The sequence below is a fragment of the Neomonachus schauinslandi genome, chromosome 1 (assembly GCF_002201575.2).
Source record: "Neomonachus schauinslandi chromosome 1, ASM220157v2, whole genome shotgun sequence".
Lineage (NCBI taxonomy): Eukaryota > Metazoa > Chordata > Mammalia > Carnivora > Phocidae > Neomonachus > Neomonachus schauinslandi.
Window position 1 is genome coordinate 79,419,216 of NC_058403.1, and position 250,289 is coordinate 79,669,504.

The 250,289-nt window shown below is 42.5% G+C and overlaps 5 protein-coding genes and 1 pseudogene across 13 annotated transcripts in view; 3 read left to right on the forward strand and 3 right to left on the reverse strand.

Annotated features, from left to right (window-relative positions):
• Positions 1–48,783, forward strand: part of IGF2BP2 (insulin like growth factor 2 mRNA binding protein 2) — a 157,311-nt gene extending 108,528 nt beyond the window's left edge. Inside the window, exons 3-16 of one of the 5 annotated variants that reach the window (XM_021692335.1) lie at positions 5,881–5,929; positions 7,017–7,068; positions 10,483–10,546; positions 12,764–13,036; positions 15,386–15,520; positions 23,926–24,048; positions 24,386–24,521; positions 26,931–27,059; positions 38,089–38,157; positions 39,053–39,169; positions 42,492–42,566; positions 44,142–44,273; positions 46,010–46,123; positions 47,459–48,783. In XM_021692335.1, coding sequence (XP_021548010.1) covers positions 5,881–5,929; positions 7,017–7,068; positions 10,483–10,546; positions 12,764–13,036; positions 15,386–15,520; positions 23,926–24,048; positions 24,386–24,521; positions 26,931–27,059; positions 38,089–38,157; positions 39,053–39,169; positions 42,492–42,566; positions 44,142–44,273; positions 46,010–46,123; positions 47,459–47,551 — 1,561 coding nt within the window. In that variant the 3' untranslated portion in view covers positions 47,552–48,783. Of the gene's footprint in view, positions 1–5,880; positions 5,930–7,016; positions 7,069–10,464; positions 10,547–12,763; positions 13,037–15,385; positions 15,521–23,925; positions 24,049–24,385; positions 24,522–26,930; positions 27,060–38,088; positions 38,158–39,052; positions 39,170–42,491; positions 42,567–44,141; positions 44,274–46,009; positions 46,124–47,458 lie in introns of all 5 variants that reach the window. The other 4 variants (XM_021692336.2, XM_021692337.2, XM_021692338.2 and 1 more) reach the window with 4 other exon arrangements.
• A 12,108-nt stretch (positions 48,784–60,891) lies between these two features.
• SENP2 (SUMO specific peptidase 2) lies at positions 60,892–94,381 on the reverse strand. Of its 2 annotated transcripts, XM_021692735.1 has the most exons (17): positions 94,091–94,381; positions 91,393–91,448; positions 86,804–86,937; positions 86,311–86,377; positions 84,397–84,487; positions 80,317–80,485; positions 78,485–78,588; positions 77,073–77,167; positions 76,381–76,432; positions 75,496–75,562; positions 73,730–73,906; positions 72,408–72,539; positions 70,537–70,740; positions 69,832–69,911; positions 66,490–66,574; positions 63,757–63,852; positions 60,892–62,209 (listed from the first exon to the last, which is right to left on the reverse strand). In XM_021692735.1, the coding sequence occupies exons 1-17, from the start codon at positions 94,189–94,191 to the stop codon at positions 62,147–62,149; spliced, it is 1,773 nt and encodes a 590-aa protein (XP_021548410.1). In that variant the 5' UTR covers positions 94,192–94,381; the 3' UTR covers positions 60,892–62,146. The 2 variants fall into 2 exon arrangements, with proteins under 2 accessions (XP_021548410.1, XP_021548409.1); XM_021692734.1 differs by lacking the exon at positions 60,892–62,209 and having other exon boundaries at positions 63,325–63,852.
• Positions 94,382–95,687: 1,306 nt separating this feature from the next.
• Positions 95,688–97,005, reverse strand: LOC110582572 (annotated as a pseudogene).
• A 7,873-nt stretch (positions 97,006–104,878) lies between these two features.
• Positions 104,879–152,171, forward strand: LIPH (lipase H). Its single transcript, XM_021692448.1, has 10 exons — positions 104,879–105,021; positions 124,163–124,530; positions 125,796–125,904; positions 131,106–131,207; positions 132,820–132,909; positions 136,556–136,723; positions 138,039–138,134; positions 140,041–140,152; positions 149,768–149,941; positions 151,340–152,171. Exons 1-10 carry the CDS (start codon positions 104,973–104,975, stop codon positions 151,425–151,427), a joined length of 1,356 nt encoding a protein of 451 aa, XP_021548123.1. The 5' UTR covers positions 104,879–104,972; the 3' UTR covers positions 151,428–152,171.
• Positions 152,172–159,719: 7,548 nt separating this feature from the next.
• TMEM41A (transmembrane protein 41A) lies at positions 159,720–173,721 on the forward strand. 4 transcript variants are annotated; one of them, XM_044920009.1, is made up of 6 exons: positions 159,720–159,906; positions 161,489–161,642; positions 163,821–163,982; positions 164,941–165,079; positions 171,997–172,109; positions 173,573–173,721. In XM_044920009.1, the coding sequence occupies exons 1-5, from the start codon at positions 159,788–159,790 to the stop codon at positions 172,107–172,109; spliced, it is 687 nt and encodes a 228-aa protein (XP_044775944.1). In that variant the 5' UTR covers positions 159,720–159,787; the 3' UTR covers positions 173,573–173,721. The 4 variants fall into 4 exon arrangements, with proteins under 4 accessions (XP_044775944.1, XP_044775943.1, XP_021548022.1 ...); XM_044920008.1 differs by lacking the exon at positions 173,573–173,721 and having other exon boundaries at positions 171,997–172,242; XM_021692347.1 differs by lacking the exons at positions 171,997–172,109; positions 173,573–173,721 and adding an exon at positions 166,662–168,498.
• A 105-nt stretch (positions 173,722–173,826) lies between these two features.
• On the reverse strand, positions 173,827–213,507 carry MAP3K13 (mitogen-activated protein kinase kinase kinase 13). Its single transcript, XM_021692346.2, is given in 14 exon segments — positions 173,827–174,637; positions 175,447–175,744; positions 178,194–178,264; positions 181,926–181,973; positions 181,975–182,713; positions 187,324–187,461; positions 188,161–188,277; positions 189,048–189,157; positions 194,727–194,835; positions 195,274–195,432; positions 197,374–197,532; positions 201,293–201,484; positions 206,031–206,214; positions 213,033–213,507. Coding segments are annotated over 14 exon segments (2,901 nt in total). The 3' UTR covers positions 173,827–174,535.
• Between the last annotated feature and the right edge of the window lie 36,782 nt (positions 213,508–250,289).

The following is a 250,289-nucleotide window of genomic DNA, read 5'->3' on the forward strand; positions in this document are numbered from 1 at the left end:
CCCCCCCCCCCCCCCGCTAAATACAGGTAAAATAGTTCTTCAGAATCACAGAAATTCCATGACAATTAAATATGATTGTATTTCCCCAAATGGTTGGCCACTTATTCTAAGCTACAAATTCTACCATACAAAGTAATTTCTGCCAGGTAATTGAAATTCCTAACAATGGACATCTCGTTTATCTGAAATTTACTCAAGTTGGAACTTTCTATTTCTTCTGGGCATCTACAGTACAAAGATAATAACATTCATAAAAAGTATTCTGAGGCACTTAGATGTTGAAAAACTCCATATACTGTCAATTAAGTCCATTAGAATTAGATGAACTGGGGTTAAATATATTTGTTTTGTAGTTCTTTAAGATTTGATAGTCTAGACATGTATGCTACAATCACCAATTAACCAGAGTATAGAATCAAAATAGCCAAGTTCCCCCAGCCCATTCCCAAGATGGCTGTAGGGCTATATTACCCCTTTCCTGGTAGCATGGAGACTGAGCTTCTTTCCTTTTCTCACCCAGAATGCTTACCTTCCTTGAATTTTGAGAGTGGGTAATTCTAAATTCCTAAATCCTGAAGCCACTCGGAAAGAGCCTGTGTATCTCCATTAAAGGGCACTCCCTGCTTGACTGTGGGTCTTACTCTGCTTTGGATTAAAATGAAAAAGAAAAAGATCAAAACCCTGCTCCTGACTGCCCTATTTATTCTTGTCCCTTTATCCCCCATGGTTGTTGGATCTCTTTATTCTCTTTAAATCTAGAGCAATTCTGCAGTTTTTAGATTTTTAAATGACATTGACATTTTGAAGAGTCCAGACTAGTTGTCTTGTAGAAAATTTTACATTGTTTCTTTGCATTGCTCTTTTCTCCTATAGTTTTTTTTCCCCCCCTGTGGTGAAATGTATGTAACAAGATTTGCCGTTTTAGCCATTTTTAAGTGTATCGTTCAGCTGCAGTAAGTCCACTGGCCATGTTATACCACCATCACCACTATCTGTTTTCGGAACTTTTTCATCATCCCAAACAGAAACTCTGTACCAATAAACATAACTCCGCATTCCCCCTTCCCCCAACCCGCTGATCTAGATCTAATTAACTTGACTAGTATAAGTCTGAGTGGATTCTCTTAAGTTTGGGGATATATTGAAAACATTCCTTCATGTGAAAAAAGTTATAAGAAAATAAATATAAGACCCTAACAGATTAACTTTAGTATAGGTACTTCCCAAGTGAGCACACTAACAGATTAACTTTAATAAGCAGTACAGAGGGGCACCTGGGTGGCTCAGTCGGTTAAGCCTTCAGCTCAGGTCACGAATTCAGGGTCCTGGGATCGAGCCCCATGTAGGACTTCCTGCTCAGAGAGGAGTCTGCTTCTCCCTCTCCCTCGGCTTGTGCTCTCTCTCTCTCTCAAGTAAATAAATAAAATCTTTTAAAATAAAAATAAAAATCAATGCAGAGCATAAAATTTTGATACATGCTGCAGCATGGATGAACCTTGAAAACATTATGTGAACTATAATAAGCCGAACACAAAAAGACGAATATTGTATAATTCCACTTACGGAGGTATCTGTATTAGGCAAATTCTTTACTCTTGTTTTTAAGGTAGATTGATGAAGGCATTGAAGGCATGCATATAAACTGCAGGTGTAACCAATTGCTTTTGATGAAGGGATAAGTGCACAAAGTTTGGGCAGTTTGGTGTGGCAAGATGGAGAGGTGGGGAGGGAGGCATTAACAGGGTCGTGAAAGGGAATTTGGATGCGGTGACAGGAGTCTAAACAGGCAGGAGTAACCAGTCATACTTGTGTTTTAGAAAGTCACTGGCAGCCAGGGAGGGATAGATGGGAGAGGAGAGAGTACCTTCAGAAAACGGGCCAACTCGGAGACTGCTGTAATGCTTCTGGGCAGTGAGGATGAGAAATGTCATTACATAGATTTAGAGAAGCTTGACTTCTTTTTTAAAATAAAGGAACTGTGAAATTATTCCTTTTTTTAAGGAACAAAAAATTATTTTCTTAAAGCCAGTCACTTTCCTGGGGCACCTGGGTAGCTCATTTGGTTGAGCGTCTGCCTTCGGCTCAGGTCATGGTCTCAGGGTCCTGGGATCAAGCCCGGCATCAGGCTCCCTGCTCAGTGGGGAGTCTGCTTCTCCCTCTACCCCCCCCCCCCCCTCATGCTCTCTCTCGCTATCTCTCTCTCTCTCAAATAAATAAATAAAAATATTAAAAACAAAAAACAGCAGTCACTTTCCTAAGTTACTATGTATGTTTGGCTTTTTAAAGCAGGGCACACTTTTATGGATTTCAGAGAGAAAAAGATTTGCATTTGTTGGTTGAAACTGAGCCAAACACTGTGTTTCCTTTCTAAAGGAAAGAGGGAAAAGAACTCTTCCCTCTTCTCTTGACTAACTGGCAAAGGAGAAATAAACAGTTGGCCTTCCTGGGTGGGGTCAGGGGGATCCACATCACAGGCAGGCTACAGCCAGCAAGAGGAGTGCTTTTCCCAGCCCCTGGGGTGCTGTGTTCTCCTTTTAGACTAGGCACTGGGCTCTGTGCTGGACAGGAGACTAGTAAACCGCAGACTGTCCTTGAGGAAATTACCATTAGCAGAGGGTTGGTGGGGGGACACGACAGCCCCAGCAGAGAAATAATTATAGCAGAGTGAGCTGTTACAAAACCTGCAGAGTGCAGAGGAGACAGTTCTGCCTGGAGATGCCCCGGAAGCCTCTGCACGTGTGAGCGGGGTTTGAAGGGCATGTGGAAATCCCTCACAGGGGAGAGGGAGACGGGCATCCCAGGACCCCGACAAGGAGGCATAGCATCCAGATGGTGCTGTGCAAGTTAGCAGAACTCACAGGTCCTGATCATTCCTGATCCTGAAAGATAATCGCTCAGGATAATCTTCCCAGTGACCCAAGGATCAGTTTAATTGGTTCTCCTGTAGTGCTCTCCAGTTCCTTTTTTAGTTCTCAGCTCTTTTTCTTCCTTTCCATACTGATCTAAGATTAGAGATGCCACACGCTAGCTTTTTAGAGATTATTTCTCCTAGAATCCTGCTTAATGAACATTCCAGTTACTGAACTGATTGCTCGATGTGCATTCTTTACATGAGATATTACAGGGAAACATTGTTTTAGGCCCATTTAGTTAGGATTTGGGGTAATCTGGACTGGGCAGAGTGTCATGACTTACATGTTAGGAACAGAGTTGGCTAAACAAATTGATATTCTGTTAAATAAGATTTCAAGAATGCCTAACCTAATTATGGAAGAAGTAAGGTGTTTTTTGTTCTTTTTTTTTTTATTTAGTAGTTTCTAGCGTACTTTTCAAAAAGAAATCTGTGTATTCATTAAAGCTGCCTTAGTAGGAGTTTTAATTGTTCATTTTTTAAAGTAAGATGTGAATACATTCCCAATTTTTAAAAAAAAGTAAATGACAGAAGTAGCTAAAATAAAAAGTGTATGTCCCCTTTCACCAACTACTTGTAGCTACCTTTTTTAATGCATTTACAAACATACACATTTAATAACATGTAGTCTGTTTGGGGCACTTAAAAAACTGGATCAGCCTAATCTATAATTAGCTCTCTTCTTATAACAGCATGCCTTAGAGAGTTCCCTATGACCATGCCCATGTGTTTACTTCATTTTTTTTTAAAAGTAATCGCCATACCCAATGTGGGGTTCGAACTCTCAACCCCGAGATCAAGAGTTGGATGCTCTACTGACTGAGCCAGCCAGACATCCCTACTTCATTCTTTTTAACAGTTTTATAATGTTCCATCTTGTGACTATCCTATGATTTATTTATTCATTGCCCTGTTGGTGGATACTTAGATTGTTTGCAGTCTTTGTCATAACAAACAATGCTATAATAGCTGTCTTTTTTCAAATCTTTGTGTTCATGCATGAGTTTCTTCCAACAAGACTTATACCAGTAAATTCTTGGTTAGCATTCAGAATCGATGTTTATATCTGGAGATAACAAAAATATTTTTCTTTAGAAATATTCAATTTCTTGCAAATTCTGATGCCTTTACTATAGTTAGGCTAGTGACATCTTCTGTGGAGCATTCCATGTAGCCACTACGTGGGATGGTGTCAGCAGTTTTATTATGAACTATTGCCAAAGGCAGTGTCAGAAAAGAGGCTTCCTAGCATAGAGGTAGAAATCAGTTCTTGGTTCTTTTTCCTCCTTCCTATCCTAATACAAGATTAGAGGTTCTATAGATGGGTTTGTATTGACATTTAAGCAGCCCTATGGTAAAGCATGAATGCATTCTCATTTTTAAAAAATAAGACAGAAGTACCGTGTAGGATCTAGAACATAGGGATGGCCCCCCTTGTATTTAAAAGCAATCTGAGAAAACTGGAGCTCCTGATTTACTTCATTGTTTGTTTCCATGTTTCCTTTCTCTTTTCCTCTCTGTATGAATTGTAACATTGTTTTCTGGGGCTATTGCCCAGATTAAAGCCATGCAAAAACATGTGGCTCTCTGTTGCCACTATTTGGTACCTCCTACACCAAAAGGAAAGAAAAAGTAATGGTGAGTACTTTGGCCATCACATCCCTTCGCTTGCAACCCCCCCCCCAAATGGATATTTGGGAAATTGAATGTCAACTCTGTCCATTAAAATGACCTCTCTAATATTTAAATGTTGATTTGTATTTTCTTTCCAGGATCTAACATGTTCTTAAAAGGTAGAAAAATTCTTATCCTCCTATTTCTATTCTTTTTTTCTATCTAATTTTAATGTTTACATAAAAACAAGAAACAATCTAAATCACTTAAAGTTATGAGACCAGCAGGATGTCCCAGAAAAACAGAAAAATCCTCTGACTAGAAAGGCAGGAAAAGTCCCAAAAGTCCATCAACTGGGGATGGGTTAAATGCACTTTGGTACATCCAGGTAGGATAAAATAGAATGAGGATGCTCTCTGCCAACATGGGAAGATCTCCAGGATGTTACTGTTAAGGTGAAAAAAACAACATGGAGAGAGCTTGTAGAATATGCAAGTATTTCTGTAAGAGAAAATGAAAAATAAGAATTTATATTTGTATTTGCTATTATTTGCATAAAGAAACTGAAGGATAAGTAAAAGTATTTATTTCCGGGGCACCCTGGGTGGCTCAGTAGTTAAGCGTCTGCCTTCGGCTCAGGTCATGATCTCGGGGTCCTGGGATTGAGCCCTGCATCGGGCTCCCTCTCCCACTCCCCCTGCTTGTGTTCCCTCTCTCGCTGTGTCTCTCTCTGTCAAATAAATAAATAAAATCTTTAAAAAAAAAAAGTATTTCTGGTGAGGGAACGGGGTGCATGGGAGTAACTTTCCATAGTCTACCTTTTTATAGTGTTCTAATTTTTAAATTGTTACTGTATTGCTTATTTAAAGATAAAAGTAATTTTTGAAAGGAAATTTTGCATTATTAGGTACGGGATGAGCTAAATCTGATCTTGTTGAAGCCCACTCTATATGTGACTTCACCTGTCATGTTTGAGCCTAGGTACCTTTTGGGGTAGGGTCAGTTACAGGACCACATACATGTTTTGGGAAGGAAGGTAATAAATTCTGTTAATTAGAATATATACGGCAATTTCAGTTCTAACTACTTTGGCAAGAAATTGAAAAGGCACATCTGCATTTAAACTGTTTCTTTAGTGTATTCAGACTTGTTGGGTTTATTCTTCACTTTTTCCCCCCAAGTAATTGAAAACCTTAAAACATGATGCTCATGAGTCACAGCTGGAATCTCTTGCTAATGCCTCCGTAAGCACAGTGAGAAAGTGAATTCAAACTCTGGTCTTAAGCCTGTTTTTGTTATTTGCTGATGTCTGTGTCCTAGAGAGAGTGTTACAGTCTGAGCTTTCATTTTTACAGGAGCAGAAAAATTCAGATCCGAAACATCCCTCCTCACCTGCAGTGGGAGGTAAGCTAGTCTCACCTGCGTGTTTAGAGTCTATCCTCACCTTACTTTTTAATAGGCCAGCAAAACCGCTCCCTGTTAGTTCCCTGAAGAAGTAGAGGTCCTCAAGGCCTGTCCCACAAGGCCCCTGGGTCCCCTCTCTTCCTCTTTCAGTACCCTAATGTATGTGATCTGTCATAACTTTAGGGTTGTGTTTGTCCCTTTTGTGGTGCAAGATGTGTGCTCTGAGCCCTCCTGCTCTGTCTTCTCAAGCACCAGGCACCAACAAACTGTGAAACAAAATGTATACCTGGCTGGTGATTTTTATCTCGTAATTTTGTGAATGATTTTGACCTTTCCAAATTATGATTTTGGAAAAAATAAAATCAGTGGAAACCCAATAAAAATAGAAGGTTGTTAGTTTGAGTAGGTTTTTTATTTTGAATTAGTTTTGCTAGTGGCTAAGATACAGTTTCAGAATTGTAAAACTTCTTATAAAATAGCAACCTTAAAATTTAAGAAGATAAAATTTGAGGAGCGGCCTTATTGCATTATTTAAAAACAAACTGCCCCAATATTTATTTCCAACTCAAAATCAAAACAGCCTTAAAGGAAACAGAATGTTTTGTCTAATATTTTTATTACTTAAAAAAAAAAACAACCTTTATTATGAAACATTTCAAATATATATATCCCATTGCTTTGTAAAATTAGGAGATTCCCTAGAGAAAAACAGAAGGAAGAATGGTTAAAACTTCCAAGAAGGACAAGTGAGCCTTGTATTTTATTCTGCTTTTCATTTCAAAACCAGTATATTCCAACCATCATCATGAATGTGATTGTTAACAGTTACTAAGACTGAAATTCTGCTGTGTCACCTCAGTGAACAGATTACTTAAGAGCCAATAAGCAAATGCAAGTACCATATATTTATTCAGTTCTGTTTTGTTGGAAGACCTGAAGTATCAATTTAGTGAGATTATTCCCGTAACTGTCCTTGTTTTGTTTTAGTTCATTTGCTGGAAAATATCACTATACTTTTTGTGTGTGTGTGTGGTGAGTATGATCTTGTCTTCCCATTCTGACATTGAAGGTTTTTTTTTTTTTCCAGGTGCTGGATGGACTTTTGGCTCAGTATGGGACAGTGGAGAATGTAGAACAAGGTAATAAGTGAGGAAATTAGCCTAATGAATTTTGATAGGGATTATTATCTGTTATTTCTTATAGGCTGGGTCAGCTCCAAAGAGAAAGAGTAAGTTCAAATTCCTTTGGAACAAGCTTCCTCTGTGCATGAGAGATATTCAGATCTTTTTATCCATATCTATATAATTTATTTTTTCAAGGAATAGGATTTTCAGGTTGGTTTTTTATACTCTGTTAATGTGCTGAAGCACTAGGCAAACACTGTCAGGCTGGGGTAAGCTTAATTCACTTGGAAGTAATTTAATTTACGCTCTTACAGTTTGCCTCTTCCTGGCTAAGAACAACAGATCCCTAATGTCTTAGACTGAGTGTTTCTCAAGGAGTAGAATCCCCCACAGTGCTTATGAAAATGCAGATTCCTGGGGCTCACCATAGACCTACAAAGTAAGACTCTTAGGGGTAGGAGTTCATGAATCTATATTTTAAACAAGCACCCCCAAGTGATTTTTGTGTGTACTCAAGTTTGAGAGCCACAGGCTTAGGAACAGTGTTGGAAATCCACAGAAAATATATACTCTTCTTCTTGCCATTCTCATCTCATCTAAAACATGAAATGCTATGATTTTAAAAAGAAAAAAAGGTACCTTTTTAAAGAAGCTGATATTTTACGTAGCTCTTTTGAGAGTCCCAGAAAAGTAGATTCCAGGCTCCTGATGTGACAGGCTGTAACATGCAATAAAGATTATTTTTCTGGGGCACCTGAGTGGCTCAGTCGTTAAGCGTTTGCCTTCGGCTCAGGCGCATCAGGCTCCCTGCTCAGCAGGAAGCCTGCTTCTCCCTCTCCACTCCCCCTGCTTGTGTTCCTGCTCTTGCTATCTCTCTCTGTCAAATAAATAATAAATAAAATCTTAAAAAAAAAAAAAAAAGATTATTTTTCCTTTGGCCTAAAAAACAGAATGTGAATTTGGTTATTTACGGACTGTGGGACCTTGAAAAAGTCACTTACCCTCCCTGACTCAGTTTCCACCTGTATAAAATGGGGAGAATAATTTCTACCCCTTCCATATCACTGAATAGTTGTGGCACCCAAAGAGAACCTGTATAAATATTTGTAGGTGATGGAGTCCTATATGATCTCAAGGGATTGTTAAGGTTCACTTGGAAATCATCACAGAGAACCCATTTTCTTATATGCAATCTGTTCTATCTGCCAGTATAATAATCATTTTAAAGTAGTAATTATTCAGACGTTCTCCACTCCATGAATATTAAAAATATTATTATTCAATTTCATGCTGCTGACTGCCCATGCCCAAAGGTGAAGGGAAAGAGCTCAGAAAGAAGACATGATTTACAAGGATTCTATTTCTCAGTTCTTGTTATTTCCCTCAACATGGAAAAGAAGACATTCTAATAAGGATTGGATATATTAGGCAAGATGGCCTCACAGACATGAACCTGTAAAAGTTACTAGCCAAGACCATGTTATAAATTCAGGACAATGCCATGCAAAGAAGAATTATTCCAGGTCCTTGGGGCAGTTTACAGCTCCTAGCGCACGTGTGCCCTGGAGACCACCCAGTTTCCAGCTGCCTCACAACTACAGGATAGAAGTGTTGGGCTTTTGTTTTGTTTTGTTTCATAGGTGATTCCTGATTCAGCAGGAAAACATTTTCAGTAGAGTTTTAAGAAACTTTTTAGAGCTTTTATGTCCAGCGAAATAAATTATTTGAATGGAGCTCAGTTCTTTCCAGAATCACAGAACTGTCTGATTTCCTGACGACAAGTGTCTTTGAATAACAGAGAATATGACTAAGAAGTGAGAACAAAATCTGGGAATCTGAGAATCCTAGTGGATAGATTTATTCAGGAGGTTCAAACCCAGCCCTTTCTCCCTTTCTGGGAGTCAACAGCCTCATCTGGAACACTAGAAAGCAGCAAATAGGAACTCTCTGTACATTCTGTGTGTCAGCACTGAGAGGATGGTTATGGGCTGCTCATCCCCTGTTTTGCACTGTGAGGACTTCTCTGGGTAAGTGTGAATTAGAGGCAGCAAGAACACTCCCAGGCAGAGCTGGGCTGGGCTCTGCATTTATGACATGTAAATCTCAGTAGCAGCTCCTTCCTGAAGACTATGCATCCCTTCCTTGTGAAGGCTGCAGCTACCTTGAAGTTACTGGATAAACAATATCTTTAAATGTGGTCTTTAACCTCTTTGAGAGTCTTAGGAAATTATAAACCAGAGAAATTCTTATAGCCACACCTTTGAATCTTTGGTGGGGGTGGAGGTGGGGTGTGAGTTTATAAAATTCCAGAAGCCCTAACATGGATCCAGGATTAGGAATTCCTACACTACAGGGTTTTATTATTCCTTTGGAAAGCAGCTTTATCACGGTTTTCTTAAATTATCATTAACTTCCTGTTGTTAGTCTCTCAGTAGCTTAAATGTTTAAAGGGAGGATCTGATTTAGTCATGGCTACTAGTTTGGGGAAAACCAGGATTTGGGGGTTAAGTTTACTGGCTTGAATTGGGAAAGTTTTATCTTGCCTTCTGAATTTATTTTTAACTTCTGACTTTAGAAGAAGAGGCAAGCAATTAGGAACCAAGATAAGCCAGCTCACAAGAGTTTGGTATTAGCCACTCTTAGAGTTTGTGTTCTTTCCTTCAGCCAAGTGAGTTATAATTGTCAGTTTTCTTTATTTATTATATACAGTTACTTGATTTAACTCACACAGTCATGGAGCTCAGTCAAAGGGAAACAAAAATATGATTAATTCAACTTTAGGAATTAATGAAGAATTAAAATACTTTCTTATTATTTTATACATATATCCAGTTATTTAAAAATAAATGCAGACATAACACTTAAAAGTCATAGCTTGCTGGTAGTACAGTAAATTGATATAAACTTCTAGGAAAGTAATCTGAAAATATGCATTAAGCATTATGTTCTGTTACCCAGTTATTTTTCTTTGATTTTAGCCTAAAAAAATAATTCAGAAGAGAACACAAATCAGATGGTGTTTGCAGTAAAGGTAATTTTTAGCAATACTACTTAGAATAGTAGATACTGAGAATAACCCATATGTCAGCAATTGAGGAATGGTTAGGCAAAAATCATGGCACATTTACTTACTAAATTTTATGTAGACAGTAGAAATGAAAAATACAAATATGTGCATAGACATATGACATGCAATAGTATTTATAAGTGAAACTATAGCTTTGAGTTGTATATACAGTTGATTACAAATGTGCATATACAGTCAATTACTATTTACTATGAATGCACACGAATAAAGATAGAGATTCGGGTAACTGTGGAGTTAGGGTGATGAGTTTTTTGTGCATTCTTCCCTAAAATCTGTTTACATTGAGCCAGAAGGTGACAGCTTTTTTTTCTATGACAGTATAGTTTTTGCTTCTTTCCTAGTCAACACAGACACAGAAACTGCCGTTGTCAACGTCACATATACAACAAGAGAAGAAGCAAAAATGTAAGTGGATTTGGGCTTCTTGGGAGGGTTGTCTTTAAATTCCCAAAAGATGCATATGTCTGACATAGCAGAAGAACCCTAGGGCATCTGTGCTCCCTTTGACAAGTCAGTGGAGCTCCAGGGCATTTATACCGGGATGTTGGTTGGTTGGTTGTACGGAGACTTTATCTTGAAAAATGTTGAACCTTGGCATCAAAACTGAGGTGGGTGCGGTGTCTTGACATGGTCAGGAATAGAGGCATCAGCTCTGTGATACTGTGTTCCCCAGACTCTGCTTTGCCAACCACTGGGAGCTGCCTTTACCTGGAGCTTCCTCCATGCACCATGAGGAAGAAGCACAAACCTGTTTCTGTGCACACTTGGTGAAGAGATAATGAAACATCCATTTTTCCTCTGTGTAATATTAAAAAGGGGATCTATCTCAATGACAGCAACAGCAGGGAGAATTGTCTGGGAGTGGTTAGTCAAAGATCACCTGGTTTGGGCTTCTCTTTCCTAACCTCCATGCACTTCCTAGTCCCCATTCATGAGTACATTGCTTCAATGATGGTTAATTTTGAGGTTGGCGATTAATGGACATGGTATTGAGTTTTTAACAACAGAACAAAACAAAACCAAGTTCCTTTTTGTAGAAGGTCCTTAAAGTGAAATGCCTGTCAAGTCACTTTAACTCGAATTATGGTCAAACACGGTCATGGATGTGGCATAACCTTGGTTATACATCCCAGAATAATAAGTTTTATTTATTTTTCAAGGTTTTAACACACATGAAGACATATTTAACCCATCCTCATACAACTAGTCTTAAAGTTAATTTTGCATTGAAAAAGGCAATAGATCATTTGCTATGGACTTTAGCCACACATATATAAGCAGGATATATACCAGCAGCTCACCATTGTAGCTTGTGTCCAGCTGCCACTTAGCTAGGACCTCCATACACGAGATGACTTTGTTGCTTTTATTGAATTCAGAGGTACTGCTTTGTAATAAATTCACAAACCCTAAACATTAACCTAGTAGAATAAGGTTATTGTTTTCACTTGCTACAAAAAACTTGTGAAAAAATTGTTCCGCTTCTTGTATAGTTTTAAAAATGCAATAGTGGGATATTGTGTATTCCATATCAAAATTAATAAATAATTTAAAATAATTTTGTTTTTGAGGATTCAAGGAAAAAAAGGCTCTCTTAGTTGCTATGGGATAGTAAGTGTTGAGACCTTTCCGGAAGCACACTGGGTGGTATTTAATACTTAGATTTCTGCATATACTCTCTGACCCAGCAATTCCATTAGGAATTTGTCCTGTGTGCAGTTGGAGTTGCAAAAATGTCCATGGCAACACTGTACATAATAATAAAAGATTGGATCTATATAGATAGATAGGTAGATGTATCTAACAATAGGGAATGAGTTGCAAAAACTATGATAAATCAATAGAATGTTAAACAGCCAGTAAAAACTAAATTGCAGGACATTTAATGACTTGGAAAACCTTTAGAGTATTAACTCTTTTTTAGAGATTAAAAAATAGGGGCGCCTGGGTGGCTCAGTCAGTTAAGCGGCTGCCTTCAGCTCAGGTCATGATCTCAGGGTCCTGGGATCGAGTCCCGCATCAGGCTTCCTGCTAAGCAGGGAGCCTGCTTCTCCCCCTGCCTGTGCTCTCCCTCTCTCTATCTCTGTCAAATAAAATTGACAATTTTTAATAATAAAGATTAGAATATTTTTTTAAAATATTTTTAAAAATAAAGATTAGAAAGTAGTATATATACTATTAATCCATGTTTATAAATGATAATAATAGTTAAGAAAAGAAAGACACAGGATGGACTAGGATTTATTTTTCTCATCTGTGCATATCTATTTCTGAATTTTCAATAATAAATATGTATTATGATCAAAATGAGAAAAAAATGACTCCTAATGTTATACCAACATTTATAAAGAGTTTCTGATGAGAGGGATACAGGCTTGGGTGGTGAAAAAAGGCAGAATGCGTAGTTGTATATCCAGTCTGACCAGGCCTGTACATTGTTATTATTTGTTTAATTGTTAAGCATAAGCTCTGAGGGAACAGAGCTGGCATCTGCCTTGCTCGTCGCTGTATCCTCGGGGAGGATTAACTAGTAAACCAGACTGAATGAACCTGTCCGCTGGCCTGGGGGTTCCCTTTGACATCACTCTCTGACAAAGCTCACCTGCTCCTGCTGCATTTCAGAGCCATCGAGAAGCTAAGCGGGCATCAGTTTGAGAACTACTCCTTCAAGATTTCCTACATCCCGGATGAAGAGGTGAGCTCCCCTTCGCCCCCTCAGCGAGCGCAGCGTGGGGACCACTCTTCCCGGGAGCAAGGCCACGCCCCTGGGGGCTCTTCTCAGGCCAGACAGATTGATTTCCCGCTGCGGATCCTGGTCCCCACCCAGTTTGTTGGTGCCATCATCGGAAAGGAGGGCTTGACCATAAAGAACATCACTAAGCAGACCCAGTCCCGGTACGTGCCTCCGGGGCTTCCTTTGCTTCGTTCTGACAGGCCCCCTGAGTGCTGGTGGGGCCCAGTCATCCTCAGGTGGCTATTGCTTGCATCAGCATTGGGGGGGGGGGGGGGGGCTGTGCTGTATGGGATGGTGGCTTCTTAAAACAAAACTACTAACAAACTAACAAAGCTGGGGACTTTAATGTGCTTTCATGCCAATAGCCTAAAGGTCATATCCTGAACTACTAAAGGTTCAGAAAGAAGGCACTGATGACTTCACAGCAGAGACTAGTCCTCGTAAGTTTATTGATGCTTGTGAATACATCAGTTTCTAAAACAGCATAGGTATGGGGCTGAGTTTTGTGGGATCCCAGAAACCGCTTATCTTAGTTCTTACCTCCTGTCTTGAGTTGGAGCCCTGAGTGGTAGTCATTCTTTGAGATCACTTAGGTGGTCTTGTAAATAGCTATGTAAAAGAAGTGAGTGGGTCTGCCAGATTAAGCAAGAAATGAAGTACGTTAGCCTTATGTTTAGTCTGTCTAAGGAGACTGAAGCAGGAGTTGGAGTTGAGGAGGTAGTAGGAGTTGTCGTGGATAAAATGACCTGTGGGATTGTTGATTTTTGAATGTTCTTAAGAACACAGCATGATGTAATAAAGAAAGCACAGGACGCAGAGACCCATGTTCAAGATTTACCATTTAAGGGCGCCTGGGTGGCTCAGTTGGTTAAGCGGCTGCCTTCGGCTCAGGTCATGATCCTGGAGTCCCGGGATCGAGTCCCGCATCGGGCTCCCTGCTCAGCGGGGAGTCTGCTTCTCCCTCTCCCGCTCCCCCCTCTTGTGCTCTTTCTCTCTCACTCTCTCTCTCAAAAAAATAAATAAAATCTTTAAAAAAAAAAAAAAGATTTACCATTTAATAGCTCTATGATCATAGGAAAAAAAGTTGACTTCTCTGAGCATCAACTCCTTGTTCTGTAAACCAGGATTATTGTTAGATTTAGGACAGCCAGGCAGATTGAAAGAAATAATTGCTATGAAAGCGCTTAAATTGCAGAACAAGTTGCTGACAAACAGGAGTTATTTACATGCCTAGTGCATTTTTATCACGTCATCCATTGAGTGTCTTATAACCTGAAAGAGAAAACACCATTTTCTTCAAAGTGTCGGAGTTACTGCCAAAGAATGGGCACTTATATGTATGAGTCCCAGAGTTCATTGTCATAGCAGTGAAATGATGACCCAGTAGAGAGGAGAAGTACTGTCTGCTGTTCCATTTATTTTAAAATCAGCCCTTTTCTCCCCTCCAAGTTTGCTTCACTGCAAAAGTGATTTTTAGTTATATGTCTTCTTGTTCCAAAAATTTCTTAAAGTGGCTTTAAAAATGCAACAAGTTTAAATAGAAGTGAAGTTCAGTTCTCAAAAATATGTGCCCATTTTTTAAAAAGAGACCAAAGACTTGGATCTGGCCTTTCTAACAGCCAGAGTAAAAAGGGATACAATCAATTATGTAATTTTCAAAGATAACAAAAACCAGTAGGGCCACAACTACCCTAAAAAGTCTGATAAAGTCATCAAGCTTTTGAGCCATTACTTTTAAGAGCCTGGAAGGAGGCAGGCTGCCAGTGGCAAGGAAACCAAAAACTTAGAGAGACAGAGAGAGGGCATGCCTCTGTTTTTAATCCACACTCAAATACATAAAGCTTGCTTGAATTTGGTGTTTGGATTTGGATTAACATATGGCTTTTAAAAGCTACAATCAGTTCAGGGACTGGCACCATGCCAGTGTGCAGTGTTACCCCCACTCACTTGACCCTTTGCTTCTGTGATCGTTTGAAAGACTACACAAAATACTTCACTTACCAAACTGGCTTCATTACCAAGTTGGCTTGGTGCCTTTGTCCCACAGCACTCCTGCAAGAAATATTCCCTTCTAGGGGCTCCTGGGTGGCTCAGTCGTTAAGCGTCTGCCTTTGGCTCAGGTCATGATCCCAGGGTCCTGGGATCCCAGAGTCCTGGGATCGAGCCCCGCATCGGGCTTCTTGCTCCACAGGAAGGCTGCTTCTCCCTCTTCCACTCCCCCTGCTTGTGTTCCTGCTCTCGCTGTCTCTCTGTCAAATAAATAAATAAAATCTTTAAAGAAAAAAAAATAGAAATATTCCCTTCTAAACGGAACTGCAAAGAATCCAAGTTTGGCACAAGACGTCCTGCCCTGCTTGCCGCCTTCTTGAAGAATGGCATTGGTTGCACACGTGCTAATGACACTTCGTTGTCTGTGTCCCTGCTGTACGTTGGCCCGTGAGATGCTTTCTCGGGACTAGGATCCTGTCCCAGATGACGTTGTGTTATGGCTCCTGATTCTTTCCCTACAGGGTAGACATCCATAGAAAAGAGAACTCTGGGGCTGCAGAGAAGCCCGTCACCATCCATGCCACCCCAGAAGGGACCTCTGAAGCATGCCGCATGATTCTTGAAATCATGCAGAAAGAAGCTGATGAGACCAAACTGTAAGTTTGCATACAATGCCCAGATCACTTAACAGAGAAGAAGAGTAAGTTCTCATTCACTTCACACAAGAAATTTTTTAAAACCTGTAATTCTGTTACTCAGTAAAGGGAGCAGGGGACAAGAGTATTTTTTAAGAAATTTGTTCCCAAGGAGAATATAGTAAGAAATAGATCTTTTGTTTTAATATGGCTGTTTCTCCACTTAGATGTTTCTTTTGGTGATCTGAATGTTTCCATCACTCATTACTAATAATTACTGGTAGAAACACAGATATATGCTTCTAATGCCATGCAGTGATGGGGGTATTGTGTATCTGCCTATTCAGTATGACGGCCATTGGCGACATGCTGCTACTGAGTGCTTGAGAGGTGGCCAGTGCAACAGAGGAGCTAAATTATTTTATTTTAATTCATTCAAACTTAAATAGTCACATTTATGGCTAATGGCTATCATACCAGACAGTGCAGGTGTGTTTGGAATGTATATTGTCATCGAAACCATCATTTACTGTTCTGGAAAAGCTTTTTACTACCATGTTGCATTCTTAAATTTTCCTTAAGTAGTAGAAACTGGTATCCAAGTAGCTACTTTACTCTTTCCTTTTTTACAAAATACTTCTTGGGATTCCTGAGTGTTGTACCAGTTCGAATGGCAGGTACAGTTCTTACTAAACCCATTGACTTTGTATTATAAATGAATTAACAGTAATGGAATAGATAATGAAGAAGTTCCGTCAGTTTGGCAAAAAATCCACTTATGGGTAGTGGCAGCAGTTTTATAGAGGAGCAGTGAGGGATAAATCAAATATAAAATTAACTTAACCAAATAATGTCAAATAAGAGTATGAAGATGAGAAGATGAAAAGAAAAATAAAAAATCAAACCAAGAAGATGAAAGTAGTCCTTAAAAGCAAAACATTGCAAATCTATTCTCAGATTTCATAAGGGACTCTAACTTATGAATTTATTACTTATGAATTATTTACTCTGTTTGAGGCCTTTGAAACACCCCAAATGCCATGGCTTCATTTGAATAAGCCCCTCCTTCATCCAAGTTATTGAGAACTTTATAAATAACACCCTTCCTGGTCCTTCAACCTCAGGACAAGCAGCTTCAAATATTCTAAATAATCAAAAAGACTGATGTATAAATTAAATTTTTGAGTTTTCATGTAGAGCCAACATAGTGTTTGAATATCTTTGAAATCAATTTTTTTGAGTGCCACACCACAGCTAAGCACTGTGCTGGGAAATGAGTCTACAGCCATAAACAGGACCCAGTTCCTGCTTTTATGGAGCTTATGATCCAGTGGGAGAGACATTCGCTAAACAAATACACCAGTAGGTCATTAAGCACAGCCATGAGACATGTGAGAGTCAAAAATAACTGCATGTAAGTGGAGGGCCCTCATCAATGTTTTAGGAGAACGGGAAGAGATTTGGGGGGTTCAAAGAAGACCTCCCTGGGTAAGTGACATTTAAGCTGAGTCCTGAGGGGTATGAGCAAGAGGTAGAGGATGTAGAAGAGGGATCCTAAATTTTCTTTTTATTCATTTATCATTTATTGAGCACCTACTCTGTGCCAGGCATTGTTCTATGTGCCAGTAAACAAAGCCAACAAAAACCCCGCCCTCTGAAAGTTCCATTCTGGTGGAGTTGCTTTGAATACTGGTGTATAGTAGCAATGCAATTGGTCCTAACTACCAGAAAACATAACAAGTGGCTTAAACAATAAGAAACTATTATTCTGTCATGTAGCGAGAAGTCTGAGGTGGACGACTCAAGGTCAGTTGAATCACAGACTCAGAGACTCACAATCTTTCTTTCTGCTCTGTCTTCCTCAGGATGTCTGATACTCCCCTGGTGATGACAGGATGGTTGTAGTGATTTCAGACCTTGTGTCCCCACAGAAAAATATTCAAAAGTTGAAAGAGAGGGCATCCTTGCTCCTTCTTTTTTGAACATTTTTTTCTGGTAAAAAACACATAACAAAATTTATCATCTTAACCATTTTTTATTGAGATATAATTGACATAATACTATATTTGTTTCAGGTATACAACATAATTATTGGCTATTTGTATATATTGTGAAATGATCACCAGAATAAGTCTAGTTAACATCGGTCGCCATACACAGTTACAGTTTTTTTCTTGTGACAAGAACTTTTAAGATTTGCTCTCTTAGGAACTTTCATATATTCAGTATAGTATTATCAGATATAGTCACTGTGCTGTACATTGTATCTCATGACTTAATTTATTTTATATGGAAGTTTGTAACTTTCGACTCCCTTCACCCATTTTGCCCATACCTCACCGCCCCCCCCACCCCTGCCTCTGGCAACCACTAATCTTGTCTCTGTATCTATGACCTTGTTTTGTTTTAGATTCCACATGTAAATGAGATTATGCAGTACTTGTCTTTCTCTGGTTTATTTCACTTAACCATTTTTAAGTGTACAGTTCAGTAATGTTTATATATATTCACATTATTGTGAAACAGATCTCCAGAACTTTTCATCTTGCAAAACTGAAACTCTGTACCCATTGAACAACTCCCCTTTTCCCTCTCCCTCTAGCCTTTGGTAACTACCATTTTACTTTCTGTTCCTATGAATTTGACTGCTTTAGAGACTGCTTATAAGTGGAATCATGCAGTATTTTGTGTTTTTGTGACTGGCTTATTTCACTTAGCATAATGTCTTCAAGATTCATCCAAGTTGTAGCATGTAGTAAGACTTCCTTTTTAAAGCTGAATAATATTCCTTTGTATGCATATATCTCATTTTGTTTATTCATCCATTGATAGGCATTTGGGTTTCTTTCACCTTCTAGCCAGAATAGTGCGGTTATGAACATGGGTGTGCAAATAGCTCTTCAAGATCCTGCTTTCAGTTCTTTTGGATATATACCCAGAAGTGACATTGCTGGATCATATGATATTTCTATTTTCAATTTTTTGAAGAACCTCCATACTGTTTTCCATAGCAATGACATCATTTTACAATATCACCAACAGTGCACAAGGGATCCACTTTCTCCATGTCCTCACCAGTCCTTGTTATTTTCTGTTATTTGGATAGTAGCCAAACTAATGGGTTTGAGGTAATATTTTGTGTTCACAGTATCTCATAGTGGTTTTCATTTGCATTTCTCTGATGATTGGTGATATTGAGCATCTTTTCATATGCTTATTGGCCATCTGTATATCATCTTTCGAGAATGTCTATTCAAGTCTTGCCCATTTTTAAAATGGGTTATCTGATTTTTTTTGTTGTTGAGTTGTAGGAGTTCTTTATATATTGTGGATATTAATCCCTTATCAGATACTTGATTTGCAGATATTTACTTCTTTTCCCTACGTTGCCTTTCCACTCTGTTGACCTTGTCCTTTGGTCCACAAAAGCTTTTAAATTTGATGTTAAATTTGTCTGTTTTGGTGTCTGTTTTGGTATCTATTTTAGTGTTGTTTGGAACTTGTCTATTTGGTGTTTGTTGCCTTTGCTTTGGTGTCTCATTGCTAAATCTAATGCCGTGAAGTTTTCCCTGTTTTCTTCTAGGAATATTATAGTTTTTAAGTTTTACATTTAGGTCTTTATTCCATTTTGAGTAAATTTTTGTATGGGACTAAGATAAGGGTCTAGCTTCATTCTTTTGCATATGGATATCCGGTTTTCCCAGCACCATTTGTTGAAGATGTTGTTCCTCATTGTGTTATCTTGGCACCCTTGTCAAAGATAATTTGATCATATATGCAAGGGTTTATGTCTGGGCTCTCTGTTCTGGACCATTGGTTTATTTGTCTGTCTTGATACCACTACCATAGTGTCTTTTTTTTTTTTTAAGATTTTATGTATTTACTTGAGAGAGAGTGACAGAGATAGTGAGAACATGAGCTGGGAGGAGAGGGAGAAGCAGGCTCCCTGCTGAGCAGGGAGCACAACATGGGACTTGACCCCAGGATCATGACCTGAGCTGAAGGCAGAAGCCCAACCAACTGAGCCATCCAAGCACCCTGCCATTACCATAGTGTCTTAATTACTGTAGCCTTGTAACATGTTTTGAAATCAGGAAGTGTGAGTTCTCTAGCTTTGTTCTTCTTTTCAAAATTGTTTTGACTGTTCAGGGTCCCTTGAGATGCCAAATGAATTATTTCTGCAAAAAAATGCCATTGGGATTTTGATAGGGATTGCATTGAATCTGTAGATCACTTTGGGTAGTATGGACATCTAAACAATATTAAGTCTTCCAATTCATGAACATGGGTTGTCTTTCCATTTATATTTGTCTTTAATTTCTTTCACCGCTCATATAGCTTTCAGCATATAAGTCTTTTATCTCCTTGGTTAGGTTTATTCCTAAGTGTTTTATTCTTTAGGATACTATTGCAAAATGAAACTTCTCTTAATTTTCTTTTCAGGTTGTTCATTATTAGTATATAGAAACACAATTGATTTTTGTCTGTTGATTTTATATCCTGCAACTTTGCTGAATGAGTTTATTCTAACAGCTTTTTTGTGGAATCTTTAGAGTTTTCTTCATATAAGATCATGTTATCTGCAAACAGATGATAATTTACTTCCTTCCTTTTCAATTTTGATTCCTTTTATTTTTCTTACCTAATTGCTCTAGCTAGCACTGCTAATACTAAATTGAATAGAAGTGGTGAAAGTGGGTATCGTTCTCTTGTTCCTGATCTTAGAGGAAAATTTGTCTTTCACCATTGAATATGATGTTCACTGTGTGCTTTTTACAAATGGCCTTTATTTTGTTAAGATAGTTTCCTTCTATTCCTAAATTGTTGAGTGTTTTTATCATGAAAGGGTGTTAAATTTTTGTCAAATGCTTTTTCTGCATTAATTGAGATAATCATGTGGTTTTTCACCTACAGGTATTGACCTATATTAATGTATATTACATTGATTTTTTTTTTTATTTTGAACCACCCTTACATTGCAGATGTACATCCTACTTGGTCATAATGTATCATCCTTTTATTTTTTTTATTTTTATTTTTATTTTTTTTAAAGATTTTATTTATTTATTTGAGACAGAGAGAATGAGAGACAGAGAGCATGAGAGGGAGGAGGGTCAGAGGGAGAAGCAGACTCCCCGCCGAGCAGGGAGCCCGATGTGGGACTCGATCCAGGGACTCCAGGATCATGACCTGAGCCGAAGGCAGTCGCTTAACCAACTGAGCCACCCAGGCGCCCCATGTATCATCCTTTTAATGTACAATGCTTTTGAATTCATTTTTCTTGTAGTTTGTTGAGGACTTTTATATCAATATTTATCAGGGATATTGGTCTGTAGTTTTCTTTTCTCAAAGTGTCTTTGTCTAGCTTTGGTATTAGAGTAAAGCTGGCCTCATAGAATGAGCTTGGAAGTGTTCCCTCTTCTTCAATTTTTGGAAGAGTTAGAGAGGGATTGGTGTTAATTCTTCTTTAAATGTTTGGTAGAAAAAATAATGTTTGGTAGAATTCTCCAGGGAAGCCATCTGGTCCTGGGCTTTTCTTTGTTGGGAGGTTTTTAATTACTGATTCAGTCTCCTTACTCATTATTTTCTGTTCAGATTTTCTATTCAAAGTTTAGTCTTAGTAGGTTGTGTGTTTCTGGGAATTTACCTATTTCTTCTAGGTTATCTCTTTGTTGATGTACAACTGTTCATAGTATTCCCTTGTAATCATTTTTATTTCTATGACATCAGTTGCAATGTCCCCTCTTTCATTTCTGATTTTAGATATTTGAGTGCTCTTTCTTTTCTTAGTTAATCTAGATAATGTTTATGAATTTTGTTGATCTTTTCAAAAACCAATTCTTGGTTTTTTCTTTTGTTTTTGTGTTATCTCTTTTGCTTATCTTTGCTCTAATCTTTATCATTTCTTTCCTTATACTAGCTTTGGGTTTAGTTTATTCTTTTGCTAATTCCTTGACGTTTAAATTTGTCGATTTGAGATCTTTTTTTTTTTTCTTTTAATCCATTCAGCCAATCCATGTCTTTTAGATTGGGAAGTTTAATTCTTTTACATTTAAAGTAATTACTAATAGGAAGGACTTACTCTTGCCATTTTGTTGTTTTTTGCATTTCTTGTAGCTTTATTGTCCCTCCTTGTCTGTCTTACTGCATTCTTTTGTGTGTTTTTTTACTTTGTTCTTTGCCTTTTGGGTTTTTTTAGTGATATGCTTTGCGTCCCTTCTCATTTCCTTTTCTGTATATTCTATAGATATTTTCTTTGTGGTTACCATTGCAATTTTATAAAACATCTTAAAGTTATAGCATTCTATTTTAAACTGATAGCAACTTAAGTTCAATCATATTCAAAAACTTTGCTCTTTTACAACTCTACCCCCCACTTTGTTACTGATGTTACAAATTGCTGTTTATATATTTTATACCCATTAACAGATTTATCTTTTTAAAAATATTTTTGTCATTTAAATTCTGTGCATCAAAATTAATATAGTACAGGTTATTATATTTGTGTATTTACTTTTACTAGAGAACCTTATATTCATATGGCTTTGTGTTGCTGCTCACTGTCCTTTCATTTCCATTAAAGGACTCCTTTTAGCATTTCTTGTAGAGCAAGTATAATGATAAGGAACTCCCTTAGCTTTTGTTTATCTAGGAAAGTCTTAATTTCTCCTTCATTTTCACAGGAAAGTTTTGCTGGATACAATATTCTTGGCTGATGTGTTTTTCTTTCAGCATTTTGGACATATCATCCCACTTCCTTTAGGCCTGCAAAGTTTCTGCTCAGAAATCTTGTGGAAACTCCCTTGTATTGAATAATCACTTTTCTCTTGCTGCTTTCAAGATTCTTTCTTTGTCTTTGATTTTGGAAAATTGGCTTATAATGTGTCTCAGTGTGGTTCTCTCTGGTTTTGTCCCAGTTGGAGTTCTTTGAGCTTCTTGAATCTACATGTCCATTTCTTTCCTGAGATTTGGAAAGTTTTCTGCTATTATTTCTTCAAATGAGCTCTCTGCCCTCTCTCTTTCTTCCTTCTGGGATTCACCTATTAGTCCATTTGATCTTGGCCCCTAAGTTCCTTAGCCTTTCTTTGTGCTCTCTGGGGACCTTTTTTCATTCTTTTTTTTCTTTCTTCTACTTTGACTTGATGATTTCAAATGACCAGTCTTCAGGTTTGCTCATTCTTTCTTCTGCCTGTCAAGTCTGATGTTGAACCTCTTTAATGATTTTTTTTGGGGGGGGGGGTTCGGTTATTATATTTTTTAGTTCCATTATTTGTTCTTTATAGTTTCTCTCTTTGTTGATATTTCCATTTTGTTCATGCATAGTTTTCCTGTTGTTTAGTTGTCTGTGTTCTCTTTTAGTTCATTGAGTGTCTTCATGACAATTATTGTAAATTCTTCGTCAGCTCATAGAGCTGCATTTCTTTAGGGTTGGTTTCTGGAGTTATATTTTTATCCTTTGATTAGACTGTATTTCCCTGTTTCTTTGTATGTCTTTTAATGTTTTGGTGGGATTGGGGCATTTGAAAAAACAACCATCTCTTAGTCTCTGTGTACTGGCTTCAATGAGGGGAAGACCTTCCTTTACTTATCAGCGCTACTGGAGGTGTTAGGGCCTCTCAAGCCTTTTCTGATCTCTTTCTCCCCCTGCCTTCTGACTGTAGAGCTGCAGCTCTAGCATACTGCTCACCTCTTTTTTCAGCGGCTTTCAAAACTCTGGCACCAGTCTCCTCAATGCTCCAAGTGAGGCAAGACCGAAACCAGTCCTTGGGTGGCTCCCAGATAGGCCAGGATGTCAGGTGTATGGTCCAGTCTTTTGTTTGCATCCCATGGGAGGATCCCTGGTGTGGGAGATTTCCTCCCATTTGTTCCTCGCTATGCAGCATAAGGGAAGGAGCATGTGTAGCCACACTGAACACTGCAAATTTTTCCACCCCTTTTACTGGAGTCTTTTCTTGGCTTTACAATGGCCAGGGTGCTATGGCTTCTCAGCTGAGCTCTGGACTTCACACAGAGGCATTCCAGTCTCTCTATTGCTGTTAACTTGGTGTCTCTGTGGGGTTAGGAGGGCCTGTAGCATCCTAGTCTGCCATATGGCTGATATTCTCTCTTGTCTTTTTTAAGAACAAGAAAAACCTTCCTAAAGTCATGCAACAGACTTCTCCTCATACCTCATTGGCCAGATTCGCCTCATGGACCCACTTCCAGTCCATCTTAACAAGGGAATATAATTACCGTGGCTTGGCTTATGTTAATCAGAATTCGTGCACTGGGGTTGGTGAGGGAACCAGCCTCACCTAAAGCCCATCACTACTTGGTACCTGAACAAAATGACTTCTGTTTGTAAAGGGAAGAAAGTGGTTTAATAGCTCTTAGAAGGCAAGCAGTGTGTCCACCTTAAGTGTTAAATTGTTGTTTGTCTCTTTTAGAGCTGAAGAGATTCCTCTGAAAATCTTGGCCCACAATGGCTTAGTTGGAAGACTGATTGGAAAAGAAGGCAGAAATTTGAAGAAAATTGAACATGAGACGGGGACCAAGATAACAATCTCATCGTAAGCCACCCATTCCGTTTAATTGTGCCCAAAATGGAGAACTTGAGCATTTTGATATGCCCAACTCCTTCATCTGCCTTTCCTTAAAATAGGAGTATAATCATAAGTGATGTAATTCTCTCCAACACCATCAAAACAGATGCATAAATAGTTACCAGTCAGATATTTTCTACTATGGATATGAGCTAAGTCACCTCTAAGATTTGAGATAAGATGGCAAGTATTTGATACCACAGTGTGAGGTGAGGGAATCCTCCACCAAGACTTGTTTCTGATCCTTCTGGGATTTTATTTTTCCTTTTGAAAAAGGAAATCTCTCTTTTTTCCCGGTGGCCAGCTTGCAGGACTTGAGCATATACAACCCTGAAAGAACCATCACTGTGAAGGGCACAGTCGAGGCCTGTGCCAATGCAGAGGTAGAGATTATGAAGAAGCTCCGTGAGGCCTTTGAAAATGATATGCTGGCTGTTAATGTAAGTGCCGAATGCTTTCTTCTCTACTGGTTTTCACATGTGTTTTCAGGCAGGACACAAGCCTCTCTAAGAATAGTTGTCATTCAGCTAGTGAGGAAGTGCCTTAGAATAGATATGCAGAATTATTACTGCCTTCTTGGGGCAAGAGCATTGAAACAAGCAGGAAACCAACTCCTCGTGGATTGTGATAAATGCGCTGGACAAAATGGTGTGAAACTATTAAAATCATAACTTTGAAGATTTTAAAATGAAGAATTGCTTATGATATAATGTTAATTAAGACAAGAGCACATAGAAGTGTATTTAACTCAGGTTACGGTTATGTAAAATAATATGGAGCAAAATGACTGGAAGGCTGCATACAAAAATAAAAACAGCTGGTACACTAGGAAAGTGGGATTTTTTTTCTACTTTACAGACTTTCTATATTGTCCTGTTACTTTTTAAATGTAAAAATACATCCTTTAAAATTAAACTCTGCTTTTCATCCCTTGCTTACTGATCTGCATGTCTGGATCACCCAATAAATGTTGTCCAGCACCTTGGCTCTCACTGATGCTTCGAGCAGATGTCCGGGTTTGGGCATGTCCTTTCTGTTATTGCTAACTAATTCTCACTTTATAATGGGGAGACACCAGTCTGACATTCAGAAATCTTAAAAATAATTGTCTATCAACAAACCCCAAGCTCCACTCAGAGGAGTACTTTTTTTCATTTTTTTATTACAATGATTTTCTAACATAAACAAAAGAGGAAGTGATACTACAATAAGTCCTCATATGCCTATAATCTGACTGAATGGTTATCAGCTCATGGCCTGTTTTGTTTCATCTGGACTTTTGTCTGCTTTCCCACACTCCTTGAACTTTGAAGCAAATCCCAGACTTGGTAATATTTCACAGAGGAGTAAATGTTGACAAAGAGCTCTGTAGGCTAAACCCAGTGCTGTCAGTGTAGCTCTTTCTAAGGACCCTCCTCCCCAGGTCAGAACACTATCCCCACCTTGCCCCATCCCCACCCCGTACCCCATAGCAGCCCACATCACGTGATAACTATGGAACATGATGAGGACAAGATTGCATTGTCACCTCCCTGTTTGTGTGTATTTGTGGAAATATTCTCAGATGATCTCATTTTCTTCTTTTGGGCTCTTGACGTCATACAATAAACATCTCTTCTGTGAATACCCAGAAAAGTTACAGAAGGGTCTGGGTGTTCCAGAGTACCTCAACTTAAGCATACCACTTAGACTCATCCATGTCTGCACCGAAGTCATGTGTTGATAGGTGAATAACAAAATTACTGTATCTTAGGTATCAGATGAGGTCAAGGTTAAAGATCCCAGCTCTCCTATTCCAAACATCCTAAGAGGAGGCAAGATAATGGGTGGCCTTAGTCACAGATAAGAAAACAGAAAATGTTAGAGAGCTGCTTAGTGTTCAGGAAGACAAAGGTAGGAGCAGGGAGGACACAGCGCAGGTGACAACATCCCTCTGCCTCTGAAGGGCTGGGCAGTTCAAACTCACCACAGCCTAGGTGAGCATCCCCATGTATAAATGGGAAATTAGCAAGCAGGTGAGAAGATCACAACACTGGCAACCAAATGGTGAAAAATTCAAAGTTGTGAACCATCCTGAACCTGAAGAATGGAGTTTACATGTGTGGTATCCCAGTGAAAGGTCTGATCTTTCTCTGGATAGAGTTGGAAAAACCTATTAACCCAGTATGTTTTAAACATACTCATTCCACAAGTATTTATTGAGTACTTACTATGTACCAGGCACTGAGCACACAACACTGAGTAATACAGTCTCCGTCCACAAGGAAATTATGGTCTAAAAGGGAAGAGGCAACTAATCAGGCGATGCAAATACTCTGTGATGATACTTGAAATAATATTTGAAGGAAACACAGGAATGTTGGTGGGGACGCATAGAAAGGGCACTGGTGCAGAGACCTTCAGGGTGAGAGAAGGTTTCCTGGCTGAGGGGACATCTAAGTTCAGGTGAAATCCACATGAAGAGCAGGACTTAGCCAGGTGAGGAGGAAGAGAAGCACATTCCTTACATGATGGATAATGTGTGCAGGAGCCCAGCAGTGAGAGAGGAGCAGGATGGGCTGGGTGGGGATGAGGGGTGAGCGGAAGAGAGGGTGTGGTGGCCTGGGTCCCCCAAAGGAGCCTGGTTGGCTGTGTTATGATCTGTAGACACTCTCGGAGAAGCTTTGAAGGAGTGCCACGGTCAGCTTGAGGTTTGGAGAGCCCACCCCAGCAGCAGGGTGGTCCATGAGGCCAGGGCAGTGCTGATTAGGAGGCACTGGTGCTAACCAGCCAAGAGATGGAGGTTGACCCAGGCAAGCTGGGCCTCTCTGGTCTCCTCCCCTCATCTTTTTCTCCATTTCTGTTCCCAGCAACAAGCCAATCTGATCCCGGGGTTGAACCTCAGCGCACTTGGCATCTTTTCAACAGGACTGTCCGTGCTGCCTCCACCAGCAGGGCCCCGAGGAGCTCCCCCCGCTCCCCCTTACCACCCTTTCGCTGTAAGTAGCTCAGCATCCAGAGGTTTGCTCATGCTCTGGGCACCCCCAGGCAGCAGCATTACTCTGCTATGTTGAATCACAGCTAAAGCTTTAATTTGGAGGCCATAATCATAAATGATTGTAGGATAAATCCAACATTTCTTAGGACTTCTTCCTAATGGACAGATAAATATTATTAAACCATCCTCTAAATATATGCTCTTGAACATAGTATATATCAAATCTAGGAAAGAAACTGCAGTGGTAGCAAATTCACTAACTAGAAGCCTCTTTATTATAAAACAGGATTTGTTAGCTCAAATAAGAATCTTCATGAGTATTGTTCATTTATTAATAGGGTACCTGGATAACTCGAATATATATATTTCTTACCTGTTTCTACAACTCAAATGCATCATTTTATTAATAGGCAGTTTTTAAAAGAAAATAATACACAGTGTTTGTTTCTAAACACTTAGCACAATGCCTGGCATTTAGTAGGTTCTCAATAAGTATTTATTGTTTGGGTCATCATTAATAAAAAGGGAAATGTGAATGTTATGAGTTTTCTAATTGTTGCTTCCATTTACAAGCATTATAGATCAATACATTGTCAAATTTGGGTTCAGGATACTTGACAGCTTATTTTTTTTCACTCCTCATTCTTTTCTATACATATTGCTTATCGTTTAAGCAAACTTTCTTTCCTCCGATGTTTATACTTTTTAATGGGAAGAGTTAGGTTGATGAACACTGCGTTAGCTAACCCTCCTGTCTTCTGAGAGGTGGTCTCTGGTGTAAGCATTGCAATGTGAGAACTCCTAGTAGCTCTTTGAGTTATCTGTAGAGAGACAGGGTGAAGCCACTGTGTTCTTCTGCCAGCAATTTATAGACATGAACTGGCACCCACGTTTTTGGTCACAAGAATATACACATTCTGCAGTCTTGTTTATATACAGATCTTCTGAGTCATTTCTAAATCTTCATACCATTTCTTTGGAGGTATATCCATTTTCTCTTAAACTAAAGGATAGGGCCCAATATTAGACCATGCGTGTGGGGGTGGGGGCCAGGTTAGAGGGAGCTAGGCTGTGACAGGAGGGACTGTGGCAGCTATCACAGTCATGTGGCTACTCCAAGGAGCTAGAACAACCCTGAGAGGTGTACATCCCCATGTCTTTGCTGTGAGATTTGAGAATGACCAAGGTTGGTCCATTCAGTGATGTTGAGACACATCTCATTTCTTAGGAGAAAGTCTGTATCTACTGCCTACAGAAGATAACCTCGGAGGGGCGCCTGGGTGGCTCAGTCAGTTAAGTGTCTGCCTTCGGCTCGGGTCATGATCCCGGGGTCCTGGGATCGAGTCCCCGCATCAGGCTCCCCGCTCGGCGGGAAGCCTGCTTCTCCCTCTGCCCCTCCCCCGAACACGTGTTCTCTCTCACTCACTCTGCTCTCTCTCTCTCTCTCTCTCTCAAATAAATAAATAAATAATCTTAAAAAAAAAAAGAAGAAGAAGATAACCTCAGAACTGAAGTTGAGATAAATATAAATGCTCAGGGGAGAAGTATGATAGAACAGGCCACTTCTAATATCAGTAATCTGAGATCATGGGGTCAGCAAACCCCTATTTTGAGATTTAGCTCAGGGGCCAGACTCACCTACCACTTACTTTTGTAAATAAAATTTTATTGGGGGTGCCTGGATGGCTCACTTAGTTAAGCATCCAACTCTTGGTTTTGGCTCAGGTCATGATCGCAGGGTCATGAGATCAAGTCCTGTGTTGGGCTCCTCGCTCAGCAGGGAGTCTGCTTGAAGATTCTCTCCCTCTGTCCCTCCCCCTGCTCACAAACTCACTCTCTCTATCTCTATAAAAAATAAATGAATAAATCTTTTTTTTTAAGATTTTATTTATTTCAGAGAGAGAGTGCACACAAGCAGTGGGGAGCGGCAGAGGGAGAGGGAGAAGCAGGCTCCCTGCTGAGCAGAGAGCCCGACGCGGAGCTCGATCCCTGGATCCCGGGATCATGACCTGAGCCAAAGGCAGACGCTTAACAGCTGAGCCACCAGGTGTCCCTCAATAAATCTTTTTTAAAAAATTTATTGGGGGCGCCTGGGTGGCTCAGATGGGCCTGCATCGGGCTCCCTGTTCAGCAGAGAGCCTGCTTCTCCCTCTGCCTCTCTCTCTCTCTCTGTCTCTCATGAATAAATAAATAAAATCTTCAAATAAAAAAAAAAATTTATTGGAACACAGCCATGACCTTTGGTTATATATTGTCTGTTTGCTTTTTTGCTGTGATGGCAGAGTCAAATAGGTGCAATAGGAACCCTGTGACCTGCAAAGTCTAAAATAAGTATTTGGCCCCTTACAGAAACAGTTCACAGACCCCTGTACTGCAACAAGGAGAGAGGCTATTGTGTGATAGCAGAATATTTTCTAAACTTGAAAATAAGTTTTGCCAGTTGGAAAGCTTCCTTTCATCTGAGATTTTTACTACAATGGGAAGATAACCATTTTAGTAAAATACATAGTTCCTGTTCTTCATCAAATAGATTTTACTTTTTTTTTTTTTAAGATTTTTAAAGTGTATTTATTTGACAGAGAGATAGCACAAGCAGGGGGAGTGCAGGCAGAGGGAGAAGCAGGCTCCCCAATGAGCAAGGAGCCCAACATGGGACTCGATCCCAGGACCCTGGGATCATGACCTGAGCCAAACGCAGACGCCACCCAGGCATCCCAGATTTTACTTTCTTTATAAAGCTAAAAGCCATGTATTTCTGATCTTGATCCCATAGATCAAGATTAGGTTCTAATCCAGAGCACGTAGTTGCCCCAACTGTCTGCGACAATATGGCTCTCCTGTGAAAGTGCAGGCCGGGGCATGAAGGTGGCCATCACTACCTACCTGCACAGGACCTAGGACAGGCCCCCAAAGCCACTCTTGCAGAGTCTGAGAAGGACAGGGTAGGGTGGGAGTGGTGGGCATGCTTTAAATACTTATATTGTTCTCCTGTCACGTAGGCTTTCAGATTTCCTGGAACCTCTAGGGTATTTCTTTGCTTTTATGTATCACAGAACTAGTACTTTCGCTCTTGGCATCCAAAGGTCAGGAAGTCTCTGTACCTCCTCGTAGCTGGCTTACATGTGCCAAGATTGGTCTCTGACCTCTGAAATTTTGGAAGCATATGTGTATGTTTGGAAACTTTTTTATTATTTTCTGGTTAATAAAAGTAATATGTGCATAGTATTTAAGAAGCAAATAATACAGAAATATAGAAAGTGCAAGTTTTTCTCAATATAGAAATAACCAGTGTTTGCATGTATATGGGTGTGTGTATATATAATTTATATATATATATGTTACATATATTTAATATATATGTATTCAAATTTTTCACTCTACTGTGAAAATCCTTGTATATACATCTTGGCTCTTTTATCCAGTTATTTCTTCAGAATAAATTCCTTGAAATGGAATTTCTGAGCCTAAGAATGTATAAATTTTATACATAATATATAATTATAAAATATATAAATGTTGATACCTAACATATAAATTTTGATACATGGAGGATATACTACTTTTCCTTCCCACCAGTGTATTTTTAACCTTGGGCAGGTGACTTAACCTCTTTGCATCACGATGTCGCTGGTCTATAAGATGGGGGTAGTAATCGGGCACCTGGGTGGCTCAGTTGGTTGAGCGACTGCCTTAGGCTCGGGTCATGATCCTGGAGTCCCGGGATCGAGTCCCACATCGGGCTCCCTGCTCAGCAGGGAGTCTGCTTCTCCCCCTGACCCTTCCCCCCTCTCATGCTCTATCTCATTCTCTCTCTCAAATAAATAAATAAAATCTTTAAAAAAAAAAAAAAGATGGGGGTAGTAATCATATACATATCATGGGGTTGTTGTAAGGGTTATTAAATAAGTTAAAACCTGCACATAATAATTTCTATGCAAACATAGCTGCTGTTGTCATCACTTTTACTTTCCATCTTTTTGTTAATGATTTGTAACAGCTGATTACATATTAAGGCTATTATCTATTCGTCATGTTGTCCATATTTTCTACCAGCTTGTCATTTCTCTTTGCCTTATTCATGGTGTCTTGTGCCATAATAATTTAAAATAGATACTTTGAACAAATTGTTGTATGAAGTAAAATGTAAACATTTCCCTTGGCCTGCCTTATCTTACCCAAAGTTTACCCAACAACCATTCCCCATAAGCATAGCACCTTTATGTTTACACTTTTTAGAAATGTTTTCTCAGCATATATACAATCTTTCAAAACTATATATGTAATCATGTCATACAGAATTACAAGGTTTTTGGTTTTGGGTTTTTTTGTTTGTTATGGGCATTTTTTCATAGCTAGACCTAATTCTCTTTAATGGCCACGTAGTATTCCATTGTATGAATTTACTATAATTTTTCTAACCAGCACACTATTTTTAGACATTTGTATTGTTTCCACATTTTCTATACTACACATAGTGTCAAAATGAATATTCTTCATAAGTCTTTGCACAAATGTGTGAGTATATCTGAAAGTAAATTCTCTAAGACTAGACTTATTATATCAAAGGGTATATGCAATTTAAATTCTCACAGATATCCCTTCACCAGAATTCATGTAGAAATTTTAAGAAGTAAGGTAGTTAAATCAGTGATGTTTGTATGGATTCTGTCCTTTGATGTCACGCTAAAGAAAAAATCTCCCATCCAGGACTGTAAAAATATTCTCCCATGTTTTCTTATTGGTTTTTGAGGATTGTTATTTGTATTTGTATCTGTAATCCACAGGGAATTTATCTTGATTTATACTTTGACAAAAGGATCTAACTTTCTTTTCTTTCCAAATGGATAGGCCACATTTCCCAAAATCATTTTTTGAGTGATGTACAATTTTATCACTCAGTTTGAAATTCTAGCATTGTCATACACTAAATTCCCACTTAGTCGTCTTCCTGACTCTGTTCCATTCATCTCTTTGTCTACACTAATTACTGTAGTTTTATACTCTCTTTAACAGCATGATTATTTTTTTCTCAAAGGATGAATTGGAAAGATGACCAACTTTTAATATGCTTGGGAAAATTTAACAATATATAGAAGTTTTCTATTCTTGAAGATTTGATAAGTTTTCTATTTCTTGTGTTTTCTATTTCTTGAAGCTATCCGTAAAACATCTGGGCCTACCACCTTTTGTTTGTTTCACTTGTAAACTCTTCAGTTTCTTGTAAGTTTTTTACTTAGTTGTGTTGATTTTTATTTTCCTGTAAAAGTATTTATCTAATTTTCATATGTGTTGGCATAACTTGTACAGAGCAGACTATTGGCCTTTTAAATCCCTGAACTTGTGTATTACTCTCTTGTAATTCCTAGCATCGTATATTTGTGTTTTCTCTTTTTTTCTTTTCTTTTTTAAGTTTTGTTTTGGTTTTGTTTTTGTTTTTAAGTAAACACTACCCCCAACATGGGGCTTGAACTCAGGACCTCAAGATCCAGAGTCTCATGTTCTACGGACTGAGCCAGCCAGGGGCCCCTCTTTGTTTGCTTAATCAAATTTGCTAGGGCTTTGTCTATTTTAAACTTCTAAGTAGTTAATGGTTTCTTTTTTGTTATCTTGCAATTGTTTCCTGTACTTTGTACTCAGACAGTGTTATCGGAACATTTCTGATTTTTGTGGCCTTACTCACGCATAATCAGTTTTTGAATTCATGGGCGTTTGGAAAGATGTGCCTTTTTTTGATGGGCTCAGAGTTGTGTTTATAGCTATAAAAGCAAGCTTCTCATTGGCGGCTCATATCCTCTATATAATTATTTTTATCTGTATGATTTATTACATGATGGGAGAAGTTTGCTCTTCGCCCACTGTGATTATGGTTTTGTCAAATTCTTTATTGTAACCAAGTTTGTTTAGTGTGTTTTGGTCAGCTCACTCTAGAAAGTATCTGGAATTTTATTCCAAATTATTAAGCTTTCTTTCTTAATGAATACGCAGTCTCATAATCTATAGTTTAGAATTAACTAAACTGTAACTGGTTACTTTGCTCACTGCAGATGGTTTCTTGTTCTCCACATGCTCTCATTTTTTGAGTTATTTGGGGCTTTTTTGTTAGTCTGTCAGGAATACTTGCTTCAACAATCTTTTTCAGGAATAGTACACAAGTAGTATAACTTCTAAACCTTTCTAGATCTGAAAATGCCTTTCTTTTCCCCTCACACATGAATGAAAGTTCAACTGGCTGTCTAGAGATTCTAGAGTCCTAGTGCTTTTAGAACTCTGAAAACAATACTTTCAGTATTTTGTTTTTCAGGTACATGTGCTAACCAGCCTGATTCTCCTTATTTTGTAGATACTTTTTTCCTCCTTCTGTCTACAAGTTATTTGCCTTTTTTAGTATTTTTGCCTTCCCCCTCGGAATTCAGAAATCTGAATCTCAGCCCTTTGATCTCAAGTTTCAGATTTTTCTTTGGTTCAGGAAAATCTTTTGCTTCTGTACTTAATGTTCGTTTTACTTCTCTTCCCTCCACTTCATTTTCTCCTTCTGGAACTCCCACTTTATGGATCATACATCTCTATTCTCATGTCTGGTTCCTTCTTTTTGTTTTGCATGGGTTAATCTTCCAATGCCCTGATGGGCTTTGCAGGCGTGTCTTTTCTGCTGTTATATACAGCCTCTGTTGAATGTTTCCAAGATCAATCTAGGTCTCTCCTTGTTTTTTTCTCATAGCAATTACTTACATGTGAATGAACTGTCATCTTGAATCTAATTAAGAAATCAAATCAAAGGGCGCCTGGGTGGCTCAGTCGGTTAAGCATCTGCCATCAGCTCAGGTCATGGTCCTGGGGGTCTTGGGATTGAGTCCCCCATTGGGCTCCCTGCTCAGCGGGGAGCCTGCTTCTCCCTCTTCCACTTCCCCTGCTTGTGCTTTTGCGATGTGTGCGCTCTTTCTCTCTGTCAAATAAATAAGTAAAATCTTAAAAAAGAAAAAAAAATCAGGGGCGCCTGGGTGGCTCAGTCGGTAAGCGTCTGCCTTTGGCTCAGGTCATGATCCCAGGGTCCTGGGATGGAGCCCTGCATGGGGCTCCCTGCTCAGCGGGAAGCCTGCTTCTCCCTCTCACACTCCCCCTGCTTGTGTTCCCTCTCTTGCTGTGTCCCTCTCTGTCAAATAAATAAAATCTTAAAAAAAAAAATCAAACTTTTTTTAAAAAGCTCTTCCTCTTTCCTGAATTAATTCACTGGGGTCATTTGTTTGCCTTGCTCAGCTTTGCTCCCCTCTGTCATGTTGTTAATTCTCTATATATGTCTAATGAATTTTAATTGTCTATTCATATATTTAAATAAACTCAACAGAAGGCATATTAGAATCTTTAGGGGAGTTTTTCCATAACATGTGCCATGGGCCCCACTGGAACCTATGAATTCGCAATGTTCTAGGTGGGGGCAGCATTGGGCATAGTGGTTGAGACCTTGGGCTGCAGAGTCAGACACAGATCTGTGCTCAGATCTTGGCTCTGCCTCTTACTAGCTTAACGGTTTCTAGTTTTCATCAGTTCCTGAGGTTGTCCCATGAGAACACAGAGGTGGATAAGCAGCCATTATGGGGAAGCCCTTTGACAAGCTGGGGTAGAGTGGTGAACCTTCTGAATCTTGGAGAGCTCTGCCCAAGTCCACTCCCTCCTCCCAGGCCCATGGCCCCATCCCTGGTTCCTAGGAGAGCATCCACTGTCTTTGCAATGTGGCATCAGTCTGTCTTCACACTAAAGCTGTTTCAGTATTTTTGAACATAATCTGTATGCCTGCCCCCTGCCCTGTCCACTACCCATTTCCTACCCTCACTCTTCCTACCCCCTGATTTCTTCAGGCTTCAGTGTATTACTTAAATCTGGCATCATGATGATGGTCATACACAGCAGCTTGGAACGAAGGACACTGCAGTTCTTCCTGGAAAAGCCAGTCCAACTATAATTCCCTTTTTAATTTTTACAAATGCATTTGATATATACTCCTCTACTCTACTCACACCCCAGAACAGTTAAGCAGAGAGGAAAAGCAGATACCAGTTTCCCTCAAACTGAGAATGTAACATGAACCAGTGGGTAATAATGACCACACACCCCCTTGCTGCCACTGTTGGCAGGGGGTGGGGGCCACCTTTACTAGGACATCCTTCACCCCCTCCCAAGTGTCATGATGCCTCTCAGATACTCAAAAATAAAGTCGCTTCTCCTTTGTAAAATAACAGAATTCTCAAACTGGCACAGTGAGGCCAACTTCTAAGTTGGGGGTGGGGTTCCATATTAGCCTCCACACTCCCTGGGCCCTTGGTTTATCAGATGGCTACAACCTGCTTTCCCGGTAAAGAGAACATGTATTCAAGTCATCAGCGGGTAATTTCTCTGATCATTGTGACAAAGTCTGTTTTGAAAGCCTTCTTCCATTTGAGACTTAGACTCCATTTAAGCTTGGGAGGATGGGAAATAGAGTGTGTGCTCTAAGCCGTACATTTCATTATAAACAGTGCTCACTTAACACTCCTCATTCAATCCATACAGTAGCCAACGATAGATTCTTCATTCCTGTGACCTCCCTGAATGCCACATAACATCCTTCGGGGGCATCCATTGTACTTAGGGTCTAATCCACATCAGAACCAAGGCGTGCAAGACCTCCCCATTGTTTGCAGCTGTACTCTCTTACTTGCTTTCACCGTACTGGTCTCTTTTCTGTTTTTCAAAAGGCCAACCTTTTCTAGCTCAACACCTCTAAGAGCCTTGCTTAGAATGTTCCCTCCCCAGTGCCTTGCCTAGGGTGCTGTGCTCTCCATGGGTCCCAGCTCAGAGATCACCTCCTGCAGGGGTCTTCCTGGACCCTCCCAAGGTTGCCCTCCCACCCATCATCTCCACTGCTTCCCTTCCGCACATTGTCCTGTTCGCTTCTTTCACAACACTTGTCTGCGTCCCCGGTAGACAGTCCCGTCGTGGCAGCGACCCTTCTGTCTTAACAGCTGTGTCCCCAGCACCTAGAGCGGTGCTTCATAGGTGGTCAGGTGGTCAGGTGCTCAGATATCTTTTTCATGAGTGAATGAACGGTCAAAGGAACCCTTGCAACAATATTAGAAGATCTAATTTCTAGAAGATCTAGGTGATATTATTTTAGTCCATTTGTGGATGAGGCTCAGAGTGGTTGAATAAATTATTCCAACTTGTATAGAGCTGGTGATTCAGACTCCAGTCTTGTGACTATTCTGACTCCAAAAACCAACTTGTGTGCACAAAGCCAGCACCTCCACTAGAAATGAGCTCCTGGCTGCCAAGTTTAGGGTTCTTTCCCCACAACAGTTTCCCCCCTGTAGTAACTCATGAATAAAAGGAGAGTGGGGAATTCGTCCTTTTTACCCTTTTACAGCTAATTCTCTCTCCTAACCCGAGTGGTAGATCTACATTTGATACAGTGTTTATGTTGGGAGTATTTGAACCCAGATTGGAGCCACACTGTGCCTGGTCTACTCTTGGTCTCATGTGAATTTGGGGAAGAAAAGGCAAATAACAATTCAAAAGAATCATGGCTGCTCTGAGGCCTCCTACAAGAGGAAGGGGAAGAATCCTTTCCCCAAGGCAGAGCTTTGAGCAGAAAGCCACAGGAATTCTCCCCTCATCCTCCATGGCTCAGGACAGGGACCTGCGCAAAGGGTCTGGAGCGGACTGCTCTTCAAGGAAGAAGCAGGCCCTAGAAAGACTTCTTCACCCCGCTTCCTGTCAGATGTGGAGTGCCAGGAGAATCTGGTCCCGTAGCACCCTCTTGTGGCTGTGAGGTGTCACTGCAGCCCCTTTCCAAGGCGTGAGAGCTAGGGTTTGCTCTCACTACAGCAGGGGTTCCCTTCCGTAAGCAGAGCTCTGTGGACAGCTAGGGCACCCCTGGGGGAAGCTCCCCCGTGTCCCCACCTCCTCTCCCCTCCCCGAGGCCAGAAGTCCACTCTCCAGGCTCAGAAAGGGGGACTGTTTCATTTTGTCCCTAGTGAGTCGTAAGGCGAAGTTGTGATTTGGAGCTCAGAGTGCAGCAGGAGATCTGGGAGACAGAGAACACCATGAGATTTGTTCCGGGGCCCTCAGATGAAAGCGAGGCCCCGGACTCGAAGTCTCATCCGTGTCTGACCAGTGTCGGAAACCTAGGAGGTCATCCTGCAGGGTGGGCCCTCAGGCGTTGGCTTCATGGTAACCTCCCTTCCTGTAACAGGCATGCCTGCGTTTATGTGACTTTATGTGAGGCGCCAGTAACCGGACCATGCTGATTCTGTATCCTGCCCATATGAATATATGCAATCAGAACTCTTCCTGTCTCACGGCTCGTAAGAGTCTGTGAATAAAGGATCTAGCACAGTGCCTAGTACACAGTAGGTAGTTAGTAAGAAGCAGCTACTTTTCTAAATGTTATTTTCCTAATAGCTCTGTTGTTTTCTGTCCACATTTACCTTCCTGTTCCCCCCCCCTTACCCCCACACTCAACGCACATTCACGCTGTTTATTCACTCATTTTCTTTCCCTCCTCTCCCAGCCTCTTTCTCAATTCCTCCATTCTCAATCTCGTCATTCCTTCCGAAATTCTCTGAGGGAGCTCATGGACCCAGTTTCCCGGGAGCACATTTGCTGGTCATGCATAACTCCAGATAATGTCCTGCAGTCTCTGTACCTTGTAGTCCCCAATCCATGGCTTCCCAGAAAGTAGCAGCCACGGGGCCTGCCTGTCTGAGGGAGGGCAGGTTAAAGGAGTGTGCGTGCGCCCTCACTCCCACAGCGGCAAGTTCCTAGGGGCCTAATGCTTGGTGCAGCTGAGCCCTGATAAGCTCAGCCCGGCATTCAGTGCTCCAGTGGGAAGAGCGCAGCAGAGATCTGAGCCGCCAAGGGACAGGTGCAGACATGACAGTGGGGCCAGGTAACGGTGCAAGGAGCCTGTGCCGTGTGTGGGAATCTCGCCTCCCTGAGTGTGGGGCGTGTTCCTGTGGGCACCCACTGACTGACCGACTGTTTCTTTCATGCTGCAGACCCACTCCGGATACTTCTCCAGCTTGTACCCCCCTCACCAGTTCGGCCCGTTCCCGCATCACCACTCCGTAAGTGTCCCCTCAGGTCAGCGCCATCTGCCACCCGTCCTCCTGTGACAGGCACCACAGAGTCTTTGGCGGACTGACCCGCGAATGTTCCCAGTGTGAGTGCTGGGTCCCGTGCTTCCCCGTCAGCCTAGGAGTGACGCATCACGGGGCATGAGCACACCAAACTACCCCAGCATCCAGGCTCCCTAAAGGTCCTTCACAGTGCTGGTGCTGTCCTGTTCAGCAGCCCTGCTGAGGCTCACAAATCCATAGGTGGCAGGAGACTGGCACATGTGAATGATCAGGAGGTCAGATCAGGAGGCCGTGTTGAGCTAAAGAACTGTTTCCAAAGGTCTGTGAACAAGGGCTTAACAAAGGGGGTCATGTCGTTCACGAGGACCCCTGGTGGCCTGGCCCATGTCTCTCTGGGCTGTCACCAGGTGGCCTGGTCAGGGCAGGTTTCCTTGTCATCTTCTTTTGAACACGATGTCACTGATGAAAATACTGTCTGTGGCTCCCGGGTGCTGAGCGGCTTCCCATTCCTCCTAACAAAGGGCCTCAGGCCCCATCCTCAGGCCAGCTATATTTAATAACGGTCTTGATTTCTTGGATAAAGACACAGGAGCAGTACACATCACATTTGTATGTGACAAAAAACCTGTGAACAGACAGCTTTCTGTATCCAGCCGACTCCGAGCTGCTCAAGAGGACTTTCCATTTTGATTATCCTTCAGGTGCACTGTGTTCAGGTTCATCCCTCAGGCTTCACACCTACAGAGCCCTAGACCACAGGAGAATCCCATGTGCCATTTTGGCCTTCACAGCACATGGCTTGTGGTAGATGCTCCGTAGCTGCTGAGTGCCTACAGGAGCCACCACAGTGGGAATGACGTCTTGTCTTGTGTTGCCCTTCCAGTATCCAGAGCAGGAGATTGTGAATCTCTTCATCCCAACCCAGGCTGTAGGTGCCATCATCGGGAAGAAGGGGGCACACATCAAACAGCTGGCCAGATTCGCTGGGGCCTCCATCAAGGTAAAGCTGCTCTCCGACGGCCGCCCTCTTCCATCACCAGCCCCCCACCCCGTGTCCCCTGTTGCTTCTGCTGCTCCTGGCCAACGTCGATGCCAGGGACAGGGGCCCACAGGGTCTGGCAGATTTGCCTCCAGGATTAATCCCATCGGCTCTCCTCTTTACCTCTCCCATTACTTTCTTGTTAAACTGATAATTGAATTAGAAAAACTATTAGCAACACCTAAGCCAACCTGGTCCTCTTTGGGCTAACACAGCCCTCTTGTCAAGAACATAAAGCAAAGACAGGCTGAGGGCTTTCCTGAGCCCGGGGGGCGGACACCAGCAGAGCGTCATTTACACTTGGCCCTTATCAGAGCTTTGACGCTTTAATTAGTCTGTGCTGCACAGACCCTTGACCCTCAAGGAAAGTTTGCAGGAAACACTCTTTGGAAGGTGCTAATGCTGTAGATAACGGGAGCTGGGGGACACAGCCCGATAGGCAGCCCTGGGACCCAACGCAGCGGCTCAGGCAGGAAGGCCCTTGGATTTCTGGGAAGGGTCACGAGAGCCGGCCTGGCGGGGGCAGTGCCGTGCCCACATCCTGCCCCCTCGAGCGCCCTGTGAAGAAGCGTCCCAGGGGCTGAAAGGGAAGGACTCTTCAACCCTGGTCCTGCTCCAAGCCCAGCTATCGGCTCTGACTCACAGGCAGAATGCTGAGCACGTCCCAAGCCTCATGAAACACTTTCGAAAACAGAGTTCCCGTTGTTACGTAAAGTAATTTGCTACCATGGGACAACTCGGAATTCCGAACGAGAAGTCTCATGACTTGGAGAGAAAGAATGCTTGCACTTTCTCCTCAAGAAGAACTGGAATGTCTCCCACAGCAAGTGTGCTGGAGAAAAGGCAAAAACAAAATGCTCGGAGTAAAGGACTGCAGTGAGACCGCCGACGAGTTTGATGTAGGTAAAGCACTTCCCGTCTGGTACCTGCAAAGCGCGGAGACCGGGTGCGAGCCCTGAGGTGCGGGTGGCCCGCAGCGCAGCACCCGGGGGGGGCAGGCGTGTTGCCGTGGCGGGACCCCAGCCCACGGACGGATGGCCATGGCGGGACAGGCCATGGTCGTCCTTGATGCTGCACCAGCAACGTGCTTCTCCTTCCCCGGCCCCTGCCTCTCTCCACAGTAGCGAAGGAGAGAAAACCAGGGAGGCCGAGTCTTTGTGGGAGAAATTTCCTACTTTTAAAAGTTAGGGTTTTTTGTTAGTTTCAACAGGACTCCGAACGCATTTTCTCTAAAGCAAAACGGGTAGTCTCCCTCTCAAGAACCCTCCGTTCCTACATTGCCAGTCTTCGGGGGCCACAGCTGGAGGCACGCTGGGTGCTGCCAGGGCGGGGAGAGAGCGGTACACTACTGTGTGGGAGCTGAGTGCTGGCAAGGGGGGTGGGCAGAGGTGAGGCCGGGGACGTGCACCCTGAGATGCTTGGGAGCTGGGCTTCCGCCACTCGCCTGCCCTACAGAGCGTCTGGGCAACCGGCTGCAGAATGCACACACAACTCCTGAGCCTTGCTTCAGGCCCTGCTCACCCTGGCATCTCACCTCTGGGTCCCCTTTACTTCAGTCATAAGACGGGTCCTCCTTCCTGGTGCTGTCATGGCAGTTTGCCGGTGGAGAGTCATTCCAGAACGGCAGGAGCTCACTAGTAGCTCTGAGACTTCGGGTCTGGGCGGCAGCATCAGACAGTGGAGAGATGGGCCGTTTGCTTTGCAACGTGAGCCAGGCAGCCGGGAGTCGCTGGGAGGCAGACAGTGGCGGCGGAGCGGATTTGGTCAGCGCCAAGCGTGAATTGGCCTCGCAGCCCTCCCCGATCTGGGCGGGTGAGAGCCAGGACCCGCAGGGCCATGCTCCAGTCTCTCTCGTTCACTCTGCGAGATAAGGACTGGGCTTAACACCAGCTGTGGATGGAGAAGTAGAGGCAGGTGTTCCCGCCAATGGTCCCGAGGGCCAGTGTTTGGGGGGCCTGCCGGCAGGCCCCAGCCCCCAGGGACACATGATCGGGCTTCTCGGCAGAGGCTGCTGCCCTGCACAGGTGGAGGCCGACAGGCTGTGAAGTCCTCCCGAGGAGCTCAGGCCTTGGAGACCTGTACCTCACGTCCGTCCTCATGCCACAGAGGGTCAGAGCCCGAGCCCTCACCGAAGATGCTCTGATCCCAGGGCAGGCGCAGGTCAGAGCACACCTTGGCCACACCAGAGCACGATAGAGCTGCGGCAGCCACACAGCAGCCGGAGGCTCACGGATGCAGCCTGGCCTCGGCCACGGACGGAGGCGGAGGTGGAGGTGGGGGGCTTCCTGGGGAGCCCATGTCTGAGACACAGCAGCTAGTGGTGAATGACATCCACTGTGAACATCTCCTTCTCCAGGCTCAGTCTCGGACAGGACCTCTCCTGAACCCTGGCTTTTTTTTTTGGCTTTAGGAACACTGTGACCCTGTAAATGAGGTTTCTTTTTTTGACTTTGCTCTCTTCGTAAGCTTAAAACTGAGTCTGCGGCCCATCTGAGGCAGGTGTATAGGACCTTATGAGATGCATTTGTGTACTGACCTCACACCCAGCTCATTTCTCAATGTCTGGTGTACTTTTCACTCATATAACTTTAACTTTAGTTTTGCTACACTGTATTTCTTTTCAAAGCTACCTTAATGGTTTTTGGAATAAGGCAAGCTATGCAGAGAAGAACTTGTAATGGGGATCTAACAAAAAGTGCTTGCCTGGTCCGTCATTTGAGTCGTGTTACAAGAGAACTCAGACTCACAAATGGTGAGAGCAAAAGGCGGAATTGAGCTTGCCAGGGTTCACCTCCCAATTTCACAGATGAGGAAAGAGAGTCTGGGGAGGGGAGGGATTTGCAGAACAGACACTGGGACCAGGGTGTCCTCACCCCTGCTCTGGAGCTGTCACACTCAGTTCCCGAGCCATGGATGAACTGGTCTGAGCCCCCGCCCACTCTAGCTCAACTGTCACCTGTAGCTGACTACCTCTGAGCTGAGCGTTAGAACTGGGGCAGCTCTCCTGCAAGCTGGCTCCACAGCAGCGCCTCTGTGAACTAGCTCTTCCTTCCCTCTGGGGCCCGGGTGAGGTGGCGGAGCCCACACCTCCCTCTTCCTCCTAGAACTCGACTCCCTTGGCTCTGTAAAGGAGGCTCGGTGCTCGGTAGCCAGAGTGGAAGCATCAGGTGCAAAGGCAGAAGCCCTATAATCCCTTGCTAATGTGTGTGCGCCACACACCCAGACAAGGGAGGGGCCTGGGGAGCACGGCCCAGCAGCAGCATTTTCCTCTTGTCAACTGCAGATTGCCCCGGCGGAAGGCCCAGACGTCAGCGAAAGAATGGTCATCATCACCGGCCCACCTGAAGCCCAGTTCAAGGTCAGTGCCAAGGGTCACCTCAGCCCTGCAGTAGCTGAGGGCCCTAAGCAGGCAGCAGCCACTTCAGAGGCATGTTCAAGACTCTCCTTGGGAGGCCCGGCCTCCACTGCCCTTCTTGCAGCTGCTTACTCGTCTCAGACTTACCCTGTCTTGCCTACCTCTGGGCTGTTCCCTCTGCTTGGAGCCCTCCTTCCTTTCTCTTTTATGGAAAAGTAGATAGTCTGTGGGTACCCAGTTCAAATGGCACCCCCTCTGGGCTATCTCTGACCCCTGAGCCGTGGCTTTGAGGACAGGTGTCTCAGACTCGTTGAGTCACACTCTTCCGGCTCTGGGGGCATAACCGTGGGGTGTAAGGGCACGTAGCAGGAGTTTGGTGAGGTGCATTTTGTCTTTGCCCTTTTTTCTCCCCTAGGAAAATTATAAATTGAGTTTTCTGAAAGTCAGAAGCATATTTCTTTTTTTTTTTTTAAAGATTTTATTTATTCACTTGAGAGAGAGAATGAGATAGAGAGAGCATGAGAGGGGGGAGGGTCAGAGGGAGAAGCAGGCTCCCCGCTGAGCAGGGAGCCCGATGCAGGACTCGATCCCAGGACTCCAGGATCATGACCTGAGCCGAAGGCAGTGGCTTAACCAACTGAGCCACCCAGGCGCCCCCAGAAGCATATTTCTAAAAGTATAGTCCTCATCATTAAAAATATTTAAGATCTGAGAAGAAACATTAACACGTGGAAATATTTAAGAACAGTAACCCTTCGACTCATGAGTGGATAAACAAAACATGGTATATCCACTCCGTAGGACGTTAGCCATAAAAAGCAAAATTCTGATGCATGCTGTGGTGTGGATGAACCTAGAAAACACTGCATGAAGTGAAAGAAGACAGAAACAGAAGGCCACGTGTTACATGAGTCCCTTTATCTGAAATGTCCGGAAAAGGCAAATCCATAGAGACAGGAGGATGGCGGCTGCCGGGGGGCCAGGAGCAATTGGGGCTGCCCGCTAGTGTGGGGTTTTTCTTTGGGGGACTGGGGGGGAAGTGTCCTGGGAAGTGGGGGTGGTTGCCTAACATTGTGAATACACCAAAAACTCCTGGAGTGTACACTTTAAAATGATGAATTTTAGGTTATATAAGTCTATCTCAATTTTTAAAGCCTTTAAAAAAACCAACCAACCAACCATAACCTCCCAGCTGCGCTGGCTCTGGAGTTAAGACATCAGCAAGCAGCCCCGTCACCACCTACCTCGCCTCCAGCCTTCAGTGACCTGAGGTCTAAACTTACTGTGGGGGGAGGAAGTGAAGAATGCCCAGCACCAGTTCATTCAGCCCGTTCGTGGGGGCTAGGGCGATGAAGATCAGACCCCGTCGCCACCAGCCCCGAGCCCACACCCCCCACACCAAGAGCTTCGTAGCGGCGGCCGGCGCAGTGCCCCGCCAGGTCTCTGGAGGAGGGCAGCAGGCCCCGGGGAACTGGGGGCTGGGGGTGCCCCGGGCCTGGGCTGGCCAGTTCTGGCAGCAGCACCGTGGAGTGGGCCGCCTGGCAGCCGAGAGTCACCCGTCACGCCTTGCTCTCTCAGGCCCAGGGGCGGATCTTTGGGAAACTGAAAGAAGAAAACTTCTTTAACCCCAAAGAAGAGGTGAAGCTGGAAGCCCACATCAGAGTGCCCTCTTCTACGGCTGGCCGGGTGATTGGCAAGGGCGGCAAAACCGTGAGTGCGCCCCGAGCTGGCTTCATCTCCTGGCTGACTCCCTGTGCCGGCCTCCCCTGATTTCCCTCAGACCTCTGTTGGCTCTTCAAGGACATCACTCAGAGGCTGAGGGCCCCCAGTCCAGGGTGCTGAGCCAGGCCACCAAAAACACCAGGGTTCTGCACCCGGAAATCCGGCATCTCAGCTACATGCTGGAAAATGAAGACCCCGACTCCCTATAGACCGGGAGGCTGCCTCCTGCCCCCCGCAAGCCCACACATAGCAGCAGGAAAATCCTAGGGAACAGAATCCCGTCCCGAGGATCCCCACTTGGCCGACTGTCCATCTTCTCTAAAGTCCCGCTCACAGGCAGGCAGGGGCCATCCTACACTCGCCTCTGACTTTTCAAACTCTCCCTCCTGCAGATTCTGTCTCCTGGCTATTTCCCAAACCTGCCCATCTGTTACGGGGGAGCTAGTTTAGCCATCGGGTGGTAGGTGAGAAGGAAATACTTAAAAAAAAATAATAATCAAGGTCTTCAACCTGAAGGGGGCAGCAACACAAAGGAATTTGAAAAGTGCCAGAGAATTAACTGTGAAGCTTGTGGGAATGAGCAGATAGTCCGTCAGACGCAGGTGTGTTCTAGAACATGACTTCCCCCCGTGGCGGGGATATGACCCCTGAAAAGTTCCAGTAGTGCCTGTGAACACTAGCAGACTGGCCGTGTTGGGGGCTCTCTGGAGTCGTGTGTGTGTGTGTGTGTGTGCGTGCGCGCGCGCGCGCGCGTGTGCACGTACCTGTTTTCTTTACACAGAAACTCTTACTAAGCACTCAAAGCCAAGTTCTGCATATAGTGAGTCACCTTCAAACAAAAGAATAAAGTCAATGGCTTGCAGATTATTCTCCATATCCAGGAACGTGATCAGCACCCGAGGGCACACACACACCGGCTCTAGACAAGCCAAAAGGCGGTAGGCAGGAGCGCTAATGGCCCACGGGGGAGTCTCATCCTGAGCCCTTGGATCCCCTGTTTGGTCATTTGGGAACCAGTCACTGAATTCTGTGCACCACCACCCACCCCCCCACCCCGAGCTGTCAGCTGTCCGCTGAGCACTTGGCGCTCCCACCCGTGTGTTTATTAGCACCCCGGAGGCCAGGGCCTGGGCTGAGCCCCTGCGTAGTGTAGGCTTGTTGAGGCTGGGGAGAGTAGGAAGTGGGCCGCAGGTGAGGGGGGAGCAGCACTGGCTGGAGGCTTCCCAGAGGGGGGCTGGTATGGAACTGGAACGGCAGGGAGAAAAGGTAATGATCCGAAGGTAGAAGGAGGGGAAGGAGGACTTGGAGGCAGGGATGAACATGAAGAGCGGGGCCCAGAGCAATGCCTGATTAGGAAGGAAAGTTTGCTTTGGTGAGTCTGAGAGACTGAGAGGTGGTGTTGGCTCACGGCTGGCACCCAGGAGGGATCTGCCTTCCTGAATGACGAGAGAGCATGGGTCACTGCGAGCATGGGCAGGAACCGCATTGAAGGGAATTCCAGAGTAAGAATTCAGCCCCAGAAGGAGCTCCAGGGAGTTGGGGACTGGACCCTCCTTGAGCCACCCAGTGAGTCTCCAGGGCTCAAACATGGCCCCGTGCGACCAGAGGCTGGGAAGCCCCCGGACGCGTCCTAGGCTAAAGGAAAGAAGAAGAGCCTCCAGCCACCTTGCCCTCCAGCACTCCCCTCTCCCACTTCCTCCTGAACCCACTTTCTCCCTGCCCAGGTGAATGAACTGCAGAACTTAACCAGTGCAGAAGTCATCGTGCCTCGTGACCAAACACCAGATGAAAATGAGGAAGTGATCGTCAGAATTATCGGGCATTTCTTTGCTAGCCAGGTATCTGTGCTGTGAGGGTCTGGTCTCTCTGGCCAGCCAGTTTTCACTTCTCTAAGCTACTGGTGGCCTGTCCGGTGGCCATGGGCCCTACACACGCCCCACCCCCGAACCCCCACACACAGATGGAACCTCCCCCTGGCTCTTCAGGGACTGCCTGCAGGGCAGGGGAAATTGCTCCACACCATCTCCTCACAGCTCTCCCCAGGTGTGCTAGAGGAGCTCAAGGAAGAACCTAGCACTTTGAAGTCAAGCCAAGCACATCTCCAGCCCCCTGCAATGCTAGAGCATAAGGTCCCCCCTTTCTTTGCCACCTACGCACGCCTCGGTCACAGCCTTTCCCTGCTGGGAACCACATACCAGGCAAGGACCCACCCTCGGGGTCCCCCCGGTCAGGCTCTGAGAATCTCACTGTGAAGGGCTGAACCTGCTCATTGCGGGAGAAACTGCTCATTGCAGGAGACCTCCGTTTCTCTGCCGTCCTTCTCACCTCACCATGACTTCCCCCGTCAGGGCCCAGGACCTCCTATCTTTAATTCGGAAGGACCAGTGACTCCGCATCATGCGGCCTGATTCTTTTCGATGCTCTTCGTGTGTTGGGTTTGGGGATAGAGCAGTCCCGGTCCTTGCCCCAAACCAGGAGGGCCGGCTAAGCGTACAGGGAAGCTTTGTCTGAGCGGTCGGCCTGCTCTGCCGGAGCGGTGCCTCTGCCCCTCCCTGCAGGCAGAGCTCCTGCGTTCCAGCTCTGCCAGTGCCCTGCCTGCCTACAGGGGTGCAGTCCCTGCCAGCTGTACTGGAGCACCAGTGAGCGGGGGGCGGGCTTGGGCTCACATGTGTTCTCTAGTCGTACAGGGTAGAGGGTCTGGGCCAGTCCCTCACTTCCTCCCCATCGCATTTCCTGTTCGTCTTTCCTGGCATCGCACTCATGTTCTTCCCGGGGGCTCCAGAAAGGCGGGTGGGGCAGCCCTGAAAGCCACAGTGTGTGTAATGGGAGGGGGAGTGCTGTCTGACCTCCACGAGGCCCCCTCGGCACTGGTTCCCTGCCTCTGCTTCCTGGCCTCTCTTAACAAGTACCTGGAAGCTTCTGGGGTCCCACCTCCTTATCCTGCTGCACCCAGCGGCCTTAGGGAAGGGCTGGGGGAACCCTGAACTTTAGGCAGGAAAGTACACCCCCCCCCGCCCCCAGCCCCCAGAGTGAGGGCCTCAGCAGGTAGATGACACTTTTCTGAGCATCCCACTTCCTTTCCCCAAGTCCCAGCCCCAGCCTCCCACCCCCACTGCTTGTCCTCAGAACCGGGTTCCTTTTTCTCCCCTGTCCCCTCCTCTCCCTTGCTGCAGACTGCACAGCGCAAGATCAGGGAAATTGTACAACAGGTGAAGCAGCAGGAGCAGAAATACCCTCAGGGAGTCGCCTCACAGCGCGGCAAGTGAGGCTCCCACAGGCACCAGCAAAACAACGGATGAATGTAGCCCTTCCAACACCTGACAGAATGAGACCAAACACAGCCAGCCAGCTCGGGAGCAAACCAAAGACCATCCTGAGGAATGAGAAGTCTGCGGAGGCGCCGGGGACTCTGCAGAGGCCCTGAGAATCCCAGGGGCCAGGAGGGAGGGGGGGAGGAGGTCAGCCCGGGGGCCCTGCCCGGCCTCCTGCCTCCCCCAGGGCCTCTGCAGGCTTCCCAGCCATCCACTGCACCATCCACTCGGATCTCTCCTTAACTCCCACCACGCTATCCCTTTTAGTTGAACTAACATAGGTGAACATGTTCAAAGCAAAGCAAAATTCACACCCATTTCTTTTTGTGGAAATTGTCTCTGTACATGTGTGTACATATTAGAAGGGAAAAGATGTTTAAGATATGTGGCCTGTGGGTTACACAGGGTGCCTGCAGCGTTAATATATTTTAGAAATAATATATCAAATAACTCAACTAACTCCAAGTTTTAATCAATTATTAATTTTTTTTTTCTTTTTAAAGAGAAAGCAGGCTTTTCTAGACTTTAAAGAATAAAGTCGTTCTTTGGGAGGTCTAATGGTTTAGTAAAGGAGCTTCGAGACCACCCACACAAAATTCACCCGAGGGAAATCTCGAAAGGACACTCACAGCAGTTCTGGATCACCTGTGTATGTCAACAGAAGGGATACCGTCTCTCTGAAGAGGAAACTCTGTCTCTCTTCATCCCTGTCTAGCTCACACACCCATTTCTCTTTGCTTCACAGGTTTTAAACTGGTTTTTTGCATACTGCTATATAATTCTCTGTCTCTCTCTGTTTATCTCTCCCCTACCTTCTCTCCCTCCCCTCCTTCTCCATCCCCATTCTTTTTAATTCCCTCATCCCTCTGTCTCAATTCCCAGTATCTACGCACCCCCCAGGCAAAGCAGTGCTCTGAGTATCACATCACACAAAAGGAACAAAAGCGAAACACACAAACCAGCCTCAACTTACACTTGGTTACTCAAAAGAACAAGAGTCAATGGTACTTGTCCTAGCATTTTGGAAGAAGAAAACAGGAACCCATCAAACCAACCAACCAAACAAAGAAAAATTCCACAAAGAAAGAATGTATTTTGTCTTTTTACATTTTGGTGTATAAGCCATCCATATTCAGCGAAATGATTTCTTTCTTTTAAAAAAAAAAAAATGTGGAGGAAAATAGCAATTTACACGAGGTCGTTGGCCCAGGGCGTTAAATTTACAGATTTTTTTAAACGAGAAAAACACACAAAAAAAGCTACCTCAGGTGTTTTTTACCTCAGCACCTTGCTCTTGTGTTTCCCTTAGAGATTTTGTAAAACTGATAGTTGGAGCATTTTTTTATTTTTTTAATAAAAATGAGTTGGAAAAAAATATCAACTGCCAGCCTGGAGAAGGTGACAGTCCAAGTGTGCAACAGCTGTTCTGAATTGTCTTCCGCTAGCCAAGAACCTGTATGGCCTTCTTTTGGACAAACCTTGAAAATGTTTATTTAAAAAAAAAAAAAAGATGACAAAGAAAAACAGAGAGAGAAAATATTGGAGATGTCCTGAATTTCAATAGGGTACGCGCCATTAGGGCTTTTTGCGCTAAAGGATGAACATGTACTGGTTTATGTGAACAAGCCATTTACCACCAGACTGCAATGCCAGTTTCCTCTACTGCAAACAGTGTTCTGTGACAAAAACAAAAACAAACAAAAAAAAATGAAATATATCCAGCTAACAAGATCCTGGTGTCTTGGTCTCTTATTTTACTAAGCATCGCCCATCCCAAAGTGTCAAGAGAGTTCCAGCTCTGGGGGACTGAGGGAAAATGGGCAGCATAGAGTTAGGCCTGGGCAGCCGCCCTGAGGAGGCAAGGCTTCTGCAGGCGGCTTTCTGGGAGAAGCTAAGCTAGGCCAAGGGTGCTCCAAGTGTGGTCCCCACCAGGCAGCACCTGTATCACCTGGGAACGTGTTGGAAATGCAGATTCTTGGGGCCCACCTTGAATCAGAAACCCTGAGGGGCCCCACAGTCGGCTTCGGCAAGCCCTCTGGGTGATTCTGAGTGTGGCGGAGTTTGACAGCCATGGAACTGAAGGGATGGACTGCCTGCACGTCAAGGTAGGTAAGACTAGCCCCTCTCCTTAGGGAACCGTAAGCCTGGCCAGGAAGGAGTTGATTTTTATGTGGGGGACTGGGAGAGGATAATACGCCTGACAGTTCCAGGGAAGAGGTGCTCATCCCTCCCCAGAAGCCCCATTGTAAGTGTTCCAGGAGGTCCGAGAAGGGCAGGGTCAGCCTTGGACAGGAGGCCGGGGCGGGCGGGGGCGGGGTGTTGAACTTGACCCTCCTGCAGGTGTGTGCTAAAGGTCAGACCGGAATGGGTCTGTTCTGTGTAGGCTAGAGACAGATGCTCCAAGTCCAAGCAATCTTAGGAATAGAGAGGGGATACTGGACTGCCAGTGGTGGCCAGTCAGGCTGTGGGGGGTGACCGTTCATAGCACAGCAAGGACAGATGGAGGGGAACTGATGGGGTTGCAGAGTAGCCACATTCCCCTAACAAACTCTGAGGGCTCCTCGATCAATTAAAATTTGTTCCTCACCCATGTCCCATCCCCATTCGTGATTTTCTCCGAAGTCCAACTTCTGAGATGCTCTTTGTACTTTAAAGTCTGCGTGTAGATGCGAGCTGTTCCTTTCCCTGCTGCGGTTGGCAGGACTCCGGGCAGGGACAGACTCCCCGCTCCTGTGGCCGTTACAAGTCCTGGGACCTCTGGCTCTGCCCTCCCTCCTCTTCCCTTTAGGCCTCAAACCCGCTGCCCTCTCAGGGAGAAGCAAACCCCAGGCTGACCATCCGAAAGAAACCGCAGGGTTCCCGGCAGCCACGCTTATTTCTGAAAGCTGTGCCCCGGGCTGAGGTGTCCCTGTCAGGTGGACAGAAACAGCACACCTTTAAAGGCGGGGCTTTAAATGTAGGCCCGAGGGCTTGCGAACGGGTCTGTCAGGACAAGAGCGATCACCTCACCGTGAGAGCGAGAAGACACAGGACCCTCCAAAAATGCGCTCTTAGCTCTGCTGCTCCCGTTTCATTCCTTGGCCTTCGTTCCTGCTGGCAGAATCTGAGGTTTCATTCCAGGTCCTAAACTGCCCATTTCCAAAGTCATTGTCTCCGAACATGTGAGAGCAAGGGAAGGACGTGCTAAGATGATGCCGGGCCTGCCCTGGTACGGAGCACCCAGAAGTTGTCGTAGGGTTGCAGAAATGAAGGGGAGGCCACAGACAGGAGAGGCAGAAGACAGGAAGGAGACAGCTGGCTGGTTCCTAAGCAAGGATGTTCTCCCCACAGCCCACTTTCTGCGAACCCAGATGCTGGACGAAATCCTGCCCCGCCTTACTGTCAACCAGAACAGCTTCACATGCATGCGCTGGACTCGAAGTGCTCGCCGCATCTGCGTGAGCTCACACTACTCCAACTTTGTATCCATTTCTCCTATGAATCCCCGACTTCCTGTCTTGAGAGGACATCCTGACATCCCAGAAAATCCTAATTACAGGATTTTATGCAAAATAAAGGACAGTTGTTAAATGGGGGCTTAGGTCAACAACAACAAAGCTTTTGTTCATGAGCCTGCACTCATAAAGCCCCTCCCTGTTCCTTTGGACAGAGCCCCTTGAAAACCCGTGACCCTATGATAGTGCTTTTGAAGACAGTGACCTCTCCCTAGACTTGGTGAGTAGCCCCAAACATTTCTGCCCTCTCACTAGGTTTCTAGATGCTACTGTCCCATCCAACATGGAGCTCTAGAAAAGGATGACAGGTTGATTGCAAATTAGCAAAGAGGGTTCCAGCATAGAGGGAGAACTTGAAAACATGAAAAAAAGGGGAACCAAAAAAAGTTGGGTGGAGAGAGTCAACAAGGAATCGAAGGGATTAGCCCAGGCCAGAAAGAAGGTGATCTTGACAGGGCAAGGGGTGAGGGGAGGGAGGAAACACCGATTACTAAAGGAGTGGCTGGGCACCCATTAGGATGTGAACGGCTAGCGAGCAGACAGGAGTGGGGTGAGGACGTGAAGAGTATGAAAAGCATTTGGCCTTGTCTTATTCCTACGTCCCTGGGGAAGGATGCGGGCAACAGAGGCGGCCCGGCTAACGATTACGAAGGAAGCCCACCCTGTGTAATTTAGAGACTAGCCTAAATTGTACATGCATCCAGACCTCTTAGAGCCTACTGGGGGTTTCTTTGGCCTGCTACCACAGATGTCTAATAACACTGCTAGCAAATTCCCTTGGTGTTTACAGTAAATTATTGCTGCTGCCTTTTATTTATTTCCTCTCTACGTTCCCCTTAAGGTGCCGATAAATTGAAATTTAAGACTTCCCCCATATGCATCACCCCAGGGCAGGCCTGAAGGCAGGGACTAGGACTCTGGTACCATATACTGGGGTCTCACTTCCTCATCAGGAACATAAGAGAAAGCCCAGGCCCAGAAATGTTCTCCCTGATCATCTGTACTCGAGCAGTATAACCTTGGAGACCAGTCTCTTAGAGACCTGTCTCCTTATCTGTAAAATAAAGGTTTAATTACAACAAAGTCCCTCCAAGTCAAAAACGGCTTCTCCTTAGCAGCCTTCAGTGTTCCTTCTTATGGTTTCTCATTAAATATCAAAAAGATGAAAACCTAAGAGCATCAAAAATAGACAAAACAACTAAGCACCCAAAAAGCAAGGGAAACTGACAATAAGCGATACCGAACTGGAATGGGAAAACATCAATGCCTGGCAAAGAACCACTTTTTTGAAAGAAAGAAACATGCATACTTGCCATCTCCGGGATTGCCCACCACTTGGCCCCTTCCCACTGGATGGAATGCTGGTGTGGAGGGGAGAGCAGTGATGGAGCTGCAACGGCCATCTTAAAAAGCAACATGGAAGCCAAGTGTTAAGGAAAGCTCCTGACACTGTGGAGGACAGGGCAACATCAGACTGCTCAGGCTCAAACTGGTACCTGAGAGAGAAAACTACCTTTGTAAAGAAACTTATTTTATGCCCTTTGGTATGGCAACAAACCAGTATCTTAATGCAACCAAAAATAGAGATTCAGACCTAGATAGATTCTGTCATATTTTTTTGGATAGAACTAAAGTTCTAATAGCATACGGACCAAAACAGAATAACAAGCAAAAAAAATCAAGCTAGTTTCAGATATCTCTGCTCCACTACGGAGTGCCAGAAGGCATTTTAAGAAGAAAAAGGGCCATGACTTGAGAATTTCAATACCCAGTCCAGTTTATCTTTCAGGTGTGAAAACTTCAGGAAGATTCTATTTGCAGGGATTCAGATAAGAGAATTCCTATGTCTTTGAAAATAAGTATGTGAAAATGTTTCCAACTAAAAACTAAAGCCAAATAAAACTCATGTTTAAAAAAGACAAAGCACTGAAACCAATTAAACTAGAAATGTTTAAATTGTTCTAAATCTGTAACTAAATTTAAAACTGAATTTAAATATCAAGATTACCCTTGAAGAGGAAGCAAAACATGGTAATGATAAAAATCCCAAAACACATGTTAACAAAGACCAAAAATGTGTGAAATGTATATGGGAAAAGGAGGGGGGGACCACAAGTGTCATAATTGGGACAAAATTGATCACTGTGCCAGAGTGCTAGCTGAAAAACAAAAATCCACGGTCTCCTCTTCCCAGGCCCCCAACCCCACTGTGTGCTGGTCTCCCTTCCCTTGCAGAACCATGTGGACACGTGACTGAGCATGAGCTCGGGGCCACTCCTACCCAGGCCCATTGAAAACTGCCTATGCTACCTCCCCCAAGGACTCTGTGCTGGCCAGACCTTAAGGATTGCAATGAGGGGGTTGACACCCTCTTCTGTAAACAGACAGTAAATATTTTAGGCTTTGCAGGTAAGACTGTGAGCTGACACAATGATGCTACCTCCGAGGAGGGAAATTTGGCAAATTACATATGCTACATATTTGACCCAGCAATTCCATTTCTAGGAATCTACGCCAAAGATATGTTAGCAAAAACGAAGTGACATGCAAAAGGCACATGCATTGAAGCATTATTTGTAACAGAAGATTGACAGCCTAAACATCCATCGTGAGGGGACTGGTAATGAAGCACAGCACCTGAAACAGTGGATTATTATAAGGCTATAAAAAGAACTGAAGGGGGCGCCTGGGTGGCTCAGTTGGTTAAGCGACTGCCTTCGGCTCAGGTCACGATCCCAGGCCTAAACCTGGGTGCCCTAAACTGAGTCTTTTAAACAATGAGGCACAACTGTTAACATGGTATCTTTACTAATGTAAAAAAGGAAAGAAATATGAATACTTATATATCTAGCTATATTTTCAAAAAAGGGAAGATTAAAAGCTAATAAAGAATTGAAATTTAAGACTTCAGGGAAAGAACAGGGTGAGGCAAGGAAACCGAATGTATCTTGTTGCATCGTTTTGCTCTTGGACTAATGTTTATGTTTTACATAATTAAAAAACAAAGCAGGGGCACCTGGGTGGCTCAGTTGGTTAAGCGTCTGCCTTCACCTCAGGTCACGATCCCAGGATGGGATCGAGCCCCCGCATAGGGCTCCCTGCTCAGCGGGAAGCCTGCTTCTCCCTCTCCCTCTGCCTGCCGTGCACTCTCTCTCAAAAATAAATAAAATCTTTAAAAGATAAAAAACAAAGCAAAAAGCAAATCCCCAAACACCAAGAACAAATGAATCCAACTGTGTATTGAGTTGATGGCATAATTACTCGGAAAAAAAATTAAATGATTTTAAGAGAGTATTTTCACTGTGAATCTCCAGTGGGATATGGTCTAAAAATAAAAAGAATTGCAAAGAAATCTTAAACTGTATTCAGTAACCTTGTTAGTTGTTATGCTGGTATTGATATTTTGGAATTATTATAAGTATACTGTGGGGTAAAACTAATTATGTTGATGTTAGCAACCAAGGTTTTCAAGATTACAATATAAAATCAAAATCCTTAGACTAGGGGCGCCTGGGTGGCTCAGTCATTAAGCGTCTGCCTTCGGCTCAGGTCATGATCCCAGGGTGCTGGGATCGAGCCCCACATCGGGCTCCCTGCTCCTCGGGGAGCCTGCTTCTCCCTCTGCCTCTGCCGTTCCCCCTACTTGTGCTTGCTCTTTGTCAAATAAATAAAATCTAAGAAAGGAAGGAAGGAAGGAAAGGAAGAAAGAAAATCCTTAGACTTACATTGGAATTGGAAATCAGTAGAACATTTTTTCCCTTTGAAGAAAAAGTATTTTCTAGTCTGTCTATTGTAAAGGCCTAGAAGCACCACTAACCCAGTGGTAATCAGCATTAACAGTGCCCACATTCTGGTCTCTACAATTTCTCACTAAAAGAAATCCTTCAATAAATGGCCAGTTTCAGGTCTGGAGCAGGAGATGTGTAAGATGAGCCTTTATCATACCTGTTAAGCAAGAAAGCTATCACAGACTTGTGGGATTCTGTCAAAAGAACACTGAGGCCAAAAATAGGTCAATTTGAACATCAAACAGATTATTAATGAGTCAAAACATCATATATTCTTTCCTGTATGAAGTGCATTTCACGGTAACCAAATATTGTTTCTTTTATAGAAGAATTCAAGAATTCAGTGAACACAGAAGCAATGACAGAATTAGAAAAGCACCATTTTGTACCTCTTAATGAAATAATCAAATTTACAACCAAGAAGATGGACAGGAAGCTTTACAGCCTGAACCACTGATCACTCTTAGCGCCACTAAGTAGGACAACCAGATGCAATACAATAGGGACACCAATGAAGTGTCCTTACCTACTTCAACCTGAATCCAGTCCAGCCGCTAGATTAAACTTAACCGGTTTATATGAAATACAAGGGCTGGCGGAAATAGTTAAGCCCTAGCAAGGAGCTATAAGCCAAATCTGGAATGTGGGACATTCCACAGGAAAATGCAGTTTCTCTAATAAATAATAGTATAAGGAGGGAGACTGCTGTTGCGTACGAGTCTCCAGAGCTCTGTAATCATCAAAGGCAATGCACGTGTCAAATAAGATTTCGGATTTGGAACCTGTATTAGACTTCAGAGACCACTGTACCTACCTAGCACAAACTCGATAGATTAAAACAGATATGTATTCTCACAGCTCTAGAGCCAGAAGTCCAAAAGCCAGGTGTCAGCAGGGCCTTGTTCCCCGGAGGCTCTTCCAGCTTTTGTGGCTCCAGGCTTCCATGGCTTGTGGTAGCTGTCACCTCAGACTCTGTTTCCATAGTCTTACCTCCTCTTTTTTGTTTTGTTTTTTGTTGTTTTGTTTTGTTTTAAAGCAGGGGGAGTGGGAGAGGGAGAAGCAGGCCTCCTGCTGAGCAGGGAGCCCAATGCGGGGCTCGATCCCAGGACCCCGGGACCATGACCTGAGCTGAAGGCAAGATGCTTAATGACTCAGCCACCCGGGCACCCCCAAAAACGAGTTTATAAAGTAGCCCATCCAGACCACCATTATTAACACTTGGTATCTTTTTCCAGACTTTGTTTTAGAGATGTATAAACAGATTTTTTTTTTTCACACAAAAATGAGTATAAAATATAAACACTGCCTAGGCCCATTTTTAACACCTCCTCCTCTTATCTCAAAACTCAGTCTCTCTTATAAGGCCTGTGATTGCATTTGAGCGCACCCAGATAATCCAAGATAAATTCCTTTTCTCAAGTTAATTGAGACTTGATTTTAAGAGAATTGAGAATTCAACTGAGAATTGATTTTAAGTTAATCTTTTGTCACAGAAGGTAATATTCACAGGTTCCAAGGATTAGGATGTGGACCTATCATTTTGGGGGCCACCATTCATTCAGCCCACTATATATCCTGATTAGAAGAATAAAACATTCGTTAAATGACCAGGAAAATTTTAATATGAACTGAATATTAGATGATATTAGCAATCCTTATTCTGTTAGAGGTGAAAATGATAGAGGGTTTTTTTAAGTATATTAGGGAGACATTCTTAAATATTTAGGTAGAATGACGTGAAGGTTTTGCTTTAAAATACTCCAGACTCTCCCCTCCCCTATGAAAAAGTGCATCCAGATTAGCCACATTATAGTAACTCCTGAAAGAGGGTGATGACTGTGTAGGTCTTAGGATTCTCATAACAAGTTTTTTGTAAAGTAGTTGAAAAAAAGATAAAATTGTCCACTAAAATGAGACAGTAAATGTCTCAGAATGATCTTATCCAGAACACCAACAAAAATATTTTAAAACTTATATCAGTGGAGGGACGCCTGGGTGGCTCAGTCAGTTAAGCGTCTGTCTTCAGCTCAGGTCATGATCTCAGGGTCCTGGGATGGAGCCCCAAGTTGGGCTCCCTGCTTGGCGGGGAAGTCTGCTTCTACCTCTCCTCCTGCCTGCCCCTCCCCGTGCTTGTGCTCTTGTGTGCTCTTCCTCTCTCTCTCAAAAAAAAAAAAATCAGTGGAGGGTTATCTGGGTGGCTGAGTCAGTTAAGCGTGTGCCTTCAGCTCAGGTCATGATCCTGGAGTCCTGGGGTCGAGCCCTGCGTCGGGCTCCCTGCTCCGTGGGCAGAGTCTGCTCCCCCCCTCCCTCTGCCCCTCCCCCCACTCGTGGTATCTGTCTCTTGCGAGAGCTCTCTCGCTCAAATAAATAAGATCTTTAAAAAAAAAAAAAAAAAAAACTTAGGGACAACTGAGTGGCTTAGTTGATTAAGCGTCTGCCTTCGGCTCAGGTCATGATCCCAGAGTCCTGGGATCGAGCCCCGCATCGGGCTCCCCGCTCAGCGGGAAGCCTGCTTCTCCCTCCGCCTCTGCCGCCCCCGCTGCTTGTGTGCTGCTCGCTATTTCGCGCTCTGACAAATAAAATCTTTAAGAAATAGAAATTAAAAATTAAAAAAATACTTAAATCAATGGAGTTACAGATCATTATCCTGTGCCAGAAGAAATAAGTCAAAAGACCAATAGGTGATTTTTTTCCCCTAATTTGTTTTTAATATACCTAACTTAGTTATAACTCAGAAATTTTAAATGAGAATTTCTCCTAAGAGAATGACCCAAACATGGTACAAGATGGTATGTGCAACAATACTTAATATAATTATGTTACAGCCATATTCTAGAACACTATGCAACAACTACATGATGTCAATATTTATTGACACGAAGGTATGTTTGAGATAAAGGGAATTATATAGCCATATATATAGTATGATTCCATATTTGTTAGTAACAAAAAACATATGCATGTGTGAATGTGTTCAATTCACACACTTACTTATACATATAAGAAGGGGCATATATACCAAAGGCCAGGATATATACCAAAATGTTAATGTTCAGCTACTGACTCTGAATGGTGAGTTTGCAGAATTCTCATTCTTTACCATTTATCAGCATTTCACTTTTCTACTATGAACACCTATTACAGATACAATTAAAAACAAGCATGACTACAGACTGGATGATCACCATATGCCCTTCAGGAGCCAGTATGTGTGCCAGGGGCGGGTGGGGGCAGGGCTTCTCCACTGTATATTTGAAGTACATTCTTCTAAGAACTTGATGTTACTTCTGGCACTTTCCAAAGTGTGTTCCATAGAACAGTTCTACAGGTGACACGCACAGAAAGGTTCCATGTCCAAGTTTTCAGAAACATGAGGTTCAGACATTAATCTGTTCTAATGTTTGCTGTGCGTCCCAGGAGGAAAAGCCACGGAACCCACACATTCCCAGGACCATTCTTTCACATCCTAGATAGAAATAACAGGACCTGTACTTAACATATTTTAGAAATGCCAACACACAAACCTGAAAAACAAGGACTATTTACATATTTCCATTCAGGGTCTGAAAGCTTCTGGCCCATTTTCCTAGAATGATTCATCTCAAAATAGTCCCACATGTATCATGTTTTTGTGGTCTCCAGCTTTACAGTTTTAAATATAATTTGCATTCCTGCTGTCAGGTGATTTGGAGCCGAGCTTTTTAAACTGGATTTCTGTCCATTAGTGGGTTGAGAAACCAGCTTGGTGGTCATAACCTACATTTTTATTTAAAAAACGGAAATAAAACTATCAGAGTTTAGCAAGGGTAAGTAGTGTTTTTATAGAACTTTTGTGTCTACATAAAATCACATAATATATATACATGTATGTGCTGGTCACAATAAAAAATACAAAAAAATTTGCAATAAAAAAATCTGAGGGGCACCGGGGTGGCTCAGATGGTTAAGCGTCTGCCTTCGGCTCAGGTCATGATCCCAGGGTCCTGGAATCGAGCCCCACATCGGGTTCCTGGCTCAGCGGGGAGCCTGCTTCTCCCTCTCCCTCTGCCTCTCTCCCTGCTCATGCTCTCTCTCTCTGCGTGTCTCAAATGAATAAATAAAATCTAAAAAAAAAAAAACCTTGAAAGACATGAATTTATTGGTAAATAAGATGAAATCAACACCTACTGATTTCATAAAATCAATACTTATCTATTGATAAATAAAATCAACACCTGTTTCAATACACCCCAACTCCTCCTTGTATAGATTAAGTAAATTAAAAGAAAAAAGTGATCAGGGGCGCCTGGCTGGCTCAGTCAGTTGAACATCTGCCTTCGGCTCGGGCCATGATCCCAGGGTCCTGGGATTGAGCACCACATCAGGCTCCTTGCTCAGTGGGGAGTCTGCTTCTCCCTCTGCTTCTCCCCCTGCTTGTGCTCGCTCCCTCTGTCAAATAAATAAATAAAATCTTAAAAAAAAAGTTATCAAAGCAATACAGCCAGCTAGATCTCTAACTTAAAACAGTACCAAAAGTTTGCTTGAATATTGGGTGCTTAGAGTTTTTCCTCAAAGAAACTAGAGATCAGGTTCCCAATTAGTTCACAAAACCCAATTTAAACTATGTAGCTTCACTATAGTAATAAGGTTACTACAGACTTAAATTTCTCTAGCTTGTTGACTTATCTGTATCTGAGGTTCAGTAGATCTCCAAGGACACATTCTCCCACACCCACACCTTGGCCCCAGCACCAAGCAACTCCTTATAGTGCAAACAGCCACCATTCAACCTGGCATTCCTCAAGTTGTGCTTAGGATTTCAGAGGAATAGTTCAGAAGTTCTAATAGTCTTTGGCAACTGAGGTAGAATCTGGGGTTCTCCAGAACATCTTCCAAATGCCCCAGGTCTGTGTCCCTCCCACCACATCCCAGCTCTGGTATAAGGTCAAACATGAGAAAGACACGTGCTTACCAACAGTTTTTGTGTATTTTTTTTTTTCATCTTTATCAATGTTTAGGACAGAGTGCCTACTAAAAAAGAACAAGGGTCCCCTCTACCTTTTTTCCTCAGATCCCCAAACTCCTGCAATTTAAAAATATGTATCTATCACTGGCTTTAATGTTGGTAATTGGCTACTGGTAAGATCAGCTGTTGATTTTATCACCTCACTGCTTTTCTCATAAGCTGTTTAGAAATAAAAATTCTATTAGTGACAAGTTTCTCTGCACCAAGAGAGACACGTCAGTGGCCTAGAGAAGCACGGCTTGTGGTACTCCTATTAAATTCAGGAACTCGGGGTAAACTAGAAGGCCATTCTCTAGCTTAACTCTCTGCTCTCGTCGATTTCGTTATGTCCTGGGAGACTGTTAAGGGCTGTCCTGAAGAGTACACAGTAGTGGGCAGCTCAGCGACCGCTGCTCGAAGAAGCCCCTCAGCTCCTTGTGTCACACAAACGACTGAAACCCCGTTGTCCCTCCCCGGGGACATTTGTGGAATACAAACCGCCATTCCTCACCGGATTTACCCCCCATGGAACAAATCTTAAGGTACTAAATTCTCAGCTGAAACCTCCAAGAGCCAAGTGGAACCCAGGTTTTTAGTATAATGCTGAGCCGGTAAATCTCCGGCTTTTTGGCTGTACCAGCTGCTTGATCCCAGCACTCACTGACACAGCGCCGGTAGCCTCCAGAAGAGGCTGTATGCGGCCTAAGCTTGAGGGAGACTCTGCACAAGCAGCTCACCCTTCTACTCCTCATCCAGCACACGTCCTCTGGTGTGCCTATCAAGTAGGCACCACAATTTCTGCCGGGCCCCAGATGCCGTATACGGAGACTCTGACACGTCCCAGGGAAACTGGCTACAATACCATGCGTCTGTGACCGGCGGCCACGCCCTCCAGAGGGCGGACACGCTGGTTCATGGCGAACACAGGCCCGATTTTTCTGGTTTTACCCCCTTGCTTTTGTGCGCCAGGACAAGTGGGGGGGGGGTTAGGTGGGGAAAGGGTTAGGAGTCATTTCAGCACATACTTTTCAGGTTCCGCCAGACAGCCTTTATTACACCGGGAAAGCAACACTAGGCACTAGATCTTGCAAAATATGCTCTGACCAACTCTATAAACTCTCTGAAATTAAAAATGCGTAACCACTGGAAAGTTTTTAATGAACAAAAAAGGTAAATACAAACTTTCATATGCAAAATAGATCATTGTACAACTGGCAGCCTCAGAGCCAAGTACTAAATTTTCTTCCAAATTTCAGTGGGGATGGAATGGGGGGGGGGACGTAAATCCTAACGAGTACAAAACTTAATTTCGGTTTTATATATAGAAAAAAACAACGTTTGAGGAAAAATAGCTCTGACACTGAATAGTATCTTTTGACATCAACAGCCCGGGCCAGCCCTTACAATTTTGAGGTTTATACTCACCCAGTATGGGATGAAAATGAAGATTTAGGGCTTACAGTTACTTCAAATCCCGTCTCAAGAGTAGCCAAGTCACCTCATTTCCAGAAGGAGCGGTCTCTTTAGGACGCCCGCGGCGCTCTCGTGAAGGCGCCTAGCGAACACGCCCCGCTCTGCCGCGCCCCGTGCGCCCCATGCCGGCGCTGCAGCGCCAGGCTGGCCTGGAAGGCACCGGAGCCCTCCCCCGCGGCGCCTCCCGCGGCGCCTCCCCCGGCGCCTCCCCCGGTTCCAACGCAGCATCTGCAGCTGAGTTGGCCCTTTCTGCTCCAGCCCTGGGGCAGTCGGTTAACCCTTCCTTCCCGCCCCCCGCACTGACTGCCCTCTGGATCTTCAGCTGGGAGTGGAGCTTGGGTAACATTCCCTTCACAAATAAATAGTTCAAACAGGTAATTCAGAGTTAACTGTAAGAGCAGCGGCAGACGGCCACTGCCCGTTATGCTTGCAAATGAGTGAGCGAAATGAACACACGGGAACACACACACAGAAGACACATCGTAGAATAAATCCTGCATTTCCCACATTCATAGGGAAAATAAGATCTTTAAAAAAAAAGAGTTATTAATGAGCGTTTGTTCTCGTGTGGGTCGAACAGTCCAGGCTCTGAGCAGGCACAGGCTTACACAGGGGGTTGCAGGCAGAACGTCCACACACCACGTCAGGACCAGGGTGCAGGCGAGGCCGGCGCGCACGTCCTACAGCTCAGGACCTGTGAGCCAACAGAGGTGATGCAGGGACTTCTGAACCCACGACGCATGAGGTATATGGAAACAGCCGTCCTCCGTGACAGAACCACCAGCAGCTCGATGGACTGGGCGGGGCACTCTCACAGCAGCTGCTGATGAAGGATTTCCCACACCATCTTCTTCCGGAAGAGAGGCATCTGGTGCTGCAGTCCACAAACAACACATCATATGCCACACAGTAACCCTCGGGGCGCAATCGTGTAATAAACCATGTCCTTTACAGAAGCCTTGACTCTTTTATGTCATGGTTCAGACTTACAAAGCCCTATATAGATAAGGGGGTTATAATGTTCTTATTATAATGTCTGTATCAGAAGCAGTTTTACACGTTAAGGAAAATCAAAGCGGGTTGCAGAATTATACAATAGAATCGCACAACTACGTCATAGCACAAAGACGTGAACCAAAATGGAAACCCCAAGTGGTAGCATAATATGAAACTTTTCTACTTACATATACTTACAGAACATTCTAAAATGAACATATTTTGCTTTTTCGAGAAAAACATGAACTCTATTTAAATAAAGGAAAAAACATTCAAAAATCTCTCCCTGTTTTACCAAACGTTATACATTGTCAATTCTGTTCAAATGGCAACTTCTGCCCTTCAAATCTCACCTCAGTAGGTTCGGACAGCAAATAACTCCTTGTTACTTAGAAGCATCAAAGAAGGAAATGGCTTGGCTCAATATATTATTCTGCTTTATGATAATCACTACATGGGCCAATTTTCAAAGCAGCAACACACAAGACAAATCCAAAATTACCTGTAACTCAACTAGTCCTCTTTTTGATGAAATCAGAAGTTCACACCCTTGAGGTACTCCTGGTATCTCATTATAAGATGGATATACCACTTTACTATAAACTAGTGATTTCCTACCTGGAGGGGCCTAAAAAGTCTTAATACATGGATGTGTAAGTTATTTTAAATAGTTCAAAACATATAGTAAAAAAAAAAAAATCACACATTTATTCTTAGTAAAACTACTAAAACTAACCAATAAAAAGTGCCTTTATTTTAGACTAGAATTGTATTAATTCAGCATGGGAGCCCTAGTTACTTCATATTGCTCACCAGCTTGGAATAGGGTTATCAGTCCTATTCAGTAAGTAGTTTGGTAGACAACATCTACCCAAATGAGGTCTGCTGAAGAAAAATATATTTTAAAGGGGGTTGTCCTGACTCAGTTATAAAAAGGTTGAGAATCCACTATTACAAACATAAACTCTCAAGAGTTCCCAATATACTCGAATTCCCACTCAAATACAGAGCCCCGGAGAACCTCAAGTAACCAGCACAGAAGGGGAAGGCAGTATTTGTAGTTCTAGCTCAGACCCGCAGCTTACCTTCTCACAAGGCCTGATTTCCCCGGGCTGTCACACACACTCTTACTTGCCTCCTCCTTTGGCCAAAAATATCAGTAATACTCAGGAGCTAGTGAACACTGGAGTTCGGAGATATGCAAACTGCCTCACTGGTCACCAAAGAGGAGGAGAAACCTAAGAGCAGATGCAGTGCCAAACCCCGATCCCAGCAGGAGCGGGGCCACGGCCGAGGGTGACAACAGCAAGAGCGGCGGCACAGGGGCCATTCTTCAGACCTTACTGTGCACCAGGCACGGGGAACCCGCTCGGAGTTCATCTTCTTCGATAACAAGTAAGTGGGTGAGGAGGGGGCTCCACTCACCTGAGTAAATGTGATAGGTTTGTCCCTAGAGATATAATCTGCATATTTACAAGTAAACATTCCACAATCACTCCCATTCAACTGTTGAGGAATCTCCTAAAATTTTTTTTAAAAAAGGGGGGGGAGAAAGGGATAAAATGTCATCAAATACAAACTCCTTTGACTTCTTATAAATATTACAGTGGATAAACAATATTATAAAGGTACTACACAAACACAGTCTTTATGTGGCATAAGAACTCCCACCATGACTGGAGTTCGTGACCCGCACAGAAAATATTTTTCAGAAAGGAAAGGAAAAGCAAAGCAACAATTCCATCTCTTGGCTCTCATACTAAGAAACCAAACTGAAAGTTTATTACTAGGAACAGGAATTCTAGTCAGAATGGTTTCAGAAGCACTTTATACATTTTGAAAAGGGCTAAATATGGCTCAATCAAAACAACTAACCTATTTCAATACTGCAGGGTTTAACTTCTCTAGACAGGAAAAGAAGACCACAACTTTCGACTCCCACAGCTACAAGCAGGGAAAAGAAAAAAATGCCTCTTGACAGGCTTTCATCAGGATCTTGCTTTGATGGCTCAATTCTGTCCTGAGGCAAAAGCAGAGCTTACTGCAAGTGGTACTAAAGGCCCCAAAACCAATCCACGTGAGCTAAATTGACACACTCCCCAGGCCTCTGCTGCCCTAACCTTGGCCAGCCCCATACACATTTTGGCTGTCAGCTCTAAGGAGCACAAGATAGTAAGAATAAAAGAGAGTCTGAATCCCCTGCTGGAAAACATTCCAGATGACCAAAGCTCAATTTTTATTCCAAGAAATACAGATGATTATTGTAAAAAAAGAAAAGATTGTCTGAACATGCACAACACCCACACATATGGTAGGTAGCTCACACTTTTCTCCTGAGCACAGCATCTCTCACAGAATGGAGAGAACTATAGACTCCAACATACAATTTGTTTTCTTTATTACGTTCCCCATACCAGAACATGGTACTCATCCTAACAGACTCCTTATATCTATGCTTTCCTCAAATTTCAAAGCTTAACCTTCTAATTATTCAACTTAGAAAGGAAAATCCTTTGAGTAAAGATAGGGGAGCCATTATACACAGGTGAGGGCTAAAGCTGAATTTATGCAGCTTACTTTAAAAAGAAGCCATTAGGGCTCAAAAATGTATGCATTGTCAAACCCTGAATGAGATTCAAATCTGGCAAGTATAATACAAAGCATATTCACAAAGAGCATACTTGACTCTTGAGGACCTGTGGCATGGGACCTTTAAGACCTAAATAAACAAAATTCCCAGTAAGTAATAAGAACTTTAAACTTTCATCAGCACCAACCAAGAAAAATAGCTGACTTGAGTTTATTAGCTTTTTTTGAGAGACATGCTAGCATATGGTTAATATTTACAATTTGTTTTTTAAAGATTTTATTTATTTATTGGAAAGAGAGAGCGCGAGCACTCACAAACAGGGGAAGTGGCAGAGCGAGGGGGAGAAGCAGGCTCCCCGCTGAGCGTGGACCCCCCAACGCGGGGCTTGATCCCAGGAACCCTGGTATCATGACCCAAGCCAAAGGCAGATACTTAACCGACTGAACCACCCAGGCGCCCCACAATTTATTTTTTTTTTAAGATTTATTTATTTATTTGCAAGAGAGAGAGTGGGTGCACAGGAGGAGGGGCAGAAAGAGAGGGAGAGAGAATCTTCAAGCAGACTCCCTGCTGACTGTGGAGCCCGACGCGGGATCGATCTCACAACCCTGAGATCATGTCCTGAGCTGAAATCAGGAGTCGGATGCTTAAAAGAATCCAGAAAGAAAGGACAAATTGGTCTGCAAAGGAACGGTAACTATGTATCAGATGTCTCGGTAGCAACAAGGAAACCAGAACACAGTGGACTTATCTTCAGAGTTCTAAGTGAACAAACATTGACAACCTAGAACTGTGCACCTAGAAAAACATCTTTCCTGTATGAAGGTGAAGCAGACACATTTTCAGATTTTCACAAACTAAGAACATTTACTACCAGACGTTGACTAGAAGAATTTTTAAATGATATGTTTCCAAAAAATGATCTCCCAAGAAAAGTCTGAGATGCAAGAATGAATGCAGAGCCAATAAACTGATAAAGATGTAGGTAAATGTAAACAACCATTGTTTATATAAAGTGATAATGATGTGTGATTCATAGGCCTTTCCAAAAGACAATCTAAAATAGTGGACAGCAACAGCATGTTAAATTGGCAGGAAGCAGGTGAGTTGTGTAGCATGGGAATGGGACTGGAGGGAAGGGTTCCCAAGGGGCATAAAGAAGCTCTTGGGGTGATCGGCATCTTCATTATTTTGAGTGTGATGATGGTTTCACATGTATATATCTATGTGAAGACTTATCCAATTGTACACTTTAACTGTGCATTTTTCTTCTGTCAACTACACCTCAATAAAGATCTTTTAAAAAAAAAGAGTCAGATGCTTAACCAACTGATCTACCCAGCTGCCCCAACATTTAGATTTAACCAAGAAATAAAGGCCAAAAAGCAGACATCTTGGTTAAACGAATTTCTAAAGATTTAGAAGCAGATAATTCTTAAGATGTATACTTCAGGAGAACGCATGCCTAAGGGTATGAATGAGTGAGGGGAGAGAAGAAGCAGGGTCTACATAATATGCCACAATCAGTAAAGGTAACAGCACTTCAAATGCAGATGATCGTCACTTACATGTGGCTTCATGCTGTAGTGGGTCCACTCTAAAAGATTCAGATCAATATTTCTTTTGGTCTTACTTTCATCCTGTAAATACTGACTAAAAAAACAACAAAGGAATATATTGATGAATCCCTGTGGAGACTTACCATTATGATTACAAAGGACATTACAAAGGATGTTTAATAGACAGGCTATTCTCAAATCCATCTTCACTAGAGCTTTTTTTAAAAATGTGATTGCTTTTAGTTTTTAAATTTCATTTTTTTCCTGCTTACAAAAACTGGACATGCCTTAGAAAATTAAAACCTGTAAAATATAAAATGCAAAAGACCCCATAATAGCCACTCCAGCAGTAATTACTATTAATAGTTTGCTGTGTATTCTTCTAGTTCTCCACTACTCACACACAATTTAAAAACATACACTTTATTTTAATTTTATTTTTTTTTAAGATTTTATTTATTTATTTGAGAGAGAGAGAGAATGAGAGAGAGCACATGAGAGGGGGGAGGGTCAGAGGGAGAAGCAGACTCCCTGCTCAGCGGGAAGCCTGCTTCTCCCTCTCCCACTCCCCCTGCTTGTGTTCCCTCTCTCGCTGTGTCTCTGTCAAATAAATAAATAAAATCTTTAAAAAAAAGATTTGTCTCTAAATAAATAAATAAATAAATAAATAAAATAAAATAAAAAGTACTTCATTTTACAACTTGCTTTTTCTCACTTAAAAATAGATATAAAATGTGGGGTGATGGGTGAAACAGGTAAAGGGGATTAAGAGCACACTTACCGTGATGCACACTGATTAATATACAATGTTCTATAATGGTTGAATCACTATGGTTCTACAATGGTTGACTACATTGTACACCTGAAACTAATATAGCACTGTATGTTAACTATACTGGAAATTGAAAAAGTACCTAAACTTGTGGTGAGCATGGCATAACTAAAGAATTGTCAAAGTACTAAATTATACTCCGGAAACTAATGTAACATTGTGTCAACTATACTTCAATTAAAAATTAGAATAGATATAAAACAAGACAACTGGCCTAGACCCCCCCGCAAAAAAAAGCCTTTGCCATGACAAATGAAAAAAGGAAGACTAATCTAAATTAGACTAAAGAGACATGAAATCCACCTGTGAACTCTAACCGGCTTCCTGGATTAGGGGAAAAAAACTATAAAACATACCTGAGGAAATCAGAACATGAGCCAAAAATTACATGTGACTAATTGCTAGTTTTCCTTTTTTAAAATTAATTAATCAATTAATTTGAGAGAGACAGGGAGAGGGAGAGAGAGAATCTCAAGCAGACTCCCCACTAAGCGCAGAGCCCGGCACGGCTAAGCACTAAATCCCACAACCCTGAGATCATGACCTGAGCCAAAACCAAGAGTCAGACGTTCAACTGACTGAGCCACCCAGGTGCCCCTGATGGCTCATTTTCTTCAGTGTGATAATGACATTGTGATTATGTAAGGGAACTTCCTTGTTCCTAAGAGATACATACTTAAGTATTAAGAGTGATTTAAGTTTATCCAGATCTTCCAAGGGTTATCAAATTTAAGCCAGGCATCTCCATTCTCATCCCAACCTTCATATAAAGGCAACCAGCATCAGTGGTGCCGGGGCATGCACTCTCAGTGGGAGCCATCTCACCCCCGCCCTCTGGGGGAGGGGAGGGGGTGGAAATTGGTTCTTGGAAGGCAAGAATCTTAGATATTTCAAAGGTTTGTAGCCCTCTAAACCCAACAAACAAAAAGTTTTATTCCTTAGCACAATTCTCTCGTCGTGGAGAAATTAAATTTTTCTCGGAGGTAATAATGCAAAAAACATGTCAAGAAAAGCTGAACTGGGAACATCAGGAAAGGGAGTGGGCCTCAGATCCCCACAGGAGGGAGAGGGAGAAAGAGCAAAGAGTGAGGTGTGACAGGAGTATGATTTTTTTTTTTGTATCCTGTTATAATCAGGACACAAAACTTTGCTGTATGATTTCAGCGAGAACATTTCTATCTATGTGATAATATGTATGTGTCTGCGCACATGTATGTATGTGGGCATGTTTTATATACATCTGAAACAGAAAACACTAGAAGGAAATAACTGTTTTATAAACAATTCGGTGTATCTTATGATTTTTCAAACTTTCTTCTCTAAACTTTCTATTCAGATAAATAGTAAATAAAAAGGATCTTTTACATCAAAACAATATTGAAAAAGAGAGAATTGAACTAATTGTTAATAACAAATTTTGTCATTCATTTAAGAGGTTCCTTACTAAAGTATCCTTATAAACTTATTCAAGTATCCTTACTAAAATTAAAAACGAGAACCCCCATTTGCTTCCAGTGAGCAGAAGGGGTTCAAAACAGACTGCTCTTACTGAACTGCTTCCTCACTATGAAATTCATGTCACCGCTTTACACAGCTTACTAAGTGGCTATGCTTTAAAGGCAGGTTTCTAGCAATTACTATTTGAAATGGTTGCCTACAAACCATACGCTTTAACTTAAAAGTTACCTCTTGGTTCTGAAATGAACCCAACTATGATGGAAAGCAGAGACATGAGTGGGTTTAAGAATTCGAGGAATAAGGGGTGCCTGGGTGGCTCAGTCGGTTAAGCGTCTGCCTTCGGCTCAGGTCATGATCCCAGGGTCCTGGGATCGAGCCCCACATCGGGCTCCCTGCTCGGCGGGGGAGCCTGCTTCTCCTTCTCCCTCTGCCTGCCGTTCCGCCTGCTTGTGCTATCTCTCGGTCAAATAAATAAAATTAAAAAAAAAAAAAAAAGAATTCGAGGAATAAGACCCTAGTTAAGAGTTCCTCAGAACATTCAGAATAATGTATCAATCCTAAAGAAACCTAACTCAGGGGCGCCTGGGGGGCTCAGTCGGTTAAGCGTCTGCCTTTGGCTCAGGTCATGATCCCAAGGTCCTGGGATCAAGCCCCACATCGGGCTCCCTGCTCGGCGGGAAGCCTGCTTCTCTCTCTCCCACTCCCCATCCTTGTGTTCCCTCTCTCGCTGTCTCTCTGTCAAATAAATAAATAAAATCTTAAAAAAAAAAAAAAAGAAACAATTCAAATCACAGGATTCTAATAAGACATATTTTATATTACAGTGCATGACAAACTTGTTTCCACTGATGCTACTAAATAAGAGTTCTCAGTTAAGATCAGATATTAGGGGGTTTTTTTGATAAGAAGATGAATTCAAGTCAATTCCTGAACAACTGGGAGAATAGCCTTCACTAAACATTAAACTACCATCCACCAGAGCCTCCCTGGATTAAATACAAGATAGATCAGCTAACAAAGGCATAATGACACAACATTAAAGTTTTTCAGCCTTTACTTACAGGAGAATCTCACAGATCCTGTGGCCCTTTTGTCCCATAGAATCCAGATATTTAAGACACCTTTTTCTTAGGTCTATCACCTACAATGGAAAAATACAATATCCAGAAACATCTTAACCACAATAGAATTTTATTTCTAAAAGGAAAAGCATCTTTTAAAAAGTTAATACAAGTACCAACATAAATGGATTTCTAAGACACATTTTTTATAAATTATCACAGATGATATGAGCTTCATTTCTATAAAAGTATATACCGCTAGTCCCAGAGAAAACCTAGAGACTTACTCACCAAAACATTAGTGGTCCTCTCAAAGTGATGAGATTTTTTGTTCTTGTTTTTTTTCTTTATACCTTTACTTTTCTATAATAAATCTGTACCATCTTGTAAACAAAACTAAAGAAATCAGATAAAGAACTCATATGTGTACTAAAACTCTTTCCTGTCTTCCTGTATGCCATCTAGCTGTGTGTGTGTGTGTGTGTAATTTAATCTTTTGGGGTTTTTTCTATTTTTTTTTTAATTTAAATTCAATTAATTGCCATCTAGCTTTCTAAGTTGTTCAACTCAAGAACCAAGAAGAGACTCTACAGAGTATGCCTTTATATGTACTACTGGATTTTTAACTGGGCAGAAAAGGGTAGCCTTCATTAGTCAAGAAAACAGCCATTATACAGACTCCAACAATTAACCCTCTCAACTCACCACCAGGCTCCAATGTACCTTCCGATGAATAGGCACCAGAATAAGTTCCTGTTCAAAGAGATTGACCCCTTTGGTCCATCTTTTCACTGCTTGGTAACCACCAGACTTTAATTTGGGATAGAAAAAAGTACTGAATGCGTGAAGTGCTGGATACCCTTGTTTTTTGTTTCTTTCCACCAGAAGATTCATGTAAAAATTAATGACCTGTAATACCAAGGGAGTAAACGTCAGAACGTGGCAAGTACATTACCAAAACTAAATTTCTACCTAAGTTAGGATGAATTAGAAGGTAAGAAGCTCCAGGAAAGGAATGTACTAGAGATGGGGATGAAAGGATTGTTTACAGCATAATAAGGAAAATAAAAGATAATGAGTGCAAAATGGGAGGAATTAAGGAGTGAAATTGTACTTTTGAAGTATGTGAGTAAAAGAGCCAAGGAACTTAAGGAGAAAGTCTGCAATAATGAAAAGGTGTATGCAACTACATCACATGAAAAAAATATGCAGAAATATTAACTAGAATTGAATTTTACTATTCATAAATTTTACTATATATAAAAAAATATTAACTGGAAAAAAATATACCCAAACATTAATATTTTGTTTATTTTTGAGTGGTGGCACTTCTGAATGATATTTTTATTTTACTTTTCCTGTACTTTCCAAATTTTCTATAATAAATATATAGCATTTATAATGTAAAACAAAAATACTAGTTTTATAAGAATGTGTTTCTATGTCATTAGTCTGGGGGGGGATGGGAAGGAAGGCAAAGGGGGAAAATGCAGGGAATTTGGGGAGTTAGGGAAAGGACCAGCTAGAACATGTACAAGAACTAAGAGCTAGTTTTAGCTAAATATGTAAGGATACAAGATGACAATTCGGCAAATTTTTACAGTTATCACTCAAATAAAGAAAAAGACACATTTTATATACACATGTGTGTATAATGATCAATCTATCCCTTTATTACTGAAAAAATAAAATGGCTCTTATAAGAATTCCTCTAAAATAAGTATCGCTTGCTGCTTCCTTCTATTCATCAGCTACACCCAAGGTTTATAAAAATGTCACTGAGGGGTGCCTGAGGGGCTCAGTCAGTTGGGCGTCTGCCTTCGGCTCAGGTCGTGATCCCAGGGTTCTGGGATTGAGCCCTGTGTCAGGCTCCTTGCTTGGCGGGGAGCCTGCTTCTCCCTCTCCCTCTGCCTGCCACTCCTCCTGCTTGTGCTCTCAGTCAAATAAATAAATAAAATCTTTAAAAAAAATAAATAAATAAAAATGTCACTGAAGAGGTGCCTGGCTGGCTGAGTCAGTAGAGCATGCGACTCTTGATCTCAGGGTCGTGAGTTCAAACCCCACGTTGGGCACAGAACTTACTTAAAAACAAATAAATTTGTAAAAAAAAAAAAAAAGTCACTGAAGACTACTAGTAAATGAAGTGGTGGATGAAACAAAGCACCGATGCAGAAGAGGGAAACATGGCTAATTAAAGGCAGCAAAGAATCAGAATTGACCACTGTTTTAAGTTTTGAGATGTTTCTGTTTTGTTTTTTTTTAAGATTTTATTTATTTGACAGAGAGAGATAGCGAGAGAGGGAACACAAGCAGGGGGAGTGGGAGAGGGAGAAGCAGGCTCCCCACTGAGCAGGGAGCCCGATGCGGGGCTCGATCCCAGGACCCCGGGAACATGACCTGAGCCGAAGGCAGACACTTAACGACTGAGCCACCCAGGCGCCCCATGAGATGTTTCTGTTTTAAATGAAACCAAAAGCTGCTTTCCCAACCCCTAATAATTAGGTAGAAATCACTTTGGTTATAGATGGTAAATGGTTAAGCATAATAACAGAACAGGGGAAAAAAGAACAACTTACTTCATCATTGAGCCAGTGGTAGTTCTTCAAGGTCTGGATATCACCTCGAGTGATTCGCAACTTGAAAGCGCTACTTAGGACCTCATCCTGTGGGCCATGACCTAGGGCATTACTGATTTCCCTTTCCATGTCCTGAATTAGAAAGTCCAGAGGATGTATTTTAAATAGAACCACAATCAGATTTCAAGAGTCTGAGGCTAAAACAAGCTTTTCATCTCTATAATACAAAGCAGTTTTACTAATGGTTATGAAAATGTTAGTTCAATTACCAGCTTCTGGAAACAATAATCTGGTAATAGTATTTCCATTTAAAGTATAGTTTCAATTATCCCACTACCATTTATTGAGCACTCTGAGCCAAACATGGTACCAGATCCTTGCTAGCAGTGAACCCAGGGGTGTCTAACTTCCCAGCCTTTGCTCCTTTCACAGTACTCTTAAAGTATTTTCACACTTTCCTTATTTACCTACTAAACTTTTATTTAAAATCATCAAAGTAATAGAATTAGGCGCCCTAAGAGATGTTACTATACAGTTTGAACATGAAGGGAATAAGCAAACAGGGAGAAACTGTAAAACACGGCAGTGGTCTACCAAATGAGTCCTCACTGAACAGATGGCTTCGTTATTCTGAAGAATTATGCAGACAAATGTGTATTTAAGCTACTGAGATGAATCTATACACCCAAAAGAAATTAGTTTCATTCAAATATTTTAAATCCGGCTTTCTCCACTGCATACAATTGTGCCGTTTTATGGATCTCTCCATTTGTGTGACCAATATATAATAAGTGCTCAACAGGTTCTCACTGCATAGGACTGACTACCACCTACTAAAACAACACTGGAAAAGGAGCCAAGATACAGGCTCACCTTTAAAATGAGAATTTTTAACTACCTTCATTTCCTTGGTTTTTCAAATAAGTTTTTACTATTTTCAAATGTAATAATCAATAAAAGGGACATTTTAGTAAATAATAATCACTTTTTAAAAATGCAATGAGCTCATTCCTAATGCCAAACCCATACTATGTAACCCAAAATATCTGAAGAAAAATCTGCAAAGAGCCCATTACATTCCAAGATATGTGACAAATATGTCTACTCACATTTGCTGAACATTAATCTGATCCCTTAGGCCACCTTCACAGATCACTAATGATCAATGTAGCCAGTGACTGGACATCCCTTGGACCTGATTTCTCTCATACACTCATCCCTAGCCTGGAGAAACTCCTCAAAATAAAACATGTGTTCAAGTCTTGATAACTGAAGTTATTTAAAAACATGCCTCTTATTCTGATCAACACAAGAAATAATACCTCTGTAAGTTCAAGAAGATCATCCATCCTTTTATCCCTCTCTTTGCCTGAGCAATGTTTTTCTTTTGTCTCAAGTATTGACATTTTCCTCCTGAGTAAGCCATTGCTCCCACTGCCCAGGCGGAGTCGGGCTGACACCTCTTCGGATAGGTCAGGTTCCAGCTGGTGTCCCCTCCTCTGATCAAAAAAGTTTCTGTATTCTATTGACATGTTTGATATTTACACATATAAACATATATAACACATGAAACAAACAGTGCCATTATCCTGAGAGAATAGGCAAATCTCCCAAGTAAGTGAAGGAGATTTTGTCTGCCTGTCCCTGCAAGAGGAACAAAAAAATGCTCAAGACCTAAGGCTCACAGGGCGCCTCAATTACAAACCATGAAAGAGAACACTCACCACTTTCCCTGTAGGCAGCAAGAAAAGTATTTTTCAGTTCTCTTAGGCCAATGAAAAATAAGATGGCTACAAGACATGTTGGAGTGCTTAAAAAAAGCAAAACCTATGACCCATAATCCCATCACTCATCACTCAGAATAAAGTATTACTATCCTTATAATAAGTAAACTTGCTCCATTTCATTTTTTTAAAGGAATTATTTACTACAGAAAAATGTACAAACATTTACATATCACTTGATTTTTGTAAAATTAACACCTATGTAAGCACCATTAGGGTCAGCAAATAGAACTCCGCCAGCATTCCAAAAACTCTTGACAATATCCTTCCTTATTGTGACCTACATAACCTTTAATAGTGAATTTAAGGCATCTAGTAGGCCAACTATGAAAATGAAGAAACTGAGTTAGAAAGAGAGCTTTCGATGAGAACCACACTAGTCTCAACGTGCTGAGCCAGTACTCTTCACTCTAACTCACTGCCAGGGATCCCTGTCCCAGGAAACCAGCAGCTGCTGGCCCCTCCCCACGGCCCCAGACAGCATAGCCTTCAGGTTGGCACAGGTTCCAAATATGCTCCCTCTCTGTCCTCTCTCAGGCATAGCTCCCCCGCCTTTTTCAGCCGGTGTTCCACAGGCGATAAACAATAACTCAATACAGAAGGTTTCGCTCCAAATGACTGGGAACAGGGATGTTCGGAGACCTACACTCTTCCTTACAAAGAGGTTTAATGGGAGAAGAAAAACTTGATCGAGCTGATACTTCACATAAAGCAGCGCCCTAAACTTTGGTATTTCTATGTATCTAAAATGTGAAATAATCTAAAACATCAAGTTTGCCTTTAATTTAGAAATGTATTTCTTTTGGATACAGAGTGTTTAGCAAAACACTCTGCTGCTATTATTTAAAATGTTGGTATTGCTATGGAGATCACCAGAACACTTTGCATTCCAGTACACCGAAAAATGTAAAATCCAATTAAGCATAAGATTGGTAGTATTTTCAAATAAATCTGAGATCCTGACTCTAAAAAGAAGGTCCTGAACATATCTTTCCTAGAGACCGTACAGTTTTTTAAGATTCTCCAAAAGAAGCCAGGCACTACAGATATAGGGCTGGGACGGAGGCAAGTTGGTCTCTCTTACAAAAAAGGTAGCTACCATACAGAGGTGAACATCTGGGAATTCAGAAGGAAGCCAAAAGTTGTGTATCTTCAATGCCTGCTGCTTTTTTCAAAGAAAACAATGAAATTAGAAATCAAAGTAATATTTTTCATCTTTCTTACTTTTCATGAGCACCAAAATTTTAACACAGGTCAGGTGAAAGAGTAAAACAACATAAAATTTAACTAGGGTTTCCACTTACACCTTCATTTTCAAGTCTGATTCCAACTGTCCTCTCTGTATCAGAAATTTTCCCCTTTGAACAACACCTGAGGAAAAATATTGGGAGAGTATAGACTGGATAATTTTAACTTGTACATGTGAGACGAGTTTTAGAAATAAGACTTAATAATTTGTCAACAAAAACCAACTTGAGTTTATATACTCCTCTAAACCAAGGGTCAGCAAAGTTTTTCTGAAAAAGGATCAGATAGTAAATATTTTGAGCTTTGCAAGTCTTACAGGTTTTGGTTTTTGTTGTTTTTGTTTTTTGTTTTTAAGTAACCTCTATGTCTAACATGGGGCTCAAACTCATGACTCTGAGGAACCCAAGATCAAGAGTCACATGCTCTATAGACTGAGTCAGCCAGGTTCCCCAAGTCTTATAGTTTTTGTCACATCTTCTCAACTTCCATCATAGCTTAAAAACAGCCAGACAGGATGTAAATGTATTAGCATGAATGTGTTCCAATAAAACTTTACTTAAAAAGAACAGGCAGGTGGACCAGATTTGGACAATGGGCCAGAGCTTACCCCAAACTCTGCTATAAAGGAACTATCATCCAAAATCCTAAAGGCACAAAGAACTGCCTTCACTGAAAGGTGCTAATTCCTAAAGATGCCCACCACAACCACACACCTATCTAAGTGGCACCTGCATCTCCGAACCCCTAATGCCCAGGAGAGAAGGGCACCCTCCGAGCTAGGGTGGGCATCCGACACAACAGCCACCCATGTACCCATATATGCTGACCAGCTACCAGAGCTGGGGAGAGTTCACAATTCCTTAGACATAGTTATTCATCAATATAACTTATAAAGAAAATAATATATCAAAAGAAAACTTAGAATGAACTGAACCATGTACCTCTTCTCACTTCTCACTGAGCATAAAGGTCCTCTTGTTTCAACAACTCTGTCTGTGAAGATGATAAAGAAAAGATTGAATGTTTCCTTTATTAATCAATCATCTAGCTAGAATTTCAACTTACACAGTTTCCAAAGTATCAACACATTCACTTATCATTTAATGCCATTTAGTGAACAGCTAGTGGAGAAATATAAAGAAATTAATAAAATAAATATTAAGAAACTAATTTTAGGCTCACAAAATATTTGCTACGTAGAAGCTAGGAATAATAATCAAGAGGTATCTTTTGAATCTACTTCATCTTGAAATAGCCTTTTAACTAAACTACTTGTACTGGATAAGCCCAAGTCAAAGCCCTGGGGTCTGACAATGTTTTAAACTTTGGTATACCATCTTTCACTAGGATGTCATTTCTCAATTTTTTTTTTTAAAGATTTTATTTATTTATTTGAGAGAGAGAGAATGAGAGAGAGAGAACACATGAGAGGGGATAGGGTCAGAGGACGAAGCAGACTCCCTGCCAAGCAGGGAGCCCGATGCGGGACTCGATCCCGGGACTCCAGGATCATGACCTGAGCCGAAGGCAGTCGCTCAACCAACTGAGCCACCCAGGCGCCCTCATTTCTCAATTTTATGTGCACATGAACTAAGGTCAATATACGGAGATAGGGCTAAATCTGGGAACTCACATTGTTTTGGAACAAACTGAGTTGTTTTGACTCCGTGACTTTGCTCTTCGCCCCAGCCTTTGGTCTTTAATGTGTCCATCTGACTTCTTTGAGAGCTTAGGAACACAAAAAGTGAAGGTCAGATACAAAAGGAAAGTCTACCATAAATATTCACTATTTCCATCTGACAAGCTTCTCAAAACAGGGGTTACTGATTACCCTGTAACATGAAATTATGAGAGAATGCAACACAGCACCATCTGGGACTGGGATACAAGGAGTATAATCCTGATGCTAGTATTTCAGCCAAGTTACCTAACCTCCAGTTTCAATGTTGGTAAAATTGGATGTTCTCAATCCCCAGCACCACCTCAACCAAAAAAGCTCAGTGTGACAAAACTCAAGTTATGAGATGAAAAATTTTAAATGACATAATGAAATGGATCCTAAAACAATACAATAAAAGCAGGAATGTAAACAGCAAAATAGTTTGAGGATTTCCCTGACACGACAAGAGCGAAGTTTGAAGCATACTGCTGCTTCCAACAGTGGCTAGTCAAAACAGAGAAAATATTAACATTCTGCCTGAGTAAACGCAGAGAAAGAAAATTTTTTAAAAAGCTCACAACAAAAGTTAAAATTCCTAGACAACTAATCTTCTGCTATCTGTACATTCAGCAAGCTAGAAAGCCTTGTGACTTTTGCACCTTCAACTTGCCGTTACATAATTTCCAGGACTCCCCCCACCCCTGCTGTGTACTCTCACACCACTTGTTAGAATTATCCTGCGTGCCTCAACCCTGTACTCATATAGTTTTGTCCCTTTTTTTTACAGGTGAATATAAGGTGAATATCAGCTCCTTCTGCCACCGTCATCTACTTGCCCAAAGCATTAGAGTATTTAACAAGAAGTCTTATAAGGAAAACTTTCTATAACCTGGGGTGACTTTAATCTTGTCTCTAAAATGGAGGACTTCCAATCATACACAAATGCATTCACTGACATGCCACAGGGACTGTGTGTGTATCAGAGAGAGAGGCTAGGGAGGGAGGAAGGGAGAACCGGGCAGGAAAGGAAGAGGGGGGAAGAGACAGAAAAAGACAAGAGACTGAGGGAAATGGGTGTGCTGGAAAGGTTGAAAAAACTCTCTACTCCCTAAGAACCTGATTTCAACCTGTAATTCTACTTTTCTATATCAGAGTTTCGAGAGTTCATGTGAACAAAAGATTCTAAAGCTAAACGAAAAATCTATTTTGTAAAACCACCGTGGCTCCATATATCTCATTACTAGATACAACATGCAGGCAAATTATAAGGATAGTTCTCTCAACGCAAACCTCTTTTTTCAACAAAGCCTTTCTCGCCAATCTCCTCTCCAAAATTAAGTAAAAAGATGTGTGGCAAAGCATTGATTTTGTTAGCTCAGTTTTACCTGTGATAAGTTGGAGTTACAGGAGGAACAGAGTTTCCATGACCACTTTCTTTAAGTCGCTCCAATAACCTTCGGTATTTCTCTCTTTCCTCTTTTTGAACACCCTAAATAAAAGAAAGGATGTCACTTAAGTGTTAACATGTTAAAGCTATCATTAAATCATAAACGGAGACTAAGAGGTCAAATGCAGCCCACAGACGTGTTTTATTTGCCAACACTTTTAAAATTTCTTTGAATTACCAACTTTATAAATTTGAAAAGAAAAATCTAAAAATCTGACCTCTTTCAAAAAACTGAACCAATGATCTGGAGCTGTGTAGGGCTATTCTCCTTAGATGGGCCACTCATTCCAGCCTGCTCCACTCATTTACATTACCTGCTAGACTCTGATGGCATCTGGGTTTTTGACAGCAGTTTTTGTCAACCACAAAAAACTCAACAGAAATAATCCACCTGCATATTCAGAACATTCAGTTTCCAAAATGGATCTGGTCACATCAAAATCACCAATGACTTCTGCGGCCAGATCCAGCAGACACTTTCTCAGCCTTTACGTTACCTGACCTCTCTCTCCAACACCTCACCCTGCTGACCTCCCTTTGCCTTCTAGACAATACACTCCTGATTTCTTCTTATCTTCTCAGTCTCCACTGCCAATTATTTCTTCTGCCTGCCCTCAAATGCCGATGGTCTGCCCATTATCTCTTTTCTCACACTACATTCTCTCCCTGAGTACTCTCTCCAACTCCCTTGATTTATCAAACACCAATATATAGAAGATTCAGAAATGTGTCTCTAACCCTGCCTTCTTCTCATAACTCTCATCACCTATATCCAAGAGTCTACGGGACAGGTCTTCTTGCGTGTTTCACAGGCACTTTAAACAATGTCCAAAACTGAAGTCATCATCTTCCCCCTAAACACATAGGGTATCTTGGTCAGTGACACGTATTTATCCAAGACTGAAATCTGAGACTCAGGCTCTTCTAACTTATATTACCCTTAACCAATGAATACGTATTTGCTAATATTACCTTCTACTATTTTAGAATATATCCTGTGTATATAAATATTTTTGCTCAGTCCCATCTCTGATTTCTCATTTAAGAGGTACTGAAGCCTACTTCAGTCCGTTCCTCTCTCTGCTTGCCTCTGTTGATTACAAGCTCCTAGGGGACAGGGCCTCATTTTATTCAATTTTTGAATTGCTGACAACTAGCATAGCACCTGAACCTCAAACAGATGATTCTTTGACTAACAAAACTAAATGGCTCAGAAAACCATCTAGCAAATTGCAATAGGAGATGGTCCTGGGAAATGTCAAGTACAGGAATAATTCTAAATTCTCCTGGAATAAGCAAAGATCTCAAGAGGGAAGTAAAAAGAAGACTACTGATGAAGACATCATGCTAAGTGCCCTGACAAAGGAAAAAGAGGACACGTTCACTGTTTACTTCTCTTACGTAGTCACAATTATGCCTTATAAAAGAAACAAGTTAGTAGAAGAATTCAAACACCCAAAAGGAATAGAATCTCCTCTCTTCCTAGCATGATTCCTTTTTCTGCCCTATAGTGGAAAAAAAAATCTGAAAATTGACTAAATTATGTATGTATACAATATCTCCAGAAGGGTACGTTCAAGTATCAGTGGTTACTTGCTAACCATCAGACAGGGTCGTGGGGTCAGGTACTGGAAGGGAGACTTGGAAATTTACAGTCATGGTACACCTTTCCACCCCTTTTGAATTCTGTACTCCAGTACACATATTATTTATTCCCCTAAAAATTCATAAACTATTTTTTAAAAGTGATCAGAGGCTAAAAGGGCTTACCTCCTCCACGGTACAGTGGGGACGCCTCAGACCCTTGCCACCCTCTTCAGAAATCATCTCTGTTACAACCTGTTCCTGAGGCTTCCAGGTTAAGGAACTCTCTGAAGGGCCTTTGCTATGACGACGGCCACCTGGTCTTCTGTTATACCCCTCTGAGTTCAAAGTAAAACTGAGAGATAGAAAAAAAGAAAAGAAAAAGTTACCACCAAACTCCTTAAATTGCTAGAATTTAAGCTCCCAGACCATCCTGAGATGAAGCTGTCTGTCCTAGGTTAAGCCTGCTCTTGTCAAATCAGACAACTACCATTCACGAAAGTTATTATCCATCTCTAGAGCAGAGGGCATTCCACTATGGAATGTCTATTTGCGGTCACCAGAACTGCCACACGAAAGCCTCTGCCTTCTTCCTCGTGCCCAACTGTCCAACCACAACTCTGGATTTAGCCCTCCTGTGACACATACCCTCCTCTGGTACTACACTTTTCCTTTAGTCACCTGGCACCACTGGAATTAATTATTGGTGTCATTATTTATTTAATGTCTACATCTCACACTAAACTTTAAATTCCATGAAAACAGAGATTACATCCTTTCACTATTGTATCCTAGTACAGGATCTACACCAAAAGGTACTCAGTAAATATCTACTGAACGTTAAATTAATAAATGCTAAAGAAATGGAAGCCATGAAGCCCCCACCTAGTCCTTGGTTGTGGTGACAGAGCCTGCCTCTCCTGCAGTTACCAACAATGTGTCAAACTGGTATCCTACCCCTCTTGATGTGATGTTTTAAAAAAGATAAACCACTGATGTAGTATTTTTACAAAAAAAAAACAAACAAACAAAACAAACCTGCATAATCTTGAACAAGTAATGAGTAAACATCAGACAAAATTAGGGAACATTCTACAAAAGAAATGCCTTCTACTCTTTAAAAAATATCCATGCCAGGGCGCCTGGGTGGCTCAGTTGGTTAAGCGACTGCCTTCGGCTCAGGTCATAATCCTGGAGTCCCGGGATCGAGTCCCGCATCGGGCTCCCTGCTCAGCGGGGAGTCTGCTTCTCCTTCTGACCCTCCCCCCTCTCATGCTCTCTCTCTATCTCATTCTCTCTCTCAAATAAATAAATAAAATCTTTTAAAAATAAATAAATAAATAAAAAATATCCATGCCATCAAAGACAAAGAAAGGCTAAGGAATTGTTCCAGATTAAAGGAGATCAAAAAGACATGAAAATTAAATGTAACACATGATCCTGCACTGAATCCTGGACCAGAAAAAATCATCTCTATAATGGAAAAATTTAAATGAGATTACATAATAGTATTGTATTGATGTTAAATTTTCTGATTTTGTTTATCTGTGATTATATAAGTGAAAGTCCTCACTCTTAAAAAATAAACATACTCATGCACTTATGATTAAAGGGGCATGAGTCTAAGACTTACTCTCAAATGCTTCAGAAAAAAATAGGTATATATGACAGAGCGTGATGAAGCAAATGTGGCAAAATGGTTACAACTGGTGAATCTGGGTCAAGTGTACTCATCTGCAGAGTTTTAAAATACATGAAGACAAATACTAACATAATTAGATGGAGAAGTAGACAAATCCTTAATTATGGGAGAAAACATCAACACTCCTCATTTATCAATCAGCAAAAAAATAGAAAATCAGTAAGACCTGTAAAACATTATCAGCCAACTTGACCTGTGTGACAATTATAGAACATTCCACCTAACAATAGTAGAATACATATTCTTTTCAAGTGCACATTGAACATCACCCACACAGACCATATTCTAGGACATAAAACAGATGTTAACACATTTTAAAGAACTGAAATTATGCTACAGTATATTCTCTGACTGTGATGGAATTAAACGAGAAATAAAAAAATGATACTTGTTCATACTTTCTCTCTTAGCCCTACAATCAGCTATTTATCCAACTCCAAAGGGGCTGCTTTTCTGTTAATGTCTCATTCTTAAACAGAAACGGGGAGCCAAAGATTGCCAGATATCTGAACAAAGACTCTAATATGAAAAGATAATCTGCATCCCCATGTTCACCTAAGCATTATTTACAACAGCCAAGACATGCAAGCAAGCTAAGTGTCCATCAATGGATGAGTGATAGAGAAAATATACACTGAAATGTTATTCAACCATAAAAAAGAAGGAAATCTTGCCATTTGGAACAACACAGATGGACTCTGAGGGTATGATGTTAAGTGAAATTAGTCAGTCAGAGAAAGACAAATATGATTCATTTACATGTGGAATCTTTAAAAAGCAAACAAACCTAAACTCATAGGTACAAACCTCCAGTTATCAAATAAGTAGGTCATGGGATGTAATGCACAGCATGGTAACTACAGTTAATATCATGTTGTATATTTGAAAGTTACTAAGAGAGTAGATCTTAATAGTTCTCATCACAAGAAAAAAATTTGTAACTCTGTATGGTGATGGACATTAAACTTATTATAGTGATCATTTCAATAATATATACAAATATCAAATCATTATGTTGTAGACCTGAAATTAATGTTATAGCTCAATTAAAAAAAAAAAAAAGACTCTAATATGAAAGAAAAGACCAAAATAAACCAAAGTGGGGAAAGGAGTTCAGAGGAAACAAAGCAGGGAGAAGAAGAAATTTTAAAATAATTACCAGCTTTAGAGAAATAAGAAAAGGTAGTGCATACGTCTTTGCCTCTTTTTTTTTTAAGTAATCTCTGTGACCAACAGGGGGCTCAAACCCACAACCCTGAGATCAAGAGTCGCATGCTCCACCAACTGAGCCAGCCAGGCAGCCCCTTTTTTTGCCTCTTTTAATAAGAATAAGATTCTTAGAGCAATAAAAAACCATAGGAGGAGGGAGTGGCAGGACTCTTCCTACTTGAAAACTATGACATCAAAAAAAAAAAAAAAAATCAGCAAAAGATTTCGTTTTTAGGGGAAAGGAGAACAACAAAAGAGAATATATACAAAAATTAGATCAATCAGATCAATATAGAGAAAAATTAGAAAAATATCCAAGAAATAGAAATTCTAGAATGTGAGAACACAGAAAGAAGAAGAAAATTACTACTAAAAGAAGAACATTTCACAAAACTGATGTGTGTTCAGTATATGAAAATTCATCATGGTTTCTGCATTTTCCATATGCATATTATACTTCAAAAATAAAGTTTAGGGAAAAAATAAACTTTAGGGAAGGTGGGTAGGGGGATGGGTAAAATAGGTGATGGTGATTAAAGAGTACACTTATCATGATGAGCACTCAGTAATGTGTAGAATTGTTGAATCACTAGATTATACACCTGAAACTAATATAATACTGTATGTTAACTGTACTGGAATTAACATAAAAAAATTTAAAAATGAGGGCGCGTGGGTGGCTCAGTCGTTAAGCGTCTGCCTTCGGCTCAGGTCATGATCCCAGGGTCCTGGGATCGAGTCCCACATCGGGCTCCCTGCTCGGCAGGAAGCCTGCTTCTCCCTCTCCCACTCCCCCTGCTTGTGTTCCTGCTCTCGCTGTCTCTCTGTCAAATAAATAAATAAAATCTTTAAAAAAAAAAAAAAATTAAAAAATGAAGTTTAGGGGCACTTGAGTGGCTCAGTCGGTTAAGTGTCCAACTCACGGTTTCGGCTCCAGCTGTAATCTCAGGGTCATGGGACTGAGCCCTGTGTGGGGCTCCATGCTCGCCATGGAGTTGCTGGAGATACTCTCCCTCGCCCTCCCCTTCTGCCCCTCCCCACTGCTTGTGCTTGCTCTCTCTCTCTCTCAAATAAATAAATAAAATCCTTTAAAAAAAATTAAGTTTAGAAGTGAGCAACAAATCCTTTTTAAAAGGTTTTCAAAATCAGATGCTATAAGCATAAGCTATAGTACAGAGAAAGTAACACATACCTGAGTTCAAATCTCTCAATAGCTGTATAACATCTGGCAAGTTACTAACCTCAGAGTACTTACTTAACAAGCTTACATAATAGAACAAAAGTGGGAATGCTAGCAAGAGTGAACACCTAAGTGCTAAGCTTCCATTTACAAAAAGGCAGAATTTAACACTTACCCAAAGGAAGGCAGGACTCTGCGGGGCTGATCTCGGGTTACTGTCACTCTGATCTTTGGATAGTCACTTATTCCATTAGGAGATTTATTACCTATTTTAAAAAATGCATTTGTAATTGTAAAAAAAAAACAGAAAAACCCCCAAACCTGTGAACAGTCTGCATTAGAAAATCTGTGAACAGTCTACGCTGTAGAACTAAATATCTTATTCTTTCAAATGCTATTACTATACAGAGATCCAGAACAAACTGTAAAAGCTGAAGAAAAAGCAATAGTGCTTAATTTGTCTTTGATCTCAGAGAGACAATAAAAGTTCACAGGTAAGCTTTTCTAGTTCCACTTGCTGGAACCATCAAGAAGCATGAAGAACTCAATGATACAAACTCCATGTAATCTAATCCAATTGAGTTGTTCGAATCATTTCTTTTTCCCAAGAAAACAGAAGGTTTTTTAAAATGAAAACCTACTATATGTTACTATTTCACTGGAAGCTTCCAACACTTATGAGATGGTTACTATACTTCGAAAAAGGGTAACCAAACTTTCATCAGCCACATTTACTGCTGAAGCTACAGCACAACTGTGGAGCCCCTGAAGACTCCAAAATGTAAAGAGATCTAAAACTGAAAGTTTTTTCACAAGTCTGTAGCAGCAAAACTTAAACTGACCTGAATTCCTTTGTTTGCAAAACCTGATTTGAACCAATGTTCAATTCTAATGGGATTTTTAAAACAATATTCAAAAAAGACAATATATCTAAGATATGAAAAATTCTAAATTCCCCAGCACATCTTCAAGGGTTTCAGATAAGAGACTGTAGACTCCTTTATACAAGAAACCTGCCCCAGGAATACCTGTGCTTCTCTGACAAGGCTACACAAACACACAGAAATATAGTGCTGATACCTCAGGCACAAGACAGTACCATCCCTTCCATGTGTCCATTTTAATGATAAATAGTTTTTAACATTTACATATTCAAACAGTATGAATAGATTATAAAATCTAATTTGTACTAACTTTTAAAATGAAATGAAAGACTCCAAAAAAATATCATCTTTGTTCCAGGTCCTCTGGAATTAGATTCCCAGACTCAGGGGTATGCATTTACTCCCCTTTGCTCTTCTCTGCCACCGGAGAGACTTTACTTAAAAAGCTTGAGAAGGAAACTTACTACTGTAAGGTAGTATCATTTCCTTATCACTTTATCATTTATCATTTCCTTAGTTTCATTTATTTCCTTAGTTTCTTTTATCATTTCCTTAGTTTCTTCCACTTTTGACTTCAGAACCCACAATTTTTCTAAAAGCTTTTATCCCTTTCTTTCAAACTTTATAGGCCTGTGTGACAGATATCACAGTCATTTTCAGGAGTCTGGATTCTTCCTAGTTTTCCCCATGACAGACTTTTATACAGTTATGTACAATAATTACAATTCAATTTTGGGCTCCAAGAACGACATGGAGGTTCCTAATGCATAAAACTATGAGAACTGGAAACCTAAAGTTGCTCCCCAATCAGATGATGTCCCTTAAAGACAGGGTTTTATTATTTTATTATTTGTTTTGTATTTTGTTATGAAAGGTTTTATTTATTATTTTGTCCTTTTGTTATCCTTGATAACACATGCCTGACACAGAGTAAGCTCTCAGGAAATGTTATTTGTTTTCTTAATGAATGAACTCTGAACTAAGTCACATTAAGGACACTGATAATACAAACAGAAAACACAAAAAATAAATTCAATGACAATTCTAAAAGAAAACTACTTAATAATTTTTAGAAGGTAGAGAGAATATGTCTGTGTTCTCATCCCAACCCAACTCAGTATTTGTTTTCCTTTCATATTCTCAAAACTCAGAAAAAAGAGGCCAAAAGAGGTACAGGAAAGCAGAAAGACTTTTGACCACCTCACCCAGTTTCAGCATGTTGTTCCAGGATCCAGAACCTGTCAGTTCACAAGATGAAGAGTTCGAAAATACCTTAAAATCAAATAGAATCACCTCTGTAGTATCTCAATTTTAGAATTTAAATAAGTTTTTAATATAAAAAAATCACTCTATTGGTGATTATTTCACTAGCTCACAGAAGAGACATCATCAGTAAGACCAAAAGTTTAACTGGTGAAGATTCACAAAATTATATATAAAATAACTATTTCAGGTTCTTTACATATACTTAAACAAGAAAAGCAGATGCACTAGTAATTGGACTCTTTATAAATATTTTTTTAATGTGTAATTTCTTAATCTTTAACTTCTTGGCCTTTATATCAAGGCTAATAAAGACATCAACATTTCTGGAAAGAAGTCATTCCACTCAATTCCTAAAAAGAATATTTCTAAAATTTAACTTTAATGAATAAGTACAAAGATCAGTAGCCCCAATGGAACCCTATCCCCACTGACCTCTCCTGAAGGGGCCACATTCCGTGTTCCATTACAAGCAGAAGTTACCATGGGTTTTGTGGTCAGCTGGAATGGGAATCCAAATAAGCTGGCAGCATTGTAGAGACTGGTTTTGACTTGGTGAATGAAATAATCTAGACAATATAATATAGATTACATATACATATAAGTAGAGAATAATAAACTTCTAGCAAAAAAATAAGATTATATTTTAGAAAAGGCCTCTCTCAATCTCTATTAGAAGTCCTATTTTCAATCACTGAGATAAGTAGGTATCCATAAAAGTAACTTTCCTCCTATCTGAATAACTAGAATTCCAGTATTGTGATTCTGGGTTTTGGGGTTGTTTTGTTTTGTTTTAGGTAGGCTCCATGCCCAACGTGGGGCTTGAACTTACAACCCTGAGATCAAGAGTCACATGCAGGACACCTGGGTGGCTCAGTCAGTTAAGCGTCCAACTCCTGACTTCAGCTCAGGTCATAATCTCATGGTTGTGAGATCAAGCCCCACATTGAGCTCCATGCTGGTTGTGGAGCCTGCTTAAGATTCTCTCTCTCCCTCTGCCCCTCTCACCCCGCCCCCTCATGCACACTTTCTCTCTCTCTCTCAAAAAAAAGAAAAAAAGAAAGAAAAAGAGTCACATGCTCTACCAACAAAGCTAGCCAGGCGCTCCTGTTTTTGTTTGTTTGGTTGGATGGTTGGTATTTTTAAGTAAGCTCTAGGCCCAGTGTGGGGTGTGAAGTCAGGACCCCAAGTTCAAGAGTCGCATGCCCCACCAGGCACCCTGTGATTTTTGTTTTTTAACAAGGTTATCTCTTCTGGGATGCTACAAAAACATGAAATCATCACTTCAGCAAATCACATACTGATTCATAAATAAATGCCCTGAAATGACAACTTTTAAGCAATGAGTTCTTCAGAATATATAAAATAAATAAACCAGAGAGATAGGGGCATAACTTAACCTGCAGCACGTAGACACTAAGTATGGCAGAATCTTACAGGAAGCACTATAATTTACTCACCGGTTTGTCCTTACTTCCTGGGCAGGTAACAATATGCTCCTAAATAACTATTTACTAAGTGCCTATTATACACTGGCTACTCAAGGGTAGAATTAGCAAAGCATAAAACATGCAGCTCTTATACATCTATGATGAAATAAGGCTATCCCTCTACTGAGATGTGTTAGATCTGATGCACCCCTCCCTGCCACCAAAAAATAAAGATTACAAAATAAGTAAGTAAATAAATAAGAGGGAGGGGTAGATTTCAGTGCTTGCCACACTTCCTCCTTTTATGACAGTACTCCTTTCTCATTTCCTACACTACTGACTGGTTCTCTACAATTTCCTTTCTATTTCCCAATTAAGGGTATTTTAAAGCACTAGTTTGAGAGAAAGAGACCATCATTTTACTCACATTGTGCTTTAGAGAAAAAAAAGCCTGAAATTGAAATGGTGGCTTCAAAACAACAAGCACTCCAGAACATATAAGATATAAAACAGAAATAGAAAAATAGGGGAATAACTTAAACAGGGAGGATGTGATAGCTAAGTAAAGCAGAATGCAATTTGAAGTAATTTGTATCTAGAGAATAGGTAAAAGTATCAAAGTTTGCAAATTACTTGTTTCTCATTTTAAGACTTAGAGAATTCCTGGTTATCCCTCTAGTAATGTTGGGGGATATCACTTATATTCTGCTGTACTTTCTTAAGTGGAAGAATATAAGCTTTAGAGATTGGTGCTTAATCCAGAGCCTGTAATCCAGACCCCAGGGGGCACAGGGTATTCCTAATAACTAACAGAGTTAAATAGTGGATGCTAAAAAGTATTGGAATACTTATTTTCCTACAGATTTGTAAAAATCTGAGTATTCCTCGAGATTATGCCAAAAAGATCTCAATAACTCAAAAAAGAAGGAGGAGGAAGAAGAAGAGGAGGGGCTAAGGGGGAGTCGGGGGGGCCTGTTTCATCTGTAAAATGGGGAAAAGACCACCTTACTTTCCTCACAATAGACTAAGTTAGATCTCTTAAAATTCCTTTCATCTCTAAGATCATGTGTCTGTGATTCTAAGGTCTTCTTTTTCCTTTTACCCTTTTTTTTTTTTCCTCTCAAAAGCAAACAAGAGAGTCGTATTGTCCAACATAGTTGCCGGTGGCCACATGTAGTCACCTAAGTTTATATTTAATTAAAATTAAATTCAGGTCCTCAGTCACACTGACCCCATTTCAAGTGCTCAATAGGCATCATCACGGAGAGGCCTATCGGATGCATTCCTGTAGACCTTTACAAACTCTGCCAATAAGTATTACACCTGCTACCTGCTGCTTCCCCCTTGGCTTAGGTTCCTTTCTATAGTAGCCATTCAGAAAATTATAATACGTATTTCATGGAAATCATGGAGGGAGGGGTCTTTAACATGGAAGAAAGTCCATGAAATAGATGTTTACCATAATTATTTCAGGAAACTTCTGTAATACCACCCTCAAAGTTCTTTTTGGTTTTTTGTTCTGACTGAAGGATAGTTGACACACAATGCTACATGAGTTTCAGATGTACCACTGTCAAAGGTCTTTAGCGCACTGTTATTTATTTACATTTTTGTTTAAAATTGATTCATATTTTTTGCTAAATAAATGTATTTGAAAGGTAACTTTGGGGCACCTGGGTGATTCAGTTGGTTAAGCGACTGCCTTCGGCTCAGGTCATGATCCTGGAGTCCCGGGATCGAGTCTCGCATCGGGCTCCCTGCTCGGCGGGGAGTCTGCTTCTCCCTCTGACCCTCCCCCCTCTCATGTGCTCTCTCTCTCTCACTCTCTCAAATAAATGAATAAATAAAATCTTTAAGAAAAAAGAAAGGTAACTTTATATCACTACTATAAATGTAAAGAAACATTATTTGCCTTATAAAGAAATGAAATGTAACAATGTAAGTTCTAGCTGGGCCTGTTAAAAGAAGGGAGAGGGCGCCTGGGTGGCTCAGTTGGTTAAGCGACTGCTTTCGGCTCAGGTCATGATCCTGGAGTCCCTGGATCGAGTCCTGCATCGGGCTCCCTGCTCGGCAGGGAGCCTGCTTCTCCCTCTGACCCTCCCCCCTCTCATGTGCTCTCTGTCTCTCTCATTCTCTCTGTCTCAAATAAATAAATAAAATCTTTAAAAAAAAAAAAAAAGAAGGGAGAGTCGGGGCGCCTGGGTGACTCAGTCGGTTAAGCGTCTGCCTTCAGCTCAGGGCATGATCCCAGCATACTGGGATCGAGCCCCACATCGGGCTCCGTGCTCAGCAGGGAGCCTGCTTCTCCCTCTCCCTCTGCCTGCCTATTTGCCTATTTGTGATCTCTCTCTCTCTGTCAAATAAATAAATAAAATCTTAAAAAAAAAAAAGCGGAGTCACATGTAGTAGATAAGTATTAAAAACATACTAGCATTAAATCAAGATTTTCTGCTTGAAATAATCAGAAAATTAAAAACAAATGAAAAGGATATAACTTTTTTCTACATAATTCACATACTACTTAATGCTATGAAATGTTGTATCCCCTAAAATCATTTCCTGAACTGATATCTATCCTGTGCTTTGGGAAATACTGTCCTAATGAATTTAGTATAAATCTGGCATTCAAAGTCCTCTTAATGTGATACACCTCTCCCTAGCCAACTTTTCCCCTGAGTTCTATTCAGTTTCCTGAATTGCACAACTCTCCCATAACTGTTCCCTCTGCCTAGAATGCTTTCCCTTCCTATTGCTCTGTTGATATCCCACCCATCCTTTAAGATCCATCTCACATACTCACTCTTTCATCAAATATTTACTGAGACTTTTAATCAGCTGAAAATTGGACAGTATTTTGTAACTATCTTTCTTATTTCATTTATCACATCCCTACCGACATTAGTAATTATTTATATGCTTGTCTTATACCCTCAATGATACAATCATATATCTACACAATTAAGGTCCCTAAAAACAGAGACCCTGTCTTACTCATTTTTTCTTGTTCCTTTAGAACCTAACACATTGCTTAGCAGTAAGACATGCTCAATAAGTACTCATCGAATTTAAATGAAATCTTAACAGGCATGTCTACTCTTAACTACCACATCTGGAGGTAGATCGAAATGCACATTCATTTTTGAGACAAAGGAAATACTATTATAGCACTCCACTGTGCCTTTTTCCTTTAATCTAGTTTTGTTCTCTTCTATCAAGCTATGTCGAGCCCTCTGGATACAGAAAAATAAACAATTTGGGGCAACACATTAGATTCATTCACTCAGCTATGTGAACTAGATGACTTAGTTTGAAGTAGTTTTTTACAATGTTTTCTCCTCAAAAATAAAAAACACCTTTTCTTTATAGAAGATTGAAAATTTTAAAATACATATTCAACATACAGCCTTATTTATCTGGAAAGATAGTCAAGTCCCGGTTAAAGGTGGTTACCTCAGAAAAGATAACTGAGTAGAAAAGGGACAGGAAAGAGACTTACTTTTCACTGCACATACTTTTTACCTTTTGAATTTTGTTCCATACATATACTTTTCCTATTTAAAAAAATGTAATTTAAAAAATTATCATATTCAATACCTAATCTTGGTCTTTTAGCTGGGATTTCATCAGCGTCCACTGTAGAAAACAAAGTGCTAAAAAAAGAAAGAGAGAGAGAAAAAAATATATATATATATATATTTACATATACACACATCCATTTCTGTAAGTAAACCTACTATGCATACAACACACCCTCTTCATCCACTTTGTCAAAAAAATGAGATTCAACTGATGCTTGCAAAGAAAACACTCCTCTATAGTAGGCCTTTACCATTTGAGGTCTTAACACTATTGCTTAAACTATTTCAAAGGGACTCAAAACTCCCTATCAAATGATAATCTGTACTCTGGCTAAAGTACAAACTTGAAACTGGCCAGAAATTACTTGGCTAGTAAATGAACATAAGTAAGAGCCTAGGACTAGTATTTCCTTTTTCTCTCCAGAAATGATTTTATTATTTTTATTATTTTTTTTAAGATTTTATTTATTTGACAGAGAGAGAGAGACAGCTAGAGAGGGAACACAAGCAGGGGGAGTGGGAGAGGGAGAAGCAGGCTTCCCGCTGAGCCAGGAGCCTGATGCAGGATTCGATCCCAGGACCCTGGGATCATGACCTGAGCCAAAGGCAGATGCTTAACGACTGAGCCACCCAGGCACCCCTCTCCAGAAATGATTTTAAAACAAATAATTTCATTTTGAAAGATGACATCTCCCCCGCCCCTGCAAGGAAAGCCATCTACTTCACTAGAAGTAGACAATATAAGAAGCCTTAAAATATAATTCTTAGCCAGAAAAGTTGTTCTATTTAACTGCACTTCTATCATGGAAACTAAATTACAGTGGTAATAAAAAACTGGGGAATTTGGGAAAGTTTTTGGACCTATACCTCAAGAATGTTAAAGGCTTGGGCGCCTGGGTGGCTCAGTTGGATGAGCAACTGCCTTCGGCCCAGGTCATGATCCTGGAGTCCCAGGATCGAGTCCCGCATCGGGCTCCCTGCTCAGCGGGGAGTCTGCTTCTCCCTCTGACCCTCCTCCCTCTCATGCTCTCTGTCTCTCATTCTCTCTCTCTCAAATAAAAAAAAAAAATCTTTAAAAAAAGAATGTTAGGGCGCCTGGGTGGCTCAGTCAGTTAAGCGACTGCCTTCGGCTCAGGTCATGATCCTGGAGTCCCAGGATCGAGTCCCGCATCGGGCTCCCTGCTCGGCGGGGAGCCTGCTTCTCCCTCTCCCACTCCCCGTTTGTGTTCCCTCTCTCGCTGTGTCTTTCTCTGTCAAATAAATAAATAAATAAATAAATCTTTAAAAAAAAAAAAAAAAGAATGTTAAAGGCTTATGATATACTATTAGTCATCTTTTTAATGATAATTATGATTGATCAGTTTTACCAAAAATAATGAACAGAATAAATCCCAGGAGAATACCATTCAGTTCATAACTTTAAAGTCCCAGTAAGATCTCCTGGCTTCATTTTGACTGAAAAATGGCTTACATTGTGAAGAACTGGTTTAGATTAAGGATATGTGGTGAAGAACAGGGTTTTCATCTCCAAATCATTGTTCCATCTATTTGAAAGCAGGGATTCACAGCGAAAAGAAAGGATGGAGAGGGGGAATTAACATTCTCTCCTTCAATAAATATGCACCAAGTGTCTATCATGCACCAGCCTCGGCACAAGGCCCTTGGGGTAGAATAAACAAATACTATCCTTATATATATTAAGCATCATTTTAGGCACTTTACAACATGTTCTCAAATGATCCTCACATCAACTTCACAAAAAGGTAGAAAAGAATAGGTTGAAACCTTGGGCTCTCTAGAACACATGATGGAATTTAGCCAACAGCCAACATCATCAATGGCCTGCATTCTCAGACTCATGTATTAAATCATCTTGTTCTCTCAAGCTCCCAAGAAACCACTCTTCAACAATCTTGAGGCTTAATTTTAAAAAAAATGAAATTAACACTTGATCACTAAAAGTTGATGATGGGGTATATAGAATTGGTACGGTATTTTATTCTCTAGATTAATTCTCAAGCAAGGTGGTATGAAATGAGACAAACCAACTTTCAGGTTTCCCAAAATTTTACCTGAATTTTAGAGTACAAACTAGTGATCTTTTTAAAGGAATCAAACACCTAATTTTTCCCCCTCATACGCTAACTCTAAAGCACAGTACCACCCCCCCCCTCCCCCGCAAAACACACACACACACAGTTTGACAGCTGTTTCAGAACAAAACAGCTGCTGTTTCTTGGTGCTAAGAGAACAATTCTTGCAGTCAAAACGGCTTTGGGCAAGCTATGAATCTCACTTCCCTTAGCTGCACTTACTGCCTACAGATGACACTTGGGAGTGTGCTTCGTTAACAGTGAACCACAACACAGACAGTATTCCTTCAATTTTTAGTTTTCAACCTAAGAGTAGCAAGATACGATACAGCCCCATCTGACAGCAACCAGCTTGGGCTCTGACAAGAACATGAAAGATCCTAACCATCGCGGGCCACTCCAAAGACAACTAGCTCGTTCCATCATCAGGAGCGCATCCGCACAGCGTGGAAGGAGCGATTACGTCACCAGGACACCCGCGACTCGCACCTCCACCGCCTTGGCCCGGCCAGCTGTTTCGGCCGAGCAGGGCCTGCCTGGCTGGATCAGCGCTCTCCCCGCCGAGCCCCGGGTAGGGGAGGAGGTACAGCCAGGCTGGCGCTCGGCCCCCTCTCCTCTCACCTGTTCGAGCGCCGCCTCTTCAGGAGGGCCCGGGTAGGGGGCACCGGCCGGTCACAGAAACGGAAAATGGTGCCGAGAATCCTAACCAGCCATTTGTACATACCAGGCCCAAGCAGCAGCGGCGGCCGACACACCCCGAGACGCAAACCCCAGAGCTGTCGCCGCCGCTGCCGCCTTCGCCGCCTCGGCCACCACCGCCAAGGCTCAGTCGCCGACTTGTGACGCTATCGGAGGGCCCACAGATAAAACGTCCTGAGGGTTATAGGAGGCCCCCCCGCCCAACCGCACCACCACTCCTGACGTCACCTCCTCCCGCCCGACCGGAAAGCATCTTCGTCCTCAATCTGCGCACGCGCAGCTTCGCCCCCACCTTCTCCTCCCGAACCTAGCAACCGGAATGAGTACGGGACGGTTCCAGTCCAATCGCTGACGAGATCGGAAGGGATGTGGGCGGGGTTTTCCCTGCGGCGGAGCCAGTCGCGAGACGGCCCGCGGGACAAGGCCCTCAGGCCACACGTGAGGCTTCTCCACCCCGGAGGGAGGGAGCGCTCCGGAGGCCTGAAATACAGTAGTTGGTCAGTAAATGTTTGTTGAGGGCACAAAATAAAGGTAGTTCACATCAGTTAACAAATGTTTACCCTACTAACTGCCCTTTAGTTTGCATATACCTTCTGTCCAGTACTTTACACACATTGTCACCTGCATTTCTCCCAGCACCCCCAGGCGATGGGGAGGAGTCTTGTGCCCATTTTTAATAAATAAGGAAATCAAACATAGAGCGATTAAGTAATTTGCCTAGAGTCACAAAGCTAACTAGTGGTGTAGCTGGATTGGAACCAGGATCTGAGAACCAGCGCCAGTCCCTGGCCCTTGATGTGAGTCTACTGGGAGAGACATGATTACAAATTACAAGATAATTATGTGCAAAATGCAGTAGGAGCCAGAGAAAGGAAAACCACCCCTTGGGGAGGGATAGAGAAGGGCAGAACTCAAAGAGGGCTTTCCTTAAGGGAGAGTGGTACCTGAGTCCTACTAGTACCTACTGGTCTTCCCCCCCACCTCCCCCGGCTGGCAAGGAGTGCTGATTAACTCTCCCTCTGTTATCTAGACGTCACACTTCTGGTTAATTATCAGTAAGAGGAAAAAGTCCCACCCTCTTTAGTGACAGAATATCCAGGCCCCTCTTCCAAACAGTCCTAGAATCCTTCCTTTCATGCCCCACAAATCCATCCCTGACTGCCACTTGACCCTTTTTATAATTCAGTTAATGCCAGACTTCCAGGCTTGCTTGAACTTTAACACAGGCACTCCCCATGACAGCCTCGTCTTTGCTCAATAAAGTGTTCTGGAATTCTGGTGCAAGTCACCACCTAGAGCTCCAGAACCACCAGCTACCCACCTGTGCCTATCACCACTCTGGAAGCAAATCCCAAGTTGGATGTGGGCCCCTCCCTTCATTCTCCAAATACAGCTAACACCAGACTATTATTCAAAGTTTGAGAATAGAATTGCAAAGACCAAAAGATTTTTTTTCTTGAGAAACTGTTTAATTTCCATCAACCTTATTCCACTTTGTTTGCCTTTGTGGAAGAGCAGCTTAAGACCATTCAGTGGTTGTTCCTACCCATTCAGGGGCCTGAGCAGTAGGACCTGCAGACTAGTGTTCGGTGGCAGGCTGAGTGCTCCAGTCTTCAGTAGGAAACTGCTGAATAGGCACCAAGGGCACCTGCATGCCTTCAGGCCAGTCTTTGACTTCAGATTGAGTAGCACTGAACTCAGGAGCTGGAGCAGTCCATTTGATAAGGGAGCAGAAGGCAAGCTGAAGACAAAGCATAAAGATCTGCAACCTCCCTCCCCCACCCCCACTCCCGGGTGGGACATGAGTGACATTCTTCCAGGAATCTCCCAACTATCTTAATGTTAATACTTTGCTAGAGGGGAAAACAACCTTAATTAGACAATGGCAAGGCCTCCAGTATCTTGTAGGTCAGTCCTCTTTAGCATATGAAAGTTCTTTTGAAACCTCCCTTTACCTGACGTCCCCCAACTCCCAAGTATATAATCACCACTCCTCAAACCTCCAGGGCAGCAGCTCTTTCTGCCCACAGGTTCAGACCCCGTTCTTTAATAAAACCACCGTTTTGCACCAAAGACATCTCAAGAATTCTTTCTTGGTCATCGGCTCCGGACCCCACCCCACCAAACCTCACCTATATTCCAAAACCACATCGCATTCACCCTGACATTCCTCCCAGGTCACAGCCTTTTCAGCAGCAGCCTGCTCTTCCCTTGCAAACTCTTCAGGATCTCTGTAAAGATCAGCGTAACCTCCCATGGGTGTTCATGGGAACTGGTGCCGCAGATGCACAGAACTTCCCGGGCTGGCATCCACCGCATCAGACCCGCTGAGTGAGCTCCCTTGTTGCAAGGGATGGTGATGTCCACATAGCGCAGAGGAGAGTCTATGCTACACGAGCAATGGTAGGCAGGTTAACGTAAGACGCCTCTGTGAGAGGCTGGTGATCAGCCCTGGGATCAGGAACCACCAAAAGTCTTGGCTCCCAGAAGCCTGCCTGGATCTGGTTCTTGAAGTTTCTGGGAGTGAAACAGCCAGCCATAGGAGTGGCTCCAGTAGCCCCAGCAAACTTCAGCACAGCTCGCTGGCCAGTATTCCTGGATGATAGGACTTTTTTTTTTAAGTGGGGGTTTTCCATGGCAACAATGGCAGAAGCTGCCCGCAGAAGCTTCTCCCAGGTTCTCTTCAGATTTATGATGTAGATGCCATTACTTTTTCTTTTGTAGATGGACTGTTCCATTTGGAAGTCAAGGTTGGTGCCACCTAAGTGGATTCCTGCTGCAAGGAATTTGAAGACACCTTCCTCCTTCATTTGCAGGACATCAAGAGCTCCAGACATTGTAAAAGTTTCCCTTTAAGTTATGGTGGGAATGTAGAACAATGCCGCTGTGTGGACCCCTCCCCTAGTAGTGCGGAAAGCAAAGAGCAGTTGCTTTAGAAGTGGCTATTAAAAGGACTGCATCTGGGGCACCTGGGTGGCTCAGCAGGGCATTGGGCTCCCTGTTCGGCGGGAAGCCTGCTTCTCCCTCTCCCACTCCCCCTGCTTGCATTCCCTCTCTCGCTGTGTCTCTCTCTGTCAAATAAATAAATAAAATCTTAAAAAAAAAAAAAAAGGACTGCATCCGTAGTCTATTGCTCATTGCCTCCCAGAAGGACTTTCCTTCCTGCAAAGTCATCTCTCCACTGTCCTCAACATCTTTGACAAGGCACCAATAGCAGAGAATTTCTCTTCCACCTCTACCCCAACCTGTTTGAGGCTAGACTTCCAATTAACTTTTTTTTTTTTTTAAGACTTTATTTATTTATTTGACAGAGAGAGAGAGAGTACAAGCAGGGGGAGCGGCAGGCAGAGGGAGAGGGAGAAGTAGGCTCCCCGCTGAGCAGGGAGCCCTGATGTGAGGCCTGATCCCAGGACCTAGGATCATGACCTGAGCCGGAAGCAGACGTTTAACTGCTTAAGCCACCCAGGCACCTCCCCCCTCAATTAACATTTAAAAAGTCTACCACTGGCATTATTATGCAGAGCACTTTGGCTGTATCCCAACTGTCCATTCCACTATAAGAATTGGTCATTGCCTTCACCAAACCAAGAAGAACCCTCAAGTATTGATTGGGAAGGGATTTTCCAAACCAAGAGAGCAGTCTTTGTTCAAAACATTAAATGAGAAAACTGCAAACTGCTTTAGAATAGCAACTTATCCCAGGTTTTGGCCACCAAGATTTAAGAAATATTGGCAACAAGTCTCAGGCCACTCTAGTACAACACCACATTTTTTTTTCCTGCCTCATCAGTAGCACCTGCACATACACAAAATGAAATGTTACTCACCCTCCATGAAAAGTGGAGGGCTTTGGAATTGCCTCAGTCCAAATCCCTGAGCCTCAACAGCAAACAGTAACTCCCGAGTCAAGCGATTGCTAGCCACCACCCCCACCCACCGCCCCACCCCCCACCTCCACACACATACATCCCCTTTTTGTCCTCTAATGTTTCTGGTTGCCCTCTGAAAGGAAGAAAGGAAGGAGACTCAGCCTTACAAGTTTCTCCTGCCTGGGGTTTTGCCAGTTGGTGCCCCCGCTGCCCTGTCGTCCACCGTAGAGGCATAGGCCAATGCCTGTCCACTGGTCAAGGAGTGTGATTATCCCCACCACTGCGGCAGCCATTCCTGGACCTGAGAGCTCTTCACCAGAGGGCTAGAGAAAAACAAAAACAAAACAAAACAAAACAAAACAAAACAGGGGCACCTGGGTGGCTCAGTCGGTTAAGCGTCTGCCTTCGGCTCAGGTCATGATCCCAGGGTCCTGGGATCGAGCCCCACGTCGGGCTCCCCGCTCAGCGGGAGGCCTGCTTCTCCCTCTCCCGCCCCCCCCTGCTTGTGTTCCTGCTCTCGCTATCTCTCTCTCTCTCTGTCAAATAAATAAAATCTTTAAAACAAACAAACAAACAAAAAAACCCAAAGCCATATGGAGGAACAAAGACATTGAGGTTTCTTCCTTGGTTTGGGTAACTTGCACCCTTGTACTGCTGGAGGGGCACCTCCTCATTGTATAAGTTTTCATTAGGGGATCCTCAACGGTTGCCCAGTTTTCTGAAAAGATCCTCTTCCTCTTCCTCCTTTCCTTCCTGCTGAGATCCTCTCCAAGCCTTTCCAAGCCCCATCCCTAATTTTCCTCAAAACCTACCTCCGGTCCACAGAACAATGAAGACCCAGCCAGCCCTCCAATTCATTGTTCAGTCTTGCACATTTTCCCTTTACCAGCACTCAGAGTGTTAAAAGATTTCTTGTTAGTTTTGGTTTTGCTGACCCCTGCCAGAGTTCTGGGCTGTTTGATGGAAGTGAGTAGGAGCCCAAATGTGAGATATTGTTGGTTTGGGCCTAATGTGCCTAATACCCAACATAATTCACCACCCTGAAGATTAATTTCCTGACGGGGACCAACTCTGGTATCAAGAAAAACATATCCTCCTAATAATGTGACTTTGATCTTATTCAATCTAATCTGGCCTTATTATCCAAAAGCAAGTAGAGTTCCTTGTCCTAGATTTTATTACAAAAGTTGCTCACAGGCTTGGCCTGCTTCGTGGAGAAGTAGCACCTGCCCCTACCTGAGCCTCTTTCCTAATCTGTAAAATAGAGGTAATCAAACCGGCTTCTCAGATCTGTGGACCAATGAAATGTGCTTATGTATGTGATGGACCGACTTCAGTGCCGAGCATGGCCGAGTGCCTAATGTTTCTCTTCCCTTTTCTTTAGTTATCTAATAAGCCAATTTACTTGTCACTTCTGCATCCTGCATTTTCCTACATTTTCCACAGATCTGCTCTTTCCCCTCTCCAAACCCATCAGAACTACTGTCATTCAGACCCTGATCATTTCTCAGGCCTTTGCAAAGCCACCTCTTCTTGTGCTCTGTCCCTCTTGTGTCTATTTGCAGGGTGATCTCTCTTTTGTTGTCTTTTGTTGTTGTTATTTTGTTGTCTTTGTGGTTGTTGTTAAGGAAGGCAAATTTATATTGTTGTTCTTATTTATCAAGGAAAATAAATTTATAAATTAAATTTGCGGTTTTCTGTTACTAAATCACTAAAAGTAGTTGGGTTGATTTTCATCAAATTCCAGATGTTTGTTTGGAGTAATCTGACTTCAACTATGGAGCAACCCTGATACTTAGTTTGGAGGGCCCTAAGGAGAACCTCAAAAAGAAAGGAATCTCTGGGAGGACCTGAAACTGCTCCCAGTTTCCCAGCCAGAAGGGGAGGATGACTCTAGGCAAGAAAGACCCTGCTGAGTTAGCATGAATCCCTCAAATGGTTCATGATGGTTCCAAATGAGGACCCAAGGCAGATGTCACAAGGGTACACCTTCCAAATTACAGGGGTGGATTTTTCCAGAGTTGCTTCTCACCCAGACAACCCTGTGGGCCTGCTCTGTGTGTATAACTGTCTAATGAAGGTGCAAGATTCTTGTGATCAATCCTTGGAAAGCCAGTTAAAAATAAAAACTGAAATCTGGTTCTAATAATAATATTTTATTTAATTTTTTAAAAGATTTTATTTATTTATTTGACAGAGAGAGACATAGTGAGAGAGGAAACACAAGCAGGGGGAGTGGGAGAGGGAGAAGCACGCTTCCCATGGAGCAGGGAGCCCGATGTGGGGCTTGATCCCAGGACCCTGGGATCATGACCTGAGCCGAAGGCAGACGCTTAACGACTGAGCCACTCAGGTGCCCCTAATAATAATATTTTAAAACAGCAGTTTAAAATCCAAATAAATCTAAACTACATGGTACCAATGGACATTAAATACTGGACATTACCCCTAATTTTAAAAATTTTTTAAATGAACTTTAATTTTTTTTTAAAGATTTTATTTATTTATTTGAGAAAGAGAGACAGAGGGAGAGAGAGAAAACTCAAGCAGGGGGAGCAGCAGGGAGAGGGAGAAGCAGACTCCCCGCTGAGCAGGGAGCCCAACGCGTGGCTCCATCCCGGGACCCTGGGATCATGACCTGAGCCCAAGGCAGACACTTAACTGACTGAGTCACCCAGGCGCCCCTTTAATGAATTTTTAATTAATAAAAGCATTTTGCCTCTGTCTTGCCAATGTGCATACAGGCCTTGCTAGAGCCCTTTATCCTTGAAAGGCTCTGAGCAGCACTTTGCAAAGAAGCAGTTACTTGAAAGCACTGGACTTGCATTTATTTTGTTTGATACATTGTTTGTAAGGAAGTCATGGTTTCTAAAGCAAAGTAGCTCTATTCCATGAAAAATACTTCTTAGGCCAGAAAAGAAAAGTAGTACGCAGGTGTTTTCCTTCTTGTTTTGTAATAGACTACCAAAAAATTATTCACATAATAATGTTAATAAGCTAACCTAAATGTATTATTCTCTATATATTTATATTGTTTCTTACATTTGTTATATATTGTTATGGCATATATTATTTCTTATATTTATTTGTATTATGACATAATAGTAATATATTAACATATAAACAAGTGAACAAGAAGAAAACTTAGGTTCTCACTGCCTTGAAGATAAAACCCAATGTCCTAAGCATGGCATACAAAGTTCTTCATAGCCTGTCTTCAAGTTACTTTATCATTTCCCTATGCATACATCCAAATTGGCAATCCATACTTCTTTTAGGACTCCAATTTTGTTGTCTCTGCCTGGACTGCCTTTCCTCCACCTTCTTCATCTCATGAACTCCTACCTAGTCTTTAGAACCCATCTCAGAAAGGACCTCCTGTGTGAGCCTTTTCCCTTGGCTCTTCCCTGTGCAATTCTAGCATCTTACTGTTTCCTCCTCAGTTCTATGGAGTATGTATCCATAGCTCTATATTAATATTGTTATTATTAATATGCCTGTCTTCTTGAGAGAAGGAGCCATGCCCCATTTTTCTTTATTATTTTTTTAAACGGAAGCTTGAGAAATGTTCAATAAACGAATGAAGAAATTAAACAAATATACAGATGAGGGGAAAGTTGCCCTGATCTCCTTGTAGAAAATGAATCAAGGAAACAGACTTATTTTTCCAAACGTATACAGCTAGTGAGAGATTGTGGGGTCACTGATGCAGATGAGAAGGCATTATAGTGAGTCATATAGCAGCTCAGAGCCCTAGACTAGGGTGAGAGAGGACATAGGTCACCTTTCCTGACTGTTGAGGCCAATGAGAGCTATAAAACCACCTCCCCTCAGTTCCAGTACACTTCTATACCTGTTTTTCCTGTCCACACATTTGGAAGCTTGCCTGCCCCTTTCTATTCTGCTCTCTGTAGCAAGTGATTTCTAGGTTAAAAAAAAAAAAAAAAAGCCAGTGCATAATACTAAGTTGGAAATGGGGCAAATTGTGTTATTCTTTTTTTTTTTTTTAAGATTTTATTTATTTATTTGACAGAGAGAGACACAGCGAGAGAGGGAACACAAGCAGCGGGAGTGGGAGAGGGAGAAGCAGGCTTCCTGCGGAGCAGGGAGCCCGATGCGGGGCTCGATCCCAGGACCCTGGGATCATGACCTGAGCCGAAGGCAGACGCTTAACGACTGAGCCACCCAGGCGCCCCAAATTGTGTTATTCTTGAATTGTGATTATTTATCAGGGTCATCGTATTGAGAAAATTGACCATTATTCACTCTTGACCAGCTGATGAGAAATGAAGAAATGGTTTTCCTCAGAATACCTTGGACTAAATGTTAACACTCAAATAGTTATGAGTTGGCCCATCTTTTGGAATTTTTAAAAACTTTTATTTTGAAATAATTATAGGTTCACAGGAAGCTGCAAAAATAGTACAGGGATGTGTCATGTATCCTCACCCAGTTTCCCCAATTGTAACATCTTACATAACTAGAATGCAGAAAATTGATATTGGTACAATCTACAGGTCAAATTTAGATTTTACCAGTTTCATATGCACTTATTTGTGTGTGCGTGTAGTCCTGTGCAGTCTTATCAGCTGTGTAGATTGCCACGACCAGCCCACAAGCGAGAGACAGAACTAATTCATCTCTCAAAGATTCCCTGTGCACCTGTTCTGCAGTTCTCCCCTCCTTTCCTCTCCCCCATTCTTTGGAGTGCTTTATGTTTTTTCATATTTGATATTTATTTTTTTTCAAATTTGATATTTCTTACTAATTCTCTTTCTTTGAGAGGATGGGTTCTCCCATTGATTCTTGTGCTGTTTCCAATGCTGGAAGTAGAAAAAAGCACACAGCTAGGAAGTTATAGGGGACCTTCTGTGCCTACCAGCAGGAAAATCATTAACATGAACACAAAGAGACCTCCCAAGGGAAATGATTCTTATTCCTATAATTGGCTCGTTTCCAGGAAAATGTACATTGGCTCTGTCTAGATAAAGGCTTGGCATGGTACAAAAACTGATAGGAGCTCAACAAATATTTAACAGACAAGCACAGTGATCCAACAGTGAGCAATGCATTCCATAACCAGTTCCTAAGAGAATGTAGAACAATTCTCCATTTGTTCTGGAGGGTAGTTGCTTCAAATCAGCAAAGCTTACAGCAAATGGAAAAATAAAAAAGCTAGCAGGTCACCTATTTGTTTTTCCCTGTTTATGTATCCTTAATTTATTTCTCTAGCAGGAGACAAAAGACAAAAATAGACTATAGAACTGACTGAAGTCGTTCACCTGAAACATCACTGCTGTCAGGTGCTCTCCATTCCTAAAATCCACCTGATCCCTCTTCTCAGCCTGGTTCAGCCTGCCTCCTGACAGGAGGGAAAGGTGTGGACTGTGTAGCCACGTAGGTAATATAGTTACCAAGTGCTCAGTGAGCTTACCTTGATAGCAGGCACAGTGCTAAGAACTTTACTTATAATAGTTCATTTAATCCAGAAAACAACCCTGTGAGATAGGTGGTTTTGTTTTCTTCATTTTACAGTTGAGAAAAGTAAGAGTTCGAGAATAGAAATTTTTTAAGATTTTACTTATTTATTTGACAGAGAGAAAGAGAGAGGGAGCAAGCACAAGCAGGGTTGGAATGGCAGGCAGGGGAGAAGCAGGTTCCTTGCCGAGCAGGGAGCCTGCCCCGGGACTCCATCCCAGGACCCTGGGATCATGACCTAGCCGAAGGCAGACACTTAACCGACTGAGCCACCCAGGCGCCCCACGGAAATGTTTTGCTTAAAGCCACACAACTAGCGAGGAAGACGTGGGATGTGAACTGCTGCTAGGGAGTCCTGGCATTCATCAGGTCTGAGGGATGACACAGAATCTACACACAACACTTTGAAAAGCCCCCGAGGGTAAATCTGATGTACTGACTCTTTGGGAAGCGTTGCTGGAATCTACTTCCTGCAAGGAATGCCTTGCTATTCGAATGGAGTACAGACCCGGAGAATTGATAAACTTACATGAAAGATGCTGTTGCTTCATAAATGCCTATTTCAGGTAGACAATGCTGAACGACTAGTGGCTTTTGCCCTGATGCTCTGTCTTAAGTTGTTCGTGTCTTTATTTATAAATTTATGTTTCAGCTCATCAAACTCTCACCAGCCTGAGTAAATACTATTAGCACTTTCCACCAGAGGGAATTAAGTATCTTATAGCTGTGGGAGCACAAGTTAAGTTACTTACAATACTGAGGTGGATGGATTCTGACATAGCTCTCTTTTTAAAGCTTTTGCATTTACTTTTCTTTTAAAAAGGAGGAGGAGAGGGAGAGGGAGAGATAAGTACTCTGGATAGGAAGAAATAAAAATATGTATAATGCCATAAAAATTTCCTTTAATCTGAAGTATATTTGGACAAATACAGGTATATGATTAGGCTTAATGAAATGTTCTTAGCAAAGTCTAAAGACTGCCGTATGAGGCATGAGTGTGTGAATTAACATAAAAAGTAGTTTTGTGTTCACAGGCCAACAGAATACTCATTGCATTTGTTTCATTCACAAGAACAAGGAGGCAAATATCTCAAATCACACTCGATTTCAACATACCACGCCAAACGACTAATAAACCGCCCACAAAGAATGAAACTATTTTGAACTCGTCATTCTGCAAATACACATTATGATATTAAGATATGCATAAAAATTTTAAAAAGATATGCATAAAATTGTGTCAGGCAGAAATGTCCCAACCTTCCGTTGAAAAGAGGAGGAGTCAAATATCCTGAAAGGGTTGGGACCTGCCTGCAGTCCCTCGGGAACTTCCTGTTGTCGCCACACCTCTGAATTAGTTATCTGAGTGCTCTCTGAGCAAAGCCCTCAGTGAAACTCTAAGGCTCTGCCCAGGAAACCAGTCTTGTTGTGAATGTGATACACTCTCCAGTTTCCATATGCTGAGATTATACTTCTTCATCAGTTTGATGTGCTTGGTCAAATCAGGTAAGTCATTTATTGAATGGTTTTCTTAATTATTTAAAAAACATTATTAGTAGTATTGTCACTTTGCATTTCATTAGCCCAGTTCCTTCAATGGACTTTTTTAAGTTTTATTTTATCACTTTTAAGGAAATAAGATATGTGTTAAATGAACTTTCTAATCCTGAAAAAAATTTTTTCTCAGTAATAAAAGAGATTATTGTTCCTTTCAATTAACTTGTTCTTCTGATGTACAAAAAATAAATGTGCTGAGAAATCTAAAAGTTATTTTCTTTCATAGTTAAGTTTTCTGTGCCTTTCCACCTCTATGAAATAAGATCATTTATTTTCTGGAGATTTTAAGTTTTATTTTATTATAATATCTAATATATAGAGGATAGGTTTTTATAAGCTTTCATACATTGACAGTTTATTTCAGTTATCTTTTAGGAAAACATGACTTTATGTAAACCTCTTGGAATGGTGCTTGGCATATTGATAACTTAAAAATTATTAATCATAATGAATATAAATTAAAACAGTAAGGTACAGGGTCACCTGGCTGGCTCAGTCAAAAGAGCATTCAACTCTTGATCTCAGGGTCATGAGCTTGAGCCCCACATTGAGTGTAGAGACTACTAAGTGAGTGAATGAATGAATGAATGAATAAATAAATAAATAAAAATAAATAAATCAGTAATGTACATAGCAGGGTAACAAAAATAAAATGAAATGCTTTTTTTTTAAAAGAAACTCAGCCTTCTTAGGAATCCAGTTCTTTTTTATAATGATAGTTTAGTCTTGTGAAATTTTACCATAGTTTATGGTAATAAAAATCGGTACAATTTTCTTAAGGGAAATATGTTACGTATAGTATCCATAAAAATGTTCATGCCCTTTGAACTAGTAAAACCACTGCTGAGAATTTATTCTAAGGAAATAACTTTTAAAAGGGAAAAAAACTCATAAGAAGATGATTCTAACCATGTTACTTACAATAACTTGAAACTAGATTCAGCAGAAATGTTTCTACGTACAGGAATGGATAAAGTCCAACATAACAAACTTTTTGAAAAATGCAGCCTTTAGAATAATTCTGAAGCTACGTAGAATTGTGCAAACATGTTTATAAAATGTCAAGTAGACAAAACAGAATTCAAATTTGTAGATAAACTAAGATTACAACTGTGTTAAAATCATGTGTCCATGCCTGTAAATAAGGTTTAGAAAGGAAATGGAAAAGTTAAAATAGTTGTACTAGGATTTCAGGCTTATATAAATAAATTTTTCTTAATTTGTGCTTTTGAAGTTGATTTAACAGTAAGTTACAATTATACTAATGATAGTATTTTTCACTGAGAAGTCAACATTTTAAAGTGTGTGTTAATTATAATTTTTAAATTTAAAAAATGAACATAAATTTAGAGATAGTTTTAGGAGAGTGGGGTTAATCCTGACACAAAAACCTGATGCTGATTTGTGGGTACTTTTCTTCCAGTCTCGCATTGTATATCTCTGTATACAAAGTTGGAACTTAATTTTTTGGTGACCTGCCTTTTTACTTAACATTACCTCATCAGTAAAGTCTTATTTTAAATGATTCTAGAAGACTGACTGCTGAATTACAGAATCTAAGCAGAGACACACCACAACAAACTTCTGTACCTAGAAGGAAAAAACTAATTATAGCTGTAAGCTATATTTAGACTTCTCAGTATCTTGCAACTTCCATGGGAGAGGGTATTGAATAAAATGCATCTGATAGTAGAAATTATTAATCATAAATACAATGACTTTCTGCTTTTCCCTTCTTTGGCTTGCTGTCCAAAAACCAACAAGTATTAAGATGTGATTCGGAAATGCAGAGGATACCGGTCATTCACTATTGGAGATCTTTGTTCTGTTCTAACCTTTGTGAAATCATGATGGGAATGTTTGCCATAATTTTACCAGTGAACAAAGCAATGGCTAGCAAGCTCTAGTGTGCACTAGAATCACCTAGAGACTTGTTTAAAATGCAGACCATCCCCAAAGATACAAACTCAATGGATCTGGGGTGAGATCCTGGAATCGGCATTTCTAACAAAACCTCTGGTTTTTGCAGCTGGAGGTGATCCAAAGAACAAATGCTGATAACTATTGTTCTAAATTAAGGCTGTGGTCATAAATATATTTTAAAGTTACTCTTCTATCAATACTTTGGCTTATGGAAACCTGTGTAAAACTACATAGATATTTGCCTAGAGAAAGTAGCTTAGTGCCCAAAACAGAGAATTATTTCCTCGAATATTTGAAGGCCTCCCGAGATAATTTATAACTCCGTGGTGTGTGTGTGTGTGTGTGACAGACTTACCCTTCTCTGACAGGGAGACAAAGGTGAGAGGTGGTAGAGTATGAATGTGCATATTTATGCACATGATTAAGAGATGAGAATGAGGAAATATAGTATCTCATTTGTTTTCTCAGTTGTATCCTAGAAGTTATGCTCGTGGTTAAAAGCAGAAATGTCCAACCAGGATGGCATATGCTTCTTGCCCATATGCTTCTTGCCTGTATTTGTTGGGGTTTTAAAAAAGAAATGAGATACTCCACCAGGTTTGGCCCTAGCCAACTGGGAATGTTTCAGTCTGCGAGCAAGAATGTCCTGTCCCCTTCAAGGTGCTTCAGGCTAGATCAAGAATCAAAATGACAGGGGCGCCTGGGTGGCTCAGTTGGTTGGGCGGCTGCCTTCGGCTCAGGTCCTGGAGTCCCTGGATCGAGTCCCGCATCGGGCTCCCTGCTCGGCAGGGAGTCTGTTTCTCCCTCTGACCCTCCCCCCCCTCTCTCAAATAAATAAATAAAATCTTAAAAAAAAAAAAAAGAATCAAAATGACATAAGACAGATTAACAGTAGAAAATCAAATTTAATTTAGTACCTATGGGGAGTCCACGGAAATTCCAAGGGACAGTCAGGCAAAATGAGGTATATATGTCATTCTGAATTAAGGAGAAGTAGGTAGAGGTCTGGGACTTCAAAGGGAAGGAATGAATTCACAGGAAAATGAAAAAGAATTAAGTGTTTGGTAAATGTGTTTGCTGGGCCACTCAGAAACAATGGGACATAGAGACTTTGATCAAAGAGGCCTTACTAGGTTCCTCTCTGTCTACCACACCTAATTCATAACAGTGTAGTTATCTATGGTGATAGCTCTCCTCCTGGAGCTGGTCCTCTATCTAAATTCTTTTTCGGCTGTTGAGGGCGAGGTAAAGAGCTTTTCTTGAATCTCCTGGGTTTTGATTGCCATTTATTTATTTATGTATTTATTTATTTATAAGAGAGTGAGATGGTTGGGGAGACGCACAGGGAGATGTAGAGAGAGAGAATCTTAAGCAGGCTCCATGCCCAGTGTGGAGCCTGATGTGGGGCTCAATCTCACAACCCTGAGATCATGACCTGAGCTGAAATCAAGAGTCAGATGCTTACCCCACTGACCCACCCAGGTGCCCCACTGATTGCTTTTAATTCAAAATAATCTTCATGCCAAAGTGGCCTATTTGGGGGCAGCCTGCCCTTGACCCCTACCCTTCACCATCTGGTTCAGAACAGATTTCTAATGCCAAATTCAGTGTGGTTCCTCTGCATTAAAAAATATGTGAACTGAGTTACTTTCCAGATTTAAAAAATTTAATAGAATTTCATAGTAGGAAAATGTCACTTCCCCCTTCTACCTCTTTTTAAAAATAGGAGTCCGGGTGCCTGGGTAGCTTAGTCATTAAGCATCTGCTTTTGGCTCAGGTCATGGTCCCAAGGTCCTGGGATCAAGTTCCACATCGGGCTCCCTGCTCCGCGGGAAGCCTGCTTCTCTCTCTCCCTCTCCCTCTGCTTGTGTTCCTTCTCTCGCTGTGTCTCTCTCTGTCAAATAAATAAAATCTTTAAAAAAAAATAGGAGTCCAGCTCATATTCTTTGTTTGTTTGTTTGTTTGTTTGTTTGTTTTCTCCACAGCAGTTTCTGGCCTAAAGGGATTTTTATTTCTGGGACTTTTGGAAATTACTTCAGAACAGTGTTTTCACGCAAGCATAAAAATGTGCTCTAGTGTGGGTTACAGGAAACATCCTGACTTCACCAACTAACACGTGGTGAGCTGTGTCTCAGACACTGACTAGTATCCGTAGCCCAGAATGTGTAATCCTTGACAATGTAGCCCTTAATCTTGGTATCACTAAATACTTTCGGGAAACATCAAGTCGGCATACCTGTCCGTGGGACCTCTCTTCTAAAGAAGTTATTAACACCTGTGTCATGTTTGGGGGTGGGAGAAACGATAGCTTGACACACCTTAAAACCCAAAACTTGAAATAAAAGAAGTGTGAGTCAGGGCCATCCTTGTTTTACTTCCTGACTGAATACCATGCATCAAGATTAAATTAAACCCTGTCACTTGGGCTTGCTAGTGGACTACACTTCACCAACCATAAGTCTAAGAGAAACTGATACTTTCGTTTTTAATCAGTTGACTCAGCCACATTGAGAGACTGAATATGAACCTACCTGTACTTACTGATTCTCAGAGAATCTCAGAACTTTCTCTCCCGCTGCCCTCACTCACAATTGCTTTATCAGTGGGTTATTTCTGTCCATAATTCTATCTTCTCTTTTCACTGACACCTCTTTGGATATGAATGAGGAGCCTCTTTTTTTTTTTTTTAAAGATTTTATTTATTTATTTGACAGAGAGAGACACAGCGAGAGAGGGAACACAAGCAGGGGGAGTGGGAGAGGGAGAAGCAGACCTCCCGCCGAGCAGGGAGCCCGATGCGGGGCTCGATCCCAGGACCCTGGGATCATGACCTGAGCCGAAGGCAGACGCTTAACGACTGAGCCACCCAGGCGCCCGAGGAGCCTCTTTTTGTAGAAGCTTTCCCCCAGTCAGAAATGTGGGAAATGAAATCAGTTCCCAAAGCACGTAGAAGCTAAAAGGCTAGAACTGTGTGTGCCCCCAAGACCGCTTGGGCGGCTTTGTTTCGCTTCAGGGCTGTAGGTCTTGTGACAATAAAGCAAAAGTATCCCTTGGAAGTCTCATCAGAAAGGGAGTGGGGTGGTCAGTGATCAGTCTGAGGGAATCACGCTTTTCTCTCCAGCTGGGACTCAGCTGAAACATGTCAATCTAGGGAAACAGAGGTCTATCTGTTTTCTCTGTTGTATCCTAAGTAAATATAGCCAGTGGTTAAAAGATTGGAGGTGTCCTTGCAATCAAGAGGGCATTTTGTCTATCCAGCACAGTTTTCTTTTTTTTTTTTTTTTTTTCTAAGATTTTATTTATTTATTTGAGAGAGAGAGACTGAGAGAGAGAGAGCATGAAAGGGGGGAGGGTCGGAGGGGAAGCAGACTCCCCGCCGAGCAGGGAGCCTGATGCGGGACTCGATCCAGGGACTCCAGGATCATGACCTGAGCCGAAGGCAGCCGCTCAACCAACTGAGCCACCCAGGCACCCCAGCACAGTTTTCTCTGGCAAAGATAAAACAAGCTAACAGCTGTTAAGTAGTTCCTAAGCCTGAGAATAAGAGTAGTTTATTTTTGCAGGAATAGGTACAAACCCTCCCCACAACAGACTAACTGAAGTGGGGGCTTTATTCAGAGGTCCATCACTCAGTCCTCAAGGGGTAAGAAAAAATGGAAAACTGGGGGCTTCTTTTGATGTTGACAGAAAAAGTGAAACTTCTGCCCATTTACCCCCAAAAGACTTTTCATCTTTTCACTCTGGTCTTTCCATGAGAGTTTGAAATTATAGGAACCATTTCCTAAAACAGTTGTATTGCAATATAATTCATACATACAATTCTCCCCTTTAAACTGTTACTCAGTGGTTTTTAGTATATTCACAGATATGTGCAACAATCACCAGTCAATTTTAGAACATTTTCATGACCTCAGAAAGGAACCTGGCACCCTTTAGCTACTGTACCCTATTTCCCCAACTACCTCCTTCCCCCAGCCCTTAGCAACCACTGATCTACTTTCTGTTTCTATAGATTCCCCTACTCTGGACATTTCATATGAATGGAGTAATATGATTTATGGTCTTTTGTGACTAGCTTCTTCATTTATCATAATGCTTTCAAGAGTCATCCTTATTATAGCATACGGAAGCATGTTTGTTAACCAAAGGGTATTTAATTAGCCAAAAATTCCTGCTTAACATAAAGGTGACAAAACACCTAGTTGGTCAACATTTTATTTTATTTTATTTGTTTGTTTATTATTTTAAAGATTTTATTTTTAAGTAATCTCTGCACCCAACGTGGGGGCTCGAACTCACAACCCTGAGACCAAAATTTTCATGCTCTACCAATGGAGCCAGCCAGGTGCCCCTGGTCGACATTTTAAGATTCCAAGAGTAATGTATGGTTATTTTCAGATCTTTTAATTAAAATTAAAAGAAATTTTAATTTCTTGCTATATTAATTTTTTTAGATTTGGGTTGTCTTTGGTTAGTAAGACTGCCCTGGAAATTTATTTTCCTAAATTAGGTGCCTCACGTCCTTTCAAATCAGCTAGCTTGGGCAGATCTTAGAATTTTGTGTCCAAAAGGAATGCAAGAGATTAGCTAAATCTCTAAGGAATGAGGAACCAATCTGTCAATATGAGGACAAGGATGGCCCAAAGAGGTTATTTGTTTTACTGGTTAATGACAGCGCCAGAACCAAACCCAGTTCTCTGGCCAGGGAGAAGCACTCTCCCCCTGTATACTGGCTAATATGCTTCCCTTTTCCTTCCAAAATCCTTCCAAAGTGATGGAAGGAAAGTAGCTAGTATTTATTGAGCACTTGCTTTATATCAGATCCCATGCTAAGCAATTTACTTATTTTACTTGACCTTCATAACAACCCTATGAGATCAGTACTTCGTCAGGGCGCACGAATTTCCTGTCCCCTTCAAGCCAGACCAGGAATCAAATGAGCATGAGACAGATTAACATCAGAAAATCAAATTTAATTTAGTACCTATGGGGAATCCACACAGACATGGAAATTCCAAAGGACAGTCAGGCAAAATGAGATATATATGTCATTCTGAATAAAGGAGAAGTAGGTAGAGGTCTGGGACTTCAAAGGGAAGGAATAAATTCACAGGAAAATGAAAAAGAATTAAGTAACACATTGGTAAATGTGTTTGCTGGGCCACTCAGAAACAATGGGACATAGAGACTTTGATCAAAGAGGCCTTACTAGGTTCCTCTCTGTCTACCACACCTAATTCATAACAGTGTAGTTATTTATGGTGATAGCTCTCCTCCTGGAGCTGGTCCTCTATCTAAATTCTTTTTAGGCTGTTGAGGGGGAGGTAAAGGCTTTTCATGAATCCACTGGGTTTTGATTGCTTTTTAATTCAAAATAATCTTCATGTCAAGTAGTCCATGTTAGAGTGGACTGCCCTTGGCCTCTACAAATATTAACCCAACTCATCATCCACATATCAACAATTACTAATTTTTTAGCATTTACTATGCACCACCTAGTACTTTAGATACTTCATACACATTATCTCTAATTATCACCACAATCCTGATAGCAGAGCTGGGATTAGGGTAAGGTCAGTGAAGCACTGACCAGGTGCAAAATTTAAGGGGGTAAGGGAGACCATAACTCAATAATCAAGATAAATTACATTTATGATTTTAATGCAATAAAAATAGTTTTCATGGGGGGCCTGAGTGGCTCAGCCATCTGCCTCCGGCTCAGGTCATGATCCCAGGGTCCTGGGATCAAGCCCCGCATCGGGCTCCCTGCTCAGCGGGAAGCCTGCTTCTCCCTCTCCCACTCCCCCTGCTTGTGTTCCCTCTCTCCCTGCCTCTCTCTCTGTCAAATAAATAAAATCTTTTAAAAAAGAAAATATTTTTCATGATATTTTAATGCAGTATGTAAATGATATTTTAATGTTTAAGTAATATTTTCCTGCAAATAATATGTATATCATTAATAATGCATTCTCACAGTACATAATAAATGATAGGCATAAGTGACATTTTTAGGCATAAAATGATATTTTGATATTTGATATTTTGATAGGTAAGTGATATCTTTGAAAATGAAAATCAATGCAAATAAGTCAGTGATGAAAAAAATATCAGGGGCACCTGGGTGGCTCCGTAGGGTAAGCGTCTGATTCTTGGTTTTGGCTCAGGTCATGATCTCAGGGTTGTGAGTTTGAGGCCTGCATCAGGCTCCACAATCAGCAGGGATTCTGCTTGGGATTCTTTCTTTCCCTCTGCCCTTCCCCCCACTTACGTGCACGCGCTCTCTCTCTCTCTCAAATAGATAAATAAATCTTTTTGTTATACGCAAACAGTGAATCATAGAACACTACATCAAAAAAAAGAAAAAGAAAAAATAATCTAAATTTTACGTAAAGACAGACTATTATTTGTTTTACAACTCTGTGTTATTATATATATAGGAGAAGTCATTTCCAGTCAGCCCGCTGTCCCTGGGTCCATGCCATCTTCATTTCCTTGCTAGGTGATTTGTTTTATGAGCATTGACAGTGGTGTCTGAACAGACTGAATAGCAAAGGGCTATATCTGTGGTCATGGTTTTTGACTATCGAGCTTTTATCAACTTTTCCCCACTTGGTTCAAAATCTGGGAGGATACTTTGGTAAGTAAATATGTAGTTGCTGTTTGTTGTTGTTTTTTTCCTCTTGCCTCAGGCTCTATATGGCTCTGCAGAGCACTGCCTGACAGATTGGCATGACCATGATCATTTTACACATGTGAAACTGAGGCCCAGAGAGGTTAGGTAATTAATTACCAAGGATCACGTAGCTAGGAGGCAATGGAGTTGACCTGACTCTGAAATCCGTGCTCCAAAATCATGTTGTATTTTGTTTAGGACATTAGACCGAGGTTGGCAAACTTTTTCTGTCAAGAGCCAGATAATAAATATTTTCAGCTTTGTGGGCCATTGGTCATTTTACAACTGCTCAACTCGGCCTTATAACAGGAAAGCAGCCATAGATAATACATAAATGGTCATGGCCATACTTGGCCCATGGGTGACCATGCGTTAGACCAGAACAAAATACCTCGGGGACAACTATGTTATCTCTGAAAATGTTCTATCCAGATTTCTTTGACATCTTACTCTACTCTGCTCTCATCTCAGCCTGTTCTCCATCGGAGTCTGAATTCCTCATTGGATGGGAGACATCACCCATTCAGTTGTAATTTTCCAATCGTTCGTTAACACTAACTGGCATTTCAGAGTAATTGAATTTCAAAGTAGACTGAAGAGGAAAGACCATGTTTTTCTGCTTCAAATAAACTCTAATAATAGAAGAGGTTAAGCTTTAGAATCCAGTTTAACATGTTCTGTGGTTACTTGGTTAAAGGCTCTGTTAATACTACTTCCAAGTAAATTTGACTTTGTAACAAAACAACACAATAAGCAGAAAGAGGTTTGCTTTCTGAAGGCGTACAAGTAGTTAATTATTTTAGAAATATAAACTAGAAATTAAATATAAATATAGAGAACTATATTTATGAGGGTGAAGCAATTTAACAGATTTGCTATTCACAGGTATCTAGTCCTTGCCTCCAAATTGCCGGCCTGCCCTCCAAATTGCCTGAGAATTTGGGGTCCAACAAGACACGGTCCAGCTCTATGTGCTGGGGCATAATACTGGACAAAAAACAAGACAACACTTGCCCTCAAGGAGCTTAAACTAACTTGTAACATGGTCCAAACGGAGATAAATTTAATATTTTCTTTTAAAATGTTATTAATTCTGAGGGGAGAAGAATGAATAGCCTCAGGTAGTTTTAAGCAGAGAACATCAGAAATGGAATGCAGAACCCATTTTTGTTTGCACATTATTTTGCAGGCCTCATTACCCACAGACATATTTTTACACAATTTAGTCATAATGCATGTGCCATTTCATACTCCATTTATTTCATAAACATTATATCATTATATCATATACCACTTGTGGCATCCAGATGGATCATTCTGAATGGCTGAATAATGTGATACTTGCTTATTCACGAAACACTTATTGATGTCAGCTCTAAGCCAGGCTCTGTTGTTGGCACTGGGTATATAACAATAAACAGATCAGTTATTTTGGAGCATGGACACCGGAGGGAAAGTTATTTCAGAACAAGAAAAGAATGCTTCAGGTGTGTGGTAGGAAAAAAGCAAGTAGCATAGAAGGGTCAAAGTTCTCTAGAATGGGATTCAATAGAAGAAGAAAGTAGAATAATACCTATAAATCCTGGGGGCAAGAATATTGTTTGAAGCCAGGTCATCATTTAGGCCTAGGAATTCTTTATGGATATGAATGAACTTAGGAGCTGTATTATCCATTAGCCCTTCTTGAAAAGACAGCAAGAGCTCTCACCCAGGGGTGAATGCAGAAGCCTAGGAAAAGGATTCACTGGGAGCAATGATTGTATACATTATAGCACTAAAACTACATAACCGGGGAAATAATGAGAACTACGGTTCCAGAAGATAATTTTTATATACAGCCCATTCTCGTTATTCATGGTAGTTAATGTGCCATAAAGGACCGGCAAACACTGAATTAGCAAAGACTGAACCATTGCTCCTTGGGGCAATACAGGGTTAGGTTCCTGCAAGCCTTTGGTTACAACATTTTTGCTGACCAATCAATACATAATCTTATTTTATGTATGTTTCTGTTTAAAGACACTTTATTTAGGGTGCCTGGGTGGCTCCGTCAGTTGAGCGTCTGACTCTTGATTTTGGCTCAGGTCATGATCTCAGGGTGGTGAGATTGAGCCCCACATTGGGCTCCACACTCAGCAGGGAGTCTGCTTGAGAGTCCCCTGCCCCCTGCACTCTTGCTCTTTAAAATAAATAAATAAATAAATCTTTAAAAAAATTTAAAAATAAAGACATTTTATTTAATATATATTGTTTACTCATAACACTGAACTCATGGCCAACAGCACTATAACTCATGCCTGAGTGAAGCTTATCTGAGATACACATTTTCTCTGTAAGGTACTTCACAGCACTTCAGGATTGTGCTTGGGGACCACATAAAAGGGTGAAATCACCAAGAAAAAGTACAAGAAGCAAAACACTTGGCAGTAAATAGACTGGGAAAAGGACATTGGTTATGGAAGCTGAAACAAGAAGGCAGAGTGTCACCATGTTTGACCTTATTTGAGAGTGGGCATGTGGGGCAACCCAATCTTTTTGTCATTCTGCACATGTCCATGGATGACAGCAAAAGCACCCCAAGTATTGATTTGGGGGGTTTACAAATAAATTTTAGTGAGTAGGTGAATTCATAAATACGAAATCCACAAATAATGGGGATTGACTGTATTTTGACAATAGGAACAAAAAGGGTACATTTGTGTGAGTGTGTGTGTATGTTCTGAAGGAGGGGTCAGGGAGGGTATGAAAGACAATGTGTGTTAGAACAGATACAATAAATACAACAGAAACTCTCTGTTTCTGTTGATGCATCAGTACATAGAGGCTTAAATATTGTTTATTTTTTAAACTAAAAAAGGAATCACTAGGTGTACTAAAAATAATTTTGTAACTAACGAAAATCAGGAGATAGACATTGGGTCAGGGAGGAGAAGTACTGGGTGTGCTGATGCCCTCATCATTTATAAGGGAGGATCGTTTGATACTGTCTCAAGTTACTAAAGCAAGGACTAGAGCCGAGAGGGGAAAGAACTGTTCTGGCAAAGGAAAGCAGTAGGAAGCATGGCAGAAGTTAGAAATGTGCTCCACGGCAGTCAGAAATGCACCTTCCAGACGCCCAAGAATCCTTGCCAGGGGTTCACCTTGGTGGATAAATCGAGTATTAGGTCCAAGTGGGTCAGCTCGGGTCCTCCCAGAAGCAGACACCAGCATGGGACGGGACACGCAAGAGATCTACCCAAGGAACTGCGCAGGAAGGAGAAAGGAGGTGGTGGCCGGCCGAGAGAGCCTGCACATCGTCAGGCACATCTGACATCCGGGAAAGGAGGCAAGGAAAGGTTGCGTAGGGAGCGCTGCGGTCCGGTTGTGAGACTGTTTCAGCCGCGCTGATGGGGTATCCCTGAGCCAAAGTGGCCTGTTCTGGGAGTCCCCCGTGAGGCAGGACGAGCCAGCCTGGTCTGGCTCAAACACCCCGCCGTGCTAGGTCACCAGCTGGGAGCAGCCTGGTGGGGGGGGGGGCGGGCGGGGAGCCACGGGTTCGTGTGAACACTGCGGAGTGGCTGGAGACGCAGGTGACTTCACCATACTCCCCGTGGCAGGTTCTCTTGAAGGCAGATCTGAGGGAGGCACGTCTGTGGCCTCCGCACCAATTATATCTCTTATGCCAATAAACGCGAACTCACCTGCTCTCAGATTGGGCCGTAAAATAAAACCCAGCTAGACGCTATATGAAAGACCCCTTAAAACAGAGGGATTCAAAGGGTAAAAAGGATAAAATCATGCTAGGTAAATGCTAACAAAAAGAAAGCCTAGTTATAATCGTTTGATGGGATTCAAGCAAAGAAAACACGTTAAAATGAAAAAGGGTATAATACCTGAAACATTAAGTCTAGGTAATACAAGTAAAAATGGATGAAATCAAAACTTAATAGTTTGGGAACTTGAATTTGTCCCTCAGTGTAATGTTATACTTTGCTAAAGGGATCTTCCATTCTTAGCATTTAGATACATGATTTCAAGCTGATGTAAGAGAAGAAGATTCTTGATTCCCAGGGGAAACTCCCTATTTAAATTCTTATTTTATACAATGTCTCCTTTACATGGCATATATCAAGGTTGCAGTTTCATACTTATTTGTGTGTTTTATTTCATTAATGCCTGACTCACACACTAAAATGCCACCTGATCCAGAACCTAAGGGAGGGTAGACTTATGGATGAATTGCACATTTCCTCTGAGGATGAGAGAGAATACATATAAAGCTGTTACAGTATTTTGTACTGAGAGAGAGGAACAAGGAAATTCATTTTTCATTCAGTACTTAACAATGGGCTTCTCCAGAGCCCAATGCAGTTATAAAAATAAGACATTAAAGGGGCACCTGGGTGGCTCAGTCGTTAAGCGTCTGCCTTCGGCTCAGGTCATGATCCCAGGGTCCTGGGATTGAGCCCCACATCGGGCTCCCTGCTCAGCGGGGGGTCTGCTTCTCTCTCTCCCACTCCCCCTGCTTGTGTTCCCTCTCTCACTGTGTCTCTCTGTCAAATAAATAAATAAAATCTTTAAAAAAAAAAGACATTAAAAATAGATAAGTCAGACTGGTTCTAGCAAATGAAAAATAAAAATCCACCTGTTCTGGGGGCGCCTAGGTGGCTCAGTCAGTTAATCGTTCAACTCTTGATCTCCACTCAGGTCCTGATCTCAGGCTTGGGAGTTCAAGCCCCACCTTGGGCTCTACGCTGAGCATGGAGCCTACTTTAAAAAAGTAAATAAAAATCCGCTTGTTCTGCCCTTCTTGCCTTTCAGTAACTGTCCATTGTAAGGGGTCTAGTAAAGACTCAGCAAGTCAAAGAGGTTGGTTGAGCCATTCCGTAGACATAGAAAGTGGCACATGTGCTGAAAATAGGTCTGGCCCAAACTTCATGACTCTAGTCTGAGCCTTCCAACGACCCAGATGTGTGACTTTTGACACACTGGCCTAATATGGCTCAAAATGAACAGACCTAGCAATTAAATAGTCCCCTCCTTTGGAAGGGGATCTCTACCTTCCCCAATATGGCCTCATTCCTAATTAATCTCCACAGCATTCCTCTCTCGGGCAGGTAGGTAAGTGAAAGATGACATAATTTCCCCAGGTTGCCCGGTGAGTCAGTTGCACAACCAGGAACAAAGCCCAGTTTTACTGGTGGCTAAGACCAAGAGGCTCAGCCCTACCTCGTGACACTTCCTCTTCAGTAAAATGACTAATTAAACAGTCAATTATTTGCTCTGGGTCTTGCTCTACAAACACCAGACAAGTTTCAGAGTCCACGTTCTCCAGGAGCATGCAATCTACAGGAAGAGAAAAATGGAAAAGGTCAAGAGATGGGGAAAATGGTTACATAGATGAGTAAGGTCTGCCATTTAATGCACAACATAGTGACTATAGTTAATTATACTGTACCGTATCCTTGAAATTTGCTAGGAGAGTAGATCTTAAATGTTCTCGCCACACACACAAAAACGTGTAACTATGTGAGATGATGGGTGTGTTAACCTTATTGTGGAGATCATTTTACGATATACACATATATTAAATCATCATGCTCTACCTTAAACCTACACAGTGTTGTCAATTATATCTCAATAAAGCTGGGGGAGAGGGGAGGACAGGCAGTTGTGAGCACGCCTCACTGTACACGCTAGAGCAAACGGAGGAATATGTGAGTATGGGGCTCAATTTTTAACCAGTTTTCTCTAGGGTGAGGAATTTCAAAAACCCCAATTTTTAACCTTCTGTTTGAGCTTCTTCTGTTCATTCTATTTGGAACTTCATTCATGGCTGAGTACCACAGCCTTTGCAAGAAGTTTCAAATAAAAGCATACATGAATGGACCCAGGTTCTTTTTTTAAAAAAGATTTATCTATTTATTTGAGAAAGAGAGCAAGCACAGAGGGCGGGGGCAGAGGGAGAGGGAGAGAGAGTCCCAAGCGGACTCTGTGCTGAGCACACAGCCTGACACAGGGCTTGATCTCACAACCCTGAGATCACAACCTGAGCAAAACCAAGAGTCAGATGCTTAAACAACTGGGCCATCCAGGGACCCTTGAATGGACCCAGGTTATTGAGAAAGGGTAGAGATGCCAGGATGAAGTCTGTTCCGAGGCTCAGAATGAGGGAAGAGTTATTCCTGGGTAGATTCACTGAGAATAAAGGCAAAGGGCAAATGGTTCTTAAATTTCTAGCGGAGGAAGATAGAACAGGTGTTTCCCAAGGCCGTCTAGTCTCCTGTTGACCAGTTGCAAGTCAATAGTCTTCCCCTTCTGTTCCCTCGCACAAAGAATGGTCGTCCGTAGGACTTTGCCCCCTCTCCTGAATGTCCTAAAGGACGATCTCCAGCTTGCACCTAGGGACTGATGGTTGCTTCACTTACCTCCAACTTGGCTCTTCTCTCTCAGCCAAATAGGATGTAGGAGAGTTGGTCATAACATAGTTTCAAATAATTTTTATAATTTAAAAAAAAAAAAAGTCTTCCCAAACATTATATTTTGGATCTGCATGCCAGTGTTGATCAGAGTTTTACTTTTAACTTTTGATTGCGGTTCTTTTTTTCTTTTTTTAAGATTTATTAATTTATTTGAGAGAGCGAGCAGACTAGCGAGAACTCGAGGGGGTGGAATGGGAGCAGAGGGAGAGGGAGAAGCAGACTCCCTGCCAAGCAGAAAGCCTAACTCAGGGCTCAGTCCCAGGCCCCCGGGATCACGACCCGAGCTGAAGGCAGGTGCTTAACGGACTGAGCCACCCAGGCGCCCTTTGATTGTGGTTCCTGATCAAGACCTTACCTAATGTTGCAGAAGTAACATCCTGTTTCAGTACCCAAGGACCCCAAAGCCCTCCTTTCCTAACCCCTCTTTCACCTTGCATCTTTTTTTTTTTTTTAAAGATTTTATTTATTTATTTGACAGAGAGAGACACAGCGAGAGAGGGAACACAAGCAAGGGGAGTGGGAAAGGGAGAAGCAGGTTTCCCGCGGAACAGGGAGCCTGACGCGGGGCTCGATCCCGAGACCCTGGGATCATGACCTGAGCCGAAGGCAGACGCTTAACGACTGAGCCACCCAGGCGCCCCTCACCTTGCATCTTGATCTTTAGTTTATTTCCAACTCCCTGTTCCCTTTCAAACAGAAGACTTCAGCATTCTTACCTATTTTCATTTTCTGATATCAGAGTTCACAACCTCACTCCCACTTTGCATCTCACGGATATGGCCCTGTCCCCTTTCTTTTTCATTTTATTTAAATTTTTTATTTGGAAATAATTTCAAACCTGCAGAAAAGCTACAAGAATTAAAAAAAAAAAAACTCAGAACACCAGTAACCCTTTACACGGATTCACCTTCTGTTAACATCTGGCTATATATGCTTTATCATTGGCTGTCTATCTCTCTGCCCCAATTTTTTTTTCTGAACCATTTGAGAACAAGTTGGCCATCTAGTTATAAATACTTAACTTGTATTTCCTAAGAATTAGGATTTTTGGGCACCTGGGTGGCTCAGTTGGTTAAGCGACTGCCTTCAGCTCAGGTCATGATCCTGAAGCCCTAGGATCCAGTCCTGCATCGGGCTCCCTGAAGGGAGTTTGCTTCTCCCTCTGCCCATCCCCCATCTCATGTGCTCTCTCTCTCATTCTCTCTCTCTCAAATAAATAAATCTTAAAAAAAAAAAAGAATTAGGATTTTCTCCTACATAACTACTGTATAGTTATCAACCTCAATTAATATAATGCTGATACCATACTTTTATCTAATTTAGTGTTCATATCCCAATTTTGTAAATTAATCCAATGATTTCTTTTCTTTCTTTTTTTAAGATTTTATTTATTTATTTGACAGAGCGAGACACAGCGAGAGAGGGAACACAAGCAGGGGGAGTGGGAGAGGGAAAAGCAGGCTTCCCACGGAGCAGGGAGCCTGATGCAGGGCTCGATCCCAGGACCCTGGGATCATGACCTGAGCCAAAGGCAGACGCTTAACGACTGAGCCACCCAGGCGCCCCTCCAATGATTTCTTGTATGAAATTTTTTTCTTCCATTACAGGATCCAATCTAAGACCAGATATTGCATTTGTTTATCCCATCTCTTCAATCTCCTTTAATCTAGAACATTTCCACAGCCTTTCTTTGTCCTTTATGACATTGATCTTTTTTAAGAATATGGGTCCCTTTTTATTTTTAATCTTTAAAAAATGTTTTTTCTTTGAGAATTTTTTTGGGGGGCACCTGGCTGGCTCAGTCAGTCGAGCATCTGACTCTTGGTTTTGGCTCAGGTCATGATATCAGGTCATGGCATTGAGCCCCACGTTGGGCTCCATGCTCAGCATGAAGTCTGCTTGAGAATCTTTCCCCCTCTGCTCCTCCTTCTGCTTGCACTCTCTCCCTCTCTCTCTCAAATAAATAAATAAAATCTTAAAAAAAAAAAAAGGCATTTTTTGAGTACCACAAGCCCCCTTCCCTGCCAGTGCCGGCCACAGTTACATCACACCCAAACCCTACAGGTGTTCTTTTTTTTTTTTTTAAGATTTTATTTATTTATTTGACAGAGAGAGAGATAGCAAGAGCAGAAACACAAGCAGGGGGAGTGGGAGAGGGAGAAGCAGGCTTCCTGCGGAGAAAGGAGCCGGATGCGGGGCTCGATCCCAGGACCCTGGGATCATGACCTGAGCCGAAGGCAGACGCTTAATGACTGAGCCACCCAGGCGCCCCCCCTACAGGTATTCTTTTTAAAAACAGATTATTCCTCATTTTGTGTTTGTGTGATTTTTACCCTGGGGTTAGGTTCAGGTTATGCATTCCCCTCTGGAATACTACAGCTTAAAGGCACATGTGTCTGTCTGCCCCTCGTGGGTAATGTTCAGTTTGATAACCTAGTCAAGGTGTTGTTCAATTTCTCCATTGTATAGTTATTACTTTCCCCCTACTTACTAATTAGCAGTCTGGGGGACAAAACTTAAGACCATATACATGTGCTCCTTCTCAAAATAAACCACCTCCTCAGTTTTAGCATCCACCAATTATTCCTACCTAACCAATCTTTATTAGGATGACTACAAAATGATGAGTTTCACCCCCAGCATTCACCCCACATTTACCAGTTGACATTCAGCACTATACTGCAAGAGTCCTCGTCTCGCTTCCATTGATTTGTTTCTTTGCTTGTCTATTTGTTATGGAATCATGGATCTCTAATTTTCTCCAAAGGTCCATAAATCATTACTGTCCTTAATTATTTAGTGCTCAAATATCCCAGATCTGGCCAGTGGAAGCCCTTTCAATCTCGCTTTCTATGTCCTTATGACACATTTTTATTTATTTATTAGATTTTATTTTTATTTATTTGTCGGGGAGAGACACAGAGAGAGAGAGAGTGCACACAAACGGGGAGTGGCAGGCAGAGGGAGAAGCAGGCTCCTTGCTGAGTAGGGGTCCTGGGATCATGACTTGAGCTGAAGGCAGACGCTTAACCAACTGAGCCAGCCAGGCGTCCCAAATTTTTAAATAGTCTCTTACTTTCTGCCATAACAAGATGCTCCAGCCTGATCTTTTGCTTCCACCCCATCCCCCAACTTTCTCCTAAGGCCATTCTTAGAGATTACAGAGCAGGAGGAATGCTTGAAGATGGTGCTTAAAGAATAAGGAGAGGGTTCAAGAAGGCACTGTGGTCCACTGTTTCAGATGTTACTGAAAGGCTCAGGACAGGGCACATCACCTTTTCCACTGTTGTCCCAGGCAGGTGCTCTAGAAAAGGAAAGATATGGTTGGACCATGCAGATGCAGTTACTGAGACCTCTACTATGTGCTGGGCACTGTGAGGGATACACAGATTAGAAGACACCCATTCCAAGGAGGTGGTCCAACAAAATAGACACACATGTCCATAAATACCCACAATACACCCCTGCAAGTGCTTTCATTTTGCTGTCAATAAGGTACATACAGGGGTTTTGGGAGTTCTGGGTTGAAAGACAGTATTTAAAGCTGGGAGAGTTGGAGTAGGTTTCATCGAGGTGACTTGGGTTAGATCTTGGAGGAGAGTAAGATTTGGAAAAATGGGGGCGCCTGGGTGGCTCAGTTGGTTAAGCGACTGCCTTCGGCTCAGGTCATGATCCTGGAGTCCCGGGATCGAGTCCCACGTCGGGCTCCCTGCTCGGCAGGGAGTCTGCTTCTCTCTCTGACCCTCCCCCCTCTCATGTTCTCTCTCTCTATCTCATTCTCTCTCTCAAATAAATAAATAAAATCTTTAAAAAAAAAAAAAGATTTGGAAAAATGGTTTTCCTGGTGAAAAAAAAAGTCACTGCTTAGTTATGCTGAATCAGGTATGACTTTGCAACTTCATTCAACTAGATCCAGTCTCCTGCTGGGTGCTGTGAAGCACAGAAAGAAGGCCAGTGAATGTAGGGCAGCACTCTTGCTTGACCCCCAACTAAGGAAAGAACCGTCATGATGCCATCTAATTTTTATTTTCAGACACAGATGAAACATGTCCTTCATTCACCAGACTGAGCTTTCACAGTGCAGTGGTTGGTACAGGACTAAATGTGAAGTTGATGCTCTACACAAGAAGAAACCGGACCTGTGCACAAGTCATCAACTCCACAGTTTTGGGGAACTTGAACGTGACCAAGAAAACCACCTTCATTATCCATGGATTCAGGCCTACAGGCTCCGTTCCAGTTTGGATGGAGGATTTAGTACAGGCTTTGCTCGATGTAGAAGACATGAATGTGGTTGTTGTTGATTGGAATCGAGGAGCTACAACTGTAATATACAACCATGCCTCTAGTAAGACCAGAAAAGTAGCAATAGTCTTGAAGGGATTTATCGACCAGATGTTGGTAAGAGAGAATTCTCTTATATGATTCAGAGCCAAATTAAAACTGGCCTGTTGTCTGGAGATTTAAAACCAAGAGATATCTTGGTTTTAAAAGATAAAAAGATAAAACCAAGAAGGACTATTTTGAAAACCCAACTAAGTCTCAGGGAAGGTAGAGAGCACAGCTGGAGGGAAGGCCCATAGCTATGGTTGTGCAAGTTGTGCACTGCACAGGGCACCCATCTAAGGGAGCACCAGTGTTATGGTACACATTGTAGATCTATATGTTTATTATGATGTTTTCCCAGTTAAGTGTCCTCAGGAAGGGACATCTTTTTCTAATTCACATAAAGGTGTCTTATGGGTAAGAGAGGTTCTGTCTGGGGGGTTTCTGGCTTCACTGTGTAGAGTTTCCTCATCTTCTCGAGCTATTCCCTTTCCTAGAAATGCCTAAAGTTTACCGACCCGATTATCCACAACCAAAACTGATACACGTGGTCTGATGAGAGATTTTTGTGTATGATTTATGTTTTTAGAAGACTCAAAAAGATTAAATAAACCTTAAATTTTATCTAGTGATCTATCTCATGAATTACCCCCTTTACAAAAATAACAAAAACAACCAAAAAAAGTGACTTTATATCAAAACTACCTCAGAGAGAATCAGGCCTGGTGGCCACTGTAGGCCAGGGACAACAGAATTTTCACAAAAGCTCCCCACTTAAGCCACAGCCCTGGGAGAGTGAATAATATTAACACGACTCACCACAGGCTGTCCCAGCTGACTGCAGTCAGTGTTGTCCCCAACCCCACTCCTTCCTTTCCTTTCCTTCCTTCTCTGTCTGTGGTGACTTCATTAACTGAGCCAGCATGAAGATAAAGGAGTTCACCAAAATGTTTCATTGCCCTTTTCCTCAACTGGGAGGGAATTAGAGATGTCCAAGCTTGATTTCTAGCAGAAGCATGGATGGAGACCATGGCATAAAGGTTAAGGCCCAGGCTTTGAGTTGAACAGACTGGTTTGACTCCTGCTCTGTCCCTCCCCACCTGCCTGATACTGGGCAGGTTACTTTGACTCTGGGCCTCAGTTTCCTCTTCTGTATAATCAAAAGAATGGTATTTACTTCGTGGGGTTGTTGTGACATTTAAGTGAGCTCATAGATGTAAGTTGCTTAGAAATGTTTCTCCCAAGAACTGTTTCTGAAGTCAAGTTGAGGAAATTTCTCTAAGTGTTGTCAACTCCTCGACCCCTCACAATTTATAATGATGGACCTCTTGAAATTCCAGGTACAAGGAGCTTCTCTTGACGACATTTATATGATTGGAGTAAGTCTAGGAGCCCACATAGCCGGGTTTGTTGGAAAGATGTACAATGGGCAGCTGGGGAGAATTACAGGTAAGGCTTCCTGTGAATGGGCACAGGTTAGTCAGCCTGGCTGGGATGTTCACTGAGGGAACATGGTGCAGGCAATCCACGTCCTTGGGCTCAAGGCGAGCTCTTCTAATTACTTAACCCCTCTGAGTGTGTGTCCTCTTGTGCAAAGGAGAGACCATGATAATACTGACCACAGGTTATTACTTAATAAAATACACTTTGTAAATGATATAAAATATATAATATAAAAATATATAAATAAAATTAAAAAATAATAAATTTAAAAATATATAATATAAAAATATATTTAATAAAAAACACTTTGTAAATTGTATATGCCATAGAAAAGATTGGTGGTAACTATTTCTCTTCTGGTGAGAAAATACAGCTGTGGCCTTTGGGGATTTGATCTGTGCCCTCCAAACAGATAGCCATCTTCCTTTCACTTAATCTAAGATAGCCTGAGCCACATACCTAATATGTTTCCATCCCCAGACACAGCTGGAGTCTCATGATAGAAAGATGAGATAGGAATTTTGATAGTGGGGTTTTACCCTCTGAATATCAGCTTTCAGGACCAAGCTGAATGAAAACTCAGAAATACAGCAGGTGAAACCCCAAACAAAGGCCCCCTTGCTGGGTTCTCTTGCCTACTGCTCAGGTAACTTTTCCACAGCCACAGAGGACAGGCTGAGGGAGGATTTCTGTTTCAAAGGCTCAAGGCTTGTCCCCCCCATTCATACCCTTCCCAGAATCCATCCTCGCACAGAGAGAGCTGTTTTCAATCTAGGGAATCTGGAGGGTAGAAGTGAACAGAGGAAGGAGAGATTCAAGCCAATTGTATTAGTGAGGTAAACTTTTAGCGTCACATCTCTGAATGTGCTACTTGACTGGTACCCTGAGCAGGTCATTCCCATGCTCGCTCTCTCACACACACGTCACTGGTGTCTCCTCTAGCCCGCTACTTGTTTTGTTTTTCCTGGTTCTTTTTTTCTCACTTTCACGTCAGTGAAAGTGGCCAAGGCCACCCTCATTTTATTTACCTGCTTTCTAGGGAGGCAGAGTTCTTTTTAAGTTTTTAACATGATTATTTTTATGTTTTAGAAAGCAACATGTCCTTTGTAAAAAGTTTCATTTCCTGGGGCGCCTGGGTGGCTCGGTCCGTGAAGCGGCTGCCTTCGGCTCAGGTCATGATCCCGGGGTCCTGGGATCAAGCCCCGCCATCAGGCTCCCTGCTCCGCGGGGAGTCTGCTTGTCCCTCTGCCCTTCCCCGCAATCGTTCTCTCTCTCTCTCTCTCTCTCTCAGATACATGAATAATGTATGTATGTATGGTATTTACTTTGTTTCTCCTAAGAACTGTAAATAATGTATTTGAGAGAGAGAGTGAGAGAGAAAGAGAGAGAAAGAGAGAGCATGTTTCATTTCCTTTATGGGATCAAAGGATAGATAGCTTGAATCTGCTTGTGTCCCTTATCTGTTGGGAGCTCTTCTGGCGGGTGGGACTTTCCCCAGCGGTGCGTTAAGAACCCGCACAGCTCTCCCCACCCTGCCCCACCCCCATAGTCCTGATTTGTAGTGTTTCCTGATCTCCATGGTTTGAATACGCTCACCACTGCTGATTTCAAGCTGCCAACCTGACATCCCCAGTCACAAAGTTTGGGAAGAGATGAGCAAAGTCTATAGTCTAGTGCTGGCCCTAGCAGACTCCAGCCCACCACTGCCTCATTCTGTCTCACGCCCCATTTTGCTCCCAGCAAACCTGTTCCCACCACTACTATGAACGTGAGTGCGGTGAAACCTGGTTTCTGACCATGGATGGGAAGTCCCCAAGCCAGCCTGCCTTCCATTCTGGGCCTGGGTACCACTAATGGTTCACAGCTCAATTTTCTGGCTCCCCTGACTTTCCCACGTTCTCCAGATGCCTTATCCTCTCTGATCCCCACAGTCAATCTCAGCTGTCCCCCAGAGCAGCTTCGGAGTGAAGCGTTTCCCATCTCTGCTCACCTTCCACCACCTTTTCTGACTGGCCTCACTGGATTGTGGAGTAGGCATTGGGCCTGTTGCCTGGAGACACAATTCACACCCAACTCCCCCACATTGGATGGTTCTGCTTGTTAATTAGCTAGACCATCATGGCTGCTTCATTTCTTCCATATCTCTCCTTTCATCTGCCCTTCCTTTTGCTTTTTCTCTCCAGGCACCTCTCCTGGTTTTATTTCTCATTAACTTTTTTTTTTTTTAAGATTTTATTTATGTATTTGGCAGAGCGAGACACAGCGAGAGAAGGAACACAAGCAGAGGGAGCGGGAGAGGGAGAAGCAGGCTTCCCGCAGAGCAGGAAGCCCGATGCGGGGCTCGATCCCAGGTCCCTGGGATCATGACCTGAGCCGAAGGCAGACGCTTAACGACTGAGCCACCCAGGCACCCCTCTCATTAACTTTTTAATGTTGTTGTTGTTGTTGTTGTTTTTAATTTTGAATAGGCTCCCTGCCCAACGTGGCTCTTGAACTCATGACCCTGGGATTAAGAGTCGCGTGCTCTACTGACCAAGCCAGCCAGGCGTCCCCTATTTCTCATTAACTTCTTTAACACAAGATGGTGGACCTTAAGTGGATTTTAAAATATTCCAAGTACCTACATCACTTGATAATACATTGCGTTTGCTTCTCAAACTTAAGGGTGTGTCAAAATCCCCTTAGGGGTGCTGGTTACAATACCAACCTCCTGAACCAGCAGTCTGGGGTTGGGGTCCAGGAGTCTACCTTTAAGCAGAAGATGCAGGTGGTCTGAACACCATACTTTGAGAAATGACCTTGGAGCTATGCTGTCCAATTCAGTAGCCACTAGCTACATGTAGCCACTGAGCACTTGAAATGTGGCTAATACAAATTGAGATGTTCTGTCAGTACAAGGCACACACTGGATTTCAAAGACTAGGTTAAAAAAGTGATATTAAGAAACCTCAAATTTTTTATATTGATTACATGTTGAAATGATAATATTCTGGATATGCCAGGTTAAATAAACAGGGTTAAATACAGTGTATTATTAAATTAATTCTTCTTATTTCTATTTACTTTTTAAATTGGCTTCTAGAAATTTTAAAATTATATATGTAGCTCACATTATACTTTTATTGGACAGCATTGCCTTGGAGAGTTCACGGTGAAGTTGGGGATGGGAATAGGAGGCCCCTGAAACCGCGCACAAAATATCAGATGTCTGTCTGCGGAGGGGTCTATGTTGGATGTCTGTCTGTCTGCAGAGAGGTTTATGTTGGATGTCTGTCTGTCTGGGGAGAGATGTAGGGCTTTCTTCAAATTCTCAGATTGGTTAATGCTGTAATAAAAGTCAATGAGCACCATCTAGACACTTCTGGTGATCTTTGAGCAATAAGAAAGAGCTCCATTTTCCCACTGTGTTTCTATTCTACAGTCATCTCAAAATGTTCTGGATTCAGATCCAGGAGTCCTTTTATAAGTCTTCTGAAGTAGCTGTTAATTCTACCTCCATTTCTACCTTCCAGATTAAAAAAAAAACTGAGGTTCAGAGAAGTAAAGTAACCCACCTAAGGTCATATAGCTGGTTGGTGTTAGGTTTGGGCCCCAAGTCACATCTCTCTGACTCCAGTGGTCTCTGTCCACACAAAATATATAGCTTTTTAGGACACTGTAACTGTGATTTTTGGCTGACATTGTAGGCCAATTATTTGCTATGAATTGTTACCAAGGTGATGATATATCCAAACTTCCTATCCCCGTCTCCATTTGTGCCTTCTGTCCTAATTCTCAGTAGCACCTTCATCACTCTCAAAATTGCTGTGGTTTGAATGTTCATTCATTCAAACTGATTTCTCTGCGGATTTCTCTGCCGTGGATCTGGAGGCTGCTATAAACTGGGGCTCTCACTATTCCTTTTCTTAGACCAAAAGTGCAGCTATCTTATGGGGGGAGGGGGGTTTCCTTAGCAAACTCTTTCTAAGGTCATGAGTTTCTCTTGCTGTGTTGAGAATGTCCTGTGGACCTGGGTGTCTGGGTGTTGGTCCATCTCCACCCACATCAGTTTCAGTGGAGAGCAAACCGAAGAAGAAAAGCTAGAGGGGTGGGGAAGAGAAAGATAAAGAAGGGAGGCAGATCAAGACAAGCCTCAAGGAAGCAAGAGAGTTGGGAGAGGAGAAATAGAAAGATTGAAGCCAGAACCAGGGAAGTCAGGCAAGAATGCCATCTCTTGGATTTTATATCTAACACCAGGGGATGGAAGATGACATTTAAAATGACTTTCATAGAGTCAGGACTCTGAGACATCCCTTGGAACCTTCTTCACTACAGGTAGGTTGCTAGTAAGCAGGGCCTTTGGGAACCTCTGGTGGTTCGTCGTTGACTGTTGTTTTTAAAGTTTTTAGTTTGTGGTTACATCACCAGAGCTGCACTCTTTGTTTTTCCAGCTGATGGTTAGGAATGCTCAGCTCGCATTGACCAAGGGCAAGAAATCAGCTCAGGCATTTAGGGGGTGGGTTAGTTCTGCAAGAACTGACACCCACTTTATTTCTCTCCATGATACCTGGCCTGACCAGTTAGTTTCACACTTTTCCACTGGGTTTGGCAGTGAAACCAAGAGCTCGACAGAGAGAGGTCGTTGCATTGTGAGGCTGCGGCTCTTGTTAAGACACTTGATCTCCCGGAACCTCGCTTCCTGCATCTGTAAAATGGGAATAATAGCTACTCAGCCTCCCAATAGGCTTGTGATGTGGATCATATGAGCAAGTATATATGAATAAAAATTGACACTGTAAAGGAGTTTTATTAATAACAAGAAGGAAAGGTTGAGGGAGGTTTCTGGATCATTTAAGATGCAATAAGCATAAGCATAGCATCTGCTTTTTATATGTACCCTCAGGCGCTTTTTTCCTGAGGAACCAGTTTATCCCCATGCCCTGGTCCCCCTGTGTGCACTCCCTGCTGTTGAGCCCTGCACCAGATACAGCTCCTAATGGGGTCTGGATGCCATTCCCAGGGGACACTGCCAGGATAGCCGTCTCTTCTGTGGGAAAAGGCTACAGGGCTGTGGAAAGGTGCCTGACAAAGCAAGATGGGAATGTGAGCGCTTGCCCACCCGAGAGTGCCCCGCAGCCAGTTTGCCATCCTCATGCGGAGGGATCAAAAGCCGGGCTGCCGGTGACTCATGGCGTGGGGCTGCCAAGCCAACTCGGTTTTCTTTCCAGGTCTCGACCCTGCGGGCCCTTTATTCAATGGGAGACCTCCTGAGGACAGATTAGATCCTGGTGATGCGCAGTTCGTTGACGTCATCCATTCCGACATTGACGGTAACAGTTCTGTCCTTGTGGGTCAGTGAGTACCCCCTCCCATGCTCCTAAAGAGTCTCCCCCTGAGGGGATCATCATGCAGGGGTGGATCAGGTTCCTCCAGATTCCCTCTTTTCCTGCAGGGCAGGGTTCCAAATCCACCGAAATACTGAAGGGACCCTGGTTTAATGTAGGCATCCAAGATGTCTTGCTGGAGCGGAGGTGCTTTTCCCATCAACATTTCTTATTTTTAAGGTGATCATCTTGACCAATCAAGTGCAGGCTGATTTGCACACCATGTGGAGAAATGTTTCCATATATGCAGCGGGCTTTGGATGTATGATTTATGTTTTATTTTCGTAAGCTGAAAGATATGTTCAAGTGTTGTGTCTCTATGGAGAGAATTCTGAGCCATCTATAGCTCTCCAGCTCTCTGTGGCTCTTCTTGGCCATTTATGTCTTTTATGGGGCTGATTTTGTATGAGGGGTTGGGTACATGATATGGGGGTTGGGGTGATGTTAAAGATGGGTCTTTATATCCAGGTGTCTGGGAGAAGAGCCAGAGTAGGAACCTGGGGAGGGTTGAAGGAACAGAGCAGAGTAGTCTTGAATAATACACCCTCTTTGTGATACAACCACCTGAAAAACCCTTAATCGGGGGCGCCTGGGTGGCTCGGTCTGTTAAGCATCCGACTCTTGATTTCAGCTCAGGTCATGATCTCAGGTCAGGGGATCGAGCCCCCCATCTGGCTCCATGCTCAGTGCAGAGTCTGCTTGTCCTTCTCCCTCTGCTCTGCTCCTGCCCTACCCCTCATACCCTGTCCCTAAATAAATAAATAAAATCTTAAAAAAAAAAAGAAAGAAAGAAAGAAAGAAAGAAATTGCCATCTTTGAAAAAAAAGAAAAAGAAAAACCCTTGACCACCTATCACAGGCTCTCCGGTGTGATATTCAGCAATTGTTGGCCTTAGAGGAAATGTCTCTGTGAGATGGCTGCATTAATACTATGTGGTTTGCAAAGTATTACCTTCCTTAAGTGCAGTACCTCCATGCCATTTTAATGCTTGATGGAATGGAGTGATTTATTTTTTATTCTTGGAGAGAGAGTGAATTTTGAGGAAAGAGAATAAAGCTTTGCAGTCAGGCAGAGGGAGGCTCACATCCCAGGTTCTGTCCTTTCTAGTGGTGTCAATTTGTTCAGTAAATCTCTGAACCTCGGTGTCATCATCTGTAACTTACTTCATCTGAATTTACCAATGGCTACTTTTTTAGACATGGTGAAAATTAGAGGACAGGTATATATAACACCTAGTACCATGCCCACAGACACATGTAGGTTCTCAATATGTAATAGCTATTATTATTGCGGTGATGCACTATATATGTATACGTGTACAAATAATCATTTAAATCAAGCGTTTTACTGATGGTTTTGGGGTTACAAGGTTAAAGAGAATAAGCAATTATTAAATCAATCTACAATTCTTTCTAACTAATTAGCTAGGTAACTTTGGGCAGAATATTTAAATAAGGATAACACCACCACCACCACAATCCCTGCCTATATCCTTCGAGCAAGTGAACTATGCAATGTGAAAAGTTCAAAAATAAAAGCCTAATGTATTCTCCTTTAGCCCTGGGCTACAAGGAGCCATTAGGAAACATAGACTTCTACCCAAATGGAGGATTGGATCAACCCGGTTGTCCCAAAACAATATTGGGAGGTAAGTGCAGATACTTTATCTATTGTACAGTAGTGGTTTTAAAAGGCATATTTTAAAAATCTGATCTTATTCTCTGGATAATAGTTTTTAATAGAAAACAAATCATTTGAGAAGATAGAGACAGTATAAATATAAATTATATCTTAAAAATTATTATTCAAATATACTACTTTAAAAAAGACCCATTGCAGCATTATTTACAATAGCCTAGATATGGAAGCAACCCAAGTATCCATTGATAGATGAATGGATAAAGAAGATGTGGTATATTTATACAATGTAATATTGCTCAGCCATAAAAAGGAATGCATCAGATCATTTGCCACAACATAAATGGAACTAGAGGGTATTATGCTAAGTGAAATTAGTCAGAGAAAGACAAATACCACATGATTTCACTCAAATGTGGAATTTAAGAAACAAAACAAACGAACAAAGAAAAAAGAGACGAAGAACAGACTCTTAACTATAGAGAACAAACTGATGGTTACCAGAGAGGAGGTGGGTAGGGGGACAGGTGAAATAGGTCAAGGGGATTAAGAGTACACTTACCATGATGAGCCCTGAGTAATGTATAGAATTGCTGAATCACTGTATTGTACATCTGAAACCAATATAACACTGTATGTTAATTATACTTAGTTTAAAAAATAAATTTTTTTTTAAAGATTTTATTTATTTATTTGAGAGAGAGAATGAGAGAGAGCACATGAGAGGGGGGAGGGTCAGAGGGAGAAGCAGACTCCCTGCTCAGCAGGGAGCCTGATGTGGGACTCGATCCCGGGACTCCAGGATCATGACCTGAGCCGAAGGCAGTCGCTTAACCAACTGAGCCACCCAGGCGCCCTAAAAAATAAATTTTAAAAAATAACCATAACCATATGATTAAAAGCTATTACGAATTATTTCTCTCACTTGAAAAGGGGTGTCCTTGATCTAGAAATTCCATATCTAGGAATCTCTCCTAGAGAAATAATGGAAAAGGTAGACAAAAATCAAAGTGCAAAGATACCTGACACCGCATTATTTATAATAGCTAAATTTTTAGAAATAGTCTAAATATCCAACATGGAAAATGGTTAAATAACTATGGTATGCCCACATAAAGGAATATAATTGTTAAAAACTCCTATTTTCAGATTAATGAAAATGCTTACAATAGGATATTAAGCGCAAAAGACACAAAACTATACAGTATGATACCGATTTGTTTTTTTTTAATGTGTATTTGTACATGTGTTAAGTATAGAAGAAAAGACTAAACATAAATGCTGCAAATAATTATTAGTGGTAAGCTGTGGATATTGGACCTCTAGGTGATTTTTGCATCATCATTTCCTGTTGTATTTTCTAAATGAGCATTTGTTATTTTATAATGAGAAAAAACTCACAAAACAAAAAATGGGTAGTTAGAGGGCAACATAAAAGTAATGTGGGGGACAGAATTAAAAAAACCCATCCTTAAGTGCTCTGAATATGTATTTCACCATTGCTAGAGGAAGTTAAATAATCAAGGATATGATTCTAGAAAAAGATGATCTTGTTACAAAATGGTAGTTGTATACAGCCCCTTGGGAATGACATGGTGTTTGGAAATGATCCAGATGAAATGGCATAAGTAGGGTCTACCATATTGTACCATAAATGGTGCATGCTCAAATTCTGTCCTCATGGTGTAGCGTAACTACCTCTCAGGAGCCAAAGATAATGTGCCTTGCTTACAGAGGACATTCTCTGTATTGTTATCAATGTCATTATTTCTGCAAGTGGAAGTTCCAGGGACAATAAGTCAATACGGACCTGTCAGATTTAGTCCAGTCCAGCTTGGCCCCATGCCAACCCATGCTTCTCTTCTCTTGCCCCAGTTTATTTCTGTCCTTCACTGATCTCCTCTGTGGGCATAAGTGGACTCCGAGGGAAGAGGAAACATGGGTCTGATTCCAGCACTCAATGCCTCTCCAAGCCACGAACTCATAATCATAACTCCTCTTTTCCTGGGGTTCACTGTTTCCTACTCAGATCCTCACCTCCTTTGTTTACCCATCTTTGGGACCCTGCTCCCTTTTCTGAATGACTTACTTCACCATCGGACCCATCCACCTTCCAACAACCTTTCAGTGCTGTGTGCTGTGGTGCTTCATCATGTCCAACCCTCCTGATGCCATCTCCTCACCTCGCAGCTTTCCTCTCTCACCATTGCACTGCGTGGCACCCGCTAGGAATTAACTGGAGGCTTGCCTCACCTCTTCTTGCCCATTCATAGTTTGCAGTGCCACTTCCCATTGTTCATTCCCTCTTACTTCACCCTTCACCCTGTAGCGGAAATGGAACCCCTACCTCTGGGCTTCTCTCATGAATGCCCTGTGTAAGCCCATTAGAGAACCCCTTAGGTCTCTGCCAGGTCAGCCCCCACCTTGGCGTGAGAACATTCTGGAGCTGTCATGGAGCCTTGTTAATTGAGTACAAGGTCCAGGCAAACTTACTAACTTTTCCATGGTTCTCAAAAATACTAGAGAATCCTTGGGGCGCCTGGGTGGCTCAGTCGTTAAGCGTCTGCCTTCAGCTGAGGTCATGGTCCCAGGGTCCTGGGATCAAGCCCCGCATCAGGCTCCCTGCTCCGTGGGAAGCCTGCTTCTCCCTCTCCCACTCCCCGTGCTTGTGTTCCCTATCTCGCTGTGTCTCTCTCTGTCAAATAAATAAAATCTTTAAAAAAACAAAAAACTGGGTGCCTGGGTGGCTCAGTTGGTTAAGCAACTGCCTTCGGCTCAGGTCATGATCCTGGAGTCCCGGGATCGAGTCCCACATCAGGCTCCCTGCTCAGCAGGGGGTCTGCTTCTCCCTCTGCCCTCTTCCCTCTCGTGCTCTCTGTCTCTCATTCTCTCTCTCTCAAATAAATAAATAAAATCTTTAAAAAATAAAAAATAAATAAAATAAAACTAGAGAATCCTTACGTTTATCTCTTACCGACTCCCTATGATCACCCCTCATGCTTCTATTCTGCAAATCTCCCTACCTATAAACCCTCACCTCTTAAAGGTGACCTAAATGTGCCTTTTTACCTAGATTAAGATCTCACCTGAGGGAGCCATTCTATCTCTCCTCATTTTAGTTTACAAGGTCAGTCTTGAGTGTCCTGTTCCCTCTCATCCCCAGGGTGGAAGCATACCCCATTCTTTTAAAAAGCTGTCTCCTCTGCCTCCCCTCCTTGGGAGTAATCCTCAATACCTTCTTTCTCTGTCCACTAGTTTCAATGTGCTTGCCTTCTGCTGAAAATCTCTGGAGAAACTATCATTGGATTTTTCTCTTCCTTTTCACTGGCAAAGGAAGGGCATAGGTTGAATCCTGATTCTACCACATAATACCTGTGTGACCTTGGTCAAGTCATTTAAGCTCTCTGAGTCTCAGTGTCCTGCTGTGTAAAATGGGGATAACCATGTCTATCTTCTTTTATCCTGCCACGTGCCAGCATGAATCCTGATCTATGGGTTTTTATAAGGATTGAGTGGAATAAAATACATTGAAGCTGTTAGCACAGTGCCTGGCCTATAGGAGACAGATGATGAATCGTGCGTGTATATACCGTGTGATGTGCTATAGTTAAATGCTGCAACTGCTCTCCTCTTTGATCCTTCCTTTTACAACCAAGGATTGCGGTATTTTAAGTGTGACCACCAGAGGTCTGTGTACCTGTACCTTTCTTCTCTGAGAGAGAACTGTTTTATCACCGCGTATCCCTGTGACTCCTACCGGGATTATAGAAACGGCAAGTGTATCAACTGTGGTATACCACAAAAGGAGTCCTGTCCCCTCCTGGGTAAGTCCAAGCAGTTTTCCCCTTTGATTCACAAAGAATTCATTTTTGGTAGAATCCTAGCACCATTTTACTCTCTAAAAATGGGCCTGAAAGTTACGTGGTTTAAAGAAAATTTTACTTAGCTTTTTCCAGCCAATTTGTTCGGTGAAGTCCTCTTGGACCTCCTACTCATGTGTTAGAAAAGCCATTTGTATACGATTTCATCTAGAGGGCAGTGCAACCTCCCTGGACACGCTAGCATAAAAAAGAAGGTTCCAAACGAGTTTCCAAGCCCACCCAGGGCATAGTCACCTTACATAGCCAGCTCCCCTGGGGACAGAAACATCCTCTTCATGCACGCAACCTCTCCGCTGGGGGAGAGTCACAGTGGGCCCAGACTCTCCTGTCAAATGACTCCTTCCAACAAACTGTGTCTGTAAATGCCTTCACACTGAACCCTGACTCTTATGTGCGTGTGCAGGGTGGAGTGGGGGTCACAGATATACTGTGGAGGCTGCTTGCATATTTGCTAAGGATTGGTAGCAATATTCCAGACGGTGAGGACTTTGAAACTGGAAGATCATGAGAATTTTCTAATTGTTCAAAGGAAAAACCCATGTTAATATCAGGGCATGCTAGACACAAGGGGTTTTCAACCTAGATTGTGCCTAAGTTAATTGGAAAGCTCTAGGGAGCTTCTAAAAATTACTCATGTTCCCATTCCGGATCAGTCAAGTCAGCATGTGAAGGCCATTCTCTAGGGGTGGGGACAGGAGAGAGAGAGAGACCTCACTGGTAGCACTCCGCCTCATTCCTGCAGGCGCAGACATGAAGGAGAAGAGTCCCCTGCTTGTTGACATAGTCATGGCAAGCTCAGGTTCTGTGCAATTTAGGGGCCTCATTGTAGTTCTTCAAGAAAGCACAATGCTTGGCAAGAGTGATGCTGTTTTAGGTATAAACCTGAATCTGTTTTAATCTATAAAATGAATGTATTACTGAAAAATGTCAGCGCTATTCTTAGTCTACCCAGTGTGTGAGAGAACTAGTGTGCTACTAAGAACCAGGGTGATATAATGTCAGTAAAAATGGGGGAGAGCCACTGTGGGGTCATTTTGCAAGTCCCAGCTCTGAGGGATAGGGTAGCAAGCAAGGTATGGTGGATGCAGGGTAGGCATGCGCTGGTGGCTCTGGAGGTCCTCCCCGTAGGGGGTGGGTGGAAGAGGGAGGTTGTCTTGGTGGTGTGGGCGGTCAAACTCACTTCACTCACTACCTTCCCAGCTACTTTGACACTTATATAATACATGTTAATGTTACATTTTTCCAACTTGCTTTACAGGCTATTATGCTGATAATTGGAAAGAGTATTTAAAGCAGAAAGACCCTCCTATGACTAAAGCGTTTTTTGACACAGCTGAGGAGGAACCATACTGCAGTGAGTGGTGGATGTGGTTGTTTGCTTTGGCCCAACTCCCTCCTTTTTTTTTTTAAATGGCTGAGCCTCAGCTTCCTGGCTACCTCTTGGCAAATGAAGGCCATGGTGGAGTGTGGACTTTGGAGCTGGAAGGACTTGGGTCGAGTCCTGACTCCCAACACATAGTAGCTCTGTGACCTTGGTCAAGACATTTAACCTCTCTGAGTCTCAGTGTCCTGCTAGGTGAAATAGGGATAACAATGCCTATCTTCTGGGTTACAGGGATTAAATCTCAACAAATCATGATTGTTAGCTTCACTGGATGGTTATTTTTTTTTATATAAATACATGTATATTTATAAAAAATATACATATATATATTTAAAGTAAACTCTATACCTCATGTGGAGCTTGAACTCATGACCCCAAGATCAAGAGTTGCATGGTCTACTGACTGAGCCAGCCAGGTGTCCCTTGTGAGCCATTCTAATCACTAAGATCTTCCAGAAAATTTGCTTAACTCCCCAAAGACCTGAGATCGCAGCTAGGTAAAATCAGGTTTCAGCCACATCTCTGGGTCAGTTCCAGCTCCAAAGCAACTGTGATGACCTTCTAAAGACATTGAGGGCTTGGGTATTCCAGATGGGGGCTAAATGGGGCAGCAGATGATTAGATGCCCTGGGAATCAAGTAGGGATTTTCCTGGGCACATCTTGCAATCTTGTTCCCCTTTTCACTTTTCTTAGGAGCAACCCTAATAAAAGAGGTTGCAGATCAGTGGGTTTCCCTCCTCCTTTGGAGCTATGCGTGGCAGCCCAGGGTTTGCTGTCTGCCCAGTCCAAGTGAGGCAAGTGCCCGAGTAATAAGGGGCCATGAAATGGCAACTCTAGGGCTAACCTTATTCCTTCATGGGACCAACATCTCCCTGAGCCTCTGTCCCCTTCTTTGCAAGTCTGATCAAGAGATAGCCAATCTGGCTATCATGGTGGGATCCCCATCTTCCCAAAGCATCATTGACCTTGGGAAGCAAAGAGTGGGGAGGAAGAATAATTCTCTGAACACATCATGCACTCTCACTGGTTCAGTAGGAACACACCAAGCCCATATGGTACCACTGCCAGGGTTACAAAGAGGCATCCCTTCCCAGCTACTCCTGTAGTATATTTTAGCTTTATTTTTTTTAACTGCGTAAGACATTACTCAGGCAATATTTGCTTAGATACACCCATATATTTACCACTTTTTTGATTATCACTTTTTTCTCTTGCATTTTGTAAATATAGGTAAGTGTGCTGACTAATGATGGGAGAATACCCGAGCATGATAAGAATTCTAAGAGGGAAACCTGACTTAGTCTGAGGGTCAGTGAAGGCCTCCTGGAGGAAGTGACATTAAGCCGAAACTTGAAGGATGAGCTGGCAAAGGGGGCAAAGTCAGAGTGTCCAAGTGGGGAGAAGGCCCAGGAGCAAGAGACAGCCTGGCAGTGCAGGTTAGATATGGCATGACTGGGGAAGACATGAGGGGGGCTGGTGGGCATGACCCAGATTACGGAAGACCTTATCAGCTCTGGAGAGTCTCTATATGGCCGCCTGGTTGGTTTTGTCTAAAAGGGCAGGGATTGCGGTGAACCAATCATACTCAGCAGTAGACCATGATACCTCAGTCAGTAAAGTGGGAACACCAGTCCAACTGTGATGCCTAAACATGACAACTGGAGACCGCTGAATCCTGCCATCACCCAGGCCATCTTTACCAAAAAGAATGGAAAGGAATATTAGAAAATGCTGCCCTGGATCTTTGCAGAGAAACTAGGGAGGAAGAGAACAAGAGACTCAAGTTATGAGGGAGGTTGGGTTTCTAGGAATTGACCTTTCAGGGGAGCAGTTGAGAGTGTCCCTCTCTTACTGTGCTCTCTCCTTGTTTTGCAGTATATCATTACTTTGTGGATATTATAACTTGGAACAAGAGCATAAGAAGAGGGTCCATTACAATCAAATTGAGAGACAGAGATGGAACCATCACAGAATCCAAAATCAATCAGTAAGTTGGGCTGGGATGGTTTGCAGCTTGCTCTCTCCCTTTTTGCGCAGAGAAATTAAATCCCAAATATACCGACTTTCTTATTTATGGGTTTGTACTTGTCTTTGTTCTACAAAAGATTTAAGGGAGTAATTGCTGCTTTTATATATAGATAGATACATATTTTTTTTATTAACATATAATGTATTATTTGTTTCAGGGGTACAGGCCTGTGATTCATCAGTCTTGCACAATTCACAGCACTCACCATAGCACATACCCTCCCCAATGTCCATCACCCAGCCACCCCATCCCTCCCACCCCCCTCCACTCCAGCAACCCTCAGTTTGTTTCCTGAGATTAAGAGTCTCCTATGGCTTGTCTCCCTCCCTGGTTTCGTCTTGTTTCATTTTTCCCTCCCTTCCCCTATGATCCTCTGTCTTGTTTCTCAAATTCCACATATGAGTGAGATCATATGATAATTGTCTTTCTCTGATTGACTTACTTTGCTTAGTATAATACCCTTTAGTTCCATCCACGTCATTGCAAATGGCAAGATTTCATTTTTTGAGGGCTGCATAATATTCCATTGTATGTATATACCACATCTTCTTTATCCATTCATCTGTTGATGGACATCTGTGCTCTTTCCATAGTTTGGCTATTGTGGATATTGCTGCTATAAACACTGGGGTGCAGGTGCCCCTTTGGGTCACTACATTTGTATCTTTGGGGTAAAAACCCAGTAGTGCAATTGCTGGGTCGTAGGGTAGGGAGCAATCGCTTCTTGTGGCTCTTGATCTTCTAGGCTCTTTACAAATGAAAGTGCTACAGAGATTTATTTTCTTTTCCTCTTTCCTCCCTCCCTTCCTTACCCACCCTCCTTCCCTTCCTTCCTTCTTCCCTCACTTCCTTCTTTCCTCCCTCTCTCACTCTTCCCTCCCTTCCTCCCTCTTCTACTTCATTTTTAAAAAACATTTAATTACAAAAGTCATCCTTGCTTGCTATAAAGGATTTAAACAGTAAATAAATACATAGCATAAAGGGGCGCCTGGGTGGCTCAATTGGTTGAGCGTCTGCCTTCGGCTCAGGTCATGATCCCAGGGTCCTGGGATCGAGTTCCGCATCGGGCTCCCTGCTCAGTGGGGAGCCTGCTTCTCCCTCTGCCTGCCGCTCCCCCTGCTTGTGCTCTCTCTCTGTCTCTGACAAATAAATTTTAAAAAAGGAAATATATAGCATAAAATATGTAACATAAACATGCAAATACTTGCCCCATCCCAACAATCCCACACCTAAAGGCACCTACCCCCACACACATTTCAATTTTTTTGTGAGCTCATACATATATATAAACATATATATGTATGTTTCTGAAACTCAGAAAATGTGATTTGCAATAGAAAATTGGAAACACCCTAAAAATCCAACGATGGGGAAATGGTTAATTAAATATTCTCATATAATATTATTTATATGTTCATTTATGAAACTGTATTAAATGAAGTGCTTATAATGTGCGAAGTGGAAAATGCAGGATATCAAATTATATAAGGTATAAAATTAGTTCAACAATGCCAAAAAAATGAAAAAGAAATATGTCTAATATGTTAGATTGTCCCTTAGTGGTAGGAATATGAGTGCTTTTTTAAGCTTCTCTTTACGTTTCTTTTTTCAGCTTCTCTTTACTTTCTCTTTTACTTTTATATGCAGTTGTGTATATATATATAGTTTAAAAATAGTTAATTGTTTTCATCCATTAATTTATAATCAGGAAAAGGGGGAAAATAACTCAAAACCTTTAAGCAAAGAAATTTAAGGCTCATTTTATTTATTTATTTATTTATTTATTTATTTATTTATTTATTTATTTATTTATTTTTAAAAGATTTTATTTATTTATTTGACAGAGAGAGACACAGCGAGAGAGGGAACACAAGCAGGGGGAGTGGGAGAGGGAGAAGCAGGCTTCCCGCTGAGCAGGGAGCCCGATGTGGGGCTCGATCCCAGGACCCTGGGATCACGACCTGAGCCGAAGGCAGACGCTTAACGACTGAGCCACCCAGGCGCCCCTAAGGCTCATTTTATTCATTTACTCAGGAAACATTTTTGGGGGGGTCCTATTATCTACTAGGCACTTGGGTTGTCTGTTGGCTTCACATAGAGAACCAACTGGAATGTCGTCTGAAACTGGCAATTGCCTAAGGCTTCACTGTGTAGATGAATAGAAAAGGTGTGTCTTGGTGGTCTGTAGGTGACTTTTTTTAAGACATCCTGGGATCATAATAATAACAGCCTTTGTTTATTGAACTAGGCACATTACACTCGCTGGCTAATGCAGGTCACACTAAAACCTGTGAGGTGGTATTACTATCTGTATTTTATATATAAGGAAACGGAGGCTCAGATGTCCTCAAACCCAGTAGGGCTGCATTTTCAGGGAGGGCACCGCTAGGGGGCGCATCTTGAATAACCAGCGACAGGCAGTTTATAGGCTGTGATCTTCAGTAAGGAAGCTAGGCAGAGACCCCATCTGGAGATTCTAAGAAATAGCAGGGGAAATTATGCGGTCCTATAATGAGAAATGCTCACTTAACAAAATTTGGTTATTCATGCCAATAACTGGTTACATATTGGCTTTATATGTCTTAGAAATTTTAATTTTCTGTAGTAAATTTCTCCCAAGTAGGCCTTTCTAAATGTGAAGGGTTTTTTCTTGATTAAGAGAGAGACCTTAACATCTCTGTTTTATTCACGTTTAGTCATTCTTAGTTTAGTCATGTTTGTGAAAGAGTCATCACCAATCAGAGAATATATGGGAAAAAAGAAAATGGTTGTTCTATTCCATGGTGAGATTATGTCTACTTTTCTCTTTTTTGCAAGGTAAACTTTTAGTTTTTAGTATTTAGTGTTTTTATAGTTTAAGAAAGGGAAAATAATACCAGAGAATGTGCCCTGGGTTTATTCAGTCTTACCAGACTATGGGTACAAATGGAGTCACATTCAAAGATATTATCTGCCTGGTGACTCTCCCTGTATCCATGTCTTGGATGTATTGCTTTTTTTATTTTTAAACCTTTTTTAAAAGTTAAGATATAATTCACATACCATAAAATTCACCCTTTTAAAGTTTACATTTCAGTGGTTTTTAGTATATTCACAAAATGGACAAACATTACTATCATCTAATTCCAGAACATTTTTATCATCTCAAATAGCAACCCCACGGGCACCTGGGTGGCTCAGTTGGTTAAGCGGCTCAGGTCATGATCCCAGGGTCTTGGGATTGAGCCCTGCATCAGGCTCCTTGCTCAGCAGAGAGCCTGCTTCCTTTCCCACCCCCACCCCGCCACTCCCCCGCTTGTGCTCTTTGTTAAATAAATAAATAATATTAAAAAAAAAAAAACAAACCTTAAAAAGTCAAAAAGCAACCCCATACCTATTAGTAATTCCTCATTCCTCCTTCCTTTCCAGCTCCTGTCAACCACTCATCTGCTTTCTATCTCTATAGATTTCCATATTCTGGGTGTGTCACATAAATGAAATCATACAGTATGTGGCCTTTTTGTGTCTGGGTTTTTTTTTTGCTTAGCATAATGTTTTCAAGATTTGATAGCATGTATCAGTACTTCATTTTTTTATGGCCAAATAATGCTCCGTGGTACGGATAGACCCATTGTATTTCGATCCACTGACCTCTGGGTTATGGGCCCAGCTCACTCCCACTGTGCCACTCTTCACACATACCACATTTTATTTATCCTTTTGTCAGTTGATGGACATTTGGGTTGTTTCAACTTTTTTGGCTATAAACATATGTGTACAAGTTTCTGTGTAGACATACATTTTCATTTCTCTTGGGTATATACCTACAAGTGGAATTGCTGGTTATCGTATGATAACCATGTATTTCACATTTTCAGGAACTGCCAAATTGTTTTGCAAAGCAGCTGCACCATTTTACATTCCCACCAGCCATGTGTAAGACTTCTAATTTCTCTACATCCTTGCCAACACTGTTAATACCTGTTTAAAATTTTTTTCTTTTGCATTGTGATTAAAAAATACAGAACATAAAATTTACCATCTTAATCATTTCTGAGTTTAGTAGTGTTAAGTATAGTTCACATTGTTGTGAAACAGACCTCCAGAACTTTCTCATCTTGCAAAACTGAAACTCTATACCCGTTAAATAACAACTCCCATTTCCCCCCACCCCCTAGACCCTAGCGAGCACCATCCTAATGTTTCTACGAATTTGACTACTTTAGATTCCACTCATATAAGTGGAATCACACAATATTCATCTTTTTGTGGTTGGCTTATTTCACCTAGCATAATATCAAGGTTCATCCAGGTTGCAGCATGAGACAGGATTTCTCTTGTTTTATCAAGGCTGAATAATATTCCTTTGTGTGTATGTTTCACGTTTCCTGTATATATCACAGGCATGTCTGTCTTCTATATTGTAGCCATTCTAGTGGGCATTATGTTATATCTCATTATGGTTTTGACTTGTAATTCCCAAATGATTAATAACTTTGAGTTTCTTTCATGTGCTTACTGGCCAATTCTATATCTTTTTTTGAGAAATATCTATTCGGATCCTTTACTCATTTTTTCCCTTTTCAATAGACTTCATTTTTTAGAGCAGTTTTAGATTCCCAAAATTGAACAGAAGTGCAGAGATTTCCCATATACACTCTTGGCCCCATACACACAGCCTCCCCGACTATCAAAGTCTGGATAATAGAGTGGTACGCCTGTTAAGACTGACACATTATCATCACCCGAAGTCCATAGTTTACATTGGGGTTCCCTGTTGGTGTTGTACATTCTGTGGGTTTTGCCAAAGTATAATGACATTTATCTACCATTATAAGATCATGGAGTAGATCCTATAATCCTAAAAATCTTCTGTGTTCTGCCTATTGTATCCATCTCTTCCCTTTAACCTTTGGGAACCACTGGTCTTTGTACTGTCTCCACAGTTTTGCCTTTTCCAGAATGTCATGTAGTTGGAATCATACAGTATGTAACCTTTCCAGAGTGGCTTCTTTCACTTAGTAGTGGGCTTTAAGTTTTCTTCATGTATCTTCATAGCTTACTAGCTGGTTTCCTTTTAGCACTGAATAATATTCCGTTGTCTGGATGTACTACAGTTTATTTATCCGTTCTTCTACTAAAAGACATCTTGGCTACTTCCAAGTCTTGATAATTCTGAGTAATGCTGCTATAAACATCTGGGTACAGGTTTTTGTGTGCCTCACTCACTTTAAAGTTGGGTTATTTATCTTTTTATTGTGGAGTTGCGAGAGTTCTGTAAATACTCTGGCAGAAGTCCTTATAGTTTTAGGCCTCACATTTAGGTCTCTGATTCATTTTGAGTTCATTTCGCATGTGGAATGAGGTAGGGGGTCCGACTTCATTCCTTTGCCTGTGGGTACCCAGTTGTCACAGTACCCTTTGTTGAAAAACCTATCCTTTCTCTGTGACTGTCTTGACACCCTTGCCTCAATCAGTTGACAGTCAATGGAAAGGTTTATTTCTGCACTCTGAATTTTCTTCTATCGATCTATATATTTATCCTAATGCAAGTACCACAGTGTCATGTAGCTCACCATAGCATTACCGAAGCTTTCTAACAAATTTGGAAATCAGGAAGTATGAGTCCCCCAAATTTGGTCTTTTTCCTTTCTTTTTTATTTAGAGAGAGAGAGAGAGTGCATGCTGGGCAGGGGGTGTGGTGGGCAGAGGGAGAGAGAGAGTCCTAAGCAGCCTCCACGCCAGGCATGGAGTCCACCGTGGGGCTTGATCTCAGGACCCTGACATCGTGACCTGAGGTGAAATCAAGAGTCAGATGCTTAATTGACTGAGCCACCCAGGCGCCCCAAGTTTGGTCCTTTTCAAAGTTGTTTGACTATTCTGGGTCTCTTGAATTTCCATATGGATTTTAAATTAGTTTGTCAGTCTCTGGGAAAAAAAAAATAAGGCAGCCAGGATTTTGATAGAGATTGTTTCTGCCCCTGAGGGGGTAGGAGGGTTGTTTACTTAGAATCCATTTTTAGTTCACCCCTCCCCGGAGTCTCCCATTCAACTCCCCACCTTTTTTTTTTTTTTTTTTTTAAGATTTTATTTATTTATTTGACAGAGAGAGACACAGCGAGAGAAGGAACACAAGTAGGGGGAGTGGGAGAGGGGGAAGCAGGCTCCCTGTTGAGCAGGGAGCCCGTTGTGGGACTTGATCCGAGGACCCTGAGATCATTACCCGAGCTGAAGGCAGACGCTTAACGACTGAGCCACCCAGGCGCCCTCAACTCCCCTCCCTGAGTGGCTTTGTTCCCTGTCCTACTGCCCTGCAAAGCCATGAGAAAGAAAACCCATTACTAGCTTTCGCAAGAGGACAACAAAAGGTGATGCGATTTCAGTATTTCTGCCTCCACATATTTTTGAGCCTTCCCAGTATTCTTCACTTTCCCCTTCGGTGCAATTTAGAGGGTTTTTAGTTTTGTTTTTGTTTGAATTGTAGCCATCACCAGGAGCTGTTTTCAGGCTGTTTAGTGCACCGTGCTACCAGAAACAAACATCTGGCTCCTATCATCGGTCATAATCTGTAGCTCACTGGCTGTCATTCCCTTTATTCGGGTATGAGCCCAATCCCTTGGGGAGTGCCGCACCCAGTCTTTCCAGACATCCCTCCAGGTGGAAGAGCGGGTTCCACCTGTACTCATAGACAGGCTTCTCAGCTGCAGGAAGGCTTTTCCCTCTCCTGCCTTCCGTCTGCCCACGCTGGGTTTTGCCATCTGCTGGTGGCATCACCCCCTCTTGAAGTCCCTGCATGCTCGTGGTTGCACAGATGTTCTCGGAGAGGGATCCAGTTCGGGCTCACTGGCTGCAGTTGGTTATCCTGTCTCTTTAGTCCTCACTTGGAACCTTCCATCTTTCCTTGACTTTCTTGACTTTGACACTTACAGGTCAGTTATTTTCAGAATGCCTTCAGTTTGGGTTTGTCTAATGCTTCCTCGTGATTACATTCAGATCACGCGTCTCTAGCAAGAACTGATGTTGTGTTTGGCTCAGTGTGCCCTATCAGGCGGCCCACAACTTTCCGTGAACGTGGATCAGTTCATTAAGGTGGTTTCTGCCAAGTTTCTTCACTATCAAGTTCTGTTTTTCCTTTGTATTAATAAGTATGTTGCACAGAGGTACTTCAAGACCATGTAAATGTTCCATTACTCCTCAAACTTCTACCCACTAGTTTTGATGTTTTGTGGTTGAATTGTTACTACGATGGTTGCCAGATGGTGATTTTTCTAATTCGTCCTTTAGGAAAAGCTTTCTCTTCTCCCCATTTATTTATTCCTTTAGCTGGTTATATCAAGATGGACTCATGGATTTTTATTTTGTTAATGGGGACTTACACTCAGTTACTACCATTATTTAAATTGTCTCAAATCTGGCCAGTGAAATCTCTTCAAACTGGGTCTGTGCCCTTTTTTTAAAATGCATTTTTGATCATGATGAGGACACATAATGTAAAATTTGTTATCTTAATCATTTTTAATTGGACAGCTCAGTAGTGTTAAGAATATTCACATTATTGTGAAATAAATCTCCAGAACGTTTTCATCTTGCAAACTGAAACTACGCCCATTGATCAATAGCTCCCTTTTCCTTCTTCCTCCAGCCTCTGGTAACTACCATTCGACTTTCTGTTTCTATGACTTTGATTACTCTAGATATCTTTTTTTTTTTTAAGATTTTGTTTATTTATTTGAGACAGAGAGAATGAGAGAGACAGAGAGCACATGAGAGGGGGGAGGGTCAGAGGGAGAAGCAGACTCCCTGCCGAGCAGGGAGCCCGATGCGGGACTCCATCCCGGGACTCCAGGATCATGACCTGAGCCGAAGGCAGTCGCTTAACCAACTGAGCCACCCAGGCGCCTGATTACTCTAGATATCTTATATAAATGGAGTCCAACAATATTTATCTTTTTGTGACTGGCTTATTTCATTTAGCATAATGTCCTCAAGGTCCATCCATGTTGTAGCATATGGCAGAATTTCCTTCCTTTTTATGGCTGAATAATATTCCATTGTATGTAGATACCACATGGTGTTTATCCATCCAGCCATTGATGGACATTTGGGTTGCTTCCACCTCTTGTCTCTTGTGAATGATGCTGCTATGAACATGGGTGTGCAAATATCTTTTTAAGACCTTGCTTTCCCAGAAGTAGAATTGCTGGATCATGAGGTAATTCTATTTTTCCTTCTTCAAAGAGACCCCAGACCTTTGCCATTGTGGTCGTACCACCTTCCATTCCTAGCAACAGTGCATGATTTCTCCATATCCTCGTCAACACTTATTTTCAGTTTTTTGTTTTTTGTTTCTGTTTTTTTTAATTTTTAAAAAAAAAATTTTTTTTTTAAAGATTTTATTTTTATTTATTTATTTGAGACAGAGAGAATGAGAGAGACAGAGAGCACATGAGAGGGGGGAGGGTCAGAGGGAGAAGCAGACTCCCTGCCGAGCAGGGAGCCCGATGCGGGACTCCATCCCGGGACTCCAGGATCATGACCTGAGCCGAAGGCAGTCGCCCAACCAACTGAGCCACCCAGGCGCCCTGTTTCTGTTTTTTTTTTAATAGTAGCCATCCGGATGAGTGTGAAGTGATTCTAGATCCTTTGGAACATCTCCCACCATTCTTTGAGCACTTCTCATTTTTAGGCACACAGTTGTTGCAGGCTCGCTTTGCACTTTCCCTGACCTAGCCCTGGAATCAGCCATTTCTCCTGGAAGAAGGAGGTTTTAGTGAGGATGGTGTTTAGAAACTAAAATCTGGGGACCTTTCAGATTAGTTTTACATGTGGCATGTTTGCTCTCCACAGGACTTACACATGATTCTAGTGAGGCTGGGGTGACACACACCCCCCTCAGCCCCCATTCCCACCTCCAAATTAAGGATTGATTTCTAGAGCAAGCCTCCCATTTCTGAGCCCAGGGTGGGTCTCCGGAGTCTCCTCCCCCAGCTCCCCAGAGGGACATTGACCCAGTTAAACCTCCCCAGTGGATTTACCTTAGGCTCAATGTGAGATTCCAACTGTAGGAAACATTGCACACTTGGGAAAAAGTATTGGAACCTGGGATTTAGCTCTCTTATTTGAGAGGCAGGACTGAAAAAAACAGATGCTGAAGCACAACTTTTCAGTTAGTTAGCTAGCTGGGCTAATGATATACATACGCTTCTAGCAATGCAGTTTCATGGAAAGACTAACTTTGAACTCAGAAGTGAGTATGAGTCCCTGCACTGGTGCAGACAAGTCCTTTGACCTGGGGGAGTTTAAGCTCTACAAGCATCTGTTTCCTTGTCTGTAAAATGAATAACACTCATCTTGAAGAATCTTTCGGGGGAATGGAGACATGTCAAGAGCTGAGGATGCTAACTGGTGTATGGTAGGCGGGCATACCTCTCTCGTGCCACAGTATGTCATCATTCCTGGGGCCAGAAGCTTCACTTGCACAGTCCTTTGGAACCCAGCAGAACTTTGGGGTCAAGTGGTTACCTGCTTATGAGTGATTTGTAGGCTTCATTAGCAGTCTACATCCACTTAAAAATTGTTATCTCTTCCTTCCAGTGAACCTGCAGTATTTCAGAAATACCACCAAGTGAGTCTGCTTGCAAGATTTAATCAAGACTTGGATAAAGTGGCGAACATTTCCTTGGTGTTCTCTACCGGATCTGTTATAGGCCCCAAGTACAAGCTCAGGATTCTCCGCATGAAGTTAAGGTCACTTGCCCACCCAGAGAGGTGAGCCATCGGCAGAGTTTGACAAGCCCTTGTTTTCCAAAGACCTTCTCAGTTCCTGTCCAATCTGCTTGGTCTGATGTTTTAATAGGACTTCATCCATTATAATGAAGGAGGGGAGGGGTTTTCCGAAAACAGACTTGATGAAAGCCAGTAGCCCCATAATTCAAGAAAATTTTACTGGTAGGCACTTAAAGATAAATGGCCCAATAATCCAAAGAAATAATGTTACATGCTTATAGTTATATAATTCTTCCCTAATCACTCCACCCACACTGCTTGCAAGTATTTTTGTTGTGGAAAAGAGCCTCATATAATTTGGCAAACACAGAGCCTCATATAAAAAAAGGTACAGAATAACGAATATTTTATTCCATTGATACAGTATGAAAGTACTATCTCGATGATGAATTTGATAACTGCACAGAGAATGTCCTTGTTCTTAGGAAATACACATTGAAGTATTAAGGGGTAAGCAACCTATTCTCAATTGGGTCAGAAAAAATAAGCAACTGTGTTTGTGTGTGTGTGCGTGTGTGTGTGTACGGGGGGGGGGGACAGTCAAACTGGGGGGGGAAGAGCAAAGCTGTGGTGCCATGGGCGCTTTGTGACGAATGCCACTCCAACACATAGTCCTAGTATCCCATCTGTCAACAAGACAGGTGGACAATGCTGTGAGCAGTCAGTGATTTACGCTTGTGACTGCCTTTCTCCTGAAGGTTTGGGTACCAGAAAACATTTCATAATACACCTTTCTTCTAAGAGGACAGTCATGACGTCTTAAAACCATGGGACTTTTTAATACTTTTTTTCCTCTGATCATCAAAAGAATACATGTTGATTTCATAAAACCTGGAAAGTACAAAGGTGTTAAGAAGCAGAACGATATCGCCCATCATGTCATTATTCAGAGGCAACAGTTGTTAATAGTTCGGGTTATTTCTTTCTTTCTTTTTTTTTTTTTTTTTAAGATTTTATTTATTTGACAGAGAGAGATACAGTGAGAGAGGGAACACAAGCAGGGGGAGTGGGAGAGGGAGAAGCAGGCTCCTGGCCGAGCAGGGAGCCCGATGCGGGGCTCGATCCCAGGACCCTGGGACCATGACCTGAGCCGAAGGCAGACGCTTAACGACTGAGCCACCCAGGCGCCCCAAATAAATAAAATCTTAAAAAAAAAAACAAAAACAAAGCTAGACGAAGTTAGGTGGCAAATAACATCTTACATCCTGCTTTCTTATTGTTGCTGATCTTGCTCTGCTTATTTACCATAAGCATTTTCCTATCACATTAGAAATAATTGCTCCACGATATTAGATCCTAAGGACAGACTATGATTTCTTTTCCTAGAACGGGCTCTGTTTACTACTTGATTGACAAGGCTATTCTGTCTCGTGTTTGCAGGCCCCAGTTGTGCCGGTATGATCTTGTGCTGATGGAGAACATGGAGATGGTCTTCCAACCCATCCTGTGCCCCAACTTGCTGATGTAACTGTTGCTGGGACACTCGGGCACCAGTAACGTCAAGAAAGCTACAACTGTAGGCTTTTTTTAAAGCGTCACCTCACCTTTTCCTCAAGGCACAAAAAAGTATGGGTGCTTTTCCAGCAGTGTCCCATGGATGTCACATTGCAAAATGTCAAACGACCTTGGATTATGGAACGGTCCTGGGAGGGGAGCCCCTAAGTAGGGCAAGTCAGAAATAGCCAGGCTCCCAAGAGCCCAGCGCCTCTCTGGCTGCGTCCTGGGGCCTCTTTGTCCTGGCCTGTCGACTCTGCTGCCAGTCATTCGGGCAGCTCTGCTCAGCGCTGTGGCTGGTCAAGCATCTGGAAGGGAAGGACTGGCTGGAGACCTCACTTCGGACTCGACCCCGCACTCCCTGTGCCAAACTCCTCCAGGTCCTTGCACATAGGAAGGAATGGAGGCTGACCTACCTCACAGGGCTGTCGTGTGGGTTTGGGGGCAAGTCTGTGAAGGGTTCTTGGAAATCCCGGTGCCACATCAGTGAGTGGTTTGATAAATGTGAATATGCTTTTATTTATTTTGATAGGGCTGATGTAATATACAATAAGAGAGCTTGTCCTCCTCAACAGCAGCCTGTCTCTTGAGCTGTTCGCTCTGGGAAGACAGGAAAGCCACACCCCGCTCTAAAGTGGGTTGGTGCGTGGAGGCAGTGGGGACACAGGGACAGCACGGGGGTGGGGGCAGCTGCTGGGACTAGACAGTAAGCGCCCGAGGGAAGAAAGGCAGACGAAGCGGTAGGACAGGCTCGCTCACAGTGACAGTGGATGCGGCGAGAGGTAGGAGAGAAAAAGCTTGGTTTTCACTTGAGGTGAAGAAGGGTCACTTTCCAGGCAACCCTCATTTTAAGCAGTCCTTCAGAAATGTTCATTTTTCCTTGTTACTGATGCAATCCATGCTTATCTGAAGGAAATTTATGGAGAATACATAGATGCAAAATGAACATACGCTGTGATCCACCTGTTGGAGGTCACGAATGCTAACCTTCTGGAATGATGCTAAATAACTTGTGTTGCTAACATGTGAATTCAAAGCATACACCGGTGTGCTCCAGTTTGAAAAATCCTTGGGCTGCCCCAGGAGTGGGTATGCTCAGTGCATCTGGAGTGACAACAGCCGCTCGGTCAAGAGGCCCTGGCGGGCCAAGGCCAGAGAGGCCAGAACCAGGGGAGGACCATCCCCGGGGCCTGATGCCCAGTGCAGGCACAGAGCCAAAGGTGGGGACACCACCCGTCCCGCAGCTGTGGCCACTGCAGGAAGGTTCCTGAGATTCTGGAGTGTCACAGGCCCATAACCTCCTCCTCATCCAAGTGACTGTTCTTCTCCTTTCCGTGAGAACAGCCCTTTTAAAAGAAATGGAGTCTTTTTTTTTTTTTTTTAAGATTTTTATTTATTTGCAAGAGAGAGAATGAGAGACAGAGAGCATGAGAGGGAGGAGGGTCAGAGGGAGAAGCAGACCCCCCGCCGAGCAGGGAGCCCGATGCGGGACTCGATCCCGGGACTCCAGGATCATGACCTGAGCCGAAGGCAGTCGCCCAACCGACTGAGCCACCCAGGCGCCCCAGAAATGGAGTCTTTATTTGATAAACTATAGAACTCTATACATACATTCCTGTGTGACACATCTTGTACAGGTTTCAATACGCATCATGTAGAGCCTGAACTTGGGAAGGAAGGCGGCTCAGAGATGCTGCTGCCCACTTGGCTATCTTCTCATCCTTCCTCCCTCTTCCACATTTCTCCAGCAGTTGTGCACAGAGAGATCAGTGTGCTGATAGGCCCTGATTTCTTTTTAGAGTTTTACTGATCCTGTATTTTTTTTTTTTTAAGATTTTATTTATTTATTTGGGAGAGAGAGACAGCGAGCGAGAGAGAGAGAGAGAGAGAGAGCATGAGCTGGAGGAAGGAGCAGAGGCAGAGGGAGAAGCAGACTCCTCACTGAGCAGCCAGCCAGACACAGGGCTCGATCCCAGGGACCCTGGGATCATGACCTGAGCCAAAGGCAGACGCATAATGGACTAAGCCACCCAGGCGCCCTGGTCCCATATCTTGATTAGCACTGCCATTTCTCTGCCCTCTTTCCCTCACCTGGTAGGCAGGGGCCAAAACAACAGCAAGAAAATGTCAGAATAGCATTGCTATCATCATGAACTCCTCGCGCCAGGGGGTCTGTCTCGGCTTCTCTAGTGTCTCCTAGCACAGTACCTGGCTCACTGGGGAATGGGTGGATGGATGGACAAACGGATGGATCAATGAATGATTAACGGAAGGAAGTTTGTTCACTGGATGGAGATGAATTTCAATGAGTCTCATGTGACAGTGATCCAGAGAAGTAAAGGCAGGTGTGGCCACTCCCTTCACAGGTTCTCCCAAGGCCCCTGAACTTCCCACTCTTGCTATCCTTGCTTCTCCTCCCTCCTCTTTGTCAGAGTCTCTGTCTGAATCCCAAATCCAAGATGCAATTAAATTGCAGTCTACCCACTTCTCTCCCATCTTCATCAATTATCTCCTACTGAGCTTTTTTCCCCCCTTACATTTATTGGTGTTATTATTTGGTTAATGTCTGTCTTCACTAGACTGCTCTGCAAGGCAGGGGCAATGAGCCTAATGTGGCGCCTACAACGTAGTCTGTGCTCAGGGCATATTAAATGAACGCTCATCATGATCTTCTGAACCCTATGGAACCATGTTCAGTTGTAAGAGCTCCCCCTACTCCCAGCCATTGCCCATTTCCACGGAGGCGCACAGCCTTCTCTGCCTTAGCCTTCTTTCCCATCACTTCTTTACTGTTTCCATTCTCTCTGGAGACCCACTACCCATCTCCCAGGCTCCCCGGGAAAAAAGAGAGGTTGGCTCTTTTTTCACTCCTCTTTAGAACCTTCCAGATGGTCCTGACACCCTTCTTCACCAAAACCACCAGTCCTGAAGGCAAGGAGATTTTGCTTTCCTTCACTTCCCCATTTTAGAGCCTTGGCTAAAACCCTCCGGGCCCCTCCAGCATTCCTGGATGACTCCAAGCTGTGGTTCAAAGTCCCCCCTTGCTTTCCACAACCCCCTTCTGCCACTGACTTTGTACGTGCGCCATCACTGCTTTTCTTACGCTGTATTGTACTGTATTTCTGTGTCTGTCCCCCCTCTGAGACTGTGAGCACTGCAGGAGCAGCAGTGGCTTATTTGTTGCCCCAGCACCTAGCACAGTGTGAGGCGCAAAGCAAGTATTCGATAAATGTCTGCTGAACAGAATGGAGTGGACTCATCTTTAGGACTTGAGGGAGTCACCTCCACTTGGATTTAAACATCAATACACTTATCACTGTTACTTCCCAAACCGTAAGTTTGGAACCTCTCATCCTTGGACCCCTGCCCCATGCTCCCAGTCCTGCAAAACCCTAGCTTAGCCAAGAAGACTTTGAAGCCAGTAACAGAAATCTACTCATACTAATGCAAATTTTACTAGAGAGGGGATTTGTGGAAACCCAAGAGCTCAACCATCAGCCTTCAGGAAGGGCAGGGAAGGGGCAGCCCCGAGCCTTTAGCAAGAGTTCATGGGCCTTTGTTGACCCTGTGCTCTACCTTGAGTCTCTGACTCAGCTTGGCTCCCTCACAGGGCAGCTGTGGACCCCTGAGATCATTGGTACCATTGTGTCCCCAGCTATTCAATCACTAGGTGGCCCAATTCCAAAATCCAGGGAGAGGAAGCAGCACTTAGATCCTCCTTTTGGGGAAGGTGTCCATCCCGTTCCAATCAGTTATGGCTGGAACGGGGTAGGGTAGCTAAATCCTGTGGTCCTTGAGCTACTCCTTTCAACTGCTCTGTGCAGATCCAATCCAGCCAATAAAGGAACTTGAGTGCTATTGACAAAGAGCCTCAGTGAGTGCCTGGCTAATCCACTCTCACTGGAACCTCTTGCCTTTTCTTCCCTCCCACTTCCCTGAGCAACTGGCACCTACCTGCTTCTCAGTCCAGCATGTGTCCCTGGTCGGGGGTTACTGCTGTCCTTTGTCAGGCTGCCTGGGCATATGCTGTAAATGAATGGGCTCAACAGAGGCTAGTGTATATGCCAGGTGGTGCACCAGCTGGTTAGAGTTAGCTCTGCAGGTGCTGGGTCAGGGAGACAGATCAGCGTGGAGGTGGGATGGGAGTGAGGAACCCAGTTTAAGGCTTCTTTCCCATGCAGACAGGTTGAGCAGGAGGAATCAGAATAGGAATCCCGGGGAGTGGGGTGGATCAGGCAGCAAGCAGTGGCTTGGGTGGTGAGCCTGTGGGAAATCAGGTTTGCATCCCCCAAAAGAGCTCTGTCAAAGGTCTCTTCCCCCGCCAGGTTCGCGGAATCCCACAACCCTCAGGTATGCCTGCTGGGTTTTCCCACAGAGTCTGACACTGCACACTGCTTCCTTTTCTAACACTGCTTCTTGGGCTCTTGGGACACTCCTCCCCCTCACCGACATCCCTGAGTGAGCCATCTTGTTCTCTGATTCCATGATTTCCTTACCAGACTTCTGATCTCAGTCCTCTCTTTCTCAAGAAGGTAGCATAGGGTAAGAGATTAGGCTCTGGTGTGTGACCTCTGTCAACTTACTTAACTCTTCCTAAGCTTCCCTTTCCTGGACTGTAAAGTGGGGCTGTTAAGAGTCCCTGCTTCAGGGTGCCTGGGTGGCTCAGTTGGTTAGATGAGTGCCTTCGGCTTGGGTCATGATCCCAGGGTCCTGGGATCGAGTCCCACATCGGGCTCCCCCTGCTCAGCGGGGAGCCTGCTTCTCCCTCTCCCTGCCACTCCCCCTGCTTGTGCTCTCTCTGTCAAATAAATAAAAGCTTTAAAAAAATAAAAATTAAATTAATATTTAAAAAATTAAAATTAAAAAAAGTCCCTGCTTCATAAGGGACGTTATGTGGAATAACTGCTGTCATGCATGCATGTAAAATGCTTTCTGTGCGGTCTGGAGTGTACTAAGTACTCAGTGACTCTCAGCTGCTGTTCCTTTCCAAAGTCTCATGGTCTGTCTAGGAGACCTTCTCCCATCCCCTTGTTTCGACTCTCTACTCTAGAAAGATGATCTCCGGATCCGAATGCAATTGGAGCTCTGGATTTTCACCTGCTTGTTGAGATGCACTGCAGGACAGAGGAAGGAGCAGGGGCTCAGGAGGGGCAGACGGGGGTTGCATCTTATTCAGCACTCACAGCTGTGGCCTTCAGCAGCACTCACAAAGAGCCTTCATCTGAACACCTGCTCACCCACGCACTCATTAAGTGGGTTCATGATACTTGCTTCTCTGGAGTTGAATAAGCTTTGCCGTATCTATTTCTCCCAGAGCACCTATTCTGCTCTAAAATGATAACTCTCTCCATGCTGTCCCCCAACCAAAGGGAGAGTCAAGTCCTTGAGAGTAGAAGCCTTGCCTTCTTGTTCACTATGTTCTCGGCCCCAGCACGCTCCTGGCAGAGGCTCAATAATGTTAGTTGTTCATTTACTTTCTCTCCTCCTGTATTCCTCTGACTTCTCAAATCAACATGTACCCATCCAAACAACTAATCATTTCCTCACTAGACCTGACCCATTAATTTAACAAACATTTGTTAAGTGCCAATTATAAGCCAAGCACAGGCCTAAGGGCTGGGACAGACAAAAGATAGATGAGACATTGTCTCACTTAGAGAAATGTTTACTGTCCACTGGGGAGATGGATAATGACACAGTATTTGTAATAATAGGAATACAGACACTTCACAGGGAACCCCAAGCACAGAGAAGGAACAACCTTTCTGAATGTGGGAGCTGGAGAAGGCTTCTCAGAGGAGGTGACAATTGCCCTGTGTGGTTATGAAAGAGTAGCAATTTTTCAGGCAGAGATTGCCCAAGAGAGAGGGAAGAGCGTTGTAAAGACATGAACTAACATGGTGCATGCTCAGCTGGAATGGAGGGTTTGAAGGGAGAGAACGAATGGAGGGCTGAGACAATTTCCCCACATTTTTTAAGTGGAAAATTTCAAACATATACGGAAATAGAATACATGTATAAAATCCTCCTCCACGTGCCCATCAGCCAGCTTCAACAATTACCAATTCAATGGCCAATCTTTTTGATTTCTATCCCTACCACTAAACTCTCATCCCATTATTTTGATGCAAATCCCAGACTGAATCATTTCATTTATAAATACTTCAGTATTTTGAAAAGGGAAAGCATATCCCTTTTTTCTTTCTATAGATGTATCATGGTATACTGTAACAATGCGACTTGTTTGTTCGCTGTTTATCCCTGCTATCTCTATGGCGACTGCGCTCTATCATGATCTAGAGTTGACTCCCTCTTTTAGGAAGCTACTTAGTGTTCCTTTTTGAATATACCACAAATAATCTCACTAGTCCCCAACTGATGGGCATTTAGGTTGTTCCCAATCTCATAATACCAAAACAAAGCTGAGAGAATACCCTGGAACATACATCTTTGTCTGTGAGCATATCTGTAAGTTAAATTCCTGGACACGGAATTGCTAGGACCTGGTACACTTCAAATTCTGACAGGTGCTTCTTACTTGGCCCAAGAGGTGCTTTGAATGATATGATGAAGACGCTTTCTCTCTGTTGTCTAGGCTTGTGGCATTATGGAGTCCTCTCTGCCTCTTCTCCATGTAATCAGTCATATTTCCTACCAACTCAGCTCCTTCTCGTGTGTCCATCCTCCTCCCTTCATTCTCATTGCTGTGGTCCTGTCTCAGCCTGCATCCTTTCTCACTAGGACAGTTGCAACTACCAACTCAGAACGTATTCTAATCATCTGCCAGAGCAAACATCCTAAAACGGGAACTAAATCATTCTCTTGTTTAACACCTGTGTTCCTGTCTCACCATGCACAATATTGAAAAATCCAGCTCCCGAGCCTGCCTTCCAGTTTGTCTCCAACTTCTCATTTCTCATATAGTTTAGGCTTCACGAAACTGGACTCTGGTGCCTTACTTGGGCCCCTAGCTCACCCTCTCCTTCCTTTCTCTGTTGTGGAAATCCTGCTCACCTTTCAGGTAAACTCAAACCCTGTCTCCTCCATGAATCCACGCAGTGTGGGACCATTAGTTTTGTACCCGGGTTGACTTGGATTCTAATCCTGACTCTCTCTCTCTCTTTTAACATTTGGAGTCCTCTGCCCACCAGGGGGATACATTTTCATTTGTGGATATGATCACCAGCCTTGGGCTTATGAATGTCTTAATAGTTGGAGGCCTTACTGATGCATGTTTTCTAGGATACCTAACAATCGCTCTTATTATTCTTAAAATGATTATAGCCACTACCCCAAACCTCCCTCAAGAAAGTCAAGAGACTTATCAGTAATAGAAAGTTACTGCTCAGTCTGTTAAGGGTCTGCCTTCGGCTCAGGTCATGGTCTCAGGGTCCTGGGATCCCCACATCAGGCTCCCTGCCCAGCGGGAGTCTGCTTCTCCCCCGTCCCCCTGCTCTCTCAAAAAAAAAAAAAAAAAAAAAAAAAAGCTGTGGCCACAGCCCAGGCTGCCACCTTCCTGCGGGATATTCCAGAGATCAGTTTAACTTATACTTTAGAATCATAGGTCATGGCTTGGAGCAGGCACAGCGGGCCCAGAAGTTATGATGAGCAGTTTTACCAGAACTGTTAACAAAATAGCTGACTACCGCCAGAGCCATCAGAGACCAACAAAGAGCTTGAGACGCCCTAGCTGAGGTGGTCCTCCGCAACAGTAATCAGGGCTCTCTTTTCTGGGGATGTCACTTAATCTGAGACTCAGATTTTTGCATCTGTTAAATAAAGACAAAAATACCGACCTTGCCGGATTGTTGTGAGGGGTAGGGATAATGGAATCAATAAAAAGTAATTTTCATTATTTCTGTGGTCATTATGACCGTCCCACCAAACTTGATTGGAGCACTGGCTGTATTTGCTTTGTATCACAGCTGGGGGTGGACAAGAGAGTGTTGAGCACTAGACTGCAAGCTCGCTGTAGGCAGGGCTCGTGAATCACCTCTGGATCTCCCAGCGCCTGGCAAAGAGCCTGCAAATAAGCAGAGAAAGAGACAGAGGTAAACATGGAAAAAGATGCGCAGACGGAAGGAGGGCAGACGCACAGTAGAGCTGCTGCAAGACAGGTTTCGGCTGGAATCTCGGCTGGAATCTCAACAAGCCCGCTCAGCTCGCGGAGCCCAGGCCGGGGGCGGGGCCGGGGTCCAGGGGCGGGGCTTGGTGCGGACCCCGCCCCGGTCCGTCCGTGAATGCGCTCCGCAGGCGCAGGCCGCGCGCAACCCCGAGCCGGGAGCTGCCTGCAGGTTCCCCCGCGGCCCGGCGGGTCCGGGAGCGGGCGCCGAGATGCGCCCCCTGCTCGGCCTCCTGCTGGTCTTCGTCGGCTCCACCTTCGCCCTGTACTTGCTGTCGACGCGACTGCCCCGGGGGCGGACGCTGGCCTCCGGCGAGGAGACCGGAGGCAGGTGCGTGGCGGGGGCCGCCGTTCGGGTCAGAGGAAGGGAGCCAGGTCCGAGGAGGGGGTCTGGGAGTGGGAGATTCGGTTCCGGGAGCGGAGGCGTCGGGGGCGGGGGGTTCGGTTCTGGGACTGGGGATCGGGGTCTGGTGGCCCGGCCGCATCTGTCCGGTGTCGGGCCGGCGGGGTGGATGGGAGTCGGGGCCCTGGCTGGGGCTGCCGGCTGCCGGCTGCGCGGTGTGCAGTTTGGGCGCGAGATCGCTGGCTTTGCACGCAGGGCGGTGATTTGCAGAGGGAAACGCGGCGTCTTATCGCCGCGGCGCCCGTTCGCGCGCCTCTGTCGGCGCGGTGGCGTCGCCGCGGGAGCCGTGCGCTCGTCGCCTTCCTGGGCCCAGCCCTAACCCGACCCTCGCCCCAGGGTGGACCGGCAGCCCCCCTCTCCACAACTGCTATCAGCCTCCCTCCTCCGTCCTCTCCAGCCCGTCTCGCTTCCCGTCAGCTCTGCGGTTGGGGCTTGCAGGCATTCGGTCTTCAGGAGTGTTGCATGGACTTTAAATTATTCACGAACTAATGATCAGGTCCGCCCGTCTTCCTGGCTGTCTCTCCTTTTTGCCTTCTCATGACCGACTTGGTGGGGCGGGAGGCGGCGCCGCCGGGCTGATTCCCCGGGAGTGTAGCATACAGTTTATGAAGTTTATGGAAGTGTGCCTGGCACAGCCTTGCGTTGGCAAGGATGTTACTTATATTTGAATATGAGGATAACTGTGTTCAGTTACAGTATTCTTTTGCTCTAGTTGAGAAGGCTGTGCTGTGGATGTCAGACATACTAAGAGAAACATTCTGGTGACAAGTAGGCGGGTTTGCTCATAATTGATCATTGATGGATTCAAGGGTTACTCTTATCTCAGAGGCAAGGTAGCCTTTACACCGTAACCCTTGTACAGGGTTCAGAATGCCCTAAGGGCCAGATAAAGAGTTGGGGAGGGGGGAGCCTCTTTGAAAGGGTTGGTTTCAAGCCTGACATGTTACCAAGAAGCTTATGTTTATGGTCTGGGACAGATATACTTTCCCAGAGAGTCTTTAATTGGCCTGTTAGTGACTGATAGAACAGTCTTTTTACCTAGTAACTGGGGAGCACTGTGAAGTGTCAATTGTCCTTGGCCTGAAGCTTGTGGGGGAGGGGGCGTTCCATGAAGGGAAGCCAATTTAGGACATTTAGTTCTTGCCTGAAAATGAATGCGTTTGCCTCTTAAGAATACATCATAAAACCTGAGAACTAAAAGGGCACTTACCACTCATTTTTTCCTATAAGGAAACTGAGGCCCGGGGACTAGCCCGAGATCACACTGCTGGATAGCAGCAGAGTTGAGATGTTAACCCAGGTCTTGCTTCCCAAACCAGGGCTCTTCTGTCTTCCTCCGCTGTGTGGTATCAGGTTCCCCGTCACCCTGGGCTCCCAGTATGTGTGCATTCCCAGCAAACCAGATGATGGGCACATTTATAAACCTACTTTGGAATGAAGGCACAAGTGACTTTCCTAGGTCCTAGGCCGATCTGGACTCACGTTTCCATGCGCTTTTCCAAATCCCCAGGTCACTGTGGTTCCCCTCAGACCTGGCGGAGCTGCGGGAGCTCTCCGAGGTCCTTCGGGAGTACCGGAAGGAGCACCCGGCCTGCGTGTTCCTGCTCTTCTGCGGCGCCTACCTCTACAAGCAGGGCTTTGCCATCCCTGGCTCCAGCTTCCTGGTCAGTGCCCTGCCCTCCTTCTGTGCCCACCAGGAATCCACCTTCTGTCTTTGCAGAGGGGCCCTTAGGCTGCAAATCACACAGTCCAGAGGAAGAGTACTGTGGCGGCCCTTTGTCGACAGCCTCCCCTGGGTCAAACACTGTCCTGGTTGCTTTCCTGACCTTATTTAACTCTCCTAGCAGCCTTAGCGTGTGGGCGTCATGATCCCATTTTACAGATAAGGAAACACTGCGGTGGGAAGGGACTGTCCAAGGTGACAGGGAGAGGAGGGGCGGGGCTGGGGGGCTGAACCCGTGTCTGCCTGGCCCCAGAGTCGGCCTCTCCTCTTGTTTCCAAGGCCTTGATGGCTGCGCGCTGTCCCGGAGACACACACACACAGTCCGGGCTGGGTCGGCTGTTCCTCTTGGAGCTTCTGGAACGTTCTGCATCTTGGCACCGTTTTCTATTACTTTTTGAAAATCTGTGTCCTCCACTAGTCTTTGAGTTCTTTGAGAACCGGGCCCATTCCTGATTCTCGGCTTTGTGTTTCTTTGCCCGGCTCAGGGAAGTGCCTTCCCAGATGTTTGACGAACAAATGCAAGTTGTTGATGGTGATGTGAGGCTGGAGAGGCCGGGGAGACCTCCCTGCGTGGGGAGGGTGTGGGGAGGACGAATCGTCCTGATTTCCCAGGCGGCCCCCCCCCACCGCCCTCGGAGCTGCGGCGCTGGGCCTGGGTATGCACTCTCGCTGCGGGCTGCTTCTGTTCAGTTGCTGCCTAAGGCTCTAAGGAGGAACCTTGCTGTCCTCCCAACAGCATTTTCAGCTGCTTCATGTCAATGTGTGTGTATTTTAGGGCTTGGGGTGGGCTTGAATCTCAGCTGTGTAACCACGGGCAACCCTTTAACTTCTCCAACTCTGTTTCCTCATCTGGAAATTGGGGCTACTCCTGCGCGTTGTCGTGTGGAGGGTTAAATGGAACGGTGCGTGGAGAGCACCTGGCTCGGTGATGGTGCCTGGCGCACAGTGGCCCTCAGCACTTGTTGAATGACTAAGTGACTGAGCAGGAGACCCTGAAAGCTTCCTTCCGTCCTGCTTTTTTCTCCTGCCTTGGCATCTTTACTCCAGGCTCGGGCTGGAAACTGGAAGAAAAGCAAACACGTCCATGTCAAAAGAGACAGGGAGGCGTGTGGTGCTTGAGGTCTGGGACTGACTTCTTGGGGGTGCCTCTGTAGCTGCCTTCCCTCTTTCTTTTTTTTTTAAGTAGCCTCCATGCCCAACATGGGGCTTAAAGTCACCACCCTGAGATCAAAGTCAGAGGCTCTACCGACTGAGCCAGTCAGGCGCCCCCTGCCTCCCCTCTTGAGCTGATCCCTATTCAGGGCAGAGTCAGATGCTACCTGGGGGTGAATCCTGTCTCTGTCTAGTGGAGGAGCTTGGGCACGATACTTAATCTCTCCCCGCGAGAATGGTGTAAGGATGGCACGTGACACAGGGTCATTGTAAGGATGAAATAAGACATGTAGTCAAGCACTTCATTTATAGTGGGTGCTCATCAGACCCCCACCTTCTCACTTGGAAGTTCCCCTTTTACTTTCTCTCTTGGATCCCATGTTTGGCAGGGTGACGTCTACCGGCCAAACTGTATTTAGGATGTATTTGCTCACTTTTCATTTTTCTTAATCTAAGACTTTTTTGAGTGTCAGCTAGAGCTCTGGTCAACATGGAACCCCCAGTGTTCTCTACCACAGATGTAATTCCAGCAGGAAGCAAAGAAAGAGGACGTTTTATATAGCTTAGGTGGTCTTACTGAAGGAAAATTCATGGTTTCTGTTCATTTAAAATGGTAACAATAACGTGTGAGTTGCATTTCTCCCTTCTTGGAGCACTCCTGATCGCAGGACCTCCCACAGCCCGCGCAGCAGGCCGGGGGGCTGTATACCCATATTGTCCCAGAGAATGTTCTCCTGCCTTCTGAAGTGTTCACCTCATCCCTGTTTGGAAGGTGAAGAGACCAAGGCCAGGGGTACAGTTCCCAGCCCTGTCATCACTGTTCATTCACCCCTTTAGAATGGGAGTTGGGTGTGGGTTGGGAAAATCACTGGAAGAGGAGGGAACCTCTGACTCTTGGGCCCCAGTACAAGGTGACTGGTAGCCAGCAGTTGTTCTAACGGCTGAGGGGTTTGTTTTATTTTTGCAGAATATTTTAGCTGGTGCTTTGTTCGGACCATGGCTGGGGCTTCTGCTGTGCTGTGTGTTGACATCAGTGGGCGCCACATGCTGCTACCTGCTCTCCAGTGTCTTTGGCAAGCAGCTGGTGGTCTCCTACTTTCCTGAGAAAGTGTCCCTGCTGCAGAGGAAGGTAAGGGGAGGGGCCGCAACCCAGTGCTGGGCCCCCTGATGGTCACCTCAGGGCCCTGAGGGGTGTGCAGGCAGGAATTTCCTACCGTGGTCCCCTGCCCTGCTTTGGAGCTCTTAGGGGCTCCTTTTGGTCTGTTCATGAGGCACAGACCTGGGATCAAATTCCAGCTTCATCATTACGCGCTCTGTGACTTTGGGCAAGTTCCTGACTTCTCTGAGTCTCAGGTACTTCCATTTTATTTTATTTTTTTAGAAGATTTTATTTATTTATTTGACAGAGACACAGCGAGAGAGGGAACACAGGAGGGGGAGAAGGAGAAGCAGGCTCCCCGCGGAGCAGGGAGCCTGATGTGGGGCTCGATCCCGGGACCCTGGGATCATGACCTGAGCCGAAGGCAGATGCTTATCGACTGAGCCACCCTGGCGCCCCAGTACTTCCATTTTAAAAATGAGGAAAACAGGGGCGCCTGGGTGGCTCAGTCAGTTAAGTGTCTGCCCCTGGGGCGCCTGGGTGGCTCAGTTGGTTAAGCAACTGCCTTCGGCTCAGGTCATGATCCTGGAGTCCCGGGATCGAGTCCCGCATCAGGCTCCCTGCTCAGCAGAGAGTCTGCTTCTCCCTCTGACCCTCCTCCCTCTCATGCTCTCTGTCTCTCATTCTCTCTCTCGCAAATAGATTAAAAAAAAAAAAAAAAAAAAGTGTCTGCCCCTGTCCCAGGGTCTTGGGATTGAGCCTGCTTCTCCCTGTCCCTCTGCTACTCCCCTTGCTTGTGCTCTCTCTGTCAAATTAATAAATAAAATCTTAATTTAAAAAAATGAAGGAAACAGTCTCTACCCTGGAGGTTTGTTGGGAGATTCAGGAACAGAATATATGAAATATCTAGAACAGTGCTTGGTGCTATCAGATTTTCAATATCTAGAGATCCTCTGCTTCTTAATGGCCTTGTCTTTTTTGGCTACAGGTGGAGGAGAATAGAAATAGCCTGTTTTTTTTCTTGCTGTTTTTGAGACTTTTCCCCATGACGCCAAACTGGTTCTTGAACCTCTCAGCTCCGATTCTGAACATCCCGATTGTGCATTTCTTCTTCTCTGTTCTGATTGGTAAGAAGCTGGTGGGGTAAGTCTGAGTCTTCAGCATTGCCATGTCGGAGGCCTACCCACATGGGCCTGTGTCTGCCTCTGAGAGCCCAGGTTTGTGAAGAACAGCATCAAGAGTTGCGACCTCCAGTAATTATTCCTGATTTCAAATCTGCTCAGGGCTGAACAGAAAACCCATAAAAATACTTTTGGGAAAAGTAAGGGTAGTTCATCCCACAGCGGTATTTAGCGCTTGTTGTGTGGCCAGCACTGTGCTGGGCACTGGGGTTGGTAGCATCCTCTGTGGAAAATGAGTCACTTGGCCCTTAGCCAGGTCTCAGGAAATGCTAGCAGGAAAGCTGAGCTGGAGTGAGGGGGTGTGGGTGAAGAAAGGGTGGAGGCTGAAGAAAGGAGCAGAGCAACTTGGCCAGGGGAGGGGCTAGGACAAGAGCATGGTTTCTCCAGGTCTGGGCCTTGGATCAGCCCGTAAAGTCAGTGACTGTTGTTGTCTTCACACTGGAGGTGAACCACCGTCTGTAAGCCTAAGGCAAGGAGTGCTTCTCGTAAACCTACTTGAGAGCATGGAGAGAAAGACTGACTACTCAGGACTTCTAGGTCGGACAGAACAAATCTGTGGTTGAGCAGCTGCTATTAATAGGGAACGCTTGAGAGAGAAATTGAGATCTTAAGTCGAAGCAAAATCGACCACAGCTCATTCCGGTCATTTGGCTTTCAGACAAAGTGTCTTGCTTCCTCAGTTAGCAGCCTGTGATTACCTAGGTGGCAGGAGGCCGGGAAAGACTCTGGAGACCCGGCTTCCAGTCTCCTCTCTGACAAGCTGTGTGACCTTGAGTGCTCTGTGATCTTGAGGCATCGTCTACTGTAGGGGAGGACTGAGTGATCAGGGGGTCTCAAACCAATTAGTCTCAGGAGTGGCGGTCAGGAGAAGCTGTTCGGATGCAGGTTCCTGGGTTTTACTCCAGGCCCAGGTAACCAGAATCTTGGGGGAGGGTGGAGGGAGCCCAAGGATGTGTTTTTACCAGCTTCCCCAGGGGATTGTTAAACAGCCAGCCTGTCTGGCCACCAGTCAGACTTCTCAGGGATCCAGTGGATTTGATGATCTCTTAGAGACAGTATAGAATGCGAAAGTAGTGCTGTTTCTAAGAAACTTGTTTTTATCTTATGCATATTATAAATCTCATAATGCTGGTGCCTCTCATTACTTAGGCTGTTGGGTCCTCAGAACCCAGTTTGAGGGCACTTCTAGCAAATGTGTGAATCTTACACTTTCTCGTACTAACTCTATCTCCTGATTTCTTGTATCCTGCATTTATTTTTTTGTTTCCTATTAAAAATATTTTTATCTTATTGTACCACATGCATTTTTTGTAAATCATCTCAAGTCTTTTTGTTAAACAGGGCAGTTTATGGGAAGTGAGGAAAGGAGGGGAAGAGGTGGAGAGGGGAAAGAGGTAATGTGCTTAGGGGTCAGGAGTTGGGCAAAAAAAATCTGGAGTCATGGTTGTGAATTCCTGGGGACGTTTCTGAGGGGTTATTGTTTCTCATCTTGCTGCCCCTGGTAACAGGCTCTTTCCCTTTCTTCCAGGTTTGGTCCCGTACAATTTTATCTGTGTGCAGACAGGTTCCATCCTGTCAACTCTTACCTCTCTGGATGCTCTTTTCTCCTGGGAAACAGTCTTCAAGCTTTTGGCCATTGCCCTGGTGGCCTTAGTTCCTGGAACCCTCATTAAAAAATTTAGTCAGAAGGACCTGCATTTGAATGAAATAAGCAACGCTAATCACCTAAATAGTAGAAAGGACACGTGATCTTGGTTTTTTGTTTGCCACGTCCCTGGACTCTGTTGCTTATTTGTGTGATGGTGTGGTCCTCTGCAGCCCCTCATTGTTTTTAATTACCCTCAACAGGTGATTTGGACACTCTTGATCCGTGTGCAGTGTTTTCATAAAGGATTTTCTGTGCCCTAGAAGGGGGATTGTACCAGGTCCTCAAACCAGTCCTGGCTTAGCAGGACACTCTGTGAAACGGATGGCCTTCTAGAAAACCCTATTTATATTCTGTTGAATAACAAGGAACTCAGAGTGGTCTGTTGTATTTGCCTCTTGCCAAGCCCTGAGCTGCCTTAGGAGAAGATGCTGATTGTCCTTGTCCAGAGTGCCCTTTTTCTAAGTGGTAGGCTGTTGTGATAGGTGTTCTCCTGTTAAGTCCCTAGTGGGTGTTCGTGGTATAAATGATGACGTGAACCCGCATCACTGACATTACCCTTCATCTTGTTAGCCTCTCGAAGAGTATTGTGTACTACTTTTTTGCTGATGAGCTACCTCTTCCATAAACCAAGGGAAACAAGCTGACGAACTGCGCCGAACTTGCACGTACAGCTCAAATGCACAGTGATCTCCGTGATGCTCTTTGTGTTCAGATGCACTGACCTTACCATATATGTCAAACCTCTTAGCTGCATGTCCTGACAAATAAGCTGATTGCAAATAGATTAAATACGAATGCAGCAAACTCTGTGTTGTAGGTATGTTCTGGAGAAATTCTTACCTGTCTGAATGGGGCAGCGTCCTTGGCTCACTTGAACCAAATGACTATCAGTACATTTTCTAATCTATCCTTTCTGTGTATGAACCCTTTCTCCATCCTCCTGCTAGGAGAATGGATTCAGTACACTCAGCTATCAGCCAGTGTGCCCTCTATTTTTTTTTCATGTTGTCATTTGTCGAGAATAACTGAGGAATACTTTTATCTTTTAATCCAAAGAGGGAAACTTGGTTTTGGATTTGTTGTGTGACGTTTTTGGATTTGTTGTGTGACGTTTTAATGTTCTGTAGCTGTCATTGCTTCTTGCAGCTGTGGTATTGAACGGGCACAGGCCTGGGTTAATGCTGCCAGGGACACAAGGACCTTGGCACCTAAACTGACCAGCTCTGGGATCCCGGACCCTACAGGAGTAACTCATCGTTTCTTACCGGAACTGTTGCCTTTGGGCGTCACCTGCTGGGTTTTGATCTGGCTTGGCCAAAGTCTTGCCAAGGCTTTCACTTGGCCCACTGTTCTACATGCATTCCTGAGAATGCTCATGTTCAGTAGGAAGCATCAGTTCCCAAGCTGTGCTTTAGGGACATGGTATGATCCAAAAAAACACAACAAGAACTTCATTTTTAAAGATGTGTTGCTTTCAGAGAAGCTTGGTAACGAGTGGGGGGTGAGGAGAAGGCTGTGTGAAATCTGTAGCTTTTTGTGTTCTGGAGGAGGAGGAGGAGAGAAGGGGGAAACCAGCGTCGTCTACACTATTGCAAGTATGTGCCCTTTGCCCTTCACAGATCCTCATATTTGTCTCTCCCCCCCATGATTTTGCTACAATGTGCCTTACCAGTTGTGAGTTTACAGGTAAAGCAATTTCCCAAATAAATGGATATTAATGTTCTGTGTGGTGTGTGTTGGACATGTTGCTAACTTTCCATTCCCCTTGCCGGTGGGAATTAGGATTGGCTGAAAAGCAGACGATCCAAAATGGTGTTTTAGCTTTCTACTCTTGGGAGGCTTCTCACCACTATGATTCTTTGGATGCCAGATTTTTGTTTTCCCCTTTTTCTTCTCTGCACTCACTCGACAGTGGGGTCACTAGGAACAGAGGAGGACCTACAAGATGGGCAGCGGGGAAGCCGTGGGAAGGCAGGAGGGCATCTGTCCAGGCTGTGACAAAACAAGAAGAGACTATGAGGAAAGAAAACGACGGTTTCCCTTCCTTCTGTGGGTGTGTCTGAAACAACAGAGCCACAGAAACCAGCTTCTCCACCCCCGGCTTTCCTGGCGCAGGACACCCTGCCTGTCGAGTCTTCCCTTCCCGAAAGCTCTGACAAGTGCCCGGACAGGTGAAGGCAGCTGTCAGGACCCACATAGCACCTTAGGAAAAGACAGGACCAGAAAGGAGTGAAGCACACTTTTTGTTTAATTCCATGCATTGGTTTGCTTCGATCGTCACTCCCGTTCCCCTCACCGTACAATTGCTCAGTACAAATGGAGCTGGCGTCCGAAACCACAGGGAGCAGGGGACTGGCAGGACTGGAGACCCCGGGGAGACAGATGAGGAAGCTCACTTTGAGACTTAGCCACAGGAAAGAATTTGCTCCACACTGATAGGAACTCCAGTTATTGCAATAAAGAATCCAAGTGGTGGAGAGCCGCCCAGGTGATAGGGTCCCTAAGGGCCATCTTCCTAAGAGCTGGCACATTCTGACTGTGGGGCCCTCTGTGTGGCACCATCGGAGGACCCTTTCTGCCGGGACACCGGGCAGCAACCTGGGGCCAGGGGCCAGCGCTCCCGAGTGCGGTGAAGTGGCTCCAGGGAGTAAGCCTGGCATTCGGCTGAAGGTTTCCTTACAGCGGCCTTGCATCCACGTAGGGGCCTGTCTCTGTGAAATCCTGCCACGATGCCCTCGTCACGTGACAGTTAACAGAAGCCTTACCCCAACTCTTTGGAGGTAACCCTGTTTCTCAAAGCAGTGCTTTGAGAGCTCCCCTTCTTCTGCCATTTGTCCCTGAGAAGTGTTCCGGGTTCCAGAAGGGTCTTCCACTTGGCAACCTTGTTCATTCCAGTTTGAATAGGCGCTTGCAATATTGGCGGTAGCATGCAAACAAGCCGACTAATGTAATTCTTATGTGCTAGTCTATGAGGTTGGTAACATTGGTGGTAGGAGTATACTAGGGCATTTATTCTATGAAATCAGCAAAGAAGAAAAATCTTGCTGCCTGGAAAGGCACTAAATTCATACCGACAGTACAAGTCAGAGTCTTAAAAAGAATATCACATTGTTTTGGTACATTAGCCTCACGGAGTCTAAGAAAGAAGTAACTGGGACTTAACGTATTAACTTTGTTCATAGAAGGGGAGGGAGGAACATGCTTACTGAACACAGTGAAATGATGTAAATGCAGAGACACTTTGGAATTCCATTCATCAGTGATTGGAAATTATTCAGTTGGAATTGTCATCCAAAAGGGCAATGGGCGGAAGCAAGTGGCCTTTTTTCCTGCCAATGGTGCTGACGCCCCAACAGCCACAGGGTGGGCTCCATAAGGAGGACACTGGTGTGATCCTGTCACTCTCCCTTCAGAGCTAACTCAAGATATCAAACCACCTTGAGAAAATTAATTATGAGCTTAGGATTGGGATGCCAAAACAGATCTCCCCCTACACACCAATTCCAATCACGTGGTAGTTGTCCCCAGTGCCCTGCTGTGAGAGGTTCTGAGGCTGTGGAAAGAATATGACGATCAATAAATAACACCAGTCTTGGGTGTTCAAGGGGGGAGGTGGTAGATGGCGGTATGCAGTAGTAGTTTGGTTTCTGGTTTCTTTTTTTAGTGGAAAAACAAAACACACTATACTGCAGAGCAGGGCAGGGCAGGAATTCCTTGGGTTCCAAATATGTTCTCTTCTGGAGAGTTCAGTTCCAGAAAGTTCAAGTGGGAACATTTTACGAAAAGGGGGAAAACTTGAGACAAAAGGGCATGGGGATAAAAAAGTAAATTATTTGATCAATAAGGCTGCATTCACATGGAAAGGATGTCAATTCTTCATAGTAGAGGAGGGCATTTAAAATTGGGTTGGTACCAGGAAAATCCAATACCATCACATCTATTACCTGGGGTGAGAGGGAAATTTAGCAAAAATGAGGCTCTGAAATGTATGTCTAGTATTTACTAAGTCCTACTTTAAGAATCCTTAATTCTAGAAGGATGATTTGTTGATACTAAAGTTTTTAAGTATCTGAAATTCAAGTAGGCTGTACCAAATCATCTTACAGCAGAGCTAGCTAGCATCGCTACCCTTTTTGAGTAGGAGCTCCCACAATCTTGCGAACAGGTTGAAACTTCACTGGCGGTAAGGTCTATTATTTCAAAGTGGATGTCGGCTTCTCAGTCCCTCTGCTAAGCCATTTTAATAGGAATTGTTATCAGAGGACATGATCTAGAAATAGATGAAAATCAGAACCAAATGTTCATCTGCAAGACAAAACCCATTATCTTGCAGTCAGTCAAAAACAGATGCTAAATGAATGTGAACGCTCATCCCAAGGGGGTTAAACTTTCAATCAACACTGAAGCTTGAAATCATAGTCTTGTGAGGCTCCTTACAGCATGTTGCATGGTCCTGAGGACTGAAGAATCCACTCTTCGATTCCCTGAGCTCTGGATGCAGCACTCTTCAGATGACTGTGAAGTTGTTCTCAAAGAAACACACACCGATTCACAACTGTCCTGGTTAGCTCAAGGCAGGCAGTGAAGGGCCAGGCTGGGATAGAGAAGGCTTTTCACGTAGACTATGGACACTGTTCTCTTCTGAAGCCTCTAGTCACTTATACTAAAAATAAAAATGTTCAGTGTGGAACTTTATGCAACTCTTGACAATACGGTGAATGACTAAAGATTCAACACTGTCTGCTAGCCTAGCATGCTCATAACAGTAACCCAGATGGGTATATATGGCATAATCATGACAGGCAGTCAAGATGGTAACTCAAAAAAACATCAAAATTATGAGGTATCAGGTATCAGATTTTCTAGGAAGACCATCACTGAAAGGTGCTAAGACAGAAGCTGACCCTCATGTTTCTCTTTTGCCACTAGAGGTGGGCAAGAACTGGACGAGCTGAAGCGTGTTTTATGCTAGAGAGAAAGAGGATGTAGACTTGTAGCCTCTCTGTTCCCAGAAGCAACGAAGCAGAGAGAGTCAGAGGACAGTGTGGGTCTAAAGTCCAAGGATGGAAACTCTGGCCTTTTGAGGTACCTTTCCAGCCCTATGACCCTCTAAGTGACTAGGCCTCCTTCTAGAATTTCTCTCATCTTTTACTGGATGACATCACAGCCAGGCATTTTATGTCATTTTGTTTTAATGTTTCTTTGCTATTCCCAGCCAGGAGAAAAAAAAAGGGTTTGGTGCTATGGGACCCGGTAGGAAGGAGAGGACAACCTGCTGCCCGCTCCCGGCGCTGCCTGACCTACGGGCCCCGGGCGGCAACCCCCTAGGTCAGTTCCTCCCAGGGCACTAAATAATTCTCTTTTTGCTTCTAATGTAGTCCCATGATTTTATTTCTTAAGAAACTTGAGAAGGTTTACAGCTTTTGAAGTATTTGTCCATCCACTCAGTCATCTGCCCACCCAGGAGCTTTTAGGATCAAGTCAAAACCACAGTGTACCCACCGGGCTCCAGGGCAGAACCCGCATCCTCAGATGATTGTTGTTGCACACAGAAAATGAGGGAATACAACTAAGATGAATACCAGGGAGCTCCCAAATGGCAGTTCCATTTTCATTCCTTCATAAAGATCATAAAAAGCCATCATTACTCATGGTTAGCAATACACACAATCATTGTGCTACACTGTAAACCACACCTTCTGATCGACAGAAAATGAGAATAATTATTATAAAATAAAATAACAATGATAATAATGCCATAACTTAAGATCTTTCATGTAGTCCAGCTACAGAATTTATACAAAATGGAATAATTTAATGCAAACAATACTGCTCTCTGTATAAGTTAAACATTCTCCTTCATCCTACCTAAGAGCTATAAATTATAGACACTAAATTTTAAATCAATGTCTCAACATAAAATGTAAACAAATGGAGGGATCAAACAAGCAAAAGGAACTGCTCTAAATTCCCTCCACCTTTCCTTTTTGGCTGATGCAATCAGTGACACTGAGGGAAGGGGGGGGCAACAGTTTCATCTGTGTTGGAAATAGTTTAATACCTGTATGTGTAAGTCTTTCCTAATGTCCAACGTGATGCAGTGTCAAAGAGTTGAGCCAGGGTCTTCAGGTCTTGAGCCTAGAGAGGTTATTTGACAGTAACCTTTCTTGGAGAAAGAGACGGAAACTAGGCCAACACCTGTTTTTATATAAAATTCTAGATAAAAATTTCCTTGAAGCCAAGGCACCATGAAGTACCTTGGGGTGCTTTTCAAAGCCCAGGACCCCGGAGCCAAGCAGGACCTCATGCCTTGGACAGTGTCAGATCTTTCTAACTGCTGCTTGGCATCAGTTCTTTCCAGAAATTTCCAAATCCAATTGTTCCAAACTGCATTGATCCGGAGTGCAGTAAAATACACTTTACAAGTTGCATTTAAGGAAAATGCTGTTGTGGTGGGAAAGGGGTTGCCTTTTGCCAGTCGCTTCTTTTGCCTTTATGCCTGCTAGGGGTAGCCGGGCCCTAAAGCTTCCCAGATGGAATGAGTTAATGAATGAAAACGAGGGGGGTGGGGTTTGCGGTTGGACACTGGACAGACTCACACACATGCTAGCTGCCTTCAAAGTCTGTTCTGTTTGAATGAATATGACTCTAGTAGACAAGCAACCTGGTTCCACAGAGGGGTGGTCCCATCTTCTGCACGAGGTGGAACTGAGACACTGTTAGAATGTACTTTCACAAATTCCACATTTGCTTTTCTAATACTGTTGTAAATCCCCTTTTTCTCTTATCAGCACCCCACCCCCCGCCTTTTTTCCTAAAGGAAGTGGTCAACAGGTGGAAAGGAAATAGGCTACAAGAAAATGGCACTTGAGTCTGAAAAATCAACACACTGGTCAAGGTCACACGTTTGTCAAGGTCATGACGATGACAGCATTAAAAAGGGAAGTATTTGTCAAAGACAAGGTTTGACGCTATCTGTAAGTCTCACTACCAGATGCTGCTTCAAATTTTTAAAATGAAATCAGCTTCCACAGGTGTAGTTGTCTTTTTCCTCCTAGAGTAAGCACATGCCCTCAAAGGCCTTGGGTGCAAGTATCTGGTCATCAATCTTTTCTAGGCCATTTCCATCACCTGTTTGGACAAGCTGGTTGAACTTAATGTGGTCTGTTCACAAGTTACCTGGAATTGCTTTTCCTTCGTTGTTCTTTGTTTTCTAAAATAATCCATATGTCTTGCTCTGGCTCTTCTTCAGTCACTTATGGCCAAAAAACTGGTCCCCTGTTCAAGTAGCAGTAATACCTCCTGGCCCCACAAATTCCCAACGATGTTGCTCCTAAATTCCACTTCTTTCTTTTCTTTCTTCCTTTATCCCTCTCTCACTCTTTTTTTTTTGCAAGAATTATTGTCTCTCTCTATATATCATATATAGTTCACTCTTTACAGTACAAAGTGTTAAAATGTCAAACAAAAATAAATATCAATGTTACAGTAGCTAGAATATTCAATAAAATAGATCCCTGCCATTCTTGATTGAAATGTTCAGTGAGACTTAATTTCATTTGGATATTTTTTTCCAGAGATTTGCGAAGTCTCATGTTCCTGTTATTGCAGCTCATTTCTAGGGGCAAGAAAGATGGGGCAGCTCTCTTCCCAGACAAAAAAGCAAGGAGAGAGGGGAAAGAGTCTGGGGGGAGAGGGGGAACGATCTGAAATGCCAGTATAGTCATGAGATCTTCAGGATGGGTTTTCCTCCATTACCAAGTAGCAGAGCTGTAGTGTTTATTGGTCCTAACTGTGGCATCAGAACACTCTCCATCGGAAGAGTCACAGTCCGATTCTTCAAACTGCATAGGATTCTGCAAAGTCGAGACAAAATAAAACATTAATCCATTTGGGAAATCATTTAGTAAACACGTTTCGGACACCTCCCACATGACAGGCACCATACTGGGTTGCTGGCTAAGATAAATGAGCCCAGGTCCCGCCCTTGCCGGGCTTCTGGAGAAAGAAGACCTAGTGAGGTGATGACAGCGATGATGATGATGGCAGTTACAGCAGGACCACCTCAGCCCCGCTTGCAGAGTGTTGGCTATGATCTGGGCACTGCTGTAAGGGCTTTACGTCTAGAAATTCACTTAATCCTCACAAGCACTCTAGGAGACAGATGCCGTCATCACTCCCCCTTGCAGACGAGGGCACTGACCCACAGAGAGGTTAGCAGCTGGCCCAGCATGGCAGCCAGGAGAGAACCCCGGCTGGGCTTGGCATCCAGGCCGTTGGAGGCCGGGTGTGCACTCTCGGCCACCACGCTATCCTGCCTCCCAAGACAGGGACAGTCCTGTGCTGTGCAAGACCTCGAGCATCCCATGTGCTATGAGAGCATCATCCAGGGGACGGTGGGACATGGAGGAGCGAGATGGGGTCAGGAGCAGGTGATGTTTGACCTAATCTTAGAATGAAGGAGGCCTGAGCCATTCGATGTTTGAGTCTCACTTGGGAGACCTGCCCTGACTGGGGAGCTCTGTGTATCTCTGTACTCTACTTACTTCTTGGAGGCACCTGTTTTATCTCATATACTAAATGATAATTATAAAGGCCGTAGGGACCCAGGCACGCTCTGACCCCAAAGAGCTACAGTGAGGAGAGGAGGATGGAGAAGCCCCACCTCATAGCCACATTCCTCTGCGCACAGCTTGCCCAGAGACATCTGCGTCTTCACGCGGCGCACAGCGCACTCCTTGTCAGAGAGCCCGTCTGAATGCGAGGATATCTCAATGGGGATCTCTGGCGTCTGGGACAGCAGGTCATCTAGCTTCTCCGCCAGGCGGTCTTCAAGTTTGTCTGCTAACTCATCAGGACTGTTGGAGTGGTCGCTGGTATTTCCCTCCTCTCCATCAGACACAGAGAAATTCTCAGAGCTAAAGGTGGAATACGACTGGCAGCTGCTGATACAGCGATGGGGCCTAGAACCACAAAGAACCAGAGGATCTTCATCACAGGCACAACTGCTGTTCTTCCCTCGCCTGTCAGTCATAGCCTCGCTTCCCTCGCCTGTCAATCATAGCCTCGCCGAGAGGTCATCTAGGTTTCTCCCGACCCCTGAGGGAGATTCGAATACAGATAGATGGACACTATTTAATTTTAAAGCAAAGGAGAAGGAAATGTGACTTGCCCTTTTCATTTGGTTTGTATGTTTATGTGGCTAAACACTATATTCCAAAGCCGATGGCTACCACTGGTCTTTGAAAACCTCAGCCAGTCGGGTCACAGCGTGCACACACACGCATGGTGTGGAGCCGTCCTGCTTCTTATGCACAGACCTCTCAGATTCTTACACGTAAGAGAGTCTTGGGAGATTCTTGGCCTAACTCATTTCCCAGACATAAAACTGGAGCCAGAGAAGGAAAGTGGCTTGTTCCAGGCCACATCACCTGAGAAGGCAGAGCTGCAGCTTGGGCTGGGTCTACTCAGAGCCCGCTCCGTGTCATTCTCTACCTCTCCCTCAACCCCAGCTGCGTTGCCTATTGGGCATGGCAGCCCTGAAAGGCCAAGTGCCTTTGCCCTCTCAGCTTGACCCCCAGTGGGGATGAGCTTGGGAGGAACATTCACTCTGCAGCTGGGGGCACTGCCTCGTCAGTTAATGGCTCATTCCAGTTAACACGTGAGTTTAGCTCAGATGAGGCCAAATCTGTGGGGGGCAGGCAGGCGGCGGGATAATTTGCAAAAGTTCATTTCTTTCCTGTTGTTTATAAGTAGACTAGTAAATAAGAATGCTGTTAGCTTACATTGGTTTCAAAACAAAACAATAAAAGAAGACTGCCTTTTTCCTCTGTCATTGTCTGATCTTTCTGTATCTCTTAGTACAAAGTGATTTTGATGGCAAATGATCTGAGGCTTGCCACTGACCAGGCCAGGTGATAGGCTGAGGTTGGGAGTGATGGTGGTCGAGGGGGGGAATCAAGGACACCTGAAAAGAGCCCATGCGGGAAAGGGAAATTAAAGTAGGATTCATACAACATCTCAAGGCTGGTAACAGAAAGGAGATAGCGAGAAAAATGTTATGATATGAAAAGCAAAACCATGCAGTAAAAACATACAAGTAATTTGCAGCTAAGAAGGGCAGGAAGCCATTAAGTGGGCTGAGTTCATGGTGTGTCATGGGAACAAAGCTGGAAGTAATGTAACTGTGATGTCAGTAGAGTGAGTTCAGAGAATGAAAAGACATTTTACTGGGATCCAATCTCACTGCGTAGGAGAAACCAAGGAGATAATAAGGTAGCAATAGCAATGTGGCAAGAGTAGCTCTGGGGATGAGAACAGATTTCATTTTTGTGCAGTGTGGGGACCCAGAATACAATTTACCAAAGGAGTCTCTTAGTTTGCAGAGAATTCCTGTTTCTGGGCAGGTACACAAGCCTTCCTGGAGGGTTCTTAGAGCTTTACTCTTCAAGAACAGACCGTGTACTGCAGAAAAGGCTTTCCTGGAGGAAAACTAGCTTCCCTACTCCTACATGAAGGCAGCTCTTCTTCTAGAAGTAGGGGGATGTGGTCCTTCTTAAATTTAATCCTACCAGCAAAATTATTCTTTCTGGCTAGGCAGGAAGCTATTTTTAAGGCTGGGCTGAAGGACAACTCAACCTAATTAATTATACTTAATTTGAGGCATACTATCCAAAGGCATGGAGAGTACTATGGACTGAATTGTGTCCACCACCTCCCCCACCCCAATTCATATGTTGAAGCCCTACCCCTAGTGTGACTGAATCTGGACATAGGTTCTTAGGAGGTAATTAAAGTCAAATGAGATCAAAAGGGTGCAGCCATAATCCCATGGGACTGTGACCTTATAAGAGGAAGATCTCTTCCCTTCCCTTCCCTTCCACACCCCTCTCTTCCATGCCACCCCTCTCCCCCCACACCAGCCCTGTAAGGACACAGCAAGAAGGTTGCTGTCTGCAAGCTAGGAAGAGAGTCCTCACCAGGAACCCCGATCTTGGACTTCCCAGCCTCCACAACTGTGAAAGATAAATTCCCATTATTTAAGCCACCAGCCTGTGGTATTTTATTAGAGCAGCCAGAGACTAATACAGGAAGGTACACCAGAAACTCATCAAATTATCCACAAAACAGCATGGCCATCTCTCATAAAATGCCCACTCCATTCTCAATTGTAACCCTGAATTCGAATTTATGTTCCTTATCTTGAAGTTCCTAAGAAATGAATTCTGATGAACTAGGATCCGCCATGCATAGTGAGCGGCCAAAATGTGGCAATGGGAAAACAGGAATGGTGAATTCGAATCTCCCGATAAGGTGGTTGTTCGAAGGTGACCTATGACTGAACAGGAGGTATGCCAAACTCAGGATTTTCCCCATTACCCGGAAAGCAGTACATGTGTTTGTTGGTTTTACCTCTGTCTTCGTGGAAATTCAACTTCACTATCTACTTCCCCTTCTTCCTCTTCAGAGGAGTCATCTCCACTCTGAGGAGAACAAGGAGAAAGAGTTTTATCTCAATCTGTCTCTCTCTCTCTCTTTCTCTCACACACACACTCCTTGTAAAAGATTTAATTATAATCAGAAGGCACTGAATAGCAGTTTGCTGAGTGTCATCTTTAAACATATATATTTTCAGGGGAGCCTGGGTGGCTCAGTCAGTTAAGCATCTGCCTTCAGCTCAGGTCATGATCCCAGGGTCCTGGGATCGAGCCCCACATTGGGCTCCCTGCTCAGCGGGGAGTCTGCTTCTCCCTCTACCTGCCACTCCCCCTGATTGTGCTCTCTCTCTCAAATAAAATCTTAAAAAAAATGAACATATATACTTTCATTCAGCAACCTTTCCTCGGTGTCCATGAGGACAGGGTCTGTCCTAGATGCTGGAAGACACACAGAACCGAGTAAATGAGTTTTGCCCTCCAGTAGGTAAGGACTCCATGAGACTATCCAAGGTGAGTGATGGGGAGGGGAAACTAGAGAGAAGGTCTTGGATTTGGGGGCAGTCTCTTGTAATCATTGTCATTCATGGTTCCAGGCCCTGACATAGGGACTCCACCAAGAAGTGATCTTTCAGTTCTTCAAAACCCAACAACTACTTTTTCCCTTCTATGTACCAATCACCTTTTCACTAATATTATAGTTACTATGCTCATTTGCACTGCTAAGGCATACATTATTTGAGGGTCAAACCATATCTTGTACCGTATTTCTCATTTCACCATGAATACAAAACAGGTGCATAGTGCATTATGGAGTCAGCATGTTGGTAAGGATGGGGGAGCTCTGGTTGGGACATCTGAGGCCTTGGGATTGCCAGGGCTCTGTGGTTGATCTGGAAGGCTGGGTAAGTGTCTTGTCTGAGAAGATGATCTTCCTTCACAGGGAAGAGTCCGTCTCTCTTCAAGAACATAAGAAAAGCCAAACTTAAAATCAACTGTCCTTACCCATAGAATCATGATGCACTGCATTAGTACCATCCATTGTGAGGTGGGTAACTGGGTCCAAGTAACTATACCAAAGGTTGAGGATAATTTACTTTTAAAGTCAGTTTTAATATACCATCACTCTTATCCATTTGTATTCTGATATGCTTCTTTGAGTAGAAAGGACAGGCATGGGGTTATATTGACTGCCAAGATGAACATTTACCCAAGGCACCGTGGAAGTGGATCTCGGTCAAGAGAAGTTGAATTGCCTTGTGGGAGTACTTTTCCAATGAGGCCAAATGTATAGGGTGTGTGCTCCCTGGCCTGCCAGCCCACAGACATCAAAATGGCATCAGAATGGTTCAAAGATACATGTTACTCGAGAGCGGACTGGGATAACTGCTAAAGGGTACAGGGTTTCTTTTTAGGATGATGAAAATATTCTAAAATTGGTGATGACTGCATAACTGTGAATAAAAGAACTGAATGGTACATTTAATGGGAGAACTTTATGATACGTGAGTTATATCTCAATAAAGTTGTTACCAAAAAAATACACGTTACTGGCCATATAGGGGTGGGGGAGCAGAGAACAGACTAACCCAAATTCACCACCCAAAACACAATTTAATCTCTGGGAATGCTTTGTCAGCAGCAGCACTGTATGTGGGGGAAGAAATACAGTTCTGAGACAGTAGCTCTGAGCCTCAACTTTTTTTTTTTTAATTGAAGTATAGTTGATTTACAGTATTATATTAGTTTCAGGTGTGTAACGTAGTGATTCAACAATTGTATAATTCTCTGCTTGCCAAAATAAATACAGTTATCATCTGTTACCTTACACAGTTATTACAACGTTATTGACTATATTCCCTATGCTTTACTCTTCACCCCTTGTGAGTTATTTTGTAACTGGGAGTTTGAACCTCTTAATCCCCTTTACCTATTTCACCCATTCCCCCACCCTCCTCCCCTTTGGCAACTACTAATTTATTTTTCATATTTATGAATCTATTTCTGGGTCTTTGTGTTTGTTCATTTGTTTTGTTTTTTTTAGATTCCACCTGTAAGTGAATGATATGGTACTGGTCTTTTTCTGACTTACTTTGCTTAGCATAATACCCTATAGGTCCATCCATGTTGTCATGAATGGCAAGATTTCATTCTTTTTTATGGATGAGTATATCCCATTGTATATATATATGAATGTATGTATACACACACACACACACACACACACACATCCCACATCTTTATCCATTCATCCATTGATGGTTGTTTCCGTATCTTGGCCATTGTAAACAATACTGTAATAAACACAGAGGTGCATATATTTTTCCTAATTAGTTATTTTGTTTTCTTTGGGTAAATACCCAGAAGTGAAATTACTGGATCACATGGTATTTCTATTTTTAATTTTTTGTGGAACCTCCATACTGTTTTCCACAGTGGCTGCACCAGTTTGCGTTCCCACCAACAGTGCACACGAGTTCCCTTTTCTCCACATCCTCTCCAACTTGTTATTTCTTGTCTTTTTGATTCTAGCCATCCTGACAGGTACGTCAACTTCTTTTAAATGTCTAGTTGACTGAAACATACTAATTTACATTTTAGACCCTTTCATTCCTTCAACTGCACTCCTGATGAATGCTGACGAGATGAAGCAATGCTGAGAACTGAGTGGGTGTTTGCGCTGTACTAAACACTTTTCATACATAATCTTATTTTTAACTCATTAGCAAGATGAGCTAACATTTTTGGAAGGTTGTTACATGCCCGGTCCTGTTCTAAGTGCTTTATATGTATTAACTCACTTAATCTTCACATCAACCAATGAGGCAGGGTCCACTATGCGCCCCATTTATAGACAAGGACACCAATGTTCACAGAGATTCTAAGTGGAAGAGCCTTGCTTTGAACTCAGATCTCTGTGGCTGCCAGGTTCACTATGGTAGATTGCCTCCAAGCTCATAAACCCTAGGCAGCCAGTGGGTGAGGAGGAGAGGAACAGGTTTCAGTGGTCGAGACCTCACTGGGTCATGATGGTTATTCATAAAGGCAGTGTTTTCCAAAATATATTGGTTTTTAAAAATCTTTTATTTTTTCTTAAGTAAGCTCCACACCCAACGTGGGGCTTGAACTCATGACCCCAACCTCGAGAGTCACATGCTCTGCCGAGTGAGCCAGCCAGGCACCCATCCAAAATACATTGTGAAGAAAGCTAATTCCATGGGATATTAATAGATGTTATTTTTAAAGCCATTACGGCCAAATAGGTGAGGGAAATGCTGGATTAAACAAGGAACCATATGATTTTTTAAAGCCTAGGATTTGTCGATGTGCACTAGGAAATCTCCAAGAGGGGACAGAGAATACTATGTTTTTCAAACTTGTTTTATAATGGGATCCTTCCTTCTTGCAACATCCATCAGGACTAGGCTAGGGTAGTTCTAGTTTTGATTACATATCCTTAGTATAGGTTATTTATCTATTTCTAAATTAGATACATTTGAATCGGTCCTCTGGTTCAGTAGTTCCTAAAGCACAGTCTCTAATCTATCCCTTAAGCAGTGGGGCGAGAGATTATTGAAAGTCAAAGAAACCTCTGTTCCTGCTTTCGTCATCTCTTCCTTTTACAAAATAGACGCATGATGCAGGTTTTCTAACGCGCACAACATGACGGGCTCTGACATCCCATGCTGAGGCTGTCATTACAGCTTACCTTTTGCAGGGGCCTTGTGTTTCGAGGTAGCATTGGGGGGGGTGATGTGATGAGGGATGCCAAGGGATGACGCAGACCTACAGCCTTTGAATTCATTTTCTTCCATTTCCTCGGAACCTTGGGCATCTTCCGAGAGGGGATTGTGTGCTGGTGACTTGAAGAGGTCAGGGCTCCTCCCCACTGGCTCAGCAGAGGATATGTCTAGGGACCCACACTGTTCTGGCCTGCACTGGAGGCAGGGCTCATAAGGCTCAGCCGGACAACAGCCCCAGGGGCCGGCGGGGCCCTCGTCGGGCTCAGAGCTTCTCCAGCAATCTGCTGCCATGGCCGTGGAGATGAGATCAGGGCTGGAGCCAGGCATCTGTCTTTGAGCATGGTTGCTGAGTGGGCTCCGCAGGGCTGCTGCTGGGCCAAAATATCTCAGGTTGTTGGCGCAGGTCGCAATGTCCTGTCCGTGCATATTGAGTCTGGGATGGTGACTCTGAGACACGGCAGGAGGGGCTTGCTGGTACTGCCGCTGTGGAGGATGATGGTGATGGGGAGAAGGGTACTGGGACGGAGCGTGGTGTAGATAAGTGGGATGCGGTGAATTTTCCTGCGCTGGCTGGTTTTTCAAGATCCCTGCGAAGTCACCATGGCTGCCTCTGCTATTCCCTCGGCGGTGGCGTGGTTTGCTCCGGTAGCGGCTCTTGCTGCTTGAGGTGGACATTTTGGGACTTCCGGACAAAGGGGAAGCAGCGGGAGCCACCTCCACACTGGGAATACCTTCAGATCTCAGCAGATCTGGCCTGGGAGGGAAGGAAAGATTTCGTTTTAAACAGATGAAAACACATTCAAGCTGGGGGAAATGTAACCCAAACCTTAAAATACACACACCCCTTGAAACAGGAGGCACGTATGCAGAGATTTATCCGACGGAGATGACAGATGCGCATGAAGATGTGTGTTTCCAAGACGTTATGTTATATACTATAGTTTAAAATAGCAGAAAATTAGAAACAACCTAGATGTCCACCTATAGTTCCTTCATTCCTTCTGGATTTTATTCTGTGCCTCACTAGCTGAGGTACCCAATCCCCTTTACAGTCTAATTCTACCCTACAGGTTTCTCGATCTCTTCCTTATAACCTCAGCTATCAGCCCGGTGCCAACATGCCAAGGCAGAGGCAAAGGTTTGCCCACGATCAGGAATCTGTCTGATGATGGATCTAGAGGGATCCCACAGAAGATCACAAATCACAGGGATCTGGCACAAGAGAAGGAAACCTCAGGTTAATTAGGCAAGAGGCCAAATTCAGGGACTTTGGTCTAGACATGGTCTGCTTGAGGTCTGGGACTCTGTCCATCTGTGTATGGGAAGGACACTAGCAGGGAGCCTTGCTCACACTCAGTACTCAACCATGTTTAAGGAAGTGGGGAAATGGGGTGGGAACTGAGGAGAGGGAAACAGTACAGAGCCTAGGAGGTTGGACAGAGCCATCAAGAGAAGGGCTTGTGAGGAGTGGTCTGGCATGGTCCTGTCTCCTCTCCTAGTCCTGCTGTCGAGTGCTCCCTGGGCTGGCCATGCAGATCATGTGCAAGAGCGAGCCAGAGCACACACTGATTTCAGGGTGCACAGGCAAACAATAAATGGCTTCTGAACTGAGGGACTGGTACAGGCGGAGACTCGAGGACACCAGAGAGCACCACTACTGCCTTCCTTCTTTGGAACCAAACAGACACGAATCTTCAGATTACAGAGCTGAAGGACCCAGACTTTTTTTTTTTTTTTTAACAACAGATGCCTTTCTCAAATGAATTATGAGAAACTCAGTATATAAAATAGATATAGTAAGAGAACAGATCGGTGGTTGCCAGAAGTGGGGGGTGGGGGAATGGGTGAAATGAAGGAAGAGGGTCAAAAGGTATAAACTTCCAGTTATAAAATATCTAAGTCCAGGGATTAATGTACAGCCTGGAGACTATAGCTAATAGTACAGTTGCCCCTTGGATAAAAAATCCAAGTATAACTTGGATTATACTTGGACCAAGTATAATCTTGGTCAAAAATCCAGGTATAACTTTTGACTCTAAAAAAACTTAAAAATAGCCTACTGTTGACCAGCTGCCTTATTGGTAACATAAACAGTCGATTAATACATATTTTGTATATTATATGTATTATATTCTGTATTCTTAAAGTAAGCTAGAGAAAAGGAAATGTTAAGAAAATCATAAGAGAAAATACATTTATGGTACTGTATTGCAAAAAATTCACATGTCAGTGGAACTGTGAAGCTCAAACCTGTGTTGTTCAAGAGTCAGCTGTACCACGTGGTATATCTGAATGTCTCTAAGACATCTCAAAAGTTCTTATCACAAGAAAAAATATATATAACTATTTGTGGTGATGAATGGATGTTAACTAGACTTATTGTGGTAGTTGTTTCATAATATATATGTATATTGAGTGGTTATGTTGTACACCCCAAACTAATATAATTTGTCAATTATAGCTCATAGTCCCCGCCCTGCCCCTGCCCCAGATATAGTGGGACAGTTTGGGGTGGGGAGAGCAGAAGCCCCGCCTTGCTGGGCTCCCCGTCCTTGTCCTCTCGACTTCTGCAATAATCCCTGACATCTCTCTGCAAGCCCTAGGGTGTCCCAGACCTTGCTTGAAAACCACAGATACAGTCCCACCTCTACCTTATGTGATGAGGAAACCGAAACCCAAGGTGGCTCATGGTCTCACAGTGCATTACCAGCAGAATCCAGACAAGAAGTCTCTCCTAATCCCCAGACTGGCTTATTGGAGATTCAGAGGACAAGATTAAAGGTGCCGACAAAGCACTCGGGGCTTATTAAAATGGTTGAGTCCGTCAGGTCTAAGATGGGGCCCAAGAGTCTGCATTTCTTTTTTTTTTTTTTTTTTTTTTTTAAAGATTTTATTTATTTATTTGACAGAGAAAGACACAGCGAGAGAGGGAACACAAACGGGGAGTGGGAGAGGGAGAAGCAGACTCCCTGCGGAGCAGGGAGCCCGATGCGGGACTCGATCCCGGGACTCCAGGATCATGACCTGAGCCGAAGGCAGTCGCTTAACCAACTGAGCCACCCAGGCGCCCCAAGAGTCTGCATTTCTAACACACTCTCACGTGATGCTGAAATGAGGACCACATGTGAACAGGAAATGAGCCAGCATCAGGCTGTAGGAGATGTGTTTTCCTTCTTTTTTGGGGGGAACAGTTAAAGGCTTGTCTTAGCACAGAAGTCCCAGGTAAATCTGGTATATGACAAGGTGGGCAGAGTATTATGCTGCTGCGAGCATCTTCCTGTCTCAGGTTCACAGTTCTGTGGTCAGCTGGCCACCTTGTGCCACAGAAAGTCTGTGGACTGAGGAGGTCCTGGGGCTTTTATTGAGGCAAGAGAGCCCTCTGAGGCCCAGTTAGGGGCATCTACTTACACAGCGACTAGCTATGGTGGGATCTAGAAGAGGGTTGCAGTGAAAGTGTCCTAAATCAGGTAAAGGCTGCTTTTTTATTGAACCTGGCAGTGCAAAAATCACAGAATAACAATGATACAGCACTTCACAGTTGACAAAGCACTTTACAGTATATAAAACACTCATTTCCTACTATTCATTTTTCCAATATTCATTTTACAGATAAAGGCACTGAGGGATCCGAGAGGTTAATTGGCTTGTGTCCATCACAAAGGAAGTAAACGGCAGAACTCCTAACTGGCACTCAAGTCTTTTGACATTAAGGAATAGTTCTTGCCCCATTCCAAGCCTCTCCTTATTATGAGTATTTAGACCATTGTATTAGATTACACTCACTTGTAACAGGCTTTGTGGATCCATAATTGAGTCTGATTCTCTTCTTTTTAGTCCCCAGCTGAACCCACATTTACACCTAGGCCAAAGGATGGTGGATGGTTTTCCCTCTCTGATCTCCTCCCAGGTCACTGGACTTCTGACTTAATCACTGGACTGTCCAAATAATCTGTAACTGATATCCTCCAGGGGCCAATCAACTGAGAGCAGAACTCTTTGCAGCTCAAAGACCCATTCCAGGTTGTCTTCCTGCATGAGTTCAGTCAGCTTGTCCACTAAGCATCTGCTGGTGATGGCAAACTCTCCCAAACATATTCCTCACAGCCAACAGTAAAAGTCAACATGAGCTCACATTTTGAAAAATGAAACAGTACTATTTTCTCCTCCAAAGCTCTTAGTTTTAACTGTAGCAGAATGCAGGGAGGAGCAAGCAGGTGAACTCAGTCTCCAATTAAGACATTAGAAGAAAGAGGTGTTGGGATCCTCAGAGGGTTTTGCCAGGTGCCATCTGCAATTTCTCAGAACTTAACTAGAAGGTGATCAGGGGTGGGAAGTAAAAGCAAAACTGGAATTAATCCATGTAATTACTCTTTAGTAGTTTAGATTTATATCAGTCATGCTATGGTAGTATGGCTGCCATTCTGGAAGCCTTAGAATACATTCTTTGTTTGCATTTTGTCATTACCTTTATTCTTACTGCATTTTGCAGTAGACCATTGGGTCTACACCCCAGGTTTTAGGGACATTTCTTTCCTTTACATTAACTTGGCTAGAATAGAATCCACTCTCCACTATTTGGGAGGAATGGGCATCTAGTAGAGCCTGGTAATAAAAACTGACTGGAAGAGCATTCTAATATTAAACTAGTATAAGGAAAATGCATTGTAAAGGAAAGGGCAATCTTCCTTTTTTTTTTTTTTTAACTATTCAAAAACTCATTTTTTAGCACCTGTGATTTGTAAGGTGATTTCACATTTCTCTTATTTAAACTTCGCAGAAATCCCATGCAGGAATACAATGAGGGGCCCTACATGGTTAGGTACAGGTAATTATCAAAGCCCCTGCTTTTGTTTTTTGGCAGTGGATTTACAGGCACTTATTACATTATTAAAAAGAACTAACTAAATGAGTAAGGAAAAGTGGGACACACGTGGATCAATGTCGCATAAAACAAGAATTATGATTCACCCAATTCTGTGCACTAGGAGTCAAAAGGAGAAAAAGAAATCTCATGTGTGATCATTATGCCATTTTACCCATGGGGCTGAAAGACGTCAAGTGACATGGCCCACATCATACAGCTTGTAATAATAGGCCGAGCTGGGATTTGAATCCACGTCTGCCTGGCCCTCAGTTTATTTCTCTTTTCCCTATGCCATGCTAAGACAATAAATATGTACATCTCAGAGAGTAAAAACTAGATTCCTAGAGTTCATGACACATCCTCTCACTTTCCTACGCTGTTTTATCTAGAGGCAAGGGTGCCCGTGATGAGCTACAGAGTGGACACACCATCATGGGATAATGTATTTTGGGGGATATTTTCCCATTTCTCTGAATGTCAGGTTGGCACAGATGTCTCACCGTTTGGTCTGCATCCCTGATTTATGAGGCGTGCCTTTCCTCTTCATGAGTTTCTCCATGGCATTGGGGTGGATTATTGGACGGACGGGGTGTCGTTTGTAGGTTCCAGGATACTTCTTTTCCACTGCTTGCTCACGCCTGCGGAATGAAAGGAAGAGCCACAGCTCAGTCACTGCAGACAGAAAAGATGGGCAGGAAGTTTTCACAGGCTAATTCCACTCACAGATTCTGGTCACCCTTAACAGATACACACTATTTGAATAACAACACTACAATTCAGGTTGAAAGGAAAAAAAAAAGATGCTCAATTCAACTAATCTGACTTCACTGTGCTCTTCCACTCTCTGGTGCACTCAGGGGCTGACCTTCCCTCCCCCAACATACCTCATGAGAGACACAGTAGAAGACCTACTTAGTTTCAGTTATTGTTTTGGTCGGGACCACCGACCGGGGTCTCCTGTCATTGTCAAGAATCCCTTAAACCACTTTCCTCAGCCACCTTATTTCCCCAGGGGGCAAAAGGCTCCCCCTAATCCACACCAAGCTCTTCTTGAGATTTCTTGAGATGAGGACTCCCTTCCTGGAGCCCTTTGGCAGGGTGAAGTTGCAAATGTCGGTCAAATGCTCATTCCTCTATAACAAACTCTACAGCAACTCCACCCAACTGAAACTTGACCGAGGAAGGGACCTGGGCACAGCACATCCCTTAAGGAATGCTGGGTGAATGAATAAAGTATCTGCCATTTTAGGTTTGAGTAGTAGCAACATGGTGGAACAGTATTTGGGCTGATTGATAGACCCGACTCAGGAACAACAGACAGAAGTCTGGATACATACTTAATGAGCTCCTTCTCCCGCATTTCTAGCTGCAGCATGATAGCACTCAGTTCCATGTATAAATTATTAGCCCGCTCAAGTTTTCTCTCATAGTGTTCACGAATATCCAGAGCATGCCTATCAAAGAAAAGAGAGGATCAGCGAAGCTGACTACCCTGGGGGAGAACAAAGAACAGTTCTAATGAAATAAGAACCAGGATGGTTTCTCTCAAAAGCATTTGTCTGAGGGCTGTCTAAATTTAAGGATCCCTTGTCTGATGTAATGACTCGGACAAGATGGAGTGGGAGATGGGAAACCAAGCTTTCCCTTGGTTTATCCTTAAGGGCCACATCCAGCCATACAGAATAGCCAGAGGGAGGCACAGATAAAAATCAGATTGTGATTTGTGTATAATGTGTAGCCTTTGTCTGTGTAGCATTGACAATACCTTAATAAGAATATAGTATAATATATTCATGTTCATGGAAACATGCAATTAAGGCTGACCCCCTGGCCCCGTACTTATCTACGGCACAGATCCTGCCTAATACGATGGTTACCTATGGCTACATTTTGTACCCCTCAATCAGTCATAAGCATCTTGAGACCAGGAACTACATCTTATAAAGCGCTGCCTTCCACATCACCTAGGACAGGCACCGAATGAAGAAAGAGCATAGCCCCAGGAGCGCTGGCTGCAGAGATATATTAAAGGATAACAAAGTTACAGGGAGTGGATGGGACAGTGGGACAAAGGAGGGCTCACTTTGGGGGCAACTTTTAAAGAGAATTAACAGGAAGTAGCAGAGGTGAAAGGTGTGTAGGTGAAATGGTGATTCACAAAGCGAGTTCCTGCCAGTATCTGCAGATCTAGGGATGAGACGAGGTGGAGGAGAGAGCAGCCCACCTGAGCTCTTCTCTGCGCCTCCGAATCAGTTCTTCATCTAATCGGTGTATACAAGTTCCCTCACTTTTGATCTTCTCAAAGTGTTTTTTCACCTCTTCTCTCCATTCAGCCTGGGTGAGGACAAAATAGAATTTGTTAGTACTCGAGGAGTTTCAGCCCCTGATAAAACCATAGGGTCAGGTGCAGGATGGCATTTCCCTACATGTTTTTACTGAAGAGCCTTACAGAATAAACGTTCAGTAAATATTAGTTGATAGCAAAATAGCTCATGCCCCTGTATCTGCACCCCACCCCCCCACACCATGACCTCATTTTCTGTATTTAGTCCAACATGGGATGCCATCTCTTTTCCAGTTTCCTTGCCATACTGGCCACCAGAAATATCACAGCCGGCATACTGGCCATCACCTCTGGAACAAGAGAGCTCAGTTTTAAGTGAAGATGATGGCTGAGATGGCCTGGCCAAAAAGAGAGCTCTTCTCACCATCTGGTATAAGTACGTGCCAGTGAGAATATGATCGTGTTTAATTGGCACCAGAATTTCTCTTAGGTTTTGTTTATGAAAATATCTTGGGGTGCCTGGTGGCTCAGTCGGTTAAGCATCTGCCTTTGGCTCAGGTCATGATCCCGGGGTCCTGGGATCGAGCCCCACATCAGGCTCCCTGCTCTGCGGGGAGTCTGCCTTTCCCTCTACCTCTGCCTGCCTTTATCTCTCTGTGTCTCATGAATAAATAAAATCTTAAAAAGAAAAAAAGAAAATATCTTGAGAAAATATTTGGAGTAGAAACACAGGGCATGAACAGCAGGACTCGGGAATAAAAACGTAGGGAATTCTACAGGAATTGGGGAGTGAGGGAAAGAACAGGAAAAGAGAAAGAGGAGGAGAAAAGGTATGGCTAAACAATGTAGTAGTTCGACAAAATTTTTAGAATGGGGATGAATACCAAATATGTGATTTCAGTTATTCAAAATGTAAGCCTCTTCCAATTTCCAAAAACTTTAGTAAAGTCTCTGACATTCACCTTGACTTTGGATGAGTGTTTCGTTTTTTTTTGGACATCAAGAAAAGGTGCTGAACTTCATGTTTGGGTCAATGACAGGATAAAGATAAAGGAACAACCACAAAATGGCAGGGATGGGGCCCAAAAATTTTAGGAAGGCAGAGTGAGAGTGACCATGAAATTATAAATCTCCCAGGAATTCACAGACTATGTTAGGACACTGGGATTTCCACAAGGCATGGAATTCCAAGCCAATTTTATCTAAATTTTAGGGGTTAGAAAAACCTCTGCTGGAATATAGTCTACAGACAGTTTCTAGAAAACAGCTAAAGGAGAAGTCTCCTCAAATTACATATAAATTACAATCACAAGAAGCTAATGAGATTAAGATAATTTCCAGTAAAGGCTAAATGTATAACTAAATGCCTCTAAATATTCTTCCTCTGGAGCTATTCTATTACCTTGAGATTCATGTTTAAAATGATTTCTCTAGATCATGGAAGAAGTCATGCTTAAGTAATTGTGAAATTACAGAAGGTTTCTCCCCAAATTTGCTGTTTATCATTTACTTTTTTTTTTTTTTTAGGATTTTATTTATTTTTTGACAGAGAGAGAGAGCATAAGCAGGGGGAGTAGAAGGGAGAGGGAGAAGCAGACTCCCTGCTGAGCAGGGAGCCTGACGTGGGGCTGGATCCCAGGACCCTGGGATCAAGACCTGAGCCGAAGGCAGACGCCTAACCAACTGAGCCACCCAGGCACCCCTCTCATTTACTTTTATAAAGGAAATTATATTGTAATTATTTAGAAAGTGATCATCCTGCTTATCTGCTTATAATATGCTAGAAAGTAAAGGTCATCAGAAAGTAAAAGTCATCAGAAAGTGAAGGTCATCAGAAACTCAGATCCAGAATGCGCTGCACTTAATCTTAATGCACTTAATCTTCAGTTCAGACATGTCTGGGCATATCTGAAGAAATGGAAGGTGGGTAGGCCGGAAGCCAGTTTGCACAGAGACTGAGGTGCCTCTGAGAGAAAATGTGGCACAAGAGAAAGGAGAAATCCTGCATGAACCTGACCTGTAACAAAGCCACCATCATAGGAGTGAAGGAGCATTTCCCAGTGTTTCATTAAAATATCTGTAAAACACTGGGCCATAACCAGCACTGCTCTGTTACCTTTAACCAAGTGCAACTCAACAGCGAAATTGGAAGAGTTCATTGTGTAAATAGAACAATGTGCAGCTTTGGAATCTTGAGGAGTCCAGAGCTTTAGTTACAGGAGGAAATGGCAGCTCTTGATGGGTGAGGCAGTGCCTTGGGATATGGCGGCATCCAATGGATGCCAGCTGGGCCTATGGTCTTGTAGCAGAAAACAGAGCTAACCCACAAGGTAATACCTCGCAGACACCAGCAGGAGACTGCGGTGTCAGGCCAGTCAGTGAAAAGCAGAGCAGATGTTACTATGAGGTTACTGAGATCCCCACTCTTCACTGGGGATTCCCTCCAAATGCATGTGACGGGGTCAAGGGAGGGAGTAGGGGGTGCTTCACAAGGTATTCAAGTCCCGGGGAAGCAGGTAAGGGAAAAATCCAGTGAAACTTGGGTTTTTACCATTAGTGGGATCCTTTTCATGTCCTAGATAAGGCCTGGGAAAGGCCATCCCATTTAAAAGGTTTTCGTCTTCTCCAGCCTTCCAGTTATTCAATCAGTAGATTGAACAGGTAAATTCAGAGAGACAGAAAGTAGAACAGAGATTACCAGGGGCCAAGGGGAGGAGGGAATGGGAAATGACTGCTTAATGGGGTGATGAAAACTTTTGGAAATAGTGGTGACAGTTTCACAATGTTGTCAATTTAATTAACGTCACTGAACTGTACACTTCAAAATGGTTAAAATGGAAAATTTTGCATTATTTTTACCGCAATTTTTTAAAAAGGAAAAAAAGAAGTGGAGCCAGTTCCAGCCTAGCTGGAGGAATAGAGAAGCAGGATGTTGTGGGACTAAGTAGCAGGAAATCAGAGATTCTGAGTCAGAAAAGATTCAAGAGGTCATCAAGTCCAACTCTTGACTGGCACAGGAATCCTCTTTACTCCCTTCCTGGGTGAGCGCCCAGCCTCTACCTAAGGACCTACTTGCTTGTGATGAATTTTTTTTTTTTTTTTAAGTTTTAAAAATGTATTTAAGTAATCTCTCTACCCCATGTGGGGCTCAAACTCATGACCCCGAGTTCAAGAGTTGTATGCCCTTCCAACTGAGCCAGCCAGGGGCCCCATGATGAGATTACTTTTAAGGAGTACAGTTTGTCCCTATAATGAACTTTGTGTGTCTGCAATTCCCAGCCTCTGAATTTCTGGGTGGTCGCAGTGGTACTCAAAAGGGAACCAGACTGGTGCAAAGCAGAGTGTGGGGGAAGGGCTTAGAAGCAGGGCACAAGGCCCACCTAGCAATGGGGATCTGGGACCCCACTGAAATGTTTTCTAACAACTGATATCCAGTGCTGGGGTGCCTGGCTGGCTCGGTCAGCACAGCATGCGGCTCTCGATCCAGGGTTGTGAGTTCAAGCTCCACATTGGGTGTAGAGCTCAAAAAAAAAAAAAAAAGAAAAAGAAAAAGAAAAAGACTGATAGCAAATGCAGTTGAATACCAGGAGAAATAGGTTACTGTGTAGGAATGAGAAGCAGCTTTGGCAGAATGGAATACTGTAGTGGAATCGGCTGCTGTGTTCATCTGTGCTATAGAAGCTGCTGAGAAACAGCGGAAGGAGTCAGCTGGGCTCCTGGCAGTACTCCTGACGACAGTTTTGGTGGAAAGTGGAGACCCGTGGCTTCCAACCATGGACAGGATGTGGACCGGGCTCTTGTCAGCAGGCAGGGGGAGAGGAAGCCTCAGGTATGAGACTGCAGACTAGCAAAACCAGGTGCTAAATAGTCAGCTCCGTCCCCATCCGAGTGGCATCGAGTCAAAGCATCGTGGAGAGGAGTCCCCCAGCTGCCACCTTGTCCATCTCAGGAGTTCACCAGAATGTAACAACCCAAAGGAGGCTTCATTTCTCTAGCTTCGTGGGCAGTGAATAACATCTTACAATCGAGCAGTTCTTTAGTTTCCAATACAGCTGCATTTTTATCTTCTCATTTGGTCCTAGCTAAAACCCCATAAGGAAGAGAAGACACGATAATCTTCATGGTTTTTTTGATGCGTACGCTGAGGTTTAGAGATTTTAGTGACTTATCCAAGATCGTAGGACAAGGGGTAGACTCACGTCTGTTGCTTTTCTTAGTACTTCAGTAGCTAGTTCATAAAACCTTTATCAGTAGCCAGAGAGGGTCTGAATTTCAGACCCAGAGACAAACCAGCTTGTAAGTACCTAAAATAATCCTAGGAACTGGCACGCATAGCAGATTTGGGGCTATTTAAGGAGAGGTAAAATTTTATGTTGGGAGAAACATGTGGAAGAATTAATATTAAAAGATGCCCAGTGTAATGTCTTCCCCTTCCTCTCCTTCCACTTCCTCTCCACTTCATATTCTTGCTGCAAAAGAAACTTTTCTGAGTTCAATCTTACTGCCGCACGTATTGGTAAACGTGAGTTGTACAAATGAGGGTACTGGATGTGGGCACTTAGCTGCACTATGCAGTGCTTTGCACACGGTGGGCACTCAGAAGATGTGGCGCTGGCTTCAGGAGTGACATTCTGGGAGCATTCAAGTAAAATCGGTTTGCAGTTTGCAGTTTTCCAAGTACACAGTTATACTGTCTCAATGGCTTGTGACTTAGTACTCTCACCAAAAACTGCTTTTCCAAACTGGGGTGTGCATACTTTTATGGGAAAGGAAGCAAAGCTGTAGTTGCAACCGTATCCTAAAGTTTGAAAGATTCCCTAGAAAGTACTCACTATTCTCTTTCATTTCACAAAAGGGCCTAAGTCTTTTTCTGAACACGAACACAGAGATTGGACAGATTGCTTTTCCCGTGCCCCAGACTTACACATATTTGAATAGATAGGCAATACTGTTAATAGTTCTCAAGGAGTTTATCTGAATATTTTAAGCCATAAGTCTGGAATGGTCTGTAAGACAGTAAAGGCTAACAGGTACATTAAATTACATTTTACCTGGTGCTAATAGGTGACACACAGAGTTAGGGGAAATGTTCTCTCTGGGCCTAATTCTATCCTGGGCTCTCTGGTCCTTAACTTCCCTCCACCATACTTTAGATTTTTCTCCTTCAAGGGAACAAGGGAAGCAACCCTTTCATGAAGGTTGGCAGTAACTTTTTTTTAAGTCTTTTTTTCTTTTTAATTTAAGTAATCTCTACACCCAATATGGGGCTTGAACTCACAACCCCGAGATCAAGAGTCTCATGCTCTTCCAACTGAGCCAGCCAGGCGCCCTGGTCAGCAGTAATTCTAATTCAAGTATATTTCTCTTTTCTCTTCAACAATTTCACTACCCTGAGGATGACATTCTGACACATGTTCCTTTCAAATGAGATAATGATATATCTTAAGTGTTTAAAAAACTCCAAAATTTCCCATGTGTGAGGTGTCCCAGCCATTGCTTCACACCGGCTAGAGCTCTAGAATTGCTACGAGAATCAGAATGGTTCTAAGCGTTCCTCTTTTTCACCACGAGTTCCCCGGCTGCGTGTTCAGTACACCGGAGGAGAGCTTCCAGACTTACCTGAGACTTGAAGTAGGTTTCTTGTGGGGTAGCAAGAACGTCTGCAGAGGCGATGTCTAAATGCATGAGCGTCTGCCGGAAAGAAGGCCGGTTGCGAGGTTTACTCTGCCTACAAGTTAGAAAAGACAGCTTGTGCGTTGCTGAGGTTGTGTCCAGGAGGATAAAGATTTTATTCTACTTTATCGAAAACATTTTTGGCTCCACGCATGGCTATACCTCAGGCCTTGTGCACATGCTGAAGAGCAAAAGGAAAACATAATCAGGAGATACCTGTAATGATAAAATGGAAATCTCTAGGATCAGTGGCCTGTTTGATAATAACAGTCCCTTAGGACTAGTAAAGTCATAATAGCTATCATTTAATAAGGCCTACTCTTTCAGGATATACCAAGTTCTTTATTTATCAATAACTCCAAGTCTGCCAGGCTTTAACCAGGTGATTCGCTCCAAATCCATATCGGAGACTTCCCTGTGGTTTCAGAGAAATTTTAAACGTGGTTTTGAGGAAGAAGGTAAAAGAGAATCTTAGGAGAAAGAGATTTCTTACCACGTCTGTTTCATAAGGATTTTGAATCCATCAGGGCAAGTGGAAGGAACTGGAAGGTGTAGGCTATTGCTTCCAACACCCCAAATAATGGCCGAAGAGTCTACATCTTTGTAAGGAATCTCTCCTGTCAGCAGCTCCCAAAGCACCACTCCGAAAGACCTACAGTAGTACCAGGAACAGGTACCAAAGACAGTGCAGAAAGACTGGTTGGTATTTTAGTTCTTTATTCATGTTTAATCAAATACATACCCAGTTTCAAAATTCTAATACCGCCATAAGAAGAACAGAAACAGCCAGGAAAACTCTGGAAAAGAAACTCAGTGAGGGATAATCAACACCGCTTGATATTAAGACATATCATAAGGCGGGACACCTGGGTGAAGGAAGCGGCTGCCTTCAGCTCAGGTCATGATCCCAGGGTCCTGGGATCGAGTCCCGCGTCGGGCTCCTTGCTCAGCAGGGAGCCTGCTTCTCCCTCTGCCTGCAGCTCCCCCTGCTTGTACTCTCGCTCACTCTCTCTCGCCTATGCTCTCTCTCTCTAGCAAATAAATAAATAAAATCTTTAAAAAAAAAAAGACATATCATATGGCTTCAGTAATTAACTCTGGTGTGTGAATAGACAGCCAGACTAATGGAAGGGAACAGAAATCCATAAATAGGCCAAATACATATAGGACTTGAATATATGATAGAAGGGATATCCCAAACCAGTGCAGGAACACTGACTAGTCAGTAAATGCTGTTGGGACAGCTGAGGGTAAAATTAAATCTATCGCTCATCTTACATCAAGATACATTCCAAATGAATCAAAAATTCAAATGTGAAAAGAAAAAATGAAACCATAAACCCCTGAAAGAATACATGGGAAATTTTTTTTCTTTTTACTAATCTTAGACTGGTGAAAGCTTTCTAATTATGAAATCCAGAAGCCACAAACGGAGACACTGATCAGTTAAATTGCATTTAAAAAAAAAAACCTAGCATGGAGAAAGAACTCCACCATAAACAAAATAACAAAATGTGAAAAGTATCCATAATTCATACACACAAAAGGCTAATCTCCTTAATATATAAAATACTCTTATAAATTGATGAGAATCAAGATCAGAGAGCTTAGCAAAGGATCAGAATAGCTCACAAATAAGAAATTACCAATGGTTTGTAAATATATGAAAAAACGTACAACCTAACTTATAAGTTATAAGAAGGGGAATGCACATTAAAGCTGCACTCAAGACACCGTGTGTTACCTAGATGGTTGGCAAAAATCCAGGAAGTTAGCACATTTTGTTGGTGAGACTGAGAAAATACTTATCCATTTCTGTTGGGAACGTAATTGGTATAATCCCAAAGGAGGACATGTTGGTGATAATTACCCAAATTACAAATGATCCCACATTTCTACTTTATCTTACTTACTCTGGTGTTACATGTAATTTTAACACATGCTATTATTTTGGTTTTAAGCCTAAAAGTCATTAGTAGCTGGTTTTAAGGATGGGAGAAAAGTGACTACAGGGAAACATACTATTAATAGTAAAGATTCGTAATCTCAAAGGACAAGCTGATAAAGATTTTTAAAAGGCCAAAAAATAAAAAAGCATAGCTCACACGGGATATTTACAAAAAGGGCAAACAGCCCTATTATACGCTTCAAATAGCTCTAAAGCACATAACCGTATCACAGCAAAGTACATCACTGATACACTCAATGATGGTCTGAGGCACCAAGACTAGGTAAACTTTGTTTAATGTATTTTATTTAAGAAGGTAAGAATTAGGTAACATATTTCCCGAAGACTTTTATGCCAAATGCTTATTTGAAGTAAACTTCCCATTTTCCAGAAAGTTCAGCATATTCTGTGAAGGTCTCCCAAACTGATGATTTACTAAATAGACATTCACCCTAATTCCCCTTCCAATCCTTCTCTCCACATTCATCATGACGCTGGGTAGTACCTCAGACAATAGGAGCCTGAAATCAACCAGCAGTGAGTAACACTAAAGAATACTTTGGGAAAGCACAAGTGTTGGAGGAGGAAAGGACTCATACAGTGAAGTGGGAAAGGCTTTCTTGTCGGGACGATGGCACCGCTCACCATATATCGACTTTTTCAGAGACAGGTTCGTTCCGTATCACCTCTGGTGCCATCCATGCAACCGTGCCGGCGAAGGACATCTTGGTACTTTTGTCACTGAGTTCCTTAGATGTGCCAAAATCTGAAATCTTTACCGCATCTGTGTGAGTCACCAAAACACTTTAAAAAGAAATAAAGAGAACACCCAGATCATTAGTACTAATACAAATCATGACTGTAATTGGCAACTTTGTGTGCTGCCTCCTACCTTGTAGATTTCGGCCTATGAGTTCCAATATCACCGGGGCATTAGCTACATGCTAGACAGAGCATCACTCACACACGGGACGCCACACAGCACAGATCCTCCTGGTCTCATCCTGCCTCCACCGCTTGCTAACTTTGTGACCTCTGCCAAGCTACCTGATTCTTCTAAGCCAGCTTTCTCATCGTAAGATGGAGACAACTCAGGTCCCAGTGATCTTACCCATGATTCAAGCATGCAGAAAACTCTGAACACGGTGTATAAATATTTTCTCATCTATATCAAGCAAACTCATTTTATTCATCTGTGGCTCATTATAGAGTGCTGTCCTAGACTTTGCTTGGTGTGTGAGGTAATGCACTATGTTGCCTTTCTGAAATCCTCCAAGAGTTTTTGCTAAGGAATTATGGGCTATAATAATGGCCTCATGGAATTTTCACTTGAATTAAAAGAAGAGATGTAAAACACCCATGCTCAATAAATATTGGTTTCCACCTTGCCAGTCTCAGACAAACCACTAAGAAAAACACTTCTTTTAAAACACTGTTTAAATGATGGCCAACTAAAATCACACATAGCACCATGACACTAGGGATTTTTACATTAAAAGGCTAATAAGTATGCTGGGATTCCACCAATGTTGATAAGGAAAAGCTGGAATAAATTTAGCCTTAAGTAGATTCCACACAAGTCATGTTTGCCTTTTTATGGTATTTATCTGAAATGTGACCTGGGGGAAATTGCTTTTCTAGCATTAAAGATGAATACATCTGGTACCGGTCTAATTCAAAATATTAGTATACTTACAAACTAGACTGAATTCACTTGAAATAACCTGTTTAGAACTTTAGAATGTTAATGAGTTAGGGTTTCAGAGGCTTAATGATCTAGAGACTTATTCCTAATAAGAAAAAAGCGTGATATTCAAGGTATCAGAATTGAGGTGGCTAAAAAACAGAAAACTTCTCAGTCTCTCTCCTCCCTTCTCTGAACCTGGGACTTCACATTTGTCCCTCTCCATGCCAGTTTCACACGGCTCTCTAGTTACCAAACGGCTCTGCTTACAACTGCTTTAGAATACCTTCATCCACAACCGACCCCTAGTTTTGCACCTGATATGTAAAATTTACATACTTTGGAAATTTGGATTTAATGGTGTTAGTCATGGTGAAAATGCATATGGATTTAAATATCATGGGATATCTGACATAGTTTCAGAGCTGATGGTATCATTTACCCTGAAAGTCAGAAAAGGTGATAAGCCCCTAGAAAGAAAAACACTAGAAGCTTCCTCTTTGGCCTCTTTTGTGCTGCTCACTATGAGACTTTTTTTTTTTTAAAGATGTGACAAGTGTTGGGTTAGACATTTCATTTATTTATTTGACAGAGAGAGACACAGCGAGAGAGGGAACACAAGCAGGGGGAGTGGGAGAGGGAGAAGCAGACTTCCCGCCGAGCAGGGAGCCCGATTTGGGGCTCAATCCCAGGACCCTGGGACCATGACCTGAGCCGAAGGCAGACGCTTAATGACTGAGCCACCCAGGTGCCCAGGTCACTACGAGACTTCCTGCTATGGCAAGAAGGAATGGACATGGGGAGAGACTACAGGGCACATGAGGTTAGAACTTGTGTAAAGTCTTCTCTGAGACAAAGCTGGGGTCACACAGCCTAAGATTTAATGCGGGTAATGAAATCTCTCTTTAAAGCAAGGCAGACTGATCTTTGTCTTCTCAAAGTTAGTTTGAAACCCAAAGAGGCCAAGGCTGCCGGAAGTTCAAGGGAGTACTGATAACAGAGGGAAAGTCTTATTGGGTAACTTATTACCCTAATCTGTAAATGACAGGAGTTAAAGAAAGTAGCATGTGATTTTATACATTCTAAAACTTCCTGACTTCTTCCTCTACAGTTAATTCTCAAGGGGAACAAGGTGGTTAAGAAGGAGACCATTCAAAGAGGCCTTTGGCAAGTATTTTGTGTCCTTTGTGTGTATGTAGTGGATGACAAAACCAACAGGTTGTGTAAGAATGTGAGCAGATGGAATAAAGACTATAATAAAGTTTATTTGCAAGTAAAGCAAGGAGGGGGCTGTTCAGGGAGCTAACGACTATGATAAGCACTGCAGAGAACGAGGGTGATAAGCAAGAGCTGCTTTGAAGTTTATAATCAAGGACTGATTTGTATCTTCCATGGACAGGAGGCAGAAATCATTGTGAATCCCTCACCTTCACATGACGAGGAGGATGCAGGCTGGGGCTTTAGGTCTAAAAGTTCTGGGCTCAAGTCCTAGCTCCATGACTTTGGGCTCTGAGCCCTCATTTTTCTTTTTCTTTTCTTTCTTTTTTAGAAATGGAGAAGGGGGAGTGGGGCAGAGGAAGAGAGAGAATCACAAGCAGGCTCCAGCCCCACTCACAACCCCAAGATCACGACCTGAGCCAAAATCATGACCTGAGCCAAAATCAAGAGTCGGACGCTTAACCGACTGAGCCGCCCAGGTGTCCCCCGTGTTTCTTATATAAAATAAGAAGAATGATACTTGTTGCAACTACCCCCACACAATTTTTGCCAACATCAAACCAGATGTGATAATGGATATTTTAAAAAAATACCATAAACCATGAAAGCACTACGCAGACATGTTTTTGAAAAAAGGCTAATTCCTCTCTGCTTCTCTAAACCAAAATGTGATGAGAAATAATACAAAAAAAAAAAAAGTTTAAAAACAGGAGCTACGATGACATACACCATTTTATCAATTCCTTTCTTCCCTTGATATGGTCTGGGGAAATGAATAAACACTCCTCTTAAAGTGGTTACTGACAGCCAAAGAATCATTTTGAAAACAGATCACTAGAAACAACTCTGCTTCTCTTAAATAGCCAGTTTATATTATCTTATGGACACTGTGAACCTTGTGACTATTTATTTCCTTCTTTGCTTAGACTCTAGGAAGGTCAGAGCCAAATCTACAGTCCACCTCTACCAACTGTACAGAATCTTGTGGCATACCTTTTGTGAGCAAGCTTTAGTTCTAATGTTCTTATTTTCTCTTTGCCTCAGTCTCTTATTCATCCATTTTTTTTAAGCAAATTGTTATTTTATTTTAAAGATTTTATTTATTTATTTGAGAGAGAGAGAGAATGAGAGACAGAGAGCATGAGAGGAGGAGGGTCAGAGGGAGAAGCAGACTCCCTGCCAAGCAGGGAGCCCAATGCGGGACTCGATCCCGGGACTCCAGGATCATGACCTGAGCCGAAGGCAGTCGCTTAACCAACTGAGCCACCCAGGCGCCCCTTATTCATCCATTTTTATCCTATTGCCTACATTTCTGAAACTCAGTTTTTAACACAACAAATCAAGCCTTCAGGTGGGAAAGTTTGGCATTAAGTATCTGGGATGATGGAGAGTGAATACTTCAGTTAGTAATGAATCTTGTTTCACAGCTGCACAGTTAAAAAGCAACACAAAGGGAAAACTAGTGTCAGGTGCTTGGAGCTATCTGCCACATAGGTCAGTTGGTCAACAAGAATCCAGAAAACATGCAAAGAGAATTACCCACTGTGCCGATTTAAACTCAACCGAGAAAGTATGATGTCTGAAAACAACCGTGCTTGATAAAAATTCCCTTATTTCAAAGCAATAAAACAAAATGTCCGAAAAATCAGCTCCCAAACTCACTTAGGTGATTTGAGATCACGATGAATAATTTTATGGAGGTGCAAATAATTCATTCCACTTGCAATGCCCGTGGACCAGTCCACTAGCAATCGAGGTGTGATCTTCCTGCCGGCTCGCAAAACCTCATAGAGTTGTCCGTGGGCACAGTATTCCATGATGATGCAGTAACAGGGGGCCTGAGTACAAACGCCCCTTTCAAGAAAACACAAATATGTTTATAAATTCACACATACATACAAACGTACCTGTATACATATTTATATTTTAAGAATATTTAATACATTTAACGATTAAGACCAGTTCTCTGTCCATATTATTTTTAAAAGGCATAATCTTTCCCAATTCTTCAATTACCATTAAACCCCCTCTAGTCTGCAAGCTTCTCTATTATGCATATGGACAATTTTAGTTCCTTTTGCTCATTCCAGATTATCCCTATGTTGTGCTGGATCCAGTGCTTTTCTGTGGGGCCATTCCATTCTGGGACAAAGAGCACATTTCCTGAGACTTGTGTAGGCCAGGCGCTGCGTTGTGTTAGATTGTTAAGAGTAACTGAAATATCTTCCTTTTAAAATTAAATAGAAGGTTTTATATACAGGGTACAGAAAGAGAGAATTCAAATAAAATACTGCTATTTTTACTATTAATTGTTGAATTTTAAATTAGTCAAATTTAAGATAACTAGTCTGAGGACCAAAAAAAGAGTCAATTTTCTATATTATATAGTCTTTGGAAAAACATTTCTGCTTAGAATAAAAACAATATCATACAATGTAACCTATTTCTATGTGGCCTATATTTCCATCAATTCCTACATCTTCCACAAAGCCTTTCCTGATGATTCCAGTCCAAGAAGATCTTTCTCTAAATTCTTATGCTACCCGGGAGCCATTCGTTTTTTTTATATGCAAATTTCCTCTCCCCATACAGATCATTGGCTCCTGGAAGGGAAAGGTCTTCAATTTCTTTTCTTTCTACCTTAAGGTCTAGAAGTTCACAGCAAGTCCTTGACAAATATTTCTTAACTTCACCTTAACTTTCTTCGCTGCTGACCCTTTGCACAAACATGTGCAGGTGCACGGGGTAGGAAGAGGGGAACTAGCATGGAAGAACTTCTATTTGTCAGGAATGTTCCCTGTTTATGTAATTGTCTGAGTTAATCTGCCCCAAACCATTGTGCAACACATACGCCCTCTTCCATTTCTACGGGTAAGGTTCAGAGAGGGAAAGTGACCTGCCCTAGATGATACACCTATGGTGACCTGCCCTAGATGATACACCTATGGTGACCTGCCCTAGATGATACACCTATGGTGACCTGCCCTAGATGATACACCTGTGACAGAGCTTAGTTTCAAATCCAGTCTAACTTCAAAGCCTATGCTTTTTCTACACACTATGCTATACTGCCCTCCCTTTGTGCTTTGTAACTTCTGTATACACAAGCATATTGGGGATTCCTATATCAATGTTACCTTAGAAAAGTGATAATTAACTCTGCTTCACACTTTTGTTCTGAAGATGAGAAAAGAGAACAATTATCATATACAATTCTCGGTATCCCATCTCTTAATAGTATGTACACCTTCTTTCAAAACTTTCTAGAGGAGTTGAGAGTATTTTATCTACAAGATGCCCAGCTAAAGTCCTCAGCCAGCTACCAACTCATGTCTTCTCTCTTACGCGGCTGTAAGTGATGAGGGAATGAAGAGGGCATAGCTTGAGACCATGGGAAAGTCCTATAACAACAGCAGGTTATGAAGAAGTAAAATTAGTCTTCATTTACCCTGCCATGATATGCCTGTCAAATGCCACAGAGCTATTTCTACTACTCTCCGATCATTTTCTAAGCTACCCAGAATTCTCATCTTCATTTCTAATGAAAAATTTTTTTCAAGTTTCTGTTACTTGACTTTTAGGAGCACTTGGCGGAGCACAGATAGACCACAACTATAATCAGACAATTTAATTTTCATTACAGAAAAACAAAGAATAGGCAGGAATAATGTAATGTGCTTAAGAATATCAAAATAAATATTTGTTTGAAGCTACTCAGCATTCTATTTAACCCTGTTTTAACTTGTTGCAAACAGAGAGAAAGGGGTAACAGTGATATGTTATGTACTTTCCATCTTTCTTGACTGATGAGAGGCAATCATTCCATCAACCCTGTACTATGACAAGGCTTCTTAGTAGCTATAAATAGCAGCTCTCTAATCACTTCTAATTGCCACCTTTTCTTCCCCCTTGGCACCCAATTCCATTAGGAACAGTCAGATTAGGTCTTCCTAAAAGATTGCTTTCAAAAAATTGGACAAAGAAAATACAGAATTCTCTTCTTTCACTTCCCCTTCTGTACACGGTTCTTACTTCAAAGGAAGCTGTAAGCACAGCAATCAGCATCCAGAGAGACACACTCAAATCTAATCATGCCTCGTATCTTCCAGACGGTGCTGAATGACTCATTGGCCAAGCAACTCATGGCACAGATGGCTGCACACACAACACTGCCCAAAGCCTCAAGAGCATGGTGTAATGAACCCGGGACACCGTCTCACTGTTGGTTTCCATGTAGAGGTAAAGACTATTCGAGCATCTTCAGCCTAAAAAGTGGGGCATTGGCATGGCAGTACTCGTCCAAAATGCGGAAAACTGCACATGTAGGTAGGAGGGCCAGAAGAGTGAGGTACGGAACAGGTTGCAAGGAAAAAGGAAAGAGGAAAAAGCAAAAGGAAGGAAGGAAAAATAAAGCTTCTCACACCCATACTCTTGGGACACATTTCTGCCAGGACATCCTGGTGGTAAGCCCTCGTACCTGGGACAGACAGCCCAGCCCACATCAGGAGGCCAAGAAGCCACGCTAATCTGTAGAATATTCTGTGTCTCAAACTCAGCGTCCTAGTGATTGAAGCTTGAAAGTTTCATTAAACGGAAGTTAAATGAAAGGCCCTTCCTTCCATTTAGGATGTAGGATGCTAGAAGGGATGATTTTCTCAGTGAAGTAAAATGAAGGAAAGAAGTGAGTCTCTGATAGTCTGTCTGCTTAAAAATAATCCTTCTGCTGTCTTTTGAAATGTATCATCTTTGGAAAGAGTATAATTAGTCTATAGCATTTCATTTTCGTCTCACATCCTCCTGGCCCTAACAGCACAACAAAGGATGGGATCAAGAGGGCAACCGAAGCTCTCTCCTATGCCCACTGTATGCATGTCCCTTCCACAAGGAGATACGTCCAAGCACATCATTTAGTATCCCAGCTGAATGCTTCTCTCCTTTCCACATCTCTTTCCCTTTCCATAAAGGGAATCAAAACTCAACATCAATACTCATTTAAACCCATTCTATAAAACCTGTCCCCAAGATTTCTATTCCTTACTTTAGGGATGTGATTCCAATGAAAAATGATCCCATGACATGTTTACCTTTAAAATGAGAGTTTTATCGAGAGAGGATCCCTCTTGGGGGCTGGGAGAAGTTCCTCTTAGTTTTGGGAAGGGGAATTTGTAAATTATTCCGCTTTTAGTGGTAGCCTCATCAGTCATACTATTTTCCAGGACTGAAATACGTATATGTCAAACGTATCAAGAAGCTCTAGTTTCTAAACTGTCATTCCACCTGAAAACTATCTTTCCTGTTCTTCACCTTCCCTCCTGTAAAGCCACTCATTATTCATTTGTTTCAGGCTAGGGCAGAATTTAAAGCCCAGCAAGAGAGGGACCTCAAGGGAAAGGTACAGGCAGAAGAGATTACACATATTTAGAGCTCAGCACTGTCAGGTTTGGGGACTGCCACAAATGTACCTTTGTGCCTCCCCTTTTGCTAGTGATCCCCGCCAGTATTATGAAAATAACAGTCTGAACTAGGAAGATACGTTCATACACTCTTGAAAACAACTACATTGTGGAATGAACATAGCATATAACTTACTCTCATCAGTATTCCAGTGTCATTAGACTTAGAAAGCTGAGTGTTTGGCATTACTTGAAAAGGGATCTAGCAAAACCGGGGCAGGGAGAAACACTCTGAAGGTGCCTCTTACTACAAATTCATATTTAAGAAGGGAGGCTAATAGAAACTAATAAAAAAATTCCTCTCTGTTACACAGGGACTAATTGTTCTATGATCACTTCAGATATCAGCTTTGTTTTCTTAACTGAATTTTCGGATGGGCAGGTTATCTCAGAGTGACCTCCATCATCCCATTGATGAATGAGGTTGATTCATCAGATATGATTGCTTGGTAAGAATCCATCGCTCCCTCTCTGTCCCATGTATATCCTTTCCGAGAAGGGTGTGCTCTGGCAAAAAGAACTACCAGATTATACGATTCTTAAAGACAGGACCTTCATTTAATCATTCTTTGGTGCCCTCCCAAAATACCTAGCCCAGTACTAAGTCTATAGAGTATTTTCCATATGTCTTTCAAAGCAGGAACTCATATGTAGATATTGGGAGAAAGAAAATTTATTTCTTTTTTTTTTTTTTTTTTTATTTTTTTTTAAAGATTTTATTTATTTATTTGAGACAGAGAGAATGAGGGAGAGAGAGCACATGAGAGGGGGAGGGTCAGAGGGAGAAGCAGACCCCCTGCCGAGCAGGGAGCCCGATGCGGGACTCGATCCGGGACTCCAGGATCATGACCTGAGCTGAAGGCAGTCGCTCAACCAACTGAGCCACCCAGGCGCCCCGAAAATTTATTTCTTAAAAAAAAAAAAAAAGAAAGAAAGCCTTGACCTACTTGAAAGCGATGATGTTAGGGTGCTTCAACTTCCTCAAATGCTTGATATCCGTCTCATTCTGTTCTCTCACTTTCTTGATGGCCACCTCCTCCGCTCGGAACTTGCCCAAGAAGACAGCTCCTTGGGCTCCACTACCCAGCCACTGAAGCTCTGAGATCTCCTCAAACGGCACCTCCCAAGTATCTAGGCACACAAGCGAGAAACAAACTTAGAGAGATCTCGGGATTTGCTCAGGGACCGTTCTACGAGGCCACTCCAAAGGTACCAACTTCAGCGTCACCCAAAATGATCTCTACCTTTGGACTCCCACCTGTAACGCACCAAAAGATATAACCTTCCTATGGGTCTTGGTACAATAGATCAGGTATTCTCATGTGTTAGTTTGTATCATTTTCTTTAAAGATTTTATTTATTTGAGAGAGAGAGTGAGTGAAAGCGAAAGAGAGAGAGAGAGAGCACGAGAAGGGGGGAGGGTCAGAGGAGAAGCAAACTCCCTGCTGAGTGGGGAGTCCTATGTGGATGTGGGGCTTGATCCCAGGACCCTGGGATCATGACCTGAGCTGAAGGCAGACGCTTAGCTGACTGAGCCACCCAGGTGCCCCAGTTTGTATCAATTTTTAACCAATGAAATCAAGCAGATCGGAGATCTCCAATATACTCTCCTCCAAACAAAACATATCTTGACATTCCCATGGCCCTACTTCCTCACTTCAAGCTTGCACGTTCAATCCACTTATCTGTCTCTATACCACTATCCCTATCCCATTACCCATTGTAAGTCAGTGTTGTTTTATTCCTCTTTGAATTTCTAGTGTAGATGCTCAATTAATCTTTCCTGAATGAATTTTCAATGATACTCTCCCAAGGACCTAATTATGCACAAAACTTATATTCATATTTCCCTTTTATTGAGTACTTACTACGTGCCAGACACTAGCATAAAGCTTTATGTATCTCATGTGTTGATCCTTTCAACAATCTTGGAAGTCTGGCCTTATTATGGTTATTTATAGATGAGAAAACTGAGCCAGGGAGATTAAGGAACTTACCCAAGGACATACAGCTGGTAAGTGGCAGAACTCAAGAATTGGCTGATTCCAGGGACAGTGCTTTCTCCACTATACCACATTGCCTCTTGTGAAGTAATTGAGAGGGTCATTAGCCATAATAGATTTACTCATATAGATGCAGTATTTTCAAGTTTCTCTCTTTCTTAGAATTTGATTTTCTTTGCCCCAAAAAAGTAACAGGAGTCACTTCTAAGTGGTGACATTATTGATGATTCATATTATGCTCTTTATCCTATGCTGTATTTTTTTTTTTACCATGAGCCTGTATTACTTTTGTAATGTATAAAATGCTATTTTATTTTTTATTTTTTTAAAGATTTTTTTATTTATTTGAGAGAGAGAATGAGAGAGAGAGAGAGCATGAGACGGGGGAGGGTCAGAGGGAGAAGCAGACTCCCTGCTGAGCAGGGAGCCCGACGTGGGACTCGATTCCGGGACTCCAGGATCATGACCTGAGCCGAAGGTAGTTGCTTAACCAACTGAGCCACCCAGGCGCCCTAAAATGCTATTTTAAATGAAGCACTTCAAAAATTCAATCAATACATGCTTTAATCTCATGGAACTTAAAAAGGGGAATATGATCCATTGATCCTTCTCCTTGTCCCCCTTTTTATCAGTGCATTGTCACTACACTGGTAAGAAATAAACATCAAAGAACGAGGAGTCCCATGGAGTGAGGAGAGGATAATGACAATGTTAAAGGTTATGGGGGATTTTCATTAGATCACCAATCACTAAAAGGTCACTGTTTGCAGAATACTGAACAAGGTAGTGTTGAGTCAGCTTTGAAGATATTCTGGTCTTGAAAGCAAATCAACTCACATCTACTATGGTGATGAAGCAGCAGAAAGAGGTCATCAGTACCTGGAAGGGAACTACATTTCCCTCTTCTCTCATTTTCTCGAACTTGAGAGAAAATAAATCCCGTAGACTCTTAATAAAATGTGGCTTCTCATTACAGTGGTTAAAACATGACCTTCCAGAGAGGATGACATAGAGCAGAACAAATTATAGTGAGGGTGTTTGACAGCACAGATATTTAACCCATTCTTCTGTTCTGAGCAGATTAAAGATATCTGCTCTATTGAAGTTAGATAGACGCTACATAAAAACAAATTTCCCTAAAATACAAATAGCTCACAAACACGAAATCACCGAATAAACAAATGATACCAGGTGAGATGCAGGAGGAAAGAGTGAGTTATGGGCTTGACTGCTTTGAGGATCTTTCTGGCTTCGAATGACTGACAAGTGTAAAGTGTCTCACGCAGTCCCACTTTCATCCCCACAGGCTTATCTGTGTAGCACACACAGGACCCAGATATCGATGGCATACTGTCAGAGGGTTTTACTTGGGAGAGGTCTGGTGAAGAACTAGACACAGTGTTACTTTGGCCATTCCAGGGCCAAATAAAAGGACTATTACTGGATTCTGGGGCAAGAACATCCTGGGCAATATTTTTCTGAAAAACTTTATAAAAGCCCAAGTTATCCTAATTTTTCATAACTACTAAATAACTAAAATTAGACCTCTTACGTGTTTTTCCCTATTTACTCAATCTTTATTTATTGTTAAATGCTAGAAACACCAGCAAATATTAGAAAATAAAGTATTTTATCTGCAATCCCATTCCATATTCAGTTATCATCTTCTCTTCCAGTCTTTGCTCATATGTGTGCAGCTATGTAGAAGTTGTAGGTGACACATAATCTTTTCTATTTTCTCATGTATTGTGTATCCCCCCTGTATATACAGTTTTCATTATAAGCTTCAATAGTAGCTTACTGTACCCTTTTACCTTTTCTGTACTTAAGTCCTTCCATCTTTTTGTTTGCTGGCTTAAATTTGATACTTTTTTCTTTCTTTATATTATTTCCTCAGACTCCGTTCTTAGGTTAGAGTACAGTTTTCTGGCTTTTGCTATACATTCTAACTTGCCATACAAAAGGGCTTTGCTAGTTTTTGCTGACAGTAGTAATGCATGAGTGTGTGTGTCCCTTTTACTTTGCCAGCAATGAATATTGTTGATAGTTTTTTGGGTTCTAAGTTATTTAGGTGTAAAGTAATGTTTTATAAGCTTGCACTACTTTATTTATTTATTTAAAAGACTTATTTATTTGAGAAAGAGAGAGCGAGCATGGGGGCAGAGGGAGAGGGAGAGAATCCCGAGCAGCCTCCTCACTGAGCAGGGAGCCCAATGCAGGGCTCAATCTCCCAACACAGAGATCACCACCTGAGCTGAAACCAAGAGTTGGACGCTCAACCGACTGTGCCACCCAGGCACCCCAAGTTTGCACTACTTTAATTGCCAGTGAAGTAGAATATTTTCTCCACATTTGTTTAATGCTCACATCTGCTCTGCATGAATTGCCACATTTATGCTTTGTGCATTTATCTGTCGGGGGTCTCATAGTCCTCATAAATTTGAAGGAGTTTTCTATTTCTTTGACACATATTAAGAGAATGTTTTTTAAAAAGACTTTGTATTTTATGGGGCGCCTGGGTGGCTCAGTCATTAAGCATCTGCCTTCAGCTCAGGTCATGATCCTGGGGTCCTGGGATCGAGTCCCACATTGGGCTCCCAGCTCAGTGGGGAGCCTGCTTCTCCCTCTGACCCTCTCCCCTCTCATGCTGTTTCTCTCTCTCTCAAATAAATAAATAAATAAATATCTTAAAAAAAAGAAAAAGAAAAAAGAATGTTAGCAATGAGGATGTGCAAAACTGGGGGCCCTGATAACTGACAGCAAGATAACGACATAACAATGGAACCTGACTGTGTTCACTCCAGGGTTAATCCCAGACTTTCTGCTTTTATAGCTGTCCATTGGTACTCTTCCCCAGCTTCTATCTTCTGATTCATCACTATGACTATTATCTTAATTCCAATATCTACCATGATCTCTAAGACTGAGAAAAAGCCCCATGCCCACCCACTTTCAAGGCATAAGTTCTCTGTTGTTTGTATTCAGACATGGCTATGATATAATACTTGCTTTAGGACTGGGAACTATTTGGCAGTAAAAAATTTCAATTACACATACTACCTTACTTGGATTTCACTACCAACATACTAAATGGGAAATGAAGATGTCATTAAAATTTTTGAAAAAATCAAGTGAAGTTTCCTTATAAGTACCAAATGCAGAGACACATCTGTTCTGCGTGCTATCCTTTGGTTGACTGTAATCCAGGATTAAAGATTAGCTCCCTGATCCCAGAGCTGACAAGGAAAAAACTACCTTAGTTCCTGGCTAGTGAATCCCTTTCACGGCCCCCCGCAACTCCAGCCCACAGTAGGGTATCCTGTCATCTGCTGAAGAGCTAGGCAGCTATAAGCTGCCTTGTAAGCTTAAGCTGACCAGGCCCGTTTCTTATTTACTCTTGAATAAGCCTTTCTGGCAGTCATATAATCAGAAGATTGATTAAATACAAGTTTACAGGACAATTAAAAAAAATTTTTTTTAAGTAGGCTCCATGCCCATTTAGGGGGTTTGAACTCACAACCCTGAGACCAAGACCTGAGCTGAGATGGAGATTCGGACACATAATGGACTGAGCCACCCAGGCACCCCGCCCCCAAATTTGAAAGGCCCTTTTGACAGACACATAGAATGTATCTGCTGCCCCTCTTCATGAGCCTGAACCTCGATGCTGCATTTGTATCCTGAGATCTCCAAATTACCACCAAAATAATTATTAGACTGGACAAGACCCTAAAAGCCAAATGCAATTTTATCACATAAGCAGATATTAGTAGGTTTTGTGTCTAAGCTGAGGAGAGGGAACTTTTTAAAAAATAATAAACTAAGGGTGGTTATCTCTGGGTTGTGGGATAACAAGTTATTTTTTATTTTCCTCTTTGTGCTTATCTTAATTCCCAATTTTTAAAATAATAATACTGTTTAACATTGAAACCCCCAACCTTTGCGTGACAAGGAACAACTTTTTAATTTCTTGAAACCTTAAGACCATAGAGGGGGAAAGAAGGGTGGAATGTGCAGGGTGGATGGGATGGGAGGATGTATGAAAGACAGTGAGACAGACAGACAGACCAACCCCAGGGACACAAAGACTTTCTGCATGTACAGGAATGGATGCTCTGACTGACAAATCCTGGAAAGCACACCTGGGATCAATTGATTTACCAGCAAATCCAATACACATACTGGGAAAGGGTATAGAGGGAGAGGTTTAAGAGAGGTATTGGTTTAAGAGAAAATATTTCAGAAATCAGAAAAATAGAATGCACAAGAAAAGTGGTCAATAGTGACTAAGGTCAATTGGCTGTTGTGGAAAAGCTGTCAACAGTCTTGACTGAAAGATACGAATATATGTGTATATATATACATTTAATTTTTAAAAAGATTTTTATTTATTTGAGAGAAAGAGCTCACAAGCAGAGGGAGGGGCAGAGGGAGAGGGAGAAGCAGGCTCCCCGATGTGGGGCTCGATCCCAGGACTCCCAGATAATGATCTGAGCCAAAGTCAGATGCTCAACCAACTGAGCCACCCAGGAGCCCCAACATGAATATATTTCTAAGAGAGGGTCACAGAGTCCAACATTCAGATATAAAATAAATAAGACAGAATCTCATTTCTGGTCTACATTTCTGGTCCTTTCCAAAATTTCCTGATGAGAGAACTATTAACAATGGAATCATTTACATAATACTACAAATATATGTATCAAAAGCCTTAAAAAGCCATGAACCATTTTAACTCAACCATGTGTCTTCTAAAAACTTATCTTAAGGAAATCAAAGATATAATAAGAATGATCACAGACATAATGAAGGGTATGTGTGAAAATTAAGTAATAAACAGATGTTCATTGCAGTATAGCATATGATCACTAAAAATAACAAATTGCCAAGGAATAGAGGATTGCTTAAAGAAATCTTGGCACATTCACACAATTTAATACTGTGTAGGCATTAAAAATGCTGAAGAAGTATATTTCATGATATGGGAAATGTTCAAAATGTGAAGTGAAAAGGCATAACGAAATAGTTTGACTCTGTTTTTTTTGTTTAAAGCACACACACAGATAATAAGACTAACATAATATATACCAAAAACATTAATAGTGAAGACTGAGGATCATAGATAAATATTTTTACTTTTGGGGGGAAACTTACCTGTATATTCCAACTTAACCACATATATTATTTTTGCTATCAGGAAGAAAAAAATTCTTCTAAAGAATATAAATGAAGTTATAAAGAACACTAGGGCCATGTGTTCTCTTTCCTTCAGAAGCATAATGCTTGAATTGGAATATATGAATATGCATGTTACACCGTGATGGGAGTTAATTTACTTTTTAAAAAGCTGTGGGATCTAGACATAATAATGCTTCTCAAGATTGGTTGTATATTTGTTCTTTCCTCACAATGTGAGCTTTCTGTGCCTGAGCTGTAAGAAAATGATTCCTTTTTACTACAACCTAAACCAGGGCACAAGCTTTAGGCAGAGAACCATGTGGCGTCTGTCTGGTTTTGAGTTAATCCAGTGGCCATCAGACTTTTTGATTGTATGAACTTTCAATAAAAAAATTTGTAAACATGCACTAGGTGATTATTTATAAGTTATGTATCTGCACAACTTTATTAAAATACCAAATATATATGAAAACATGCATGAAAATAGAAACTTAAAATGATGATACAAGGAACAGGAGCTCTAACATTTTCTTCCTCGTAACACTGTAGATTGTCTTCTATGTACTCTACTTGACACCCCTAGACTGGACAGCTACAAAAGATGGGCTTTGGCCAGAAAAGACCAACCAAATGTGAATCTGTTCCAGTCAGAAGGTTTATAGGAGATTGGTACAGGGTATTCATCGGGCACTAGGGTTTTAATCAAAGGTTATCCAGTGAATGGTGGTGATGGCAGGGACTATTTCCCAGGTCTACACTCTACCTTACCTTGCTGCTGTAATTTGTAATCAGTGGAATATGCCTTCCCAATGATATTCCAGACAGGCCTTAAGCATCCAAACAGTCCTTCCAGAAACCCACCACTGCCGCTGCCCGACCTGCTGAACTGAATCTTGACGTCTTCAGTTCCACTTGTGCTCTCTCCATCCACGGTGTTGCTGTTCCCCTGAGACATGGCCATCTCTGATTCATCTTGTTCCCTTAGCTGAAGAACGCTGTTCTCAAACTGGTCCCTGGAATCCTCACTCACGCTTGTCAACACTGTTGTGGTGATGGGGCAGTTCATGCTCTCGGTTAGCTCTGTTTGTACCACCCCCTTTTCCTGCTGGTCCTTAAGGAGCTTGGGTGATGGGTGGCTCCCCACAGGAGTGAGTTCATCTTGTAGTCCGTTGAAGGTTCTGCTTTCACTCGAGGGTAAGTGTGAGGAAGAGGAGCAGCTCAGGTGCTCCTGAGGGTTGGCCATGGTGCCATGAGTGTGCCCAGGGTCCTGAGATGACACTCAGAGGATTATTGGGACAGAATTCTGATGCAAGAGAGGGCTCCAGAACCTGGGGAAGATAGGAGGAGGACATGAGATCACCCTTCTTTTAGTCACCCACACTACCACATTTCTGTTTATAATAACAAAAACACTGAAGCAATGGGGATTGGTTAAACACTGGTATACATCCAAATGGTGGAATACTATGCAGCAATTACAGATCATGTTGTAGAAGAGCATTTACGAACCTGCGAAAACGTTCATGACATGTTAATATAAAAAATAGGTTAGCACAATATATACAACATAAGCCCTTACAATTTTTTAGTTTTTATTTAAATTCCAGTGAACATACAATGTTATATTAGTTTCAGGTGACAATATAGTGATTCAACACTTCCATACATTACCTGGTGCTCATCACAAGTGTCCTCCTTAATCCCCATCACCTGTTTCACCCACCCCCCACCTTTTACTGGAAAGGACACACGAACACATACATAAGAAAAAGACTGGAAGAATATATCCCAAGAATTAACTATTGTTAACTATTAACTACTGTTAAGTCTAGGTGGTTAGATTTGGGAGGGCTTTATTCCAAGCATTCTGCATTAATATGTTGCTATAGAGTGAATGGTTGTGTCCCCTTGCTCCAAAATTCATATGCTGAAACCCAATCCCCAGTGTGATAGTATTTGGAAGTGGGGCCTTTGGGAAGTGATTAGGTCATAAGGGTGGAGCCCTCACAGACACGTCAAATATGCCAGTGCCTTGATCGTGGACTTCCCAGCCTCCAGAACTGTGAGAGATATGTATTTTTTGTCTGAGCCATCTAGTCTATGGTATTTTTGTTATAGCAGCCTAAACAGACTGATAAATATTTAAAAATATTTTAAAAAATTGTTTCCCTTCCCAAAGAGAAATTAAATGTCTTGATAAACACTGTTTTATTAGGAACAACATCCTGCTCATATTTTTTCTATTTTCTTTAGTGTTTTTTCTCCTGGGGCATTGTTTTACTTCCTAAGGTATTCATTAAGTCATATAGGTAAATGTCTTATGTGACAACACAAATTCCTAAGATATGAAATCTGTTTTTACTGTAATGCACCAAATCTGGGGCAACAAACTAAGCCCCAGTGCTTTAAATTTATTCTTTGCTTCTGATCTGTCCATTAGCACCGATTTCTCAGGGCCACCCAACCTCTGAAAATAAAGACATGGAATTGTCTAGATTGGCCAGTTCATGCTAATTCAATCTTAAATTTATTCATTGTATGTCAGAAATTTACTTTCTTTACAAATCCCTATATAATAGTTATTTCTTCCTTCACTCTGAATTAAACATTTAGAATATGTTTAATAGGAACCAGGGTATAAAGAGAATCTCACTTTACGGAGGGGGCAAGAAACAGACCAACAATGATTGACAGTACAGTGCTTATCATGAATCAACCAAGTGCTCTGGGAGCACAGAAGAGGGAGGGATACTTTCAGGGCTAGCTGCCCAAAGGTGGTAACTATTGATCAGTGTTAGAAGTGTAGAACCTCATCGGGTTGGCAGGAAAGGGGTGAGTGAGAGAAGAGGGAGAGGATACCACAGATGTGGAGAAAGTATGAACAAGGGCAAGGATGCATGGAAGACTATGGAATATATGACAAATTGAAGTGGCTGGAATGTAGGGTTATATGTATATATAGAGAGAAAGATAAGAAAGGAGAGAAAGTCAGGAACCAGGGGCACCTGGGTGGCTCAGATGGTTAAACCCCTGCCTTTGGCTTGGGTCATGATCTCCATGTCCTGGGATAGAGCCCCATGTCAGGCTCAGTGGGGAGTCTGCTTCTCTCTCCCTGTCTGCCTCTCCCCCTGCTTGTGTTCTCATTCTCTCTCATACTCTTTCTCAAATGAACACATAAAATCTTTTTTTTTTTTTTTTTTTTATTTTGACAGAGACACAGCGAGAGAGGGAGCACCAGCAGGGGGAGTGGGAGAAGCAGGCTCTCCCCTGAGCGGGGAGCCCAATGCGGGTCTCGATCCCAGGACCCTGGGATCATGACCTGAGCCGAAGGCAGATGCTTAACGACTGAGCCACCCAGGCGCCCCAACACATAAAATCTTTTAAAAATTTTCTAAAAAAAAAGACAGTCAGGGACCATTTTGCAAGGAGATTTGTATGCTAGGCTAAAAGGCTTGGATTTTATCCTGAAGGTGATGGGGGTCATAGTATCCCAGATTGGGGGTTATGGATAAAAAGAAACTACCCCTATGTTATTAATTTCTCATCTGAATCACTGAGATCCAAATTTTAAGCGTTTTTTTTCATTGCCATATCCTATGAGTAGCTTGTGTGAATGAACCAGTGAAAATACCCTATCCTTTGAAGACTCTTTCATTCATGTAAATATGTATTGACCTCCTATTATATGCTACACAATGTGTTAGGAATTAATGAATGGTACATAGGCTTCTACTCTATAGGAACTTACAATCTAGAGGGAAAGACCAATTGATAATAAGAGTCACATGGTTAGATATATGGTACACAGACATGAACAAGGTGCTACAGGAGCTCAGAAAAATAAACATCAAATACGTCCAGAGAAGTCATAGAGGAAATGTTGTTTGGGTTGGAGGGTAAACCAGGTAAAAGTGAGACTAGACATTGCAGGAAGTATTGGGGAGCAGCAGGAGATAACTCTTATAAAAGGTAGCCAAAGGTCAGAATGTGGTGGACCCAGATGACAAACTAAAGTTTTTGGATTTTTATCCTCAAGACAACAGAGAGCCATTAAGAAATTTTAATTGGGGGAGTGATTTGGTCAAATTTTTAATTAATTTATTTATTTTTAAAAGATTTTGAGAGAGCACGCATGCATGCACGCGGGGGGAGGGGAAGAGGGAAGAGACTCCCCACTGAGCAGGAAGCCCCATGCGATGCAGGGCTGATCCCCGGATCAGGACCCCTGATCATGACCTGTGCTGAAGGCAGACACTTAACTGACTGAGCCACCCAGGCGCCCCTCAAATTTGTAATTTAAAATTACATCTATAGAAGTAGAGGTTGGATTGAAGGGGAAACACTGAAAGTCAAGATGTCACTTAGGAGGAAGAGTTCAAGTGGGAATGATGAGGGCCTGAACCAAGACAGGAGCAGTGGTAATGAGGAGGAGGAGAAAGATTGAAGAGGTAGAATAAGCAAGATCTAGTGATTGATTAGACCTGGGTGTGGGTAAAGAAAAGGGAAAAGAGAGGAAGACTTTCAGATAACTTACTTGGGATAATGGATAGATGGGCAGTATCATTAACTGAGATATGAAATAGCAGAAGAAAGAAAGGTTTGGAAAAAAGGTAATTAGCTCAGTTACAGACATGGAGGGTTTAAGTCCTATTGTGTGTGTTAATGCACTGTACCAGGCTTTTATTTATGTTATCTGATTTTAAAAAGACACTTTGTAGAGAGGGATGTGGGAGGATGGGATGGGAGTGCTCCTTTAGCTCAAGGCAGAAGTATCAAAATAATACAAGGGTGAACCCAAGTTAAATTAAAAATATACTTATTAAATAGATACTAGGAGCTGTGCTTTGCACTAAGCTAAGTTCTGTGGATACAAAGCATTACTGTTACAATTACTACTTCTAATGATAAATGAGACAAAGTGTCTTACAATTTACACAGCCCAGTATGCATAATCAGCAATATACTGGTAAAACAGCTCTGCAGAAAACAAAACAAAACAAAACCAAAAAAAAAGGAAAAAAAAACACCGGGACACTCTGATTTGTAGTGTTTACTGATTTCTCTGGTATAAATACTCCCACCATGGCAGATTTCAAGCTAATAATAGTTTAGTAACCTACTTGCAAACTTTCAATCAGCTCTTACAAATTGGTGTGTAAGTCAGCACCAGCACTATAATCCTTGTAATAGTGTCATTCTCATTTTACAAAGAAATAAAAAACTTTTTAAGGTCATAAACTGGGTAAGTGATAGAGCAGAAATACAAATATGACTCAAAATTCAGATCCCCAAATTCCCTTGCCTTTTTTATAACACCATAGCACCTCTTATAATAACCCCTTGCTTCCTTAGAGTGCTTCACAGGTTAATAAAGTGCTGTGGGCTATGATTTTTTTTTAAAGATTTTATTTATTTATTTGAGAGAGAGAGAGAGAGAGTGAGAAACAGCATGAGAGGGGAGAGGGTCAGAGGGAGAAACAGACTCCCTGCCGAGCCAGGAGCCCGATGTGGGACTCGATCCCAGGACTCCAGGATTATGACCCGAGCCGAAGGCAGTCGCTTGACCGACTGAGCCACCCAGGCGCCCCTGTGAGCTATGATCTTGATCTAAACATTTGATCCCTGTGCAAGGAAGTCAGGGCATGGAATCATTATGCCTAGTCTTCACAAAAACTAAGGTCTACAGAGAGGTATTTTGCTAAAGGTCATGGAGCCAAGATTGAATACCAGATTATTTTTCCTAATTCCAAAACTCTATCTCTTACCGACACATGTAGTCTCTGTAAGACAAAGTTCCTTCCTTCCAAAGCTTATAAACTACTTAAGGAGTTAATAATTACATGGAAGGAATTGCCTCCTCCTCTCCCTTCCCCCCATGACAAATGTGCCGTGTTCTGTTATACAGAGCTGTGCAGAGGGCAAACAGTAATGGGGACTAGAGTAGTTCACTCAGGCTGAATGAAAGAGGTAGGATTTGAGATGAACCTTTGAAAGGAAGATGATTTGAGACCCACAGAAGAAAGGAAGTCAGGCAGCCACATGCAGAAGAATGAAACTGGACCATTTCCTTACACCACACACAAAAATAGGCTCAAAATGGATGAAAGACCTAAATGTGAGACAGGAGTCCATCAAAATCCTAGAGGGGAACACAGGCAGCAACCTCTCTGACCTCAGCCACAGCAACTTCTTCCTAGAAACATCGCCAAAGGCAAGGGAAGCAAGGGCAAAAATGAACTATTGGGACTTGATCAAGATAAAAGCTTTTGCACAGCAAAGGAAACAGTCAACAAAACCAAAAGACAACCGACAGAATGGGAGAAGATATTTGCAAATGACATATCAGATAAAGGGCTAGTATCCAAAATCTATAAAGAACTTATCAAACTCAACACCCAAAGAACAAATAATCCAATCAAGAAATGGGCAGAAGACATGAACAGACATGAACATTTTCCAAAGAAGACATCCAAATGGCCAACGACACACGAAAAAGTGCTCAACATCAGGGAAATCCAAATCAAAACTTCAATGAGATACCACCTCACACCAGTCAGAATGGCTAAAATTAACAAGTCAGGAAACGACAGATGTTGGCGAGGATGCAGAGAAAGGGGAACCCTCCTACACTGTTGGTGGGAATGCAAGCTGGTGCAGCCACTCTGGAAAACAGTATGGAGGTTCCTCAAAAAATTGAAAATAGAGCTACTGTACGACCAGCAATTGCACTACTGGGTATTTACCCCAAAGATACAAATATAGTGACCTGAAGGGGTACGTGCACCCCAATGTTTATAGGAGCAATGTCTACAGTAGCCAAACTATGGAAAGAGCCAAGATGTCCATCAGCAGATGAACGGATAAAGAAGATGTGGTATATATATATACAATGGAATATTATGCAGCCATCAAAAAAAATCCCCAAAATCTTGTCATTTGCAATGATGTGGACGGAACTAGAGGGTATTATGCTAAGCGAAATAAGTCAATCAGAGAAAGACAAGTATCATATAATCTCACTGATATGAGGAATTCTTAATCTCAGTAAACAAACTGAGGGTTGCTGGAGTGGTGGGGGGTGGGAGGGATGGGGTGGCTGGGTGATAGACATTGGGGAGGGCATGTGCTATGGTGAGCACTGTGAATTGTGTAAGACTGATGAATCACAGACCCGTACCTCTGAAACAAATAATACATTACATGTTTAAAAAAAAAAAAAAAAGAAGATAGCAGGAAGGGAAAAATGAAGGGGGGGAAATTGGAGGGGGAGATGAACCATGAGAGACTGTGGACTCTGAGAAACAAACTGAGGGGGGCGCTTGGGTGGCTCAGTCGTTAAGCGTCTGACTTTGGCTCAGGTCATGATCCCAGGGTTCTGGGATCGAGCTCCGCATCGGGCTCCCTGCTCGGCGGGAAGCCTGCTTCTCCCTCTCCCTCTCCCCCTGCTTGTGTTCCCTCTCTCGCTGTGTCTCTCTCTGCCAAATAAATAAAATCTTAAAAAAAAAAAAGAAACAAACAAACAAACTGAGGGTTCTAGAGGGGAGGGGGGTGGGGGGATGGGTTAGCCAGGTGATGGGTATTAAAGAGGGCACTTATTGAATGGAGCACTGGGTGTTATATGCAAACAATGAATCATGGAACACTACATCAAAAACTAATGATGTAATGATGTATGGTGATTAATATAACATAATAAAATAAAATTTAAAAAAATAAAATAAAAAGAAAGGAAGTCAGGGAGGCTAAGAGCATTAGAAGAAGCAAGCAGAAACCACCAGGGCATGTGTGAGAAGGCTGGTAACTCAGAAATAATGAAATTAGCCAGCTAATGTTGGGAGCAGTAACAGTAACGCCTTACCTTCGTATATGGGCTCTGAAACCTTATGAAATAATGCAGATGATTTTTCCCTTTAAACAAATCAGAGAGATGAAGTTGGGTGGGATGAGGTTAGGTTGGGGGGACTGAAATTCTAGGGCATGCAGAAATTTAGGGGTAGGAAGCTGCCTGGGAATATAAGGCTGGAGGGAGGGGAAAGAAAAGATAGTAATAATAGCGGGAGCCCTCTGTTACAGCAACAGCTATTTGCTGAATTGACCCCCATTTCCCTCACCCCATCCTCCCCACCCCATTCCTTTTAAGCTGATCTCTCAGCTTTGACATTACTGATCCCTTCGTTTGCTTTTCTGGCTGATCTCCTGCCACAACCTTGAGCTCTCTTGCCTTTGGCCTCTCTTACGTTGCTCTGCCTGAGGTCTTTTAGGACTGCTGGCTTGATCCTATCTGACCTGGCCACTGCCTCAGCAGTTACTTCCAATCTGCCTTTGCTGTCGGGACTCGTGGTTACCCTGTACAGCACGGGGCGTACCTTATGCTTTTGGCTCACATCAAACTTGAGGATAATGCAAATGCCTAAATATGTATGTGAATTGCAGCCAAACACCTATTTGTGCAGTTTGTTCTTTGAAGCAAACTACAGGACTTTATGTTAATTCTGGTAAATTTCCATTTTGTCCCTCTTTATCCTGAGTTTCTTCCTAATGACACCATATTGGGATGGGCTCATACCAAAAAGTTAGAAAAACACGAGTTTGTTTTGTAATCTCTCCCCCTTTCTAAGAGGTTAAGGATGCACGTGAAGTAGAGTTGTGCCCACTGGCACTGCGAATGAGTTAAAGGAAGAGGATTTCAGCACACTCATCACACTCGGTTTGGTATTTATCAAGGAATGTCTATCAAGGACTATAGTCCAACCCACTTGCTTCACCTCTGAGATGACATTCATGTGTCCAAATTCAAATTCATAGGATATTGCCGACTTGCTCGATACAACAGCTAATCAGCAGCAGAGCTGGGATGAGTCCTCCTTCCTCATGCTACACTCTTTCCCTGGTCTGGTTGTTTGTTTATGCAGACAAAGAGAAACAAATAGCTACGATATCATGACCACTGATGAAAAAATAATAGTAATTCGCAGTGTTATTCTAGATGTCCTCGAGCTACTCCCAAGGAAGCACAAGCGCCCACCTACAGGGGTGACTGCACCAGTCAACAGAGCAGTGAGAGGCCATCCAGCTACTGGCAACTCAGCTGTGCTCTGGGAGGGGGCAGAGCAAGAGACACCTCGAAGCATGTCTCAAGATGTGTGTAGTCCCAGCGGCTTCCCTCTGCCCACCAAGAATATCAGGTCCAATCTCCACCAACAAAGGCAGAGAGATGGAGAGGCACAAGAACAAAGGGGGAAAAAATCATCCCCATGACTCTCTTAAAATATGATCAGAGCTGACTATGTTTAAGAAGAGTGTGGGAGGATAAAAATCTCTTAACTTTTACCTGTGTGTACGTGTACACCCACACACTGCCACTGCACAGTGGAGAGGCTGGTACGTGGAAACAAGGAACACAGGCAGCCCCACCATCTCTGCTCTGTCTTTTGCCCTCTCTGCTCCTCTCTCCCTGCCCAGATTTGGCTCCGGTACCCTCGTGGCAACTGACGGTTTGGATCTTTTGATTCATGAGAAGTCAGAACTAGTATTTACTAGAAGGGAACTGAAAAAAATGAGGCAAATTTTTTTAAACATCGAGAGTCAAATGGAAAAAGCTAAGCAAGAGCAGGAGGGTACACGGGTAAGGTTGGAATGTCACTTTTATCAGCAGGAAGCTCTCTGGGGAGGGCGGCAGGGGACGTGATGCTGCTGCCGTCCTTAGAGGCTCCTGAATCTACTAGGAGCTCAAGGTAGTGCCCTCCAGGCACACCTCCCTTGCCCTTTGAATTTCTCAGTCTCAAGAGGAGGAAGTGGTTTGTGCAAAATTAGTAAGCAAGGGTTGGAGACGGCGGCAGCTGTGCATTTGCCAGGGCACTGCCAATTTCTGGAAATTACCTTGGCTTTGTGCCCAAATGGATTCAGCACAGAGGAAAAGGGATGGGAGAGGCAACGTGGCCAAATAGCCCTTGAATTCTTGTGCTTTTATTCTATAATACAAATACAAACTCCCCAAGTTGCTAATAAAGGGTAATTTTATAATAGATCCGATTTCGAGTTTTCTATCATAAATATGTGCAAACCAAAGATTTTGGAACATTTTACCCCATCAAGTTTTCAGTGTGACTAAAATTGAATAAATTTATAAATTAAGAATTAGTGCTGAGATTTCTTGTGTGGTGCTAAGATCTTCCCAAGCTGTCTTCTCTTCACTAGGCATTTTCTTGCTTTACAATGAACACAACTCTGCCATCTCTAAAATTCATATAACAATATCTAGAGCATAAGAGGGACTTCTGCTATTAGGGCATCAGCCCATTTTAAAACTGGGATTAAGCTATTTGTTCATAGTAATAACATATATTGATCTTCCCAGGATAGAGGTCTGTCACTGAGAGGTCTGTCTTGATTTGAACTTAAAAAAAAATTAGACAGCATGGGCGCCTGGGTGGCTCGGTTGGTTAAGCGACTGCCTTTGGCTCAGGTCATGATCCTGGAGTCCCAGGATCGAGTCCCGCATCGGGCTCCCTGCTCAGCGGGGAGTCTGCTTCTCCCTCTGGCCCTCCCCCTCTCATGTGCTCTCTCTCTCTCAAATAAATAAATAAAATCTTAAAAAAAAAAAATTAGACAGCTTTTTCTAACAGAATTAAAAAATCCTAAGTATGTGATTTACAATCAGATCAAAAGAGTGGCCTACACATCCCTCCAAAGCAGCTCCAGCCACATCTCATCCAGCAAGCAGCCCCAGCAGGGACCAGCACCACTCCAAAGTGACTCCTGCCCTGGGCAGAGAGGAAAAGAACCACACACACCAGGTCCACTGCAGCCAAGGCAGGAAATCTTATAACTGGCAGTGTGGAGACAGTGCCCTGATCTGACTAGTGGCCTTGCCCACCCACAAAAACCTCTCAAAGGCAGCATACGGAGAGAGCCCTGTAGTTCAGGGTCACTGCCGCTCTGGGGCAGAAGGATTGGAGGCAGGTATCTGGTTTGTCTGCAGGGCCTGCCCACCAATGAAAGCTTCTCAAGGGACAATACAGGGAGAGTGTCCTGCAGCCCAATGTGACCTGGGCAAACCGGTTGAGAGGGCAGGTATACGGTCTGACTGCTGACACTGCCCAACTACAAGCCCACAGCGGCCTCAGGCAGGCCCTTAACAGCACAGAGACCAAACCTGGCCCTCAAGGGGCAAAGTAAGCCATTGCAGCTGACTGGACGGAAGGCAAACGAAGCTCAGCCACAGCACTGGGGGCCCAACACGGGGCCTGAACTCACGACCCTGAGATCAAGACCTGGGCTGAGATCAAGAGTTGGATGCTTAACCGACTGAGCCACCCAGGCGCCCCTTTATATAGGTTTTTGGTTTTTTTAAAAGATTTTATTTATTTATTTGACAGAGAGAGCGATAGCAAGAGCAGGAACACAAGCAGGGGGAGTGGGAGAGGGAGAAGCAGGCTTCCTGCCGAACAGGGAGCCCGATGCGGGGCTCAATCCCAGGACCCTGGGATCATGACCTGAGCCAAAGGCAGATGCTTAACGACTGAGCCACCCAGGTGCCCTATGTAGGTTTTAAAATGAATAAAAGATGCTTTATTTTCAAAGTTGTAGACTATAAACTTATCAAGAAATAGCAATCTGTAAGACTCCCAACATACCTTAAGTGCTAAATGCTACATACCTCAAATGCTTTATTTCTTTTTTTTTTTTTTTTTAAAGATTTTATTTATTTGAGAGCGAGAATGAGAGACAGCATGAGAGGGAGGAGGGTCAGAGGGAGAAGCAGACTCCCCGCCGAGCAGGGAGCCCGATGCGGGACTCGATCCAGGGACTCCAGGATCATGACCTGAGCCGAAGGCAGTCGCTTAACCAACTGAGCCACCCAGGCGCCCTCAAATGCTTTATTTCTTGACCAAAGGAATGATTTCTCTATAACTCCATAAAACTTTAATAAATAACATGTACTATTATAAGTACAAATATTCCAGGATAGAATCAACATTTTGACCTAAATCTGACTTGCCATATGAAGCAAATCAATAACTAAATAAATGCACTTAAAATGTCTTAAATAATAAGATACAGACATATATGCCTTTAAATATACAAATATTAATATAAAAATAACCATATACGCATTCCAAGAACATAAGAAAATAGGTTTAAAAGGTCAACAGTAGTTACCACTGTTGTTCTTTTAAATTTTCTTTATTTCCCTAATTTTTTTTTTTAAAGACTTACTTGTTTTGAGAGAGAGAGAAAATGAGCTTGAGGGTTGGGGAGGGGCAGATGGAGAGGAGGAGAGAGAGAGAAGCAGATTCCCCACGAGCATGGAGTCCCGACTCAGGGCTCAATCTCAGGACCCTGAGAGCATGACCTGAACGGAAATCAAGAGTCAGACCCTTAACTGACTGAGCCACCCAGATGCCCCTCCCCAAATTTCTATTATTAGCATGCATTACTTAATCAGAAGTTTTCAATCCAAATCTGCTGCTTTAAACACACAGACTAATGAGCCAACTTTACTACTTTTGCATATAGGAAAGATCACATGAAATGTTAAGGACATTGTTGGGAAGCCTAGTGTAAAAAATGTAAGTAGTTCAGGAGAACAATTGAAATGACAATTGATATCATTTTAAAACTATTATTTAAAATTAAAATTATTTTTTCAATTGGGAAATAATTTTAAAGCATGCATGATAGCCCAAATCAATCCATTGAGAACCTTCTATGGCTTTCATTATATGGAGAGCAATACTGTGAGGGGATAGGAGGGAAAGGACTGCAGGAAGATAGACCTGGATTCAAATCCTCATCATTAAGTTGCCCTTAACTCTCCAACTCAGTGTCATTCTATCTATAACTGGTGATAACAACAGATCCCAATTCATAGAATAGATAATTACATGAGATCATGCATATATAACACACCCAGTACACACTGATTCCTCAATGCCTGTTAGCTCTCCAAATCTTTAACTAGAAAAACTAGAATAAAAAGATGTATGTCAATATGCTCAATATACATGTGAAATCAAGGGACATGAGAGGAAGGGCAAATGGAGGACAAATTTTTCTTAAGGAAAGTAGAAAAATGAGAAAAATGATAAGAGGAGGGAGATCAATACACTTAGAAATTGAGACACACTGAGCTTTTAACATTCATTTGAAATTATAAATGAAGGCACAAAGAATCAATAAACAGAGAGATACGGGGTCAAAAGGGCAAAAGTAAGATGGAAAACAGGAGAGGAAAAGCCCAAATGTATGCAACTTCTTTTTCATATTTAAATTCCTTTGTCTTTAATTATAGCAGCTGTTTTTACATTCCAGGTTTTATCTAAGTTAGGAAATAACAAGGAAGGCTGTAGGTAGCTATAATGTTTGGGAGAGTATTAATGCTACATCATTCTGATACTTGGGAGAAAAAACTAATTCCCATGCTTCTAACATTGCATTGTTAAATTAGGAGTTAATTTTATTGATTCAAGAAAACATCTCTGCAGATACCTGCTATCTGCAGGTCCTCTTTGGAAAAATGTCTATTCAGGTCCTCTGCCCTTTTTAAAATCAGATTGTTTGGCTTTTTTTGGTGGGGGGTGTTAAGTTATATAAGTTCTTTACATATTTTGGATATTAACCCCTTATCAGATATATCATTTGCAAACATCTTTTCCCATCCAGTAGGTTGCCTTTTCATTTTGTTAATGGTTTCCTTGGCTGTACAGAGAATATTAAAACAGATTTGTCCTTGGTTATTTCAGGGCTATAACCACGGAAAAAGGAAACCTTAAAGTTGTCCCAAAGGATGGTTATTTCCATTTTATAATGAAAAGACATTTATTTCCAAGGGGTTAAGTAGAGCAACTTAGCCCAGAAATAAGCAATGGCCTGTCTTGAAGGATTTGACCTCACTATTCATTGGCCCCAGGCCCTGAATTCCCTTTGACCATTTTTGTGTCTCTATGCCTCGTCTAGTTTGAAAAAAAAAAAAGGATCTAATTTGAAGAATCCCAATAATCCTCTCACTAGAAGATAGCATGAGTAGCACAAGTTAGTACTCTGATGTTGACAATAAACACATAATTAATACTTACTTCTCATAAGTATCACGATCTTAACATACACAGTAACTACACTTGTTTACTACGTCACCTGCATCTTCCTTTGTAGACTAGGTATGTTTCTTTCTCTTTTAATATTATTTATTATTAGAGAGAGAGAGAGAGTGCACACGCATGAGAGTGGGGAGAGGGGCAGAGGGAGAGAATCTTCAAGCAGACTCCCCGATGAGCACGGAGCCCAGCGTGGGGCTTGATCTCATGACCCATGAGATCATGACCTGAGCCAAAACCAAGAGCTGGATGTTCAGCTGACTGAGCCACCCAGGCGCCCCAGACTAGATATGCTTTTAAAGAACAAAATAAGCAGAATCTAATTAGAGATTAATTCATATTCCAAATGTACTAGGGCTTAAACTGAAGGAAACTTTTTATGCTGTACATAATCATTTTTCTGAATTAAGATTTTCTGAAGTCTGTGTGGATACTGCTTGTATGATGAACAAGTGGTAGAAGCAGGCGCGATAACTGAAGTAGGACCCTCAATTAGCCTAAGACCTGGCAAATGGGGCAAATGAGGAGAATTCAATGAGACTGCTTACAAAAGGCAGGAGCAGGAAGAGCAACAGGGATAGTATTATGCCCCAGAGCTAGGAACAGCCAGCAGGCTTTAACTGGGGAGGGGAAAGAATGATCACCAGAACCTGGAGAGTGTGGCTACAGAAGAAGTTCATCCAACAAGAGCTGCAGCCTTTGGTATGAGCAGTGCAACCAAAGTGCACTGACCTGAGAGGGAGGGAGCCAGGGAAGTTAATGCTGAACCCCAACCTCACTTTCCTCTTGCTTTCAAAGAGCCTGCAGGTGCTTCCCATTGGTTGAACCTAATAGAAAACCAGAGGGCAAGGAAGTCCACCAATGCAGTCCATACAAGTCAATGTCCAGAGACACAGAACAGGGTGCTTTGAGAAGGGCAGGAAGTGGATCTGATCCTAAGCACCATACCAGTGGAGATCCTGCTGCTAAAGGCAGAGACATAAAGGTCAAAGCTGGAAATGCAACCCACAGTGCTGAGCCTCAGCTACTAAGAGGTCTACCTCTGGCTTCTGAATCTTTTGGTTTGGTGAGAAAACTTGAACTCTGGTGTCAGTCATGGGCTCTACAGCAGTTGGATGTCCGTTGGACAACTGTCCAACCTGGGCTGGGGAATATTTTTCTCTCTAAACATATAAAATTCTATTTATTACATTTAGGTCATCCATGAATCTCAATACTGTAAAATATGTTCCCAAAAAAGCATCTCATCAATGAAAACTAAATGATATCTATATTGTGATTAAATACTTATTGTGGGGGCACCTGGGTGGCTCAGTCGGTTAGGCGGCTTCCTTCAACTCAGGTCATGATCCCAGGGTCCTGGGATCGAGTCCTGCATCAGGCTCCCTGCTCACTGGGGAGTCTGCTTCTCCCTTTCCCTCTACCCCCCCCCCACCTGCTTGTGCTCTCCCTCTCTCTCTCTAATAAGTAAATAAAACCTTTAAACAACAGCAAAAAAATACTTACTGTGGAGGCAGTTTGCTATACATGGGTTCTGAAAAATGGCCATCTTCATGGGATTCATGTGAGTATTAAATGAGATAATGGACCTGAAAGTGCTTTTTAAGCTACAGGGTAGTATTCTGATGCTAGTTGTTGCTATGCAAATATATGCCAGCCATAGGGAGGTGACGGATAGTGTACTGCTTGGTAAGAGTTGGTTAGCTTTACTGTCAGAGCTACTGTTCATGACTCTAACCAAGTAAGAAAGAGGAGAAAATCTTTTTGAATAAAACTATATTATGAAAGTTCTCTTTTCCCATTAAATTTACTGTCATTATTCGGACTATTTAGTTGAATAGTAAAATATAACTGAAGTAGGGATATGAGTAGAACACATTCTGCACTTGTTTTATTCTATATAACATTCAAACCAAATAATACATTGCCAGCTTGGTATAACAGAGTTACTGAAGAGCATCAGTAACAGATTTCCAATGATATATTTGGAATGTCCCACAAAGCAGCAGATCCTGCACAGCGTTCCTGTGCAGGTCCTCCATGTACTTGGCAGGCAAGAAGTCATCAAGGGTCCTTCTGCTATCCTCGGATTGCTTAGGAATGACAGAATCATAGATTGTTAGAATTGGAGGGAGCAAAGATTAGGTCATGACTCCTATTTTTCAACAGAAATAACTCATTAGTTTGTAAATTCACCAGGAGCTGAAGCCAAGTAACATTTATGTCTGTACCTTGTCCCTCTTCTTTCCCTTCTTTCCAGCCTCAACGCTTAATTCAGAACCTGATATAATATGATGTAATTTACTTTTTGGATGAGAGAATTTTACATATGCACAAACTCACACATTCACACAGAGAGCAATGTGATAAACAGTATATTAATAACAATAGCTAACATTTGTTGAGATTATTGCCATTCACTTCTCTGACCACTTCACTTACATTAACTTTTTTAATCCTCACATCAACCCTTTGAGAAAAGCATTATTATTACCCTTGATAAGAACTGATAAAGAAATCGAGGCACAGGAAGTTCAAATAACTCACTACAGCTTACTAAGTGGTAAAGACAGGAGGTAAGCCCAGCTCCACTCCAGTCCCAAAGCCTGAGCCTGAGTCCAAGTCCATGGCCCACTCTACTGTCAATATTATAATGGGCGTCTGTTTAATTAAGAAATGTCTAAATCAGAAAAATATGGATTTGACTCACATTTTACCTTGAGCTGAGGTTCTATGTTTAGGGTAAAGCTAAAAACTCCTAGCAACAAATAAAGTGGAGAATTCTAAAATATGCCCACCTTCTGTAGGGTTTACTCCATTATATTTTAACATTTAACTTCTAAACCCACACTAAAACTGTAGCTTCTAGTCATATGTGGCTATTTAACTTAAATGAATTAAAATTAAATTAAATTAAAAATTCAGTTCCTAAGTTGCCCTAGTCCATTTCAAGTGCTCAGTAGCCACATGTGGCTAGTGGCAACCATACCAGACGGTGCAAAATAGGACACTGCACTTCCATCACAGATAGTTCTATTGTACAGCTGTGCTCTATATGTTCTACTCGCCTTAATAGATTTGTTTTTTTGTGAGAACTGATTAAGATAGTAGCTTCCCTTTGTACATGAGGATTTGCTAAATGCATAGAACTCCATTTCTTTTAAAATAACAGGTTTGCTATCAAATTTTAGTAATATCTGTGAATGAAATTATTTAAATACAGCTCATTCCAATGACTTTGCCAGGATCAAATTAGAGGTTTTGTTTTTTTTTTTTAAGATTATTTATTTATTTATTTGAGAGAGAGAGAGCGTGTGTGCATACAAGCGGGGGGAGTGGCAGGCAGAGGGAGAAGCAGGCTCCCCGCTGAGCAGGGAGCCCGATGTGGGGCTCGATCCCAGGACCCTGGGATCATGACCTGAGTGAAAGGCAGATGCTTAACTGAGTGAGCCACCCAAGCGCCTCAAATTAGAGATTTTTAAAAAGGATTTTCCAAGGGATGTCTGTGTGGTGCAGTCGGTTAAGTGACCAACTCTTGGTTTTGACTCAGGTTGTGATCTCAGGGTCTTGAGATCGAGCCCCATGTTGGGCTCTACACTTCGCACAGTCTGCTTAAGGATTTTATTTACTTGACAGAGAGAGAGAGAGAGAGCACAAGCAGGGGGAGCAGGGGAGGGAGAAACAGGCTCCCTGCTGAACAGAGAGCCCAATGCCAGGCTCCATCCCAGGACCCTGGGATCATGACCTGAGCTGAAGGCAGACGCTTAACCAACTAAGACTCTCTTTCCCGGTCTTCCCTCCCTGAACCCAAGCATATGCACGTGCTCTCTAAAATAATTAAATAAATCTTTAAAAAATTTTAAAAATAATAAAAAATAAAAGGATTTTCCAAGAGACCATAACCAGGTATCTAAAATTATGAGAAAAGCCAAAGGAATAATTTTCAAATACCTAAGTAGTTTCAACAGTCATTTGTGGAGAATTTCAAAGTTGAAATTGTATTATTGCTATTTTCATAATTAGCCTTCCTTGAAGTTTCTAATCACAAGACTAGTGTAGGTGAAAGGCAGAGAAGTAAGGGAGGGCTAATGGAGGGAAGGGGGAACAAGACCAGAAGTTTCTACCAAATCACCAACAGCTCTTGTCTCTTCTCAGACAAGACTGTATTAGAGATAACCATGATAAAAACTCCAGGAGGAGCAAGGAACTCTAGACTCTGGATCCAATGTCCAATTTTAACTGAGAAGTAATCAAAATCGTATTAGTGAAAGATCCCACTGCTTTAGACTTTTAACTTAACGTTGTTTTGTTCTCCTTACTCAACATTGTTTTTGCTCACAGAATCAGTCCTGAGTTTTAATTTTTTAAGATAATGATTCAATCCAGATGATACCCTAGAAAATGTACCCTAGAAAATAGAACATTTTGGGCTTTACCAAGAATAGAAAATTGAAATTGGCAAATCTCAATCATTTTTCACCTGGCCCATGTCATTGTTTTGGAAGGTGAATTTGACTTTATGCTAGAGAGTAATCTAAACCCGTTCTTTAATTATTCATTGGGGTAGTTTCCATTTCTATTTCCAATATATAGCTGAAATTTGCAGACTACTAAAGGATACTTGGTAAGTCCCATCTGTCCAAGATCAGTAGACAAGGAAGAATATCAATAAGTATTAAATATTTATTCTAAGTGTTAAAAAAATAATAAATGTGCAAGACAGTTCTAATGGAAAGAAAAATAAATGCAGAATAACAAACTATGATAGAAAACAGGATGTAGTCCCTCAATACAAAGATTTATATTACATAGGATAGAATTTAAAGACATATTCAGCTGCCTCCCTTCAAAAATTATAATCTGAACTCATTATGAGTGCACATTTTCAAAATATGTGTTTCTAAAAAGTTGTGTATAAATTACATTTTTATTTATTTATTTATTTATTTTTAAAGATTTTATTTATTTATTTATTTGAGAGAGAGAGCACATGAGGGGGGGAGGGTCAGAGGGAGAAGCAGACTCCCTGCTGAGCAGGCAGCCTGATGCGGGACTCGATCCAGGGACTCCAGGATCATGACCTGAGCCGAAGGCAGTCGCTTAACCAACTGAGCCACCCAGGCGCCCCTAAATTACATTTTTAAAATAAAAGAGCTAAAATTTAAAAATCCCCAATATAAATTACTATTTGAAGTAATACTAGTAAATCTATTTGCAAGGTGGAAAACCCTTTTGAAATGGTAATGATTGCTTTATTATTGTACTTTTTTGTTAATTTGATTTTCTTCTGTCTCAGTGTCTGGTATGAAACCACTAGTCAACTCACTAGCCATTGCTTCTCATGGCTCTTAGTAAATCAGTCTGAGTAGTTAATATGGCCTTATCATTTGTCCTGCATTGGGAACCAGACAACCAAACTTGTTTAAAATGTGTGCAAAATAATAGCAATTAGGTTTTGTACAAAGGCTTGAAGAATCTTCTTATGAGTAAACCATGAGGGTTGGTATATGGACTTTATGATGTCTATTATGCCTATGTGGAAACACTCCTCCAGCCCCCCGCTGCCCTTTTCTGGTTCTAAATAACTGTTGGCAAACTTACGTGTATGTGTGTTTAGCTGTTCTTAAAATATAGCATGATCTATAGTCACAACACCTTATAAAGTGAGGACAAGAAGAGACAACCTGTGGAACCTACAAAATGGAGAACCTACAAAATGCCAGTGGCCCTTTTGGCCATATAATAGCTTTGAAGGGGGCAAAACTGTTTTTTGTGACTTCTACTTCCAAAAGGAATGGATATAATATAATCGTCACTTGCTTCCCTTCATAATCCATTAAAGAATCTTATTCAAGTGTTGAGCTTATTTTCGTATTAAACTTAATGCCTTTATTTTATTACTAACACTTAATATTATAAATGATCTCTTTAATACGTATGTTTCTTTTACTAGAAGAGAAGATTGCTGAGGGTAGGGTCTATCTTATTATCTTATTACTGTTTTCCCCAACACCTAGCATGGAACCTGACATGAATAAAGTTCTTATGAATTCATGAATTGAGGTAAAAATGCCTTTAAAATTTAAAAGTAAGACTTTAAAAAAATGTGTTCCAAATGCTTTTAAGCTTCAGGTGATGCTCTTGAAGTCTAGAATTCCAGGATTTATGCACCATGATTTTATAAATATCACCTGTGTTCTTCAACACTGATGGGTCTTAAAAGTTCCAGCCTACATTCCTAAGGCAGGACACATACATCCCTTGAATCATTTCAATTGCTTTTGATCCATCTCCATCTCCAACTTCGCTTCATCTTTCCTTCAGATTACCACTCAGAATCATGCTCCAAATGTCACTGATCCTGTGGTTGTAGATTAAGGAGAAGAGACTGGTTTTTATTTCATTGCTAGACCCCTTCTGATGATGTCCAACATGCTAGTGGGTCATGATCATACACTGAGCACATTTCATCAGTGAATAACTTGCCATTACAGCAAAATTCCTCCCAGGACTGTAATGAACCAGACCATGATGAATATTATGAAGAGTTGTTTTCCCCACGTCCCATTACATTATGCTTATGATGTGTTGTAATGGGAAAGAATATGGTTTCGAGTTGGAAAGACCTTATTTGAATCCTAGCTTTGCCACTTACCTAGCTCTGTCATTTACTTCTTCAACAACTTATAGAAATGCCTCATTTGTATATTGGCATTAATAAGCCTCCCTTTTAGAGTTGTTGTAGATGCAAATCAAACTAACAGGCATTTTTTATTTACAATAGTGAAGACATAGAAGGAACCTAAGTGTCTATCGATAGATGAATGGATAAAGAAAATGTGGTATGTATAAATATACAATGGAATATTATCCAGCCACAACAAAGAATGAAATCTTGCCATTTGCAACAACAGTGGATGGGACTTGAGGGCAATATGCTGAGTGAAATAAGTCAGTAGAGAAAGACATAACATATGATCTCACTTATACATGGAATCTAAAAAAACAAAACAAAAAACCCATGTTCACAGATGCAGAGAACAGACTGGTGGTTGCCAGAGGCAGGGGGTAGGGTGGGCAAAATGGGTAAAGGGAGTCAAAAGGCACAAGCTTCCAGTTATAACATAAATAAGTCATGAGGATGTAATGTAAAGCATGGTGTCGACAGTTACTAATACAGTACTGCATATTTGAAAGTTGCTAAGAGAGTAAATCTTAAAAGTTCTCATAACAAGAAAAAAATTTGTTGTAACTATGTATGGTGATGGATGTTAACTAGACTTATTGTGGTGATTATTTCATGATATATACAAATATCTAATCATGTTATTGTATACCTGAAACTAATATTGCATGTCAATTATAACTCCAAAAAAAAAATCCCCTAACGAGCATTTTATTGAGTTCTTACTATAAACAGGACTCTGAAATCTTCAAAGGGTTTCCTTCTGTCATCTTGGCATTTCTCACCAAAATACGTTTAATTTCAACTGCAAAATAGGAACATTTCACTCTATACTCACACCTTCTGATTTTTCCTAGTTAACAAGAGTTCTAGCTAAACCTGGAAGACTGAACACATTTTATCTGCAGTTCTCCCCATCCCCACACCAACTCACACTAAGATGAAAGTATGGCCAAAGGAAGGAAGGAAGGAAGAAAGAAAGAAAAAGAAAAGATATATTATGCAATAACATGGATGAATCTCAAAAGCACTATGCTAAGAAAAAAAAAAGCCAACACAAAGGCTACATACCATGATTCCATTTATATGAAATTGATTTATAGGAAACACAAAACCACAGGGACAGAAAACAGAACAATGTTTATTAATGGGCAGGGGCAGATGAGAGGGGACCGATTTGGGCTTTTTTCCCCCCTAACTCTAGTACTGAGATGTTCAAAAGGCATTCTGAAAGCAAAGTCCCTGAGCGGCCCTAGGCAATGGCGGGACTGCCAGAACACATCAATAGCCTTGCCATAGACTCCTTGGAAACCATCAGTGTTCTCAATACACTACTACTCTTTCCGACACGTTTACTACAATGCTTTTGATAAGGACAGTCCATTTAGTTGTGTGAGTTGTTAGCAATCACATTGCTTTACAACTTTCCGTAGGTGTATACATTAGAATTAATTTTATATTTCGAATTCTTTAACATCCTTTGCCATAGAGGTACCTCTAGGTGTTTCTAAATGAAAGTTAATAAATATAAGTGTAGAGAATAAAATAAGAATTTAGCACAGTCCAGGTTACATGTCCTTAGAGTCTAAAAGCCACCCCTGGATTTTCCCACCTCAGAGTCAGTGTGAGTTAAAGGTTAAGGTAAAGATCCAGGGTGTTCACAGACAAACACATAATCAGCTCATGAATCCTTTCCCTCACTTACTGAGGCAAATCAAAGTGTTCCTCCCATAAAATCTTCAGGGTTTCTACTGTCCTTTTATGATTTTCCTTTCCAGGCATGCTTTCAATGTTAATTTTTATACTTTATTTCACTGGATAAAATTTTGTGGAATAGACCCCACATCTCCTCTGGGATGATCCTACCCCCATTCTATAATTTCCAACTTTCATTTGAAAGATTTTTCTACAGAGCCCTTTCTACTTGCCCAGTATAAAAACAAGTAGATTCACTGGTGAGAAAGGGTTTTGCAATGAAGTATCCTTTCAATCTCACTGGACTAAAATGAATTGAGCACCAAAATTTAAAATATGAAAATAAATCACTAGTACCTACGAGGAATCACAAAGCGCTTACACCTAGTCAACCAAATGACTTTCTTCTCATAATCACTGAAATAACAATAGGGCTAGGATGGTCCACTAGTTGTATCAGTAATTTAGAAATTAAGCCACTTACAATGCCTTGGACAATCCAGGTTTGGGGATTAGTGGCTTTTTTCCTTTAGCCTACATATGTCTAATCCTAAGGGACAAAATTAAAGGCATGCTTGGCAGTGGACACAGAGAAGCTCAAAGAAGAATGTGATTATTTTTTAACCCCAGTAGATTCAGCCTCTGATTCTGATTTATTCTCTTTTTCTCTCTCCTTACAGCCTAGGCAGAATCAAGAGAAAAGACAATTCCGCAATAGCTACGATTTAGTTTGAGTCAAATAGGTAGAATAAAAATGTATTTAGCATACTCCTAAATAGGCCTGCCATGCTCCTGGCTTTATTTCAAGCCCTTTCTTGTTCACATGGCAGGATAATTTAATTAAGGGAAGGTGCTACAAAAAGAGAAGTTGAGAACTAAATTGCTGGCTAGGGATGGCTAAATTGAGAGTCAAGTGGTACCCTAGGCTTCCTGTTTTTCTGACTTCAAACTGTTTTCGGTAATTTTTCCTGACTACTCTGGCGCCCTCCAGTCTTTTTTAACTTTTCTGCTACTGGACTCTCAGTCCTCTTCCACCCATGACCCCTCCATTACACAATTCTAGGAGGCCTCCTTCCCAATGACAGCCTCGCTTTTATTATTTCTCTCTTCCACAAATGATTCTCAACGTCGAAGCTATTTCCCACAAGATCAATGGATGTCAGCTGGTTGTTTCACTTTAGGGAATTATAGCCAAGTCTTAAACACACAAGGTAATGCTGTAAAGGAACGAGGGCAGTCCTTCCAATTCCCTCAATGCAATAATCAGAATGTCTGGGTCTCCCCAAAGTTCATGTGTTGAGCTCCTAACCCCTAAAAGTGATGGTGTTAGTAGGTGGGGCCTTCAGGAGATGCTTAGGTCATGAGAGTAGAGTCCTCATGAATGGGATTAGTGCCCCTATAAAAGAGGCTCTAGAGAGATCCCTCGCCCTCCCGCCATGGGAGAATACAACAAGAAGTCTGGGACCCAGAAGAGGGCCCTCATCCAACCATGCCGGCACTCTGATCTGACTTCCACCCTCCAGAGCTATGAGCCATAAATTTCTCCCCGGTCTGTGGTGTTTTGTTACAGCAGCCTGAATGGACAAAGACACTTGGTAAACATGCACTGAGCATGTGCCCGACAATTATGATGCCAGGGATGATGGAATAGAGATATATTAGATTGTCCTACCCTCAGGGAGCATGCAACCTAGCATGTCAGAGAGGCAAGTAAACAAGTAACTGTAGTACAGGGCAGCATTAAGTAAGGCTTCAAGAGCAAAGATTCAGCTAGAATCTTCAACCGGGCTATAAAATGCCCAGCACAGTAGATGGCACAGCAGGGGGTGTAATAACTAATTCTGAGAATATCAGGGGAAAATTCCATAGAGGAAGAGGAATTCCATCAACAAAGTGGGACCTCGAAGTAAGAGTCACGCCAGGGGAGAAAGGGCAGAGGATGGGGGAGACAGGGGTGCTATTTGGAGAACACATATATTCCCATCAAAAAGAATTTCATAAAGAAAAGAATGGGGGGCGAGAAAATAAAAGGCATTTCCCAGGAATAGCAAGCAGTCTGGGAGGGTTGGAACATAAAGGTGCATTGGAGGGCCGGGATCAGCATGGCTATTACTATGGGGTGATGTTGCATCAGGGCGGGTTGTGAATGCTGAGCTAACAAGTCTCTTTTCTCTGATCAGAAGAACTTGGTTTCATAAAAGCCACTACTCATTACTCATGCAATGACCAAAAAACTTTTGTTCAAGCCCACAGTAACTGGAATGAGCAAAATATGTAGTTTCTGAAATCATGCTATTACACTAAATAATGCCTGTATACCTTATTAACAAAATAGAATTGTTTGGGGGTATGAAATTGAGGCAGAGTTTCCTGTTAAGTCATTCATTGACACAAACACATTCTTCAGAGCCACTTCTAGAAATCTAACAGGAGCCAGGAAGGAATACGCATGCTGGCCTTTGAGCAAAAGGAACATGCCATAGGAAAGGTTCAACATCCTGAGATGCTCTGCTAGTAAGAACACCATCTAAGGGCTTATGACAATTCTACAGATTAACAAGACTGGCTATGAAATTTGCAGGACGACTACAAAATGAAAATTCTAGACCCTCTGTTCAAGAACTAATAAGAATTTCAAGGCAGAGACAGCAGAGTATTAAGTCATCCGTGGGGCCCTGTGGTTATGCACCCATGAAGCCGGTCTGATGGCCAACTCTAAATTTTAATGATCGTCCACTTGGTTTCCACAGGCTGCCTTGTGTAAAGCAGCCGTCCCATCCAAGTGTGAACTGCTGCCACGGATGTACCCCCAGGATTAACCCCATCCCCGCCAGTGTGCTTTCCTCTCAGCTTTGCTGGCAAGGGTGACTACAGGAGAGCCTTTCTTAGAGAAGTGTGGGCTTTCTCACCTATTCTAATAATGTCATTCTTCTGTGCACTGAAAATAGGCCCTCTCTCTTTAATCTTTTATGTTTAAAAATTCCCCTCTTCAGAAAGTCATAAGTAGGAGGTAAGTTCTCAACCACATCCAGGGCTTAATCTTGAATTGATGCACTATTGGAGCTACTATTTCTGCAGAGCGTACACAGAGCTGATACTGCTGCTGAGAATAGTGATGGATAGCGGAGCACCTAGGTCCCGCGCTGGGAAATTGACCAGCGGTGACCACACTGCTACGTGACCTCCTGGTTCTTTATGTTTTAGCCCTCTTCCTCAGCACATGAACATGTTCCCCAAAGGAAGGAGGAGGAGAAAAAAGACTTCAGTCAGCCAATTTCATTATTTGTTAATAGGGTTGGTAAGGAAAAAAATAAAATGATCACTTAAGAGTGTCTCTATTATCTGTGCACTTCATTTATTTTCCCTGACCTTCAATGGATAAATTGGTTCATCTCCATCAATAAGTTGGCTATGCTAGGCAATAAAATCATGGAGAAAAGACGTGTCTTTTTGAGTTGTACTAGTCCATCATATACATAGTATTAACTGTCAATAGGAAAAACTGAAACAGATCATTTACTGTAGAAGTGAATTCTACTGACCTAATTGGTATGTATATTGCACTGAGCCTTATGCTTCATGCTTTTTTTTTTTTAAAGATTTTATTTATTTATTTGACAGAGAGAGACACAGCGAGAGAGGGAACACAAGCAGGGGGAGTGGGAGAGGGAGAAGCAGGCTTCCCACTGAGCAGGGAGCCCGATGTGGGGCTCAATCCCAGGACCCGGGGATCATGACCTGAGCGGAAGGCAGACGCTTAACGACTGAGCCACCCAGGCGCCCCTGCTTCATGCTCTATTAAAAGAGTGTAAGTTTTTATATTGTTAGTGTATTATTATCACTGAAGAACCCCAGTGGACCTCAACCTTATTTGGTTCAGAGTGTTAAGTGGGGTTAATTTGTTTAGACTTCGCCAGTTTCAGAACATCTAAAGTCAGATGAGCATTCCAGAAGTGCAATGCTCAACTGAACGGAATTAAACTCTTTGTATTACATCACTCCTATTTGTTTTAGTTAGAGAGGAATTATTTTGGTCTACCAACAATTTCCAAATTTTATATGTAGCTGAAGTTTGGCCCACAGTTTGTCTTTTGTTTCATTTTGCCTTTCTATTCTGTCTTTGAGAAGGCTATATACTACTGTCCTGTGAATATGACAAGGTTTTCCTTTTTACATGCAGAGATATATCTAGTACCTGAGAACACAGCTTAATAGCATTAGCAGAAGCAGCTCAGCCAGAGGGGAACTGAACAACAGCTGAGTACAGTCTAATAATTTACACTGGGGAAAGCCCTTGGAATTCAGAGGCACTCTGCCCAGCTGGAGAGACAAATCTAATCTCTGCTAATGATGTTCCTCCCTCTCTTTCCTATCAGGGCTGGGCTTTTTACACATGCGCACGTAATTATATATGCACACTCAGAGTCCAGTGAAGCCAAACAACACAGCACCAGGATTAAATTACACAGTAAGACTTCCAGGCGTCATCTGGCTTCTATATCCTGTCCAATAAATGCTGTCCATGGTTCACGTTGTAGAGCTGTTAAAGGTCTCAAGAGTTTAAAACCATATACAGTTAAATACTGAAATTCAAAAAGTGGTCCATTTATGGTTTTACTTGAGACCCAACAGAATAAGCATCTTAAATTGGTTAAAATAGGCAAATACATATTAGGAGACAGATACATGGACTCTGTCCTAAAAAGGACTTGAGACTGTTGACAAAAATGCACATAATACAAGAGGTAAATAGATAAAGGGAAAATAAGACTGAAAGGTAAAAAAAAAAAAAAAAAAAGCCAAAGTAAAACCAGTGAACAAAAATAATTTGTATGCTAACAACCATTAAAAAAGGTACAAATCTGGACCATAGCTTTCTATGGATCAAATGAAAGAGAAAGATACAATTAATTATTCAAGTAAGATAAAAACACACCAATTGTCCAGGAGAAGCAGTTTTTACTTGTTCTAAGTCCTGTGAGGCCTTTCTTCCATGGATCCGCACAAAACGAGGAAGATAAAACAGCCTCAACAAATACAGTAGCATCTTTCCTAAGACAGTTTTCAGGGCCCCTCTCCCTACAAGGTGAGATTCTCGGGTATTCCAGAACAGCAATGCTTACAGTAAGGGATTCCAAGCAAATAGTGCTTAGAAAGTCTGATTTAATCCAGAAGGGCATGGACTACACCTTCTTCAGGAAATCCTCCCATTATTTAGTATTATTATAGTATTATTTAATATTACTATTTAATAATAAACCATTATTAATCATGCTCAAGCTTTCAAAAAATCTGAGTAGCTGTTTTCTATTCTCTGGCAAGGACCTGGCAAGGAAATATTCTCGGTTTTCTTATAAGGGGTAGACCCATAAGCTTTAACAATCAACCAAGAAGAAAGAGCTGATGCCCTTCTATGAAAATTCAGGAATCTGACCCAAATCAGTGCCTTGAAAACCTCAGTTCTACATAGAATTAGGCCAAGAAAAATAAGCCTGTGTGGTTATTTTTTATTATAACTCATAACATGCTTCACGCTCTGATGAAACTTTATTTTTTTTCGGTGTTTTTAGAAGTATTTTTATACAAAGCCCTTTGCAAATACCATCAATTATTTTTTAAAAAGAATGAAGCAATTCAATAGTTAATAGCTCTGCTGCTCTACTGAGTAAATGGGGAGGGGGGTGTGAGTCACCATCTGGGGCTATAAATTATAATCCTGCTACATGGTAATGGACAGAGGACTGATCCATGAAGCTCCCCTAGGAGAATCCATCTATCAGTGCAGCCATCCATAGAAGGGACTGAAGAAAAGGGCAGCTCCAGGTCCAGACAAGGGACTCTGCTACAGCAGAAGGACACATAGCTGGCAGGTTTTCAAAAGCAACTCTCAGACACCACCTCCCCCCTTCACCCGACCCCCACACCAATTTTCTGAATTCAGAAAATTATAGGGAGAGTTCTCCTACTTTAAATATTGGCAAATAAAGGGAAGTCAAGGATTTGAGAAGCTCTGGGCAAAAAAAAGTTCTCAAGTGAAAGAGACAAACAGTAGGTTCCGAGCTGTTTCATCTACCTTTAGTGAACTTACAAATATGTCTCGAAAAGAAAAAGGTGACGTTATATACCACAGAATGAAAACAACTGAGAGGAGCGCCTGGCTGCCTCAGTCATGTAGAATATGCAACTCTGACTCTTGATCTAGGGGTCATGAGTTCCAGCCCCACGTTCAATGTACAGATTACTTAAAAAAAAATAATAAAATCTTAAAAAAAAAAAAAAGGAAAAGAATACTCCTGAGAAGTTAACCTAGCAAGAAGCTTCACAATTTTGCATGAATATGCTTGTGGAAAGTTGCACACCCCCAAACAAGGTGCCCTAGTGGCTGGTAATTCTCTTTTCTGCCTCTTACCTCAGCCTAAGGGTTTAGCTGCTTTGGACTATTTCCTCCAAATATGATAATTTCAAAAATGGTATAAGCAAGTAAAAAGAAGACGGAAGATAGGAATGATCCTAATAAGAAGAAAAACAGTGCAGAGAATCAAGTTTATAAAATTAATCAGAAAATTGCAAGTGGAAAGAAAAACTTAGGATACTTTTTGAGGTCTTACATTAAACCTCAAAGGGCACCTGAGATCATTCTTAGAAAGAGAATACAAGTGGGGCGCCTGGGTGGCACAGTCGGTTAAGCATCCGACTCTTGATTTTGGCTCAGGTCATGATCTCAGGTTCCTGGGACTGAGCCTCGTGTGGGGCTCCACACTGTTATGTCTGAGCCTCGTTTGCCTTCAGTCCATCAGCTGCAATGGCCCAGTTTGCCTCTTGTGGGCCAGGTTTGGTGCCGAGCCTGCTTAAGATTCTCTCTCTTCCTCTCTCCCTGCCCCTCCCCCTAGCTCTCTCTCGCACGCGTGTTCTCTCTCTAAAAAAAAGAGAGTACAAGTTAGAAGTGCGAAAACAACTGTTTTTTTTTTTTTTTCTATGTTGCTTAAATACCTAAAGCTTAGACCTATCACATCTTCTAAGATACTTAAGGCCTTTTAGGGACCTTCTCACATTAGCTCTCACCACAGCTATCTGAGAAAGACAGTCATCAGATTTACCACTGAAATCACGAGAGGGCATGGAAAAATTCTCATTTCTGTGAGGAAGGTGGTTGCTTATCTGATATCTTCTATTCAGCTCATTCATGGAGTCAACAAATTCTTTGCTAATCCCCTAGAGTGCTGGCCCTGTCAAGCAATAACGAGGATGCAAAGATGAACAAGATGGTGGACTTCTGCTCTGGAGGAGCTTACAATCTATTAGAGGAGAAATATATAAATAAATGATTACTATGTAGCACGAGAAGCTCTCTCAGAAAAATGGGTACAAATTTTGAAGTTTGAAGAAGAGAAAATTGCTGTCCAGGATGAATAGGGAAGGGGTATAAAGAATATCAGTCCCCAAAAAATATCAGTCAGAGGAATGTGTGAAAGAAACCATGTGGTTATCTGGGGAGAGGCGAAAATGCCAGCAGGTACTGGAGGGTGATGTTGAGAGAAGATAGGGCTGGAAACGTAGATTAGAGGATTGTTTTTGTTGGTTTTTTTTTTTTCTCCTATGGTCAAAGAAGCATGGAGAGGTGAAGGGAAGTGGTGTGATTAGATTTGAAAGATGATTCTGTTTAAGAGGAAAAGATGTATGGATGGATGCTAAAGTATGGGGAAAGCTACTATGGAGAGACTGGGAAGAATTTGAGAGTTATTTTGAAGACAGAATTGACAGGACATAGTGACCAGCTGGGTGTGATGATCAGAGAGAGTTTTCTAGTGAGGAGGACTGGGTGTTACCACTAATCAAGACAGAAGATCCAGAAAAGGTGACAAGGTGGGAAATTCAATGAGAAGGTAACAAGTTAGGGTTTCCACTTTCACATAATCTATCAGGCAAAGCAGCAGGAAATGGAATAAGGAAGTAGCTAAACTGAAACTGGGACAAAGGGCTGCAAATACTGTTGGGGAGACAAACATGATAGAAAAGTTTCACGTAATTATTATACTGACATCAGGAGAGTCATACATTTTATGGACTCACTTCACCCTTAGCTTGGTGCCAAGGGTTATTTTATATTTTCCTTTCTTTCACAATCCTCCCCAATCTACCAAAAGCTCTTCACCATTGCCCACACCACACACCACATACACAAATAATCTCCTCCTACCCTTTCCTAAATCCAAGAGTGTTCCTTTCTTCAAATCACTCCTGTCTTCCATGAGCCACTTTCCGGGTCTCCTCGAAAAATCAGTGATGGGGGCACCTGGGTGGCTCAGTTGTTAAGCGTCTCCCTTCAGCTCAGGTCATGATCCTGGGGTCCTGGGATTGAGCCCCGCATTGGGCTCCCTGCTCAGCGGGAAGCCTGCTTCTCCCTCTCCCACTCCCCCTGCTTGTGTTCCCTCTCTCACTGTGTCTCTCTCTGTCAAATAAATAAATAAAATCTTTAATAAAAAAAAATCAGTGATGGCTAATGGGTACAACAGTGAACACAGATAACTACTTTTATCATTAAGGTCAAGTCCATATTCCCATTAGTTATTTACACCTTTATTGTTTCATTCCTTTATCTAAACTTCGAATAGAGCACATCTGAATAGAACACTACTTCTGAGTGCTAATGACCATCAACAATTAGGACCGTCTAATGTGGGCACCATTGTTCCAAAGGCCTTTCAGAGCAGCTACTATTTCTATGACTATCAGAGTATATTTGCATTGACCCTGAGAGTTTAGGTCCAAGAGAAAATGATTCTGATTCTGCATAAATCTGCAAGGGGTAGGAAGCATGACTGCACAAGCACAAGAAAAGACGTTAGTACTGCAATTCAACAAACATTTCCTGAGCGCCTGCTGAGTACTGGTTGCGTACTTAAAAGCTATGTGGGGATATAAAGATGTAAAGATAGCATCTTCTTTATCTTTTGCTATGCCTTAGATATTCCATAATGAAAACCAATGGTCCTTGCTCTTGAGAACCCAAGTCCCGTAGGGAAGATAGTCACGAACACAAATGAAGGCAGGTCATAATAACTGCTTATGACGGAGGTCCAAAGTACAGTGGGATAATAAATAATAGATTCATCTTTCTGCTTTGGGGAACAAGAGTCTGTTCATCTGTCTTCACAAGGATAAGAGACCAATAGTTTGAAATTTGGGGAGCAAATGTCTTTCTTGTTGATGCAACTGACAAGCCTTAATATTTTTGAATCTATAACAGACAAGGAATTAAGGTTAGCCCATTGGATGACAGGCCCAAAGCTGCTGCCAGGTCCTCCCTCTGAGGTCTTGGTTATTTCTTCGAACAGAGAGCACTGCTTGTCAGTGTTTTACTACAGCACACCAATTCCAATGTTCCTTCCCCCAAATCTGTCCACACGTCTCAGATCCCTGAGTCTATCGGCTTCTCCCATCATAGCCAATCAGTGTTCTGTCTTCCTCTTCGCCACCCATCCCACATACAGGACAAGGGGTCATCCTAGAGCTTCCAGCAAGTAATTTCACAGGACAAAAAAAAAAAAAAAGGCTGCAGCTTCCCTTAAATGCAGTCCTCCCAGAAGGCAGGAATAGGCCAGGCAACCTTTCAAAGTCCCCTTGGCATATGGGCAGGCTCTACTCCTGTCTTATCCTCATTGCCACTGACAGGCCTGAGACCAAAGCCTGACAGGAATAGAAAAAAGCCCCTGGCTCCAGTCCACTCCCCAAACCTCATGTGAGGCAGAAAAATGTGGTTTTGTGTCTTTTTTGGCCATGTGACTTCTTAGATATAAGAATCAGACTGATGACTTCTTCCCCCCCCCCCCCCCCCCCCCCCCCAAGGAAAGCAAAGAAAAAAACTCCGGTTCAAAACAGTGAGTTTCTCATGAAGCTTTGAGATGTTTGTACATAATTATAAGGAAAGATTTAGATTTTCTCCACCAAAATCAAAATAAATTTATCTATATTACAACATAAATATTGGCCATGCTAAAATATGCTGCATACTAAAGCATTTATGTATTGTATAATAGCATTAATACTACTCAGGATTTATGACTTCAGTAATTTTGCAGTTTAATGATTTGGAAAGAAGCTAGCAGGAATCAGGAGTCCCACCTGTGTCATAAATTAGTTGTTTAGCCTTGGGCAAGTCACCTAACCTCTATGGGCCTTAATATCCTCATCTGCAAATGGAAGGAATTGAACTAGAATGGTCTCTAAGATCCCTTTTAGCAAAAACAAAAACAAAAAACCATTCTGTGAATATAAAGCATCAAAACAACCAACAATGCAAAAGGATATATCAAAACTGATTCGCTCTCCCCATAACTGGAAATGTTCAATCTATTAGAGAAATTATAAGATTCCTGCTTTAGTAAAGAAGATTGAACCAAATGACCTCTCCTACCTTTCAACTGTAAGATTCTCTCACGTTACAGATTACTCTTGGAGATTATAAAACAACTACAGAATAAGATTAATAGTAAAGGGGGGGAGGAGAACACCATCTTCTAGGTACAGTACATGTTTGCTGTTACATTAACAGAGCAATGACAGGTATAGCAAGTCACTGTGTAGCTAATAGGGACTATTTGTCTTGGGCCAGGTTGCTAGGTGGTGTAAATAACTCTGCAAACACAACACCCAGCAATGAAAAGTTCTAAATGCCTTCAGTCGCTCCAAAGTGAGCATATAGGATTTCATCACATAAAGCCTTCTGACTGCCAGTCAGAAATACTAAGGAAGGACAGAAAAGGATCACAATTGGCTCTCATTTGTCTGGGGGCATACAGACACTCCCTGCAGCGTGCTCCATTACCCTATGTTCTTAGGGAAGTGCATCAAAAGAATGGCAAAAAATAGCAATAATCACTGCGTTATCTTACATTTATATATGGAGTTCAGTTTCCAAGGTAATGCCATGTATTTGAATTTCCTTTGAGCCCCACAGGAGACCTGCGAGGTGAATAGAGCAGTTATTATTGACCCTTCTCCGAGGAAAACTGAGGCTTACCAGGGTTTAGTAACATTCCCCTTTCCCAATAGTGGGAAATGGATCAAATCCTCATTATATCACTTTCAACTCCCTGACATGCTTTTGTCACAAGAGGTCTGGCAGGATATATCTATCTGTTTATGATTTCAGTATATTTGCATATTTCAGGAAATGGCAGAGGCATAGAATACTCTTATGGAATTTGAGGAAATGATTTTTAAAAAGGAAACCAACAACAATCCTGAATTGTAATGGTATTTTCAAAGCTGAATTAGAAATAGATGTTAAGTGGCCTGGGTGGCTCAGTTGGTTAAGTGTCTGCCTTTGGCTCAGGTCATGCTCAGGTCCTGGGATTGAGCCCCACCCACTGAGCAGGGAGCCTGCTTCTCCCTCTGCCCCTCCCCCTCATCCCAAATAATTAAAAATCTTAAAAAAAAAAAAGAAAGAAATAGATGTTAAATTCAAAATGCCTGTTGAATCTGAGAAATAAAGGGAACCAAAATGCTATAACTAACCAAACCCAATTTAAGTTGTAATATAGCAATGTGATTCTAGAAACATGTAATGGTAAAGGTTAGTACACTGGGAAGAAAGAAAAGCAAAGGATTTGAAATAGGTGGTAAACATACCAAGAAACAAATACTTTTCTACAGAAATTATATTTTAAAAAACTAAGTTTAGGTTGGACTAGAATTAAGCAAAGGATTTAAGTCCTAAATATATTCCATGTTAAAACAGAGGCAGATTTTGGTATAAAGTAAGCATCTAAAAGCTTTAAGCCTTAGAAGAAAAACATGCTAACATCTGTTAAGGCACCTATTATGCTTCTACTTTTTATATACTTTATCTCATTTCATCTTTATATCATCATGGAGGTCAATATTATCACCATTTTATAGACAGAAAACTAAGGCTCTGAGAGCTCAAATAACTTGTCCAAGGTCACACAGTTAGAGGATGGCTTGTTAGGTCTATTTGATTTCTAGCTGGGTCCTTTTAGAAGGTTACCTCTCCCTAAAAAAGCATATCTAGGGGAGCCTGGGTGGTTCAGTCATTAAGCATCTGTCTTCAGCTCAGGTCATGATCCCAGAGTCCTGGGATCAAGCCCCACATTGGGCTCCCTGCTCAGCGGGAAGCCTGCTTCTCCCTCTCCCATTCCCCCTGCTTGTGTTCCTTCTCTCACTGTGTCTCTCTCTGTCAAATAAATAAATAAAATCTTTTTTAAAAAAAGCGTATCTAAAGTTTGCAGTTATATTTGTTTCCTGGAACCATAAGAAATTAAAAAATAGGGGCGCCTGGGTGGCTCAGTCGTTAAGCGTCTGCCTTCGGCTCAGGTCATGATCCCAGAGTCCTGGGATCGAGCCCCGCATCGGGCTCCCTGCTTGACGGGGAATCTGCTTCTCCCTCTCCCACTCCCCCTGCTTGTGTTCCTGCTCTCACTATCTCTGTCAAGTAAATAAAATCTTAAAAAAAAAAAAAAAAAGAAACTAAAAAATAAAGAAGCACCTTTTCATCTCTCCTAAAAATTGGTAGGCTGAAAATTCCATGAGGTTGTAACTTAACTCACTCATCCTAGTGACATGAGCTTTAGAGTCAGAAGAATTGGGTTTGAATCCTAGAATCCTTATATAAGCAGCTATATGATGTCGAGTAAGCCCTCAAGTTCTTCAGGCTGTAATCCAATATGTTAGTCTTTCGTTCCATCTATTTATGAAATATCATTACTGGATGTTACGGTAGACATCACAGGGACAAAAAAAGATACATAAGACTTTCTTTGTCCTCAGAGTTTATTTGCATTAAATCGATTTAGTTAAGTCAAAATCACTTTCTACATTCTTTTTTTTTTTAAAGATTTTATTTATTTATTTGACAGAGAGAGACACAGCGAGAGCGGGAACACAAGCAGGGGGAGTGGGAGAGGGAGAAGCAGGCTTCCCGCTGAGCAGGGAGCCCGACGTGGGACTCGATCCCAGGACCCTGGGATCACGACCTGAGCCGAAGGCAGTCGCTTAACCAACTGAGCCACCCAGGTGCCCCACTTTCTACATTCTTAACACCATTCTTTTAGACTTCTACTCCAAGCAAGCAGGTACGGAGAGGCAAGTGCCCAGAGGGATCTAAGATAAAGGAAGAGTTCTAACGTGGACGCTACAGATCAGAGGACTACTGGGAATAATTCTTCAAAACTTATAGCCGGCCAATCCCACCCTGCATCACATTCCTGTTCTCCTTTGTTACTGCCCAAGATGTAAGTAAGCAACTCCAGCTGAGAGTCTCAACCCTGTACTTTTCTGTGCATCCTCTTCCCTGACCCAATCTCCCACTCTCTCTTCCCTCTGAAACTTTCCCATTGGCCCCTCTTGTTCCATTTTCAACTTCTTGGCTGCATGCTCCCTCAACTTCCTTGAATGAATGAAACGGCACAGTGGACTTTTCTCTTTTCCTCTTCACTTACCATCACCACGTCTAACTAATCATCAAAGTCCTGTAGATATTTTCTTGTCAGGGAAAATTGTCAAAGACTTTGAAATGGGCAAAAATACTACTGGGTATCCTTGCCTAAGGCACCACTCCCAGTTTACAGGAGACTTTCCTTGGCTTTGAGATATTTACAGCCAAAAATTGTAGCAAACATCTAGTAATGCAACTGATTCTTGTCCATAGGAATGTAAATGAATCATGTCTGGTGGAATGCAGTGGATTATTAATGCTCTGTGGATACTGATTGGTTTTGCCCCTAGTTACACATTCATTTTGGCACACCATCATTCCTTATTGTCTACGTATATACATGCTCTTGGAATTTTCCTTCTAGCATCTGACTGGTTCCCTCATTAATTAATGAGTTAAGTACAATATTTGACACACATTCATTTTATATGTATATAAATCATTATTTTACCCCCTTTAAAAAAGTATCCTTTAACATTCTGAATATCTCTTTAAATTTATGCACTTCTTTCCATCGCAATAACCCTTCCTAGCACAGCTCATCTTCACTGTTGCCTAGATTATTTTAACAATCCCCTAATTGTAGCCTTGTCTCTAGTCTCTCCATCCTATTCCATTCTCTCCATAGCCAGAGTGCTTTTTCTAGCATGTAATTCTGAACATATAACTTAACTTTGTAAAATCTCCTGCTCCTAGAATCAAGTCCAACCCTCTTGGCATGATTTGCTTCTCTAGCCTCATGTTTGGGATACAGCCCTGCAATTCACATTTCAGTTCTCGGAATTCACTGCCCTCTCTCTTCTGGGCACTTGCAGTCCCCTTTGCATGCAATGCATTCTGTACCACCGTCTTCCCACCCATCTCTTGATTGTTCTTTAGGGTTCATGTTCCTGGATCACTCAAGTCTGGGTGAGATGCCCCATTTATGTCCTCCTCTAGCAGCCTATACTCATTGACCCCTTGACCCCCTCCCCCCACAACACAGATCTCTCTACTATAATGACTCTTTGACTAGCTCCCCTACTAGACTGTAAGTTCTGTGAGGGCAGGAGCCATAGCTGGGTTGTTCACCACTATATCCCAGTACATGATACAGCATCCAGCACATAGTTGTCATTCAAGAACATATGCTGAAAGCTGTGTTCTCCACAGGGTCCCAGGATAATAACAGGAACTTTCCTATACAAATCCTTCTGTGACCCACCCCACCCCTCCCCCACACAAAAAGCATAGGTTACACTCAAATAGAATGCATGTACTTCAGTTTTAGGCTTTTATTTTATGGAGTCAGAGTGAAATATTCAACTCATTTGCTTTTTAAATCGTGAACAGTTCCATAAAATGGCCATTCCTAGGAGAGATGAAAGACAGTTTTTACTTTCTCTATGGCAAGAAAAAGGGAATGGGAGAAGAAAAAAGCATGAGGAAGGAAAGAGAAGGCCAGAATCACGTGAAATGACCACAGCACACATGCTCAGCCTTTTGTCGAACACTCAGTAGGTTCTATAATGACCCTCATTATATCCATGGGGGGAAACTTAGAAGTGTTCAGTAACTTAAAGGGCATAGATAGCTAATAGATGGCACTGCCACAACTCACCTCTCTGACTTCAGAAGCCAAGCTATTAATCACGTTGAAAGAGTGGAAAACAGAAGTTAGAAAAACTATTTAGTCAAGATAAATTATTGACAAAGCTTGGTTTCAGTAGTACCTACCAAGTACTTGGTTTACCTTTGCTAGGGGTTTGCAATTCCAGATTTCTCTTTGATATTCACATGTAACTTGGAACAATTTTGAGTGATTTAACACAAAGAACATACTCTCTTACACTAATGTTAGTAAGATCTTTCTTAAGAAGGCCAATTCCTTGGGGCGCCTGGGTGGCTCAGTCGTTGGGCATCTGCCTTCGGCTCAGGTCATGATCCCAGGGTCCTGGGATCGAGCCCCGCATCAAGCCCCGCATCGGGCTCCCTGCTTGGCGGGAAGCCTGCTTCTCCCTCTCCCACTCCCCCTGCTTGTGTTCCCTCTCTCACTGTGTCTCTTTCTGTCAAATAAATAAAAATCTTAAAAAAAAAAAAAAAAAAAAAAAAAA

Excerpts from the sequence above, each read along its gene's own strand:
- LIPH (XM_021692448.1), top strand. The coding sequence starts at position 104,973 with ATGCTGAGATTATACTTCTTCATCAGTTTGATGTGCTTGGTCAAATCA. Across the intron at positions 105,022-124,162 it reads GATGTGCTTGGTCAAATCAG|ACACAGATGAAACATGTCCT; the intron begins GTAAGTCATTTA and ends TTTTATTTTCAG. Across the intron at positions 131,208-132,819 it reads CATCCATTCCGACATTGACG|CCCTGGGCTACAAGGAGCCA; the intron begins GTAACAGTTCTG and ends ATTCTCCTTTAG.
- TMEM41A (XM_021692347.1), top strand. The coding sequence starts at position 159,788 with ATGCGCCCCCTGCTCGGCCTCCTGCTGGTCTTCGTCGGCTCCACCTTC. Across the intron at positions 161,643-163,820 it reads TCCCTGGCTCCAGCTTCCTG|AATATTTTAGCTGGTGCTTT; the intron begins GTCAGTGCCCTG and ends TTATTTTTGCAG. Across the intron at positions 163,983-164,940 it reads TGTCCCTGCTGCAGAGGAAG|GTGGAGGAGAATAGAAATAG; the intron begins GTAAGGGGAGGG and ends TTTTGGCTACAG.
- SENP2 (XM_021692734.1), bottom strand. The coding sequence starts at position 94,191 with ATGTACAAATGGCTGGTTAGGATTCTCGGCACCATTTTCCGTTTCTGT. Across the intron at positions 86,378-86,803 it reads ATGTGGCCCCTTCAGGAGAG|GTATTTTCGAACTCTTCATC; the intron begins GTCAGTGGGGAT and ends TTTGATTTTAAG. Across the intron at positions 75,563-76,380 it reads TCAGTGAGAAGTGAGAAGAG|GTGTTGTTCAAAGGGGAAAA; the intron begins GTACATGGTTCA and ends ATTTTTCCTCAG.